The following is a 267,315-nucleotide window of genomic DNA, read 5'->3' as shown; positions in this document are numbered from 1 at the left end:
TGCAGGCGCGTGCACATCTCTAACTCCTCCTGTTTATTCCCCATGCTATGTGCGTTTGTGTAGAGGCATTTAAGTTGGGCCCCTGATGGAGCTGACTTACTGGCTGGAGGGGCTGGAGTTCCTTTGTGCTGCTCTTCAGGTGCTCTCCTGCTAACCTGTGATCCTTCTCAAGGCTCTGGGCATCTATTGCTAGCACTGGCACAAAACTGGTAGGAGTGGTATGGATTGAGGTTCCCCTCCCCTGGCAGCTTTAGTTTAAAGCTCTCTTCACCAGCTTGGCAAGGCTATGACCAAAGATGCTCTTCACCTTCTCTGTCATATGGACCCCATTAGCCCCCAGTAGACCAGATTTCTCAAAGAGATTCCCATGATTTAAGTAGCCGAACCCCTGGCTGTGGCACTGGTGCTGTAACCATTTGTTGATTTGCCACATTCGACTGGCCGATTAAAGCTTCCTTATTCTTTTTGGCCTCTTAAGTCTTCCATTCCTCAGGACTGAATGGCAAAAACCCAAGATGGAGGTAAGAGATGCTTCACATGCAACCACCGGCTGAGAGGGGCACTCTCCTAGAAGACAGGAGAGGCTGGTTTGGTGTCCTTCAAGCAATGGAAGGCCTAGAATCTATTTCCTCTTCAGCTGCCAATGAATAATGCAGTGTCCTAACCACTCTGCTGCTACGAAAGGGTATGCGACAAAGGTGTGTGTCCCAGAGCAGGGGGAGATATCCTCGACCTCTGCCAAGACTTAGTTCTAGAAAAGCTCTTAGGTAGCATATGTGCCTGATGACTGACCTAAATTTCACCAAGAAGAGACAGACTGAACAGCAGTAAATGGCCTTCTGTAACCTGCTGTCTGAGCTATCGTAAGTAAGTCTCTGGTTAAAACTATTTAAGAATGCAGGAGTTCTTGTGCATTTCTACTGCTAGGTACTGCTGTTGGAGGACTAAACTCTAGCTCCATATATTGACCCATTTTCATCAGTCTGGTGGAGTGCTACTTGGTGAGAACAGCAGAGTTCTGTACGCCATTCGTGTGGGCAGAAATGGCTACACGTAGGACAAAGTTCTAAAGAATTAGGTCAGTAGGCTTTATATCTAATTAGGCCTCTAGTCCTACAGACCACTTAGGGTTTTGCAGTATTATATGTCAGTTGTGTCTTTAATGGAACTACTCATTTGACTGAAGCTATGGGTGTAATTGCATGCAGGGTCAGATCTGGGCAATCACATTTTAGCTTATTATTCATACTGTAGCACTGTGACAAATCAGGTATCTCTGATGTTACCCCTACCCAGTCAGGGTGAAGGGGTATCTGAAACTGAATATGTTTCTGTGTAATGGCTTGAGCTCCATTTCAGTGCCTATCCAAACCAAGCACTTATGCAAAGGCACATCATAGAGAGTGTTACAACTGTTGAGTTAAGAGAGTCATAAAGCAGAGATTTTCGATGTAGAAGGTCATGAGGCTGCAATTTCACTGGGTTATGTGCTGTATTTGAGTAGACAGATATTCAGACAGCTAATAGTAGTGCAGAATGCTTTAATGATTTTCATTTGCATCAAGCTGTTCTCACCTCTTAGGAACATAATGGATAAATAAAAGAGGCCTTTTGTTTGCTCTTCATGAAAGTTACCAGTGATTAAGTGGTGCTGAGGGAACAGACTCATGCTCTTGTTTAAAAAAAACACCCCAAAACCAACAACAAAACTGTCCATCAAAACTGACTTCAAAGGGACCTACTTGATTTTGATTTAAAATGGCACTTGAATAATTTTATTTTAATGCTATGCACATTTCCTAACTCAAAACACAGAACTGGTCACTCCTAACTGAAAATACAGAAATAGTTATTACATCAGACACAAAATACTCATCATTTGTTAGGGTACTCTTTGTAGTGTTGAATTACAAAGCTATATGCACTTAGATAGTATTTCTTCCAAATGGATTCAGCAGTCACTTTTATTATTAAAAATTATGTCCAGAGTGTAGTTGTGGGCAGATTGATACTTTTTGCACTACACTGTGGTGTTTCATAAGAAAGTCTGTGCCAGGGGCTGGCTAGAGAAAATCTTGTCACGATTTCTTAATATGTTTCCTCTAAGTTTTATTCTGAGATATGGAGTCACCCTGTGGAAGATTTCTCCAAACCTTCCTGGAATGTGGCATATTCTCCTAAAGGTACAGAGACTTGCAGACTATGTCTTGACCCTTTGCAGCTCAGTGTCAGCTTCTTGGGCTCCTCTGCCGTGCATCAGCTCAAAAGCCCCTTCCTGAAAAGGGCTCAAAGGAAGTTAGCGTAGTCTCTGGCTATGTTATATTTCTAAGTGTTTTCTGAAGGCTTTCATGTGCAGTTCAGTATCTTTCAGTGTCTGAGTGGCCTTCATGGCTCTTTGAGAATAAAGCTCTGTTCTTAAATACTTGTGTGTCAGAATGGTCGTGCTTAAGTTTTTGTTCCTAATTTATAAGCACATGCCTCACGATTCCATTGCCCTGATTTAAGAATTGGTACCTCGGTGCCAGTATTTTTTAATTGTCTTTTTCTAAATGTGTTAAGAGTTTCAACTTGATGTGTTGCATTGAGAAGCATAGCCAAGACACTCCGTTTCCCAAATACCCAAATTTCAGTAGTTTCTATTTAGGGTACAAGGGTACAATGTTCCTGATAGCAGCTGGGGTGAACAGGCTTTGAAGTACTTGGGTCTTTTCAGTTAATAGTTTCCAGTCCTTTCAGTTTCTAACCTCCTGCCTTTGAGATAGTGATCTTAAGTACTTCTTGTGGCATGCAAATTCTCTCTCTCAAGCCTGTGTCATTTAAATCAAGATACAGAACTTGACTTAAGGTATTTGGAATACCCTCCATTTTCACAGAATTAATAGGTTATTTGGGGAACACGGAATATGCAAATTCAGACATGCTGAATACATAATTTTTATGACCCTTCTGTTTTGTATTGGCTTTGTAATCAGTCCAATGTTTGACTGAGGGCTAATTAAATTACTGAATTTACAATGGGAATATATTAGTCCATCCTTCCCTTCACTGATTTTAATTCTTTACTCCTCCAGTTAATTTTCTTATAAATCTGCCTTTGTGTTCTCAGTGTGACATAAAAGGACTAGTCAGCGGCCTGAATACAGAGGCAGTTGAGGGAAATTTCCATCTGCAATCAATCTCCCCACTGCAGGAGGAGTGCTGGATATCCTTACATGTACAATAAAGATGGCTGAATTCAGCAATCACTGCCTGACCAGCATAACAATTCCTTAGCGATTTATGGCAGGTTGGGAGAGAAAGGGTTTAGAATTACATCTAAGAAGAGATTTGTGCATGTGAGGATAAGACTCTCGATCTTGGGTTAGGAATAAAAGACCTATTTGGAGGTATGTGTAATTTCAGTGTATACTAAGATGCAAAGTGTCTTCACACATGGAAATAAGATCCATTACTGACAATGTATTTCTGTACATGTAGATAAAAATATGTTTTACATGTATTGTCAGTGTAGGTTTATTACATTTTGTGTGTTTACAGCCTCACAATGGCCTTGATCCTCTTAATCGTTTTTTTTAATCAGGCACTTATGTGCAATACATGGAAATATAACTTACTAAGTATATACAACTAAGGAGATACTCCAGAAACAAATCCTAGAAGTGAAGGTGAAGCATTGTAGCTGATTCTGACAGAATTATAGCAACTGCTTGCTGTAGTGGGAAAACTTTGTTCAAACCCAAAAATGTTCTTATGGTTTTAATTGAGTGGCAGAAAATTATTTCTGTGCAGTCATCCCTGCTAACAGATTCTTTAAAACCAACATTTTCCATTTTTCCGTGTTTATTTCTTTTTTGGCTAGTAGTTGCTTCCATGAATTGGAATTATAAACTATGAATCTAAGGAGGATAAAATGTTTTCTGGAGAATTTGATCCAGATGTATACTACTGTTTCAGTAAATATCTTTTAAGTATTTAGGGTGAAGAAGTTTTCTGGGTTTTTTTTTTTGGATGGGGGTGGGGGTTCTGAATATATCCTGGTTAACTTATAAGCAGCCAAATTCTTGCTGTGTAAAACTCCAGGAAAGTCAACAGTATTTCACCGGGGATTCACGTGGCCCTTGGGTTTTGGACTGTATCGTATTGCAAGCTCCTAAAATAAGACTGTTTGGAAAGCTACAGGCTTCCCATCTTTTTGTCTGGAAAAGTTATAAAATGGAACAGGCAGGCTTTTCACTGAGCTGCTGAGAATGCAGTTCTGGCTATGCAATCAGGACTAAATAAGGAGCAAGATCGGCACTAAAAATAGAAATGGAGGCTGATCCAACTGCAGCGTGAGTTATAATCCTCACACAGCAAAGGGCTGGTAGGTTCAACTGAGGACACTCAGTTACAGAGAATCAAATAAACTTTATCCTGCTAGTAAAAAGCCACCATACCCTAGCTGCTCTAACCAGATTTTTACCAGTCAGCAGAACTATTAATCATTCCTGCAAATTATTTAGCATGTTATTTGAGATTCCTTTTTTTTTTTTTTTTGTTATTAGAGGATTATATTTGCCACATAGTAAGAGGGAAATGTGGGTTGGGTTTATGCGACTGTGTTTGAAGAACATGGGGGAAAATGACACAGAGAGATTTACTGTACTTTCCTCATGGCTGGATAAATACATTCTTATCACTCCTTTGAGCGTTAAGCTAACGTGCCCGCTGACATTACGGGACTCCGAGTGGACACGCTGAGCCGATTTGGGTATCCGGCCAGGCCTGGTACCTTGTCACAGACTGTGCAGTTCCCAGTGTATGCCTTGAGGGAAGTTACTCTGCTTGTTTCAAGAGCAAAGTACAGAACAGTGTCAGTCGTTCCTGTCCCATCCCCTTTATTGGTAAAATAATTCAGAAAATGTTTATCTTTTACTTGTGTGTTTCCTTTCAACTACCACATGGCTCATAAGCTTAAGCCAAAACTTTCCCAGGGAGTTCAAATATATCCTTTGATACATGATAGATTATTACTGCTTATTTATTGTTAGGAACATTTGGCTATTAAATATCTGGATTACTTGAGCACAGCCAGCTACAGCTATGTTCTGCTTGCTTTCTTTGCCTGTTCCTGTATCTCTTCCAGCAAGCATGAACAAGTTTTCTGTTACTCCATTCTTAAAAATGAGAGATTCTGTAACAGACTTCAGTAATTCATCATGTAATTTCAATTTCTTTAAATATGATTACATATGAAAACTAACAAAATTAGTAGGCACCAAATCTCTTCTACTACCTAAATCTTAAAAATATTTTTATTAATTTTTAGTTTTCAATGAGCTGCAGAATTTGTTACTGAAAATGCACACTGTTCCTGTACCTCTTGCCTGTTAATCACAGGAGTAGCTCGGTCAAATTGGAAGACAGTCAATGGAGGAGAACATTTGGGTCATTTGACACATGGGAAAGCTTAAACAGCAGTGGGAGTGTGTGGAAGAAGACCAAAAGACAGAGATCATCAAACTTGCACAGGCTAAGAACGAGGCAAATAAAATTTACAGTGTCAGTGAGTCACAAATCAATTGCTTGGCTGCATTTTCCTTCCTTACCTCCCTCCCCACCATAGCATGAACGACAGAATTGCCTGTTTCCAGGCTGCTATCGCAGCACCTGTATCTCCTCTCTTCCATATCCCATACTGAGTGTGCAGCTTAGCAGAAGCTGCAAGCAGCTGCCTCGTAGAAAGGCAAGCTGATCAACACCATCTTGATGGGGAAGCAACAGCCTCCATCTCCAGCTGAGTTCAGAGGCCTTTTTCTTGTTTTGTTGTTGTTGCATTCTCATCGCTTGTGCTTGTATTTGCAGATCTGTATTTTCTGGGGAAAAAAGGAGTGCGTGCAGTCCAGGGGGCATAGAGGAGGAATGGTGATTGATAATTGCTGTGAGTGCAGAACAGTGAAATATATGTATCGTTATGTTTTGGTCATATTCAAAACTTATACTGGTTAATTATTTCATCTACTGACTTAAGCTAAATCTTTAGAAGACTATATAGGGCTTTGCATTAGTTTAACTATGGACTATGCACATCCAGTTTTTGTATACCTTTAGCTATTTGGAGCACATCATTTGGTGTAATAAAAGCAACATAAGCCTGCAGTGCAGATACAGTAATTTTAGTGAATTTATTAAAATAAGATAAACACTTATATCAGCTTAATGATTATGCTTAAAAAATCACACCCAATCCAACAGAGTTGTTAAAATTACATATGGAAAGAGAAAAATAATTTTAATAACATATTTTAGGTAACTGAAGGTTGTACAAAGACAAAATGGCATTACTTGAACTCACAGTTTCAGCCCATGTAGAGGCTTAAATGAATGTCACATCAGTTTATAATGATTCTGGTTCTAGATTAGAAAGCAGTGGTGGTGAACTATACAGTATAACTGAAATGTTAAGAGATAGATCCAAAACTGAATATGAACAACAGGTGTGCAATTCTACTTTAGCTGCCTTTTCACTATTAGTTTTGAATGTAGTGAAAACGTGGATTAGTTCTGTGGGTCCTTACACATGTAGAACGAATGAATTCAAATTAAGATTTTTTTTCTGAAAGAGAATTTGTTTTTTTGTCAGAGCCCTTTCAAAGTACAAGAGGAGGTCACAGCTGTTCTTTTCATTCACATGTAGTCTAATAAAACAAACAACATATGTATGGGGCATAAGAGTTTAGCACTCAGAACACGTCTATTTGTATATGACTTTGAAAACTGTAAATAACAAATTGCATTTAACCTTTATCCTACCACCCATCAACCTGATTTATTAGTAAAGATTTGTGTTGAAATTGAGGTTTTCATGTGTTACATTGTTCAGAAAAATAAAACTTCTCTCACCAAATGCAAAATAGCAAGGTCCATATTTACATTCTCAGCCTTAATTCTCATTGTCGTAAGTCTTCTAGATTTACGTAATCACTAAATTTATGTAATCCCTTAAGACTTTCATCTGTACTCTGATGAAAGCAGACCTGAAACCTTGCTGAAAATCACACTTACCCACATTTGATACTGCAAGCCTACAGGACTGACCTCAGATATGGGCACATCACCTTTTCTGCAGAGCATGTTGGCGTCTGGGTACCTGTGTGAGCTCGGTGGGTAGAACTAGCATGCTGACCCTCACCAGCAGTCTGCTAGTGGTCCTTGTTGCCATAATGTATCTGGAGTGGATAGAGCTTGGGGAGACGGGGTACAGATGATGCCATCCTTACTTCTGGCCCAAAGGACTTTGTGCTCCATTACAGAGTAGGCATAGCTGTGGTGGTCTCATATACCCTGGGAGAGAGAGCTTCCAAATATTGAGGATTAAAAAACAAACCAGAAATACATTGCTCAGTTTCTTATGAGTCAAGCAGGAAGACTAGCTGAATATTTCACATATACAAATCAATTAATACCTCAATTTTTTTTTTCACGTTGGAGACAGTGAGCTGCAGAAACCCATCAATTTGCATGTTGTCACAAAGAAATTTGCTTTTGAATCAGACATTGAACTTCTCTTTGACTTCCTCAAACCACAGAACTGTTACCTCTCATTTTACTCTAAAAATACCATAAATTCAGGGAAATTATGCTTGCTAGGCTGAAACACTAGAAAGCAGACAAGTATTTCAGTGCAGCCTAAGTGGTTGCTATTCTGTTATATTGTTGAGGGAGAAGCTGCTGCCCGAGCACTCACACTCCATTTCAGGAGCTGCACACACACCAAATAAGACTTTCGCTGCTGGGGCCGTGGTCACTTCGACCCCAGCAAGCCCACGGGTGCCCCTTTTCGACTGCCCACCCATGCATGCTCGCTCCTGGGTGCTTCCTCATCCCTCAGGCCCGACCCGAGGTTTCTGAAAGCAGTCTCCCACGTGACATAGGCCGGATGACTTCACTGAGTGTACAGTGGTGTGAAACAGCTCGATCTGGCTGCCTCCGGCGAGGGACCCTGGGCAAAGAAATCCCTGGGCAATTACACCCTGCCAATCGAAGTACCTGCCGCCCGAGTTCTCCACGTGGACTCCAAGTGGCAGCTGATGCAGTGATGTTATTTAGGTCTGGGGGCTTTTGTCCCTCATTGGGGCCCTTCATTGTCTCTGGGCAGGCTGAAGATTCTTTCCTTATCTTCAGAGAGGCCCTGCTGCTGTCAGTGGATGACTTAACTTCCTTATCTTCTAGCTGCAATCGAGTCTTTGGGGCCCTCCTTCACTGAGCTTGGCAAGGGTTCAAGGAAAGTTCACGGTGTTCAGGTGGCAGATTCACAACATGCGGCCTAAGACTTCAGTTCTTTTTTATATAGTCGGTTAGCTAAGTTAGCCACTAATGCCAAGCAGGTTAGTTATACAAGCATGTGTATATATGAATAGTATACCAGAACACAAAACAGCTACTCTTCTTACATTTTGACTATTTTTTTCTATAACAATATGACAGTAGCAAAGATGAATTTCCTGTAGGAAATGGGTAACTCACAGGGTATAGGTTAGATCTTGACGCCACAGAAGTCATGACAGAAAGTTACTGTCATCTGATAGTTTTTGGATGGCCTCTTTACAGTGAAGTCAGACCCTTAAACCAGTTTCCAGTGGACAAATATCTAAACCAGAGCAGCCATTGTGATTGTTAGCGATCTTATATGGGTTCATGTCAATAGTGTGAGAATGTGGCATTACTCTCTGTGCCAGGAAGAAATTAAATTATGGCACTTGCACAAAATCTTCTTTTTTTATGTTGTGCTTAGTCTGCAGAATAGCTGGGTAAAAGATTTCAGCAGACACTCCTCTTTGAAACGCAGACAGGAAATCAAAAACATTTGAAGGCGTCTTCTCAAAATAGAGTTATCCTGAATGGACATCTTCACAGCACAGGTCAGCAAGACAGTGATTTCTGTGTTCCAGGGACAGCTGTTTCCTTTTATACTTACCTGTGAACCTTTCTAATTCCCAGCTTACTTGGAAAAATCAAGGAAGACTCAGCAAAATTAACCCTTTTAATCTCCATTTGTCTGGTTTCCAGATATCCTGAATAGAATATCTGCAGAACTTACAGACTTCCTTCATCTGGAGCCGCCAAACAAAGGAATGGTTTGATATCTGGAGTTAAAGTTGTTCACCCTCTTAGCCTGCATACTGGATGGCTGATCTCCCACCTCAAACTGGAACCTGTGTCTGGACCCATCAGCTCCCAGGAGTCCCTATCCTAATATAAATTTTATGCCCTTGATGACTTTTGTCAGCTAGGATGACCTCCTGGAGGCCATCAGTTCAGTGACAAGCATGGGGGAGAAGTACAGCTGATCCCTCTCCTCTAAATGGATACTGAGCACTTAATGCCATCCTCCAGTTTCTGCCAATGATGGTTACAGAGCTCCATCTGAACTAGAAAATTCATCTTTCTGTGTTTTTCCCTCAGACCACATGTTCCTGGAGACAGAGTCATCTCTCAACACTTGGGATGAAACAGGTACCCTATTAACTACAAAAAGTGAAGTATTTTAAGATGCTCACTTGACTTTTCCTACCTAGTTATATTCAAGACTGCAAATATGTTTGAAGTATGTTAAGGCAATTCCAGGTAAACCATTAGATCATATGCTATCAGAGCGGCATCTGTGGTGGTAATTTCACCAAGAAAATTATTTTTCTTAGACTTCTGTAGAGCATCAACCTGAAGCTCTGTCTCCCCAGTTCAACAGATGTTACGTAGAATATATTAGCAACTCTTGATGGGATACAACATAAAATATTGTCCCAACTACAGCCTCCCAAGAATCTGAGTCTGCCATGGAAGAAAGTAATGATTGCTATTGAGTAAGTACACTGTGGTGGAAATATGGATATATATTGCATAGAGAGACCTGCCAAGAGGAGAACAGAAAATGAGTTACCTATCACTAATTAATCAGTGCTAGATGTGTGCATATCCCACAGAGCCCCCATTCTCTTCTTGTTATACTCCTACACACTTGGGATTCTCGTACACGTAAGGTGCACTGAGTGTGCTATTGCCCAAATTAAACTCTCAAGGAGCCTCAAGGCTTACGTGTGCTATATAGGTACATGAGGGCCCCACAGTCCCATAAGCAGATGTGCAACGCCAGCAGATATGCATATATACCTCTCATCAAACTCCTGTTGCTATATCATAAGTAACTTTTCATTAGAGGCCTGAAAAGCTTTCCTGCAGGTTCTTTGTGCAGTGAAAGTAGTGATATCTGATAGCGTATGGAAGTTCAGTCATACAAAGGATAAGGTGATTTTAAAACCCCCACACAAAGTAACAGTAAGAGTGCCCGAACAAAACACATCTGGAGCAGTTTAAGTTACTACTTTCAAGGTATTAGCCTTAAACTCCAGATTTTGAAACTTTCTAATGTATTTCTGATAAATAGCTTGTTTTAAGGCTATATCTGCACAGGAAGTGTGCAGTTCTACCATCATGTACATTTAAGAACCTAAGCAAAACTGTCAACGCACATCACCAGGCAAGCAGTTGTAAGATGACGGTAAGCCTTTGTCCTTAAGAGAAAAAATGTGGACCGATCCACAACAGAATAAAAATTGGCAAGAACACATCACATTTGCTCTTGAAGAATTCTGTATGTTTCCAAATTAAAGCCAAGCAAAACACAGGTAGACATCTGTCTACAGTCTGCATAGTTGCAGGATGTCTCTTCTGCCAATTCATCCCTTAAATAATAATTTCTGTGCAATCATATTGTTGCCATACCTTATACACAGTGGCTTGAACTTACTCAGTGTCTCATAAATAACAACAGTAAACAAAGATGGGAACTAGATAGTGCAAATCCTGATAAGGATTCAGGAGACTATACAAAGAAGTAGAAAAGACAAGTTTGCTGATAACACCAAACTAGGAGGTGTGGTAGATACACCAGAAGGCTGTGCTGCCATTCAGCGTGACCTGGACAGGCTGGAAAGTTGGGCAGAGAGGAACCTGATGAGGTTCAACATGGGCAAATGCAGGGTCCTGCACCTGGGGAGGAACAACCTCATGCATCAGTACAGGCTTGGGGCGGACCTGCTGGAGAGCAGCTCTGTGGAGAGGGACCTGGATGTCCTGGTGGACGACAGGTTAACCATGAGCCAGCAGTGTGCCCTGGCTGCCAAGAAGGCCAATGGCATCCTGGGGTGCATTAGGAGGAGTGTGGCCAGCAGGACGAGGGAGGTTCTCCTTCCCCTCTACACTGCCCTAGTGAGGCCTCATCTGGAGTACTCTGTCCAGTTCTGGGCTCCCCAGTTCAAGAAAGATGAGGATCTACTGGAGAGAGTCCAGTGGAGGGCTGCGAGCATGGTGAGGGGACTAGAGCATCTCTCCTACGAGGAGAGGCTGAGGGAGCTGGGCTTGTTCAGCCTGAAGAAGAGAAGGCTGCGAGGGGACCTTATAAATATCTGAAGGGTGGGTGTCAGGAGGATGGGGCTAAACTATTTTCAGTGGTGCCCAGCGACAGGACAAGGGGCAATGGGCACAAACTGAAGCATAGAAGTTCCGTCTGAACATGAGGAAGAGCTTCTTCCCTCTGAGGGTGACGGAGCACTGGAACAGGCTGCCCAGGGAGGTTGTGGAGACTCCTTCTCTGGAGATATTCAAGACCCGCCTGGACAAGGTCCTGTGCAGCCTGCTGTAGGTGACCCTGCTTCGGCAGGTGCATTGGTCTAGACGACCCACAGAGGTCCCTTCCAACTCCTACCATTCTGTGATTCTGTGAAGACTGGGAAAATGAGAATAGAGCAGAAGGGGACCAAAAGAATAAGCTCTGAGGAAAGAGTCAGTGCCAATAAATGTAATATTCTACTCCCAGGAAAAAAACGAGTAGAGCACAAACGGAAACAGGAGGGCGGTTCATCCAAACCCATTATAGGAAAGCAAGACAATTATTCCTCTTCTGTTCTGCACCATGTTTTAATACTGCTTCTGTATAGAGTTGTGCATTGGGACTGTTGAGGGAAAGGTGTACCTAGAATTTAGATGGGGTCTTAAAAGCAGGCATATAGGCATATCTGTAGAAAGAGTCATGAAATGCAGAGATAGGAAATAAATGATGGTGGTCATTTCTAGAAAGTTCATGGGCCTTCGGAAAGCTGGGATCAAATTCAGACTTGATCCCCATTTTAGTTAAATAAGCTACAACTGTTACCAGCAGGTTTGTTTTCTTGTGAGTCAAACTCCAGTCTTACCTTTGCCCTTTTGTTTCAGTGGAAGGCTAGCATGTACATATGAACACAGAATTATTTTATTTTCCTTAGTGATCAAACCCAAATGTTATTTTACCTTTGCCAGCTCTGTGTGGGGTGATGTGCCATCTTGCACGTTTATTTTTTTGGAGTGATTCCCAGAAGTATGATACGCTTTTTCTTGCTCATGTCTCACTAGCTTTATTTATGAGTTGTGTATATCAGGTTTTCAGTCCTTGGGGACAGGGCTACACAGGAAATCTGTGGACAATATTTAACTCATACAAGCACGAGAGTAGTAAAAAAGCAGCTACCAAATGGCACTACAAAATGATCTAATTAAAAATTTCAGACTAGATTGTGGATAGGTTAGCGTCCGTGGTTTAAACCACAAACACCTTTATCTGTTTTGTCCTATAGAAGGAAGAGACATGGTAAAGATTAGTAAGTTGGAAAGAAATGTTACTTAACGCTCAGTGATGCTCATCGGCTGCTGAGTATTGAAATATTGAAGTCTCACAGTAGACCTTTGTAATAGGATTATGTGGTGCTACGTGAGTGAAAAATGAAGTACCGTAGCCTGATTTTCTATTTGGAATACCTAGCCTCAGCACACCTCCCTTTTTCAAAAGTCTCCTTTATTTCTTGGGGAATTTGAGGGGTTCAGTTTCTTAAAACTGAGCACACAGAGCTTGGGACACACAGATTTAACATGAAAACAACAGTAGCTTTTTTCCTTTTTAATTGCTATAGAGAATTAAATGAATTTTACCTGAATTTCTTCAAGTGTGAAGTGGGGGAGAAAAATCCTTTCATGTCCAACATCCATACCTAATCTGAAATACCAAATTTGCAAGTAGAATTGAAGAGAATGGTTTGGGGGAGTAAATTCAGTTCAGAACACTGAAATGTGATTAAGGACAAGAAGCAAACATTTCCAGGAGTCTTCCTTGTGAAGTGGAAACAAAATAATTTAAAGAGCAAATTTTCACGTGATTTACAGAATTAAAATTCCGTTGTTCTGTGATGACTGAGTTTCATAACAGTATTGTAATTTTGCAGTTATGGATTCTTACTGATTGCGTAGAAAGTATGTTTTAAAAATACCTTTATTCTCACTGTTAGGTGCATGAATTCCCCTTGGATGTAAAATAAATCAAGGTAAGGCCCTCTTTCTCACATGCCATCACAGCTGATGAGAGCTCATTGGTAGCGTATTACCCCTTCGATTACACCTGTGCAATCTCGTTCATTGAAAAAGAATATGGCATGGGGAAACTTCATGGCTAGTAATGGTGCAAAGGAAAGCTGATATGCAAAGCTTGATGTACATTTTAAATTGCAGTTGTATTTACAGGATGACTGCTTGAAAAACACACAAACAGTTTCTACCATCCCCTAAGACTTCCGTGAGATGCCATAACCACTGGACCGTTCCTCAAAACAGAACTGCTGATAAATATTCTAATGGGTTAAGCCAGAGAGCAAGGTGTCCCCCCACCTCTGTGATGCTCTGATTCATTTGATATTCATACATGTGTTCTTCCTCTGGCAAATATTTCATCCCTGGGTCTCTTTATAACAGCTGCGCTGGGTGTGATGAGTCCATCATCCCACATAGCATGTTATTATGTCAGTGCTGTACTTCAAGGATGCTCCTAGGCTTGCCTCTGGGCCAGCTCCAGTGTCCGTGCAAACTGCAAGCGCGGGGTCTCACTTGCAGGGTTGTCTGCATATCTGTGCAGTGGTTTAATGTGTTGGTGGTCGGTGAGGTGGTATGTCGTGCTGCTCCGTACAACGGACAGGCGGTGTGGGGCTGCCCCTGTGCATGAGGAGCAAATGTGTTCCGGAGCACCACGAGATGCCAGCTATAACCAAGATTGTTCTCCAAAGTGCTGTGTGAAAGCAGCCTTGTGGCCATGCAGGCTTTCTAGTGATGAAGTACAGGCGACTGCACTTCTGTGCCAGTCTGGGCACCCTCGCCCTGTGCAAGATGGCTGCAGAGCAGGAGGGAAGTGCAAGTGCTGTAAGTGTGGTGGAGGAATTAGCACTGCCACTTTGGTCCCACCGCGTGTCATTGACGGATGTCAGACCTACTGCTGATGTGCAGGACAGAGCTGCTGAGGTGCCACGCTGTTACCCGCTCGTTACCCTCTTGTTCCTCCTGACACTTGAACTCCCAAAGCAATTCCCTTTAAGGTGATTCACCCGGTGACCCTGCAGAGCTGATTACTCAGTGGGATGATAAGGAGTGAGGTAGCCTGGGGACAGACATTACTGGGGGCTGGCTTTGCTGCTTCTGCCATCTCAGCTACCACTTTGTAAGGGCTAGAATCTGGGCTGGGGAAACCTGCTGTCAGTAAGTAGCTAAAAGGAAGGGCATTATCCATGCCCCCCCTGCCCCTTTGCTGAATTAAGAGTCCCAGGTAAAACCAGTTACCTCACATAGAGCCCAGCACTTGGGTGTCTCTCCGCATGCTCACTGACAGCAGTACCATACCCAGCTGAAACAGTTGCCCCCTCTACCCTGACAACTGAAAGTGCCTAGCCCTTTTCTGTGTAGCAGAGCCTTTACAGATATTTTATTCAGGTATTGGACCAGCCCAACATGCGTGTCCTGGTGCAAACAGCTGTTGCCCATGGTAGCAGGAGCACATGGGTATTGCCAGTCAGGGAGCAGAGACTACTGGGGTCTTTCCCTCATCGCAGTCTCAGGACCTGAAGAAGACTTTCTTAAGGGCACCCCATCCATCACATGTGCTGCAGCTGATACCCAGGTCAGGGGTACCACACTGGCCTTGAAGAAGCAGCACAGTAGTTTGCGCTGACTGATGGGGCAGGTCCAAGTACTCCCCATGCTTCGTTCCTGAGCCAGGATGCCTTTTGGAGAGGCGCTGTGGCGTGTTATGTGAGGATGACTTGGGAGAGTGGGACGAAGAAGAGACGCTGTGCTGCTGAGAAGGAGAAACAACGAGCTGCTAACTAGGGGTGAGGAGAGAGCACAGCAGATGCTGGTATCTTACCCTGGTCATCAGTCCTACAGGTATTGGCCAAAACTGCAAGAGATGCTCTTGAACGTGGCCTGCTCTTTGACCTCTCCCGCTGTTGCCAGTGAAATGAGGTTTACCCTGTGGTTATTCAAGTTGACTTAGATTTTTATTTCTTAAACAGATCAAACTAGCATTTGCTACTCTTGAATTTTTGCTTGGTTTTTTTTTGGTTGTTGGTTTTTTTCTTGTTTTATTTTGTTTTCTTTCATAGGAAAGAAATCACTTACAAGCATGACCAGACTTGCTCTCAAGTGGTTACATTTAGCAGTAATCTGCCTGGTGAGTTGTAGGAAGAAAATTGCACCAGTTTGAACTGGATTTAGTAGCAAGGATATTTTAATTTGGGGCAGCAAGGAGAAAATTGTATAACACTGTTGTGCTGTCCGGAGTAGGAGAAGCAGCCAGTGAATTGCATGATTTTTCCGTCTTTGTAATCAGTTTGTTATGCAGAGAGCAATGCCGTGGGATTCAGCATTTTATCTGCTGGGTTTCCCCTGGCAGCATCTGAAGAAGTTCGTTATAAGTGTTTATCACATGATCCACTTAATCAAACCACTGAAACTCGGAGAATAAGTCATTCTAACAAGACCCTTCAGAGCTGCCTTATAAGCTACTTACAGATATACTCTTCCTTGGTGAGTGTACAATGAGTTTCCTTGTATCCCAGTCCATGATACAGGAAGTTCATTATCCCCAGTCCAAATTCAGACGTAAAGAAAGGAAGCAAGGCTGACAAAGAAGCGACAGATAATTTGCAAAGGATTTTAGTTAGCCACTCAAATCCCAGATAGAGTCAGACTGTAAGCTCTTCCTAAGAACAGCCTTCTGGTTTTCAGCGTTAGGCACAGAGCCGCTATCTACAGAGCTGACTCTAATGTTGTAAAATACAGATGGGACATGAGAAGTTGTTTGCTTCTTTTGATTAGAGGCTGGCTAATGGAAGGATGTGAGAAAAAAGAAAAATCAGAACTGAAACCATGCTTTCAGCTGGGTGATAGCACATATACTGCATAATAGCAGCAGAGCCGATATTGGGACTGATGTAAAATGCCTTGAAAGCCTGCTAAATCCCAGTGTGTGCTAGGGTTTGAGACACTGAGACTTGTCTGACAAGCTAGGAGCTCGCAGACATGCTGTTTGCAACCTATGTTTGTACGCTGTATGTCTGGTAGGATAAAATGTGTTTCCCTGTGATGTACCTAGGAACTGTTCTGGTCGTAGGGAGCAGGCAGGTCGAGGGCTGCTCTGCCTCTTTGAAGGCATTCATTTTACTGAGCTCTGTCACAAGCAATGTGACACCAGATTTTCTGGCACTCGCTGGATTTTCTCACTGATGCTATTTCACAGGCAGTATCTCGTACAGGCTTGCCTTCTTGCTATCTGCTAAAGACCAGTTTGGGTACCACCACAGAGTTAGGCTTGGACCATCCTGAGTGTACAAATGCCCTGGATAATTTTCCCAAGCATCACCCTCTCTCCATACGATAGTGCTGCTTGGCTGTACCTCTGCTTTTACCTCCCAAGCTCATGTGAAGGCAGTACAGGGTCACACCAGACCGAATGTTGATTTTGTGTAGGGACGCACAGGCTGCGCCTGAGGTGGGTCTCCAGATGAGCCTTTTGTTCTACTGGAAACTGCCATTGGGATAAGGAGCATTGGGGAGTTCAAGACAGGCTACTCTGTAAGACATCAAAAACAGGGAAGTGTGCAGGACTGAGTAATATGGGCAGCAGAAACAAAACCCCCCCGGCTGGTTTGATGGGGATGATCGTTTGTCCCTAAGCATAGCTCTAGTGAAGCCGGTCACAAAATTCATGCCATTGTCTGGGCACTGCCTTGAGGAAATGGTGAAACCTGTCTCTCCAATGCCACAGTCCAGCCAGCACAGAGCTTTAAAATTCAACCTGTTAATTAGTCCTGGGAGTAATTAACTCCAGCCTGGAGGGAGCAAGGAGTCTGGACTGTATCAATCAACAGATGCAAGGGCTTGCGTTGTGCAGTTTTCATTCGTTGCGTTACAGGAAGAGTTTCATGATGGTGCTTTGTCTTTGTTTTCCATGCACTTTGTAGCTGGCTGTCTCGCCTTGATGCAGCCGTCGGTTTCCTGACTGCTGATGTACTGATACACCAAACTGGCGTCGGTACGGCTGTGTCCCCAGGAGGGACTGTGCTGCTTTAGTAGGTTGGTTTCCAGCTAGTATGTTAAAACAGGATACAAAAGCCTGGAGGAAAACACTGTTTCACTGTCTTTATCCTCTTCATTTTAAAAATAGTAAATACTAAATTATTTTACCTCTTTTGAAATAAAGCATGTGGCCAAAAAGGATCAATCTATGCTAGCTGGTTAGTTTTGCTGCTTCCTTCAATTTGATTACAGTATAGTTCCCTTCCTGTATCTCATTACTTTATCATACTCCCTGTCTGTCTTCATGATTTCTGTTGTGCCTGTTTAAAAAGCCCCCTTTCATCTCTCTTTTGGGACAGTCTTACTGCTGGCTTTCTGCTGTTTCAGCTTCTAGACAGCCGGTACTTCAAGAAAAAAGTGTCTGTCTTGTAAGGCTGGAAGGAGAATGAACCCATAAAAATACATATTATTTGTAAGCATATAGTACTTTAATGAGTAGGTCTCCAGTAACTTTACCTACGTGGCTAGTTTACTATTATCTCAGCTTCTTAGGTAAGGAGGCTGGAGCAGGGCGGGTTGATAACTTTCTGCTGTCTGCAGCAACGCAGCAGTAGAGTAAAACTTCAGTTTTCCAAACGTTTTTTCAGTGCCCTGTACATGGGGAAAGCCGGTACCAAGCATCTGGAATCGTTGTTGGTAGGGATATCTTTAGTCTGCTGTAAAGAGAAACGGTCAGTTGTCCGCTGTGTGCTGTTGATTCGGCATTCAGGAACCACTCGTGCCCGTGTGGGTGCTGAGGCTGGATCCCAGTGTCTCTGCATGCCCTGCGTGGAGGGAAGATCTGGGAGGCAGACTGTAACTATGTTGCGTGCATCTGGCTGCGTGCAATGCGCACATGCGAGCGAGATGCACACAAAGCCCACTGAGAACTGAAGTGATGCTACCAGATACTGACCTGGCTGGGTTTGGTCAGTGCCAAGCCGGGCTCAATTCTCTCCCCCAGACGAGGGATGAAAGACTCTTTAATGCACTCACTGCTTCTGGGCCGCTCAGCTCAATCCCCAGTAGTGTTGCCTGTTTCGAGGTCTTTCTCACTAAATTGCTTCCTTTGAAGACTGCAGGCTTTTTAACAGCGGACTGCAGCACCTGCTGCTTGCTGGAAATCCCGAGGCCAGCACACGAGAGCGTTGCAGTGCTGAACGTGCCAGTCACAAAGCATCGTATCTGGCGGATTTTGACTGGAGGTAGCTGATGAAAAACAGAACGGACGTGTTGTAAGGACTGTCAGCCCAAGTAAAGGAAGGTAGCTTTGAAGAAAGCCTCCGAGATAGTATTTCCAGAATACACTGCTTCGGAAAAGAAGTGGAAAGTCCGAAGAGTGAAATACAGCCAGAATGAGCTCACTGCAGATGATGCTGGTCATGATTTTTTAAAATCAATTTTAATTATTAAGTATTTTAATCATTATTTTTTGTCCTGTTCTGTCATTACAGTACCTTTTCCTGCAGCCTCAGGAAAAAACCCACACTTTTGTAGTTTTCTGGGGCCTTCCCACAGCATGCATTTTCCTCCCTGTTAGAAGGCTGGTATGATACAACAGAGAGGACTTCATGTGCCCAACCTGAAAACTAGGTGCTAGAAGTTGCCTGCTCCCCGGCAGGATTTAATGGCCTCAGGTTGCGTCAGGGGAGGTCTAGATTGGATATTAGGAAAAATTTGTTTATTGAAAGAGTGGTCAGGCACTGGAACAGGCTGCCCAGGGAGGTGGTGGAGTCCCCGTCCCTGGAGATGTTCAGAAAATGTGTAGATGTGGCACTTCAGGGCATGGTTTAGTAGGCATGGTGGTGTTGGGTTGACGGTTGGACTTCATGATCTTAGAGGTCTTTTCCAAGCTTAATGATTTTATGATTCTGTGGTTTGGACCACCCCTCTCCCTCTTCCGCAACAGCCAGTCCTGCAGGGATTTACACCCACTGGGTGCATCCGTGTTTCGCCTGAGATTCCCTGGATCCGTCCATTAGCCATTGGCAGCTGCAGAAGTTGCTGCGAAGCTCCCCTGACCCAACGGTTAGGTGGGCAAGCAGGTGCTTGCCCTCTCCCCCTCTGGAGTCTGGAGAAGTCCCTGGTAGCTTTCAGTGAAGAGCAAGGTTTTTAAAAAAAAAACATTTCCTTTGTTTTTGGTGGCATTTCTTCCAGTTTGCATGGATCTGCACGGCGATGTGGGATGGCCGGAGCCACGATGGAGGATACGTGCATTCGTATTTGTCTGGTCCCGTCTACATCAGCAAGCCCTTGAAATGTAGCCTAGCTGGAAGATCTGGTCAGGCTGGGAAACTTTGTTTTAGATGTTTTTTTCTTTGTTTACAAGTGATCTTGGCCAGAGACAGGGTCGCACAGCTGGTGGTCTGTGCACGGCTCTGTGATCAGGCGGAGGGAGGGCTCCGAGCCTGCGAAGGCTGGAGCAGGGCTGAGCTCTCCCAGCTTGCTCCTGGCTTAATGTGGAGCTGGCGCTGGAGAGGCTGCTACTCCGCTGCCTCTTCCTGCGGGCCGGCACCTCGGGGCCTGGTTTGGCTTCGCCTGCACAGGCAGCATCATCCAGAGAACACCTCTCACTGTTAGCAGTGACTGTTTTAATAGAAATATCGCACAAATACAGATGTCATTCTTCCTCCACTAATTATAGTACCATTAGACAGGGTGGGAGAGGTGCACGTCTGGAGGCCAGTGTCTCAGAGAGGGCTTTGCAAGTGGCTTTGGTGAGGTGTTCATGTGCCAGCGCGGTCTGTGCTTGCTGCGGGGACCCGCGTGAGCAGCTGCTGGCACAGCCCAAGCAGGAATGACACAGCAGAGATTTCTAACGATACTGATGTGCTGCGTGCCAGCCTCCAACTTCAGAAGACCCGTGTTGGGGACCAGGGAGAAGGAGCAGCGCCAGCCCATCGGTGCGGTGAACCCGGTGTTACGGGGTTGCTTTCCTGCAGCAGCATCGTGGTAAAGGACGGTGGAGGGGAGGCTGCCGAAAGCCGTGACCTTCCCGGCAGGTTGTGTTTCCCGAACACATGTTAAACAGTGGCAGACTCCTGCAGGTGTGGGGAAGGGGGAACCTGTTAAATTAAAGCCAAAGCATAACAAGAGAGATGTTTGCTTTGGAAGATAATGTGCACCTGTTCTGCATGCTGAGGGCGAGGAAACTCTCCGAGACGTGTTTTCCTCTGTTAGTGTGGTAGGCCTTTTGCACTGCGTGGCCACGCAGCTCCCCCTCCTCCCCCTCCATTACCTTTTAAGGCCAGGTACCTCCCTCAGCTTTACCAGCACCACCAATCTGACAACCCAGAAGCATGATAAATGGTGGCAGTTGCTCCTTTTCCTCCATCAGCACATCTCATAGCGGATCTTCCCTGACCACACTGCCAAAGTTTGCTGCCCGGACTGATGCTGTTATGGAGATGCCCGGGTTTCCAGTACCTGCAGCCCGGTCACCAGCTGGAGATGAGGGGAGAGCAAGGTGCCCTTCGGTGGGGTTGCTCCAATGAGCCAGCGTCCTTATCTGCCTTGCTGCTGGTCCCAGTGAGGCTGCAGGGACCTCTGCTGCTGTATTTTCTTAAATGGCACCAAGTGATGGCAGTTAAGAGCCTACTGGGAGAAAATGAGCTCTTAGGGCAGCATTTCATGTCTCGCATGCAAGGCTTTATTGGATTAACTTTGTACTAGAACCGCCGTACACTTCCGTCGCTGGAGAGGCCGATCTAGCTTGACTGTAGGATAAAAACTTTAAACCATGTTTCTGTCACACAGGTGACTTGCATAAAAAAAACTTTACATGCATTAATGTCATCTGAGCTTTGGCAAGCCCGCAAAGCAGGCTCTTCCTCAATGATCTCTGTCTCTATCTTAATGCTTCACTCATCCCAGCATTAAGCATGTCACTCTCTTGCTTTGCTTCTTATTTTCCATGGCAGGGACAGCGTATTTCCTCTCCCACACACCCCTTGCAAACGTACAGGTGCTGTGAGAGAAAGCCCCAACGCTACCAGCACCGTTCGAACGATGCCTTTTCCCTCCGTGGGTACCTGCAGCTCGCCAGCTCCAGCTGGGCAGCACTGTCAGCCTGTGGGAGGGAGGCTTGCACGCTTCCACCTGCTTCCCCATTATTTACACATAAAGTTAATAACTGACTCAAGAGGTCATCTACAAATATATTTTTAGGGTTTCTTTTGCTAAATTTTTCCCCTCTCAGCCACAAAGCTCTTGTTTTCTGTAATTTCCTTCCTATAATTTCCCTTAACCCTAATCCATTTTAAGATTAACGTGTTAGTTTTGAAACAGCCGGTGTATTCTCAGCCTCTTCTTCTCCCTTACCTGCTGATGATTTCTCTTTTTCACTGTCCCCTATCCCTACTTATGTTGTTTGCAAAAAACGGCTCTTCTCTTCTCTCTCCCTCTTCACAGCTCCCACCATCTGTCTCTCTGCAAATACAAAGCTTTAGGGGAAATGATTCACTAGGCTGCTAGCTCATTACTCACGCTCTCCCCATCATGGTTTCTGCCCTTGTAGGATGCTCTAACTAATGTAAAGATCAATGAATCCTGGGAATTGTTATGCAATTAAAAAAAAAAAAAAAGCCCCAGCAGTTAAATAGATTGGGCTTTTTGTACTTCCTAAGCACCAATACTTAGTTTTTTTCCCTGGCTCTGCTATCATTGTTTTTCAGAAAAGGATCATTGAAACAGAAGAATAGAAATGATCACTGGACCATTTAATGCAACCTTGTGTATCACATGATGCAGGAGTTAGTTAATGAAATTCCCTGGCCCAAACCAAGCAAATCTGTGGTAAATCTAGAGCGCATATTTTAGGATGACAGCCAAAATGATGAAAGGAATTTACTACCCAGGCTCGCTAATCATTTTGAATGCTTAACTGCGCTCCCTAATATGCTGCTTTGCAAGCAGCAAAGCTGACACAACCTCGTGCCCTGCATATTTCCCTCCTCCAGCCTGACCCAGGCTGCGCACCCCGAAAGCCCTCCCAGTCCCTGCCAGCCCTCTCCAGGGGCCGGGTGGCCAGCTGTGGCTCCTGTGAGCGCTGGCTGGCCAGCTGCCCACCTCTGGGAAGAGACCTGCTCAGGCCCGAACCCCCACGGCCTCTCCCTCCGCGGTGTGTAGGTTTGGGGCTGGCTCTTCGCTTGGGTAGTTATTTCTGTGAAACTCGTAGGCACTAAAGATCTTTGAGCTTCTACCTATTAAATGTGGTAGAAATTGGCTAAGGGGCTCAGAAGCTGTTTGAGACAGACCAGTCCACAGTGTTAAAGCACTTCCGATATTTTAAAATACCAGAGACCACCATGCTGAGCTGGCAGACGTGCTGTAGCGTTGCAGGAGACTTGCTCAACCTCGAGGCTGAGCTCAATGCTGTCAGGCACTCCAAGCGACCCTAAATGTCGATGTGTAGGTACCCACATCCCACTCCTTTTGTCCTCACTTCGTTGACCTTTTAAGAAGGATTTGTGTCATGATTTTAGGCTTGTCACCATATACTAGAAAGTCATTTTCTTAATTGGAAGCTTAGTTTTTCATTTTATCACGTGGAAAATGGACCCCCCCCCCAAGTAGGTAATGAGCAGTACCACCACCTAACACAATTTTGTTGCGCCTTGTCAGGAACCTGCCGGCATGGCAAGTATTAGCCTGTTTATTTCAGTTGTTGAGCTTCTCTTTAGAAATTGGAGTTATAAGAAGCACAGCAAATACCACAGTCAAAACCCTAAGAGTTCACTACACTGGATAGACCCTTGTCCCAGTTCTCTTAAACAGGTACAGCTCTTCATGGAAAAGCCTGTTAAAGGAAAATCTGTTCTGAGTATATCTGCGACGTAGTTTTTCAGTTGTTTCTCATGAGTGCCATGAAGCACCTCCTGTATCAACACACCACACTGGCACCACCTTCATGGAAAGCTAATTAAATAATTTGGGTAATGTAACAGGAGTATCAGCTTCTGGGCTAATTTACTTTCTGGGCTCGCAAACACAAGTACATTTTTGTTAGGCTGTGTTTGGGTCATTCTATAACAAATACTAAAGTTGTGGGGGATCTTGGCAGGAGCCTGCATTGAGCAGGCATCAAGTGGTCTGTATCAGAGCAGGACATTCTTGTACAACTACTCTAAAGAATAAGGGCTGCAGAATTTTAGGCCAACAGGGTCCACTGTTACCTCAGTAAGGTTAAGGCAGTTTTAAAAAAAGAACCTTCACCAAAGTCGTGGTTACATGCTCTGTAAAAGAAAAAGTTCAGATTTTAGCAGATGTGATGCTGTTGAGCCTTCCTGGTTGCCAACACCCTGTGGCTCTCCAACATCTCTGATGATTATTTTATTGTTCCGTACTGCATACAAGTTGTAGGAGTCAATGTTATTTCTCTTAACAGTCGCTGGCTTTCCACATGCCAGCTGTCCTTTGACATGCTCTGTTTTAAATAAGGGCTGAAGAGCAGTAATGAAGCTAAAGGCCCACCATAAAAAATACTGCAGCGTTCCATGGAACTGACAGCACGCACGTAGTCAGGCATTTAGCTCTCCTTTTGTGGACTGTTGCTGCAACACGCTGAAGGTGTTAGGGGCCGAGCTGTAAGAAATGGAACTCCAGAGATTTCAGATCTGAGAGTCCTCTAATTGAAGACAGTGTCTTTATGCAAGACAGGCTAAGGAAAACTGGCGTTACCCAACAGTTACCATTCCTCCGTTGTTCCCAGCAATAATAAAAACTGACGCAATGTATAAGGTAGCCTTACAAAAGGCAGATATATTTAATCGTGTGTGTACAAATTAATTGTTCGATAATGCTATACAAGTCAGGAATATCTTTAGGAAACCCTGAGCAAAAAGGAGGATGTCATTTTTGGTTTACACTTATTGCGACATGATTTCTGGTATTTGTTTGCTATATCGGCTAATAAAGGAATATGTTAAAAACAGATGTTAAAATAAAACCGGGCATTCTTTCCAATTGCAGCTTATTTAAAAATCTAGAGGAAAAATTTCTGCCCCATCGGCTTCAGCAATAGATGTTTAACATGGTAGAGAACAAGCCGAGCCTGAGTTACCCAAGACAACAAATTCCTTTAGCAGAAAGTGTGTCTTCTGTCATCAGAAGGAGCCATCTGGAAGAGCGTTGGCTCCCTGCCAGGAACAACCCTTTAACAACTGCTTGTCATACACTTTAGGTAATAATGTTCATAACGGCACAACCTGGAGTGTTGGTAAAGGTCCTACTGGAGGAGCAACGTACTCCTCCTCCCTCAGTAACCGCAAAAGGATGTTCTTCTTATTCTTCGGCCAGTTATAAATGTGAGTGTTCTGCAGCCAGGTAGGCACGTGTTCCTGAAAAACAAGGGGAAAAAAGCAAAATCCCATAAATCCTCCTGAATCTGTACCAGAACCTTGCAGATTCCGTCAGACCCTGCCAAGCAAGATTTCATTTTGTCTGTTCTAGGCACTTCCCATAACAACAAGAAATTTTAATTTGGCTTCAGAACTGTATTTGGGTTCCTGAATAAATGAACTTGGTGTGATCTCACAGCTTGCCTGTCTCTCTTTCTTTTTTGCTGTCATGTTGGCTAATTTTACCATGTTTCAAAGGGAGCCTGATCTCAGTGACAGGCATCTAAAGGCTTGTGAGAATAAACATTGAGAAGGGACACATTTCAGTGCCCCTACCAGGGAAAGGCTGCCACCTTAGTAGCTGCTGGAGGATCCACACAGCATGTTCAACCTAGAGATGAGAATTGACAGGGAAAGAGCAGGACCCCAGGGGAGCATTTCTCATTCTGGTAGCGTTCTCTCCACTCCCCTTGGTCCTTCCTTCACCAAGCGTGGTGTCTTCTGGCCACCTCCTAAGCAGGAGGCTGAGGCCGATGCATCTCCAGATTAGCAGGGTCAAATATCCACCACTCCCCACAATCTGGGAAAGATGCAGCCTTTCAGAGGGGTTGGCTAATGCCCGTTAACGTAATGACAATGGGGCCACCATGGCCCTGGATAGTGACAGCGGGCCAATTCAGAGGAGCCTGCTCGGACCTCATGTTCCTGTATCTCCACAGCTTTGGGAAGTTTCCATATGGACAGCCTGGGTGTGTAGGGGTGAAGGGCTGTATTCGTACCACTAATTAAAAGAGGGTCACAGACTGATCCTTGACCAAAACCAGCTCATGTCCACTGTGGAGAGGGAGATTTCTTTTTGGAGAGGTGTTTTTGGAGACACCAGAGCACAGCCAGAGTGAGCCAGCCGATAAGCAACATGAGCAGTCAAGACATCCAGCACTTGCTCCCTGGACCTCTTCTTTGGCAGGGCAGTATTTTCCTGAGGCGGCCCCTGTTCGGAGCAGCACAGTCCCTGCGAAGCCCGTGGAGCTACCTCCCAGAGGACAGAGCAAAAAGCTGCTGGCGTGCACCCCGTCTCTGGCGCCTGGCCAGGGGATGCCCTGGCACGGGCAGCACGTGTCCTGCCTGCCAGCAAACAGCCGAGCTGCAGTCCACGTCTCTCATTCCCGAGCCTTGTGCTGCTCAAATTGGCTGTCTTTTCCTTGGCCTGGACAGCTGTAGGGACAAGGCTGCATCGTTTCCACTGCTCAGGGAGCAGTTTGTGCTGATTGGTGTAATCACTGTGCCAGATCTATAGGACTTACATCTAACAAGAAGGAGTAAGTCCCACAGATGCCTACAGACTCATTAGTCTGGCCTCATCTAGGCTTCTGAACAAGCAGCTTGGTGAGTGGGAGAGGTATCTGTGAAGCCTGGCCTTCCTCTTACTCCAGTGGCCAAGAAAGTACAGGCTTTGCTCAACGGTCCCACCAAAGTGGAGGTTTTAAAATGTTGCTCTTCCAGGGGGACGCCTCACTGCCCAACAAGGGTAAGATCCCACAGCATTCCCTTCGGTAGGAGCACGAATAAGATTTCTCGCCTCCACCTGCAAGTCTGTTTTTGCACAGGAATGGATTTTAACCTTTGTGAACTTTATTCCTTTGACAAAACTGTTTGAAATTGCCAAGAGGTTCAAATGGTACTGGGAGAAAGGAAGATAACTATGTTTGCATGCACATGCACACCCGTATTGCGTAAAATTTTTTTCTTTACTAAACCTTATGAAGAGCTATAGAAGGAAATGCAATGAAATACAGTGAGGTGTTACCAAATGAGCCCTCTCTCTGTCTTTGATAAGAAACTACATTTTTTGGAGGGAAGAAATGCAGTAAACCTAGTCAGTCTGGACTTCAGCAAAGCATTTAATACAGGTCCACATGGGAAATCATTAGTTGAGCTTGAAAAGATGGAAATTAGTATGAGAAATGTATAGCAGGTAAGAAACCAGCAAGTGGGGATATAATGAGAGAGGCACCATACATCCAGAGACAGGCTCTGTGCCTTTCTTCCAGAACTGCTCCTGCGGCCAATTTCATTTAATATCCTACATAATGAACTCGGTGCAAAAAGCACCTGCACGCTAATCAACTCTGGTAATAATATTAACTTGAGGGAGGTGTGTGGGGGTAAAGGGGTAACGATAGCTGCTGTTTTGATCCAGAAGGAGAGCAGAGAAAGCGAGAAGGGGGCTTTTCCTTGCCACGCAACACCGGCTGTCATTGCGGGTGGGAGTAATGGGAAAATGGTTACCGCCCTTTCAATATTTTTTATTCAGCTGTGCATCTGTAAGCCGAGAGGAAATTCTCTCTGCGCCATAGAGAGTATTTCATAACTCTTAGGATCAGACTAGTAGGAAGCGGGCAGAGCGTAGTAGTGCCAAGGACAGGGACGTGTGTCCAGGGCCATGTTGGCAGAACATGGTTTGAGCTCTGCTGGCTTCCCTGGCACTGACCCTGCTCACCTCACCCCTCCAGCTGCCTCCGCTCTGCCAGAGGGAGCCTCCAGCATGGGGCAGTCACAGCTTAGTGCTTTGGTCATCGGGTGTCCAGATCAGGAGGACACATTTCTGTGGATTGGCTCAGTGCATGCCTTGAACCAGCAAGACCCAGGTTTCCGTTAGCAGTGTACGGTCTGAAGCTGGAAATGCCAGTTCCACCTTAACTGTGTGTTGTGCTTTTCCCCCTCATTATTCAGTTTCCTGATAAACACTTTTTGTATCACGTAGATCCCTTCCTGCTGGAGGTCAACTAACTTTCACATACCAGCAGTGCTTTATGATGTGCTTCATATGAGATTAACTCATCTAAGAGCCGTGTCCCCAGATGAAACCTTCCAAACCTTGCTTTCCTGCTCTTTTCCACTGCCAGCTACAGCAGGACTTGAACACGTAAAGGGCAGTATAAAAAAGACAAAATGAAAATAATTTGCCAGCCAACATCAATCCAATCCTACATATACATGGCATTTTTCAGGTACCTCACTTCCTCTGACTGCCCACAGACTTCACTACTGCAACTTGTTCAGGCTCTGGTGCTCTCCTTCCATCCATGACGTCCTCAGTTATATTATCATTAACTAGTTAGATGAAGGTAGATGATGTACCAAAGAAAAGTGTGGAGAAAGAGAGCAAAGCTGAACAGCGATAGTAAATGCTGATCTGCATAATTTAGATGAGAAAGTCACCTCTCAAAAAACCGAAGGGTAATGCAGACTACAGAGGATGGGCAGGAAGGCTGCCTGGAGCCTCGTGCTTTGATAGGAGCAGCTGAACAAACCAACCCTGGAAATTCCTTATAGATCACTGTCGGGGAGAACTGCTGCTATATGCTAAATAGTCTTCCGATACAGAAAGTTCAGCCAAAATGAATGTAAGTTTATTGTTCTTGTGTCTGCCTCAAGGCCCAAAGGCAGCTACAGTGCCTGCTGGGGCACTTCTCTCTGCAGCCCTTACGGTGCCGAGTGGCTGTGGGCTGCCTGCTCTGTTTGCGTGGCAGGCACTCAAGGAGCTCCCGCAGCGGGGAGCGGTCCTGCCCTCTCCCTCCAGATCAGCCTGCAAAGACCAACTGAGCATGCTGACTGGTTCCCTGCCTTTGGTCTGCCCAATTCCCGCCAGTGCCGTTTCCCGGCTTTTCACACTTAAGGCGAGTACCAGGCCGAGATCATTCAGGAAGGGAGCTGAATGACATGAGGCACCAGACATACCATTCATTCCAAAGGACTTCGCATATTTTACAAACCCATGGACATATTTTCAAATTTCTGAGCTTATATTAAATTGGTGCCTAAATAAAGAACTTCATTATACTAAAATCCACAAGGGCAGTGGGACTTCACAGCCCTACAATCATTGATAACATTGTTTAAATTTTGACTCACGTTCTAAACTTTGGGCACCCAAAGAAATGTAAAGAATCTTTCCATATTTTTCCAAAATGCAGCTGTACCTAGGGATAACATGACAGCTATCCAACCGTGCACACAGCATTTAGCAACGAGAAGTGCACACAAATACAATACATCTATTCTACATTTGGGGAAGAATGCAATTTGTCAGCTATAGCTGAAACCCTTTAACTTTTCTGGCCTTGTGAAAAATCCAAGAGATTCCCTCAGAGTGAGGAAGAAGAGACAGGAATATGTTGCATTACTTATTCTGAAATGAATCTTCAAAACCAATAAGGAGGGCAGATGAAATTGCAAGTCCTAAAAAACCCTATAGTTTTCCTTTGATGGGCCCATCAAAGTTCAAGCAATAGCCTAGTACTTGAATATTTATTATCCTCTTTATTTTTATATTCTCAACCCACCCTCTTCCAGATCCTCACTTTACATCAGTCATAAATCTCTCCCATCTCACGCATTGGTATTACATCTGGACAAAATTATAAAAGGGTTAATACAAAAAGCATGCTTGCTGGATAGATTGTCTCTCTCCATTTAAATTTTTTCAATGCTCAAGAGAATTTGAGTTTTAGTTGTACACTCATCATCAGACATACATTTATGTGCTGATTTATATTGTGGATGAAATGTTTTCTATCTGTATGTACATAAAACTACAAACTTTTCATGTAAAATGTAGCTTTGGAATATGATTAGTGGGATATTAAGAACCAAGAAACTGAGGGTTTGGGGTTTAAGATTTCATGTGGTGCATTGTGATCAAAATAATATGTGCTTAATCATGGAACAAGTATATATGCATGTAGGGATGTTACCTTTTTGGCATTTGGAAAAAGCACAGGGATGAATCTGAAGTTCATACTTCCTTGTTGTATAAACTCGATCTGCATCTAGAATAGAACAAGTTGCCAGATTTACTGTAATGACACGTTAATTTTTTCTCTCCATGCTTCTGAATCCTATGTGTAAAAACATTTGTTGCTTACTCAAACTGCTCTTCTGTTAAGTGATTTTATCTATTGCTGGTGGACTCGGTATCATTTTGTTTGGCCACTTGATCTGATTCTGCATTACTAAAGAAAGGATACAGGAAAGATCTGTCACCATTTCTTGAGCATTGAGTTCTGTGATGTGAAATAATTGCGGGTTTAGCTGCAGTTGCAGTCCCATGAAATCCATCTAGAACTGATGAAGCTTGGCTTGACTAAAGCCTCTGTTCAGTCTCCAACAGGGTGAAAGATTTCAGCTGGAGGCCGGCTCTGTGTCCAAGCTAGGGCCCAGCCGGCTCCCCATGTGCCAGCTCTGCGTCTGAGCTGGGACGCGGCCCTGGACACAGGCATCCTGGGGGTGGCAAGGGCAGCAAAGTACCGCTGAGAGCTCGTCTGTTGGTGACAGCTTCTGAGAAGTCTGGCTGCAGGACCAGACTGGGGAATCAGATGGGTTGTAGGGCGAGAAAGGCAGCAAGCTGCGAACTGAGGGAAAAACGATGAGTTTCACGGCTCTGCGGGCTCTTCTGCTCCGTCCTGCGACAGACTGCAGAGATGGGCGTCTGTGACACCTGCTGCTCCCCTGTCACCCTGCACCCCTAGGAGCCCCCTTTGCAGCTCTGGCCTTCGCTTCGCAATTCCACCTTTCAGTCAGCTTTACTGCTGCCCGAATACAGACCTCAGTTACAGGATGGCCGAAACGATAGGTTTATAGGGGGGAAGGTCGGGCGGTGTTAGGTAAGATTGTGCTCAGAGCAGTACGACAGGGCAACAGGGGCTCAGGAAGGTGAAGGAGGGAAAAAACTTTGAACAATAAAGAATATGGAGAAATAAGATGAGCATGTTTAATAGGATTTTTCTTCCTTGAACCTCTTAGCAGATGTTAATGAGCATACGGAGCTGATGAGAGGGAGGATTAATGAATTCCAAAGGGGGGTGTTTAACTATGGGGATTAAGGAAAACAAAGCAAAGAACCTGCCATTTGGAGACAGATTTGTCTTTTGAGAAGAAGAGAGAGGGTCTTTGTGAAACAGCAAATGCATGTCCTTGCTTACCATCCTGTGGATGTATTTAGTATGTAAGCCATGTTCATCTCTGTCCAGCTGGGACTCGGCCCCTTCCACATCCTGTTTGTATTTTGGACTGATTGCTATGATTATCATCACCGTCTTCTGTTAGGGAGAAAAGCACTTCTATGAAATTGGGAAACGCTGCGTGCTTGGTAGAGGCAGATCGGAAATCTGCCAGTTTGTGTTTTAAGTGATCTTTCTGTTCTTGGCAAACATGAGAGGATCTCATTCATTCTGGCAGGAAATACAGGAGAATTTGCACACTCCTTCTCCTCATTATTTCTCGAGATCTCATAATATAGAAAATCTAAATGTCAAGAGATATGTTAGCAGCTACCAGTTTACAGTTGGAATCCCTGTAATAAAAAGCTACTTTTTATCAGCTTGGAGTGTCTATGTACATGTGCAGAAAATTTTTATCTTCAAATTCAGACCTAAATGTTTTCCAACAGCTTATGTAAAAGTGCATCTATTTAACCATCTATGGCTTTTTATACATAAAGCCACTAACGGCAGTTGTCTATGGAAGTTATGTCTAGGGCTCTTGGCAACAGAAATGACAACTTTTCTTGCTGATTTCCTTAGTGGTGAGGTGTGCAGAGAGGTGGCTGTGCAGAGAGGTGGGCTGTTGCAGACACCCTGGGCAGGTTTAGGGGTTCCCAGCAGCTCTGTCCCACCTTGCTGTGGTGGCCCGAAGGCAATGGTCCTTGCATTGCCAGGACAGCCCGGATCCTGCCTGCCACTTTTTTAATCCCAGGCCCCCACTGAGCTCAGGTTTCCACAGAGGGGCCATCCTTCATATCTGGGAAATGTCTTTCGTCCTTAATGGTGGGCCAGTGAGGAGACTCAGCAGATGAAAGCCTCCTACTTGTGTTTACCTAGGGCCTGTCTTTCATCCCCACCACACCAAGCTGTGTAAAGCTTCCAAGTCTATGGCTCAGAGTCAGCCCGGCACCTAATTAACTCTTTCCTTCTGTGCAGTGTCAAGGGAATTTGCCCCACCACAAGGTCAAATACAGTAAGGAGCCGTTATCCCTTACACCAACTTAACATACTCCAGAATTACTTTTGCTTGTGCCTGACATGCATGTAAGTACTTACAGATGTTGGGGGTTTGCAGAGACATGCCTGGTTGCACACATCCCACTGCTTGTGTCCAAGCAGTCCCTTCTTCCTCACACGTGTGAGGTTTTGAAGTTAGAAACTGCCTTTACAGTCAGTGGAGCAAACCAAACATTTCTGGGGCGGGCAGGCAGAGAAAGATCCCTGTGTGGAGGTGGGGAATTGCTCTCTGCACGTGCTAGCCTCTCCTACTGACTGTGCAGGAGTACCAAAGGAGAACTGCCAGTTTGCGTTTTAGGTGTTCTTGGCAAAAGCAAATTCACCCTGGCTTCTAGTTTCAGTACCTCCATTACACATGTTGTGTCCAGGCCTAATTTGTCCTGACGAAAGCCCCGAAAGGCATGACTTCATTGCCACAGCAGAAGCCCCAAGCTGGCTCGGCGTGCAGTAGTACCATGCCTGCGTGGTAGTGCACTTGAGCTACGGTGTCCTGCTGGACACCTTTAGGAAACATGTGTAGTGCTGCCTCAGATGGTTGAGCTTCCTTGCTTGGGCGAGGGAGAGCCCACCACGTTGTCATCCTGTTCCCAAACCATGGGGTCTGCCCGGAGTGAGTCAGAGGCCAAGTGGCTACCCAGCAAGGCACAAATCGAAGGAAGCCACCCCATGGTAGCATGCGCCGAGCAACAGAATTGCCAGTTTGAGTCCAGCTGTGCTGGTGTAATGGGACCACTTGGCTCGATCCTAAAGGAGATGTGCACTCACCGCTCAGCTCAACTTCAGAGGAAGTTGTTGCTGTGGGGGACTGCGCTGGCACCAACATAAAGCTCTATTTTATGGCTTAGATAGATAGAAAGTGATGAGAGCAAATCTATCATTTGACTAACAGAATACCAATTTCCAGTTTATATACAGGTTGGTTTATCCAAAAGAACCCTTCAGTGTTTTAGTTAGCGATGTAAAAGCTATAGGTGAGAGGCAGGGTGGACATTAGCCATGACTACACAGCCTGGGATGAAATGCAGGTATCATTTTAACCAAGCATATCTAAAACCCACTATTTAAAAATGAGATGGAGGAACAACTTGTCCAATGGCAGCTTCAGGCTGAGTGTAACAGCCGTCATTGGAATTTGGCAGGAATGCCAGGATTAGCACTTCATTTCTTAAAGAAAGAGCTTTGGGACCGTAAGATACAGAAGAGAGTGAAATTTGTCTATGCTCTCTCTGCAAGGTCTCTGCCGTTTCTGTAAGGACAGGGAAGACAACAGTAGCATCTTGATTCTGCTCCTGCTGCTATTGGAATAATTCAACCATTTTCCTCAGGTCACCTCTGTCATGAACGAGGTTAAATTGCCTTTACATACATCACCTAGGTAGCGCTCCATCCACTTAATGATGTCAATACCTCGTACTGTGTCCTCAAATATATCAATCTGCAAGAGAATGAGAGTGTGCAGTGAGCATCCCTTCACCTTTCCTCCCCATTTGGTGGCACTGAAAAGGCACCTGCTCTTTTCCCTAGTTTCTGACATGCATGCCTAATTCCCTTACGAAAGAAACCGGTGTGTGCACAACTTCTCCCCTCTCCCTGCAGTCCAGAGTCGACCTGGACATGCACCCCAGTCAGGCAGAGGGGGGCTGCTGCAGGCACACGGCCGGGGTCCCGCTCAGCCGGGCATTCGACCGGCCGCCCTGCCCTGCCAGCTCCCAACTCCCGGGCATTTTTGTTCATCAGAACAACAAGCAACCTCTGATGGTGGACGTTAGACATTGAATGTTTGCAAACTGGCTTTTTTGCTTCTAAACATCTCAAGAAGGTGGATGGCTGCCCACCTTCTCTATCTGTATAGCTGCAAATGTCCACTATTTTCTGGCTGCGAAGTTATATACTGAGCGTCAAGTTTTAGCTTCATATTGAACTAAATTTTCAGGGTGTGTGGTGGGAAGTCAGCCAGGTCACTGGTGCTGGATGCAGTAACCCAGACTTCAGTGAGAGCAGAGAGGTGGAGGACTTCACAGGACTGAATACAACCAACACCGCTCACTTCCCTGTGCGCTCAGTAAGCTCAGAAACTGAAACTCAATGACTGTGACCAATGGAGTAAGAATTAATTTCTCCAAACTTTTGGTAGAAGAGTCGTGTTCGTCTCTCAAGTCTTTCTTTCTCACTTTCTGAAAGCAGAGACCCTCTTTGTTTCCCTGCTTTGAGGCCATTTTGCTGTATTTATTATTCTGCAGCAGGCTCCAAGAATTGCCTGTCCGGCAAAGGTGCTGTTAATGAGCCTCCTACTCTGTACCTCTGTGGTGCCCAAAGCTTTCTTATGACTTGGTCATAGCACAGAACTGCTGGAGAGAAGTATAATTGCAGTCTCTGGAAAAAATCTTTGATTCGTGAAAATAAATAAGTGTGTGCAAAGCCTCCCACTGAGTCTCATTCAGTTTAATGATAGCCACTTGCTTAAATGCTTTCCTGAATTGAAGCCAAAGAGTGAAGGTTGAGGGGTCAGATAGCATATGCACTTGAAATAAGAAAATATGAATCAAGATTTTGATGCACACTGAATCCTAGAGCCTCTGTGGATGGTTCCCTTAGAGAGGACCATTATGATGAAGCAAACTCACGAGAAGTTAAATGAAAATCTGGATGGTTTATGGGATTAGACAGTAGGACACAGATCTTTTCAGGCCAGTGATTTTAGAATCCCTTTTAAAAGTATAACAAAGCAAATGAAACCATGAGCTGGGCTGTTTCATTAAGCTGTGTCAAACACACTGATTTTAGATCATTTTTTTAGCAGAAATATATTCACATCTGAAGAACCAACGATGTAATAGTATCGCAGAAAAAAAGCTAGGATGGGATGAACATGAAAATTGACCTTTTTTAATATTGATATTACAGATCAAATATGAGACAATGTTAATGGAATAGCTCACAAAACCTCATACCATTGCGCGTCTGGTATCTGGTGTCACTAAATGGAATTTTCCAAGGTCGTTATTAAAACACATTTTAAAGCATAAAATTCAGTTAAAATATGAGCAAACAAAAAGGCAAATTATTAAAGTTATAACTTTTAAAGCCAAGGTTAGTTCATTCTAGTTGGATCTTCTTTGACCTACAAAATGCGATGATAAACAGAAAAAACTTTTAAATGGACTTTGTATTGCCTCTGCTGTTTTAAAAAATGTATCTTTTCTCCCCTGGTTGAAAGTCATTCTTTCCGGAAGGAATACTTACAGCAGTTTGAAATCCATTTACAAGTAGGAAGTTCACAAATTTCATAACCTCCACTGCTGTGTCCACTGAGTAGGTTATAAAGACCTTGCCTGGGAGAGAAGAAGAGTCCGTATGAATATGTGATGCGTTAAAATAGACCCTTTGGAGGGTGGGACTTTCACAGCCCCCCTTTTCCACCGCGCTGTGGGTTCTGCCTGCCTATGTCTCTTTGGATTATTTACGAAAGGGATGTGGGATATCACAGTGGCTTGGTGTTGAACTCAACGCCCCGTACAGAAACTTTGATCTAGATTTAAGGTCCTGCTGCCTTGCGGCTGGCAAGCACCCGTGTGGAAGCTGGAGAGGGTAAGGTCACTCTGCTGCTCGCCCTGCCCTGCTGCCAGAGCTGCTGCTTTGGCGTACGTGAGGTTGGGCCCTCACCCAGGGCTTGTGCCACCAGCACCGGCTGCAAGCGGCACAGCTTCTCCCCAGAGCTCGCTGCCGTGGCTGAGAGCCGGAGGAGCCCTGACGCATGCCGTGCTGCCTCACCTGACAGCAGCACTCGCCCCCTGTGAGCGCGGGCGACAGCAATGTCTTCAGCTGCCCTCGCCATCATGGAAGGAGTTTTCTTGCTAGGTAAAGACTCACAGATTTGCAGGTGGGGGTAAACCGGCTGGCTAACCTAATCCAGCTGTGCGTGTATCACAAATAACACGATTTTATCCGGTTATTCCTGTATCTGGGACACACTAAGTGAGAAAGTAGGGATTATCGAAGAGTGGCATCCGGTGTCCTAACGCACTCCTACAGGCCAGAGGGATGCAGCTTCCTGGGTTTGAAAGGCCACGTGCAAAACGAAGACTACAGGAAAAATCGAAACCCCAGGAGAGATGTGGAGGGTTCTTAGCATCGGTATATCTCACCTGCTAGCCAGCACAACACTAAGAAGGAAGGCAGTTTTCTGAAACGTGACTTTCCTGTAGGAGTTGAGGCGCGAAAGCATTTCAGGGGCTGGCAGCAGGGGAAGTGCCTCAGCCAGCGCCTGTGCCGCCCGCAGCCCTCGCCGCGGGCTCCTGCCCCAAAGTCCTCCCCGCTCCCCGGGTCAGAGAGAAACTGAGGTCGAGACTCGACATTTTTGTCTAGTTTGGGACAGGCAGAAACTCTTTATCCCTAGGGCTGTGTTTGTTACTAGTCTTTTACTGTAAGCTTTGGTGCCTCAAAGGGACATCCTGTTTAGCAAGAAGTTGTGAAAACAATCAAAGTGTTTTTTGTAAACAAAATAACAAGCAATTAATGACAATTATGTTTTCGGGATCCAAGGGGATAATTCCATCCCAGCACACACAAACGCTCGCACCCTACAGACGTGATGACACTCAGTATTTTCTTTTCTTCTTGTCTTTGCGTCTTAATGTCTTTCCCCCTGCCTTCTCTCCCCCCAGATCTTTCCCGCCTAAAGCTGTCAGGCTGCGCTGTAAAATCTTGCACAGAGCAAATTTGCTAACCACTTACGCAACTCCTCCGGCAAATTGCTGGTTCTCAGAGTTCCCTTGGCCACGGGGTTACTGAGAGGTCTCGGGACAGCAGCTGGAGATGGAAAATTGTCCGAAGGACAACAGCATGCTTCGTCTGGGCCGCAGGCCTTGGGGGGCAGCTGACCGTTAGGGAGCTGGTTGTAGAACTGGTTCCTACAAAGAAAAGCATGCGAGGATTTCAAAATATTTCTTTTCAGGCAAAATTCAGACTTTTTCTTTTAATAGCACACCAAGAACTTTACCTGCATATTAACGAGGAAAAGTTCTTGTAGAAATGCTTGGCTCAGCGTTTCTACTTTGTTCTTACAGCACCTGTTGAACGGATACCTTGGTGACGGTCTACCACAAGAAGCAGCTTATTGCAGAAGCGACATTAGCCACAGGAAGTAAATGCGCCTCAGCACTGGAAGCTGCTCAGTTTGCAATTAGCAGAAGCAAAGGCCATTTCTGTGTAATCGTGCCGTGCTGTGGATGTTGTTTCACACGTATGGGAGCAGGGTGGCACTCGGGCAGCCTCTTCCCATTATCTCAAGGGTGCTTCGTGGCATCTCAGGCTGTCGTGTTCAGCACAGGAGGCACAGAGCAAGGTGGGGACTGGGAAAAATGAGAGCACGGGGCACTCCACCTCCAGATCTGGCACAGCTTGGAGGGTCTCCAGCTCTGGAGAAAACTCAAAATTTTGCTGAAGGTAACAAGATTCATTTCTTGACCAGCAGTAGTGGACTCAGCAATGGTTTCTCATCTCAGGGATCTGCACTCTGGACCCGCAACAACCTTGCCTAATGTCTTCTCCATTGTAACCAACAGAGAGAAAGGGATGTATTTAGGAAGCTTAGCAGTTCTTGCCCTACACTTTGGCTTCACAGATTAAGTCAATAGGAAGGGGAATCTGTAGAGATTTTTAGGTGAGGTGTGCTTTCAATCTGCTGGGCTGAATGTGTTGGACAAGCGTTAGGATTCTCTGGAGCTTTTCCCCATAGAGTGATGTTTAGTCAATCAAGCCCACTCTCCTTTTTTCCTTTGCCTTCCTTAAATGAATGATGACAGGCTGGTCACAGCATGTTTTCTGTTGTCATATTAAGATTTGGTTTATTCATTTCAGTACAGATGTTTTCTGTTACAAAATACTCTATAGGCAAATATTACCAACATATAACTGCCGTTCCTGGAACCAGCATGCAAACACCAGCCAACAAACCCCGTGTATTCTGGATTTCTTTTAGCAGAAGAAAGTACCAAGAAAAGCAACACATACCTCATCAACGGCCACAAAAAACCTGCCCTGTGGCTAATTTACAGATCTTCCCAAAACTTCACTTTGTCTGACAAATTCGCTAAAAATTAGGAGTCTTGGTTTTTAAATTCTACTACTGCAAAGGGTACCCACTATTCCTCAGGATTTTTGCATTTTCATAGAAAATCTTCCGTGCAATTTTCTCTGCTGCAGGTACTGCCCTATCTTACTGTCCCTTTTCTGTTGCAGCCCCTAACAGGCCGGAGAGGTGCGGTATTTCAGTTGTCTGCCCTCTTTTTTCCTGCCTGACCTCCCAGATTTCTGCCAAGACGTTTTAAAACACAGATGCCTGTAAGTTTAGTACCTCTAACAGTATTGTAGCACTTCAATAAAAACGATCTGATTTCAGATGTCCTCAGTACCTGAAGCTTCAGTCTGTCTTCAGGTAGCTGACTCTGGAGAAAATCCTGCATGGATAGTATTTCCCATCTGTTAATGACATACTTATAAGGAGGGAGATATAAGGCCTGGCAAATTAATACTTGAAAAACAGTCAAAAAGCCCTGGATGAAAAGTGCTAGACGTGTGGTGTTTTATTACTACATGAAAAATCACAGAAAAGGCTGCAAACTGCAATGTGGAGATATATCAGCGGCGGACGAGGTTTTCTCCCTTTTTCTCTGCGCTACGGAAGAGATAAGAAGGAAATGTCTGGAAGGCAATGACTGAGGCATCCCAGGCTGGTACAGTGTAACGCTGAAGACCGCAGTGAGCCACCGAATTGACCTTTGCTCTCGAGCAGGAGAGCTCTAAGGTTTCAACTGAGATATTTTTTTGACCCCTCATCCCTCCGAACTTCAAGCATTTATCTTCCTTAATGCATGCATTGCAGGGTGCGCTGTAACAACGTATCGGGTATCTGGCTTTGAAGTTCTCTAGGGTAAGGTCAAGCCCCTGCTCGGTGTAAAACAGCAAATAAAGAAAACTACCCAGCATCTCACACATACCCCTGCAGCCCAGGCATGCTGACATTACAAGGCTTCAGAATTAGTGGTTGAAAGCCCACAAAATCAGATCAGAGGAACAACCCACCCGCCCTGAGACATACTTACGGGAATCGAGGAGGACCAGGGGAGGAGCATGTCCTCTGGGGTGGTCGGTCTCCGGTGCCCTTGGGAGCACGAGGGTTTGAGTAATTGGGGATGACTTGCTGGGCTGGGCGGATAACTCTCATGCAAGGTCCAGGAACAGGAAGAAGCGGTTGTGATGGATGTGTGAAATGTTGGTAGGGAGCTCTGCCATCTGGGAGGGTGAGAAAATAAAGGCAGCAACTATCATTTCAGCCAATACATTTTTGCCTCAGTTTGTGTTTATTCCTTTCCAGGCACATCCTCCTTCATGTTTCAGGAAACTGAGCAGTTTGGAGGCATTTGCAGGTGTCTTGGTCCGAAAGAAGCCAGATTAAGGAACGTTTCACGGTCTGAAGTTTCCTGTTTCCCATCCGCATACGGCATGGTTCAGATCCCTGCCCTGGGTTGGGCTGGTGGGACAACTGACAGTTAAACATTCAGGGCTGCTTTGTCCCTGCACTTACCATGCCTCAGTGTTTTTTGGTTGTTTTTTTTTTTTTAATTTCTTTTTGGCAATAACTTCTGAAAATGAATCATCCCAACGTTCTCATGAAAGCAGATGCAGAATCCTGGAACAAATCAGTTTGCAACACTAAGGCTAAACAGACTGTGATTATTGTAAATGAAAAGAGAAAAAATAATCTCTTGGTTTGTTACTTCACCCCGTATGAATTTTCCGCCTAAGTGACCATTTAAGGCCTTGCTGCTGCTCCTGTTGCCATCCAGGAGGCTGCAGGGCAAGCCCAAAGTGACAATTTTGCTCAAGTCATTCTGAAAAACCTTACTGTTGTTGGCCGCGCACACGTGATACTGTTTAATAACTAACGTACAGAGGAAATGTTGGCATAGACTGAAAGAGAAAGCAGTGTAAGCTGTTTGTTTCCCAAATGGGGAAAACTATTTTTTTTTCTTTCAGTCTTTCTGCTTGCAGTTTTCACTAGGCAGCAGCTCTGCGCACTTTCAAGTTGCTGTGTGCAGATCAAAGTCCAGCCTGGCAGGGCTTATTAGCGCTGCATGATTATGGTGTTATGAGCTGGCTCTGAAAGCTGCAGTACTCGAGCACTCTTCCCCCCCTTGACTGTTTTTTTAAATCCTGTTAGCTATTCTGGGGTCATGCTTGCCTTTTCCTAGCAGCCATGAGGACTACAATTTTTTTAACTTGGGGAGGAAAAAAAAAGAAAGAAAACAAAGCTTTGATGAAACAGTCCAGTTCCAGGAGCCAACGCTTTAAAAAAAACCCCCAGCCAACCCCACAATTGCAAAGAGGTTCCTGATGAAATTGTGAGTCGGCACCATCGTATTTGTTGAGGTTATTTTAGGAGATTTCCCTGCTCCGTCTCTTAGCTATTTGCAACAGGACAGGGTGAAAGAGGCTGGGAGAACAAAACTGAAAGTAAATATGGTCTTCTCACGGGTTCCTCGTGACCAGCTCTAGGGAAGGTGGCAGGGGTCTTGGAGATTCCGTTTGGTTTACAGATTTGTAGGCCAGTGTTTCACCAGCTTCCTTTGGATCCATCTGATGCTACAGTATTTTAATGGATGCAACCACTGCCATTCAGAAGCACAGCATGGCCAAGCACGCGTGTCTGCACACACCAACAGCTCTCATATATCAATATCTGAAATAATGGTCCCTGGGCACATCGCATTGCTGCGAGGATTTCTTTGACTTCAGAAGCAGCTTTGCTGTTGTATCTCAAATAGCAGGTGTCCGGAGCCAGCTTAGAGCCTACGGGCACAGTTGCTGTTCCCTGGGAGAGGCGTGTTGCAACACACAAACTGCAGAGCTTTGTTGTGGGTTGCCACTGCCCAACGATTATCTGAAATGCAAGGAGCTGTCAGGATGTGATTTACGCTGTGCCGGGCATGTGAGAAACAGGAGTACAGTTGCCAGCATCTTGGTGCTGACCAAATCTGCTCCAGCCATCTGAGTTTGTTTTATTCTTTTTGCCCTCTGGATATGGTTGAAATGGTAGTAATTTTTCTGAAGAAAGCTTTTCAGAGTTCCTGCTTTAAAACAAAATGGCCTCATTCAGTAAATGTCCTACTTCTCACGATGCCTGCGTGTGGAGGAGGTAAATGGAGGTAAATAGTGAGGAGTGTTGTGCAACCAGCTCTTTGTCTGCTTAAAGCTGAACTGAAAGGAGAAGATACAAAAAGAAAACCAGAGGACGTTTTGCAAATGTTCAGCTGTAGGCATTGATGGAAGTCCATCTGTAGCCCCTTCTCCTTTACAAAGTCCCGAGATCAGATTTGAAAACTAAGGCTTTGATACCTAATTCATATACCTAATTATAGCACATTGCTGGAATGACAAAACTCCTTAAACAGATGTAATATAAATGCTGTTTATCTGCTATCGGAACAGGCCTACAGCTTTTTATTACAAAGCCAGCCCAAAAGGGGTTGGGGTCTTATGAGTCTAGTGTAATATAAATTATATTAAAACAACGATATTCCTGTTGTTTTCCATTGCTATTTTTATTATAAAGCCAGCTCAAAATGGGTCAGGGTCTTATGAGTCTAATGTAATATAAATTACATTAAAACAATGATATTGCTGTTGAATGTTCAAAGCTCACTTCATAACAGATAAAAATCTCAGAGACTGAAAAGGGATACTAATTAATAGCAGGCTGTAAACGGTGTCGTAGTCTCCAAGAGCCAAAACACCCATATTGATGGAGTCACATCAGTGTTCAGTGATACAGTCGCCAGCAGCTGAGAGGGCTCCATTTTAAGTAATGAGCTTTCATTTCTGCTGACAACAACAACAAAAAAATGAGGATGATGGATGCCATGCTCTTTTCATGTAGAAATAAAACACAGGGGTGAGTTTGGTCTTAATGCTGGGAGATACTATTTACAGAGATCAAGGGTAACCTCCCATACTGATTCTGTCAGGAAATCCTCAACTTTGGCGATCCAAGTGGGAGAAAGGAAATCTATGAAAACAACGGGAATTAAGTCGGGGTATAGGAGGCTGCTGAATGCGAGGAGGAAGGAAATGACTAGAATATGAAATAACAGCAGGGAGAAGGCTGTGCGTGCTCAGCGTGACCGACAGGCTAGTTTCTAGGCAAAATCATTAGCCTTCATTTAATGAGTAACTGTGAGCTCTTTAACTTTTTATCTGGCTCAGAGGTTCTGCATGAGAGAATCCGGCTGCATAACCTGAAAATCTGGAGATATAAAATGGACTGTAAACAGATGTTTAAAAAGGTTAATAATTGCATGCTATGCATTGCCATTATGTGCAGTAGGAAGACACCAGCTTAGTGAATGACAGCTGTGATACACCCGGAAAACCCCCCATGGGACGAGCAGTGCTACTTACATGGGCCCTGGGGGTGCTGCTCCGCCGGGTAGCGGTGCCCAAAGCAGCCATGGGCTTGCGAGCAGGCGTTGGGATGGGGCAAGCGCTGGCACATGGGGCACTGCTGATGATCAGGTCCAAAAAACTCTCTGGAGATCAGCGGTCCTGGGAGGTCCTGGGGGTTCAGCACAGACACCAGCGGTAACGGGGGCTCCAGGTGCTTGATGCCCATGATGTCTCGTGACTGGGAGTTGTACCCGGTGTCCACGGTCCCCAGCTCTGCTGGGGGTCTGTTTGCTGAGGGGTGTCGTGACTGTGAACTCCCTTGGCTGCTCTCTTCCAGTGAGTCCTCAGGGGTGGCAGACAAGCTCTCCTCTGATTTACTGGAGTTGTGCCCGGTGTCAGCTGAAAGCTGTGGCCTTGGATGCGTGCCTGGTTTGTCCATAGCTACAAGATGCATCTTGGAGGGAGCTACTCCAGCTATTGCTTCACCAGAGGAACTGAAGCATCCATCTCCATCAGGATCAGTGTATTTTGACCACAAGCTGCTGTCTGGCTCCACGGATGGTGCTGGCTGATGATGTGGTGGTGCTCTGCAGAGGCAAGATGGATCAGCCACAGGCTGAGGCGTTCGAGCAACACGTGGTCTTAGGGACTCCTTATCCTCCATATCCTCTCCAGAAGGCTGTAAAGCCTTTTCCAAGACATGTTCGGGAAATGGGGACCACGGCATGGATTCATCCACTTCAACTGGTATGCTTCGACCCACAAAAGTGCCTGAAAAAGCAGAAGAAGAAACACTGGTGATGGACAGCCATACAGACAAATGCCTGTCATCAGTCATTACTCAATGACTGTAAGCTGCAATACTGAAGAGCAACACATATGCTTTGTATTCTTTATATTTATTTAAAAAGACAGGCAGAAAACAGCAAGAAAGATCTGGCTGAATTTTGGCAAATCAAGAAAGTAGAGGGTTAGCTGGAGTGCAGCTAGCACAGAGTTATAATTTGGACTAACCTGACACAGAGGCCATTTTGAAGTTTTGTAGTCGCACTGGAAATGAAAGTCAGCTGCCTTATTGCAAGGCCAGGATCTTCCAGCAAACTGGAAAACAAGAGAAAGGACTCTTGTGAACATGGTATAGTTTCACACAGGCAATAATCCTAAAATAACTCTATCTCAGAGACTGGAAAAGAAATACTGGTTAGAGTTCTGGAAATCACATTGCGCAAAACAGATGCTTTTATGGGATTTCTGGAACTTACTGTTCCTGCTGAGACTGGAGGGGGGAAAAGCACATGAACTGTCGCTCAGAGGTAATTTCTGTACCTGACAAAAGAGCAGGCTGCTTAGGTCTGGAGGTTTGGCTCAGGCCAATTCCAGGGAATGCGATCACTTGCAATTATTTGGCTCCGGACCTTCTAATAATAGCTTCACGCTAATGCCTCAGATCTAAACTTCACCACACACCTAGCTGAGTAATTTCAACTCCAGAGCTGGTCTCCAAGTGTTGCTGCTTATTTTGTCAAACCAATTCATCCAGCCTATTATCACATGGCTGTTGTTATTTCAAATTATTGAAAATTAAAAGACAGTTTAGAGACATTAGTTACTGTCTGCTTTTTTTTTTCCCTTCCTTTGGAATTGGCTTGGGCCCAAACATCAAAATTATCACTTCCTTCTGGGGGGGCGATCCATGATGATGGACGCCTCTACTCCACGTTCACCCAGAGTGACAGCAGCAGTGGTGGGTGAATGCTGAGTGGGCTTCGGGAGGTGCAGCCATCTTCATCCTCTGCTACAGGGGTGCAGATTAGCTTGCTCCCAGCAAGTTTTATCTGTTGCCATGGGGTACAGAGAAAGAAGCCTTGTGCTCCTCATTTCCCCAGCCATTTTCCATCTATCACATTGGAGAAGCTAAAATCCCAAGTAGGAGAGTTATCAGAGAAGAATGGACTAAGGACTTGAGCAATGGGAATGACAATGTTTGGCAACAGAATCTAGCTTGAAAGCCTGGTAAAGAAAGTAAAAACCACCCCACAGTTGAGGACTGATCCAAGGATTCCTCCCAACTTCAGTCACAGTAGCTTGAACAGAAAGGTTAAATGAAGAACATATTCAAATGCCCACAGTATTAAAAACAGTTGAACAGGCTCACAGAGAGGTATAGGGCAGTGTCCCGACCTTTACCCTGGCTCTCACAGTGATTCTGTAAAAGCAAAGGATGTTCTCCATGCTACAGGGCAAGAGTCAGACTTTACATTCATATTAATCAGATCAAATGACACGTATTTCCCCCTGAAAGTACCTCTGGTATAGAAAATTCTGGGTGTAACATTTGCTGGAAAGTAGGAAAACCACTGTGCTTTGCTGCTGAGCTGCAATGTAAATATTCTTCCTCTGCGTAACTTAAAACCCACCTATGCAGAATATTTACCATATCTTCAAAATACACATCCTATGTTATAATAAGCCCCGCCACAGGGAGAGTTATCTGGGATAATTACAGTGGGATAATTATGCTGCTGTATTTTCCCACATAGGCAAGTTCTCAGAGCAGCTATTAGTTGCACCAACACAGCGAACACGCTGCTTCTCTGACAGCTGCAGACCCCTGCGCGAGCGTGCTGGGTCTGGTGCCAAACCAGCTCCTTCCCGTACAAGCACCCAGGCTTGAAATCCTGAAGGTCAGCTCGCCACGATCGCCTGCCTCTCCCTGTGGTCTGCATCCCTCTTCCTCCACGCCACGTCACTGACACCATCCCTGCTTGCTGAGTCAGGTTTCTCTGACAGCCATAACCGACACGATGGGAAAGGGAAAACCTTGAGCTCTCGTAATCAGCACAAGACCGTGACAAGGACTTGTGCTGTGCTGTCCTGCGGCAAAACGTCATTCAGCTCAGACCTTTGGTCCGGTGGCAGTAGAAATGATGGCTGCCCTATGGCTGTGACTCACTGGGACAGTACAGCACAGCACAAGGTCGATCAATGCAGGCTGCAAGCTGCTGAGTGGTCCCCTGCCAGACTTCGAGAAGTGCCCGTGAAGCTTAGGTGTCAAGCTCTCTGCAAGGCATCTGCCTTTTGCTCATCTCAACAGCTTTGTAAACCTGACCCTTGGATCACCTGGCCTTGAAGTGCCTGATCAGACATGCTCTGACTTGTGGATATCTGTCTGTTTGCTCGTAGCCTGAATGACGCGCACTCGAGCAGCACAAATTGTATTGCAAACCCTCATTCCCCTCAGTGAGCATCTCCAGTGAAGCGGTTCTCTGTGCAAAATTCTGCCTGGTGTTCATGAAGCACAAGCTCATCGGTGGGGTACCAGGGTACAGCTGCAACCCTTTAGCCACACGCCTTGTCTGAGCATCCCTCCCATTAGATATAATCCTTAGCAAACACTCAAACATGGCTTTTCAGAAATGAATTTGCAATGCCTGATGCACGAAGATGCTTCTTTGAAGGTCCCTGAAGTAGTCAGATCAAAATGCTAGAAAACACTTTGAATTCAGACCCTCTGTATTCAACAGCCTTTAGTTTAGCACCATGAGAAGAGGAACAGATTTCTGTGGAGAAACCGAGAACTCAATCCAGACCTCAGTGAAGTAAAGGGGAATCTCCCTGTTGACTTCAGTAGGTTTTGGATCGTGTGTCAGATGGGATTTCAAAGTTACCAAATTCCTTTGGAAGCTATAACCTCCAAATTTGTTGGTCTTCTTTTTTTCAGTTCCATTGCTAACGTGTGGCTATCTGTGAAACAGGTCATGCAGCGACTGTGTGAACCTAATGAAAGGCGCAACATGGACAGAAAAAAATTCAGACTTGTTTTCTTCAGGTTTGTTGTTTAGTGTATTTACTCTGCCTTTTGGAGAAGGGAGATTAAGACTTTATTGAACTGTATTGCAAATGATCAGCTACCAAACTCTTCAAATGGCTTACTTCAGAAGAGTTTAAAAATGTCTTCCCTATTATTTTAGCCCTCTGAAAGGTTAAAGCCTCTATATCTCTCAAATCAATTTAATATTTAAATGATAGCCTTATTTCCTTCGTGTGTAACAGGAGCTAAACATTATGAAAATTACTTCAAATATCTGAGTAAAAATAATGTGGTCAGACAGAACAGAGACCCGATTCCATCACCTGTGTTTTTACCTGTGAAAGCTTTTAGTTTTTTTAAATATGATTTTGCTTAGATCCTGCTGCAGGATAGCTGAGTGGCAAAAGCTGAGCTTTAATACCAGCACAGCGCCTGCTCCTGCAGGCCAAGGTAGGTAGCACCGAGGGGCTGAAGGCTTGGGTGTTAAAAGAGACACATCATTAAAAAGGAGGAAAAGTGACTTCATCCTCCTCCTCCTCCCTCAGTGGCTCTCACTGGAGAGAGAAGCTGTTACAACAGCAGAGCTCTGTCTGTAGAGATGGCCCCAAGGATAAATTAACCCCAGGACGTGCTGAACACTTTTTGAGCAATGCTGACAATGGTATGTGGACGGGAATTCCCAAGAGAAATCCCCACGCTGCTGGAGATGTTACAGATGATTCAGAAACATCCTCCTCCGACAGCAGTGCTTCAGGACGTTGTTTCTGCTCTGCTGAAGATCCCTGGCTTTTGGGAAAAGACCCAAGGCTGAGCCCATTATCCTGGTATTTTATGCTGTCTCATGCTGCAGAGTTTCATTAGGTTTCCTTTGACTTTTCTAGTTAGCTTATGCTGCACATACTTACACATAGGACAGCAAAATAACTTGCTTAGGTCTCCCGTGTTGCAGAACTGGGGTAAAGGAATGCTTCAGGATATTGAAATACCCTCACAAACCTGTAGCCTGATCCCTTTTCTGGCACAGAGACCGCTGGAAAGCGTAGATCGTGCCCAATCTCATTTCCAAAGACACTGCAGCTTCAAGTCAGATCATGATATTGCCAGAAAGCTTCGAGAATTTAATATCCCCCCTGCACCTATGACTATGCAGGAGATTACTGATAACCAGCTGGAGCCGCTGCATATATTCCTGCTTGTAATAAAGTGAAGAGGCCCTTCCTAAAGGGACAGAGTAGCCAGGCCTGGATTGCTCTCAAAAATGTTGAGGGAACTCCTTAAACCACCCTTTCTTCTTCTCTTCCTTCCTCTGCTCATACACCCAGTTCTGTAATGTGCATTAATTCAGCAAATAACCTTCCCGGGTGGGTGCTCAGTGACCCAAGCTCCTGGGAACAAACTCCATCCCAGTTCCCTTGTGAGGTTTCCCAGACCTGGAGGTTCTTCCACTGCTCCTGCCATGGAGCTCAGAGGGAGACTGCCCAGCTCTCCTGCTCATGGCCGGCCGCTGCTCGTGATGGCTGCTCCCGGGAAGCTGCAGGGAGAGCACAAGTGAAGGGGAACATGGGCCTGGGCACCCACATTTGAAGCAAGGGCCAAACTCTCCTAAAAAAAATCTGATGGAGGCAAGGGGCTGGCCAGGGAGATGAAGGGTGCTGGGCTCTGGCTCATCTGTGCAGTTTTCTTGCGGCTGATTGTGAAATCCATCAGGTATTTCATCTGTTTCCCAGCACAAAGAGTTGTCAGGATGCATACTAACCATCTATCTGCTTTTGATTAGAAAACTTATGTCATGAAGAAACAGAAGAGAGACGCTGCAACGTGAGCATAGCTGCACTCCCCGCCACTTCCAGAGAAGGGGAAAATATCTTTGCTCTTTTGGTTAAAGTTATATTTGTCTACACAGTTAAAAAAGAAAATATAAGAAAGAAGCCTCACCTTCCCTGGTGCACAACACACAGGGGAGGGTTTTTTATTCACCAGTCCTGGCATTTCTGAAATGGTACAGATGTAGATTAAGGCAAAGCTGAGATCACAAGGGGTGGGGTTGGACAGGAATTTCTTGATTTCCAAATAATTCCTGTGTACTTTGGCTGAATCCTTTAAGCTCCCCAGTGCTGCTTGTATCCATCTGCAGGACGGGAGTAAGCGGATGCAGAATTTGCAAGCTGCCACGAGGATGCACGTGTTGAGATTGCAACAAATGCTGGCGCCATGGGGTCAGAGAAGCATAAGTGTGTAAGTACACTTGCCTTAAGTGCAGCTTTCTCTACAGAAACGCTAGACACAACTTTCCTCAAAAAAACCCAGAGACAAATCCTGTCAGGAAGAGCAAGTGCAAATGTGGGAACTGTTTTGGGCATATAATCTAAATAAACACAGCCAAGGAATCCAAGCTCCAGAGTTTCACACTTCACCATGAAGAATTTTGGCTGCTGTCATCATGGATGCTTACCTTCTCCCTCGGGTACCCTCCACAGTGAAGACTAAGGCAATATGTCACATTCCTAGCCCAGATTTTAAGCCCTCTAGGGCAGGTAATGTTTAATTTTATGACTTATGGAAAAAGTAGAAAAAGAATGTGAAAACAACATTCCTCTTCCACATTGACTATATGATTGCTCTTACATATTTTCTGCAGCCGTGGCATGAATGTCTACGTAGGCCAAAGAGAACAGGAGAACATACTTCCAGCTCTCCCTGCATGGCAAACATCACATTCCCTTTTGCAGCACTAATGTTACTTCACTGGGCACTCCATGGTGAAAAGGCTAGCACAGACCTGATATTTTTTGCCTCAGGTGTAGACTTCCATATGCGTGTACTAGGAATGATAGGCAATTAGTAGTAAGAAACTAGATGTGGAACACCGTCAAGCAGAATCCAAACAGGCATCTCGCACACAGGCAGCACTCCCTGCCAGTTTTCTAATATTTGTGAAATATGAAAATGTCTGCAATGATCTTAGGTATTCTTCAAAGTGTGATTTTTTTTTCCAGAGATAACTTCCCACTCATTTCTGATGCTGATAGAACTCCCACAGGCACTGAATAACACCCAAACTGCGACATCACATGGCCCCAAGTCATCTAAAAATCCTGGCCCAAAACTGGGGCTAGCTGAGTGGGGTTGGAATCGCCCCAGCCTGCTTTCCTATAGCTTCATGCCTTACGTTGGAGCCTCCGGTTCCTAATAAGGGAGAACCTCTGGCATTTCACGAGGCTGACATATCCCTCATCCCTAGCTGCTCTCCCCGCTCCGCAGTGCGGGGCTGCGGGGTGCCGGACGGCAGGAGGACGCGGGGAAGCCTTCGGGACCTGGTGCGTCTCTCTCGGCTGGTGTGAGAACAGCCTCGCTCCCTTGCTTTCCTGCAAAGGGCGGAGATGTACACATCTTTCAGACGTGTACACTCCGCCAAACTTCAAAATCTGCTGCTGGGGTGGAGGGCACTGACAGGCACGAACGCCGTAACTGCACATGACTTGTTTCCTGCCTTAGAGAGACAACACAAAAACACAACCCCATTAAAAAAAAAACATACAGCATGCTTCAAGATATTGCTGGTGCTCAGCAAGAGCAAGCCCGACCTCAGAGGCTGACGGCGACGCAGGCGGCGGCACAATCGGCAGATGCTTGACAGCAGCCGGCGGCACTGGCGAGCGCTTGCCGGGGCACTGGCCCTGCAGCCTGTGCCCCTCATACTCCCATCTTCGGTGTCACCCGCTGCGGGGCTCACAGCCCCAACCCGTGGTGGCAGGCCAGGCCTTCATCCTGCACGGGGCTTTCGGGAAAGGGGAATTTCTGGTCTGGTGACCCTCAGAGGCGGTTGAGGACCAGTAAGCTCAGATCTGCCATTCTCATCGCCCAGCCAACGCTACCCTACAGAACCCGTGTCCTGAAACAATCAGTTACCGTGTGAAATGGGAGGGGGGCTTATATGACTGATTTTATTCTAACTAAAAAGAAATACTACCAGGTCGCTCCCACTGTTTCCATACCAACGCCACAGAGAATGGTGCAAATGGGGGCCTATGATCCTGTTTTCTTCACGCTTTCCGGCCACCTCTCCCTCACCAGGTCCGTGGACCTGTCCTATGAAGCCTTGAGCAGCGCTGGAGGTGGGGGGGGAGTAGGACGGGAGGAGGGAAGGGAAAGGAGAGGAGAGGAGAGGAGAGGAGAGGAGAGGAGAGGAGAGGAGAGGAGAGGAGAGGAGAGGAGAGGAGAGGAGAGGAGAGGAGAGGAGAGGAGAGGAGAGGAGAGGAGAGGAGAGGAGAGGAGAGGAGAGGAGAGGAGTGCCGGCAGACAAGCAGCCACCTTGAGCTTGCACAGCGGTGCAGGGCGGGAGCGGGATCAGGCCTGGCTGCCAGGCATTGCCAGGCAGCTACGTAAATAGGCAGGACAACATTTCGACACCAGGCGTGTCCGTTCCCAGTGTTTACCCCAAAACCCTCCTGATTTAAAAAACAAAAACAACAACCAAACTGCAGTGAAATGGCTGAAACATGTTGTAACCATCTGTGAAACTCAGGCTATCATTACACGACAGGAGGAGGGGGAAAAAGGGAGCGAGACAGCAATTTGAGGGAAAACCCCCCCAGCGAGAGCCAGAAGTGGGTCAACAGCTAACTACAAACAGGGATCGAGAACGGCGGCATCTCCGGCACTTCTTACCTTGCGGGCGAGGGAGGCTGGCGTTGAGCTGGCCGAGGAAAGCGAGAGGGCTGGCGTGCCTCCTGCACACCCCGTCGCTCTCTTGGCGTGCCCGGCTCTCCTTCCTCACCCGGCCGGGCGTGGGGTGGTGGTGTTTTGTTTTTTTTTTTCCCTCTTTTTACGACACCCTCCCTGCCTCTCCTAGGTAAGCGGCAGAACTGGCTCTGCAGCAGGAAGTGGAAGAGGCACACACGGCACGGCACGCAACGGCACGGCGGCAGCGGCGGTGGGAGAGCCTTCGCAGGGGAGTGACACTGTGAAGCTTGAAACCCTCTCGCAGTGCCTGCGTGCGGCTCGCTCCCTCTCTCGTAGGAAGCCAGGCTGCCTCTGCGTGAGCCCCGCAGATAAAGAACTGTAGGGGAAACCTGGTGTGATTCCTAAACCGTGTGCTCCGCCGGGAAAGCCAAACGTTAAACCAACTGTGATTCAGACCACTGAAGACAAGCACATGATGGGTGTGAGATCTATATAAAGAACAAAAGAAGGATTGCTCTCTGTGTTGTTTTTTTTTTTAGGTTGGACTTCTAGACACTTCCAAGTTTCTCTCTGCACCTCCAAGGAGCAGAAATTCGCTTTTCCTACAAGCTGAAGCCCTTACATATCCACACAGCTCCTGAAAGCCGAGCAACACCGCTGCTGACGGTGTGGTGGGGTTCGAAGAGCCCCGGTGAGCCACTCCGGCTGCTTCGCCGGCGCAGTGCCGGGCTCCACAGCAGCCGTCCCCGGTGCTCCTGCTGGACGCAGCTGTCTGTCCCAGCCTACAACATTTTCCTGGCCCCCCGCTCGGCGCAGCTCCCTGCCAAGAAGCTCTTCCTGATCTTTAGCCTACATTTTCTCACTTTAACCCTGGGAGGAGTCTGGCTTGGCCACAACTTGTGCACGGCTCTTCATCCTCCGCTTGTCCATGGCTGCTGCCTTAACACTTGATCAGCCAGCCTGTGCACTCGGGGACGCCTAAACCACCCCCGAGGCCCTTGCTCGGGCAGCGCCACTACTTCTCCTTCCTGCGTCCTTCCCATGGAAGGGCAGTCATTCCCCTTCCGTGGCAGTTCCTCCCCCCGGACGGGCAGGCTGCCCTGCCATCCCCTGTTTGCCGTTGCAAGGTGAAGCTGTCACCCAAGCACTTGTTTCCTCTTGTCGGGGACTCACTGCCCACACTACCGAGCACTAAATGCCATTGTACCGGCAGAGACTCCCCACGTCAGCCCATCCCTCCGGCTGGCAGTGCTGGCCCCCTCCTTCCCTCCCTCCCTCCTCTGCCGAGGCGCAGGCCAGCAGGACACCAAGCCTTCCTTTTGGGGCATCCCACAGCTGTCCTTCACTGTCCCCAGACTGCCCAGTCAACGCCTGCTCTGCCAGCGGGTCCCAGTCAGATCCAGACATGACGGGAGGCCGAAGCTTGTGGCTGGAGATGCTGCATTGCAAGCGTGGCCATTTGAGTCAGCTCAGGGTTTAATCCCTCTGGTTTGGACTCCAGCGTGGTGGCCCTGCTGCACAGCCGTTTCCCAAACACCCCCCAGAAGCTGGCGTTTCCAGCAGGGCTGCCTCAGCCCTGAGTTGTGCCAAACCCGGCTCTGGCAGCTGCCCCGCTCGTGGGCCATGGTGGGGAAGGGCAGCGAGGAGCCAAAATCAGGGTGAATGTAGGCAGGATGGGAGCAGGGAAGGAGAGCTGCTCTGAGGAGTGCCTGACCTTCCTGCAGCTTACACGAAGGTCTTGTGCAGTGTTTGTAGCACGCTGAGCAGCTCCCCAGGGGCTGCAGGCAGCAATGGCTGGGCACAGGGCCCTGACAGGCAGTCTCCCACGGGGACATTGCACCAGTATGTAACGACACCCCAGTCTTTGTAGGGTTTGTTTCTAAAGGCCTCTGCTGTGCAGCCATCAAACACCTCTCCCTTCGCTCAGTGGAGTGGCCTCCTTTGCCAACAACGGTTATGGACAGTCTTCTTCCATCCTCCGCTGGTCACACCCCGGACACCGGGCTGCAACACGCAGCAAGTGACAGTGGAACCTGCCTCCCCTGTAGGCAGCTGCCACTGCCCAGAGGAGGGTGGCGGTGGCTGTGGCCCACACCAGCTTGGCCAGGGTCCCTGTCTGGTGGGGTGCCAGGAGGCCGGCATGCCTCTGAAGCATGTGGGATGTGGCTGGACAGAGAAGCCGCAAAGCCTCAGGCTGGTCGTTTTCACACAGGATCACACAGACAACCACAGAATGGCTGAGGTTGGAAGGGACCTCCCGAGGTCATCTGGTCCAACCCCTCTGCTCAGGCAGAGACACCTAGAGATGATTACCCAGGACCATGAGCAGATGGCTTTTGAATATCTCCAAGGATGGAGATTCCACAGCCTCCCCGGGCAACCTGTGCCAGTTCTTGGTCACCCTCACAATAAAAAAGTGTTTCCTGATGTTCAGAGGGAACCTCCTGTGTTTCAGTTTGTGCCCACTGCCTCCGGTCCTGTCACTGGGCACCACTGCAAAAAGCCTGGCTCTGCCCTCCTTGCACCCTCCCTCCAGGTATTTATATATATTGATGTGATCCCTCCTGAGTCTTTTCTTCTCCAGGCTGAGCAGTCCCAGCTTGCTTAGCCTTTCCTCGAACATCACACGTTCCAGCCCACGCTCCATCGTCTCTGTGTCCCTTCGCCAGGCTCTCTCCGGTAGCTCCATATATATTTTACTTGGCCACCTAGAAATGCCCCTGGGAATTAATGCTATCTAGTCAGCATTCAGTCTCCGGGGGTCATTTTCATCCTGACCACTTGTACATAATTTCATTTGAAGTGGTATTTGTGGCCCAAAGAACGGCATGCAGAGCAGCCTGGCTCCTAAGGATGTGATGCCTGGGGAACATGCTGTGAAATCTGGCCCTCGTGAGCACTTCCAGGTCCAGAAATCACACCTATGGACCTAATGGTGTCTGCGGCCGCTGCCAAAGGACCAGTCTCTGTCCCCTCTTTAACTTGCCAAACCCCAGAAACCAGCAGGTACTCAGAGCAGTTCCTCTCCCTTGAGCTTCACGTACTTTCTTAGCAGCCTGACAAAGAGAAAAAAACCCAAATCCCACATGAAAGGCGTTCTCTGCCAGCTGTGTTAACAGCACTGTCTGCTGAGTGGGTTTCAAAGCAAAGATGAGGTCCAGCACAAACCTAAGTACCCTCCCACAAAGTTGTAGAAACTGCTATCAATGAACTCGTTTTTGGATTAGGAAACGTAGCACATAGATCTCCAAGTTTATTTCGGCATTTCAAAAGCCTCCCCGGTCCCCGAAACCGAGGCTGTCCTAAGTGCTTTCTGAAGGCCTGTTTTATGTTTCTGAAGCCTTCCTACTGACTTCGCTGAAAAGCCGGATGAAACTCTGAACTCTTTAAAGTTACTATCTCATTCACACGTTATTTACAAGCAGAATGTGATGCGTCACATTGGGCCCGTCATAGAAAGTGCAGATTAATATTCAAGTGCAGGACTAGTGTTTTCATTGGCAAGGCAGCTAACATGGAGCTTTTTTATAAAAAAGTGGTTTCTAGTCCTTGTGTTATTTCTTTTTTGATTAGGAAGATAATGTCAATATTGAGTGCCACTTCTTGTATTTTCTACTGCATCTATACATTCGGAGTACTAAATCATTAAAGTTTTTGCTTCCAAATGATGAACTGCTGAAATAAAGTGCTGTCACGTTGCTCCACTTTGAACATTGGTGCTGTGGATTCATCTGGAGACCTTGCAATGAGCATTTAATCCCATCTGCCTCAGCGTAACGCACACGACACTCCCACTCCAGTGCTCTGTGTTTGGCTTGCCCCTTGCTGCTTTTGCGCGACGAGGGAAACTGGGGCTTTCTTTCACGTCTTGCTGTTTAGATTGCTAGGCACTTGCCTAAAAAATATTTTCCACTTGTTTATTTTAAGGCTTTTGCTTTGACATTTTTCAGTCATGCCCTGGAGAGGCACCTGAAAGGAAAGAAAATAGTACCCGGATGGTAGCTTGTGCAATGCTTCTAATTAAACGTTGCACAATGACAAAAACCCTCCTGCCATTTGTTAAGGTTTTCCCCACAGCATTATACATCCTCTTAATTAAGAGCAGAAGCTAAGTAATACCTATTTTATTCCCCCTTGCTTCCAATTAGTCATCCATTGATCATTACCCACTCCACATTTGACAATTAACAGAGCCCCCTCTCTCCGTAGGACCGGGATGTGTGTTCCTTCAGAAACGGCACGTCTAGAATAACGCGAGGGGAGCTGCGTGGGCGAGCCGCGGGGCGAGAGGCAGGGGGAAGGGGAGGAGAGGGCCACCCAAGTGGAACAAAGGCCGTGTAACATATGCAAATGTTCAGTGTGCGGTATGTGCTGTATACGCGGGATGTATACGAGGTCATACACGAAGCTCAGCTGGCGGCGGCGCTGCTCCGGGGAGGCATGGGAATTCAAGTGACCGCTGGAGCTCTCGTATGATCAAATGTGCCTAGTCCTCTGAGATGCAAGGCGGTTCCCGATTTGGCTCTTTGCTGCAGCTTTTTTAGGAAAGCAGGAGTCAGCATCTGCTTCTCCATCGTCACCGGGGCCAGGGACTGTGGGCTGTGCCAAGACAGCCCCCGCCAAGTCACCCCAAGACCCATCTGAAGCTACGCACAGCCATGCCCGAGCCGCGGCCGATGGCCAGGAGCGCGGCAGCTCCGGGAGGCAAAGGGGCATCCAGGGAAGCCGCAGGCCCCTTCTGCATCGCCGTTCCCTCCCGGGACCCTGGCCCCACGACAGGGACGGCCCCAGTGACCAGAGGGATGCGCTGGGACCACCGCACCCCTTCCCCAGCAGCAGGGACCCTTCCTGTCCTGGTGGGAGCTGCTAGCTGGGGAAATCCAGCAGCGCAGGGGGGCTGGAAGTCAGCCCAGAGCCTGGACGGCGGCAGTGAATACAGCGTTGGGGACGGCAGGGCTTTCGGGCAGGCCGCCGGCATCACGGTGAGCCCCAGGGTCAGCGAGTGAGTCTACGCCATGGTCAGAAAGCTTCCCTGCAGCCTTCTTTCTTTTTTTTCTTTTTTTCCAGATGAAAATCCATCCATCACAGGGCTCAGGGGTTTTGTGTGAAGCTGACAATAAGTGGCTGAGCAAACTCCACAAGACCCTGGTTGCTGGGGCTCAGCAACAAAAGCTGATGTACAAAAAAGCAAACCAGAGCCCTCGGCAAGCTCTAGCCCGGCCGTAGAGGAAGGAGATAATCTCATTTCTTTGCTCTTTGCCCTTTTAGCTATTCACAGGGTTTAATGCTGAGTTATTCCCAACAATGAGCCGAACGATCAAACTCCCATCTGGCCTGGCCGGGCAGACGCAACACTTGCTCTCCAGTCACAGGCACACCAGTCCTGAGATTTTTTTCCCCCATCTCGAATGCACTCGCCCCATGACAGAGAAGATATTTACACTTGGTAACAGAAACCGCAGTTGAGGCTCACCAGCCTGCTCTAATCTGATCACCCAAATCCCCGCATGCAGCGAAACACAGGCGCTGCGAGCACAGCTGTTGCTGCAGCCTTTGGATCTCCCCGTACCCGACGCGATGCACAGCTCACCAGCTCATGACCTGATTTTCCTGGCAGGGCACTCTTCTCCCCTTGCAGCCCTCCTGCGCGCTCACACCACAGGCCCCAAGCTGCAGCCAAGCCCTCGGGAGCAATGGTTTCCCCCCCCCCGACTTTGAAATCCACTGCAGGTTGCTCTTTGCTGTAGCCAGAGAGCCCCAGCATCACCGGGCTGCGGCAGCAGAACTTGCCGCTACCTACCGCTCTCCCGGCCCAGGAACTGGGGTTATAACTGAGCATGTAGTGGGAGCCAGGGGAAAAAAAAAAGGGAAGGAAAAAAAAAAAAGAGACGCTCTTTTGTTGTTAACACCGTTTTGTCCTCTAATCTGCTCACGTCCTGGTCTTACATTTTCGTTCAGCGTTCAGCTGCAGGGGAGGAATACAAGGAGATGGATTGATGTTGGTGCAGGTATAGATGTTTTTGTGTGTGAATTGCATTTTGAGATATAGATACATACACACACACACACACACACACACACAAACACAAGAACACTGTATTAAAAGTCAACAGAAAATATGTCACAGACTTAGGTGAAACGAGCATTTCCCCTCTAATACTCAAACGAATCTCAGTGAGCTGGCTTTAGCTGTCAGAGGCTCTCCCGACAAATTCAGAAGCACTGGGAAAGACAGACTGATGCCCTGCGCCAGCGGCATCCTGGCAAGGTGCCTCTTTCCCTTTTCTGCTGAAAGAACGTGGGCTCTGGTTTGGTCTGTGCAGGAAAACCCAGAACTGAAGTGCCCCCTTCTTCAGTTAAGATGGCAGGGAGTGCTGCCCCGACCGACAGGAGCCCCGTCAGTGATAAAATTTCCCCGTGTATGAGTCACAGGAAATTATAATCACTGCTTACCAAGACTGCAGAACACAATGAGATTTCTGAGCTACAAACAGACTTCAATTATTCTTGCAAGACAGACAGACCCTCAAACTGACACGATTAGAGAAAATAAATATCCTTTTGTCTGCACTGCTGGTGGTAATTTCCCATTAGACAGGAAAAGCCTTCTTTGATGAATGAATATTGTCTACGCATTAGAAGAGCTACTGTGTATCTCCTAATAGCTCTTGCATGCTTGGGCTCAGCCTCATGCGAGGCCCGTAAACCCCTCGGGTGCAATGTGGTAGCATTCATTAGTCTACTGCATTTTTTTATTGCAGTATTTGAGAAAAGGATGGTGCCTATTCAAATAGATCTCAGCAACTTCCCACTCACCTTGAAGTTACGTGGCAAGGTCAAATTCATTTAGCAATCCGCCTTCTTGGTCTGCAGGTAGCTCTTCAGAGGCTAGAGGCTTCAGGAGAAACACTCGCACTGGAGACTGATTTTCCATTTATGATTATTGTTGCAATTTTAGCAGTTAATCACTTTTCTCTTTTGCATTTACTTTGCTTTTCTACAGCCGTAATTAAATCACAACCAGAGTGTCACAAAGAACTAAGTCGAGCACTGTTTGCAGAACGTCATGCTAGGGCCTTTGACCAACTCTGGACCATTTCGAGGACCCACCAAGGCTCAGGTCGTTTCCTTCCCACAGAAACCTGTTAACAGACGTTAATCCTACTAACCGTCCCTTTCGCAGCAGTGTAGCATTTCCACCTGCCATTCTTCCTGGGACTGGTGTCGGATTAAGCTTGGCCTAGAGATGCCTGGGTCAGGTCGCGGAGTCCTTTCGGATGCCAGCAGATCGCCTTCTCTGGAACTTCGCCACGGCACCATGGATCGGTTGGGAGTCAGGGCGGCAGGTGAGGGGAGTGTTTGGCCAATTGTTTTTATCTGAATAGGATTTATTTAGCCTTACATTAAAAAAAATAAAATTGGAGGGAACAGGAGATTTTGAATCTGATAATTCAACTTTTACAGTCACCACACAGCTATTTGTGGTGTATACACGGTGCTTAAGAAAAGGTTTTCATTAATTTATAGCAAAAATGCTAACAACCTTGTTTATATTTTTGCTAATGTTTTTATTTGAGAGATTAAAAAACCCAAACAACAAAACTCCCAACATTAAGAAAAAGAAGCAGAAGAGCTACCGATGAGAAATGGTCTGGACTTGCCACTCAACAGCGGCACCAGTCTGCACACAAGCCAGCTGCAGGCAGAGATGCGGCAGGGACCAACATGGTACTCATAGACCGAATGCCGTACAAGAAACAACAAACCCCAGAGTCAGAAATAAAGGCCATCAAACCCCAACAACGCCCCATCCGAGTCTTACTTCCAACAAGAAATATAGGTGAGACTGATGTTTTAGGCTCATCCTGCATTACAGATGGAAACTGTACGTAAGTTTGTGGCACAGCAAATGCTGCTAAGCAACTTGGCAGAATGGCCGTGCTTTGCCAGTGAGCGCTGGGCTGAGGAGGTGACATTTTGGCTTGGCCAGCCCGCGGAGTTACTACGGAGTCCTCAGTTCAGTGGATGATGTTTTAAGGCAGGGGGGTAGCTGTGTGAAAAAGAGGACCACAACTCGCTTTGTAAGTACTAAGAGGAAGCTAAAAGTCCAGCCAGAATTACGGCCTCTTCAGTACTCCACAGCTACAGGTACAGCAACATTGAATATAGCATGTACATAACATTACTTATAGACTCTACATGTAAAACGTTAACCAATTTATCATGGAAATCTGGTAACAAGCAACATTGCCATATAAATTCACGCTTCGAGAAAGGCTAAGTGTGGAACCTTCCTTTGCAAGAGGATTTTCAGTCAATGTTTCCTATAGAAAATATTAAAACGACGACGATGATTTGTTCTCTGAATCTCAATTCATTATTGGGTTAGTTCTCAGGAATGGAAAAAGGTTCTTTTTAGAAAATGTGTGAATATTCAGAATATGAATTCACCATCTAAGTATCAAATAATTTAAAAAAAGTTTCAACTATCAGGAAGTCTTACTTGGCTGCAACATTTTAAAGCAATAACAGCGATACAAGGCATAGAAAATCTTTTCCTGCAACACTTGTAAATGTAAAAGTATTCACGTTAAACGCAACAGAACTACTACAGAATAAACTGCTTGTAGAACAGGGAAATGAGAGACTAGCTCTGCATTCAACCACCTTCCTTACAGTTGAACTCCAGCGGTTTAAGAACATATTACCTTCATAATTTGGAAAATGATGTCCCACAGGTAACTGGTCTGCATACTCCTATGAAATATGATGTCCCAAATGGCAAGACACCCCTTTGAGTTTATATCTCATCTCCACCATTACCTCCACAGTTGAAACAAAAGAACAACTATCCAAATGTAAAATGCTCTGGTTTTTAATTACTAAATTAAGAAAGTTAAACAGTTTTAAAATGTAAACTTGCAAATAAACCATAACAAAATGTAATTAAGACTTTAAAATTTGCAACTCAGTATTAAAAACTCAATAGAAATAGAAAGGAATTTTTTTTTTTTTTTTTTTTTTTGGTTAAACGTAAGTAACTCAAGGCTGGTACAGACAACTGAAAAGGTAATACTTTGTTCTGTGCATCCTCCATGAAATGTAAAGAAGTGCATAGTAATTCCACTGGAGAACTTGCAGACATAAAGAAAGTAATTTCATTAGCAGTACAGGACATTTAACACACTTATTTTACAATGGAAAAATGTTACACATAAAACAGAAAAATCCTAGTTGCATGACCAACAGTTTAGCAGGTGGACATGGCTAAAATGCTACGATTTTTCAGACCATGTGAATGTGGTTACACTGTTTAATAAATCTTTTCGAAACGTTTCAGTATACATGTTTTCATACAAGAATTCCTTGCAGTTTCCATTTTCCAGTTCAAACGGCGATGGTGTAGTTTTCTTGCTTTAAATATGTTCGTTTTAATTTCAAGAACAAATCATCACACACTTGTCAAACATTGGAAACATTACTGTAAATACAGCACATGATTCCTGAAAGAGCAAAGTTACAACCATCTACAGGTACATAATCATAAACAAAAAGTGCAATCCAATTTAAAAAAATCATGCTTGGCAAAAGCCAAAAATTAGATCACTGGCTTTCAGAATCCCACCAGTGTTTTCATGTCTGCAGTAAAATTATCGCTTTCTGGGTACTGCTGCAGCAGGGTTCATTCAGTTCCAAATGAGTCTCCTCTGCAATAGCACCCATATACTGTATGTACACGTATGTATATATATTATATATATTTTATATATAAAAAAGCAAAAAACCAAACACCTGTCCTGATTTTTTTTTTTTATTTGTTAAAACATGAAAAAAAATGTTTTAGACAAAGAGGCCACTTCTGGAAAATAATACTTTTAGTTGAATCAGGAGAAGACTAGTTAAAATCACACAGGTTTTGCGTTTTAAAAAAAGGAAAGCGCTAGGATCAGTTATTGGCACTGAGTTACTATTTACAATGAACAGAGGTTTCGCAGTTTACGTAACATCAATACAATGAAGTTTTGGAGTCTTTCTCCCTTTCATCCAGGACATTCAGATTATTAGGACAAGTGGTTGTAGGCAAGGGCTGCGGAAGTTCCCAGCTTCAGCCCCTCCTGCGCACGGTGGTGCTGGAAGATGCTGCACTCTGGAGAAGCCGATCACGGAGTTGGAAGCTGAAGGACAGGTGGGGCAGGGCCGAGAAACACCCGGTAATTCATGACTGTGTCTGGAGACCAGGGATTTACAGGTTGTCACCGGGCTGGTACTGGGGTTCTGTTGCGGTGAAGTAGTCTTCAAGGAAACCCTGCAAATATTCGAAAGTTGGACGCTCCTCTGGGTCTTTTTTCCAGCAGTGGATCATAAGCTCGTGCAAGGAGATGGGACAGTCCTGGGGACACGGCATCCGATAACCACGTTCTACTTGCTCCAAGACTTCACGGTTATTCATGCCTGTAAAGAGCAGCCAAATCCACACTGTTACATTACAGGAAAATGAACTCGAGTGTAACTATATCTACGATACACATGGTTTTGTCGATCATACTGATTTCTTCTAGTTCGGTCAAGAGAAACAAGACCACCCCGATGTCCTGTCTCAGCTCTTCATCTTCTGCAAGGTAACCTGGGTTATTTTCTTTCTCAGAGGAGCGCTTTAGGATCCAGTGATGAGTGAAGAGCTGCTCTCATGGTTACCCTCTTAGCTTACGCACAATGGGCAGGATTTGGCACATTCCCGCCCCAGCAACAGGAGCCGCGAAGTGTACGATGTGAAGTGGTTGAAGGAAATAACACACACTGTTCAAAATTCTAGAAATGAAGATGAATTTCTGAAACCCTCACACTGAGCGTGGGCCTTTCTTGATGTGCTCTGTGAGGTCACGCTGCAGAGACTTCAAGACAAACTCTGCTACCTCGGGCTACCAGGGATGTCCAGCAGCATTACCTTCAACACTGGTTCAGCAGCTTTCTGCTGCTGATGATCTGCACTCCCTCAATCTGTGCTGGTTAGTGTTGTTTCTACTGTATTCCATTGTTCCACCCCAACCCAGCAGAGGACAAAGTTGCTCAGAAGATGAGTCAACCGCCAAGCAAAACAGCTCCACTGCAGAACCATAGCTCTCTCTCACAGAAGGTAAAAAGTTACATTACCACCATGCTTGTCTCTAAGAGGCAAGCCAGGCCCTTTGCTACCTTGTCTTCTCTAGGCAACCCCTTCAACCCTTGATTCCTCTGCTGAAGTATTTTTCACTATACATTAATTGAAGTCAACCTCAACTTTAGTTTGAATAGCTCTTCCAGTAATTCTTTTGGCTTTTAACAGTACCAGGAGTAAGACTAGCACTGCTGCCACGCAGAAGTATTTCAGAGAAAGCACACACATTGACTGCAAGCTTTGTGGCTTGCCAGTTGGCAAGCCCTGCTCCAGTGCTCTGCTGAAAAATATCCGCAGGTTTCAGTCCCCTGAGTTAGTGGGTCCTGCCAAACAGCTCTGCAGGAGAACTAGGAGGGACAGTTCAATTCCTCCATGACTGAATCTAGAAACCAGCACCTTGATGTTGCTCTTTCTGTTAGCTTATCCTCCCCCTGGCTTCTATGACACCATCCTTCCCTGGGTCTCCTCCACTCTGTTCTTGCAGGGTGTCCTCTTGAAGAACTTTCTTTTCCCACCTTCAGGACCCAGGGGATCTTCTCTTTTCCCTCTACCCCATATTTTTGGTAAACTTTTTTGTGAGAAATAATTCAACTACCTTCTTTAGTACAGATTTATTTGTTTGCTCTACACTTTGACTAGTGGGAATACTTGGACTGCAGCTGTTACATGATAATCTGATGCTATGGATTTCACACATTCAGGGTGATTGTGCAGAACAAAATAAAGAAAGGCTGCAGGATGTGGAAGACGAAAATTGGTGAGACACAAAGGCCAACAAAAGAACCCCATCTCTGACCACCATTGCCCACAAAAACCCTCAAGTGTCACTCTGAGAACCACTGAATCTGACTTTCACATCGGGTCTCAGAATTTAGGTTCCTACCCTGTTCGGTTTCTTTATTTTTTTTACAGAGTTTAGAACTTCTTGCAACATGATACTGGAGTATCCTTAATCTGCACAGCATTTAAACTGGTAACTTAGCTGTATCCTGGGATTTGGTTTTTACTCTGTGTCCTCATGTCCTGGCTTTGTTTAATTCTTAAAGATGTTTTGAAAGAAACATCTTCAAAATACAGTCTTTCCCTGGCCATCCACATCTAGATTCATGTTAGGATTACGAAACACCTTTTCATCTTATCTTGACAGGGTAATTTTCTCCTGCTGATATCCATTTGCAATGTCTCTGCAAAGATCATTTTCCTAGCCTGTTGTTGTAACCACCCCTTGCATGGTCTTGCCACTCGCTCCTTGTTGCCTACTACGTGAAAAACGAGCTGCATGTCTTCGTTTTCAAGATCTGTCACAGGCTGCCCCGCTAGCATTTAGGCTGTTGTTTGGCCATGTCCTGGTTGATTCACAGTTCTGGTTAGCCTACTGCAGCACCTCTGATTTTCAAAAAAGCACTGATGTGCTGTTCCTTATGCTGCCTGTCGCTCATGGAGGAACCTCCTCCGAAAACTGCCTCATCCTCCTACAAACCTCTCCTTACTGTTCCCTTTAGCAGTGATAATTGCAAAAAGAAAAGTTAGATTACTGATTTACAGTATTCCTTATCCTGCAGACCAACACTTTAGCACTCGTTTCTTGTGTTTGATTTATCACCCGCATCTACCCACTGTATTTTTGGTGCTAAATGTTCATTGGGTAGGAACAAACACTTTATATGGCAGCTGAAGTGGTCCGTGGGTAGGACTTCACAGAACGATGCAAAGAGAGCAACAGCCCTCTGCAGACATCAGATTCTGCATAGAGTTAAGGTTCTCCTGTATTATCAACTGAGTTAAGGTTCTCCTGTATTATCAACTGCAAACTGATGTTGTCAGGTCACACAGGTTCACAACCAACCATAAAAGCTTGCCACATGCTGAACAAACTTTTGGGTGTTCCTCATTATCCAACAGGAACATTTTCAAACATATTCTACTTTTTTATTAGATTACAGAACAATGCTAGTGGTCTGTTAGTCATCACCAACCCAAAGGCAGCACCAACCCAAACCTTCTGGCCTTGCTGTTTTCAAGATGCTACAGGAAAAAAAAATGGGCATTTTGCTCACATTGTGTTCTCAGTATTAGGTTTTTTTAAATTTGTGTTTTGAACAAAAAACTGCACTCCTTTTCATATCCTTTTCTGTGAATTGGCTGAGTTACCTTATGTTTTGGGATAAGAACTTCTTCTGTACTTTTCTTCCTTTACATATTAAAGGCTATGAAAGTAAGTGTTAGCAGTAACTCCTCTATTGTATATACCTAAACCACAAACAAATTACAGTCTTTGTTTTTATTTTGGCAGTGGCCCTTTAAGTATAACATGGATGGAAGCAACAGCAGCAGAAAAGCTCCTTCCCAACTGATTTGTTATTCTAAGATATCAAATGTTTGGTATTTTTATCCAGTGCATTAGTCAGTGTTGCAAAGCACACTCTGAAACTTCATAATGAACTGGATGCTGGAAGAAAAACCCTGAGGAGAGAGAGGGGGGAGGAAAAACATAAACAGCTCTTCACTTCCCTTTTTTTTCAAAAAAATAGAAAAAAACATAAAAGAGACATTGCTGTCTGAAATCATAGTAGTTTTTTGTCCCTGGAAAGTCAGTAAAGCCAGATTTTCTCATCACACTCAAATCCAGGAAAATGCCCTTCTTTCCTTTTTCCTTTCCCCTCCCTCCCAGTAAAACCCAGATATGAAACTAAACCAAGTAATCCTCATGTTTCTTACTGGAATTCGTACGTCCAGCAAGGGCTGCAGCACCTAGGACTTGCCAAAGAAATTCTGTTGGTTTTGACACGTGCTAGTAATTTAAAAAAGGAATTTCAAATACATTTTTTTCAAAATTGATTTGATTATTAGTCAGACTTACAAAAATAGCAGTGTTTCAGGTATGTTTTATGTCTTAAAAGGCCTATTTATGTTTACAAACCTATTATCTAGATTTGTTTATCTTATCCTACAAGTTTTAGTGTTCTCTTTTGATAGCAGGAGCCTGTTGTATCTGCACTTCTAACACCACAGAGAGAATATTTGAACAGCCTGTACAATTCCTCTCTCCTAATGAATACCCGAGAGTTTCAACTCTTTTGGTAAATAATAAATGAAATTCTGCTTGCAGTAGGCTTCCAGACCCCTTAAAAGTTTATCCTAAAATCCTTAAATCTGTGGAATAAACTACTCAGCAATATTCTTCTGTAGACTACAGCTATTTCACCTGCTTGAAAATCAGTTTGTGCTCATGATGTTTCTTGAACTACCATTTGGCCCAAGCAGGAAGCCAAAAGATGGCTTTTCCATTAGCTTTTTATTCCCTGAGAAGAGCAAAAATGAAATAACCTCCCACCATCCTGCTTTACTAGTGAAACCTCCAATAATCTTAGGGTGCCACAGGATATGGCTACTTTAATGCTCAATAAAATAAAAATTTACTGCCCATATGGACTGGGGGCAGAAACGTAATGCTGCTTGACTTTTCCTAGAAAAGCTATAGTAGAAAGAGTTACTGTGACATAAAATAGGATGTAAAGTTTCCAGTTGTGGGTGAAGCAAACACTAGAAAGTGCTTTGGAGGGCTCTGAGGAGCTTGATTAGATGGAGCACAGCAGATGTGCAAATAGCACGGATCTGGGCAACGCTGCTCTTCCAGAAGACAGGAAACATTACTGTAACTCGGCAGCATCCCCACATCCAAAGCTAATAAACTATATAGATTACTTCAGGCGACATGCAGTCCAGTGAGGACAGTGATGATTTTAAGCCACTTTACTCTTGCCTTCTTCTGTTGGACTGAGAATTATGCTCCTTCAAGACCCACTACATGTTTTCAGACCAAAAAGCAAACTAATACAGACAAAAATGCTTAAACTAGGACTCTTAAAACAATAGCTCAGCTTCTGTCCATCCCAAGAAATGCTGTATTTCACAGTCTCCAAGAATCCAGAGCCGTGCCTCTGCTTCTGTTCAAAGGTTTCTCAGGCATGGACATGTTGGCCCTTTTCTAGTACAGCTGAGAAGCTAGCACAGTGTAGTCCTCCAGAGGGGCAGGACCCTGTTGGCACTCAGAGCATGCTCTCGAAAGAGAGAGGTACAATGGAGGCAGGTTGATTTTTGCGTTTTGTTCAGTTTGATCTCGAAGCAGTATTCCTAACTTCCATGGACAGCCCCAAAGAAAAGCCGGAGGCGAGGGCACAGGGATGGGATATGGGGCTTAGGCAGGGAGATTATTCCATATGCAGGCACAATAGTGCACTCAAGGCAACAGGAAAGCTGATCCTGAAGGAAGACAACCGTTGAAGCATAATGCTGTTCTTACTGAGCACAATATGAACCTAGTTATTTCTGTGCAAAAGTAGTAATAACTTTTAAAAATCTGGAAGTCACGCCACTTCATTTAGAAATTAAGACCTGAAAACTGCCAACAATTCCTCATCCTTAAAACACCCACAAAGCTAGGCTATCAATATCTGTTTGTTTGTGGTTTTTTTTTTAAATAAGTTATTATTTGCTTGGTGTAAGCGATGCAACTTTGAGCTACCATGTTTGTGAGTGGTGCTTTAGTACCTGCAAAGAAACCCACCTGAGCTTATCTGTGTTATGTGCTGAGCATGCATCTCTCGACTTCTTACCTGCCACCCATGATGAGGGTGCACACCTGTATGTCGGCTCACCAGTGTGGACTTGGCCCCAGGCTTGGGCAGCGTATCATGCGCTCCCTGGCACTTGTGTCCCAGCATCCCCCAGGGATGAGGAGGCTGAACGCAGCTCCCCAGGGACTGCAGAGCTTCTTGGAGCCCAAACTCAAAGACCTGCCTGGCTGGAGGCAGCAATGTGGATAGCGTTGTGGTGGCTGTCACACTGGCCATAAAACGTGAATGATGCTCTTGATTTGAAAAGTGCAGCAGAAAGCAGAAGGGGCAACTTCAGAGGTGCTTCTTTAGCCTAACCAAAAGGCAACATGTTAAAAAACCCAAACTCGCTGACTACTGCTAGAGAAATGCAGCCTCCTACTCTTAAACTCCATTAAAAAAAACCCAAAACTAAGATCCAAGGGGAATTTGTGAAAGGGGAAAGAAATCGACTGAGAAAGGTCAGCTAAGCAGACTTTTTTTAAAACTTGGCTCCTCTTCTGCCCTTATCTAGTTTTTACTTTCCCACTGTGGTAGTGGAAATAGAACCTCAATGCCCAGAAAGACTGTGGAAGTTGCTTATTTCAGTCTGCTGCTTTGTGAAAAGAATAGGAAAGCATTAGGGAAGGCTAGAAAAAACACTAAGTTTGTTATTATAGCGGTCCATTACGTCCATTGACAAGAAACAGGCTTGGCTGAAGGATGAAGATGAGGACACCTATTAAGAGCCAGTCTTGCTTCTGGGAGCTGTAGGGTCTCAGGCAAGGCTTGATTATGAACTCCAGCCTGATCTTCATCTCTGTCAGCAAAACCTTTACTGCTCACATGTCCTGCCACTGCTCCAGCCTCTCTTCCAAAATGGGGCATCAGGACAGCAACTGGTTGAAATCTGAGGGACAATGAATGCCAAGACCTGTTCCACACACAGTATGTTCCCCTCCTATATACTGCCCGCCTTCTGTCTTCCTCCTTGTGCTTCTCCCTCCTTCCACACAAACTTAAAACAATGCCTGGTTCTCCAAGGCATGAGGTACACTGCCCTGTGGGCATAGTTACCACCATAGGGCTGGCGTGCGTGCTATAAATAACCTCTCCAGACATTAAGATCTTGTCAAGCAAGAGAGCAACCTTCTGTCTGAGGGCCTCTCCCCGCTCCCCCTGGCCTGCTACAAGCTGTAAGCAGGAGATCAGAACAACATGCCCACGACCATTTCAGAAACTGGGCATTACAGCAGAGTGACAGCTCCACGACCCTCTTTGTTTCAAGGCTGACCCTTTCCAGAGCTTGCAAATCCACATGCCTTGGATGCCAAAGTGGTTGGCAGTGCCTCCAGACTGGGTTCTCTCACCTATAGGTTGTCTGCTATGGCTTGGGTGAGGCAGGCTGAGTTCTGCTTCTCAGGGTGGTTGGACTCCCATCTTTTCCTCCTCGCACAAGCCATACCCCGATAGCAGGCAAAGCCCTGTGGGTGCATCTGAACCTTACTCCCTGCCCCAGAAAGGGACCTGAATTCATGAAGCTTTATCCTTCCAGGAGGTCCTTCCTCTCCCCGACATGAAGCAGGAGGTGGATGATCCTTTCTATGTCAGCGGAAAACAGGATCCTCTCTGAGTGGCTCAGGAGGTCTTTTTCACCTTAGGAAGTCTGAGACCTCTTTGCATCCCATATGCAAAGATGGGATTCTGAGAGGGCCCCAGTTCCACTCCACCATTGCCCCAGCCTAGAAAAGCCTTCCCAGTTAGGATCTGGGGAATGAGACTGAACTGAAATCTCTAAGGACTTTGGAAATACAAATTTAAAACAGAGATTACCCTTAGGTAAAACTGACAGAGAGGGGAGAGACGGTGACCATGGGAATGGTTAAGGCCTCCTGGCTGAGCAGGGTGGGAGCCCTGGTGAGGAGCAAGGACCCTGGCATAGAGCTCGGACAGTGCATAACCGAGGAAGTATGCGCCCATCCAGGAAACTGCTGACTCTGTGACATGTAAGATGCAAAAAGTTGCTTCCAGCTACTTGCAGTCTTCCTAGCACGGGCGGGGGAGAGTGAGCTGGAAGGACTTTCATTGTATGAGGGCTTTATGCAGTGAGGGGTGAAGGGAGAGGACGGCGCTGAGAGAGGACAGATGCTGCTAGTTGTCTTCTGATGTGCTCAAACTGCCACATAATAAAATTGTCCACATTTTCAGGACACAGAGCATGCCTGAGATTTCTGTCATGGATCCTACAAGAAGTTATATATTGCAAGTACTTAAATGCACATCCGGTGGCCTCTTTCTCCTTCAGGGAGGGAAAGGAACACTTGGGAACTGCAGACATCCTCTACTGCCATGGCCAACACTGTGTTCAGTTACGAACCTGTGAGTTAACACTGGGCTTAGACAGTCGCTTTTGACCAAATAGCATTTTTCCCGTGTGTGCGTGTGTCTGTGCTCCTGCGTGTTATAAGAGAGAAGGCTAGTCACTAAGTATCTCTGCCCCACCAACACGCAGCTCAGGGAAAAAAATCCACCCTATCTCTGCCCTGGCTGGCGAGAGCCCCTGTGCACCCACCGTGCTGGTGGGGACCAGGAGATTCCCCTTCCTGCAGCCCAGCCAGGAGCGCTGCCCACTTTCTGTGACTAACACCATATCAGCCAAGTCTTACACATCTTCTTTCTGTCTTCAACCTTTGCACACCGTGCCATGTCTGCATTTAACCCTCAATAAACCTGCGGAAATCACAGCTCTCCCACGCCACTGCCAGTAATCCTTACGGCAAGAAGGCCTTTGTGCCGGCGACTGGCAGAGCTGCTCTGTGCAGTGGCAACTTCTATTTAACGGCACAGGCAAGTGCTGGGCAGAGGGACTCATCCATCCCACGGAAACACCATCTCGCCTTCTGCTACCTCGTTCTGTTGTCACAGCCACAGCTTTGCTAAGCTGCTCCCTGTTAATCACGCCAAAAGTCACTGCTGATCATGATAAGCCTTCCGGTCCTTCTGTTCTCTTCCAAACGTCAGCTACTGGCTGCTAGGCGCCAGCAAAGTTGGAATTCCTGGTGAAACACTGGGAGCTAGTTTCGCTGAGCTCAGCCTTCTGAAGTGACGTGATATACCACAAGATAAACTGAACTCCACCTTGATGCTTCTCCTGCACCATTTGATGTATGGATCCGACTGCTTGATCACGGCACAGACTGGAAAACTGAAACTGCTTTAGGACACTTTCCATTAAATCAGCTGCAGTGCACGCAGCCATACTGGTGAGTATTTAGAGATTTATTTTTTTTTTAAGAAGAAGAATAAAGATGCAGCTAGATGCCCTGTTGTTAGCACCCGTGCTGATATGAAAATAAAGGGATTAAATTCTTTTCCATGTAATGCACTGCTTTCCCCTCACCTCTTTCCTCTTCACCTGAATGCCTGTGGTCTTCAGAGGGGCAACAGAATGAAAAGCTCTTTCTGCATAGGCAGGTCCAATCACCCCTCCTACAAATCTTAATCCATCGAATACTTGGCAGGGTTTCAACAAAGAGCCATGGGGCCTCCGGTTCCCCCACGCAGAGAATCTGGACCCGCTGTGACCCTGTCACGAGCTCCGGCCTGCACATTACAGAATTATTTTTTTCCCTTTCCATCCATCCTGAAAGCAAGGATGGAAATTTAAGAGTTTATAAAAAAGAGATTTGGTAATACCAGACATGCAGAGAGCCATCAAACCTTGCAGAGAACCAGACTGACAGAATAAACGGAGTAATGCTACTCTGGGAGTTTAACTGTTGGTATCTTACAGTGAATGCAACACTATGGAGAGCTATTTACTCCACAGTATAGTAATCTTACATTGCTTTCATTATTTGGCTAGAAAGTATATTAATTGAATTGAGAACAATTTTAAAAAATAGAAATGTTTATGTTGGATTTTCTGTCCTCTTGTCATTTTCCTCATGACCATCACATGGCTGCTTTCAGAGTCAGGGCCATTTTCAAGCATAGAACTTACTCATGATAACCATCCTTGTTTGAGCCCAGTGAAAATAAATACAGGTTCCAATTTCAGCTCCCAGTGAAAATAAATACGTGTTCCAACTTAAGCATATGGCTCTCTCCCGCTCCTTTCCTCAGGTGAAGCAAGGCTCAGGCTGTTTTCTTACCTGGGTATGGCACTCTCCCTTTTGTTACCAGCTCTGTCAGTAGGATCCCAAAAGACCACACATCCGACTTTATTGTGAACCTTCCATACAATGCCGCTTCTGGCGCAGTCCATTTAATGGGAAACTTTGCACCTAATGAAAGAATAAAGGAGGCTTAATCAGAATAGAGAATCAAAGTACCAGTTGGCAGGTGATTGCTTTGTTCTGTGCAGGCAGACAGAGCTGCAGGCAAGTGTTAACAGACGGCTCCATGGAGTACGCTCAAGGAGGACGGGTGGGTGGAACGTGTAGGGCAGAAGGAAAGACTTAGCAGGGAAGGGGTGAGTTTGTCCCACATCCCAAGAGAAGGCTAAGACATTTTAGTTCTGGTTTGAAGCTTCATGAAAGAAAAAAAGTTTTAAAACCCAATAAGCCAAATATAATAGAAATTCTTTCTCGCAAAATGTTTTAAATTAACATTTCCCTGTGATATTTGCAAGTCAAACACAGCTAGCACGTATGAACTGAAGTGAGATTTATTAGAAATTTATTAGAAATTATATAGAGACCTCCCAGTTTCCCTGCTCAAGCTGAGCAAAATGCAAAACAAACAAACATGGTAAAAACGTAAATTAAAAACAAACCTAATATTTCATTAGAAACATGCAAGGACTTAAAAATAATACTGCCATTCGAGTTGCTTGGAGTGCAATGATGTCAAGGCACAACTTTGGCCTGTGATTTATAGCTTGACAGTGTACTTTAAGCTCCTGGCACTGAAAAGCCCGTAGTGCCTCGAATACGTGCAGTTCTAATGTGCTCATCCATCATCAGAGCTTGCAGGAGCCAGTTGTGGTAAGGATGGTAAGATAACAAGCCTTTAAACACTGATTTATTTGCTTTTCCAATCATTTACTGTTTTCTTAGGGAAAATATTTTCAGTATGACTTTAAAGAAAAGTCTTGTGGCAATAATTAACTCCTAGTATGTATGAAAAAATATGCAGACATTTCCCTGGTGCCTTGTATTAACATACAGGCAAAAGAGTTGCATTGCAGCTTCTTGCTGATCCCTAATGACAAACACTCTTGAATTTGGAAACAGACAGATTTTGACTTCTCACCACCCTCTCATAAAAGTTCCCTTAGCTTTCAGGAGGAGTGTGGAAAGTGTAACAACGTGGACAAATCAGTCTCAAGGAGTGAAGTTTTGGCACTGTTTACAATTCCTTGCCGGCGCTGCTCTGCTGTCACAGCCAGCGCTCGGTGCCCCGTATCTTCTGCTGCTTATGCTGCAGTCTGACCTGTCTCAGGGTACGAAGCAAATGTGGTCATTCTCATCTCCTTACTTGGTAAAACATCAGGTGTGCTAGAAGTTTTCCTGCTCTACGTGTAAGTGATCCTAAGAGAGAATATTACTCAGAAACAAATATGTTTTTCTAGGGAAAACTGCAGTTGCTCAAGTAAGACTTGCGAAATTAAAAGACGCAAGACAAAGTTTCAAATCCCTAACGTCTGAAGTCAGGAATTTAAGTCTAGTTAAGTATCAACACATCAGTGGTTTGATTTGCAAAGGTGCTGGAGGGTTTGTGGATGTCTGTTCACTTCCAAAAAAGTCAGCCTCTTCTGTGTTTCCATTAACTGATATGTAGGCAGGAGCTAAAATTCAGGTGCTTGGCTTTGGCCTCAGTCTCCCTAACTTACACTTCTTCACGGGACCTATCTTAGTTTACAAGACTCGAAATCTACTTCATCTTCTCTTGAAACTCGCCTTGGCCATGATGTCTGAGATCTGCCATCGCTTGTGCCTCTGTCCTGGAAGCTGTCCCCGCTCCAGCAGCACCAGAAGCCACGTGGGGTGGGCAACCGGCTCCCCCAGCCACCGGCTGGTCCTGGGGCTGGACAGCCCTCCCTAGTCCCTGGACGAACTGCAAGCTGCATGCATCGGGGGGTCGCGTTCCCTAGGCCTGCAGGGCATGGCTTTAGGTGGGCCTATGGAGGCATGCCTTGAATCTGAGGGCTGATGTCCCCCTGCCCTCTCATGCGTGCAGCGGAGACAGTACACAAACACCAGGCCAGCTGAACAAATAGCTCCACGCTGGCCGGCAGCCTGACGGCCGGGATGTTGGCTGGTCGTGTGTGAGACAGCCAGGCATGAGGGTTTGCTTGTTTGCTTGTTGCACACATTTTATTCAACAATATATTTTTTTTTTATCAGCTGTGTTTTTCGGAGAGGCTGAGCCAAACCTGGTCTAATTCGCTTGTGCTTCGTACTCAGATCCAAAGGTAGCAACCACCCACAACTCATCTTTGAAGAAAGAAATCTCTTCAGACTCCTTTGTGGCCACCCCCCCAGTATTTTTGCCTTCCTCATCTACTGCCAGTGTGGCATCGGGAGCTGAGCGTGTGGAGTGTCCAGGGACCATGTGAAGAGGAGAAGCAAGATAAGTAGGTGAGAAGGGAGATGATTCCAACACATCCCTTTTCCTGAGAGCTAGAGCAGTACAAACCCCACTGCACCGTGATGAACGCTGCTGGACAAGACGAATGGTCTGTGCTGTGGATTTTCCGATGAGAAGATAGCTACTCATTACATTTCTATGTTGTCCCTGCTGCTGGTGATTCTCTGGCCGAAACAACTAATACAAAGATCACACGTTCTGCATTTTGTGCAGTATTTCCTGAACTTTGGTTTGCAGTGATAGATGGGGAGGAGGGAAAGGCCAGCTTGGCAGACAGGTTGCTAGCAGAGCCCTGCTGCATGGTTTTCTGGCCCTGCAATGCATGCTGCAGGCTAGATGGTCCAAACGAGCCCGCAACCCAGTATGACAGAGCCATCAGTAAGGGGAGAGCAGAGGCCAGCGAGGACGTGCCGGGCTGGCCACCCGCACAGCCGCAGGTACGACGCACGCAGTGCCGTAACACAAAGCGATCGCACACACAGAGCTTGTGTGAGCAAGGATCAGCAACAGCGAGGGCGAGCCGCACATTTCTGGGCACCACCACAAGCTATGTGTGCTTCCAGAAGAGCCCAAACAGGTGGCAGCATCACCGCTGCAGCGTGAGCCATGGGTGTGTGGTGTGGGTACAGTGACATTTTGCAGTGAGTAACAGGGATCCCCTCAAGGTGCTGCCTCCCATCTCATGTCTGGCACTGGAGACACAGCCAGTGCACTTCTGTGGAAACACAAAAATCCCCAAACGTGTTGAGCGCCGCTCCAAAGCCTCCCGATTGCTACAGCTACGGGAGGTGCTGTGCATGGCTCCTGTCCGACACACAGCCTCTGTACTCGCTCTCTTCCCGACACACCAATTAAAAAATCCCCCCCCTCTCTCTGCCAAGGTCTCAGCAGCTTATTAAACGAGCTGACTTTGTGCTGCAAACAAATTGCAGCATCAGATCGTCAGATAAAATGAGTATTATTGACAAGCATGCTAATAAACCTGATAAGCCAAATTACCCCAGCTGACAAGGCAGCCTGTCTCCTACTTTGAAGGCAGATTTTACATCAGTGGGGGGGGGGATTTGTCTCTTTTTTTTGCTGGAATCCGTTTCATTACAAACTAGCAGGTCAGTAACGCCACACATACAAACTAAACATGCACTGTGTTCCTTAGGTCAGGATAGCCTGTCTTTGCCCGAAAGCAAGGTACTAATCTGCAGCTTTTATTTCTGTCCCTTTTTTTAAAGATCTCAGCCTGGGGAAAGCCTTTTTTGGATTCCTGCACTGCTTGCAATCACAACAAGCCGAAGCTGTTCATACAATTTACTGCTAGGGCAGCTGGCCCTGCCTCCTACCTCTGAGGATTTTTGTGAGGCTCATCCCTGTTCTTGGGACTTCTGCCCATCTCTGCCCAGGCGTTCACACAGGTTATCTCCCAGGAGGATTTCCATGGGAAAGATCAATCCGTGGCCCTGCTTTAATTCTGCATTGGCTACAAGCAGGTCGCGTGACGAGAAGTAGCGGAGGGGGTTGGGATAATTGAGTGACCTTGACGTACAACTCTCAGCATGATTTCTTTTGAGGCAAGTGAAAATCCCTCAGAGCTTTGTTTTTTCAGATATAAATTTCCACGAATCAGAAACCTCTGAAATTCATGCCCCAGAGCCACCGACAGCTTGATAATGATCCTCTTTCCAGAAACGCTACAAATCTGCTACCTCTCGTACCTTAAAACCAAACCCAATGCAGCACCCCGAGCTCTGAGACCCAAAACCCACGGGAACTCTCGGGTTAGCGACCAGAGAACGGAGTGCAGCAGTGAATTGCTCCCAGGGCTGGAAAGGAAAGCCACAAAAGGTAAAAACAAAGTGCTGAAGCAAGCATGTAACAGGAAACGAGTCAGCCCTGGTAGGCGATGATGAGTGCCGTGTGGGAGGGACTGCGCAATTACATTTTTTGTGCTGTGAGAACGAATGCGAAATTACAAGCCTGGCAAAACACCAGCGACCAGAAGCAGGCTCCGCAGGCTGACCCCTCCCCGGGAAGCGGGGGGCAAGCGGCAGAACTGCGGGCCAAAACACCCCTCTCGCCCTCCGCCTGCACGCCCCCCTTCCCCTCGCCCTTCCTCTTGACCTGGCCGCCCTCCTCCTCGCAGAGCAGATGGCATCTCTGCAGAAGCTATCAGTGATCCCCCCCACCCCCGGGACCCCGGGGGCTGGCTGTGGAGAAGCAAGGGGTCTTCCTCCTGTCTGCTCCATGGCTCGCCCGGGGCACGGCAGGCACAGAGCAAGAACAAAGCCCGGGACGCTACAGCCCGCAGCACGGCCAGTTGTGAACAGCAGAGATCTGATGAGTTGGTGAGCTGGGAGCCAAGTCTCCTCAACAGGACTGGGGAGAGCCTGGAAGGGGGAAAAAATCCCCACTGTTTTCTAGGAGATCAAAATAGGAAGCAACATTTGTTTTTAAGCAGAGCAGGAAGGAGGTATTTCTAAGTGTTAAAGAGGTAAAAATGATCTGAGAGTTTACAAACACGTACTAGAGCTCCCAGAATAGCTCTGACTTGTCTGGAAGGCATCAGAAAGATCCTTATTGCTTCGTGTGTGCTTGGAGCAGCGTTGCTGCAAGTGCTGCCAGTGTATGCAGTAGAAACAAGGCCTGGAAAATAACTCTGTACTTTTTTTTATTAAGGCAATTTTAAATTTGTATCAGCTGCTAGTGCTTAGAATAGTAACAACTCTTCCTCAGCAACTCTGCGGAGCACTCGGTACTCTCCACAAAAATGCCATGTGCTTGGCCACAACTCCACATCGCTGCGAACCAGCACAGTGCAAGGGTAGCAGAACTGTGTTGGAGGTGATGGGAGGTTTCTTTCTGTCCTATAGGATACCAGAGGCTTTAAGGCTTGCCTTACAGGACTGACACAAGCATCATCACCGATGGAAGGAAACAAGACTGAGTGCCCGATGCTGTGTGCAGGGGAAGCTGTTGCAGCTGCAACAGCCAAAAGAGGCAAGGCCTGATGGTGCAGGCTGCACTACACTTCACCGGTGTAGCCTTTAAAATCAGCGTCACTTTAATAGGCATGTTTTTCCTCTTTGATTACTCACTTCCTCTCAAAAGCAAGAGGAGCCAAATGCTCATTACAAGCCAAGAACTCTTTTTGCATTATTTAATGGCAGCGTATAGCTGCTAGTCACACACTTTAAATCATTAATGGCGTGACCATCTCTTTCCTTCCTGATGATTGCTGAGAAACGGCAGTGCAGACAACAAACCGCTTTTTATTTACCTCCCATAAATCAGAAGCAGTCAGGCCTCCTTTGTTCAAATTAAAAAGAAAATAAACCGGTCAGTAAAACGTTACCACCAGGCTGAGTAATACCCATACAGGTTCAGGAATCCTGCACTCTAGCCCGCCGGGACTCAAAGCATCCCCATCTGTTTCCTTTCAAAATATTTAATCGGAGACAACAGTGACAGTGGGGGAAGGGAGCAGGAGATCAACAAAGGCTGGAGAAAACCATCTCTGCCCCACACCGACAACGAGCTCTATGCTAACACACTTAGGCCAAGAGAAGGACGACTGCTGAGGAGAGAGTGACCAAAGGCTTTAATCTTCAGATTTCACAAGGCAAAACATTTCCTTTCTCCCATAGGAGCTGCCAGTCTGGAGTGCTCCCCGTCCCCCTCCCCTCTGCTGGCCAGGCTCTCCTCCTGTGTCAAAATTCCCACTGAAGCAGTAGTCAGCTAGATAAACAGAGCAGTCCCCAGATGCATCCCCTTGGAGGCTGAAGTAATAGGTCATGGGAAACAAGCAGAGGCAACCATTTCCTTCTGATACTGTGGGCTCCACCAAGCGATGCTGAAACTGAAGTTTAACTAAACAAACCAGAACCGAATCCCACTTGAAGAAAAATTCCAGTGGCACATTAGAAACCTTGTTTCTTCCTCAATAAATTAAAGGTCCTAGGCTCACCCTGGCTGCCCAGCTAGCTTGGAAGCCAGGTTAATTGCAACTGGATGTAAATTGAGAGTGTGCTGCTTGGTCAAAAATGCACCCCTCCCTAGAACAAGCTACCACTTCAGAAAGGATCAAAAAAAACATTAGCAAAAGGAGGAAAACCTTTCTACAGAATGCCTGTGATTACAGCCCTTTGGGTCTCACTTTTAAGGAATTCTGTAGCTCTGAAAGACTTAAGCCTGACCCTGAGGTCAGGGGAAGGAAGTATTGTCCATTGCCCTGAGGTATGGGAAGGACAGGTGACCTCTCCAGACTCGCACCGTGAGAGGAAGCCAGGCAAACACGATTCAGATCTCCCGATCATCAGCGATGCAGGTTAAAAGCCAAACTACTTCTTCCTTCCCAGCCACTTTTTCCACTATACAAGTGGTTTCTACCATGGAAGTTCTACCATGACTATGCTCCCTCTCCCTGCCAGTCCTGGTGTTATGCTTTTCTCAGATCAAAGTTTTCCCATCCAAATCCAATTATTTTTAGTGTCTTCAAAAATCTAAGCTTCTCCTCAACATGAGTCAGGCAGGTTTTCACAGTGAAGAGGGCAAAACTATTCTGAGAGATTTAAATCAGGAAGCAAACAGGACATCAGAGGATTTCCTAGGGATCAGGAGCCTGAAGAGGTCTGGCCAGAAGTAGGTCACATACTTCTCTATTAAACCAAATAATTAGTCATGTCAAAATATACGTTGGGTGGTTTCCAAAGGGAATAAAAGACATGGCAGTAAACCAGACAGAAACGGAGATAATACAGGTTTCAAAGCCATTTTGCAGACTGGATCTGGCTGCCTTGTTCAAGGAAAATGCTTCTCGTTTTACACAGGGGAAGGGCAAGCAGGCAGCTTTCTGTCTACCAGAGCCTGCAGACACCCTTGTTACTCTGGGGAGAACGACGCGAGGCCATTTTTTCTAGCAAGGAGCAATTTCCACCCTCAGGCTGAAATCAATAGTGGTTAACTCTCTGCATTAGTACCTCCCACGGGTTCTTCAAGGTCCCCCCCCCCCAAAATAATCACGTGAAGCAGGCAACTTTCAGGGTGAACACAGCCTGTGGTCCACATCCCTGCGACTGCGACGAGGTACTGCTGACAGCAGCGCAGAGGGGTGTGAACGGCGTGAGAGCGGCGGCTCCCAGGCCAAGGCAAGGCGTGCTGGAAACTCTCTGTCCCCTCCTGTCAACACTTGAAAGTTACAGAAAGAGGTTAGCTCTTCCCTAAGAGTTAGTGGCAAAATCCATGCTGAGACAGGGACTTCTGCTCAAGAGAAAAGACTCGCAACAGGAAGGGGTAAATGCAGGTTATGAAGAAGTACTTCACTGACCCGTGCTTTCTGACGACATGCAACAGGGTCTAACGGGACACTCCTTGGCTTTGGCCCCGAAATGGATGGAGTGGTATTTACTGACACTTATTGAGCAAGCACCACCAATGTACTGCCAACAGCAAGAGAACAAAACTGCAGCTCTGCAAACTTGGACCAACATCTGACAACTAAGCATGACTTGTAAAGAATGACTAACTACAAAGAGCCAGTGTCATGGCTCAGTCTGAGCACACATATGCTTTTTTAAAAAAGCTACAGTACGCTTTGATGCATTTTTGCAGTGTATCAGCAGTCAGCTGTGCCCAGCACTCTGTGTGGCATTGGAAAACGGCTTTCCTATTAAAGTAACTTTTTAAGTTCCCAAATAAAACATAGTGCTCAGAGAGACAGCTCCACTGCATAGAGACACAATTCTTTCACTCGTTTGAAATAAAGAAAAAAAGAATAGCACAGCAATGCTGATAGCAGTTAGTAACTACTAGAAGGCACACTACAAAAAAAATAGCTTATATAGGCTTTTCTGGATTGCCCCTTTCAGGCTTTCAAGGCTGGTAAATAAAGTGTCCTCTTTTTTATGGTACCGTGAGGATCTTGTCTTTACTATCACTTCACCCACCTGTGCTCTCAGTCATTACCTTTGTTTCATTGTGGTTGGTTTTTAAAGGGAAGACAACTAAATAAGATGTTCTCTTTAGGACATGCATTCAGCAGTGAAGGTCTGGCCTAGGAGTTAATACAAGTTCATGATTTACTGAAAGCAACCCCAAAGCCTATGAAAGAGAGCTTTTTAAAGCCGTGTTCCACTCTTCCCCTGTCACAAGAATGACACTGAGTGCTACACCTGCCACTGTATCTACCTTGTCTGGCCGTATATTCATTGTCTTCAATCAGTCTTGCCAATCCAAAGTCGGCAATCTTGCATATGAGGCCATTCCCCACCAGAATGTTTGCAGACCGCAGATCTCTGTGTATGTAATTCATTCGCTCGATGTACGCCATTCCTGCAGCCACCTGTGAGTACCACGAAACACAATCAGTGCATCTTAAAATGAACTCAGACATACACGGGCTGTATAACATGTACACCTAAGCACTCAATACTCTGAAGACAGACCTGGGCTGCCATGTCCACCAAATTCGGTAACTTCAGAGCTCTTCCTTCTCCGTCTTTTAAGAAATCTAGCAAACTCCCTGCAAATGCAAAGTTGACACAACAAAGAGATATTAGGGGAACAATGGCTATTCATCAGGACAGCCGAGCAGCAATATGTGTAATATTAAAGACAGCAATGTTTCGAGTTCAAGTGGACAGTTTCAAAAAACCCTGCAATATCTTAGAATTCTCCTATTACACTTGTTTCACTCCGCTTTACGGTTGGCTTGCAGAAGAATATTTCATTAGTCCAAAGAGAGTTGCAGGGAAAAGAAACAACATTGTTTTAAATTTTCCTGACCATTACTGAGAAAGCTGATCTTTCTTCACTTTTCCAGTGCTCTTTGAAACGAACTACCTGCTGCTCTCTAAAGGCCTCAGCTAGCTGCAAAGCATCAGCTCAGCTCCAAGCCACACAAGTTATGGAAAAAGTCGGATCCCAGCTCAACCTGCTCCAAAAGAAAGGTCAGCCTGGAGCCTGGTAAGCCCAAAGGGGCTAGCATTAACAAAGGCTAATTTTCCTTAGAAATTAGCAGTGCTCCTTCTCTAGGTAACCCGTAACTAAATGTACCATGAACCATTGATTTTAGAAGACCACTATGCAAAACAACAGAAGACAAAGCAGAGATCAAATGAAAGCAATTTTAGCAAAAGCAGTAAGGACATAACTCCCCCTGTACAAGGGAAAGCCAGGAGGTTCTCTGCAGCTTTCAAAAAAAGCCTAGGATGCTATAGCTCCCTTCCCAATCTTGCACTCAAGCAGAGAAGTGCAGCAGTCTCCTTTAAACAAGGTCAGCGAATTGGTCTAATAAATAAGGGGAAAAGACAGATGATTAGGCGTTTCTCCCTTGATAAATTGCCAGCCCCATGCTCAGATCCAAAGATGTAAAATGCTACAGTAAAAACTAGCAAAGTAAGCCAAAATAAACCACGTACTTCAGAAGGATTTTGAGAAGTCATTTTTTTAAAGGGGAAAAAGGCACATGCTTGTCACTGAGACATTTGATTAAAGCATGAGTTAGTCAGGGCTTGGATGGCTCTGAGGAGGGAGGTGGGCAGGCACCTGCCAGGAAAATAAAAATCAACTCCAGATAGACTGAAAAAATGCACTTAAAATTTCAGAGTGTATCCTCCAATGTACAATGAAACTTCCCTGTGAGAACTTATGTTTCCTATTTGGTTCATGTGCTTTTCCAAAACAAGCAGATTTTTCACTCTGCTCTCAGCACCCCTGCTGGAGGTCTGACGGAGCGAAAAGTTTTCCTTCTCTCATTTTACTATATCGTTACCAGTTAAGTAGTGGTAGAGAAGCAGAGAAGAAAGAAGGGGAAAGGGAAGGGGAAAGAGGTGGAAAGAATCATATGTGTCAATCATGCATCAAAATGACAAGCGGGGTACACTGAAAATTAAGCTGTGATCTGGGAGCGAGGCGCATGCAACAGAACTCAGGATTGCTAAAAGAAGAAAGAAATCTTAGGCTGACAAGTAAACACTGAAAGAAGATGCCATATGAGCTCTCTGAAGCCAGAAACAGCTAGGATCTCGGGAAGCAGCATGTAATATCATTCGAACCTGGAAAATGCAAGTCTCCACTTGCCAGAGAAGTTTGGAAGCACTTAGGCTGTACTGACTTCTCCCTTCCCCACCTAGAGCAATTTTTCTTTGTTCGTCTAGTGGATTGCAGGTTTTGGACCCATTTCAGAGTTGAATTCATAATTCTTCTGAAGCCAGAGGTGAATTTAGCTTCCTGTTCCCCCTCCCCTTCCTCACACGCTGTTCATGCATCACACTGCACGTCTCTCTGCACCCCCAAGGATCATCAACAAAGTAAAAACACTGTTATCAAGGGCAGCAGCTCTGACTTCACCTTTGCTCATGTACTCCGTGACAATATAGATAGGTTCTTCAGATACCACAGCATAAAGTTGGACCAGTTTGTCATGTTTTAGCTTCTTCATGATTTGGGCTTCCTCTAAGAAGGATTCTGGAGACATAGTGCCAGGCTTCAAGGTCTTGATAGCCACTTTAGTATTTCCATTCCACGTACCTACAAGCACAGATACTTAGATTAAACATCTTCTGCTCCTTCCTCTGCCTGATACCTAATGTAACCAGGGAACAAACTAGCAAGGACACTTAATATTACTATTTTTTTAAAGTTTCCCTGTTCCTCCCATGCCTCCCACATATTTAGTCTTTTTCTATCATACTAAAAAATAATACTCCCACTGGCACTGGGGCACAATCGCCGTTGTCCTACTCAGACAATGCTTCCACTGATGTCCACAGAAACCTTCTCTGAGTAAGAAACGTGGGACTGTTGAAACCCATCTTCATGTATTCCCTTGCTAACAAGTAATTGCTACAGACAACAACACAGCTCCTGTCACAGATTTGGATAACAAAACTGGTTAAACCCAGAACTTTCCATTTGCAAGACACTTTAACATTTTGTTTTTGTTCTGAGTCAGAGAAAAAAAAATATTGTAAGAAAAATTCCCAAGAAACAAATTCTGAATTGATTTCATTTTAGAAACATGGGTGTGTTTCCAAACCAAAATGTTTCTTTTTCCTTCCCCTCCTCATCCCCAGAAGCCCAGCAGCTGCTGATTGGAAATGAGGTGGTTCCTGTCCACATCACTTTGTTCTTTACTTGTGGTCAGCACGGAAATGGCCAAGTTGCGCCATTTTTCAGTGATCATCTACCAAGCCTTCTGTAACACCTGAAAGCCTGCACAAGGCCCTGGAGAGAGCTGGGGAAGGCTGACTCAGGGCATCCCACAAGAGGTGGGGCTTCACTCCGGTGTCTGCAAGGGGGAGAAGGAGGACTGGAAAAGAAAAAAAAAAACCCACCTACCGATGTTCACAGGTTTCTTTGGGGGTGGGGGGCTGGGAAGGGAAAGGAAGGGAAATGAAAATGGGCAGAAATATCACTTCTGGTTGTGCCTTGCCCAGACTTGCCAGAACCCTGCTCCAGAGCCAGGGCTGAAATGGCTTTGAATGGGACCCGTGATCTGTTGACAGGGAGCTGCTGTGCGATAAGGCAGAACAATACTAAATGTTTTCCGGAATTAATCATGTTGGGTAAAAATTGCTCCTCTGCACTTAAGCATGAGGATAGCAGAAGGCCTACAAAGAACATGAAGACTCAGAGTCAGATCTAGTTTCTATAAATTGTCATCAAAAACGGCAACGTGCAAAATAAGCCTGGCCTGTCTTTGTAAAAAGTACATTAACAGTCACCAGGGCTCAGCTGCTGCACGGGAACTGGTTAAGCCAAAATAACTTCATCACAAGCTTTTGCAAACTGCCAGAGCATAAAATGAGCTGGAATTTGTGCAAGTGGTCAGATCCCAGCTGCCACCTCCCCTAGCCGAGGACAGGGGAGGAGCGGCGGGCGAGCCGCTGCCTCTGCCGCCCCTCGCTCGCAGGGCAATCCTCGCAGCAGCACACGGCGCTGTCGGAGCGCACCTCGAGGCATCTATCAGCCAAAAGGGTGCAAAAACTCGGTTTTCACTATGCCTTGATTTTCTTCTGCCAGCTCAGTGCCCCGTGCTGTTATCTCTACCGGTGGTGGAGTAATGTCTGGAGGTACCACTGCTGCTACCCCGGAGGGCTCCTGAGGTCTCGGTTTCACTCAGCCCTTCAAATCAGAGCTGAGGCAGGGCTTTGCTTTAGCGGCGCTCCCGTGCGAGCTGGGAAGGATGAGTTTTCACCGCCTGATTTCAAGCAGGGTGACCAAAACCTTTCCTGATGTGTGAAAGGGAGCGTGTTTCATCTGGAGCCACTGAGGCTCTGGACTGCAGAGCACCGTCAGCCACAGCCACTTTGCAGAGGTCCCGTGGGTTATACGAACCAGGAATGAAACCCCGGTCTCATGGCACCAGGGTTTCTGTCACTGGCATTAATAAACTAGGGTTCTGCCTCGTGTGTTAACAGGATTAAGTGTGTATTGTCTGTTTGCATTGCCTTAATAAAAAACCTAGGACTTGTTCCATTACCATGAAGCATTTTCAGCAGTTCTATTTTTAAATACTTTTATGAATTTCTCCAGTTAAAAAAAGAAAAACAAACAAAAATGTTAACTTATCCTCTTAGCCCAGATTTCAGTTTAAATCGTTAGATTTCCTTGTTGTGCTTTGGTATTTTTCCTCTAATAGAATATCAGCAGAGATCTCCCTCTGAATTCCTCACATATGTAGTTAATGACTACTTAATGCATTTTTTATTAATTTTTACTGTGCTAATCTACTCTGATTTGGTAATGGTTGAGGGGTGTTAACATGTTTTTACTATACATTACTTTAAGAAACACAAGCATTTCTGACAGATACTTAGTACTGATACTTGGCACTGTATTTCTCATAGCTGTTTTGTGGTTTGTTTTTTTTTTAAACTGCATTTGCTACTTTAGCTTATTGTAACAGTTTAAGATCTACGACACACAGAGCTGACCACTAAGTATTAACATCAACTTGAAATTCTCTCTTGCATTCAAGACCGAGGACAAGAAGATGAAACTGCAGTTCTCTGGGGATGCTAATATAAAACACAGGTAGTTTTCTTTGCAACAGGTCAACTGCAATTCTGTGAAATTCCATAATTTCAATGTTTCTAGTCTATAAATTCTATAAATTTCACAGACTTGCTGCTGTGCTCCTTGCTGTAGTCTTGCAATGGAAAACAGCTGCAAGAACCCAGGAGAGCCTGCTGGTTATTTTGATTGTCCATATTTTTGTGTCACTGCAACAAAAAGAGCAGCCAAACTGCTCCACTGAATGATTCTGACGTAAAGAAACTACATACAGTGATTCTTTATTTGAACTGGTCATTTTTTAAAGAGGCTACAATTTGTGCAATTTGGCACAAAAATTGAGCCCACCTCTCATTAAAAGGCCACTATATTGTGTTTCAATGCTATGGCTATACTAAGATTTATGTATATTTTAAATTGCTATTGTTTTATAGTCATTAAAAGAATGGGGCCCACAGAGAAGGGAGCGGTAAGTAAAGCTGGCAAGTGTGCAGAAAACAATGTCAGTGGATTTGGAAAATGTCAGTATTTCTGGGCTTCAAAGTGGGGGTTCAGCTGGGCTGGGCAAGCCTTGCCTCTGTTGTCCCTGGTCTCTATATCGAGTTACAGGATTCTGCTGCAGATACAAGTTTCAAAACAGATTTAAAGTGGATGCATGGGAAAGCTAGCTTGACAATATCAGCTTGCTGATACTTGCCATTATTTTTAAACTGGGAGGGCAGATGGAAGCGTTTCAGGGCCTGACCCCATGAATACTAAAATACATGAGGAAAAAAAATGTCTACTTACCAGACGAATTTCTAGTTAGCCATTCTGCCTTGCCAGTTTAGCATCGTTCCTATTTCAATACCTAGCAATTATGTAGTCACCCAAATAAACCCAATGCAAGTAGTGAAGCTGAATGCCCAAACCTTTCGTACCAGTGGGTGCAAATGAAAGGCAGTTTCCCCGTGGATTACTGTATTTAGGTCTGACTGGTTTAGGCGATACAGACTAACATTTCATACTGTTCCGATCTTTTAGCTTTAAGATCTCTACTTGAAATGCTTATTTCTGCCAAGAGGGCCTTAAAAGATCCATCCAAAGCAAAATATATTCTCTGCCTTACCACGCCACACTTCAGCGAAACACCCCTGACCAAGCTTCTGTTCCAGAAATAATGAATCACGTGCAACTTCCCATGCATCTTTAGCCAATCCAACAGTTTGTGGGGTATTATTCGTAGCAATCACAGTTAAGTTAAAACACAAACCATCAGCTTTCTCTATAGGAGAGGAAATTAATAAAAAAAACACACTTATAATCCAAAATTATGCATGCATTGAGAAAGATGGAAGGTGACTTGTCTCTCAGCGCTGCATTAAAGTTCAGTTGCAAACACTGACTTTTGGATACCAAAAGTAAGGACTTTTTTGTTAGCTCGCAGAAAAAAGCTCCTTGGTATAATTAATGGATTACTATGTGAGCCTTGATTTATTGCTGAGACAGTGGTAATTTGTCAAAATCGAAACCTTACAAGGAAACACGGAATTTCAGTTTTCTTTTGCCATCAATTACAGTGAAAGTTGAAGATTAAAGAATTTCAAAGTCAAAGACACGTTTCCAAAGGTATTTTTCCGAACAGTTTGAGCTTTGCTCATTTTTTTTCTTGTGGGTCACCTTGTCCTTAACATTTTCACCTTCCATCTTGTCATCCCCACACACAGAGAGCTATTTTAGAAGAATTATTTTGCTCCATACCCATCCATACTTCCCCAAACTGCCCATTTCCCAGTCTCTTGATCAACTGTAGGGATTCTCGTGGAATTTCCCAGACATCTTTGGTTTTGACAGACAGATCAGTAAGCCTTGGCATTCCTTTATGACAGGGGACTACTAAGCGGCAGCAAAGACCTGCAGCTCTCTCTGATGGAGCCAGAAGTGAAACCAACAGCAAAGGAGAGGAAAGAAAAAAAAGTGTGACGTGAAACAAAAACAGTAAGCATAAAAACAATGCTACTCACAACAGCTGTTAGTTGCATACCACAAAGCATCCTGGAAGATTAGAAACTGAACACTGAAACATATTTATTTGAGACAGAATAGGAAATATTTTAGTCTTTGCTTCCACAGCCTGAAATGGAAGGTGACCGCTAACGGTTTCTCTTGCGGACTCAGGATTTCCCTTCTCCCACAATGCTGCACTCAGGTACCTTCATGCGTAACTGGTATACTATAGTACAGTAGAACTTTTTAAAACTCATCTGTAGGTCACAAACTGGATTGTTTCTGAACTGAGTAAAAGAAGCACAGAGAAGATTCAGTTTTTCTGAAAATCACAGCAATGAAAATTTGGTGGACTTGTTTGCAAATTTTTTTCTAGGTATCTTGGAAAAAGGTATTTTCTGTATTCTACGCTGTGAAAAGGTGTTTTTCCAGCTGTCCTGTAAAAGGCTTTTTCTGCCATTCTTTATAGAGCAAAACTTTATTAGCGTATGCAGCCAGTCCTACGTTGTTTGGGGCAGGTTCATTACATTTGTCTCTTGCAAAGCTTCACAGAAGACTGAACTGTGACAAAAGTCACAAGATATTTTAGTAGGAGTAAAAATAATGACATATATATAAATACACACATATTGTTGTGTAGTATACTATGCTGCACAAAGCAGACTGCAATTTAAAGCTTGCACAGCGACTTGTATCTTAAAAGAGCTGCAGCAGAGCAGAACAAGGTAGGGAACTGCAATTGTATCTCAGACTCAAACACAATCTTTGTTCTCCTGTGCAAGATTTGTTTCCAGGCAGGTGAACAGCTTGTTTCAGCATCAGATGGTGGGCAAGCACCAAAGCTCCTTACAACACCAAGCTCTACCTCCTCAGCACAAATGTTGTGGGATGGTGGGGAGTTCCCTGCAGACACCCTGACATGGACCTTGTTGTGTTTTCTGTAGCAAGACAACAAAGACCACAAAGCAGGAAAGACGAGCTGACCAGTTGGCACGTCTTATTCCAAGAAAATTCCAATGGGAACTCTAGGAGAGGGACTACTCAAAATATGGATAATATATGGAAAGCTTCCTTATGAGTTTGGACAGCTGCAGAAATAAACTGGAGGTTTTTAAGACCTCCTTGTTTTCTTGAAATGAAAAAAAAATCCTTGGCATGCTGGTGCTCCAGTTAAGCCTACACTGCATGCACAGGAGCTTATGCTTGACAGGGCGGCTGTTAGGGCTTGGGTGAACGGTGCTTCAACTTCAGACGTGCTGTTACTGGACTTTAGTCTAATGATAGGACACCCTGGGGATCTCAATATTTTTCATTTGTAAATCTCGTCTCTGAAAGTCCAGACGCTGCAGTTAATTTTATTATCCAGGTAAGAAGAGGCTGGGATAAGAGGGAAGCCGGGGTAATAAGCACACTTGGCAGCGCAATGGGAGCGCAGTGCAGGGATGCCTGTGCTGTGTCTGCACAAAGGCATGCTTTGTACATTCAAGTCCTGACCCAGGACTGCTTACGTGAGACCAGACTGCATGCTGCCTACCCAGGTAGCCTGGTTTCCAGCTGCCTGGACAGAAGGGTTCTCCAGCCTGGACAGCTGTGGGATGAAGGCTGAAGAGTGGGCTGCAGAGCATGTCTGTCCTGCTGTGAAGGCACTGACCTATGGTCTCAGCAGTGGTTCTTCAGGAACCATGCTAGTCTTTATGGAGTCATCTGGGCATCTTTGAGCTCTCTCTAGAAGTAAATCTAGGTGCTCACAAGGCGTTGTGCTAATCTACCTCTCACAATCCAGAGTGCAGAGCAGGCGGTTAGAAGCAGCCTTCATGTTTCAAGTCAGCTGGAGCTGGCACAGAATGAAGGCTCCTGTATTTACCTGGCTCTGAAGACCTCAGGTGAAACCTCTGGAGTGTGGGTCTGTACCATGTCCCTCCTGAGCTACCCTGCCTGGATCCTACTGATCATCCCTCTGTGTTGCACAGAAATGTCTACTTTCAGATCTATTTTTCTGCATCTGTGCATGGCAAGTACACAACCCAAATAATGCGACCACAGAAAACTAAAAGTTGGCACATACCAGTTGGTATAGTAGGGTTGAAAATTATCTTCCTCAGATGTGAGGTTTTATACATTATTTAGCTTAGTTTAATACAGAGTCACCAGAAAAAACTAGAAATTTTCCCAGGCAGCATACACCCATCAGAAACTGGGCGGAGAAGACAGCCAGATGTCTAGTATGAATAGCATAAGAATACAGCAGACAGAATACAAAGAATACAGAAAAAACACCCCATGGAGAAGCTGGTTTCCCAAGTAAAAATTAAGAAAAGTTTTTGAGCAATGAGCATTTGGGGTCGTCTGTTAATATTATGAAAAGCTAAAGTAAGGAAAAAATAAAAAGAAAAATAATTTAGAATACAAACTTTTGCTTTAAAAATGACCATGTTGAGAAGCATGGCAATGTTCTACACAAGAACCAGTGACCTAAGCAGAGGTTTGGAGGGCTTTAAAGTTGTATCTATTGTATACTGATCCCCAGTGACAGCAGGACGCACTTTTGCTGCCATGTTTTAATCATAGGAATTAAAAACAAAAAAAAAGCTTGGTGGGTGGACACAAATGGTATGCATAAAGAAACACCCACCTTGCCACATTTATTTTTAAAATTAGACCGATTATAATTTACATGTTAATACTTTGTGCATTGAACACAAATCCAGTGGGAAAATTTGAGTCAGGTGATCTACACAAACCTTTTGGTGATCACTTTAGGTGACTGAATTCCAAAATACAATTCCCTATTTGCTTTATTAGCAATATTGTGCTGCAAAATGGTACATATTAGCACTCGATTATGCACAGGGAATTCATGCTTTGAGATGTGCAAGTCAAATTCAGTAATTCTGTTTGCTTAGAAGAGGGAGCGCAGCCAAATCCTTAACCTCAGCAGAGTGCTAGCTTCTAAAAGCTCTGCTGCTGTACACTGTGAACAGCACTCAAGGCCATTTATAACTGTAATGGGAAAGGGATAATGGAAGATGCATTACAACAAGCAAGAGGCATAGCTCAAATGGCTCTTTAGGGTGTCTTACACACACGTCAGCTCAGCAGCAAACACTTTTGTTTTAAAATACTTAAGAGTGTCGTGTATTATCTGAAAAATTACCTGAATAATGCTGAACCAGCTGCTGAAGAGTTTCAAATTGTGCCCGAGTTGTGATATAATATCCACCATTGTCAAGTTTGCGAATCTTATAATGTTTGACATGATCTCCCTTCATATCATCCCAGTCACGAATAGACAGGGAATAGGCACCTGTTCCAAGGAAAGGAGAAACAAAAAATTGTAAGTAGCTTTTAGACACAAAGATTTTGGTTTGCTGGTCAGTCGTTACAAAGCGAAAGAGAAACTGTTTCCAAAAAATGCTTACTGTACCTTGAAAAAGAATAAATGAATTTAACACAATGAAGTAAGTACAACAGAAATGTTACTATGTTCACACCATGTCCCTTTCACACTTTTCTGGAAAGAAATCAGGACTTCTGTGCAAATGAAAAATCACATTTTAACATTTACTGCTTCATGTTCTTAAATTGACTTTTTCTATTCTAAGTGTCAGGTTACACTGCAAATACTAGACTTCAGGTAAATGCCAGTGGACAGTAAATATCAAGATTTTCATAGGAAGCACTGGAAATAATGACTTCATATACATGTAGTGTTGTTATCCAGATGGATCCCAAAATTCTTTATAAACATTAAACAACCAAACTGGCATACTTTGCATGTCACAGTCTTTGGAAGGTGGTACTACACCACGACTGTGCACGTGGAGATCTGCAAGAACTGCACGTTTCGCTTTCCAAATCCGTGCTGGAGCTTTAGAGGTTACTGGTGGGCTTCAGATGCCCAAACACAGTGGTTAGGTGCCACGTGAGATGCCCCAGGACATCCCGCTTGGCAGCTCTTCCACAGGCTGTCACATTTGTCGCATCCACGTGGATGCCCTGCAGGCATTTCAAATGGCTCTGAACCCTCCTGGCCAGGTAAAGGAACCTCAGCTGAGGGGCTGTATTTAGTTTTAGGTGAAGCGGTGGCTGTCTGCAGGTGGGCTGTGGGCTTGATTTAGATGCCCACACATAAGTTTCTGGTGCTATTAGGGCAGCTGAATCTCAGCCTAATTTCCATGAGTGTCACGGCACAGTAGAAGTCGATGGCGTAATGCAGGTTTGAGCACCAGCTGTCTGCAGTCGTGGGCAGCTGCACTGAACCCCAGCTTCCTGCTGACTGTAAAGGGACCTTTGCCACCTACAAGGGGACCTGTGCATTCAGCCATCTCAATCTGAAGCACAGTCCTATTCCACATACAGTGACACCCACGTGTTGGTTCTCTACAGTCTCAAGAGCAAAGCCACATTTTACAGCATGATGCAGTTTCTGAGCAAGAGCATGGCCGTTTCAAAGGCAGTGGAGAAGACAAGTCTTCACTCATGGCTCAGACAAATATTGTGTTTACTCAAAGGTAATTCAGACATTAAAAGGAAAAAAAATGGAGGTAACTGGCAGCTGCAGAGATCTCAGGAAGGTCCTCCTTCTGGGGCCTGGGCTGAGTTCACTGGTAACCATGTCACCTAAGGACAGGAAAGGAAAACCACCAGCCGACAATTTTGGACAGCGTGAAAGGTGGAGTGATTTCCTAGAGGTCTGACAGCAAACAGCACTGACCGCTGCTTATCCCAAGTCAGGGTACTTTCCAACACAGCAGGCAGGTTCACATCCTACAGAACCACCTCCAGCCAAATGAAACGGTTTAAAGAACCCCCACAGTTACGTGGTCGAGATTCCTGGTGTAAGATGTCTTTGCTGGATGTCTCCCCAGGAAGAAGTTTCCCTGACCACATTAACCTGCAACAGGTCACACTGGTGGGCACCTCAAAACCAAGGGAGCTGCAGTGAACAAAACGTCTCCACCCCGACTCCAAGGACATCTCAAATTCCCTGTTGCGTGTCCTCTATATAATAGGAGGAAAAGAACTAGCACTTACACAGATGATTCTGGTTTATGCGAATGGGAGACATCCTGAGAGGAGTGACAGGGATTTTATTTCTAAGCATAGAAAAATACTGTTTGTTTAGGATATTCTTTCTGAGGAGGCTCTCCCACTGAGTAAGTACATCTCTGTCAGCTTGGAGTTGAAAGCTTTTTGGGGATTTGCAAGCACATCTTGTGCATGCTTTGTACCACCACTCTGGGTTGTACACTGTCAGCCTGCTTTCAAACTTTTCCAGGCAGTGTTCTCCACCTCTGCGTTTATGAGTTTTGATGCATTGGCAGCAGCTGTATTTTCTTTAGTCACGCTCCATGCCTATCTGGTCACTATTTTAGATTCTTTCGGAAAATGTAAACAATCTGTGGCTCCAGGTCTGCAATCAGAGCTGCGTGGGTGGCCCTCTGTGGACCCCCACTGACCTCAGATCAAGTTGCAGGACTGGAGCTTTAGTTCAAATCTGGACAAAAACAGGAACCAAGATGGATTTCATTATTCATTTATTTAGGCTGTTGGTTATTTATACTATTCAACATTATCTGATAATAAATTCAAACATAAGAGAGATACATAATAAAAATTTGGATAGAAACACGACATTACAATATATCATACTAATGAATTTTTTACAAAAACAAACCTAAAACCAGACAGCCTTGGAGGGTGGAGATTGAAACCAGGTGAAGGATTATACAGACAAGAGCTGATGAAGTATCTGGGTAGTCAGGCACTGAAAAAATGAAAAGCCAGCTCTGTATGATTTATTTTGGAAGTAAGAAGAGAAGACAACCATGATCAAGGGAGGTTAAATTCATGCTGAAGTCATCCATGATGATACTTTTAACATGATCCTGATTAATTTTATTATTGTTATTATTTAAAGCAGAAGTGATGATTCTAGGTCACAAAACAATTCCTGCCTCAAGCCCAAGATGACTCGCTGGAGTGAGGCATTCTGAGAAGACTTCTGGGAGGATGCACCATTCGAGCCCTCCCAGCTGAGTTTTTTCTCTCTCACGAACAACAGGCTCCCTCTGTTTTCTTCTAACAACATACTGAAACACCACAACGATGAGCAGGGAAATAGGCATTTTTTACAAAAACCATGAATGTTTGTTTTTTTCCAATGGCTTTGATGAAAGCTTAGCCTGAAGATGTAGAAAGCCTTAAGTTCAAATGGAGAGAAATTAAGCTTGCTGCTATAAATCCATCCATGATGGATTACTCCATTTCCCCAGTGCTTTTGTGTCTCACAAGAAGCTCTAGAAAAAAGCCAGTAAAGAGCCCTGCAAAACATATCCCCATCACTGTATAAAAAATGGTCAAAACGGACTAAACTGACAATGTGGTTTAGAGGAACAGTGTTGTGTTTACTTTTAGGATCCATGGATGCCTATATGAGTGAGTTTTTAAACTCAGGACAGAGTGGAATGAAGTCCTGCTCCTCGCGCACGTCACAACTGTTGGTGAAAACTAACAGGTGGAGGCTATTTGCAGAAAAAGAGCAAGTTAGAGCCTGTCCTGTTCCTGGTGAGAATGCCTCACTGCTGCATAAGGTATGGTGAAGCTGGGGGGGTGACAGGATGGGACATTAGCTGTCTGAAACAACAGCACATCTACTCAGATATTGCATCAGAAACAGTGAAGGAAGAATCCAGTGACTGCAGCAGTCAAAAATGTAAAACTTACTTACAACTTCAGCTGACAGAATGCAGCATCTGAATATAGGTCAGGCAGAGAGGAGTGGGAAGTAGTGCTCCTCTGCTTTAAACCCCTTTACCAGCCATGACTCCAACCACTTTGCATGCTAACTCTAGCTGACAGAACGTGCTCTGATCAAAGCACTGACAAGTCAGTGCTTTAATTACATGAACCATCATTAGACGTCAGAACTTACATGGAATTAATTCCACTGACTTCTCCTTCCCACAGCTATTGTTTTGGATTGCTGGCTAATTCAGAAATGCCCAGGTGTGTTTTCACTTAGTTGCAGGTTTTCTCCTCAATAGTTGTATGAGTTAGACAGATCTTTTCATATACGTGAAGCTTTGAAGAAGATGTTGACAGGCCTCATGAACAAAATATAAAAGCAAAGATAGCACCCACCAAGAAAACTGGAACTCCTCCAGTATTTTTAGAGGGAAGGAGGAGAACATATCCTTCCACTTGACTTCAACAGAATGAATACAGTTGAATACTTCATGAATATATTAATTAGAAATATTTCCAAGTCTTTTCACTGTTAATCTATGAATTTAAAACTGCCACATCTTCCCCCCGCAGGGATCCAGCATTTAAAAGGACAAAGACCGAAAAATCCCCTGATCTTCTAAAAACAATAACGATCACCTCCCCCTCCGCCCGTTTTTATCTTACACCTTCCAGACAAGCAGGTTCAAATATTTCCCTTGTTCAGAAGTAAGCAGTAGTTTTCACCAAACTAGACTGGGGGTTCCCTGCATCTGTTCACAGTAGAGCCAGCTGGCAGTGCCTGGACCTGAATACGGACTTCAGGAGGTCTTCCTCCTGTAGCCCCACAGCTGCTGTTGTGAGGGGCCATTCTCCACCCAACTGCATCGCAACAGTCATATCCTCAACACATGCGTTAACAGAGACAGTGCGATGTTCAGCGTGTGACAGCAGAGCAGAGCACCCTGCCTGTGCGTGACTTGCACTGCAGATACCACGGGTTGAGCACAGCGTGGGTTGCACTTGGGTTGTTCTCTGCGTTGAATGCTTACTCTAAGACCCAGAGTGTTCAGGCTCCAATTCCCTAGCACACCTATATGCCATATGACGCTTAACCTCTACCTTCATACCACTGAAAACAGTATTTCACAAACTCAGCACAATTTTTCTCATATATCTTCTCATTCATAGCCAGAATAGCTTTGGCCATCCTACCTTTGGTAGTTTCGCTTTCCCGGATCAGGAAGGTACCTCTGGGGTTTCCAAATGACAACAGCTGCCTCTCAGCATCTTTTCGGCCAAGTTTGCCAAAGTACCACCTTAGGGAAACATCAGAAATAATAAGACGAGTGCTACATAGGATTATTGGATAGGGTCACAGAGCTCAGACAGGGAGGATTATTTGTGGAAACTATGGTTACTCAAGTATATTCAACCATTTTTATCATATTGTGTCTCTGTTATCGTGGTGGGAAGCTAACGTGACAAACTGTGTCATAGATGTTGTACACATTGTGCAGTAGCACTTTGTGTGAAGCCTAAAATCAGTAGATGGTGAGAATGCTTGTTTGGTGTCTTACAACAAAGACTTTGACAGACAGAGAGCAAGACCTGGCGGGGGGAAGGAACAGACAAGGAAATGGGCAGACAAATGTGTTGCTGCTGAAGAGCAGTATTTTTACAGATGTTGCTATAAACTACATATTTGACTTACATAGTGATGTATTAGTATTCCATACTTTTGTTGCACCACAGCTATAAAACCTCAGTAGAAGGACCAGATGTAACCACTTTACTGTGGCTGTATCAGGCTTTCAGAGTTTTGGTACCTTTTTCCCTCCTGCAGCAATCTTTTTTTCTTCAGTTTTTGGTTTCACAATCAACCAAGTACAGCCTGAAGTACAGACTAAAGCAGTACCTGCTCAGCCTATATTAGCTCCTCCAACGTACCTTTTATACTGGAAATAATATGGACACACACAGCACTCCATTTCTTGCACAGGCATGTCCTCATTATGCTGCCTGCTGTATACGTTGTAGGCATCCTACCTATTGGTAGGTATCTGTTCATACAATGTGCTTTCTTTAATAGGCAGTTTGCACACTAATTGACTCCTAATGTTTTTACAATTTGGTTCAGGAAAAGCAAGGGCACCTTTCGCTTAAAGCCTGAAATTAGTCAACACTAGAAGAAAGGAAGCAGACCTTTGTTCCTTTAGGTTTTCTTCCTTTGTTTTGACATTGAAAAAGCACTGAGCTTGTGCTTCTTTTGTTACTAATTACCTGATTACTTATCAGTGCAGTTAAGAATTGAAATAAAAATAATGTAAGTCATTTGAAAAATCGCCACAATCAGTCAAAACCAACTCCTCAAACTTCCTTCAAATACAGCACTAACGGGTCTTTACAACAGAAAGAAAACATACTCCTCTGCTTGGATGGAATCGACTGGAGCCACATAATTACTGGGAATGTAACCAGTTTCGCCTGTTGTCAAGGAGCGGGCCTCCCACCAGTCTCCTTCCCTGCAGAAAGAGAGGTGAGGAGAAGTGAGAGTGAGACACAGCTGTAAAGGCACCGACCTGACTTTGCTAAGGGCACCCGCAGCTGCGCCGTGTACGAAGCCACAGCAACTCATCTCTTATCACCAGCATGCTTCCGAGAGAGCTGCTCATCTAAACCCAAATCATACACGTATTTCTTTACACCTGTTATTATGTCAGCGCTGATTAGTAACGTAGCCTTCCAAATGTAGCGTAATGGCAGAAACAGGCATAACAACCCAGCGTAATCAGGTTTGGTGAGGGCCGGATTTGGACTGGAATATTGAAAACTGTCTCCATAGCAATTATTCTAATACAGACCCTTGAGAGAGCTTATAGAGAAACTGCCAAACTGAACACTGTCACATCCACTGCTAATTTTAAACTTCTGTCTGAAACCAAAGGCATCAAAAAGCCATCTATCAACACAGGGGTTTAGATAGCCCTTAAGGATCACACTTCATTGTCTAGATTCCCTCTCCTGGGCACCCAGAGGAGGCGTCTGAAGTAGCAAAGCACTTAGCTGCATTTTCAAACGCTTGCAAAACCCCATTCTTCTACAACATTTAAATACAAAGATGTCCATGCAGGACCATCTTATGGCAGTGTTCCACTGGTTTAGCACCAATTTTTGTCGTACACCTGTGTGCACATGGTACTGCCCTTCAGACCATGTGTGTTGCTGTAGAATGTGCAGCTTTAAGAGAATTTTATTTCTCAGCTTTTTTACAGGATGCAACGATTTGGCATTTCACAATTTGTGTTTCACTCTCAGCACCAGATTCACCAATGTTTAACTCCTACCGCTACTAAGAAGCATTCTCTTTTCTATTTCTGGACTGCTTAGAAACTCTTTCTCAGTTCCCCTCTCTGTAAAACAGAGATTTGTTCACTAAATAAACCACTATTATCAAACGTGGCGAGAGAATTCAGCCTCTTCTGTAAGCAAGCAGTTACAGAAAAACACTGTCTGAGCTATTACTGGCAGGAAAGGTCACGTCAAGGTGAGCTCTTACTTCAAATTTTCAACTCCACTTTCTTTAACAGTTTGAAGGAATAAGAACTCTAAGGAAAACAGCTGTGATTCGTCAAAAAGGAGACATTTACAATTCTACAGTTCAAAAAGTGAAGAACAAGTAGCTTTTCTAGAGGCTGGCAGCTGACACTATTTTAATACACCTTGTGTGATTAGTATGTCAGGCAGATGGTCCTAACCATTTGCATCCATAATTTTATCAGATGAAGTGCTAACCCTTCTCCCATACGTTGCTGTAGAATATTTCTAAGAGATTATGCCATACTGTGGTTGATAAATTGCACCATTACTTTCCTCCTCCTTACTCTACAGAGAGTCCACTAGATGGAGGTATTTTATCATTGCTAGGGAGGAAAAAAGCAGCCCTGCAGATGATCACAATATTAGGAACAAGCCCTTCTGCTCTGACACAGAAGCTGAAATCTCTCAAAGCACTGCCAGAAAGGAGGAGGAATGTAGACTTTTTTCACACCTCTTCATTTTAGACACCCAGCTGAGGTAGGAGGGGGCTAGTCAAGGGGGCCAGTCAGGGTATGCAGGAGTCACGGTGCAGATGCAGGGGACGGCCGAGGGTTTCTGAGCCCTGAAGTCAGGCTCTGCTCTGAACCACCCCTGCAGGAACCTCCTGCCCCCAGACTGCCCTTGGTATAATTTCTGACTTCAAATCACAGAGATACCCTCTGTATGCCATTTCAGGTGTTGCTGTCCTGAACTTTAAATCCAAAGCAAAAAATCAAATTTCATTTATTGAGAGTTAAAAAAAAATCCAAACCTCTCCAAAAAGTCCAGGCAAATTAGTTTTGTGCACATATATGCTTTCTAGTTTTAAGCAGCACTGGCAGACTCTTAAAAAAATGGGCTTCTTTCTTATAATTTCTGATACAAGTGAAGAGAGGAAGCATTCTCACAAAAAAAGCTGCTTTCTGGAGATTCCCAGCCTGGCTGTCAGTACTGCAGGAGTGTGGTTCGGTCTGCCTTTACAAGCAGACAGAGCTGACCACGATGGGAACCGAGCTTCTATCATCCTATAAGAAAATCAGTAGGTGCTTGTTTTTTTTTCTTTTAGAAAACCTTCCTCCAGGCAGCAACTACCTGCATGAAAATGCATGTACTGCAACTGCCCACACACGGGGAATCTACTGCAACCGCCCACACGTGGGGGAATCTCTCTGTCCCACTGACTCTGAGAATGATTGCTCTGCAAGTTCCGCTGAGCACCCCCTGATTTCACCAGCTGGCATGTGCAAGGAACTCCTAACACCTGGAATTTCTTGTTTCAAGTTATGGCATAGTTTGTGCAAGGTTAGGAAAGCAGCAGGCAACATGAACAAAAATGGCTGATGGGTTAAAAAAGGTTTTTTTTCCAAGCGCTAATTTAGAAGTAGAGAGGTTTTTAAACTGCTGCTCCCTCTACAAGTCGTAACTGAAGCTTCTCTGCTTTCATCTACATCAAAGCTCTTCAGCTTCACGGCTTCATGAAATATTCCACAGAATTACCTGATCTATATATTTTTTTTAACTTCAACGCACATTGAGCCAACTCCAACCCTGGAGTTGTTCTATTAACAGCAGTTGCACCAGGGATGAATTTGCCTCAATGTCACATAGTGTAAGAAAAAAAGATGAGAGCAATATCACAAAGCCTCTAGAAAGCGACATACTTGGCTGTTAACCCATTTTTACCTCTACATGATAGCACTACTGAACATAATGCAGAGCCTTCAACTTTATGTTCTTAGCCAAGAATTACAAGATGTTCAGATATAGGTCAGTAGCACAGTAAGTTTTAGATGCTATTTTTAAATTGCTAAGGGATTTTTTCTATGAGCAGTTAATAAAATTAATTTTAAGTTGATGATTTTCAGGATGGAAGTGTGGTTTTCATGCCAAATGCAACTGTCCAATGGTGTGTTCTCACTTAACAGAACTTCCTAGCATGTTCTGACTGTATCACCTGCCTTTAAATGGAAAAAAAAGCTTTTAAACTTGGCACGCAAATATGGGTAACGTCTCAATTGTGAATCAGTTTTTAGTTCGTTTCTGTGCAGAGATACTTGCAAAAAGTAGATTGCAAGAAAAAGTGTTAGTACATGCCTTGCAGAACTTCTGTGACTACTGGTGAAGTACAGAGCTGGTACTCTCAGTTCTGAATGTGAGTTTACTGTGAAATGTAAGCAGTGAATCACACAATCTAACGCTTATTTTTGAAGTAAAGCTGCATGTGGTTTGAAGGCTTTTTTTTTCCCTAATAATAAAGCACTTTGCAAAAGTGCACTAAAGGCAAAGACAAGTAAGTAAGCAGACTAAAACCCATACAAATCTTGAATACCCAACATTAGATTTTACTAATAACTCAAGCAGACAAATGTAACTGCCAACATTATAAGTTTAAAAATATTACAAAGCCTATTCCCAAGCCTAAAACTTACGAGCTGTTAAGTATTTGAAATTTTTCTCCTTTGTGAAAACTCAAGTCATCTTCTGTTCTTGCTTCATAGTCATAAAGCGCCACAAAAAGAGTTACACCTAAAGAAGAAAACAGGTGAGTTACATTCCATCGGAAAAAAAGAGGAGGGAAAGGAGCCTCAAGCTATGAGGTGGCCAAGCCAAATGTAAGCTAGTCCAGTTGCTGAGGAGCACAATAAACTGAAGCCTCCTACTTCTTGGACAACCATTCTAATCCCTTTGCTTTTGTGCAGCCAGCGGGCACGCCACCTCCGTCACTCTGTAGAGTCATCAGTACGCTTGGTTTGGTACCCACACACAGCGTAGGATCCCAAGCGGGCCAAGGGGGTTTGAAGACTGAGTTTAGGCACAGCCATGCCAAGTATTTCCTGTGAACTACTGCAGGTGGCTCAGGCCACACTTTCCATTCCCTGGTAGAGAGATGAGGCAGTCAGTCAGCCAAATTGGGCGTGTATGCGTGATTTTTCACCCCCCAAGAGAAATAGCACCCGCAAGGTAGCAAAGGTAGGGCTGGGGACCCAGCTCTGCCCCTGCTTCGGTTCTTTGCAGTATTTAATGAAATAACTCTTCCCGAAAGCAGCACGCTGAGACAGTTGTGCCTCTGCTGTAATTAACACGATTGATGCTCTCTAAGAGCACTGGAAGAAGACTTTGAAACTCACCTGTTCCTCCTCTTGTACGCAGCGTCCCTGTATGAGAGGAGGAATTGACTCCACCAAACACAGTCAGTCCTTGGCCTCCCGTGGCGTGGAAGTTGTTGTAGTTTGGGATTGAAGTCACACCAAAGCTAGGATAGTGCTGCGGAGTGGGGTCTGTCCCATAGCGGTAGCCTGAGCTTTGAGTTAAACTGCCATCCCTCTCGTCTGTCAGTTTTGTTGCTTCTTTATCCTTACATTGCACACAGCCCATTATCTAAAATCCTAGGAGAGGGAGGAAAGGACAGGTGTTCATACACTGATGCTCACTAGATCTTCCCCAAACCCACATACGACGAGGATCAAATTAAGTTCACTGCTCAAAAGTTACGCACTTTGAAAAAAAATCCCACGGCAGTTTGAATATAAACAGCAACACGCTGGGAAAAGCTCACACAAAACCTTCTTAGCAGTGGTTTCCCATCAGGGCCTGGGGAAGCAGGTCCTGCCTGCTCTGAGGGTGGTGGCAGCTCTCTGGTGAGGATGAGACCCCTCTCGCTCACCCTTCGGCAGGAGAGCACGACTGGCAGGTGAGGGACTCGGCAGAAAAGTGCAGCTAGAGGTGTTCAAGCCTGCCCCCAAACACGCAGAGCCGGGCACTTGGCTCACGGTTCGTGTCTGACCTCACCAACTACACCAGCGCTGGCTTCACCTAAGAGCAATATAACCTTTTCCCATTGCTGGAGCTTGGCGTGACAGGCAGAAAAACAGCACAAGAAAGTAGGAGGGAGCTCATCAGACGGCACAACGAAAGCAAAAGGAAGCGCCCTTGAGCACAGTACCCAACAGCAGTCTAAAACCTGCCGGTAGCGTGTGGTGGGGCAGCCTGAGGTATACGTGAGTTAAGGAACTAGAGGAAGCCACGGAGGAATCAACACGCCAAATGCAGAGCATCTCCAAATCTGGATCCCGGACAGGAGGAAACTGAGAGGGTACGGGTTGGAAAAGGTTGCACTAAGTTTTTTAATTCTTGTAACCTCTTATTTAGCACGCACATGGGGCATTACCAGGGCCTGGGTTAATCTCTTAATTTCAGATGCCTGCTTCTCTGTAGGTGGAGGGAGACCAAGGGTGATCGGCCACATCTTAGAAGCAGCCCTCCAAGGTTAGTCACAGAATCACACAGAATGGTAGGGGTTGGAAGGGACCTCTGTGGGTCATCTAGTCCAACCCCCCTGCCAAAGCAGGGTCACCTACAGTAGGCTGCACAGGACCTTGTCCAGGCGGGTCTTGAATATCTCCAGAGAAGGAGACTCCACAACCTCCCTGGGCAGCCTGTTCCAGTGCTCTGTCACCCTCAGAGGGAAGAAGTTCTTCCTCATGTTCAGACGGAACTTCCTGTGCTTCAGATTGTGCCCATTGCTCCTTGTCCTGTCGCTGGGCACTACTGAAAAGAGCTTGGCCCCATCCTCCTGACACCCACCCTTCAGATATTTATAAGCATTTATTAGGTCCCCTCGCAGCCTTCTCTTCTTCAGGCTGAACAAGCCCAACTCCCTCAGCCTCTCCTCGTAGGAGAGATGTTCCAGTCCCCCCATCATCCTCGTAGCCCTCCGCTGGACTCTCTCCAGTAGCTCCTCATCCTTCTTGAAGTGGGGAGCCCAGAACTGGACACAGTACTCCAGATGAGGCCTCACTAGGGCAGTGTAGAGGGGAAGGAGAACCTCCCTCGACCTGCTGGCCACACTCCTCCTAATGCATCCCAGGATCCCATTGGCCTTCTTGGCAGCCAGGGCACACTGCTGGCTCATGGTTAACCTGTTGTCCACCAGGACACCCAGGTCCCTCTCCATAGAGCTGCTCTCCAGCAGGTCCACCCCAAGCCTGTACTGATGCATGGGGTTGTTCCTCCCCAGGTGCAGGACCCTGCATTTGCCTTTGTTGAACCTCATCAGGTTCCTCTCTGCCCAACTTTCCAGCCTGTCCAGGTCATGCTGAATGGCAGCACAGCCTTCTGGTGTATCTACCATACCTCCCAGTTTGGTGTCATCAGCAAACTTGCTGAAGGTACATTCTAACTCTTCATCCAGGTCGTTGATGAAGAAGTTGAACAAGGCTGGGCCCAGTACTGACCCCTGAGGGACACCACTAGTTACAGGCCTCCAAGAAGACTCAGCACCGCTGATGACAACCCTCTGAGTTCTGCCATTCAGCCAGTTCTCAATCCACTTCACTGACCACTCATCCAGCCCATACTTCCTGAGCTTCCCTAGGAGGATGTTATGGGAGACTGTGTCGAAAGCCTTGCTGAAGTCTAGGTAGACAACATCTACAGCTCTCCCTTCATCTACCCAGCCAGTCATGTCATCGTAGAAAGCTATCAGATTGGTCAGGCATGATTTCCACTTGGTGAATCCATGCTGACTACTCCTGATAACCTTCTTTTCCTCCACTTGCTTGTTGATGACCTCCAGGATAAACTGCTCCATCGCCTTTCCCGGGATGGAGGTGAGGCTGACCGGCCTGTAGTTCCCTGGGTCCTCCTTCTTGCCCTTTTTGAAGATTGGAGTGACATTGGCCTTTCTCCAGTCCTCGGGCACCTCTCCCGTCCTCCAGGACCTCTCAAAGATGATGGAGAGTGGCTCAGCAATGACATCCGCCAGCTCCCTCAGCACTCGTGGGTCCTGTTACCTGGTATTTACTGCTTTTCATCTGTCGGCTTTAACATCTTCTAATCCATGCTCTGGTGTTACCAAACTCTTTCCTATCGACTTGAGCTGAATCTACACATAAACCTGAGTTTCTGAAGCTGGGTGTGGTGAATCTAGGGAATCAGACACTCGTCAGGATGCACCCTTGATCTGAACCGGTACAGTCACTCTTAGACGTAACCTGGCACACAAAGAACATCATCTACACACCGGGGCTGCAAGATGAGCAGTGACAACAGAAAAATCTTTGAAACAATTAGAATTACTGGGCAAACTCTGTCCAGAATATACAAATAGACAAGGAGAAAATGCACAGAATATAAAAAAAAACAGTATAGCAAAGAATTTGGGGTTTTTTCATAATTCTTTTAACATTTCAGCAAATATCCATCACTTAGGGTAAATAAAAAGCCTATTCTTTTTCAAATATCCTCATTTTTCTGCAGCTGCCAGGCTGGCTATTTCGTATGCCTTACTCCAACATCAACACAGGAAATTGGTTTTGACAAACTCACGGGATTCAGAAAAAGCATATTCCTCCACTGCTAATGCTTGAAAAATTACGCAGTAGCTCCCTGCTTGTCTGTGACAGTCCACAGTCTGGATACCTGCTTCCTAAATCCAACCTGCCTAATGGATACCTGCTTCCTAAATCCAACCTGCCTAATTGAAAAAAATCTTCTGTTGAAGGGTATTTTCTGCAATTTGAAGATATTTCCAGTTATTCCACAAGCCTATTCATAAACACAAGCACCATTTTAATGTATTTCCCTGAGTGTATTGCCTGCAGTTAGCGCAGGTCTACTGCCTCTTGCTCTTAGCTTAGCTTAAAGGCGCCCTTTTTGCATTTCTCTCTTTCCTTCAGGATGCCATATTCACTCAGCAGAGTTCCTTCACTGAAACGTCCAAGTCTCTTCACACAAACAGAAACAAGGACTCTCAACTCCGCACTTTCTGCAACGGGTGGCACAAGCTGGGATCCCTCAAGAAACTAAAGTGACAACAGGGAAAGGGAAAGGAGTTTGCAGCCTGGAAGCTGCACAACACACTGCTGCTGCTACTGCTGTGGCAGCCGTGGTGGCCTCCGGCCTCTGCTTGCCCTGGTAGCTGCGTCGGTGCTGGAGGTGTTGGGATACCACGCTGGGGCTCGAGGTTGTCCACTCCCGGGACCAGCAGTGACTCCAGGTGAGCCCTCAGGGACCACAACAGGGGCAGAGATGCCCCAGCCACCTTCATATCAGCAGTGAAAAAGTGCTTGTGCAGCTATCTCTGCTGCTTTTGCCCGTTTCGACAGCAGGATGGTCTGGCTCTGGACACCCTGTGTTTGGAGACATCACTCAGAGGTGAGGTTCTCCTGGCTCCTCTCAGAGACAGGGAACCCCACGGGGAATGCCAGGGAGCGAAGCAGGACCACAGGGAGGGCAAGGGCTCATCTCACTGCTATCAGCACGGGCAGAGCCCAGGGGGCTTCGGATGGGAGCATGGGCCTGGGACTCATGCTGGAACATACGCTTATTCACTTCAAAACAGTTAAGTCATATGTACGCTTTACTATTTAACAAAGAATCTCAGCAGCTTTTAGTTGGCTTGTAACCTTACCTCCCCGTGAAACTCTATCACCTCCTCCCTTTCCCCTCCCAGACCTTTTTCTCCTCTTATTTTCAGATAAGAAAGTGAAAGAATGAAAGAAAAAAAGCAATGAGAAACATGAAATGTGGGAGAGTGGTGGGAGGAAAGGGGTTTTCTTGCTGCTCACTCACAAATGTTCAGCTGAGCAGGGAAAAAAATCTTCACTGAAATTCGGGAAGATTTCACATACTGATTTACAAGTGCTGACAAGACAGCCCTGCACACTTCATTTACACATTGATGAGGAAGAAGTTAAAACTACAAATCAGCTGCAAAAATAAAATTGTTCAGAATATTAATTCCAAAAATCTGAATAAGCCTGGAGATGGTATACATATGTCCTGCTAGTTTCAGAAAAATAGTGGTTTGGTGTTTTATTTGTACTGGGAATGATATAAATAGAAAATCAGCGAATTATCAGTTTCTTGATTTTTGTTTGGGTTTTGCTCCCTTTATCTTTTTGCTGGCAGTGGCAGAGCACAGGGAAGGAAAATTTGATGCAAAGTGAAAGACCTGACAAAAAGGGCTTTTTCATTCACTTGCCCTTTCCCACTTTGCCACAATGTCTAGATAATCCGAGTACAAAGACTGCTTGATTGTAGCCTCTTGTAAAATGTGACATGTGTTACATGCACGCATCTTTTCAAGCCAAGTCCCTGAAAGTTGTCTGTTCCTGGCTCAAAGAAACCAGCACCATGAGGAGGTGGCTAAATGTGAGAGAATACATGTATGTATGTACGTGCTTAAAGTGATTTCAGCTAACTCAGGGGTTTCATAGACAATAAATATAACCTCCATTCAGCATCAGCCTTTGTGTCAAAGAATGGATTCTAGAACCTAACCTCCTTCAGCATCACAGAGTAGGCTTTTAATATCCAAAAGTCTCATCTCCCTGCATGTCAGCATCTGGAGCTGTGGAAGGCTGGAGTTATTCAGCCAGCTCTGAGATCACCAAACAAAATCTGGAGCTGTTTTACACTAAATTCTCTAGAGACGAGCACACCACGTTTTTCATCCAACATGCCGTGCAACTTACGGTAAAGGAACAAGATTTTATTCAACTTCCATTAGGAAAGGCAGCATTTCTCAGATCTGGGAGTTACGGGTCATGTGGCATTATCATAATTTGACACTGGTACTGTTGAAAGGTATGCAACTAGCCTAATTAAAATAAACGTTTCTAATGCAAGCAAGTTGAATTTGTTTATTTTAAAGTTGTGTTTTTATGGGCAATATAAAACATGTGTTTTTGTGAAAACATCAAACATTTACATGGTTTCTGAGACTTCCTTAGAGACAAATGAAAGTAACCATTATGCTATTTGCCTCCTTTCTTGTCCACGTTATATTTCTTGGACTCCAACTTTTACATTGCAAGCAACCCAACATCAGCCTTACCAGGATAGTAGTTTCCTCCCACATAGTGGAAACATTATTCGACAAAGATATCAAATTAATTATATCCTTATTAATTACTTATATAATCATAGCACCTTAATTACTTTCAGTTAGGAAACAGATGAAGGCTAAGGAGATGTTATTAACACTGTTGTTATTATTGTAAATCACCCTCCTTCAGTTTTTCTAGCAGGTTGTTGGTTCTCGATACAAAAGGGAAGCCAAGACTGAAATACCCACCAAAGCCAGACATCTGCTCCACTAACAGAAACAAAAGCAGTCCTCTGGTAGTTAATTGAAGCCTAGGAAAAGTCTAGGAGTACTAGAAAAAGTCCATTTTTCATACTTCTATTTTAAAAGGAAAAGCTCCAACATGTGACATTTGAAAAGCAAAAAGTATTGACAAGCCTTTGCTTAGCCTAGCTTCTGCAGCTGTAAACCATCAGGAAAAGATGGATGGGAGGAAGTCTGGTGTAAATTCACTCCTTCAGAGCATCAGAAATTTTTCTGTAAGATTTTGGCACTCGCGGCTGAACTCTGAATTACAGTATCTCTTCAGAATCTGCTTTCTTGAGTCTTGTACAAGAAAGCGGATCCTTAAAAAGTTTGAGGGAGGGGTACAGGGAAATGCAGAGAGACACCAGTCTATTCTGCAGCCTCTGTGACTTCTCCATGGCCATGCCATCGCTTCTGTCCTCCAAGCCCTCACCTGGGAAAGAAGACCACCACGGGAGAGGGCTCCAACCTGCCGAAGAGACAGGGAGTGGGTTCAAACCCAGTAGGCTGCATCTCCTTCCTCTCCATCGTTTTCTTTGGAATGAAATTTGATGGTATATTTTTAGAAGAACTTCCTTCAGTGAAAGACATGAAAGGGAAAGGCTGGATGACTGGTAACTGTCAACTGTCTTTTTCTGACCAAATCTACAAATCTTGTCTGGAAAGCACCAGCAGGAAAGCTGAGTTAAGAAATAGTTATGTTAAAAGGGAATCAGAGAACAAAATCATTGGCTCTTATTCAGTCTCTGTGGTGAACATGCTTGTTAATCAAATCAAGGGTTGCATCCAGCACGGCTGTGAAAAATGTATTCTCTAAGGGCAGTCTTCCTGGTGTTTTATGTTTTGTTGAAAGCACCACAGAAGTATCAGTCTGTGACAACAAATAACCCAAATTTCATGAGCTACAGTAGGATTTAATATTCAAAATGCCACATTCTCAGTTACCGTGAAGATGCAAGAAGGACAGAAACGCCTTTCCAAGAATAGGAACTACAAAAATTTTAAAAGGAGACTTTAGTTATCTGCGGAATGCCTCCTGAAGGCTGGATAGGGGGAATAATCAACACAGAAATTTACCCTGAATTTGAAATGTCTTACTTTCCATGCCACCATTACTAGCTCCCTAGAGAGAAACTGATGGAGTACACACTTTGAAACACAAGACCGAGACATGTTAAAAATCTCACTTTTCAGAAAAGTCTTGCTCACCCACTTTGACTATTACAAGTTGTTAGGAAGGCATTCCAAATTGGGTAACAAACAGGCACTTAAAACTAGTCCTGTGTAGGTCAGTAATTCCTGTGCTGTCTGCTTGCTGACCTCTCTTTGATTTACATCTGTGCTGATGGCAGCATTTTGGATTTCCAGAACTCATTCTGTGTCACCTTCAAGCCAACCCAAATCAAACAGATGGAATAAAATAGCAACGCTTGTGGCATTGTTTTTGTTTCTATCTATCTACTAACTCCGGGCCCTTTTAGAGGACTGCCTTCATTCCAGCTTGACCAGTGATTCCACAATTTTTAGGAATCATAAAGCAGGTCAGAAAGATATAAAAAATGTTTTACAATAATTAGAACCTTTGGGTGTTATTCATTATTTCTCAGGATTGAGGGTTGCAGGTTACTACATACGTACATATAATTTTTATACTAGCTGCCTGATCCAGAAAGAACATAATTTTACTGCAATGTGATAGAAATGGTTCACGCTTAAAAGAGACGAGACTGGGTATTTGTGCAGAATGCCTGCAAACCTACACATGCACCACACTTGTCATATTGCATTAAAAAATGTAAATCAGAGAAGATATAGTACTACTGCTGGATGTCCTGTGACTATTAAAGACGTGCAAAAAATCTCACATACACAATGTGGTATTCCTGCACAAAAGGCCAGAAACACCAGGGCAAAACTTCAAGTCAAGGATCAGGATATATCGGGATCAATGACTGCATTGAAACAGTGTTTCCAGGAGAAAAACAGCACTGAAAAATGCCTGGGCTGTATTCATTTGATTTTTGAAGAGTCCTTCAACGCTTCGCCCTTGGACTCTGCTTTCGTGGGCTGAGTACAAAAATCTCATCAGTTTAATTGCTTGTTTGTCTGCAGCAGTCAAATGTCAGGCCAGTGCCCCATGCCAGCGGACATCCACAGCCGGAGGAGTAGGAAGAGCAGTCTGACGTGAACTCCTGCTGCCATGCTGCTTCAGCTCAAAGCGAATGCCTTTGACAGCGCTCGAGCACTCTTACTATTGTTTCTCGTCAGCATAAAGTTGCTTTGGAAGTCGTCTACAATGGTGTCAGAAGGGATTCGAGCAGCTCCTGCTGCCATGAGAAGAGCAGAGCCTGCAAGCAGCTTTGAACCGCCATGTTCTGCCCCACTGCTCCTTCCCATTTACTGAGCGAATGGGGCCGCGGCCCTGGAAACGACAGCTTCCTGACACTCCAGACAATGATTAAGTCATGCCACATGTCTGCAAAGTATAGCACTGTGCCTGCCTTCCCTCTTTTTCCCCTTTGGGACTCAAACTAACAGTCAGTTACGAAAGATGAAGATTTGGGCTTCTTGTCTGTTTAATTTCAGCCAGCCTTGAAGGCCAGGCCTGGTGAAGGGAAGGTGTGTGTTGAAGGATTTCATTGAACTACAACCAGACCCATGGCTTCTGCCGGAGGCTGTGAGCACAGCTGTCCATGGGGCAGGGAGGGTGGCCACTGAATGCCGGGAAGAAAGAGTGATGAATGTCTTGACAAACAGATCCATCGTCCCGCTGCTGGGGTACAGTCCCTCTCTGGCAAGAGACTTAAAATTTAGACAATCTATTTATTAACTATATATCTATACAGTCTATTTAATACAACCTAGAGAAGAAAACGGAAGTCAGTGGTCCAGCCAGGCAGGAGGGATAATAACTGTGTTCATGTGTGGTGCTTGTTTGAGGGACAGTTGTGGTGGTGGCACTGGCCAGTAGCTGGGTGGTGAGGGGGTCACCTGGCAAGGCCACACGAAGTTGCATTAGCACAAAGCGGCTGTTCGAGCGGCCGTAATTAAAAGTTCCCCAGCGCAACTGGTGAAAGTAGAGGAGACAAACCCTCCGAACTGCCCACAAAGGGACACGTCGCCACCCGCTCTGTTTTCCGTAGCTTCTCTGCCAGCCCAGGCTGTGAATGTTATGGCCTTGTCTTTTTCGAAAAAACAGCAAATTCTTTTCCACTCTCTGTGATACACCCCTTTCAGAAAAAACAAACCAGAACAAAATATAAGAGGTGATTAAAGCAGAGGCTCACCCTGCAGTCTCTTAAAGTAACAGTAGCTGAGTTACGCCTTGTACTGTTTCAGGCTTTCGTTACTTTAGAAAAAAGGCACCCTAGAAAAACACAGCATAGGAAGATCAGCTCTGAGGAAAAGGTTTCTTTTTCCACCAACATCCAAACTTCACTTGTAATCTAAAAGAAAGACGTTTACTCATAGCTAACTGGAGAAGGAAAGTCTGCAGGTTTTCATTCATACACCAAAGAGCAAGTCAGATTCAAATCTTCACTTAGGATCTCTTTCTTTTGTTTCTTTTTTATTTCTTAAAATGAGTTAAAGGAAACTTTGACATTAACAGCTAAAGGCAGCAGCTACACACTGTAAGGACACTGCTTACTCTACAGTTAAACCCGGCACAGGGTGGGTCTATCCTTGGTTCTGAGTAACACACGAGAACACCATGTAAATTCAGTAGCGTGATTTCAAGCTACGTCCCTCCTTCATCAGGTCGCTTGTGGAAGCTCTATTCACCAGTAGAGAGAAGTGGGTGGACGGTCTGCATCAGCATTTTGAGCTAATGCACCTAAATTTTAAAGTGCCTTTTAAGTATATAAATTAGAAAACCTGTATCAAGAGAACAACTGCTGCAAATGCCAGAATCATTTTGCCTGGGAAAGAGAAGTGAAACAGTGTCTCCACTGATTTCCTCTTTCTTTTCTCCTGCTAAGAGAACAGAAAGATGATTGCAGGTTGATTCACACTATTCTGATTTTTTTTTCTTTCAATTCCTATTTTTAGAATCTCCCCAGGATTAACGGGTGTTCATCTGATCCGCGGTATGGGAGCAGCGTGGAGCAGAATGCAAAATGTGAATCGGGATGGGCAGGGAAGGAAGAGGGGACAGAGCGAGGGAGCGGTACAGAAGTTCTGCCTGTTTGCTTCTGTGGAATATGTAACCGGCATAGAGAAAGATTTTTCTCTCAAAAAACCCCATTGCTGTCTCGCCACCCCCTTTTGCCTACGCACAAACGAAACTAACCTCTTCTCTGCCTTGTCTGGTTTCTGTTTTGTGACTGAAGAACTTGGAGGATGTGACAGCAAGGAAAGGGAGCAAACTGAGTCTCAGATCAGGAGATGATTTACTTTGAGAACATTCCAGATGCCGTTCCCTCCTGAACGGCCTCTCGTTTCACCTAGGCTGCTATTGCCAATATTTCAGAAGTGTATTTAAATTCTTTATTTGTCCACTTACATTTGGGAAAAAAATACTCTGCTTCCTAAACAGCAGGAAAAATTTGCCTGTAGTCATCTCAAAAAGAAATCCCCAGCCTTCTCACCATCACTGCAGCTGGCTTCAGCTACAACAGCAAAGATGCTTACAGGCAGAGACCCCAGACAAGGTGGCAACCACATGGTGACAAAGGCCAGTGAGGAACCAGAGTGCGAAGGTACTGACTACATCAGTAACGGGAAGACACGAAAACTCTGCCTACAGTTCACACACACAAAAAAGTGCTACTAGTGAGACCTGTTTTCTCAAACCCAGCTGCTGCTGCTGCGGTTTCAGTGTGTGACAGCTTGCTTCTGTAAGGCAGCTTAGGTAGGTGTACTGGGTCTGGATGGGGCTAAGTTTCTTCACAGCAGCCTGAACCCTGCTGTGCTTTAGATTTGTGACCAAAACTGTGTTGATAACACACCCATGTTTTAGCTATTGCTGAGCAGTGCTTGCACAGCATCAAGACCTTCTTTGTTTCTCACTCTGCCCCCGCAGCGAGTAAGCTGGGGGTAGGCAAGAGGTTGGGAGGGGACAGAGCCGGGACGGCTCACCCCAACTGACCCAAAGGATATTCCACACCATATGAGGTCGTGCTCAGCGATAAAAGCTTGGGAGTAGGTTTTTGAAAGTAGCCATTGCTCAGAGACTGGCTGAGCATTGGTCTGCTCGTGGGAGGTGGTGAGTGAGTGCCTTTGCATCACTTGTTTTCTTTTTTATTTCCTTCTCTTATTAAACTGTTTCTATCTCAACCCACGAGTTCTCTTGCTTTTGCCCTTCCAATTCTCTCTCCCATCCTGCTGGGAGGCAGTGAGCAAGCGACTGGGTGCGGGCTTAGCTGCTGGCCAGGGTCAGCCCACCACAGTGAGTAATATGTAAGTGATGTTCTTGGCCCGGAAAATAACTTCAGAGGCACACAGGTTAAGCCATGTTAACCAGACAGGCAAGAACCGAGATACTGTGTGGAGATGAATTTGTCAAGATTACAAAGATGACGCATTACCACCTAGTCCATTTTTAACAGAGATCTTGAAATCTGGAAAAGAAGAGAGCGGAAGGCTGAGACGGTAGTGAAAAACACCCTGGACAATGGGATGTGGAAGTAGAGAGGTCCTAACTTGCATTCCTTCTTACAGAAGAGTGACAGCATTGATGCATTCAGTCCAACCACAAGGCCACTAAGACCAGCGATTCTCAACTCTGTTTTGTCAACTACCCTACAAACTGCAGCTCCCCCTATTCTACAATCCTGTGCTGCCGCAGGCTGCATCTGGGCCACCAGGGATGTCTTTTAGGAAGTCTATGGTCAGTCTCTCTTTCCTTTTAACCCTAAACAGTCCCTAGTGCCAAAAAGCTAGGAAATGCCCCTAGCAACAGAGATAACCTGCACAAACCTGGATAAGGCAATCGGCAGAGCAGGAGATGGGTAAGAGGAGGGGAAGTGAGGCAGAATCCACAAGAATGGGAGGAAAAAGAGAAGCTACTGTTCCCTTCCTTGGCTTCTGCTGAGGACCAGTGATCTCTGCCTCCAAAGGTGGATCAATACCGCTTAGCTCAGAGCTGACCATGCAGTATCACAAAGCCCAACCAGTTTCCCTACATCCCATTGCCACCTCAGGGAACTCTAGGAGGTAGTACTGAAACTGATACACATGGACCTATGCCCCAAAAGGCCTGTGCCTCTCTTTCTGTCTCTGTCCTTCTTTTTGTCTCCCTCTCCCTCTGTCTCTTGAAAAGACACCAGCATTCACGATACCAGCAGCAGCAACAGAGGAACACAAAACAACAGTGCTGGACAGATGCCTTCTCTCCTGGGCGTATTGTCCTCTTCGCCTTTGCATACATGTATATGGCTGTAGGACTAAGAAGTTTTCATTTTTGGTGATTAATCCCACAGCCTGCCCTGATTTTTAAGTGGCTGCACTGCTTGAATTGGAATGTCACAGCCTGGAAGAGAATGAGCTGATAAGAAACTTGGGAGAACATCACAGCTGCTTCAAGAGACAGGATGTGGAGTTTAAAAAAGGGGTGATGGAGGGGAAAATCACGAGAGAAGGTCCCTTCTGTTAGCCAGAGAAGATGGGGCTTAAAAAGGGATCAGATGCCATCCAAGGGCCATGAAAAAGAGATTCTGCTGGGTTAGTGAGCATTTTCCAAAGGAAGCCAGCAAACAGCTAGAGGGCCCTTCCACTTTGGTCGAAATACCTAAGTATCACTAAGCATATGGTAGATCTATTTTTAAGCTTTATGTCCATGCCTGAGGGCAAGTAGAAGAGATAACTTGATTTCATCATGAACCTGAGGTCATTACACATACTGCTCAGGGAATGATGTGCAAGGGATGCTCACGTGTAGTGACTCTAAGCTACAGGTCCATAACCTGGTCCTTTTGCTTAAAGCTACGGCAATTGCCTCAGTGCAGCTACAGGAGGTTCTGCTCTAATCCTCAATGGCCTCAGCAGAAAGTCACATTGAAATAATGGATGGAGTGAAAGCTGTGGATATTTAAGTCAGGTGTCAGGGAAGAAAATCTTTTTATTGGCAAGGACAGCAAAACAACTTGCAGCAGATTGCCTAAGGTGATGTGAAGGCTGGACCTCCTCACGAGGAGAATGAAAAGAGCAGTGCGTGAGGAAGTGGCAGACAACAGAGGTTTCTCTGTTTCTTTGTATTTAAGACACAAAAGGGAAGTGCAGGACTGGATGGTAATCTGGAGCAGACAGGCAGGGTTTCACTGGAGGTGACCGTTTTGTGATACACCTCGTGGGCTACACAACTGTTGACAATTCAGAAGATCTGGAGATCCTGTGTGGACCTCCTTCCCGTTTCCTAGCACTAAAAGACAAAAAGCTGAAGGCTGCAGAAGTTAACAACTAGGTGAACAGCACAGGGGACAGAGGTCAGATTTGTGGATCGTGTCGTAAAGAGAAAGTGACCTCTCGATAGCGAACGAATGCACACTCTGTAAGCCAGGCTGGCTAGGCGAATCAGATCAAATACGCAAGCAAAAGCACATTCTGCACAAAGCCATGACATCAAGCAAATATTAACCAAAGCAGAGGCTGTAAGAAGATGACCCTTTTCAGTTGCCTATATACTAATTACAAGCATCTGAAAAAACGGATAAGTCCTCTGCCTGCAGAGTAGCAATGCAAAATAATACTCTGGAAAACTAATGGATAGATTTAGACTACTGGAATATTAAAAGAAATAGTTGTAACCAATTTAAGAAGTCCATATAGAAGAGGGGAGTTGACAGGCCATATATGTCACAAATGATGTCTGAGTGACTGGCAACTTGGAAGTAACCTTAGATATTTATGAATCAAGATACGCTCAAGATGGGGTATTAGTTAGTACCTGTTACAGACCATTGGAATCACTCCAGAGCACAGGATGATGGGCTTCTTCAACACCTATACACAATAAGCATAAAAAACCTTCCTGTGTTATCTCAGGGCCATTCAATCTGAGCAACTTATGCTGGAGACCTTATATCACTGCACTAAAACTCACCTGAACTTTCCTAAAGGTTATGAATGACAGGTTCCTAACTACTAATTTAAAGGAAAGATGAGCCTTCCTAACACTATGAACTAAAGCTCTTGCCAATTAGCTAAATGAGTCATACACAATATAGGCCTTGCAGCACAATATAGGCAACGGAGAATTCAGGAGCAGTTCACAGCACAACGACCACAACGTGAAGAGCTTGTGGCACGCAACTCAGCTCCACTGCATACAGACAAACCCCACAGTCACGCACAGCAGGACCTGCTGACTTGCTCCCTGCCCAGCCAGGGACACCAGCGGGCCGGAGCGGCAGTGCCGGCGCAGGCACAGCTTACTGCCGGTTGTATGGTGTAGCTACACCTGCGCTGCCCGTGAGTCACACACGGCTCAGCACAGGAGCCAGAGAATCTCTGCTCTGGTCCTTGTCTCCGTGGGGACGCAATGATCACAGACCAGAAGGTTACTGGTTATTTGGACTGCAAGAGTCCGACACTTTCTGTGCAAATAAGTAACGTTGTCTGCACTCAGATCCAGACTAGTAAAAATTTATGCTATATATGAACATGCGCTCTTCATAGACACGTAAATTAAAACCACAGTGCATGCTTTCTGAGGCAATTTCACAAAACTATAGTGAAAGGGAGTCAAATCAGGCTGAAGACAGAACGTAGCGAAAGTTGCTGACATCCGCACATGGTTTCAGACATTCCCTAAATGCCTACAACGTTACAACCATGAAAACAAGACTGGGCTAGATAAAAATAACACACAATGAAAAAAGCCCAACAGCTGGTTTTACCAGGGAAGTGAAAAAACATATAAAGTGTTATATACAAACCCAACACATTAAGGGAGAAAAGGGAAAAGTTAATAAGATAATAACGAGTAAAAAAGCTAAAATAAAGATTATATAGAGAAACGAAGAAGATACTAGGAAAAATTAAGGCAGATAGAATTAGATACGTAATCTTTTATTTTTTTAAGCAGATTATGAAAGACGAATCCTGAACAATAAAAGTGGTAGAATTGTTCACAACAATATGACAGTGGCAGAAGTTATTCAATAAATGTTTCTGATTAGCACACAGGTAAAAGGCTGTACGATCTGTTTATGATGATGATGATGAAATAACTTCCCATCACAGCAGCTCCTGGAGAGGGGACGTTAAGGAGCAGATATACGATTCTAAGTCTTTCAGATTAGTTGCTAGAAATGAACTTGTCTCAGAAGGTGTTAAAGAGCTAGCCTTGGAGCTGTTACTGCTGCGTACAGTGCTGCTCTGGGGCCCTGGGGAAGCACCAGGGCAGGAGGAAGTCTGATGCTGGACCACTGTTTAAGAAGGGTAAAAAGTAATTACAGGACAGTAGGTTGAGTTTCCAGCATTTTGCATAGGATAGAACAACCAACATGTGACTCAATTAATAAAATCTTAAAAACCAAAAAAGCTCTACAATTAAAGTGAACTAACTTGGCTTTAAGGAAAACAGATCCTGTCAAACTAATCTGATGTCATTTCATGCAAAAATTACAAGTTCACTTGACAAAGGCAGCGTTGTTGACTGTATTACAAGTCTAAGTCACTTGACTTGTTCTGTAGAACATCTTTATGAAGAAACTGAATCCTTTGAAGTCTGTATGGAGCGTGCTCCATCTGTACATGGACAGCAAGACTCCATGGATGGGGCGCACTGTATGAGGTCATGCAGAAATCTCAAACGCATGTTATACTGAAGTCAATTCTGAAGCCATAATCATATTAAATGTATTAAAAGGTTGATAAATGAAGGAAGTAATGGTGTAACTGTAAATGGGAAACTATTTATTAGCAAACAGATGGGTTCTTGTTGGGTTCCCACAGGTACTGGTGATCATCCCTTTACTATTTAATAGTCTTATCAGGGACCTGGAAAGTTCAGTCATTACAGTTAGAGATGAGACTGGGGACAGCAAAAAACAAACAATGGAAGGACAAGCCTGACAGAGCAACTGGGGTCCGTAGCAAGATGAGAGAAACCGGTTTAGGTGTTAATATGGCCAAGTGCGGAATCACCTTATTGGAATCAAGAATACAGGCCGTACTTACAGGATGAGAGGGAGAGAGAGGACTCTATCCTCCGAAGCAGAGACTGAATATGAGACCGGGTGTCCTGGGAGGCAATCAGCTCAACATGAATTCCCCACGCAAGGCTGTGGCCAAAAGGGCTAATGCGAGCCCCAGCTGTACAAACAAATGAAAATCAAAAGATAAGTAGGTAGGTTACAGTGACGCTGTATTTGGCTCTCGTTCCTCTGCTGTGAATAAGGTACCAGGTTCTGCTGCTCCATATTTCAAATAAAGTGTTGGAAAACTGAAATGGTGTTCAGGAGAGAAAGATTAAAGAACTGAAAACACTGGGTAGCAGAAGGCTTTGTATAAACAAAAAGCTTAAAAGTAATTTTTTTGTTTTGTTCCCCATATAGCAGTATTCATACAGGGAATAAATTTGCTAACAGCACGTACTAATCTAACAAAGGTGGAAAACGCACTGGAGCTGGAAACTAACCCAATCCAGACTGTGAACAGGCAATTTGCTTTTCCTTATTCAGCAATGATCTGTTACGGGCAATTAACCAGTAACTAACCCTTTACACCAGAGGCTGTGATGTACTGCCCATCCCTGCAAAGTCGTGCAAATAACTGTGCTTGATTTAAGAAGGATGCATATGCATGCAGCTTGGGTTACTAGGCGTGAAGCAGGAGGTCCTGCAGGTGAGATCTGACGCCTGCATAAAGCTGGCGGTCAGGTGAGTGGTCACAGCATCAGACGGTGCTTTGTGTTTTCATTAAGAAACACTCACTCCCTTCTCAGGGTGGTGATCCTGACAGCCTTCCTGCTCATGGCCTACGAAACACCTCCAGGGGAAATCTCAACCTAAGTACGGATGATACTCAACTATCCATCTTCTGCAGGATCTGCAGGCAGCTGCCTCTGAAATCCCAGCCCCTGGCTCCACACAAAACCTCACTGTGCAAAGCTCCTCACACTGAAATGCCAAGAAAATAACTTTTAGGAAACCGATGGGCGTTATTACAGCTCTGCCACTGAGAGGGTACCTGCAGTTCCTTGGTTCGGCAATTCGCGTCACCTGCTGCCTGCTACTGGGATCTTGTCCTAGGGATCTGCCTGGGATCCCATCTCAGGATCCCCCAGCCACAGAAGATGACCGCAAAAATCAGGCTGAGGGAAGGCATCCTCGGTACCTTCACAGACATTTCCTCTTCCAGCTGCACCCTTTCAGGATGGACTAGCTACCTCCTTCAGGATAACAAGTTAGTGCCTTTACACGGGGTGAGCGGACATGAGCATTGCTGCCGTAGGCACCTCCCAGCCCGCTCAGGATCTCCACGTGTCTTTTCCTTCTGCTTCACCCTGCCAAGGGATCTGGGTGCTGCCAAGGAAGCTTTTGACTCCTTGTCCCACGCCTGGGGTCTGGCAGGTGGGCTCCCAAGGGCCACATGCTCAGCAGGGGACCCTCGCTACTGAACTTGCTTCATCCCACAGCCTGCCAACATTTCAGTTTGGTGGTTTTTAAGGATGCAGTGTAAGCTTTTGTCCATGCTGTCTGTCTTAACCTGGGCCTTTGGCCAGAAAGTATTAATCTCGTCAATGTGCAGGAGTGGGGAAGGCTGGGGAGTGTTTGATTTGTGCCAGTCGCTGGCATCAGCTGATTTTAGGCTTCTGGAATGAACCAACTTAAGACTGAGCGCTGCAGCGTAAATTCTGCAAGTAAAACAGGTAAAATAATCTCAATTACTTGAGCTCAACTTTGGTTCACGTAGCCACTCCAGAGATTTAGAAGGCATTATTTCATATGGACATTTAATCACATTTAATTACGCTTCCTCAGATACTTTTCTGCTCAGCAGTTGGGGGGAAAAAGTGTTTTTCAGACTTTCAGTCACTTTCTGTAAGTGATGCCCAGTAAAACACAGCATACGTAGTATAGCCAGATCTCAGTGCAATGTTACAAACGTAAAAGAAACATCCCATCTTAAGAAAACAAACGTGTTACAAAACTTCCACAGAATAAACTAAAGCAAGAAAGCTTGTGAAAATTTTAGGGAGGAAAAAGGCCTGTCCAAGTGTGGTGTGTGTGTATACATCTGCGCATACGCATTCACATACACACCACTACCTGCTCTCTGCTATACTTCGTATTCCTATCTACAGATCTCCAGACTCAAAACTGTGATTGGCAACTCTTCAGCCACTAAAAGAGCAAAAGTTTTGGGAATGCTTATCAAGAATAAGGTTTTAGAGTTACTAAGAAAGGACAGATCACAGCCTGCTAAAGTACAGTCTGAATTGTGCACTTGTATATCTTAATACTTTCTGTCCTCCTGGATGCGTTTTTCTCCCTTTCTCTGGCACAACCCCTGCTACATCCTACAGCATTGGGATGGTCTGTTAAGCACATGTGTAACTGTGTTTTTAAGTCTTGTAAAGGCTTGCTTATGTCAAAAGATGTACTGTTACAAAGATCACATAGGCTAGACTTCACACATTTATTTTTACAGATGAAGTAACTGTGGTAATCTTCCTAAATGTAAATGCACAGAAACAAAACAGAAGCAAACAGCTTTAATACATGGATTAAAAAAATCTTTTTGAAATGTTAAGAAAGAAGTCGGATGCGAGGCTTGCCCTTTTACTCCAGACACACAGCGAAAGAACGTGAGACTAACCATCCCATCCGCCTCTGTAAGTCACCCAGATCAGACGCAGAAATGCTATGGAGGTTGATGCAATGAACCCCAGAAGTGTCACTTTCACACATCTCAAGAGGCATCATTGACCCGAGGCTGTCTGCAGTTTCTGCCCCAATTCCAGTTTAATGTATTCCAGTCTGACCCTCCAGTGACAGTGCTGCTGGAGCACACGCTAAGAAACAAACGCAGGCAATTGCTTTGACATAATTCTTTTGGACGCAGGCAGATCAAATGTGCTGATGTCAACAGAGACCAGAAAAGAGTTTTACCTGATCTGCTTTCCTCACTGAAGAAAACAGTAAGAGAAAAGCAAGCACAACCCAAAACCTAGCCAAACAAATGCTCACCTCTCAGCAGCAAAACTAATACATGCTGTCTAAGAAAGGGATAACCAAGACAAGTGCTTCTAAAGCATAATTTGGATGTATACACAGCATTTCATTTATAGCTTAAATTTACATGACTTGCATATACAATTGGCTCTTTGCACATAACACACACAACACATCCGTTCCATAGAGGATATTAATCTAAAGCCACAGAAACAGCGTAATTCAGTCCTTTATGGGCACAGTACACTCAAAAAGAGTTACTAACAGTTTCCTCACCTCAAAGCAAACTGCTCTTCTTCCCTTTCTCCCATCCTTCTAAAATTTAGCGGACTGCATGGACCTGCTTTCAATATTATTGCCAGGATGAAACCTTCCTGTCTTGCCACTCACTTCAATGCCCAAGCTTTAGCAACTTTGAGGCTGCATCGAGAACATTGAGGCAACACTGATTTTTCTGCACAGGGCTGGCAAGAACAGCAGCTGGGGATACTTTTTCCAAGGGAAAGATGACTTCTGGTAGGAAACCAGATCAAGGAAGCCAGGACAACTATCTTGAGAATAAAAGATTAAGCTAAAGATTTTCTTCTCTACCTAATTGCCCTTGCTCCTGAAATAACTTCTGTATAAAAGGAAAAGAGAAAAAAACCACACATCAATGGCATAGTTTTTCAGAATTCGTAAGGGAAAATACCAGGGTAGAACGTGGCTGTTTCTCAACTTCATACAATGAAAACAGAACAAAAAAACAGACCCCAAGCCCATTCTCTCCTCCTTCTTCTCTCTACTTTCCTAAGAAGATTTCTACCTCTTCTACTCGCAATTTTCCTTTTCTTCCATTCCTCCAGCTCCTCACCAGTCCATGCAGATAGATTGTTTGTAATGGTATCGCGCAAAGACTAGATGACATCCTCACAGCCTCCCCTTCTGTGTGCCTAGAGTGTTTCCTAGAAGAGAAAGTCTTGTGAAGAGATGGATTCTTCCCTTTTCTGCAGCTACTTGTGCGGGTCACTCTACCACAGTGAAAGTCTGTATGTGCTGTCTGACCATGATGAAGAGACAGACAGAAATTACCATTCTGAATGTCCATAAGAAGCATAGTTTCTGAGAGGAGTTGTCATGTGTTACAGTCACTAAAACTACTTGATCTAGAACATCACCACCAAAGAAAAACTAGACTTTTGTCTTTCTTAATCTACCACACTTTATATGAACTGCTCCAAGAATGTGGCCACAAAGTGTGGTCCACAGTTTGGCTGATCATCAGAGGCTGCAGGACCTTTTCAGCGATGTTGGGACCTGCGTAAATGTTGTGATGTTCAGGGAATAAGGGTTTTAAGACCACCAATCATCAGCAATTATCAAACACTTCAGTCCCTGGAGCATCTGGTGTCCTGCTCCTTGCGGAACCATTCAGAAAAAACCTTTGGAGTCACTGCTCTAGTGCATCAGAGGGCAAAGGCTGATCAAAACCACAACTGAATATCCTAAGCAAGTCCTTGAATTTCTCATGTTGTCGTGTTATATTTTTTAAAGCATTTGTCAAGATGCAAAACTATGGTTGAAACATTTTTCTAATATTAGGAATGAGAAGAAGGCTTTAACCAAAATAAAAGTTTACTGTCTACCTTGACTCCTGTAAGGTCTTTGACACAGTCTCATATAACATCCTCGTCTCTAAATTGGAAAGACATGGATTTAATGGATGGACTGTTTAATGGACAAGGAATTGGCTGGATGGCCACATCCAAAGAGGTGCAGTCAACGGCTCAATGTCCAAATGAAGATCTGCAATAAGTGGTGTCCCTCAAGGGTCCGTACCGGGACTGGTACTGTTCAATAACTTTATTAGTGACATGGACAGTGGGACTGAGTGCACCCTCATCAAGTTTGTGGATGACACCAAGCTGTGTGGTGCAGCTGTTACACCTGAAGGAAGGGATGCCATTCAGAGGGACTTTGTAAGTCTTGAGAACTGGGCTCCTGTGAACATCATGAAGTTCAACAAGTCCAAGCACAAGGTCCTGCTCCTAGGTCAGGGCAACCACCAGTATCTGCAGACTGGCTGATGAAGGGATTGAGAGCAGCCCTGCAGAGATGGACTTGCGGGCAATGGTGGATGCAAAACTGGACATGAGCCAGCAATGTACGCTTGCAGTCCTGAAAGCCAGTCTAATCCTGGGCTGCATGCAAAGAAGTGTGGCCAGCAGGTCGAGGGAGGTGATTCTCCTCCTTTACTCCATTTTCATGAGACCCCACCTGGCATATTGCATCTTGTTTTGGGGTCCCCAGTACAAGATCTTGGACCTGCTAAAACAGGTCCAAAGGAGGGCCATGAAATTATCATAGAGCTGAAACACCTTTCCTATGGGGACAGACTGAAACAGTTGAGGTTGTTCAGACTGGAGAAGGCTCCAGAGAGACCTTATTGCAGCCTTTCAATACTTGAAGCGGGCTTATAAGAAAGACAGGAGAGAGGAGCCGGGGCCTGTAGTGAAACGACAAGGGGAAACAGTTATAAACTGAATGAGGCTGGATTTGGATTGGACACAGGAAGAATTTTTTTATTATGAGAACAGGTTGCCCAGAGAAGTTATGGATGTCCCATCATTGTAAATGTTTAATGTCAGGGGCTTTTAGTAACCTTGCCTAGTGGAAGATGTCCCTTTCCAGGGCAGGGGTGTTGGACTAGATGATCTTTACAGGCCCTTCCAAGCCAAACTGTTCTGGGATTGATGATTCTGTTATTAAATTGGATTCCACCTCCGTGGCTGCTATCACAGTACAGTGACAGTGCGGTTAACGCAGCTGGGACTTAATGGTGCTGCAAGAGAACTTGCGGAATAGGGCTACAAAGCAGCATTACTGTAGACAGAGGTAAACAAAGCACTCGCACTCTAGGCTTAAGGCACATGAAAAAGAGGGGATAAGATACCTACATGATTTTGTGTAAATGCATAGATGATACAAAACAAAAAGCAAGAACCAAATGCACCCGTATCTTTACACTGCCATTTGTATGAAGAGTCAAAATTTATTATTTCTTCCATACTGCAAAGCTACAGTTGTTATGACAATCACGGCAGTTATTATGTCGTTCACGCTCACTACCTTTTCAGAGCATGAGAGATCCGATCATTTGCAGGCTTTCAACACTGCCCTCTAAACATGCTCATCTAATACGACTCCAGTATTCAGCGACAGCAGGTTATCAGTTGTTTGGCTACTGCAGGTGGTTACAATATTTTTACAACAGGAAACGTGTATTCCCTATGTAAGAAGACTACACTTACAAGAAATAACGCAGGAAAGTGATCTAATTTCTATTCTTCTTCCTTCCTCCTACAGCGTGCTGCATTGAAATGTTTGTTCCAAAACACAGATATTAGTTCAAGGCCAAGATTTTATTTACCCTGATCTTAAAAAACAAGCCTGCGGCTACACTGTAATTCAAACACTACAAGCTGTTGTACTGCATTCACATTCATTTAAGTGATTTAGGTAAGTGGGCTTAAAACTTCTCTGTTCAACGTTATTGAGCCTGTCTTGTCCATGGGTGGATGTTTGTGTGTCAATGCCATAGTTTTAAAATTCCTGTGAAATAAGAACAATTCCCAAAGATGCAAACAGTACATCAAGCACAAAGCATCAGTTCTGAAGGGCCTTTGTTGTGGTCCTGAGCCTCAGTATTGCAGACAGTAAGAAAATGGCCACTGTGCTGCATTTAGGGAAACGGCACAGCATCTTCACGAAGCGCTGCGCCCATACGTGGATGTTACCCAGCTACCACTGCCGAACAAAGAAACCTGACTGACTGCTACGCTTCACTTCTCTGCCTTTGCAAAACCAGTTTTTAATTTAGAAAGTCTTAGGTACCCTTTGAAGAGGAAGCTTTCAAACATTCTCTTACACTCATACTATTTATTACTGTCTGAAAATACATGTATATAATAAATTATAAATCATCACATGCAACTGCCTCCTGTCTGCAGGCTAAAAGCTGGCAAGAGACTCTGTACCACTACAGGGCCGAATCTGCAGGATCAGTGCCGACTGCTCACTGACGAAGCTCCTGGGAAAGGATAACAGACAGAAAGGACAGCACTCTGAACTGCGTTGCACGGCTGTAGAAATCACATCCAGAGTTCATCTGTTCTCTTTCTTCCATGCTGTTCTAGCACGGAGGATAGAGAACTATTAAAAAACATTAAAAACCTCCCCACTATATCCTGCATTGTTCGTGCGATGACAGGATGAACTCTTTCATATTTACGTGTCAGAGGGGTAGAGGAGTTCAAAATGTAAATAAAATCAAGGGATACTTCAAAAAGCTAAGTTTGTTTATGATATCAGTAGTGTACTCTTCTGGCAAGGCAACACTCACTCGAAATGCAGAAGATTTCCCTAAGGTTAGGCTGGAGCTTCTGCTTTTTGTTTGCATTTGGGCACTTCACCACCTCCAGCGAAGATTTTCTTGAGTGTGAAAAATGTTTTCTTTTGTATATATTTTTCCGGAGCAGTTTTTCAGATGCCAGGAGCATGAATGTAAGCAAAAGAAAACAGTCCCAACTTTGTCAACTTCCCAGCACTATATTTTGTATTGCTGGTGCTTTTGTTTTCTTTCAAGTTCAGTGTTGCCTTAACGGCAGCACCCTGGATTCCCCCTGCCCCTAACAAGTGATACATATTAGTACATCTGTTTTCTCTGTAAAGTCTTTTTGCATTCTTTGCATGGCACAGGAAGGATGTGGGCTCCTTTTCACATTCAAATGAGGCAAATTAGCCTTTGCCTGGCTCCTACAGTATAATGCTTATTTTACATTTAAGCGTGAGAAAAGTGGAGGAAATCAAACCAAATACGTTAGGTGGGTTACATGTTTCATTTTGGTACAAGCCTCACTTGGCCTTCTTTTGCGAAATGCTTTCCACAGGACATAATTTCAGGATGGGGTTGAAAAGTTTAATTGTGTAAACTGACCAAATCATCTGCACAAAGAAATAGCAGCCCCAGATACATTAAACATGAGAAAAGGCTGAAAATGCCAACCTGAATCAGCAAGGCTCAAGCAATCCAGGAGACTCTTGAAGTGCCTCGATGGTAACTTCCTAATGCAGGTGACCGAGGAGCTGACAACGGGAAATGCTGTGCTGGCCCTTACACAGACAAACAAGCATCAGGGGATGTGCAGGTCAGGGGCAGCATGGGCTGCACTGACCAGGAGATGGTAGACAATCCTTTTTCTAAAAAGCTGGATCACAATCCCCACGAAAAGCAGACTTTGGCCTCTTCAGGGATCAACTTAGAAGAATCCTGTAGGATACAGCTCTGGATAAAAAAAGAGTCCAGGAAACCCGGTTGATTTTCAAGGATCACCTCCTGCGGGCTCCAGAACTGTCCATCTCAATATGCAGGGAGTCAAGCATAGGCAGCAGGAGGCCCACATGGATGAACAAGATGCTCCTCACTTAACTCAGACACGAAATGGAAGCATACAAGAGACGGAAGCGGGGTCAGATAGGGTTAGGGAAGCCAAAGCCCACCTGGATTTAAATCCAGTGAGGGCTGTCAAAAGTAGCAAGAAGGGTTTCCACAGGTATATCAGCAGTAAAAAGTGCCTGCTGCTGAATGGGGTATTAGTGGTGTACCCCAGAAGCTGATACTGAGGCAAATACTGTTTAACCTCTTCATTAGTGATCAACGTGATGGCATAGAGTTCATCCTCAGAAAGTCTGGGAAGAGTGGTTGATGTCGCAGATGATTGTGCTGCCATTCACAGGTACCTTGACAGGCTGGAGAAATGAGCCAAGAGGAACATCATGAAGTTCACCAAAGGGAAAAGTGAAGTCCTGCGCTTGGGGAGGAATAACCCCATGCTGGGACACATGCTGAGGGTTGGTCAGTTGGAAAGCGGTTTTGCAGGAGAAAATCTGGGTGTTCCAGTGGACACTAAGTTGAACTTGAGGCAGCAATGCTTTATGGCTTTGCTTTATGGCAAAGGTGGCCTCTCATCCAAGTGGTAAAGCTAAGAGACGGGATGCAAGAAAAAAACCAAACTACTGCTTGGTAAACTGTGGTTTACCACAGGCAGTTAGCAATAGGTAAAAAATTCAGTGCACGCTCTTTATGCTACAGCAACTTCTTGCACGCTTAATGCATGCTATGCACAACGCAACATACTCCATATATGGGGAACTGCTATGAAGTAGTCGGGTGCTGTAAATTTACATTTGGCTTTACTGATGGCAACCTCCTAGGGCAAACAAGTCCTTAGTTCTGGTGACAGTCCTGTGCCAGGTTTGGCAGGTTTTACCAAGAGAGCTGGAAGAAGTTTTGACAGAGCTACTAAGGCATGGAAGTGCTTTCTCCAGCTCTGCTGCCACCCTCATCCATGGTTCTGGGATGGACCAGTCTTCCAGCAACCGATGGGCTGTGTCCTTGGTCTGGGGATCTGCAAGATCTGCAAGATCCATGTCCCAAGTCCCTGTTCTGCTCACAAACTACCCCTTGAAATGAGTTGCTTGTTTCTTCTTGGTTTTCCCCCTGTTCTGACCTCAGTCACCATACATTGACCTCTTTTCTCAGCCTGCGTGAGCACAGCCCTGCCATGGCCTCCCACTCACCTCCGTGGGAGCCCTGAAGCTTGCATTGGCTGCAACAGTGAGGCCATGGAGGAGCAGCAAGAGTTCCTGCTCCCTCAGAGCTGACACTGGTTTTCCAGACACTTGGCTGCCCAAAGCACGCAAGCGCCCACTCTTCACACCCACCTCTCTCCTCTCCAGAGTCAAAGGCATCCGGATTGATTAGCCATGTGGCATACAACGGAAAGGCAACACCATTATGTGTGTTGGCCTGAACTCCCCTTCTCCTTCTAGCTCTCTCCTTAAAACAGCAGCGCAAAGCTCCAGCCAGAGGCCTAGAGTAAAGATAACCCGGTCTGGATTTAGATGCAGATTTCCCCCAAAGCCTGAGCTTGCTCAGTGTCAGGATCTGGCTGTCCTCAAGCGGCAGGAGCAACCAGGCTGCTTGATCTGATGCCTTTAACACTGGTTTACTTCAAAACGTTGTGCCAAAGGGGTATGTGGAGGGGCCTGAATAATTCTGGAAGTTCTCGAAAATAATGCGAGTGAAAATCCATTTTAGGCATCCTAGGAACAGTCAGTTTCTCTCTACTGAGGCATCTGTAGCACTTTTAATCCATTATTTCCATTGTAGCCTGTTAAAGTAATGAGATTCATTATTCCTGTCACACGTCCTTTCTGAAGACGTGAGGAGGGTGTGGGAGAGGGAAGAGAGCAAATTAGTTATCAGTCACCACTTGCCAAGAGTAGATTCAGCACTCAGGAGTTACACATTCATGTATAAATGACTCAAGGGAGTTTCATTTATTCGTTTTCTCCTAGCTTACACTTTTTTCCACCTGTCCTGCAGCCCTTGCAGTCCGCCTGTGGTGGACAAGCTGGAGGCTGGTAAACTGCTCTGGGTTTTTCCCCTTTCATCATGAGATTTCATCTGGACTCCCTTTCCTGGACCTCAGAGCATGCCCTATTTCTGGGAGCAGAGCAGAGAACAAGAATAGAGTTAATCTTTAGCAATGTGATAAAAATCACTTTCTCACACAGACAACTGGAGACAGATTTGAAAAGAGCCGTTGTGCCAAGCACCTCACAGCAAAACCTGAAATTGAAGCCAACCCACACCTTCCTGCTCATAGACACAGCTCACTCTCTTTCTCCCCGGCACTCCTTCTTCTCTACTAATTCTACCTGGAAATAAAACGTAAGTCACCACTGAGCACATCCTCACACCAACACATGCTGTGCCATGAGGCCACTCTTTCCATAACAAAAACACAGGCGGTGCTGCACGACAAGTGGGGGTACCTCATCTCTCTTCTCTTTTTTCCTCCTTTTTTTAAATATAGTAAAAGCACACTAAGCAGACAGATTGGAGAGATGGGATAGGAGAACGGGGCACCTGGAGCTTTGGCGGCTCTGGTGCAATCTGAGACAGCGAGGAGAGGGGAGGTGAGCCGAGCATGGGGAGGGAGGGAGGGAGGGAGGGAGAAAGGGGCAGCAGGAGATGCGGACTGAGCTGGCAGCTCGCACGCCTAATGCCAGAGTGCCAGCTGGCAGCTACGTGTTGCTGGTTGCGTGTGGGCTGTGAATGTAACAGAAGAGATGAGCCTTTAGGGGAGGAGCTGTCTGATAAATCATTAATGAATGAAAATATGAAGTAATCTGTCTGCCTAAGAGGCAGAATCGTCTCATAATGAGGACGGCGGACTAGGGAGCCAGAGATGAGGTTTCTATCTCACCTACAAGACCGCTGGCAAACCAGTGCGTTTTGCTGTGCTTAAGAAGATACACCCGCCTCCTTGCTTTGAAGGACTGCTCTCTTAAAATCAACAAGGAAAGCCCATGATCTAGATGAAAACAGGATAATAAAATTTACAGCACCCTGTATGTAAGTCGAAACTGCACTCAGAGAACCAATATCCCTTCTCAGAGACAGCTTTCACTAAAACAGGGGGTATCCTCAAAACCTAGTACGACTTTTCACCAGCGCCAGTGGCATTTAATTTTAAATCGATTAACTACATACACAATACTAATTACCCATGGGTATTTTTTCGCAATCAGACTATTTGTTGGAAATGTAAGGGTATGCCTGTGTGTGGATAGGGACACTCTGCTTTCTCTGTGCTCTCCGAAATGAAGAGGAAAACGCTTGAGAAATGATGTTGAAAGGTGCATTTTTGTTTACGGGGATAGCTGCAGGGGCACCAGACACAGGCGGTCGGAAAGCGATGAGGTTGCCAGGGGAAGGGGCAGGAGGTTAGCAGCGCTTGTTCTGCACAAAGACCTAGCAGGATGTGTGGTGCAGCACAAAATCAATACGGACCTGCATGAAAAAGTAATCGCTGGTTTTGTACAATTTTCAGGCTTATTTGGAAAGATCCTCACAAAGGTGATTCCCAATTTATGTGAAATCTTTAACTGTACTCTCTTTCCTCTGTCTTAAAAACACCTGAATGCTCAGGGATTAAAACAGCTTTACAATAAACACCTAAGAAAGACATGGCACAAATCAACGTGAATCCACTCAATGTTTGCACATTTGTGGAACAAGAGATACAAGTGCTTTATCTATCAGTGTACTTAAAATCACAATTTTCCAGAGTGAACGACACATAGATTGCAGCAGAAACCATAAATAGAAGACACACATGGCCATGACAAAGCCTATGTACACAGAAACTTAACCAGGCACCTGAGCAGACCTGTGGAGTTTAACTGCATACCCATCTGCAGCATTGAAGTCCATTTTAATTATCCTGCCAAACACCCCTGAGCCACAACAAGATTATTACCGTTTACTAAAGGACCTGCTCAGGCAATTTTACATGGGAATTATCTGTGCCTAATCTAATTTCTGAGAAGTAGCTAAAATTACTTTAGACCTGGAAAGACCAACAAAGAAGCAGGAAGCTCCAAAAGGTTCAAGAACCTTCGTAAGGCTCTTCCTGTAAATCACAGCTATGGAGATTTGAGGATGAGCTCCCTGAAAGGCTCCCAGTCACAGTCAGATACTGTTTTCCACCCAGAGCAAACATAATGCAGGTGAGATGACTTACAGCACACAAAAGTGTGATTTCTCAAATACATAACCCTTCTACTGGTTACTGTATACATTTACATAATAAGTGGGGTTTGTAAATTATCCATTGATGGTGTCATACAGATTGAAATAATCTGCAGTGTCAGCCTCTGCTATTTGCAAGCCATATCTGACAGTTTAACTGCCTCTGCAAAAGATTTAATGGGGCTCCATTGAAGAATACTATTTTTCAAGCTTTTGTTTAAACATAAGATGAGCAACATCTATAAAATTTAATCAATAGATTGGGATGGCTTAGATGTTTCCAGACCCTTGCAGGAAAAGAATACACAACATCAGAAGGAATTACTTCTGTAAATTACAGCAAATTTAACTGCAGACTGCTGGACATGTCAAGCTACAGCCAAGCTTGTTAACACAGTAAATGTACAGTGTTACCTATTGAATAACCACAGAAGTACCTTTGGTGAGTCGCTTACCACTTCACGTCTTGCCAAACTGACCAAGAACAGATTTCTGCCAGCGCTGTTACCAACAGCTACTTCGACGCATGTGGACTGCCATGATTTCAACCCGCGTACCGCCTGCTAGTTTGCTCCTGTGTTCTGGGTTTAAAAAAAGAAGAGAGGAAAGGAGAAAAAAACAAACCCTCCCTTCACACTCCCCCACTCCACTGACACAGATGAGCCTAGGATGGATGACCTGGATTCAAACTGGTTAAATACAAGAAAGGGCAAATCACGAGCAAAGGAAGCTCCAAGGGGATTTCTCTCAGACTTTCATAGTTTTCTGGTGCTTCAACCAACCCTGACTTGCAGGGCATATTAAATTTGCTGCTCTCCCTGTCCAATATCATTAGAGAACTGTCTAAGAACACATTTGTACCAGAGCTGGTTATCAACCTCAGGAAACTATATAACTAATTGCCAGCTGTGCCTAAGGTGTTTTCCTCCTCCACCACGGAAATGAAAAGATTTTTTTATACACATGTATACACATACACATACATATATGCAACTCTTCCTCCCCCTATTTTCTTGTTTTGAATAAGGAAAGTTCTTGTCTGAGTGACAAGTAGAAGCATCCTCAACCCAGAAGAGTCCAGAGCTACATCTTAAAGCTCCTAGAATTTATCCCAGACGCAAGAGATTCAAAAAGAAAAAGAAGATAGCAAGACATCAACTATATTCATGGGTAGCTTCAAAAAGGGGAGAAATGTTCTGGGGAAAAAACACCATGAGAATTGCTGGTTACAGTGGAAGCAAAGCAGTAGCAATAATTTGACACAAAAATTCTCTACACAGCAGCACTCTTACAGCTCTTGCTGAAGCAGGATGGTGGCCTGGAATGATACCGGTCTCTCATAGTATCGCGCAAGAACTTTCTTGGAGAAGAGGTGGTTAACAGTCATAGCTTAGGAATTTTTTATTTCTTTACTCAGAAGTAAAACTAGGGAAATATTTAATACAGCAATAGAATCTTTTGATGTTAAGCAACACGAATATTTAATACAGCAATAAGGAGTCCTCTGCAATACATGTGACTTTCAATGATGTCTCAAATATATGCCTCAAAGGAAAAACATAGTTTTATTTTGATTTCTGGAAACCTAGAGGTGCTATAAAAGGGGTCTTGCAACACCAGAGTAACAGGTTTGTATTTCCCACAAAACTTAAAACTCAGGTCTCACCTGCATTCACCCAAATCACACATGCATAAAAGCATGGGTAAAAGCAGATGCAAGTTTGGGGACCTTAATCGCAGATGGAAAAAGAAAAGTAATGAAATCGATCTGAGCGTGAGCGCTTCCCAAAGACCCCTGGCTGTGCACAGCGAGCAGCATCGAGCGCTTTGGTCTCTGCCTGGAAACAGAGCTCCTTTCTCGGAGCTCTGCCCAACATCCACCTTCTGAAACGTCTTCAAGGTGGGCTGCTTTCTGCATGCTATGCAACACACAGGCCTCTCGCACACTGCTGCAAGAGACGTTAGACGAAGGGTGCTACATCTTTTACTGAGCGTAAGCCATGTGAAACTGCTCAGAGGAAGACAGAGGCCATAACTACGTGCAAGATTCACTGTTATTGATAATAGTTAATGGCGTATTCCACATGCATGACCAGACAAGTTTCCGCAAATAACTGTTTCTGGCTAACATAGAATCATTGAATGCTTTGGGTTGGAAGGGACCTTTAGAGGTCATCTAGCCCAAAAGCCCTGCAGTGAGCAGGGACATCTTCAACTAGACCAGGTTGCTCAGAGCCCCATCCAACCTGGCCTTGGATGTTTCCAGGGATGGGGCATCCACTACTTCTCTGGGCAATCTGTTCCAGTGTTTCACCACCCTCGTGGTGCAGAATTTCTTCCTAATATCCACTCTAAATCTACCCTCTTCTAGTTTAAAGCCATTACTCCTTGTCCTATCGCAACAGGCCCTGCTGAAAATATTTTCCCCATCTTTCCTATAGGTCCCTTCAGGTACTGGAAGGCTGCTATAAGATCTGCCCAGAGCCTTCTGTTCTCCAGACTGAACAGCCCCAACTCTCTCAGCCTTTCCTCATAGCAGAGGTGCTCCAGCCCTCCGATCATCTTTGTGGCCCTCCTCTGGACCCGCTCCAATCAGTCCATCTCTTTCCTTTGCTGAGGGCTCCAGAGCTGGACACAGGACTCCAGGTGGGGTCTCACCAGAGCGGAGCAGAGGGGCAGAATCACCTCCCTTGACCTGCTGGCCATGCTTCTCTTGATGCATCTACGCCACATGTAGAGAATGACACACACATGGAAGACACATGCTGCACTAATGCAGACATGATGAATAGCTTAGTATCAACATGCAAGAATTCTGTTTTACATTAGCAATGCAGCTTGCATCTTCAGCATGCTCTTACTTCCTCGGGGTGAGCAAAAGGCTGCTGCAAGCAGCCCCTTAATTCAACACAAGATTTCCTTCTGCTTTGTCAGCTTTGAATAGTGCTTTCTCTCTCTCATCTGAAACTCTTGGCTTATGAACAGTCTAATCCAAAAAAGCAAATGGAGATAGATATATACTGTCATTTACAACTGTGCCTGCTAATCCCCCAACAACATCTAATGACCTATAGAAAAGCTGGTGGTTAGACTCAAACTAAGCCTCCCTGTGTAATTACAGTCAGTTAGAGGGCAAAACTCAAGAGAAAAACACTTTAAAAAGCAAATGGAACAACCCTGGGCTCCTGCAAAGACATTTAGCAGATAACAAAATGGTATAAAAGATATCTTAAAAATAGGACTGTGGATGTTGCATAGTCTTCCCAGCCAAAAAAACAGGTGACTTCACTCACACACAAACTTGTTTCTCTGTGTTTTGACACATTTGGCATAATCACCATGGTAGAAAACAATGAGAAGCCTACAGCATCTCTCCGCTGTCAGTCTCTATGTTTTCTATATGTCTACAGATGTATCTGGAGATATCCTGCTCTATAGATAGAGCAGAATTTCACATAATGGATCTTCCATCAGCCTCTGTCTCACAAGAATAAAGCATGTAGTGGCCTAAATATTTCTCATCAAAGGATGTAAATTGAAAGAAATGGGAGGAAAATGGGATTGTGCTTGATAGTAAACGGCACACAAAGAGAGACTAATGCCCTAATATTGCAGAAGTAGCAGAGGGGGTAAAAATGGACAAAAACTCCTAAGCGTCATGCAAAACCAACAAACACCATGGCAAAATGAGGACTTTCCTAAACCGATGATACAGCCCAGTTACAGCTAACCAGATTCAGCACCCATCACAGCAATGGGTGCTGGTGCACTGATACAGCCACAAGCTTTAAGTATACCGTACTATAATTGGGTGTAAGTTCCCACTGAAAAAAAGATAGACTTTCAACTTTTGATAAGCAGCAAAAGAGGACAAGAAATGACGTGAAATCCTGCTTCCAAAGTGTGCGGTTGAGGTTTCTTTCCACACTCCTTTTTCTAACTAGCATCTTAACCGTCTGAATGGAAGGTTTGTTAACCAGAGATCAAAGTAGTTAACATTTCAGATCACATCTGAGATCCACTCGTATTTTTAACCGATAATTTTACAAAGAATCTAAAAAATCTCATGCTATATCTGTTTTTATCCTTCTGCCTGTAAAGCCACTTGCTTCAGTTATCATGATTTTTGCACAAAATAAAATACAAGGTAAGAAATGCAGTTTGATTAAAAAAAACCCCAAAACTTATGTCAGTAAATCAATATGGTCTGAAAGGTTGCTGCAGAATTAGATACCACCTTGTAAGACTAGAAAGGCAGGCTTCTCAGCACACAGCACAGCATTCAAAACCCTAGCAGACTAAGCCAGTAGATTTTATATTTCTCACTACTGCTGTTGCATGACATGATCAAGGAGGCACACAGTTTTCAAGGCCTTTCAACATTTTGCCGGAGGGAAAATTTCAAAGCAGACTTCTCCCTGTCTCGTAACACTAAATGGGCTGGGCAGGAATGACATTTACACAGTTGAATCGTCTATTACTTTCTCTTTCCTAAAAACAATAGGAACAATATGACTTGCTATGTTAGATATACTCCTACAGGTGGGCGAAGAACAGGTATAAAGGTCACCAGGACAAAACACTATTTATTAGAAGATTGTATAAACCTCTGTCAGCTCTGAGGTTTTCAGGGTGATACGTTCAGCGTGAACACAAACTCCTCAGGAATTTAAGCTCACTGGACATTTTCTAAAAATCACCATCAGTGATTTCCCTGGTAACGTGTCTTGGGAAGAGCTGACTCTCTCAGAGCAGTGGAGGCTGTGTGGGACCCCTCAGAGCCCATGAATGCTGCTCGCCATTGCTAGCAGGGCTGCTGCAGGGTGATGTGGAGTGCTCCCTGACAGAGCTTTCCGCCTCAGCTGATGCAGAGTGACACGTCAAGCAGGAATTTCCTCGACCACTGGCCGTTAAAAATCCACCCATCTTCATTTTCATTCTGAAATGGGTATTGTGACACAGCACTAATGCATGATCTTCATGCTATTTTCTTTAGTTTCTCTTCGTTTTTCTGGATTGCTTCCTAGGCTTTCTTTTGTCTTTGAGCTCAGCAAACTGATTAATATAAATAACTCCATGTCCAAAAATATTCAGCTTTGGTAATCTGCAATGAGATCTCTCCTCTTCTTCACGCTCTTTTATATGCAGTTCCATTATGTTCGTGCCAGATGAGCATTTAAGCGAGAGGGAGACGTAATGAGAGATGAAGAACTAGAGCAGTGTGCTTATGCTATGAGGTGGAAACAGACACTTGTGCCTAGATTTCAGGCATACCAAGCTCTTACTGAAGAGATAGCTTGTTTATATGCAAAGTACTTAGTGCCCAACATAAAGTTTCACAATAGGGACAGAGAAATCTCCTAAACAAACCCCATAATAATTAAATCTTCTTGATACTGTAGCATCCTATATAACACACACAGATGCATCCTGTCCTCCACTTAGTTTCAGCAGCCTCCACTGTGCTTGGCTGATAAAATAATCTCCCAAATGATCGTAGCTCTAAAATCTATTAAATCCACGAAGTATTGATGAGGCAGAATCAATGTTGAGAGAATTACATTAACCTCCCCCTGCATTTCATAAAACAAACTCTCTAGAAGTAAAGCAGCACCGTGGCTGTACTACAATATGCAGCACACTCAGATCCGGAAAATCCACATCTGTCCACACACCTTAAACTCTCCCTATAGATGTAATTATCACTACAACACGTATTCGTTTAGTAAGGGTCTTATCGACAGAAACAGCATTATCGGACACCCAGAAACCATGCTCTCTATTCCTTTCAGTCTCAGGTACGATTCATGCCTTACATGCTGTGCATCATGCGAACCAGGCACTGGGTGAGAGCCCTGCCTCTCTCTGCGGCCGTCCGCACTCCCCGCACTGCGGGACTCACGAGCTGCAGGCTGCGAGCATTACCTACAAAGACCCTGTTGCTGACTGATTATAAACTTGGCAGAAACAGTCTCAAGTTTGGCAATATTCTCCATGCTGGATGTTTGCTGGGAGATTTTTTTTTTCCTTGCTTTGTTGCTGTTTTGGATTTTTGGAACGACTTCAGCCAAAATTTTTCAAGCTAATTCTGAAACAAGGCATGGGAAACTGGAGTGATTAGTTCATGTTAAAAGCTTCTAGTCACCCCTTGAATAGCTCAAGAGGTTTTGTGATTTGGACCATAAACCTGCAAGGTGTCAAGGCAAAACCTTTGTATTTTGATCTCTGCAGAAAACTCCCAAACACGCATAAATTACTAACCCCTGAGAAAAATAAATCTCCATTTGCATGAGCTCACTAAGGAGGTGATGCTTCCTAGCAACTAAATTCCCTGGAGATCCCACCTACAATGCCCCAGGATCCCGCTACCAGCTGGGTGGAACCTGCCTGCTCCAAGCTGCACTTAGACTTTAATATTAAATGAACAGAGCTGGACGGGAAACCAGGTGCAAGGCTGTTCCCTGTCTAAATATGAACTCATAACGGTTTGGATGGTAGTGGCCCCTGCAGTGTACCACATACAGGTTTTTATTCAATCGTCTAGAGAGGAGGAAGTGGAACAGAAGGTATGAGAACATGCCAGTGGGATGGAACAGGAGTTTTGTATCAACTGCACAGTGACAAAAATACCCTGATGTACATACAGAAAAGAGCAAAGTTGATGTAACATGCCCTAAAGCAGCATCTGAGTTTTCAAATTTAATGTTCTTCTTTACATGGAGCACTTGGAGGGCTTGTTATCTAGATTTAAAAAACCCACCAATTTAGCACTTGCAAAATCCTATCATGGATCTTCAAGCTGCTGTAACATCATGATCCACTGCAAACATCTCTGTCATTGAGCCAGCTAAGAAAGCTGGGAGGTGCAGCTGCTTGTAGTGCTCTGCTCCATCTGCTGTTTTAACTGTCCTTCCCTATTTCTTCTCCAGTGGCTGCAGCAAGAGGGACATCCTGACAGACCAGCTCTCTTTTGCTGAGCAATTCCAGCAACTGGATCACCTCAACCTCAGGAAAAAAAAAAGAAAGAACAATAAAGCTAATCTAAATGGATTACCAGTGAGATGCAGGAAAACACTTGGAAAAACGACAGAGACTGAGACACAAAGATGTCTTCTGCAGGAGACTGGAATGTCTGTGTAGGGTTATCTGATCTAATAAGCCGAACACAAGTATAACAGTGCTTCACATCTCTTAAAAGAGCAGACAAAATCCAACCTGGTTGGGACTAGAGACATGCAGTTCTGGGCACAGTACAAAAATCACAGAAGCACAGAATAGTTTGAGTTGGAACGGACCCTTAAAGGCCATCTGGTCCAACCACCCTGCAATGAGCAGGGACATCTTCAGCTGGACCAGGCTGATGAGAGCCCTGTCCAACCTGACCTTTAATGTTTCCAGTGATGGGGCATCTTCCACCTCTCCAGGAAACCTGTTCCAGTGTTTCACCACCCTCATGGTGAAAAATTTCTTCCTTACATCCAGTCTAATCTACATTCTTTTAGTTTAAAACCATTACCCCTTGGGTTACAGGCTCTGCTAACAAGTCTGTCCCTGTCTTTCCTATAAGCCCCTTCAGGTACTGGAAGGCTGCAATAAGGTGTCCCCGGAGCCTTCTCTTTTCCAGACTAAACAGCCCCAACTCTTGTCAGCCTTTCCTCACAGGAGAGGTGCTCCAAAGAGAGGTGTTCACAAGCTGTGTTCCTTAGAAACTTTATGGACCATGTTTAACATTTACCACACCCAGTGGCACCAACATGCACACCTTTCACACAGACTAGACCAGAAGAAAAGAAACAGACTAAAACTGAAGGAATTATCTTGGTAAAACCCAAGATATTTTAAAATGCTGAAGCATTTCCACACACTTTCCTTCCTAAGGATGCATGATAATCTTCAGCCCATAGGAAGAGATAATGAAGATACACAACAGAAGCACATTATGAGGAGCATCAGTGCCCAAATTAATGACTCTGGAAAATTAAAAGCTACCGGAAATAGGACCAAAATGCACCAGGTCAGCCCTAATTACAGAGAACAGTTAATGATTCTGGCAAAGCCTCTTGTGGGCATGGCAGAATACAGGTAATAAAGCAAAAGTTACAGTGAGTTATTTTTGCAGTGAGAGTGCATATTCCAAGCTCTTTGCAGATAATGTGTGGTTGCTCTGTAATCCTTCATGTCAGAAAACTGACATAGGAGGAAGAATCACCAAGAGAAATTCAATAGCATTTTCAGTAGACACCAAGGATGTAAATAATTGTATCATACAAGTCAGACACCCAGAAATGCACGGGGTATCACAATCTTTCTTAAGGCAAACAAATCTAATATGCATAAAGATACTGCAAATCTAGTTTCATATAATTTCTAAAACTAAAAGCAGGCATTACCTGCTAAATTTTTATTTGTTTAAAATAAAGACAGAAGAAAAATGTGACTGTCCTTAATGTGAAAAAACCCAGAACACCAGATGAGTGTCTTAGCAACTGAAATCCAAATTTTCCACGGTATAGCTGAGAAACTAGAAATAACTGAAACCATTGTTTAAGATGTGCAGTTGCTTCTAATCTATAGAGAAGTGTGCAGATAGGAGCACAGCATCCCAGATTTCAGCTGAAAAGAGCCCCAAACTTGGGGAGGTACCCCTGTCTAAACTCAGAGTGAAAAGAGCAGTGGACTTCCAGGCCCCAAGTGATACATTCAGCTTCAAGGTCTGTGTTTGAAGCATTCACGCCTTTCCTGGGAAGAAGAAATCTATAGGAAAAGGATGAGCACACAGCGGCACACTGGGCGCAGGAAGATGCAGGTCAGGTTTACAACACAGCAGCCCCTCTATTCACTTCACAGCTTGATCCTCCTCTGATCTTGATGGCTGTAACCAGCTACAGGGTCTAGATGGACAGGGACAGAACATCACACTGTACAGCATAAGTCATGCTTAGAAATATAAAAAGCTCTTATGAAAGGCAAGAGTTTCAAGGGGACTCTGGACTGGCAAAGAGCAGTCTGACTAGGGAAAAAAATACAACACAGATCACCCCAAGGTTTTCCGTCCTACATCAGCCATGCTCTCTGGGACTCCTTGCAGTTGTGTGTTTGATGTGGAGGGATGGCTGTTCCATGACTGCCCGCCGAATGCTGTGCTCAGTGCAAGACAGGTCAAACCTGTAGTGCCACGCAAATATCTGCTCTGACATCCACAAGGCTGCTTTACAGACATCTCATCAAAAGAGGTCTCTTCTTTCACTGCTCAGAAATATATCACCAGCTTAGCTGAGGGAGTTTTAAATTCAGCCAAGATTTCCCTCCCAGCATTCAAGTATACTTCTCTAATCAGCTCCTAAAACCACTTTGAATTTTTGATCTGGAGGCTGCATGACCTTTTCTAGGACTTTGATACAAGATGAATAAATAACTGCTGAGCCTCTGAGCTCAGCTGCTACGTCAAGATAAATTCAAAACGTTCTCTTGATGTCCACTCCTTCTTGGATTCAGTGGGTTAGGGACAGACACTGGGCAAAACTGTTTCCTTGTCTTGTATTTTTTGTAATTATTTTTAAACTGTCCGGGAATTTTGAATGCCATAGGCAAACCTACAGTGGGATTAGAGATATTTCAGAGATCCTTACAGATGAGAAACTCCAGATTCTTGATTATTCTACCTGAAAATAAAATTTTGAAAACAGTTTGAAGCGGGAAGGGGGAAGGAACAGCTGTGAAAACAAGAAAAATTTGCAGTCTGTTTACATATTATAACAGCTCCAGGAAAACAATATTAAATTCTAGGGCAAAATCCCGGAGCATGGAGCGGTACAAACCCAGTTCCAGACCGGCTTGAGGAAATTCCAGGATGTTTACAATCCAGCAGTGAGAACTGCCTCTTTCCATTGGCTTCTATCTCTAAGCAAGTCAGGAACACAGGTATTTTTCAGGGGCATCAGTTTGTCAGCTAACTTTTTCCCAAGTTTTGAGACTCATCCAAGTCAAGCAGCCACACTCTTCAAGTCTGAACATGAGCTATAGGTTGAAAAACATCACCCAAGCAGAACCTCTGTGAACCAGATTGTGGGTATTTTTCCCACTCTAACAAATTTGGTGCATCTGTGCGACACCACATTTCCTTGGAGTCACAAGAAGCAGCTTCCCTGATTTTGGGGTCTTCTCCAAGACTCCTCTCTCACAGGCAGAGAAGATGTAAAGTCTGCAGTGATCGACAGCGAGCAACAACATGAATCAACAAGGAAGGACTTTTTCATTCTGAGGATGGTCAGACATGGGAACAGGTGCCCAGAGGGGCTGTAGAGTTTCCAGCCCTGGTACGCAGTTAAATTCTGAAAATTAAGGCCCTGAGCAACCTGACCTAGCAGGACCTGTTTCAAGTCGGAGTTTGGGCAAGATGACATCTGGCAGTGGCTTCTAATGAAAATTATTCTATGATTCTAAGAAACACGCTGCTTCTGTCTCTCCTTTTGCTGCTATTGAACTATGCTCTTTTATTAAGGCCAGCCGTGCAGCCTAGGTGGGTCTCAGCTGACGCATCTTCAAAGGGAAATTAAAACACAACAATCTGACTACCAGGTCTGCTGACAAACTTTTTTTCCTTGGTGTTACATGGCATCACTATTTCTGAATCACCACTCTACTCCTTGACCTGTGAGCTCCACAGGTTCGTCACACCCCACACAAAGATCAGCCCATCTGTAAGGTCACCGGACGACTTGTAGGATCAAAGTATCTTAACTACCACCAGAAAGAAAACTAGATACAGGTCTTATCCTCTTCTTCAGTAACAGAAGTCAACACAAAATCTTATAGACTAATGCGGTCATGCTGCTGATCTGTGGCTCATCTTTGACCCTAAGCTAAATTCTAGTTAAATAATTGTTATTCCTATTTCCCAGTATATGGATATAGGTGCAAGCTTACAACATGCCCAATTGTCAGAAAAGCCAAACTGTAGACAGAAAATTGCTTAAAAGAATGAGCTGCAGTAGGGTTTACTCAGGTACCATTCTACAGGACTTATTGTGCATTTGGCCAACTTCTTTGTGAAATTCTGATCTTGGCTATCTTATCTTTTTTTACCTTTAAAACTACACATTCTGCAGAGGTCTAAACGATCTACATTACAACATCTGCTAGCTAATCCAGATCTTTCTGTAGGACGTAACAACATCTGTTCCTTTTAAATGGCAGAAAAGAACAAGTATTCTCACAGAGCCAGTCTTTCATTTCCAGTTTTCTACCCCGCAGGCTATCTGACTCTGAAGTTTTCTGCCAGTGGAGAATAAGCCAGTTTTCATCTGCAATCTGCACATGCTGGCTGAAGAAAAAATACAAGTCCAATACCTTGCTTGGCCGAGGGAAAGAAAGGACACAATATTCTGCTGGCTTTTTTTTCCCCCAGGGTGATGGTGATCGATTTGCACTGGTCAGAACAGTATATATTGACAGTCTCCTACAGGGAGAAGCAAGATAAACCTACAAACTGCTCCAGATCTGCTGCTTTTTCGCAGGTTGGACGAGTTTTCTCAGGATTACTTCCCTCCAGTCGGGGCATGTCACTAATTACCTCCTGTTCTTCTCTGCCTCCTTCTCATCACAGCAGCGCAGCCCCATCACGCACGACACGCCATATTCCCAGGCTGCCTGTAGGACCACAAGTCTGCAGGAAGCCGGTGCCTCTGGAAGTGTTGCATACACGAAGCACCAGAGAAGCAGCAAAGCTTGTCACATGAGATGGAAAGGAGGAATAGGAAAACTGGTATAGCACACAGGAACATTAACTGCCTCCTTATCTCTCAGGCATAAGCAAATCATTCGGCTCCATGTGGTAAGTGTGCCAGTGAGATGTTCTGGGAATGGGCAGAAAGATTTCAGTGACTGGACACCCCCACCACTTTGGGAGGTATGTGTGCTCCCTCTGCATCATTTCTCCTCCTGATTTTTTTCTACCACTAGCACGTTTTTTTGTTCCCCTTGTTTTTGAATTAGGTCTTTGTGCTTCTTCTACTTCAGGTTCTAGCTCAGCCACTCTTCAGTGGAATATAACAGCTACAAACACAACAGACAGACACCACTGGAGCAAATGAAACTCCATTCCTTGCCCTGAGGCTTAGCATGCTGGTTTCTGTCAACGCTTCTCATACTGCGAGTCTCCATATCAGATGAAGAAAAACACATATAATCAACTATGTCTCTGTATTTCCCGTCAGCAAAAAAAAAAATTAAAACTGAAAAAAGCTAAAACAATATTTCTGAAATTCTCATGCAAAACCAAAAATGATCAAAACAGCATCACTTACCAGAATTTCCCCCCCAAACAGAGCAAGTTTACATTCACCACATCTCCTCAAAAACGGCTCGAAAACATGCCCTGTAAAATAAGAGAGAAAGGGAAAGATAAAATCAGTGACTGGAACACCACAAATTACGTCACACTTCTTTCTCACTCTGCTAGCATTTATCACCAAACTTCCACCATTTTTCCTGTTTTAAGGAAGGAGGTAATCGGATTTGAACCTTCACAACTTATTATTAAATTCCATCAGTATTATGGAAAATATTAAAATAATTGCAGGACTCCCTCAGACTGCTCAGACACATCACTGTCACTGACATGACAGCTCCTTAGACTTCAGGGAGACGAGGTCAACAACAGGAAACCCATAGCAGAATACAGCAAGTCGGCCAATTATTTTAGATTCAGCCCTAAAAAAATTGGTCAACCCAGTATCTCTCGGTGATTTTGCTGTAACAAACTGGTTTTGAAATATGATGCATGTAAGGCTCTTGACAGCCTCCTTGTCTGAAAACTACACAAAGGAAAAAAAAAAAAGTGGTTGTACCACACTAAGTTTTTAGACTATATTAATTACTCGGCATTCTGTAGAAGAACAAAGAGGGAGAAAAAGTAAGTCAACGCAACATCCCCCACACTAGGCCCAGTTTGAAGAAGATGCAGAGCAGAAGTGACAAATGCCATCATTTCGCCAACCCTGAGTAAATTTCAAATGACAGCTACTCCTTATTTTTCCTTGAGGCGAAATCTTTGAACTAACAACTCACAGAGCACAGACTAACAATGATGTTAAACCGTTTAGTTTGTAAATTCCTAGAAGATGGAGGAGCTATGATTCTGTTGGTGTTCAGGTTTGGGAGTGGCAACTGTACAGCAAACGGAGAAGGACACACATTTCAGTGCCCAGGTGTCCGCACCAGCAAAGCCAGACTGAGTTTTAACTGCTTTAAACTCGTGTTCCCCGCCAAGTACATGGCTGAATTTTCCACGAGAGAGGCATCTGTGGAAATTACTGCTGGATGAGTAACTTTACAGCTATACACAGATGAATTGAAGCCCTGCTCTATTGATTGTGGAAACCTGCCTGAGCTGCAGAAGCAGCAGATCTTTGCACCAGCACCTCTCCTGAAGGATGCTGGTAGGCATCCACAGGGAAGGAAGGGGGAATGGCTTCCTTGGTCCAATTACTTTTACCTGTCATCGTTACAGGAAAAGTAGCTAGGAAAATAAAATTTCTATCAAAGAATCACCAAATAAATCTTCCTTAAGACACGGCAACCGGATGACACTGCTTTAAATCCCGATTAGTAAGAAGACCTCTGATCTCATAAGGCTGAGACTTCATTTTGGGTGGAGAGTTCAGGGTGGAGTGCGAAGGAAAAAAAAATCACTACAAATCAGAAGGGGCCATTGTGAAAGATTTTAGGAACAGACATTTTTAATCACAAAACTACAATCCAAAGCGACTTCTCCCCTCCTTACTTGCTTTGTTTGTGTTTGAGAAAAAAACCTGGGCATATCAAGGAATAAAGAAAACAACCCAGCACCTCCTCCTGCCCCAATACCTTTTGTACAGCTTAGCAGAATTCATGAAAACACTGGAAAAAAAGATGGGACTTAACTGCTTCGCTCAGGCCTGGGGAAGATGGTTATTATTCCAGTGCCATTCATTTCCCTCCCTAGCTTCCAGGCATTTGGCCTGGAAAGAAAAAATCAAGTCTAGAAACTCTACTTCTGTCTCTGAACTAATTGGATAACATCTGCATGCAGACAAGTTAGGAGCTTAAGAGACAAGCCAAGTCCGAAACAATCCAATAGCACCTCGACTCCGGATTAGCTCATTATTTTCTTCTACACCAAGAGACTGATTTAATAATTTCCCCAGAGAAGTGACAAATACGGGAAACTCTGTATGCCACGCTGCCGGTCCCATGAATACTTGAAAGACAGGGGCTGGCACTGCTGCTAAAAGGGGCTGAGCCCCCCTCAGCACTGGTGCGGAGCTTCTGGATGTGGCCCCAGCAGTGCTCCCTCCCTCTCCCCAGCATAGACGCCTGTGCAGCAAATGGGGCTGGGGGACAAACTGGGATTAAAATGAACTGGATGGATTCTTTAGCCCAGTTCGTAAAGTAACTGAATTGAAGGGGGAAAAAAAAAAGCCTGCACTGGCATTAGGGAAAAAGGGAGGAAAGGATGCAGGATCTGGGGAATGTTCGCTTATTTGGCTGCAGTGCTAGTTTCAGCGAACAGTAAAACTCCGCTGTTGGGGTACTGGATGGCAGGCAGTTGTTTTAATACACGCTAAAGGAGTCTAGTCCGAGCCCTCCATCGAGACCATGTATGACATCAACTAGCAAGAGGGCTAGGTAAAGGGGTGTCTAGTTCAGTCTGAGTCAAAGACACAATTCAGCGTGTCTCTAGCCTTGCAAGATCTCTGGAACTACAGGGGTGGCAGGCAGAAAGCTTGACATTTTTCCAGGGGATGCTTTTTGCTTGATTTCAGAAGTTGATGCAAAATGTGCCCTGTCTCTCTGGCTACAAAGGAGATGAGGTATTTGGGGGTAGAGCGGGGCAGGGAGGGAGAAGGGAAGTGAACATTTTTTGCTGCATAACTGGGGGCGAAGGCGGGACATGGCTTGAAGAGAAAACCAAAGATTATTCACTCTTCCTTTGCATTCGGTCTGGGGTCTGTAGAGAACTTGGTTTTAGCCCTAGTGATTTCCATTCCACCTAAGCCTTTAGGAGGACTATTCCTTTTTCTTGAAGACTTTGGATAGTGTTACTTATGTCTAAATTTTGACCAGCACTTTTCAAAAAAGCTTTGCTGACTTTGGAGAGCACAGCATAGGAAATGCAAAATGAATTAATGTAGGCTTCGAGACACACCAATTTTGGCTTCTTCTGCAATTAGTATAATAAATAGAAGAGGTGACAAAAGGTTTGTCTGACCAGAATCACTAATGGAAGAGAGCTTGCCTTCCCGAGTTCCTGTGCTTGGGAAAAATGAAAACCTGACTATTCAGTGACAGCTGCACTTCTTTCGGATATGTCTACTTTCACAAAAAGTTCTTTTAACAGAAGGTATTTACCATAAAAGGTTTTGATTTGATTCCTTTATGAAGAGTTGGCTATAAGAGTACAAAGGTATACCCTAATATCCAACAGGCTGTTGGCACCAACCGAACGGCATACAGTAAAAGTTTATTTGTTACCCCAGCCAGAGGAAAAGGGGGAAGGAAGAGGAGAAGCTGCAGGCAAAGGAAAAGTGTTGAGAATGAACACCTTTCCTGAAAAAAATCACATTGAACTCCCTTTCTGCTTGCCATCTAAAATCAACTACAGAATGAGGCTGCTTTAGAGCATGATCAGTTGAATAGTATTAGATTTAAGCAACATCAGCTTCCCCTAAATAGCTGCAACTTGCTACCCATCCCAGGCCAAAACATTTACAACAGGGTCACCCCAAACTGAGACACCCACATCACTGCTGATAAGGAAGCGGTGTGCAAACGAAAGCTGTCCAAGCACCTCCTCCTAAATGGTTAAGACACAGCAAAATACTTAGCACACCAACAAACATGAAAAGTTGCTCTGAAGCTCAAAAAGACTTGATTTGAAACTTCAGCAAAAAACAAAATGCTCTTGGGAGATAATCAAGGTTATTATCTGCCAGGAGCAGCCTTTTCCTGTAAGAAGCACCAGCTTCAACAAACCGGAATTTTTCACCAAAAAACCATACTGCCCCAGTGTTGCACATATACGAGCAGCGCTTTTATGTAGCTGTGCGTAAAAATTACTTTCTTTTTGCAAAGAAAAATGTATTTTGTGAAACAGAACGTGTTGAGTTGCATAACCACACGTCATTCACGTGTTTGGTTTCATGACATTGCCTGCTTCATGAGAAAACTCCTGCTTAGTCTCATCAGCTTCGAGGTATGTTTTTGTCAGTTCATACTGGGATCTTAATTAAATTTATTACCACCAGCAAAAGAGAAATCACTGTCAGGAGGTACATGGTAACTGCTACTTTTTCAAGTCTGTACTCGCAAATCCATTAACATCCACGAACTTCAAAGGTCTTTGAATCAAGTTCACTGTGAACAGTCCTAGACAAGAACCACAAAACCCTCTTATTTTTCATTAAAGCAAAAATTGTTGGTGACATTTTACCCACCATTTGAAACAGATAAAAACATGATTTAAGGCATAAAAACAGTTACACGGAGGATTCCAGTCTGGTGCATCTTGCAGTTCATACGAGCTTCCCCCGGCTGGAAGAAATGGCTGGCTGAAGTCGTAAGTGGTCTTTAACACTTCTCAAATGCCAGTAGATGCAATTTGGCTTATGATACTCAAACACAGAAGAAAATCTACATAATGATAAGCCTCTATCAGTTTTCCATTAGTTACATGCTTCTGCTGCTGTTTTTTCAAACCTCACATAGAAGCAGGTATCCCTGGTTTTTTTAGCTGCTATTTTACTTGGCATAAATTGGGAAGAAGGTTTTCAGGCTGCAGGGAAGTTTACAAATGAACATATCTGGGTCAGGATGCATAACTTGTAGAAGAGCTGTATCCATGTTGTACAGAAAGTGTTGGTTAGTCTGCAGAGCAATAGCCTTCCTTTTTCATACATTCTAATGTCACTCGTCCTTATTCTACAACACATTATATTACATAGATTTTGGACCGTGAATTAGTCTGGAACATATTTTTTAGTAGTAGGTTACTATGGCCCTACAGTAACAGAGTCTTTAGTCACCCTTTTTAGACAGGTTGAGGACTCTGTTACCCAGGAGGCTGCTGACGCTGCTGTTTTAACACATGTACAGAGGCGTGCATGTTCAGTTTTGCCTAGGGTACAGCATTTTCCACCTATTCCCACCACCTTAAGATGTCTAATCCTACTAAAAACAAAAAAAAAAGAAAAAAGAAACTTCTAAAAGCAATGTTGAACACGAAAAGAAAAACAATCTCCTGCATGCTGACTTTCTATGGCCAGCTTATAAAGGAACTGCACATCTTAACTTACATAAAGCAATCTTTTACTGTGCAATGCCAGACTACATATAAAGACCCCTTATCCTGTGAACATCTGAAAGCTTCCCAACAATGAAACGTTTAAGTTTAAGGGAAGCTTATAGGCTTGCTCTTAGACAGAGACAGAAGCCTCCCTGTTATCCTGAAACTACCCCTTCCTAAGTGAGGGCCCTGGACAGCAGGCGCTTGGTATGAAAAAGCCCGCTCACCAGCAGTGAGGGGAGAGCTGAGCAGCGGACAGAGGGAGCTCCCGCAGGAGGCAACTCTTGCGAGGAGGACAGACACAACCCTGGACACCAGCAGAGGAAAAAAAAAACAGCTCCATTAGAAGACTCTACTAAGCCTAAACACTATCGTTCTGTTGTTCCCTTCCCATGCAACAGTGCCAAAACTTGGAAAGAGGACAGTGGCTACGTGACAGGCACCCTGCATTGTTTCATGTGAAAGTCACTGGAATTCTAGAACAGTCACTTGAAAGCTTCATGCAGTTGCAGGTTGTAAATAAGGATAACCAAGTCCCTCTCTTAAAGGAGTCCCAAAGGAGATAAGTAGTTTTAAAACAAAAATGTTTGTGTGCACCAAACTTGCGAGTGTCTAAAAACACGTCTTTCAAACTGCTGCCCTTCCGTTCGGAGCAGGAGGAGCTCAGATGCAAAGCCACCACTGCAGTGGCAACCAGTCCTAAGGAACAGGAAACCGGGGCGAAAAACATCAGGAAAATACAGAGGCTTTGCCGGAACTTTTTCGACTTTCATAAAAAGGAGCTATGAAGAGAAAAAACCCACAAACCGTGTTAAAGATCATAAGCTGAACCGCTTCTTTTCCATGCCGCTTTCATCTGCTCGCGCGTTGGATCTGCTGACTGCTGGTCAGTAGCCGCGCTGCCATCAGATGGTCCCCGTGCCCTGCCGAAGCCTGCTGCTTGCTCTCCTTCTCCTGGGGACCCTCTGCTCCCACAGGCAGCTTAAGCCCCGCGATATTGCCAGCTCAGTAGCGGTGACGTTAGTACCTTCTTCCTCCCTCGACTTTCCAGCAGGATAAACTAAACTAAACTAAACCTTCCTTAGGTTCACAACTGCTTTTCCAGGCGCAAGCTTGCACTTGTAACACAGCGGAGAGCTGAAGGCACAGAAGGAGCCGGGCTCTGAAGACATCGAGGCACCATCTAACCCAGAGTGTGCGGACGCGGGCAGGGAGGTAGCGGAGGCGGGCGCAATGGATCAGAAGATGCCAAAAGCGTTAAGAAACACTTGGTGGGAGAGCCAGTGGTCACGGTGAGCAAGGGGAGCACGACACTGCGAGGGTACCAGCGACAGAAAGGCAAATGCGACGACGCTCGCGGCTCGTTCCCGAATCCTGCCTTTTGGAATCGCCTTGGGAAGATGCCACAGTCTGTGGCATCCCTCATCGTCCGCACCGGCCGGGAGAGAAGCAAGCGTGTATCTCTTTGCCAACCGAAAGCCAGCGTGTCACTGCACACCTCGGCCGCCCCGCTGGCACCGCCTGGCCTGGGCTGAGCAATCAGTGGGGGAAGCTATTGGCAAGCTCAACACCGAGCGTGCGCTCAGACTCAGAACGTTACTCACATACGAGGAGCATGTGATCGTAGCAACACACTTTAGTTCTCAAAACAGTAGAAAAATGACTTCATTAATTGCAGGAAGAGCGCTCGCATTTCTCCTCGCAGAAAAATGGGAAGTACCGTGCCCCAAACAGTATTTTAAAAATAGATCAATGAGAGCCCACAGTCCTAAAAATAGATGGCCTTCTCCATCGCTCTGAGCTGGCTCTTAGGAACGCTGCTGGAGGGCATGGGCAGCCAGCGGGGCAGGGACCCACGGAAGGGCTGGGGCTTCGCTGCGTCCTCCTCCCGCACCCTCACCCCCCGAATACCCCAGTGGCATCGGTGAACCGCTTCTGCGGCCAGAAATACGCACCCACATCATTATGAAAGTTAAAAAAGATAGCAAGGAAAAAAAAGGAAGCATAATGTAAGTTTTTAGAAGCTCTTGTTTTAATAATTGATTTTGCAGTTTGTCTCTAAGAAGAAAATGTTTTTCTTTTGAAGATACAGGACCGACCCTGAAGTACCTTTAGCAGAAACTGGCTACACAGTATATTTATAAACCCTCTGCAGAAGTAGTAAAGGCCATTTAGAAGTGCAATTACATTGCACTGTAAATATAGGTTTCCATATACAAAAAATTGTTTTTATAAATAATTTTCCCCCATCCCCTTAAGGGAGAATCTTACACAATAAGCATTTTTGTGCTTTAATCAGTGTCCAGGGCTTTAACTAAGGACGTCACATCCATGATGTACAATGAAAATGAACACACAGAGTATATATAGAATGTACATGCTAATGTTGCAATACCATACGACCCATAATGTTAGCCATGCCCATTGTGCAAGAAATCATAAAAAATACACACCTGAGTAGAAAAGGTTTCAAGTCACGGCCAGTTTACTTCCAGGCTTTGAACCTTTAAAGAATGCAGCACATACCCTATAATCTTAGGACAAATTGGGTATGAAAAGGGAACAGTGTATTACTAAGAACTTCTTGTACTTAATTCATAGATTTAGCTAATTTTGAGTATGTCAAATAATATTTATGTCTCGTATATGTAATATTTAATGGATTAATCACTCCACATTTTGTACATTTGTTTTTCCTAACTACTGCAATTCCAAAATTGCCGGAGAGTGAAAGGAAAGCGTGGCACTGCCTGCCATCGCTCCCCACGAGCCAGGGGGGCTGGGTGAGCAAGGCAAAGCGCGTCTTTGCAGAAGCTACGCCACCTACACGTGGTCACATTTCCTGATGTGAAACACAAAAATGTTGAAAAGAGGCTGAAATTTTGCAAGAGTGAGCTATTTGTAAGCCTATTTCTGTATCAAAGAAGGGCCATGAAGCCAAAAGCAAACAGTCTAAGAAAAGAATATAGCAACGCGAATAAAACACAAACAATGAAAATGCTGCACTGTAAACGAATTATTAAGTACAAGGAGCTGAAAATAAACTGTTTCCTTTTTGCCATCTTCACTTTAATCTTCTGAGAGGCAGGAAGGGGGAAGATGGGAGGAGGCAGCAGTTTCAGACTTGTGGAGCTTATCAAATCCCAGATCGGATGATTAGAGCAAACCTAAGAAGAAAACATCCTCTCTCCCCACCTCCCTCCCTCCCTCCCTCCCCAGAAAGGAAGCACAGCCTTTAGGACCAATCTGCAATGTTTGTTTGTTGCTCTTTAAAGGATTGCTCTAGAGAGCAGTTTTCCTAAGCTGTTTTTATCTCTTTCTGGAAGTTTCAAAACAAACACAAGTACTGGAAATGGAAGAACAGAAAACTCAACATTCTGGTTTATTTTTTTGATAGTGAGACAAGTAATGCAAATAAATAAGGTCCTTGGTTGTCATACAACACAAAGCAGAAGGGAGCAAGAGTTTTTAATCTGAGTAGCATCATTGGAAAACCTAGGAAAAATCACCAATGGCCTGAGGGTAAGGAAAAGTGGTAAAAAAGAGGGCTGTCTCTCATGCTACCTCATTATTTGTTTACTTATTTTAATGATGAGATTTCATGTTGGTGGGTTTTACATCCAGGGAAGGGAAAAAAAAAAAAAGAACAACCCAAAAAAGTCACTGCATTTTGACACTTTACTTTCCAAAAAACCCCTAGCTCTCTGGTGGCTTCCACAAAAAGACTCTGCCATAAGGAAAAACAGGAAATTAAATTCTCAGGACAACACGCTAGAAGTACAAATGGAAAGATTTTGCAGTGACATAATGCTGCAGCCTCGAATGCAGGATCAAGTCTTTATTCTTCCACGCTGCCCTTAAATACATTAGGTCTCCCCTTAGAAAGCGAGTGTCCCAGTGTGAACCTGAATAAACACAAGGTTCATGTAATTCCAGGATTGCGCTACATTAATATAAACCTCTTTGCAATAAAAAAGCCACACAAATGCATTTATTTTGCTGAAATATTCTATGGATTTAAAATATCATTACTATTCAGTATAAGCCCCTCTCCTACTTTTTGTCTTTTGTTTTTCAAGATTAAGCAAATTCCTGAGCAGTGGAACTAATGAAACTGGATTTCCAGCTCGTTTGAGCTCGTGATGCTAAATTGACAATGCGAGTTCCTCCTGGGCTGCGTCCCAGCGCTCCAGGTTCCCCCACGCCCCTGGGTGCCCAGTGCCAGGCCACATTTGCTGGGCAAGCCTTGGTGCAGCCACCGGCCAGCCGCAGCACCCAGCCCCTGCCACCCAGTACCCAGCCTGGCTCCTCGCAGCAGCGAATGCACTGGAGGAAGGACCGGGAAGCCTGATGTTGCCCCTGAGGCCCCCTCCCTGGATGGAGACAGTCTGCGAAGTTATGAAGAGGAGGACTGGCGCGCAGACACACCGAGTTAACAGCCTAACCCTCACTTCCTCAGGAAACCAGGCTAAAAAATCTGGGTTTTCTCTTGCTACGCCCCCCCCACCCCCAACTATGCAGACACAGTATTAAAAAGGAAAAAAAAGAAGCAGCATAGACATGAGGCTTAAGGGCTATACTATATCCCCAAACAGCATCTGGATTACTGTCTCGGGCATGTTTCAGAAGTGTCACTGGCTTCCTGTTTAATATTTGTGTTTTATTGCTGCACAAAGTCAGCCTCCGCTCAAAGAGCAATACATTACTCTCACATCCTCCGAGCAGATCCTTAATGAGGATATTCTGGTTTCTTGATATCCACAGACCTTCTGTTGGTATCAGCAGAAGATCAGCATATGCTTGAACGCACAGCATGCAGAGAAGGAGACATCAGCTCTCCCTATCAAAACTGAGCCACGGGATTAAAAGGGACCTTGAATGACCATCTAGGCTGCTTCCCCGCTCAAGGCAGAATCAACTGCACTGATGTTTTTATTAGGCCACCTGATGCAGCTGGGGGAAAACAGATATGTTTTGGGGTCCAAGTCCCTTCCTTAGCCTGAAATCTCACCCCTGCGTCGCCCTGGTCCAGCCCTCTGCCACGCCAGCTGGTCTAACAAGAGACCCCCGCCTGCAAACTCTGCCTTTCATGCATCGCCATGGTTACAATTCTGCTATTACCATGCATGTTGAGCCTATTTTTAAAAGCCTGCAATAACAGGAGATGCTGTTTAAGGCCTTAATTTCAATAAGGTCTAAAATTCCTCCAACGAGGGCTTACTATTCACACAACAGAAGTGCTGCACTCCGAAAGCAAAAGATGGGTGGTGAACTGCCTAAGGAAGGGACTCTGCGTCACCCACTTTCCGGGTGGGGGGCGAAAGAAGAGTATTTTAAAGGAGAGTCCTAAAGGACACCTGAAGAAAGTAGTCCTGCCAACATCAACAAGGTGGGTTAGGTCAGCAGAAAACCCGTAACTGCTTGTTAGAAAGCAACTCAGGCTCACTAGAGAGACTGGCATCAGGGGCGGCTGGAGGAGCCCTCTTGGAACTGGCTGACAGACGGAAAGCAGAGAGGGAGCGAGAGGCTTCGGTGATGAAGACAAGCACCTTGTGCTGAATAAAGAGGGAGGCGGGTAAAGGAACCCATAGATCAGGTTACGCTGTTAAAAAATGAGAAAGCTGAAAAAACTCCTTTTGTGAAGACATTCCGGACAGACAGAATTATAATTCTAAGAGGCCAGACATCAAACGAGCACTTAGATGTGAATTTCAGCTGCATGGTCTGGACAGCACAGGGCATTACTTAAGAGACAGCATGCAGGAAGAATCTGCCGATCTCGGAGGACAGACAGAGGGAACTGGGAGACGGACAGATTTTGGCCTGGCTGAGGGACACTGGTGGCGTCCGTGGCAACAGAGGCAGAAGATAATGGGGAGGGCTGCAGGTGGAGGGAGGAAGGGATGTGTCAATGGATATCTGTTTAGCTATGCTGAATGAGACTTGGTGGCTTGGTATCCACAAAGAGGTGAAGAAAGACTAATTGAGGTTATAGCTTCGACAAGGAGAGACAGGACTAGTTTCATGTTCCAGTCCTGAGAATTGTATATATGTGTATCTACACATCTATGTTAATTTTCATAGATATATTTGTATATAAATAGATATTTACATAATAGTTCAGTAATAGTTCTGTCTGTGGGCAAAGGAATCTGAAATAAAGTTGTAGTCAGAAGAATAGGAGAAGAGAAAGAACACAGCCCTGCGCTCCCTGCCAAAAACAGAAGTGGAAAAAGGTCTTTCCCCTTATTTCTTTTACATAGCATGACAGGTAACAAAGCACATAGTAGCAAAACGCTTGACTTAACCCCCTGGAAAGTTTAAGCAGTCAAAAAAAACCCCATTTAAAAATTACTGTTGTATCCAGCTTCCGCATCCTGCGGCTTGGCAAATCCTTCCACGTTGGGAGGGCAGGCGTCCCACGCTGCCACACACCTCACGGGACGCACGAGCAGCCACCGGCCCTGTCAGCAGCCCCTTAGCTGATACAACACCCCTCGCCGCACCAGGGATGTGTATTTTGGTCCAGTGACGGATGCGTGTGCAGCCATGTGTCAAATCTGCCGGCACGCTGAGTGCTGGAAGCGAATGGCACTTTCAGAGCAGCGCATCTGGGTCACTGCCTGCTCTCGCTGTGCCTGAGAGGACCTTGGGGAAGAAGAGCAGGGCAGGGAGGAGTGGGCTGCTGGTTTCAGGAGCTGTGCTGGCAGGTCTTATCTAGGCCACCAGCCATAAACTGCATGCCTTCACCCGGGAACACAAAAAGGGGATTTTTGGCACTGCAAGGGTAAATCTTTTGTACCCCCAAGCGACGAGGTGGTTGTGGTTTATCTTCTCCCTCCTCACAGTTTTGCAGGTGTAATCAGGATTATTAAAGCACATTCAACCTCCTCCAGTAAAACAGACCCTAAATGGCTGAGAAACAACACACAGAAAGCACTCACAGGCTCCGCTTTTTCGTGCTGTGACTAGCTTGGACTCGCGCGTTTAGGAAATGTCACATTTGATTCTGACCTAGAATGGAGTTCCCTGCGCCCCGCTGAAACACAAGCCGCGCCATTCATGCGGTGCGCGGAGCGCAGCCTCCAGCTGCAGAATGTGGGTTACCAGAAGCAGGAGACATCTGAGAAGGAGCATTCAGAGCAGCACGTGTGCCACTTGCAGCCGCGAACGCATTCGATTATGAACTCTGCAAAATGCATGAATGGTACAGGCTGACGGTACAATCCCTGGAAGTACATATCCATAACAATCCTATGGAAAAAAGGAGGGATCTGTGCCTGAGAGCCACAAAGAAGCAAGACATTTTTTTCTTTTTCTTTTGAGTATGCAAATAAGCTAATTAATTTGCCCTCCAAAAACCATTTGCACAATCTCGGAGCTGCTGCAAGGGCCAATTGTGAAGATTTCAACAGTGAACATCATCAACAACAGCTAATCAATAGTCGTACTTTAAAACCAAACTGTACATGCCCAAAATGTCAAGTGAATTTTTGTCGCATACGCTCTTACATCTAAAGGCAAAGTGTCAACAGAATTTGGGACTATGACAGTCCTGCAAAGCCACTGGCACTGGACAGCCAAAGCAGAAACGCTACCTTGCCGCCAACACACCCTTCTCACCACGCACTGCAGTATCCACCTTGGATGACAACCAGTTTATATGGTCCCCTTCCTCTCCCCACGTTACACACGTGCTCATCCACTGCTTCCTCTGCTTTTAACCCACCTACATGGACATACAGCTATAGCAAGTACTTTGAAGGACCTCATGCACAAAAGGGTATCAAGAAAGAGAATTGTATTTGAACTTGTCATACATGAGTATGGGTAGTGAAACAGTACAGTCTCCACAAGCGGACAGATGCATCTAAAAAAAGGGCAGAAAGTAGGAGAGAGCATGCTTCCTCATAAATACATATGTTTTATAAACTGCCTGAGTTTCACATCACTTCCCTTTTCCAGACAGACACCTCTGGGTCACATCTTTCAGCTCTGCTAAAATTTCAACAGGGATGTGGACTGAGCATCAGCTAGTTAAATGCAGAAACATGTTCAAACGGAAGCAGAAAATTTTCTCCCAGAGAGAGGACTTCCAGTACCAGGACCATGTAAGAGGAAGAAAATAAAAAGCTGCAGTTCTGCAGAGCGACAGATGAGTATCATACAGCTGGGACCATTTATGCTCACAGAGTTCCCACTGCTCTACTGGTGCCCAGCGACAGGACAAGGGGCAGTGGGCACAAACTGAAGCACAGGAAGTTCTGTCTGAACAGAAGGAAGAACTTCTTCACTTTGAGGGTGACGGAGCACTGGAACAGGCTGCCCAGGGAGGTTGTGGAGTCTCCCTCTCTGGACAAGGTCCTGTGCAGCCTGCTGTAGGTGACCCTGCTTCGGCAGGGGGGTGGGACTAGATAACCCACAGAGGTCCCTTCCAACCCCAAACATTCTGTGATTCTGTGATTCTGTGTAACAGAAGACCTTTTCCTCCTGGGCAAGCTCTTTCTCACTCTAGGATTCACAGTGGAGAAGTCACCAGCTTCCTAAAAGCCCCGCGAAGCTCTCAAGGCGTGCAGCAGCTACAGCTCCTGGCCCAGGCCCACTGCAAGCGTTAACAGAGAGCAGGGCAGTAGAAAACGCTGCAGCCTGGTTGCACGTTTAAACACCGCGAGCATGGACTTCAGCAAGTTCTGCCCCACTTGCCTTAAAAACGCCCAGCAGTCCTTTTGCAATCAGTGATGTAAAACATGAAAGCCATAACGGGTCTGTTCATGCAGGCCAACTCCCTCGCTCCACCAACGGAGCAGTGTCACCCCGCAAGAGTCAGGCTTACCTCTCATTTTGAGGGGGGGGGGAAGTGCCGGTGTCTGAACAAGCACATACAGAGTGACAAGGGCGTACAAAGCGTTTTGTAGGCTTGGAACAAATCCCCGTCTGTAGGATTCACTTAGTGAAAGAATTTATGTTAACAGAGCAAGCTATTTATAGCATTTCTCCATAGAAATGAACTGTCTCTTGGTTCCTGTCCTCATGAAACGCAGCTTTCTAACCAGAGAAACCCCCTCTTTACCCTAAAAGCATGGGCGAAGGGGGGCACGGGGAAAGGGGAGCTGCTCCCCGACATACACCCCGCCACCTCCAGTTACACTGGAGATAAGGTCTCCCTGTGCCGTCGGCACAAAAGGTCACTCATGGCTGGAGCCCCTGCGTGGTCCCACCGCTCTTCCCCAGCCCCTTGGCTGGGCAGCCACAGTGAAAGAGCTGCCCATGCCACGGCCCACTGCTCGCAGCTCCAAGCTGTGCCCGTCCTGCTGACGGACGGGCATAGCTGGGATGGACCGTGCTTCCCAGGCTCCTCAAGCCCCACGCGCTCAACTACAGGCTCTTGGCCAACATTAAACTGAGTACACCTAAGGCAGACTAGAGTTCCTTGAAACAGCACAGGGACAAACCAGGTGGGAGAGAATCTGGTCTTTTCCCAGCCAGCCCTTTAGAAGATCCCAAACTAGAGCATGTTCACAGATCTTCACGTTTCGTACGGTCTCTGCAATGAAAGCAGATGTACTTTAATCCTGACTGCACATAGCGCACACCTCATCAGGGTTTTGAGCAGTCCGCAAAACTGTCACACAAAATCTCACCTACTTGTTACAAATGACCCAGATCCACAGTCTGCCTACCATCCAAGCTTCATAAATCATTTCTACAAGCTCACTCAGACAAGAAGCTGAGCAAATTGCAGGCACGTGACTTCTCTTAATAAAACAAAGAGCTGGTTTTGGGAAAAAAGCAAAACGGAGCAGATTCGCTGTTTCAAAGTAAAAAAAAGTAGATAAACAAATAAATCAGAAACTAAAACATGCACGTGCAAACAGACAAACCACATGACAAAGATTTCCACTTAGCTCTCCCTCTTTTCTTCTGCTTAAGTATTACCACAAATAAGATGTAATTAATTCTCTACACCCATATCCAGGGGAGTTCTGCTGCTGGGCCTTTAAATCGCGAGACCAGAGTTACTTGGCAAAAAATCTGTACCACTCTGCTCAGAGATTACAGTTTAGACCTGACTGGTGGAGAGAGAGAAGAAGAAAAAAAAAAAAAAAAAAAAAAGATTTCTGGTCTACAGAAGTTTTTACATTTTGGCAAAAGCTTTATCTCAGACTAAAATAACCTCACTTTTTCCACTTGAGCCCCTCAATATTCTCACTGTCCCCTGCCCCTTCCAAACTCTAGACAAAACACAGGCTGTCACTGCATACCCTTGCCCCTAAATCTCATCCATCAACAGCTTTGCAATAAAATCCCTCATAATTGGTTACCTCATACTGCTGCTTTCCAGTATCTCACACTGACACTCTTTGTTGGTTAGAAAAAAGGGGTATCTTAAATCTAATGATTGTACCAATAAACCTAAATTAGACTAATACGAACTCTGAACTGAAAATAAAGCTCTAAAAGCTATAGGGTATACATATATCATGAGACTTCATTAAAATATAAACAGAACTATCTTAAGCCAATTTGTTGCCCAACATAATAGCATTTGGTGTCTATAATGAAAACTAGATTATATCAGGGTAAGTTTGTTTACAATTTTAGATTAACAGAATTAGACACAGTAAAGTGTTCACATGGATGAAATAATGCAATGAAATACATTTTTGTTTTCTTGTCATGACACATCTGGTACTCTCCAAGTCATAAGCAAGCATCTTACTTCATGGTTCTTGAAGTATTATTTGAAAAGAGTAATTTCTCCTTCCATATTCCATGAAGTGTTAGATTAAGCTGATACATGACACCACTTACTGTAAAGGTACAGACCCAATACAAACTGGCACTGCTGGTGAAGAAAAGCCCTGAGCTGTTCCCATCCCTTAGGTACACAAAGCTGTTCTGCTGCAATTCTTCCCTACCTCAGCTCAACTGATTTGCCTGTTGGTTACCTTGCTCTGACCGCTGGGTCCTGGAGACACCAGAATTTAAAACCCATCACTCCAAAATGTTTTGTGTTAAGTTCTGAAACAGCAGCGGGTGAGTCGTGCAGGAGAGCGAGTGCGAGCTGCGTCTTCGGAGGTTGGCTATGTCACCCCAGAAGACCTGTCTTGACCCACACCCCAGAGGGAAAAGCAGAACACACCCAAAGTTTTTACATTCTTGCACATAACATAAGCAGAAAGGTACATTCGCTAAAATGTAAGCTAAACTGTAAGTGATATTTTCTTGGGCCCTCTGACAACTCAAACTTGGGAGTCCTTCGACTCACAGGTCACTGACTCGGAGACTTTGCACCAACTTATTCATTGAAGACCGATAAAGGCACATATCTCTATGAAAAACATCATGTAAGTTTCTGCAAGGCCTCTTCATCACCACCATCTCCTTTCCCAGCAATGGCTGCGTGATACGGTTGTGTCTGTATCTTCTCTAGCTCTCAGTCATGGCTGCATCCAGATTCCTTCAGGAGGACGTGGATGACATTCGCTCTGCCTCAAGCCATGGTTTCTACATACAGGAGTTATGTATGGGATCTATGAGGTATCTATGCTTGGGAGGGTTGGGAGGAGATCAAGTGATGGTGGTGTGCAGCCAAAGCTGCTTCTAAGCTCTTGCCCTGCCCTGCTCAGCCCTTCCACTCTGAATCTGTTTCTTTACAGTGGCTGGAAATCAACTGCAAAATAAGAAACGTTTTCCTTCTGGCAACTGGTATTTTTAATTCTCTCTCTGTCCAGTGTCACAAGCAAGGAAGGAAAGGAAAGGGGGATCCCACTAGCTTCAGTTATTTGTTTGGATTTGCTGCGAATATTCAGAGGTCTCGGTAGCCCTGTTACCCGAAAGGTAAACAGCAGCAGTGATGCACTCCAAGAAAGCATCCCCTAAGCCTACTCCGAACAACAAAAATAACTATTGCCAGCACCAACTGTTAGGTGTCAAAACTCCATGCTATTCTTGGAGCAAATGCAGGCTCAGGAATTTTTTTTTCTTTTTTTCTTTTTTTTTTTAAAGCAAAGTAATTTCAAACCAGTCCAACCAACACATGTGATGTGCGTGCTGGTCTTGGCAGCTGATAATTTTCTAAGTGATAATTACCGGCAGTTTATCAGTCTTAACAGTTTGAGACAGACAGTTTGACAATGTTAACGGACGCTGCTGAACCAAAACACAGTTCCCACAGGCTCTCTCATGCACATTTTCTCCTTCTTGCCAGTTGGAGAATTTCAAGTGCTCTACCATGATCTGGCAAATCGTCATCCTGACCCTGCACTGCTCCTCAGATCACTGCCAGTGGGGCTCCGTTACATCTCCATAGCATACAACATTAAAAAAAAATAAAATCATTTTTACAATGTATTAATTGTGCCCCCTCTGCCACATGACTGCAAATAGCTCTGGCAAACAACTGCACCTCAATGAATAAAAAGTTTGTTTGACCAAAGAGTAATTGGAGTTGCTTGGCACTGAAGATGAATACAGCAATGCTCCAGCTGACACATCTTGCACAGACAGTCCTATTAGGTCTCCTGTACTTACTTGTATATACAAAACACAGCAAATAACCTTTCTTCAAGCTTCAGACTTAAAAGAACATGATTTCTGGGCAAATGGAAATATTAGCCTCTTTAGACTCCGAAAGACTGAATTTAGTTACTAGCCCTTTACATTCAGTAAGCCACAATAAAGTGCCTTCGCAGATGAACTTTGAAAAATTCTATATTTTTCCTCTGTCAGATGCACAATTTTTACTAAACACATCCACAGGCACAAAATAAACTGACAATAAATGAATACTAGCAAGAAAAAAAGATAGTTTATATATATATTTTTTTTTTAAACCTGAAAACTGATCTTCCACATTGCATTAAAAAGCTGTAACTCTATCCTTTAGACTTGGGTCAGCTGAGCAGGTTAAATCACAGGTACTAAATCTCTGGAATGTCAGAGTGCTATACCCACTTTCAGCCAAACCTTCAGTGCTCCTGATGTTTTTTGCTTCTGCTAAGTCCACTTCATGCCATTGAGTGTTCAGATGATGCAAATAGTCATCAGCTATGTGTGGTTTTCCCCTCGTGCAGGTTTTTATACCCTCTATTATTTCTAACGATAATGTCTGCGTACCAGCAGTTTCAAAGTCTCTGCCACAGAAGAGAAATGAGCTTTTTATCATTGTTCTGCATCCAGAAGTCACCATTCTCATTGCCAAGGTTTTTATGGAGTAGGATCTTCACAGGGGCAAAGGCAGATGCTTTACACCACTAAGGACTTCTAGCACAGAAGCTTTGTGTTTGTCCGGTCATGTCTCCTGCCACCATCAATGGGAAAATTCCCACTCATTTCTACAGAAGCAGGATACCACAGACAGGGAAAAAACACAAAGCACGTACAGCTGCTTCCTACTGTCAGTAAAAATGGAAGAGGTTCCTTTTCAGGGGGTAGCAGAATCCACCACAAAAGCTGCATTCAGAAAATCACAAGTATTCTCTTCTAACATGAATTACGACACCTGAGTGAAAATCTATTGCAGGCCTTTGAAAAGATAAAAGGGACAAACCAATCAGTTAGACTTATTGTTTGAAAACCTCAGACATGAACTGCAACCTTTCATTTCACCTTAAGGCTACCACAGTGGTCTGAATCCCAAGGCAAAGCAAACTCTTGAAAGAGAAAGAAAATGAGCCTAAAACTCTGAACAAAAGCAAACCCCAGCACATACTGGAAAAGCAAACCCGGGTGCTTCTCCAGATGCCCCCCTTGATCGCCTCTCTGCCAGGGATGCTGCTCTCCAGCTCCAAAGCCAGAGCGCACCCGTAGCAGGTCCATGCCCAGCTGGGGAACACCCCTCACCCATCAGCACCATCGCTCAGAGCACGGCTGACTGAGGAGGTGACAGCAGGACCTGGTCCCACGCACGCCCCCAGGGCAGGCCCAGGGGCTCTCAGCAGGGACTGCAAACAGGCAGCCCAGCCTCAGCCTCTTCTGCCTGCCTGACAGCTGGTCTTCAGAGGGGAGAGACTCGGTTTGCTGGAGGGTGCTCTAGAAAAGCATGCACAAAGCATCACCTTTGCCCAGACTTTTCTTGACTGATTGATTTTTTTCACACATGCCAGTATTAGGATGAAATTAAATGGTCCTCTTTTGAGTCAGAATATTTTAGATATTGAAAGGAACGCAATTAAAAAAAAATGAATAAAGAAGATTTTTTTGGTCATCCCTTTCCTCTTCTAACACTTCAATAGAAACATTATATACAAAAACCCGAGCAGTGGGAGAGGAACTAAAGAGGACACACACACCAGGAGGCAGGTTGAGAGTGGATCAAACATTCATGCCTGTGTAGGAACCTCAGAAGAAACATTAAACTGTGGAGGGAGAAGTATGGGGTAAAAACCTACTACCAGCAGACGGAAGTCCTTAACAGAACATGAAGGAAATGTAATTTCAGTGTAAGTCAATGCCAGGTGATGCTGCCCAGTTACTGGAGGGAACCTCCAGTACAGTGAAGAAGGTAGAGAGCGGGGGGGAAGTATCTCCAAAAATCACCACCAACGCTCCTCCCTCACACAGTGGCACAAGCAGCTTGCCACCGGTAGCATCTGCTTTACAAGTGGTACAGCAGAGCAGTGCCCAGTGCTCCCCTGGTGGGAACCAGGGCAGGGAGGCACCGCTGGTAGCAGGTATGAAAACCAGCAGGTCAAAAATGTACATGGGTTCTGGAAGCACCAAAGCCAGTCTCTTCTCTGGGAGATGTGGTGGGACTTTTTAGAGTCCCTCCAGGTCTGCACACCTCATAACTAAGACACAAGTGCTGGAGTCTTAGTTATCTCCTTTCATATGCCCAGAATGGTCACAAGGCAGAACCTCACCCAGCAAGAAATGTCCAGACTGTGGTCAAGCCACGGGGGAAGGCAGAGCCCCCCTAGGTGGGTACGAGTGCTTTCACAAGCAATTGCTTGAAGATGAAATTACAGCATCATCTACTTTATGTCACCATTTTCTTCCACATAAGTACTCATTCCTGCTCCAAAACCGCTACGCGCTTCTTCAGGGGAGTAGGTGGCTTCTGAGGAGGGAGCAGCTGGCACATCCCTCTGGACTACATCCCTGTGGAGGGGTGACTGCTGCTGCAGGCTGTGTCAGCTGCAAGTCCCCTCTGCAAACACCAGTGACCGGCGCTAGCAGTGGCTCTCGCCGCACTGCTCTACAGAGGCAGGCGACCGCACGGAGCTTTGAGCGGAAGCCTGTGTTGCTGAGGACGTGGACTCTGGCCTCACCTCCTCTTTTGTCCCCCAGGCTTCTGGGCAACAAGTAGGGAGAGCTTCACCTCAGGGTAGTAAAACGCAGTCTAACAATTCATGGCTTCCTTTTAATTTTTGCACTCTTCTGCTCTCATCTTTGTGCTTTCACACAGAAAGACAGTTAGTAGCTTTCTCAGCTGTTTTCAAATTGCGAAGATGGCAACTGTTGTTAAAAGACTTGGGGACAAATCCAAAAAAGGTATTTAGGAATGTGGCTTTTAAATCATATTCAATGTCAGTTTAATTCCTTAAGCACCTCCTTGGCTTTAGCCCTACAACTTTAATAGGGAAGCCAACAACATTTTGAGTAATCACCTGTTCCTTCAACTTTGTGTTCTTACTTCCACGAAAGCGAAGGCAGCAAAATAACCTGATCATGATTCTTATTTAAATAGAAAATAAGGAAGTCTGTGGTATGCACAGGCGACTGAAAAAGAAGGATTTTAAATATTCAGCATTTGTATTTCTGAATGTAATCTGCATTAGAAACACCTATGCAGACAGCTAAACACAATTGCAAGCAACTATTAGATTTAGGCAAACACAGCAGCTTTCATTGTTTGCAACCTGATTGACACGGATGACCATTCAGCTCTCAGCTTGCGAAACGTCTGTGTCGGTCCACTTTCTCTTTCCCTTTGAGCTCACCTCCTTGCAGCATTCTGTAGCTGTGATTAGTCATGCGTGCTTGGGAGAGGAAGATCACTCCGTAACAGCAAGGTCAGTGGGCGCACGTGCTGTTTGTTTCTGTGGTCACTCTAAAGGTTCCTCAATGCACCCAAAAATAACCTCCTTTAGGCCTTGCCATCTTTAGCGGAACATACAAAACTAAGTGAGGTAGTACTTGAGCAGGCTTCTGCAACCAATGGGGATGGCAACTCACTAAACAACCCCACTTGTTTTGCGGTGGGGAATTTAGGTGCTAATGATTACCTGAGCATGGTGCTGGAGACAGAGGAACAGCAGCTATCAGTTACCTTTCACTGGGAAAAGAAAAAATGAAGTTTCCTTCCTTGCAAGTGTAGACACCTGGACAAACTGTTAGGGACCAGCATTTCTTTAGGAGAAAAAGGGAGAAAAACTGTTCAATCCATTCCCTTCCCAGATACTATGCGGTACCTCAGATGCCCACTGCCACTTCCCCCAGCTGTGTGTTTATAGGACAACAGAGGAAAAGGAAGAATAAGCCAGGACTCACCAAGGGCACTAACAACTTTAGCAACACAATGCTCTCTTACCTGTAATTTAGTAAGTTGGGCCAGGTATCTCATGAAAGAAAAGAGCTTCCAGTTTCAAAAGCTTTACTGGATTGCTGTTTCACGGGAGATTTCTGTTGACACCAAGATGCCACTGAAAGCATCTGACCATCTCATTTCTAATAGAAAAGAGTACCCAAAAAGGAAAACACTACATTAAGTATCCAAAGACTCCCCAGTCCACGTGTTTGCCCAGCTCTCAAGGCCAATATTGAAAAAGAGCAAATAATTTGGGATTTCACACATGTGCATTTCCTCATCCACATGAGATAATAAAAATTCAAGGCTTCAGTTTGCCTATAAGGCTACATGGCAGAATTTAAAAAACAACAAAAAAACCTAAACCCAAACCTATTCACTGTATATATCCTGGGGAAACAGCACTTTGCACAGTTAAAAATTGCTGGTCTAGTGCCTCCTCAGAGCCTCAAATGGAAAATTTATGAGTATCTCCTACTCTTAATAAAATCCTACTTAAAAAGTTGATGTGAAATGACTTTATTCTGAGCTAGCAAAGCATACCCAGTCTATGAAGCACTTTGAGGTCTGTACAAATAAGAAATTAAACATTCTACAAAATAGCTCGAAACCACTAAAGAAGTAGACTTCTAATGAAAATTATTATTTTTGATTTTAAAAAAGTGATTAGTTACCTCAGGTATACAACTTGGCATTCGGACGAGGCTGGATTTTTGCAGGCAGTTTTCTCCAATAGCCCTAAGAAGCACAGGTGACTTTATGATGGCACCACCTTTGGATGCCCCATAAATAGAGATTAATATCATAAGCATCCTTATTTCTTAGGAAGCCTGGTATGGGGCGAGGTAGTTGGAGAAGAATGGATTCTTAAAAGCTCATATGAAAGTCCCACAAGACACACATTTGCACAGTCAGAGTAAGAACCTAATTTGCTCTCAGATTAGTCACGCACTAAATGTGTCCCTGCCAATGCCCAAGCTGGCTTGCCTTGCAACGCGTATCTCAAGTATGGGACAGTGGTCTGTGCGGCCAAGGCACTGGACACCAAACGGCCCTCTTTCTTCACATCCCAGCAGCAGATTCTTGAGCAGCACCGCAAAAGGCACCACTGCACAGAGGGAAAGCCAAAGCCATGAAGCAATTACCTCTTTTTCCTCAAGGCCACATGATTCCCAAGATAGCTACGGTTATTGCACCATCAGTTATAAGCTCCTACGCAGGAGGTTAATGGCAGCTAACTCCCTTCACGCTTAGCAGCGAGAACTGTTTCACAGAAACAGATAATCTTTATCATTTATCCACCGGTTTCCTTTTACAGTTTAAAAATTGGTAGTCAGTATTAATTCCTATGTGCAGATATGTCTTCACACAGCTCTGCCTACAAACAGTCACTTAATACTCTTCAGCAATCTAGGTTTTTTTCTAGTTAGGAGTTGCTGCTTTCAGCTCCATCATCTCTTGCTCTGCAGTCACTCCAGAAGACAGAGATATATGATCAGTTCAGATATCGACCATGTGCCATGAGATCGGAGCTTTTATTCCAGCGCTTCCTCTACACCTCTACCCCCTCCAAGTCCACCTCTACGTGTAGCTACTGTGGACTTGCTCAACAGTCAGTAGCAGAGCTGTGTGTACGATAGCAGCTCTACAGAAATGATCTCTGACATGCTTCTCTTTTTCTCCAGTAAACTGAATACAAGTAGTTTCTTCGGAACTTTTGTTGATGGTTTGCACAGTGGACATTGCAACACAAGTGAGCTACAGGATTTTCTACAGCAAATAAGTCATCTGCAACTGGAAAGTCACATGCTTGCATCTGAACTAGTGCTACAGTTATGCCAACAGACAGAGGAGAAGCAACTCTATACAAGTGATACTGCGTGGGAAGGAGACAGTTCAGTGTTCGGTAGGGGTGACAGAGTGACACCTTGTAGACCAAAGTCTCCCACTTCAGCACAGGAGAGTTACAGTGAATGCTACCACACAGGAAGGAGCATCTTTAAGCATGAGTAGGTATTACCCAGCATATTACTATTTCAACACATCAGCTGGACTTCACAGGACTGAACATGCTGATGGCAGCTTCAACTTAACAGTTAATATAGGCACGTGCAAAACCATGTTCACTATAATTTCTACTAAACCATGCAACAACACAGTATTATTTTCAGGTAGGGGCAAGACCTTGGTTACTGTAACAGCTCTGTGTCCAGCTTTTTCTAAGGTAGTCGATCAGTATCCTGTGGTACTTCATCAAAAGTTGGCTAAATTATTAATAGACTCATGTAATACAAGCTGCAGAGTCATTTATTTTCAAGATGGAAAATACCCAAGGAATCACCTCATAAATGAAGTTTTCAGTGCCTTTTTTTTTTTAACTTATTCTGATTATGGGATACTGGTCTCTAAGTCTTTATGCAGTTTGCATTATACTTAATAGTATTCAAGTAAATAGAAAATGGTATTAGTGATTGGTTGTTTTAAGGAAAGAACATAACAGGATGTGTAGGACTGCCAACGTCAGAGCAAGCAACGGTGGCAAAGCCAGGCTAGCTTTAGATTCGATTCCTTTTTCCAAGCACCAAATGAGGCTAGGAAATGGGAGAGTTGTAGAACCTTCTTTAGCTGCTAGTTCATGCAGAAATAAAAATGGAACACTATCTGGGAAAAAAACCCCAACGAGCTGTATGTCTTTCGGATCCTGGAAAGCACAAAACGTGAAAAAAATGCTAATTCTTGATAAACACAAACAACATGACACTCTGCATTACAGCATACTTTAGGGAAAGGACAGACAGAATTCAATTTTAAAAGACCAAACTCCTAACTCATCAATAACATTAGATCCATCAGATAGGAGTAGATAGCTGTGATTTTGCACAGTTTAACTGTTTAAGAGAATTAACTGTCTGAAATACTGATTTCATTGAAACCATTTTCATTGCAAAGACTTTCCTGACTTGGCAATCTGAGGTATTCGGAGACCGTGTCAGTAATTCAAATACACAAATCAGGCCATTTCCTTCCTTACGCCAGCTGTCCAAGAGGTTTTGGGAAAGTGATACTTGCTATTTCCTCAAACATCCAATAATACAGAGCAGACATGCAGAAATATAATTTTGTACAGGCTACAAGCATGAAAGTGAAACAGGATTAGAACAGAAAAGCAGACAAATCTGATATTCGAGAGAGCTCTCCGAACAAAGGTAGTTTTCATGGCATATAGGCTTAAGAAGTTATCTCCTTTGGTTTGCATTGCGGCAGCACAGTAAGGCCTGACCTGAGATGATGTCCTAGTTAGTCTTCCTAGGGACCATGCAGATATTAAAAAAAATAATAATAAAAAAATAATCAGAGAATTTCAGCAGATGCAAGGAAGTAGTGCTCCTCAGGCTTCAGACATGCCGAATTCACAATCTCAGTTCAGTCGGGACGAAGGCAGCACACTCCTTTGCTCTTTGGCTACCATGAGAAAGGAGAGATGCAGAAGCAACGGTCACGTTTCTGAGCTGAAATGAGGGGATGTGGCTGCCTCGAGAGTGATGTTGTTGGGCTCCAGAGAAGTTACATCAGCCGCCTCTGAGGCTGCCACTTACTTATGGACTCTTAAATGAGATTAGAAGTCACAGCGGAAAAGGAAATAGACACCTAAAATTGACAGGATTTGGAAGTTTCTTAGTGAAAATAGCCTCACCACCACTTTGCCAAATTAGCTAGAAGAGGAATTAAAAATATTAGTGTCAACAGCAAGGCATCTGGAATTAGAAACCAAGGCCCTCCCAGTTCTCAGGCCTTGAAGTCTTAATGGAAACAATTTCAGGCAGAATTTTTTGTGCATTTCTCCTAGGAGCCATTATAACATAGTCAGTAACCACAAGAAAGCAGATGATGAAATCATTAATATATTATGTACACACACAAGTGAATTCCTTGGAAATAAATCTCAACTTTTGAACCAAATAAGGATGAGAAATCATGCTAAAAGGTACAGAAAATGTTAATCTGGACTGAGGTAATTTCTATTCGTCTTGATCCATAAGCATTGAAGAGGTGCATTCCACTGAGCTTGACAGAATTTTATTGCCTGTATACCTCATTGGGAGGTCTAATGGGAAGCACAAGCCCTTCAGCTACTTAGTGGTGTTTCTTCTGGACCAGGACCAGGCACGCCAGGTTCAGCAGGCAGGCCAGGTTCAGCCATGGGCTCCCAGACCCGGAGGTACTCACTGCTGAGGTGCTGAGGTTCCTGGAGCTCATGACATGGAGCGGGATGGGATTCCCACTGTGGTAGGAACCTCATGCATGAAACTTCATGAGTTGGAGACCTAATCAGTTAAGACTGATATTCTTGAATGTGCAAAGAACTAGCTGTAAATTAGGAAAATACTCTGATCACCTTATGGACAGGACTACCAACTCAGCATGAAATTCGCTGCGTTTCAGGTTTCAAACACTAGAGGTGTTTGATCTATGGTCAACTTATTCCACGCCTGATACTAATATTTTCCAAAGTGATAACAAAAGCAAAAAATATTTCCAGGGCACTAGGTAATTTTTGTGTTTGTGTAAAGTTCTTCCTTTGGGCATAAAACAATCCGTATCAGGTTATGCTGTTTACTTTTTAGGCTACATACGATACCTTAACATTCAAACTAATACACCTTCTCTGTATAACTTCAGTTTGGTGCATTGACAGTCAGAAGGTTCCTATCTTACACGCACTGCATAGCCACACTGTCACGCAAAGCAAGCATTGTAGCAGGAATGACTAGTGCATAAATCTCCAAAAAAAGGGATGTAAAAAGGATGTTTACAGATATCCACATGGATGTGGTCTATTATGAAGCTATAACTTCCTATCTATTGAGTGTTTACTAGAAAGGCTGAGAATTTATCTTAAGTCTTTTGTGAACAGGAAATGATCCAAGGAAAATTAAACAGAAACAGCAATTCACTGTCAAAATGGGAGGAAACACTTTAACCACTAAATAACCAAAAGCTTACACAGTACCAGAATACTATTTAGAACTAGGAATAAAGTTTTCTCTTAGACGTGCACTTCCTCAACACCTCAGGTGAGATTTTATCCAGCCCTCCCTTACTTGATCAGACAGCCATAAATTCCAACGGGAATTTGACAGCTTAACAACTGTAGGATTAGATACATGTTTAATTAACACAAAAACACATGATGTGATATGTATACTTTAAAAGCTTATTGATTTTAAGCATGATTGATGAGATATCCAGACACACATCCGTACTCCAAAAAAAAAGGCATGACACACCCATACATGAACTGAGAACTTAGAGGAAATAATACGCAGTAATATTTCAACCCTGGGCTCACACCTAATGGTCAAAGCACCACTTGTGTTTTTTCCCGTAAAAGTTTCATTAACTTGTTTTAATATAAACAGACAATACCAAGCTTGGGAAAGAAAGATATCATCCAGCAAGATTACATATTTAAAATTTCAATATCTGTTTTATGAATGACAACCTAATCTAGATCGTCGGACTGCAGAATGATATGTTATGTACGCCAGTTTTAATCTAAATTCCACAGGAAAGGCACTTCCCATCTGCAGCCAAGCTCGCGGTACACACCCAAGGGCTTCATTTGAAATCTGCTCTTCAGCAGCCAGCGATGGCACTGCACGTGTAGCCATGCACGCAGCAGACACAAAGAACTGTTAACTATTCGTGACAAAGAGAAATGCGCACGTGGAAAGGGACTGGAAATGCTGACAGGCAGCCATAGGTGCACTGCTTTTACAGAAGCACCCTGAAAGAATACCACAGAAGGGCCTTTTCGCCAAGGAAACTGCACCGTCAATGCCTGGTTTGAGTCCCACTGATGTGAAATTAAGGTCTTTCCATCAGCTTCAGCAAGTTCCCCATCAAGCTCCAGATTTTCGTTATTAAAAGAGGATAACAAAGAATCCAGGCTCAGCTTATAGCTGAGGCTGGCAGTTTATCACCCTGCAACCTGTAACCGCCTGCACCAAATCTTGCTTCGTCACAGGATGGTTTGTAGCCCTCAGTGCTACGAAGGAAGCTCCACGTGGGAGTGGAGTATCACTGGTTCTGAACTGGATACAAGGCAGTTGTTAACGGTGCTGCTTTGATTTCCGGTTCCTGCGTTACGTTCATAGAAGCATAAGTTCATCATATGCGCAAGCATCACGTAGATCCTGTTACACAACAAGCATATATTTTGGCCAAATTACTAAACTGCAAAATAATTTTAAAAAATGCTAGCAAAATTATTTTTCATTAACACTCACTTGACAGGGCATCAGAATATTCTGGGAGAAGAAAAACAGAAAAAGGTTTCATTCTCATCCTCATTTCCATCCTTCCTCTTGTCACTCCAGAGCTAAGTAGTGTTAAGCTTTTGGCTTCCTTACCACAACAAAGCTGAGACTCCTCTATGTTTTCACCAAGATAAATGTCAGCTTGACACTTTACCAAGGAATGAAACTTGTGCGATCTATTTATATTCAGAAAGGCAATAAAAAAATAAAATTGGGTTTTGATTTTAGATTACTCCCACTCTGAAAAAGTGAAATCTAAACAAAACTAAGTATCTAGTTACTGTTGGGTTATTTTAAAGTGATCTTAGTCTTAAACTTACACATTCAGCATGGTCAGAGCCAACAAACAATGGCATCTCAAGATAAGGGTGTGATTAGATCCTGAATCCACATATTGTAAATGATGATAGATGGAAGTTTACCTCGGTGTTTCAAATGTCATGGCCATTTGGAACTGAACTTAACACACATACAAAGACAACTACAGTCCCCACCCAGATTAATTAGGAAACATTGTTTACTATGAGGGAAGAATACGGCCTCCTTCAAACCAAGCCTCCATTCTAAAATGCAGATTGCACTAAAACAACTACAAGGAAAATGTTTAACAGACTTCTTTGTAGCAGGAAACCCGATCTGTACAGCCCAAATTTCATGAACCTTGGGCCAAAAGTACCACTTCACGGTCCCAAATGCTACGTAATAACATGTGGTAGCTAGTGAACTTCTGCTAGTAGGTGCATATTGTATGTTAGCTATCCACAAGCATACTTTTATCCTGTGCTATAGTTGCAGGAGAGTTTGGAGTTAGTCAAGGCAATCACAGAATCACAGAATGGTAGGGGTTGAAGGGACCTCTGTGGGTCATCTAGTCCAACCCCCCTGCCGAAGCAGGGTCACCTATGGCAGGCTGCAGTTGCTGTTCAGAAACCCATGAGCTGCTTGAGGGTAGGCAGGCTCTGCAGAGAGATCTGGACAGACTGGATTGATGGGCCAAGGCCAACTGCATGAGGTTCAACAAGGCCAAGTGCCTGGTCCTGCACTTCAGACACAACAACCCCATGCAATGCTGCAGGCTTGGGGAGGAGTGGCTGGAGAGCTGCCCAGCAGAAAAGTACCTGGGGATGCTGGCTGACAGCCAGCTGAACATGAGCCAGCAGTGTGCCCAGGTGACCAAGAAGGCCAACAGCAATAGTGTGGTCAGAAGGAGTGGGGAGGGGATCATGCCCCTGTACTCGGCACCGAGGTGAGGCCGCACCTGGAGTACTGTGTTCAGTTTTGGGCCCCTCACTACAAAAAGGACATTGAGGGGCTGGAGCGTGTCCAGAGAAGGGCAATGAGGCTGGTGAGGGGTCTAGAGAACAAGTCTTATGAGGAACAGCTGAGGGAACTGGGGCTGTCTAGTCTGGAGAAGAGGAGGCTGAGGGGGGACCTTACCACTCTCTACAACTACCTGAAAGGAGGCTGTAGTGAAGCAGGTGTTGGTCTCTTCTCCCAGGTAACTAGCAGTAGAATGAGAGGAAATGGCCTCAAGTTGTGTCAGGGGAGGTTTAGATTAGATATTAGGAAAAATTTCTTTACTGAAAGAGTGGTCAGCCATTGGAATAGGCTGCCCAGGGAGGTGGTGGAGTCCCCATCCCTGGAGGTGTTCAAAAAACGTGTAGATGTGGCACTTCAGGACATGGTTTAGCAGGCATGGTGATGCTGTGTTGACGGTTGGACTTGATGATTTTAGAGGTCTTTTCCAACCTTAATGATTCTATGATTCTATGCATGCCCAGCTTACCGCATAAAGACTTGTTTCCTCTTAATGCCTTGTTTCTCTCAAGTGGATAGCACTCTCAATGCTTATCTAACGGGGGCAATACTAAGCAAAGATTGTGCTGAAATCACCTTTAAAAAACTCTTGCAAGCAATTGTTTTCTTGCACTCATGCACTGACGGAAAATATCTTAGAAGTTAATTTCCCAGTTGGAAGCAACCAAAAGGACAAAAACTGTACTCATTAGAATACCCAGGAAGAAAGCAATAATCAAAAGCTTCATGCATACTTAACAGAGAATTTTGAATTGCTCTTCATCTCGCTGCTCAAATTTAAAAATAAAATTACATTGACACATTAGAAGGTAAATTCACAAACCAACCATTTAAAAGTACTCTAAAGGTTAAAAATAAGATTTTAGACTCATACAAGAGATTTTTAAACCAAAAAAGAGGAACCAAAAAGAAAAAAAAAAAAAAGTCCCAGAGGCTTTAATTAAACACCTGGAGTGCTAATTTCTAGAACAAAATAGAAAACCAGCTGGAAGCATTAATAAACATATTGCTAAATTAAAACTTACACGACAACAACATAGAGGTAATCTCCAGTGCGGTTGTCCCCAAAAAAGAAACAAATCAAACCCATCCACTAAGAAACTGTTATATGCAACTGGTTTTGTACTTGAAAAACTTACAAATGCTTATGCCACACAAAAATGGGGCAATCTAGCAGTCACTTTGGCAAAGGAAATGCCTCTGAAGTTGTGGCATTTCACGTCCGTGCGCGCAGCCTGCGAGGCTCAGCTTAGGTTGCAGAAGATCACAGCTGCATCCCCAGGCACAGAGAGCAGACTAGAAAAGCAACCCAAACCAGCAAACTACTGGAGGTCAGATTCGATTAAGAGAAATCCTCCTGGCTTGTGCAATGAAATCTCACCGAGCCCCTAGAAGACAATCCCATGCTTCCATTGACTGGTGAAGAAGTGAACAGAATTTAAAATTTAATTTGGCCAAATCTAGCTCTGATTAGTGCTACTGAAACAGACACAATGAATCTACCGAATTGCTTCAGTAGCCCAGATGAATTCAGCCTTCTTGTGGCTGCCAGTGACACATGTAGTGGAAGCTGAGACCTTTAGCAAATGCTTGAGTTTGGTAGAAAACACTGTTTCCCTTCTACCAAAGCCACACAAATTTGGCCTGAATAAATCCACGGGAGGAGGGGCGGAAGAAGCCAGTGTCGACACAGAGATGCCGACTGGGAGGAAGACTGGAAGCCGAGCTCCCCATCTCACTGCCCAATGTCCTAACGTGAACCACTAGATTAAAGGAGCCAATTCCATCGAAGAGGCAAACTCTCGCTGGAATCAAGCCCTTCATTTCATTTCCCAGGACTTGAGAGTCCTGAGGAATCTCAAAAAATACAGACTGATGAGACCAGGATGATGAATAAAGCCCTATAAGAAAAACTGGGGGTCGGGGAGGGGCACCACATTAGACACCCAAATCTCTTGTTTCGTTTTACAGCCTAGTCATCAGCGCTGAACTAGCGTTTCCCTTCACAACTGTGGAGTTTAAACTCTGAATCCGTCCTACCGCTGCCGCAAGCTCCGCCAGCAGCTTGTACCTCACCAGGGCAGAGTGAGCTTTCCCTCGGCGCCGAAATACCAACCCAAACTCACTACACAATTTAATCCCAAATTTTGTCTCCTCTGCTCAGCTGGCTTCCCAAGAGTTATGAGATTTCAGACTACCGACAGCAGACAGGCAGCGGGGTTTATTCACCCATCTGTTCCAGCGTGGCTGCCTCCACTTCACCCAGGGCTGTCACGCCAGCAGACCGCACACTGTCCCCTCCTTCCAGCTCATCACACCCTCTGCAGAGGAAGAGGAGGAGGAAGGGGCCTCTTCTGTGGCTCTGGCTGCGTGCCTCAGCACCAGCTGAGCCAAGCCATAACCACTCCCCTCAGTTCAACAGGGTAAGAAAACCAAAGAGCTAGCCCAAGGCAAGAGCCCGACAGCACCAAGGAGTCCACCAGCAAGCGCATCGCTAGAATCTCCCTAACAGCTAGAAGCTGAAGCGTCAGAACACAGACTTCATTCAGGCACCACAAACGCTACAAAACTGAGTGAAGAAAAATTCTGAAATAAGCTGTCTGAGGCAGCATAGTTACCGTAATACTGTTTTCTGTATTATAAACCATAATAATACTTGTTTATGAAGTCTTCTATTTCAAAAGTTTGAAGCTGTAGGTTTACACAAAATTTTCTTTCAGAAAGTGGAAGTCTGGCAATTTTGACCTGATTTTGCCATTTACGTGACGGCTGCAACGTTGAATATGCTGATGAAAGGAGTCTCAACTGAAGCCTATACTCTCTCTTTTCTACTTCTTAGAGCTTATTCTGCAGCACTTCAGAGAGCTCCACGACATCGCTGCGTCTCTGCCCCATGAGATACACTACAGATACGCTGCTTCTTGGGATTTCAAAAATAATTAAAGGCAAGATACAACAAAGGAAGTGTGGAAGAAAGAAAAATGTGACAGAATCTACACGAGTTTCTTGCAAACCAATACACACGCATTCAGGTCTGTTAAAAGGTGTATCTTTTTCTGTGTTATATATTTGTCTTACCTACAAAGCCAATTTGATGGAATAACCCCGGGGCTCTTTTATTCCAAGAAAGCAAGGTGGCCAAAGCTTATCCAATTTGCTGTGTTTCAAGGCCCTCCCAGAATTTAGTCTTCCTATTCTTTTAAAAAATTGTCGCAGGCATAATGTCTGATTAAAATTAAAACAAATTGTGTGGTTTTGCTGAAAGTAGACTTCTATTTGACAGGATTAAGTTTACAACCACTGTTTTCCATGTTTGTTATTGGTGGCAGTTTAGAAGCTTCTCTGGTTACACTAAGCAAAATGCCGCCAAACAAAAAACCAGCAGCAGCAAAGGCCAATGCAATAAAAAAGGAAGGGAAGGCTGATTACTTCGCTGTAGAAGAAGCTGCCCTGACTTCCTGGGAGTGTAAAACCTCCCGCAGCCTGTGCGCAGGAGCCAAGGAGGGCTCTGACGGAGAGGTCTCGCTCTCCCTGCACCTGGCTGCTTGAACCCACCCCACCATTGCAGCCGGGATTAGGACGCGCCCTCAGCCCGAGACGCCCAGAAGGGTGGGGGGACACGCTCACGGGAACATTTAGGCGTGGAAATCATCACACAGCCTGTTGTGGCCCTCTTGCAGCGTCTTTCTGAGCTCTGTTAGTAACATCTGCACCTGACAAGGCTGAGGATGCTTCTCCACCACTACTCCAGCAGCCTCTGGAGAGCTGAGCTCTGGGACCTCTGCACGCTCCTTGCTGCCCGGGTCCTGACGAGCTGCAGCCGGGCGATGCCGCTTCCGACAACGTAACACTGAGAGGGAAACCCACAAACAGTCCCCTTCCCCCCATGGCACGCTCACAAGACAAAAGCCTCTTCTTACACTTTTCACATTACCACACATTACAGGAATTGCCTGTACGTCCCGTAAAGGAGCTGACAGGGGTACGACGGATGACGGTAATCACCCACCCCAGTCTTCTCCCCCAAAGCAGAAAGTTACTTCTTAAGCACTTAAGTCATCACAAACAGAAAGCAACAAGGGTGATGTTAGGTTAGAGATGGAATAATTCCTGTACATACACCGTACTAACAATGAAATATTTTAACATAAACATGTATTATTTAGGGATGAAATGCATAACTTATTACCACTACCGTCTAGAGCACTTACAGTTTCCAGAGTGAGGGAAATGCTCATGAAGCACAAGCAGTTTGTCATTTTATCAACAGCTCTCAAACCTCCAAAATACTTTTTAACTATATCCATAAAAATTACAGACCACAGCCATGTTTGCCTTGTGATTACTTGAAAGCTAAATAAATCTTCTCTTTGAAGCAGAAACAAGGGTTTTGAAGCTTTTTACCAAGTTTTTGGCCACAGATTGTATATATAGCAGCACAGATTTAAAACTTATTATACTCCAACCAGGATCATTTTTGGAAACACCCTGCTTGCCTCTTGGATGGGTTTCCATTTGATTCAATCACAGTAATTGTACAGCTGTCATAGTACTCAGAACTAGTCAGGAAAACAAAGAATATTGCAGAAGTTTCCATTTATAGATGACTGGGCTGCAGTTTAGTGATCTTGCAACCAGGAGTGGGAGAAGTCATTCTCTTCTTTTGATTATCACATGGCAGAAGCAACTAGAAACACACTGAAATTACATGAGTTCTCTTTTCCTGATTTCACAGAATCACAGAATGGTAGGGGTTGGAAGGAACCTCTGTGGGTCATCTAGTCCAACCCCCCTGCCGAAGCAGGGTCACCTACAGCAGGCTGCACAGGACCGCATCCAGGCGGGTCCTGAATATCTCCAGAGAAGGAGACTCCACAACCTCCCTGGGCAGCCTGTTCCAGGGCTCCGTCACCCTCAGAGGGAAGAAGTTCTTCCTCATGTTCAGACGGAACTTCCTATGCTTCAGTTTGTGCCCTTTTCCCCTTGTCCTGTCGCTGGGCACTACTGAAAAGAGGCTGGCCCCATCCTCCTGACACCCACTCTTCAGATATTTATAAGCATTTATTAGGTCCCCTCGCAGCCTTCTCTTCTTCAGGCTGAACAAGCCCAGCTCCCTCAGCCTTTCCTCATACGAGAGATGCTCCAGTCCCCTCAGTCCCCTCATCATCCTCGTAGCCTCATCATCCTCCGCTGGACTCCCTCCAGTAGCTCCTCATCTTTCTTGAAGTGGGGAGCCCAGAACTGGACAGAGTACTCCAGATGGGGCCTCACTAGGGCAGAGTAGAGGGGGAGGAGAACCTCCCTTGACCTGCTGGCCACACTCTTCTTAATGCATCCCAGGATACCATTGGCCTTCTTGGCAACAAGGGCACACTGCTGGCTCATGGTCAACTTGTCATCCACCAGGACACCCAGGTCCCTCTCCGCAGAGCTGCATATGCATTTCATACGTATGTGTGTGTGTGCATCTATCTATCTTCTCTTATTTTAAGCCTTTAGATCTCCCTCAAGTCCCCACTCTGTAAAACTAACATTACATTTACATCTTCAGTCTTTGCAATCAGAGAATTCATTAGATGCATATATTCTCTGTGGTTTGTTTGGCAAAATTACTGCAGGACCATGGCAATCCTGAACAACACTGAAGCCCAGATTAGCATCCACTTTGGAAAAGCCCACATGAAGAGATGGCGCTTGACAACATCTGGCAGCTGCAGAACCATCCCGGCAGGTTAGTTGCTGGCGAAGCGAAGGTGGGATGTGACTCGTCTCATCTCTGTATTTCAGCCTCTTGAAGGGCTCAAGCTCAGGACGAAGCAGCATTACGGAAATTAAGCCACAGTAAAAGAAACAAGTTTTCCTGTAAGCTAGTAGCCTGCTGAAGTCACCATCATGAGAAGTCAGTGGGCCGGGAACATAGGTCCATTTCTCTGTAATCTGTTATACACAGAGCCACACCTAGCCTTGCTGTGTTGTGGGTAATGATGTTAGAAGGGCTATTAAACACCACACGTGAGGTTTTATTACAGTCTAATTACAAAGGAGGTAAGAGAAGATACATTGTCTCCTCCCTGTCTCCTGTGGTATTAAAAACCTTTCCCAAAGCACCACGATCTGGTTAAGCTGGAGACTAGCTACTGGATTTGTTGTGCCATGCAAATAACCCGGGTGTAGCAACTCTGGCTTTTGTTTAATATGGAGGAGAAAAAAAATAAAGGCTGTGATGGCACCAGCAGACAATGAAGAAATGGCCCAAACTGAATTCTGCCACGCAAATTTAAAATACCAAATCTTAAAGAAAACAAAGGAGCAATTCACTTTTGGGGGTACCTGTAGCTTCCCAACATGTTGCTCTTCATTGCCCAGGAAACCTTTGCGACTCTGTAAACCTTTTGTGCTGAAGTTGTATGCACTGAGTTCAGGCCGAGTTTTCTGAGGAGCTGCAGCCAAAACAACCCGATCACTTCCAAGAATGTAGCTGGGCAAAAAAAAGAACCTTTTATTTGGAGAACACAGGGCATTGAAACTTGTCCCAGCATAAATGCTTTTCACTCCCCAACTTGTGAGTACTTGAACTTAGAATCCCGCGGCAGCTCTTCCAGAGTGTTTTATCCGTGGGTTTGTATAAGTCAGGTGAAATAAAAACATCATCCTGACCACTGTTTTTGCAAAACCTTCCCATTTAAAATTAGGTATGAGGGAATGGGTGGCCAGTCCGCTAAACCAAGGGACAGAATTAAGACTTCTCAGTCATTTGATACGCACAAGTTTCAACAGCACTTACTGGTACGAAAAGATGGTGTTGGGATGTGCAATACTTTCATTGCTCAGATGTAACCAAGTTCAACTAAAGCCCATTGAGGACTCTTATCAGATGAAATCTGAAGAGATATTTACTTGAAGGGAGCGAGAGAAATATTTAAACTTCTGTCACAGTCCCTGTAATTTTCTTGAGAAACTTTTGTTTCAACCCATCCAGGATATGAAGTCTATGTATAAAATACACTATGTTCTACAGCATCTTCCTTTCTATTCAGAAAGGCTGATTCCCATTTTGACACAAAGCAGAATTAAACTGCAATCTCAGCTTAGCATTAATGGGGACAGCAAATATAGCACCCTAAATTAGAATGTCTGTAACATACATAACTTATCTGTACAGAACAAGCTGGCAGAGCAGTTATGTCTTTAGGAAACCAGACTCAATATAAAAAGGATTTACTTGCATGCAAGAACATTTGCAATCTCTATGCAGTTTTACTTTGAATAGATTTAACATTTAACTAGTTCAACCATATTAATCCTTGAGCTCCACACTCCTAAAAAAAGTATTTATCATTTTTCATTTAGAACTAAAAATGACATTTGCAGCAACAAAAGGTGGAATTTCAAAGAACTGTATGCAAATTTTAAAACATCACTATCTAAATAAATATGAAAACCTCCCAACTTTCTCAAAAAAATAAGATTCATAGCAAAGCTACGCTTTTCTCATTTGTATCAGAATGAGTTTTCAGCTTTAAAAGCCAGAACTTGGTGCAGCTTTTTCATAGATAGGAAAGCCCATCATTTTTGAAGTGTTCCAATTGCAAAGGCTGAATTGCAGCAGTAATGATGAAATACTCCAGTCAGAAGGAGCTCTAGTTTGAAATTTAAATGAGAAACCAACTCAGTACAGTTACTGATAATGCAAGTTAATTAAGAGCATTTTTGAACATTTGTCCTATTTCTCCACTGTGATTTCGAGGTTCGGTAAAGAATTTCCTATTGTGCTGCACACCACGCTCCAGGGTACAGCAATAGCTGCCCATTACACAACTCCTTTATTTGGTACTGTGAATTTTAAAGTTTATCTTCAGATAAAGGTGTAGAGAAACGGATTAAAGGAAAGCATGTTTTACTGCCATTTTACAGCTTACTTTCCTAACAGAGATGGGCAGATAGGTGTTTGTACAGCTAAATCCATCTCCAGTTGTCTCCCATTCCCCGACACTATTGTCTGCCCCTTCCTCTCTGCTGCAGACCACAGCCTTCCAAAAACAAAACCCCAAAATGCAAAAACTGTTAATCAAAGACAGGGAAAAACCATGAAGCAATTGACAACAAACACGAGAGCCCTAAGCCCGTCCATCTCCCACTCCAAGCTAGTTAAAAATACGCAGAAGTGTTCTGACATTTTACCATGTGTGCATTTCACCCAGACAGGACATACGGACCAGCAGGCAGAGAGGTTGCCACCTTTTCTCATACTGAGTAACTCCTGTGTAAATCACCATGGCACCCGGCCCGCAGTTCTGGTTCAGCAAAGTATAACTTGCTCTTCACCTTGATGTAACTCCATCCCTCTCGCAGAGGGAGACTCGCAGAACAGCTCCACCATCACTGTGGCTGGCAAAATTTCCTTAGAAGCCAAAGCCTCCTCTCCGCTTCAGACAGACGCGAGAGATGACTCTGCCTTCTGCAGCGGGGTCTGATTCTTCAAAAATAGCTCATGCCTTGGTTTGTGAAACTGAGTCTCCCACCAGCTTAATCAGATCCCCCCCACAATACGCAGCAGCCCCAATAAGTCCAGGTCCTCTCCCATTCCCTGGAGAGTTGCAGAAGAATCCCCATCGCTCCCCAGCAGGCAGCGTTCCACCTGCCTGTCACTACCTCTCTCCAACAACTTGTCTTGAAAAACCTCCACAACAATTTGAGTAAGTCTCATCTGACTACTGGGCCTGAGCTCAGATATTCACTGCCCAAATCTCTTCCCTCACACTTTACCAAAGCATCTTTCTATTTTTTTTCTTTTTTTTTTTTTTAATTTTTGTCTCCCAGGCAGACCTCAGAAAAATCTCTTGTACGGTAACTTTTTCTCTCTGTACCACATTCAATTTGCATCTCCCAGATAAAAATTCTCATCTTTTCTCCCACCAGCTGAAACTTCTGCTTCCAATTCTCCTAGCCCTCTCAATCAAGCATATTTATCAATGCACTTGCAAGTATTCACAGTGCAAATGTATGTGCTTGGTAAAGCAAAGGTACGTGTAGGAAAAAGTTGCTGAACAGATTTACAACTTGAACGCGACATTAACCTCTCTCCTCCTTCCCTCTCCCCAGTTCAATCCTTCCCCAAGGGCTTGTGCCCTCCTTCTGCCTGCAGCCACCTCCGTGCCTCTTTTTCTGAGCCGTTGTGTCCTCAGCTTGGTTCAGCCTTTCCAGACCTCAGCATCTTCACCTCTCTCTCATCAGCCTCATGCCCAGACTGGGACAATGCAAAAACCATTATCCCACTCTCAAAAGACAACCCAGGTAACACAAAGTTCTCCACTGCCGCATACCAAGCGGGCACATTCTGAAATATCAAAATGTGTATTACTGCAGTTAATTACAACACAACCAAACAGCTTTCTGGTCAATGAACTTACGGCGTCTCTGGTGGTTTTGGTAAAACTTCTTGACTTCTCGTCATCCGTATCACACAGTACTGTGGGTTTTACGCTTGTGTTAAGGCTACGTTTTTTCGCTTCAGCTTCAACATTTCTGCCTTCTGCATACTCTTTCCTGTCCTGGCTGTATTTGCTGTCTCCACCACCTCCTCCCTAGAACATTTTCTCAACCTTTATTAACAAAACCCACCGACATTCTCTTCCACACCTCACCCACACTCCCACAGACGCCCACTCAAACGCCCAGGCTCGCTTGTGATCTGCCCCCCGCACGCTCTGCTCAAGAGCGCTGCCAGGCAGCTCTGCTCCCCCCAGCTCCCTGGAACACACGCTGGGGGGGGTGGGGGGGGAAAGCAAGCCCGCCCGGACACTGCTGCTCTTTCTCCTTTGCCTTAGAAAAGCAGCACTCCACCAGAATCACACTTTCCTTTGAAAAAAGGCCTGGCTGCAGCTATGCTCTCCCAGACAGCTTCAGCCCACCTGCAGCAGAGAAACAGGTTTTATTCCCAAACCAATACCTCCACTGAGGATGGGAGGAAAGAATCACAGAAAAGGAAATACTGCAAGCATATAATTTCTAGTAAGTCTGTGTCAGTGAATCTTCATTTCTTCGCTCCTTGCAAAGCCTGCAATACCAATCCGCTCAAATGTTATTTTGTTTGCAGGAAACAGAACCTTCCTCCTCATCGCTGGTTTCCTGACTTCAGCAGGTTCACAGGACGGTTCATAATCCCTTTGCTGTCCACTTCATTAGCAAGTATGAAGCCTTCCATTTACTACTTCAGCTTTCCATGAGCTCTAAAGATCAGAAGATACACAACTAAAATGCAATTTGCTTGCAAGTAAGCACAGAAAAGATAAAGTGGAACAAGAACTTGCAAGTACTGGTTATTTCACGGCTTGTGGATGGTGCTAAGATCGCTCACTTTATGGCTAAATAGCAGACTTTTTCTTCAAAGATAGAACAGCACAAGCAACATCTCCCCAGACTGTTCCGCTGACACCACTTTTTCCCCTAACATGAAGTAAATCAGCGTGGTTTTCACACTGGTTCACTCCCCGACCTCTCCAACAGAGCAGCGGTCAGACACTCCAATTAGCCTGGGTGGGAGCAGTTTTGGGGGGTGGAAACAGTACATTGATATCATAGACCAGCGGATTGGTTGGAGTGATGGCAAGGAGAAACATAAAGAGATAAACTAAAATCTCTTTTATTGATCCTTCAGATTCTTACAGGTATTTAGAAATCCTACAGATGTGGTATTTCCTTCTTGTAGGCTTCAGTGGAGTCTTGCAAGCAGGATTTTCATTGTACTGAGACACAACAAGACTGAATCTGGGCTTCATTGAGCTCCACAGGTAGAATGGAAGTGGTCTTAGTAAAACAACAGATGAAGAAAATTTCAGTAGTTATAGAAGTGAAACACTCAATACCTTGGGCATCCATCCTCTTTGCACAGAGGTTTTGTGGCATGGATGCTTTGGTCACACAACAGTACAGTACGTACTACTGTAATCTTGCTTGAAAGCTTCTTTCCTGGACTCTAAGGCAAGTGGACTAGAGATATATTTCATAATTCTTTTTATTAAATAATTTTTCCTTCACATGCTGTTTTAATGGATGAGTGTCTCTAAAACGAACCACACAATAAGGACATCTCCACAAACGCACACTTCTGCAGTGAACCAGCGCAAAACCAGCACGACAATAATCTTAAATAAAAACAAGCCAAAAGACCGAATAAGACCAAAGGACCGTACAGTCCATCTGGGAAATGCTTCCTGCAGCTGAAGTGAGAGAAGCTCCTCGCAGCGCTAACATCTGCACAAGCCAGAGGGAGAATTTATTTCCCCCAGTCCCCAGAAAGAAACAGAGAGGGAGGGAGAAAAGGAAACGGCAGACATCAGATAATCGCTATTTTACACCGACAGACAAAATGACAATGGAAAAGACCACTGTCCTCTGGAAACCACAGGAAACCAGTCACAGGATGTGCCCCTTCCCATTCAGTAAGTTAAGCGTACGCTCTGGCCGCTTGTGTCCTGAAATGCAAATGGATTTTTCTTAAAGTTACAACCACAAGCAGTATCACATTTTGCAGACCCTCTCACTATTTGCATGTTAAAGAATACGACTATATTCTTAAATAAGTATACATATCTTTAAGTCTAGAAGCAATGATACAAAACCTGTTTGATATACATATAGCACTTATGACCTGGTTTACTTTGTTCCATTGAGCCCAAAGAAGAAAACTTCTCACAGACGCATCTGACCTGGTTCTCTGTGGGTTTAAAGAAGCAAAACCAAAATTGCAAATCCAAGTTCCATCAAAAGGCTTTCATGTAACCTTTTCTCAGAGCACAGTATAAATGTTTACCCACCTCTCTCAAAATGTCATCAACATCGTGTTGGGGACATACAGTATGGGCACTGAATCACCTTTTACTCATAATGTTAATGGGCACAGGAAACGGTTGGGTTTTTTTTCTTTTCTTTAGACTCCTTAAACTGTTTCTTTAGGTGTCCAAATACTTCTGATCAAGGGCTTTCTGGGATTTTATTTTTTTTTCTCTTTTAATTATAATTCATAAGCAGCTTATACAAGCACACCAGGGATTATATAAATCAAATGCTATTTTGCGGATTTAAAAATATATTTACTTCAAATAAAAGTCAATTGCCAAACAAGATCTCCACTCCCCTAACCTTCTCTAACAATCCTCTCCCCTTTCCTTCTAAAAAATGAGCTGGTAGTAACAAAAACAAAAGAGGAAAAAAATTACTCTTGCTCCCAGTAAATAAAGGAACGTTTCAGAATTCTGTCTGATAATTTATCAGGTCTGTCGTGTCTCATTTAAAAAAAATCGTTATAACATTGAAAAACAGAATTTAAAAAGAGGCAAAGAATGTAACTTCTCCTTTTTACGAAACTTTTGTGATTGCCACATTACCAGCTGCTCAATGGCTGCCCTCATGACTTCTATTTCTTTGTACAAATGAGAAAAACAATTCAGTTCACATTTAATAAAGGATTCATCTAGAAATACCTCATTTCACAAGTCGTATGTAGTTTCTTCCTTGCGCGTCATCTGTGCATCCCATGACCTCGCTTACCAGCACAGGCGCGTTTCACAACACCCGCTCACCCCCACGGCAGGCACCTCAGAGATGTACACATTTCCCTGAGGTCTCTTGCTGGGAGTCAGAAAAGGACAACGATGACTTGGTGAGTTTGAGCTCTGCCACACAGGGGAGGCCTCCTTACCGGTGTTGAGAACTGTTTTACCATTTATTTTTAAACAGAAGATAGACTAGCTTACAAAGTGAAGAGAAAATAACCTGAGACTATTGACCGTCAAATGAGATGAGGGAAGTGAGATCATAGGACTGGAGCTCTTCACAGAAATGCACGAAAAAGGGTGGTGATGGTTAATTAAGATTGTGCCGATCAGTGCCAAAAGTCAAGCTACACCTTTCAAGTATAATTAGGTTTAAAATAAAACAGAGGAACAGTGCTGACAGACACGGGACTGCTTGTTTATGTTCTGACTCTGCGTTGTGTTACCTGTAAAGGACAGGGAGGTTTAATACACATCCCTTAAAGGGCTGTTTCACATTCTTTAACTGAAGAGCTCCTAGCACCGTACAGACCAGACTCCTAACTGTTAGTGTTTAGAAAAAACAGAAAAAAAGCCACTTTGGACACCCAAAAGCACATGGTACAGGCCAGACAGTTGGAAAAGGAGAAGTCCGAGTTGTGAGATCCTCCAGGCTTCCTCGCGGTTCCAAACGTGGGGTCCCTCACCAGCTCGGGTGCCTCGGGCAACCGGCCTGGGGCTCAGGGCATCCCCCCCCCACGTACAGCACCCAGCACCGTCCCATCGGCGGGAGCGGAGCGGCGAGGAGCCCGCAAACGCCCACAGCCCCAACAGCACCCCATTTCCACCCCGCACCCTGCCTCTCTGGCTCCTCGCTCGCGCGAAGGCTGGTCTGTCATCTTCGCCACGGGCACCGCCGGCAGCCGCGCGGGAACGGCGCGGTTCGCTTGTGCGGACTTGCAACACCCGTTAGCTGCGAGACCCCTCCGGCTAGTGAGCGGGCCCCCTCGGACCTGAGCAACGCAAAGCTCCGCTCCTCGGCTTTCGCTCCCCCCCACCTCACGGTAGATCTGTATTCAAAGAGCAATTACACGCATTTGCGTGACAGAAATATAAAGGATATGAAGTTACGCACACAAACACCAGACTTCCCAGAGCTGCTACTGGTTGTGCCACTGGCGTCTGCCTGCCCTCCCCCAGCCAGCCCGTGACTCCACTGCGATGCAGTTCTTGATTATACGATCACACTGAAAGTTTTCCATAAGAGCACAGTCTCCTTCACTGCCTAAAATGGCTGGGGCTTATTCACTGTGGTCATTTAATACTTTTTTTTCTTTTCTTTCCTTTTGACATTCAATGTCACTTCACAGAACGCTCCTCCCAGCCTGCTCTGAAAACACAACCAGTTCGCTCATGGGTCCCTGCACCGCTCAGTGCCCGAGTTTTCCCTCACAAAGCATGCATTTTTTACAGCATCCTAAGACACCAGGAGTATTATTGGCACTTTATGACAAAGAGAAGATAAATTCAAAAGTGTTCTTTATTTAGGTGCCCAGTTTGAGACAACCGAGGCCTGACTATTCAGTACACTCCTAGCAATGAGTCCATTGACTTCATTTGCAGTTGCACGTACTCGACACTGCTCCAGTCACCCCACAATCCATTAGCATGGCTATGCAGCAAAATAAGTCACTTTTCATAATGGTGTGTGCTTAAGTGGATTTTCTTTCCCAAGCGCCTAGCAGATCCTTGCCTTTTCCTTCCTGCAAACTTCCCCACCTCCTTCACGTGGCACCTTCCAGCTCCTGCCACAGACGAAGCTGTGATTTGGCAGGAGCCAGTCTCTCCCAGTGCTGTCTTGGTCTGCTCCTGGATGCGCTGGAGGAAGCGGGGATCTCCTCAGCTGAAAAGCCCAGGATCACGTCATGCAACGAAAAGCCAAACCGTAACATGCACACACTAACATTGCAAGCATTTATGCATCCTTGACTCAAGAAAAAAAAAAAATCATGGAAACGTTCATGAGGTTATTTTAAGACTGTTAAAAGCAAACTAACCTTTCCCATCCCCTGAGAAATTTTCATCACATGAGTGCCTGTGATTAATCAGCAGGCTGATGCACAGTCTCTCCTTTTTAAGCTCAGGGAGAAACTGGACACACTTCACGCTGCTTCTGCCTCTGTGCTAACCAGAATCAAGGGGGGAGGGCAGGGGGGTACACAACACTTCATTTATCAACAGATATCAGGGGTTGTTGCTACTAGCAGAAGGGAAGAACCCAAGCCCTCAGTTCCTCAGTTCAGTTACCTCCAGAGCAGACAAACCAGACTCTGGAATCCTGGTCTTCTTCCTCAACCTGCTTGAAAGTCTTGTCCCTGCCATGGCCTACACAGAGAGGCTAGAGAAATCGGTCAAGCTGATTAAAAAGGAGACAGAAAGGGACGGGAGTACACCTTCAGCCTTGAAAGATGGAGAAGGCTTTTACAAAGAGGCAAAATTTGCACATAGTGATAGTGTATTTTACTAGCATAAGTAATGCAGGCAGGAATAACAGACAGACAGACTTTCAGGACCTGTGCCCTTTCAGTCTCCTGTTTCTCCATGTACACCGAAGATAACAGAGACGGTCTGTACAAATACCAATGTCAGCCAGATATTAGAAGCTCTCCAGTGACTCAAATGTAGAAGAGAGCAGTTGGGTGTGTTGGAGATTGAACCCTCTGGGACTCAGTAATGACCTGTGCTCACCGTGTCCTAACTTGCACCATTAGGGCAGGAATGATTTAAGATCCCTCCCTGTCCTAAGTTTCTACAATGCACAACTTTGTGCCACTCTCCGAAGCTGTTTTCAGAAAAGCACGACTCATAAAACCTCACCTTGCACCCACCCACCCTTATTTCAACACGTCTGTGTACTTTGTGGTTGAAGACCTAGCCTGAATCAATGCTGATCTGAATACATACATGTTATGGCAGTACTGGATACAGACATTGCAAGAAGCCAAGTGAGATACTTGGTAGAGATTATGGGCAGGCACTCCTCCCACTACTGAACATTGCTGATGTACACGCTCTAACAGCAGCCAGAAAGCTCTGGGCACATGTTTGTAACTGAGGTGCCAATAAAAGATTATTCTTTGCCATACCACTACTTAGGAAACCAATTTCCCTTACAGAAGCAGTAGGTTATTAGTACAGAAATATTGGCGATACTTTAGGAGTGACACATCTCCAAACACTTCACTCTCCTTTATGAGGAGTGCAGCAAGTTTCTCCCAAAAAGCAGCAGAGCTATTGCAGCTGCAAGCTCGTAATTCTCTGAAGTAGCTGTGAAATGATCTGTTCTGGACATGTATTAGCAGCCCACACAAATGCGTACCACAGGGAAGATAATAAAAACAAATTACTATGTACACGATATTTTCCTCCCGGACCCTTCTGCACAACATGCTGGATAGGAGTAGCCACAACTAAACCTACTGCAGTTCAGGGTGCCATCATCGCTGTCATGAATGTAGATGTCCACACCATAGGTGCCTTCAGCTCAGCCAGCCTACAGCTCTCAGGATGCTTTTGCACTAAAATGTCAGCCCAGGTACTCTAGTAACAGCAGTGTGGACAGACGGACAGACATCCACCCCCCCTTTATCCTTTTCACCAAGAGCAGGGCCAACACCCCAGCCTGAGCAAGCTGCCCCGGTGAGCAGCCTACGATGGGCAGACACATCCCTGCTGCTCTCGCACGGACTCCTGCACTTAACAAGGAGGGTAAAACCAACACCAACCATGCCTCAGTGTAACTGTAAGGCTCTGACTCAGAGCTCTGTACAGAAGAGCGCTACTTCATCACGCCTATGAAGGTGGCAGCCTCCAGCAGAATGGCAAGTCTCATACCAGTAACACATTAAAAAAAAAAAAGGCGCTGTCAAATCTTGACTACATCCATCAGACTCTTCACACGGGCAGATAAATCCCTTTCACTGTATCAGTTTAATAAAAGAAAATACCAAATTAAGCCAAGGTGGCACAATTTGTCCAGCCCTACTCAATGAGAACTAATGCAGGATGCTTACAAACAACAAATGAAAAGAGCAAGAGATGGTTAACAAAACTGACAAATCATCCGATGTTTAACGGGAACTCCCAAGAAACACCAAGTTTCTCACCCCCTCCCCCAAAATTGCAGCAATAGGTTTCTTCCTCTCTTCCCACTCCTCCTTCCTTCTCTTTCTCTAGAGGATGCATTTATCTTGAAGAAGACCAGTAAAAGCAGAAGCATAGAAAAAAGCACCTTATTGACTGGTACCTTTGCTGCTGTTGAAAAGAGAACAAATATGAAGGGACAGAGCCTATCCTCTCGGAGGAAAGGGCTGGCCCTAGTCAAAACCACTAGATTAAAACGCAGAGATAGAAATATCAGCCTAGAAACAGAATGAAAAGTTTTGTCTGCTTCCCTTTCTTCTCTTTTCAGACCCAAATTTCTCTTCTACCAAGTAGTCCCCATAATTGCCACTGAAATCAGAACTGGCAAGACCTTAAAGGGACCAGGCAGACAGTTCCTGGAATGGAGAATGAAACAGATATAAATGAAACTTCACTTTTAGGATGTTAAAAATCCCTTTTCCTAGGAAGAAGAGGTTGAAAATTAGTTTTACATATTCTGCGTATTACCCACGTGAATTTAAATACAGTAAGGCATGATTTCTGGTTACACACAAGTCGACCATTTTTCCAACAGACTTCAGGAGAACATTACTCAGATGCAGATGCAGTCTAGTTGTGTCACTAAAATGCCACGACTGGCTGGCAGAGCAAGTCTGGGAGATTACTGGGTATGCCTAGAAGGCGAACTGGCTATCAGGCTTTAAAATCCTCTGTTGAGCATTGCCAGTTCAAGCAGCTTGGGTTATTCTTTTTCCCTCTATAAAAGCCTGATAAATAAGTCTACTGACAAAGATTCTGCATTTAAAAAAAAAAAAAAAAAGTTGGTTTCTTAGGCATCGCGCAACTGCAGTCTTCAACTTCCTAGAAATACAGGCATTGAATTTTAAAACCAAGCTGTAATCACTGCTCCTCTCCCCCCCGCCCCTTACTTTCTAGTCGCTTGGATCCTTGAGCCTTCCCTTCCACCTACCCTTCTCTTCCATGTCTCCTGATGCCCTAAAGAAATGAGAGAAGAGCTTCAGCTAGTCAAGCAAAACACACGAGCTGACTCAGTTTGGTAGCGCTCAGCTGTCTGATATCTGTAAGTTTGATTGTCCCCCGGCAGGGTTAAAAGCATAGTGTTTCCTCTGCGTACCCGCCTCTCCTGAAAAAAAATCAGGCACGAAGATCATTCACAGCAATCTTCAAATTTACTCTGAGATCAAAAAGCTCCAGGTTTGAGGGACAAGTGAACTACTGTCTAATGCTTATGCCTCCAGGAAATTCAGAACATACAAAAATCCATGCTTTTAACATTTATTTATTTTCTATATTAAAGCCCACACTGTACTTTTTAATACCTTTTAAATTTTGCAATATACAGTCAACTGTATTGTGTGGTCTCTCACACTACAACAAGTGGGACAGGAGACAGCCGGCACAGTTTCAGGAAGCCGTAAAAGTGGCACAAATCTTCAAGTATTCATTATGTAGACCTGTAGAATTTACTCTGCTCCATATTATTAGACTGAGTTTGTTTGATAAATATTCTTCCTAAAGAAAGAAAATTTGTACATAGGGAAAAATTGAAATGGTATTAATAAACTGAAGCAAAGAAACCCAGCCCACAGGTGCCAAGAAGGAACTTAAAATTTATTTTGGGAATTCTGGCAACTCATCATAAATGAGCTGTCACAGGAAATCAAAATTAGTTTAGCAGTTCCTTGTGAAAATCAGGTAAAGAAAAAAAAGAAAAAAAATACCAAGAACTACTGCCAAGAAGGTTCATGCTGTTTTCTCAGGGCTCAGCTGCTGTTGGCTGGTAAAAATCATCATCCAGGTCTCCCTCCTCTTGAGTCAAAAAGAGGTCAGATTCCTTCTTTAACGTGTTCTCCCAATCCCCCAAAAAACAACCCCGAAATCCAAATTAAAAAAATGTTTAAAAACAGTTATCTACATCTACAGGCAATGGCATGTACAATGCCTCTAGTCCAATCATGTGGCACATACTCAGATTTAAGTGCACCAAAGGTGATTTGCAGAATGAAGGTTTAGAGATCAGGTTATTTGAGACTTTCCCTACCTCCATTTTTTTTTATAATACATTGTATCCCTTCCTTTGCCTCTTTAGCAAATGTGATAATTGGTTGCTAAAAAGTAATTCTTGACAAGGTTGACACTTGGGAATGCCTACAACAAAGAACCAGAGGGAATAAGGAGCCACCTTAAAACATGATGTCAATGTGTGATGTGCTTAGGGTCCAAAATCAAGCAGCCGCTTTTCAAGTGGTAAGCACAAGCTTGTCAGAGAATAAAGTTGCGAGATGATGGGAAAAAGAAAATCTGACTCATATCTATAACATAAAAGGACCATTTCTGACATTTTTGGTTCGTACCCATATTGCGCACAGGCAGCGGGTGTGCTTGAACAGTCCAAGGTCAGCTATCCCTCAAGGCACCCGCATCTCCAGGAGGCTAAGATATTTGGCAGGGCGGAGGGGGAAAGCTGGTGGGCTTGTCTGTCTGGTTAGCACTGCTAATGCTTTAACTATTGCAAAACAGAGAAAGTGGGGTTAAATTACTTATTCCTCCTAAATAGCACGCTGGGATGGCTTCAAGTGCCTCATACTGAGCAATGCTCCAGCTCTTACCACTCCTTTTATAGAGGCCTTTGCTTCTTCAGGGTGTTTTTTTTTTGCCAGAGAGATTAAAAACTATATACAAAGAAGTCAGTGTATTGCTTGGAAACATCTGCCAACATTAACGGAAGCAGAAAACTGAGAACATTTTTAGGATCAGCCTCTTACACCCGTCTATGTACCAGCAATTTCAAAACAGCATATATTAGCCACAAATCAATGCCACCAACTAGTCTTCCAGACAGAGCAATCCAAGTATATGTATTAAAAATACCTGAGTCACACTGATGGAACTGATCTCCAACATGATTTGAATATCTTAGATTTAATTAGAAGGTGTTAACAAGCACACACACATTCATTCCATAAGAAAAAGACAGCAACCTTTGAGATCATCAGCGGCAGCTCCCACCAGACTAGGTTGGACCTCGGTGGCCCAATGAGTGCATGTAAGATGTTACAGCAGCTCCAAACTCCAGCCCCTTCTTCCTCTTCTCCAAAACCACTGCAACATTTGAACACTTAGGGTTGGTAACACTTGCTTCCAGCCCTGCCACCACCCAAGTTTGACTCAAATGAGCAGTCACGGACAGGATGCAGCAGACTGAAGGTGCTGGCATTGTCTGGAATAGGTACCGATCTCCTGCCCTCAGTGCTGTTGCCTCATCTCCCAGTGCTTCTACCAAAACAATCTACTTCACACTCTTTGGAGAAGGACACCTTCTGTGACTTCTCTAGTTTGCTAACAATAAGTTATCTTGCATAACCTGTTTAAACAAATATTAAGTACAAGCTGATATACATCCCCCTCATCTTCCCACTGAAACTATTTTACTCAAGCTGCCAACCAAACACCAGAAAGCTGGTGAGCTTTTCACACCACTTAAACCAAAACTGGAACAAAAATTCAAAACGCTTTAAACTCTCACTGTCTCCCCCATGACAGCTTATATACGGCACCAAGGGACACCAGTTTCTGATGTAAATAAGAGCACGCAACCTCCTGAGATGGTCAACCTCACCTGAGTGGCCATGGCGAGAGCTGTTCCCCAGCACTGCCAACAGTACCCAGGCAAGGTCTGTGTCCCCAAGGGGCCTGGGGGTGCGTTTATTGCTGTCAACAGGCAAAACTCCACATTTCTTCACATAATACAGGGATCTGTTTGGTAGTAGGCCGCCACTTCGGCATAGCTCTTGCACACCGTCCTTCTACTACGCAACCATGCCTGGGTAACCTGAAAGAGCTGCGTAACCAAAGGTTTGTTTCCATACCAGGAGCAGCTTCTTACTCACTTATGAGCCATACTCAACTCGGCCTACCGAGATTCACTCCCACAACTGTACAGAGTGAAAATACACAACTAATTCTTTGGGGCACAGCAAAAAATAATCCACCTTTTTATTTTTTAATCACTGTGAATATAAGCAATTCAGCGGCATTACAATTGGAGCATTGTGAACACCCATTAGCGCAAGGATAAAGAGCTCGTTTGTGTCAGGAGACGAAAGGATTTGCGGGCAAGACAAGGAAGGTGAGCAACGGAGAACACTGAGGTAAGCAAGCACGAAGGCAGGATTGCTCTAAGCAGGGTTATGGGAATAAAACAGGTGAAAAAGGGACCTCTAAAAGAGCATCTGACAGCCACAGCCAGTGCCACAGAGCTAGTAAGAATAACCCAAGAAAAATCATGAGAGGAAAACTGTGGTGGCAACAGCCAGAGTAGAAAGGAAGACTTTGAAGAAGTTCCTTGCGGGGGACACACACTAAAGAAGAAAAAAAAAAAAAAAAAAAAAAAAAAAAAAAAAAAAAAAAAAAGCCTAACAATTCCCCTCCCTTATCCACCTTCCCAAATCAAACCTCCCTACAAATTCTTTCTTTTACACCCAATGGGCTTTTAAGGTTTCTTTCTCCTTTGATTGTGCCAAGATACTTGGGAGGTCCTCGAGGCACAGCAACCGCTCAGCCCAGCCACCTCCCTTGGCACCAGACAAGCAGCGGTCAGTATTCACTCAACACCCCAGACACTTACCCTGCCACAGCTTTTCGGGAGCCGGAATTTCCTAAATACTAATATCCTAAACATTAAAACAGGCATATGCGTGTGGAAGATTTACACCTTCAGCTGCTCTCCCACACTGGGGCGTGAGGACGTCTGAGCTGGGATGTGAGCCAGAAACTCCTCGAAGCAGCAGGAACTGCAGGACAAGTCCCACTTGCATGAGCTTGGTGATCGTTGTGGATTTCTCTCAATTTCCAACTGTTCTGGGGTTTTCCCAGCAAAGATTGATTTAAGTACTTAAACCGTTAATCATAAAATTTTCATTTTGCATGTACTTGAGAAAATATAAAAAAATAAAAATCAAACAGCGCAGGAAGATTAAACCTTTAAAAAGCACAGATTATAGCTAGTCACATGTAGTTCAGCCACCTATAATAGCACAACTGACAATGACAGTCTCAGAAATCTAGTGGAGAAGAAACACCTTCTGGGTATAAAACCTTAAGCACATCTTATTGTCCCCCAGCTCCCATGAGGCTCTTCTGGGTGGCACGCCTGTTACTTCAATTCTCATATTTGTTACCAAACATTAACTTTAAAGTGGGTAACTTGGCTAATAGCTAAAGTACTGCCAGGAAAACAAACAGCATACACACAATGCATCTCTTTGCACATGCTGTTTACTACGCACTTTCTTCACTGTTTTACCAAAATAATCACTGTGATACCATCTTACTGCTTCAGGTTATATTGCTGCATGCAGTGTGAAAGTCTGGTGCAAAAATTCACTACAGGCAAATGGAAACTTTTGCAGGTTTGTGTGTCTAAACACTGATTTGGTTATCTGCTTCATGTAGTTGAAGCAAAGGACCATCTCTGTTCCAGCTCTTTTCAGGGTGACAGAGAAGCTGACAAGTACTCCCCTGCAAGGGGAGTTTCCACCACTCCAGCTTGAGGGAACTGAAGACAACTGACAGCAACTGAAGATCTGGCACCAAATAAGCAATTTAATTAGCTGGCAGGTGGAGGGAAATAATTATTCCTCTCTATGCAGTGTTTGTGAGACCACATCTGGAGTACTCAGTCTGGTTTTGGGAGTCCTGGGAAAAGAAAGATTGACGTACTGGAGTGAGTCCAGTGGATGGCCACCAAGACGCTGCAGCATTTGATGTGTGAAGGAGAGCTATAGAGAGCTGGGTTTGTTCAGTCTGTCCTGGGAGATACTAAAAAACTGACTGGACGAGGCCCCAGCTTTGAAGTTCAACCCAGCTTTGAGGTTAGCCCTGTTCTGTGCAGGGAGATGATTTCCGGAGGTCCCTTCAAACCTAGACTCTTCTGTTTAAATTTTTAAAGGAAGAAGAGCTTATCTGAGAGAAGTCAGAAGGACTATTAAAAAGTAGTTTAATAATAGAACTATTAAAAAGTACTTTTATAAGAAAAGTCTGTTAGCTCTAGAGAGAGCTCAGTTACAGAAAATAAATTGTTACAATATGATTGGGGAAAAAAATCAATTTGGCAATCATTCCTTCAAATAAAACTAGGGGTTTTTTTCTCTCCTAGGTTTAAAGAACAATGTGAAAGAGTCCAAAGCTACATACTTGCCGCAATATACACGGGTTTAGCACGTTCCCATACCAACAATCAAGGAAATCTACATGATGCGGTTTGACTGCCATTGTCAAGATATTTTCTCAGAAATTATACCTCATGGTGGCAACATATTGCTGATTAGGGAAGAAATTCTTACTATTGCAGTTTGGGGTGACTACATTATTGGCAAACACAGATCTTACTTCCCTTACAGAGCTGTTCATAACTGCATTTTTTCAAGATCTGTGATATTTCACTTTTGGAAGAGTGTTAACAATGGTCCAGTGGCACTAAGAAATCCACAGAAATGTACTAACACTTCAAAATTAAATTGGAGACAGCAAGCCCTCTAATTCAGTTTACTCTGAAAAGATCTCACTCATCAAGAAGTACTCTCCCACTCTCATCGTGACATAATTTGAATGGCGATTGCCCCCTTCCTTAGAAAAAGGAGATAGAAAATAAACGCTGCATACAATCTCAGCACACTGTCATTTTAAAGCTTGTGGGTAGCTGTTACAGATGGAGCACCCGAGGAACATAATCTCTCTTCTTCAGTGGGGCAGACAATGTAGGAAAAAAAAAAAAACAACAGAGGATTTCTTCTTAGTAGCAACTTTTTAAAAAGCTAGTTTGAGTAGTCTCTGGTGCTGTGAAAATGAACATTCATCTCGTTAATCCACTCTTTCAGGTCACCGCTCTCATGTCACTCCTTTTTTGCGTCAACAAGTAAAGCACAGCCTCCAGAGCACCACACGCCGCTGCGCAGATGCACTCACGACCATCCTGGTGGTCCCGGCTGCGGTGCGGGCACGTGAGCACAACTCCTCCTGGGCTGCTGGGGTTACCCCAACTCTCAGGCGCGAGATCTTCCACCCACCTCGGCCCAGTGCCAGCCAGACGCAGCCCGAGACCAAGGCCTGCTCTGCCCAACGAAGGGAAACCAAAGCAATGCGGTTTTGACCCACCGTCTACATTCAGGTCCAGATCATTCAAAGCACAGTCCTGTGCCACACTGGCTCTAAAAGGATGACGACTACCTTTTGTAAGACACAAACTTCTGTGGCAGATCGTGGAGGAGCTGACCGCAACAGCTAAATCTGGCTGGCTTCTTTAACACCTACAGCTACACAGGCAGCTCCATAAAGCAGAACTAATGCTTTTGCATGTGGAGGAAACAAAAAAAACCCTAAACAACGTAACCTTACAACAGTTCACATTAGGACTTGCTGAAAATGTAGCAAGACCAGAGACAAGGTCACCCCACCCTTGAAGAAGTCACTGAATCACACTGATGCCAGACGAAGCCCACAATTTTTAAAAAAAGCCTGTAATTGAAAGAAGGTTTGTAACCTTTTACAGGACCGGCAGCAAACAGCTCTGAAGGTCAAGTCACCCAGCAGTGCACACTGATGCGCTCCCCGTCCTGCCTGCGATGACAGAGGAGGAAGAGGGACACGGTCTTCCCTGCTCACTTTGTCTGCAGCCCTGTTTGTCCCTTTTTGGCAGCCCCACTTGAACATTAGGAAAAGGAGTTCCGCAGTTTTTAAGCATGTCAGTAATGCTGCCTTAAGCAAGAAAGACAGTCAACACTCATCTTCTACCTCCCCGAATGCACACAGGGTCATTTTTGACCTTCAGATGCAAAGGATGTTTCTTCTACAAGGTCGTATTGCCTAGCAGCTCTCTTCTCAGCCAAACTTTTGGTTTTGTTACATTTCCTACAAAAGAGAAACTCCTAGAGAGGTGGTCAAAAGAAATCAAAGCCAACACTATGTGTGGTTTTTCGAGAACATACAGCCTGTTATACTGAGAGTTAAAGCCAGCTCTTCAGCTTGCCAGCTTCTGCACACTGACCTTATACCAATCGTAGGCTGGTGGGCTTACACAGCTTTTCAACAGTGATTACAACTAATAAAATGGGTTGCATTAAACATGGTTTTGATTTTTTTTTTCTTTTAAAGGTGGTTTGCCTCAGTCTTTCAGAATAAAATAGAAAAAAAGATTAAACAATAAAAATAAAAACCCAGTTGCTATTCCTCCTCACCAGTCCAAAGTATGAGGTCTTATAAGATCGCTGACCATTCAAAGACACCAGGAGAACTTACTATCTGGAACAAAAGGCCCGCATATTCGGCTAATGGCTTTAAATAAAAATTATGAATGACCTCAGATACTGTGCTATTCAAAGGACTAGCTCCAAATAGTTGTATTTCTTCTTGAAGGGTGAAACCAGCAAAACATTTGCCAATTAATTTGGAAATGGGACCTAGAACGTCTCTTGCTGAAATCACCAATTCAAATGCGGCCCAGAGTGATAACAACCAGAAATTTCATAATCTATTGGCTAACTCACAGCCAAATCCCACAAGAAAATTTAGGAGGTTTCAGTTACTTTCCAGGAAGGCAGACAGGCAACAGAACCAGCATTTTTGCTGGTCTTCAGAGAAAATTCTTACTGGATATGGGTTCCCCCTCTGAAATCCTGTTCTTCAGACCTGCCCGTTTTCAAGCGTTATTAGCACACAGTGACAGCATGCAAGAGGACCTGTCCACAGAGAGTCTAAAAACATGCAAGAGGTCATTAACCTTGCCATAAAAAAACCCTCTACCATTAACCTCACCACTAAAATCAAACACTGAGCATTTATGTACAGTTTAAGACAAGAAACAGTGTAATTGCCTAGCCAGACAATAGAGGTTTTCATTCCAAGTCTTAGTGATGCTTTTTTTTTCTCCTGGAAAAAATATATCATTACTTCCTAGTGAGAGGCTGCCTACAAAGAAAAACCCAGTTCCAGGAACAAACAAATATTCTTTCTTTTAACGGTCTGAGAGCTGCTTTCTCTTACACCTGCTCTCCTTCCCCTGGGGTAAAAGCAGCTGGCCGTAGGACGCAACCATCGCCACCCTCCAAAGAGGGGTATCAGCTGGTCTTATGAGAAGTCCTAAGAAACGGGCAGGTATGGGATTAAGTTGTCCCAGAAGAAGGAAAAGTACTTCTGTGAAGAAGCAATACAAGTCCAGAAGTTAGAAAGTAACAGACAAGCTTCTGCTGTACTTTTTTTTTTTTTTTGGACAGCTAACGCAGCCCTTAAGAGTCACACGTCACTGGTTGATACAGAGATAGCTGCAGCCCTCATTAACATAGCGGTGAAGTTTGCACGGGCTAAAATGAGAGCGAAAAAGTCCACGAGCACTCTTTCCGTGCGCCTCACTGACGACAGCCCTGAGCCGACACGGGGTCGCTCACCAGCGCTGCTGCCAGTCTCAGCTCCAGCTAGGTGCCCAGCGCTTCCATCTGCCAGCACGACGCTGCGACACAGCACGCCGTCGCGGCTTCTGGCTTGGACAACTTCCCAACTAACCAGCAACTAGTCTTCCCAATTACTTTGGGGAAGAGCACCAACTTCAATTATAATCCCCAGGGCTGTTCTGCAGTTTAAAGGTCAGGCACGAAAGGGAAAAAAATAACATATTTTTAAAAAAATCAACAATTATCTGTACACCAATATCAGGAGCCAAGATAGGAACTGCATGATATTCCAAAGTCATGCCAGGAAAACGTTCAGAGCTGTCTCTTTTGTAAGTGATACAGCTGCAAGTCAAAGATCAATGTTACGCAAAGTGCTCTTTCACACACAGGTTGTTCTAAAACAAGGGAGGTTGGAAGGTCTTCATTAACACAATAAAAAGCCTTCAAATGAATGTTAAAGTTCATTTGTTTTTAAAAAAAACACAAGTAAAATAATAGAAATGGTAAAGAAAAAGGATGCTAGGAACCACCAGATATGGTCAGTAAAAAACTCTCATGGAACAGGGAAGTTTTTCTTAAACTCTGAATGGGTATTTAATATCAATCTTCATCCTCATATCCTGTTTAACTTCTCTGTATAGTTTCATCTAGCAAACTGAGACCTGACAAGATAAAAATTATCTGGCAATAACATTTTCATCTTGGACTATACCAAAAAGGCTTGAGAACTATTTTGGTCAAATCTGTAAACATGGCAAAGCTGGAGCCAAGAGGAAAAGGACAATTTCAAACAGAGAAGATATTTCATCCAAGTCAAGGCAATCATTTGAGGTTTCCTCCTTCCTCCTCCAAAAATCACCAAAACAAGAGTTATTTGCAAGTTTAAGTGGTGCCAAACCCTTCTTTTCTATCAAAGCAAATGTCCTCACTTGCGCAGACACACACACGAGCAGCTTCCTCTCGCCTGCTTCAGCCAGCTCTTCCCTTGGTCTGCTCAATGTCCCTCCACCCCAGGTACTTCTCTGCTTCTTCCTACGTTGTGCTGGTGCCATTACCATCATTTTCAGCTTCAAAACACTTTCCAAATTCACCACTGCAAGTGACATAGCTTTGGTGAATAAAACAACATTTTTCAAGCATTTCTGGAAGCTTCAATACTGATGCTACATTTTGCCTGAAACGTAAGGTCCCAATTTCAGGCTCAAATAAATTGTTACAGCCCTTACACAGCCAAGGCTTTAGATTTTTATCTGCCTTTTAGAGGTCCCAGAGCTGTTTCAAGGCAGCATCGAGGACATGAGGAAGCTCCTCCCCAGGCCACCGCAAGAGCTATGAAGCAAGGTGTACCACGAAGGTGGAGCCTTCGTTCAGGGCTGGCTGCTGATAGTGCCACTGACCATGGGGCCAGGCATTTTGCGGACAGCCCAGTAACTGCTCTCACAGCACAGTATCTGATACTGTTAGAAGTAGCTCTGGCTCCTTTGAGGAGCTCTGGCTGGGCTGCTTCATACTTCAAAGCACTGAGCACATCACTTGACAGACACTTCTCAACATCCCTCCTTTCTGGTTGTAGCCACTGGGTACCTAAAGCAGGATGGGGCAAAGAATTTCCCTAGGCTGGAAAAGGCATCCAGTCATTGCTGCCTCCTGAAAAACCCACCAAAATAAAATAAGATCAGAGTTGAGGAGTAACATTCTCTGTTCCCATCAAAATGTTCTCACATGGCAGCTGCCTTGTGTAGTTCATCATATTAAACCATGTCTCAGTGTGAAGAACATCAACTAACTTGCTCTAAGAACTTAGGTTACTGGCTTAATCAAGTAGGACTTGTTACTCACAGATACTCTAGAAAATTATAGCGTGGAACAAGCAACCTTCAGAGGTGCAATAGTTCCCTGAATCAGAAGAAGCTGAGTTGGAAAACGTGGGGTAACCTCTCTCCATATCACCTTGTCACAAACAACATAAGTAGGTCTATTCAAGTTGGGATGCCTTCGACACAAAAAGAGAGCTGCATTTTGGGAAGGACAGCAAGTTTAACATTCATTTGCTGTTCTCTCCCCTGCTGAAAACACTATTTCGCTCCAGCTGTCTAATTCAAATCAGTTGATATTACCAGGCTAGTTTTTTGATGGCTTTTTCAGATGAAAAACGTTTGTTCAGGTTCATGGTATACGAGGAGCAGAGCCGGTCAGGACAGTTCCAACAGCCATTCTTAGTTCTCTTAGAACAGTTTAGTTCTATCCATATCTAAAAGCTCCGCAAAACTGTTGCATATTTTATACTTCAGTGAAAAGTCAGGATGTCAAAGGTTCTATTTTGTTCCAAAGAGGTGCCAATATTTTGAGTTGAAACCCTTGCTTTCATAGCGAATTATCATTCAAAACAGTCAGAAGCAAGAAGAGGCGAGACATTTTGATTGACTTCAGGTAATTTTATTTTTCACTTCCCCCAGTAAAAGTGCTGATATTGTTCCGTTTTCTTCCCGTTCCAAGAGAAGGAAAGTTCCGACAATCCTTCACAAAATGTCACTGCTCTCCTGCAGCCAGTGGTAAGGAGAGCACCGGGGCGCTTCTCCTTGGCTGCGAACTCCTGTAAGGTCAGGCCTGTTTCTAGTTTCAAGGCCCAAGGACATCTCCCGCAGAGGGGTTTAGCCCGACCACTCTCAAAGCATGAGGCAGTTCGCCCTCCTGAAACCGAGCCGGCGTGGGAGCACGTTGAGAAGCGCGACTGCCGACAGCACAGCGCTCCTCAAGGAGCGCCGCACACTTCTCGCATATATTGAAACAACTTACACCTTTCACCTTTTGCCTGGACCTGTCATTTCTCAGTCTGGAAGTCAGGCACTAAGGGCAAAACCCATACAGGGATGCTAATGCCAGAAACCCAAACTCTTCCACACCTGCACATTTGCCAGCTATTGAGTTACAAAATACAAAGCTTTTCCTTTTCTTTATTTTTTTCTTTAAAGTTATTATTATCTTATCAAAAGCAGGTTAGGATTTTTGCTCTCTAAGAGCAAGCTGCTGCACACCAGCTGCTGGGAGCGCAGCCCTGAGGTGCGTGACGACCTCAGCACGGCACCGCAAGCAGCAGCACCCCTTGCTCGGAGGTGTGAGACACGCAGGGGTCGCAGCTGCTCCGGTAGTGAGGCCGCAGGATGCTCTGTGCGGAAGCACGCAAACCCTTCTGTGGGTTTCGCCCCGCGCAAATCGCCGACTTGCACGACACAGATCCGCAGGCCTTTTGTCACCAAAGGGAGTCCTTAATTGCTGGGTTTCAACGAGACTGCTGGGGTGAATTAGGTTTGTCGGTTCAAGTCCTGTTTTTAGAGTAATGGGTCAAAATTACTTGTGAGGACACTTCCGTGGGAGCTGCAGGGGTGGGAAAGGGACAGGCGTTGTCGGTTTTCTCCCTGTCGAAGGAAGGTCACTTTGACAACACACACTGCCAGCAGCAGACCTGCCCATAAAGCAAATTACAAAGCGCTGTCCGTGACACAAACGAATGCCATTATTACACATTCAAAGCAGTGTCCAAACTGAATTAAGCAGAGCTTTACAGAACGAGTTTGAATCAAATATTAATGTGCGCCCCAGAGACAAGGCGGAAGGGAAAACACATGCGTGCAACTCTCTCTCTCCCTGAAGTAAAAGCACTATAAAGCAGCAAAGTGAAGATGCTGGTTAAATAAATCGGGCATAACACGACCAACAGCTCCAAGCCCTCCTTAACACAACTGAATGTAAGATACTGTAGAAGTACCATATCACAGTGTTAAAGCATCACAAAGGCATCGGACAGTTTTCACTTGTCTAGCCACAATTCTGTTGCACTGTAAATCCAGTGCAGACCACACTATGTGCAGATTAGTATATTCAGCTTAATTCAGCTAAGCCGTAGGGCCAGTGGCCGCAGAGGCCCGCTCTGTATCACACTCCACCCACGCATTTCGGATGACACCATTCAGGCGTCTCACATAAAGGTATTGTGAAATCTAGTATAGCGTCTCAAAAATAACTAGCTGCTCAGCTTTATCTCGCGCAAACGAAACAGAAATTTGTCAGTGGGTCCTAACTTATAAAGACACTCGAAACGAAAATGATTAATAAGCAGCTCCTCTGCACCACCTTCTCCTATTCTGCTTTACATCAACCGCCACGCACATACACCGAAGCTGTTTATCCCTCACTGAAGACATGTGTTTATTCAACATCAAAACAATTTCCAGAGAAGCCTGTTCAGAGTTTTATATTTAACTGGTATTTCACGCCACTACATCTTCCACCAGCAGGCAACGCAGAATTTCTGAAACAACATGCCTGAAGCACGAACCACAAAACACCACAGCCAGTGGCCTACCATTAGACAACCTCACATTGGAAATTTTTATTTTTGCCAAAGATGAGCCAAGCAGATGAGGCAGTAATTTGTTAGAAGTGAAGAAGCAGGCTTACAGGCACCCTCTAAGAAGCATCTGAACGTTTCAACAAACTAAGAGAAATCTGCAACCTAAGACCAATGAAATATAAATTTTGAAGGAATTAATCAGGCAATCTTCCTTTCTCTTTTTCAGCAAAATCACGGCTTTGTGGGGTAAAAAACGGTCAGGAAAGAACCCATTGTTTTTTCTAACTGATTCCCTACTTTAAAAAGTTCTCAAAGAAATTGTGAAAAGGCAGTGATCTATTGACATTCATCAAGTGTTACCAGTTTCCTGAGCATACACATCGAGGTGCTGAAAACTCCAGTATTACTGGGAGGAAGGTAACAACCTTTCCACTTTACTAAGTAAATGTTCAACTGTGAAAACGAACTTCTCTCCCCGCCAGTTTCCCACTGGGCCAAGCAGTGGCCGCAACGGATGTAACGGAGAAGTTGGAGCTGCTGCCTTCCCTCCCTTCCCACTCTGGTATTTCAATTCTGGCCTCCTTTGTCCACTTAACAGAACTTTGTTTGAAGCGTGTTTTTACTCCTTCCCTGCATGACAAACCCACACAGTCAGAAGACAGACCGATAAAAACCACACATCTCCAGCAGCGAGCCCGACGGTGGGTGTAACATTGGACACAGCTCTCCATTCATCACGCGCATTCTCCGGATTTTGAGTTGACAGCGTCCCTTCAGCTTACTCTTCCTCCTCACGGGAGACCAGACCGGTCAACCCTAACGAAAACACTTCCTCCACCAGCACATAAACAAACAGACCTTCACCTGCAATTGTTCTAAGCTTCGGCCACAGAATGCTAGTTAAAAAGACATCAAGACGATGGAAAAAAAAAAAAAAAAGAGATGATGGTGTGTGGGGAGGAGATACTGGAAAGCGTTAGAGCTGCAGGGATAGTGGAGGGAAGGACGTGGGAGTTCAGGTGGCTGCATACAAGGAGGAAAATGAGGAGGTCTCAGAGGCGTTCCCAGCCTTCCGCACGCGTTTCACAAGCCCGGTCCGTTCCCACTTGCTGTTTCGCCTTTCTAGAATCGGGGCGCACCGGAACGACTGAGGGTCAGCTGCAGAGGGTCGCTCTCCACTCCACCCGGACCTCCTCCTGCGGGTCCGACTCAGCCCTGCCCTCCCCGTCACCGCACCAAAGCGTCGCGCTCTTGTTTTCACCGAGTGACCCCCTTCCTTCCCTCCCTCCCCGAGCGCTCCCGCACACGCAGAGCCCGCGCAGCGCCCGGGCAAGCGGCGGCCAGGCCGCGGGAGGACGCGCACGCCGCGGCTCCGCGAAGGGCCGGCACCCGCAGCGCGGCCTGCGGGGTCTGCCGCGACCCGAGGAGGCGGGCGGGGAGGGACTGGCGGCGGCCCAGCGGCCTCATCGGGGGAGGGGGGGGGGGGGGGCAGAGAGGCTGCAGGGGAAGGACAAGAAACAAGGCTCTCCTCGCATCCTGCCGCCCTCGGGCGTTTTGTCCGTCCCTTCTTTCTTCCCTGAAAGGCGCCTTTGTCGCAGCGGCGCGGATCCTACACCGTTTATTTCAGAGGCAGAGAAGCTCTTTTTATTTATTCCTTCTCCCCCCCCCCCCGCCTTTTTCGCAGTTCGGCGACGACAACAAACGCAGCCCTGTGCTGCGCTCCCTCCCCTCTCCCCGGCCGGCGGCCGCGGGGCACACGGACGCGGAGACGGGCGACCCCCGGGCACGCCGCCCCCGGCCCTCCCCGCGCTGCAGGCCGCGCCCGGCGGCTCCCGGCGGGGTGGGTGTGTGCGTGCGTGTGCGGGGGGAACACGGGCAGCAGCGCGGCCGCCCCCCCTCCCCAGCAGCCCCCGCACCCCGTCACCGCTCGGGCGCACAAAGGAAACCAACGCGCCGCAGCATCCATCGCCCCCCCCCCGCCCCTTCCCGGCCCCCCCGGGCGGCGGCGCGGCGGGCTCCGGCCCCTCCGTTACCTGAGGCGGCTCTGCTCGGCGCAGCGCGGGGCCCGGGCGGCGCCGCCGCACTCACATCCTCCTCGCTCCGCTCCTCCGCCGGCTGCCCCCGCCCGCAGCGAGGGGCAGACGCGCTGCGCCCAGCCCCGGCCGGGCGCGGAGGCGGCGGTTTCGTGCGGCGGCGAAGCCGCAGCCTGGGACAGCGATGAGCTCGCACGGGCTTTCCCCACTGCTGCTGCTGCTGCTGCCTCCGCTCCGCCCGGGCGAGCGCGGCTCGGTCGCTCCCCTCCCACCGGGGCTCCTGGCAGATGGCGCAACCGCAGCGCTGCTGCCGCCGCCGCCCGGCCCCGCTCGCCCGCCCGGAGCCGGCGGCCACCTCCCCCCCCCGCCCGCCGCGCCGCGCCCCGCCGCGGGGGCGGACCCAGACTGGCGGCTCCTCGGTCCTATGGCGAGGCGCGGCCGGCAGCCGCCGCCGCTGGGATTGGCGGGCTGCCTGGGAAGGCGGGGCGGGCGAGGCGGCCCCTCCGCGCCCGCTCGCCGCGGCCGTGGGGGCGGCAGCGCCCGGTCGCCGCACCCGGGGAGCCGCCGCCGCTTCGGGCGGCCCGCGGGGGTCCGGTGGGGCCGGGCCGGAGGCTGCCCCGGAGGAGGGGCCGGGGGCGGAGAGGCGAGAAAGGGCAGAAGAGGAGGGGTCGCCGGCCCGTGGCGGGGGTCGGTTCGCGTTGCTCCGCGCCCCGGGCCCCGCTGCGTGTGCTCCGCCGGGTGCCTCGGGGAAGCGGGGGGCGTGGGCCGGACCTCTCGGCATCCCCCGCGGACGGGAGAACAACCTGAAGCAGATCGCGCCTCTTTGCAAAAGCCGGCGTCTTGTCCTGTGGCTGTTTTTTATCCCTCATTCTGGAATTTGGCGACAGCGGGCTCTGAGGCAGCAGCGGCCGCGAAATACACGCGGGTTTTCCAGGGCCGGGGTTTTATTCCATTTTTCACGTTTAACGGCAGAGTATTTCAGACGGCCGTGTCGGGAGGAGCCGCAGCCCGGCGGCCTCCGTGGCCGCGGCGCATCCGCCATCGCCGCCGCGCAGCCGGGCGCCTTCGCCGGGCCTTCGGTCTGGCGCCGTGCCCGACGACGCGCTGGCTTTGCCGTCCTCCGGCCACGGCGCACCTTGCTCCACGGGCAGGCGACGGGAGAAGGTGTCCCCCACGCTCCGTTCCCTTGGCGTCCTCGTCGACGCCGTAACTCCTCTCGGCCTTGCTCAAGGTGTTTGCGTCCACCTGCGACGCCCACTGAAGGCACCGCACGCTCCGGCTGCGGGGCCCCGCTCCAACACCCGCAACCTCCGATGCTCCCGTCTTGACATATTGGCACATCGCGCTGTGACTCGTCTCCTGGGCTTGGAAAGCTCTGTTGCCCAAGCACAGAAGAAATCGCAGTTTAGGCTCCAACAAGAAGGGGAGAAATGCATAAAATACATCCACAGAGGGAGAAAAACTTAACATAGCGTATTGAAATAGCAGAGACATCTGTAATACAAGTTTTCAATGAGCAAGGTTTACATTTCTCTCTCCCTCCTCTTCCCCAGACTTCAGTTTTGGCTGCTGATATTAAACCAGAGAATCATTTCATCCCGATGATCTGATTTCCTGGTGAAATTACAGTTTTGCAGGTTCAGATGTAACTTTGTTTCCTATCGGGATGTCTACAGCTGTGTGTTTACAACAAAAAAGTGTTTCACTTCTCTGTCTAGGTGTCTGTGTAGGTTGTGTGTAGGCGACTCTTGATCATTACATTTCAGGACCCTACAGAATTTGTTCCACTAATTCATGCAAAGAATTTGGAGAGGATGGGAATTCCAAAAGAAAGCGTCGCTCATATCACCTCTGATTTAAAAAATTATTATAGATGTATAAACAAACAAAATTTTCAGGCTCCTAGGTATTTCGCTTTTAGTTTCCCTCCTAGTCTTTCCATGCAAATTGATTTAAAAAAAAATATTTTACCATATAGAAAGTATAAACAGGACAGGAGTATAAATTTACAGATCAGTTGAAAAAATAAATTTTGCTTTTCATCCTGGTGTGTGAGAACAGCAGCTCAGTGGAGAGGTCTGGTTCTGCCTTTCCAGAAACACTGGGTGGGATCCTGATTTTACAGGCTTTGAGGAGCTCAGGCTGCACCCACTGGGCCAGCGGCAGGCACCGGCCCAGGCAGCACAGGGCTGCTGGCCAGAGACCAGCCTTGGCTGGCCCAGCACAGCCTGGAGAGAGAGCAGAGTTACAGACTCCCAGCTCGGAGACTATCATCAGGACTGCCTGTGGTGCCTTAATATCCCAGGCTCCTCAGCAAAAAAACAGCTCCTGGCTCTAGGAAAAGGTGCATTTTTGCATGCCCTAAGTTTGCCTGTTGTACAGGGCTACGCATAGTCTTACCTCCCCACAAGTCAATAGAGGTTTATATTCTTCGGGATCTTAGGCATCCTGGAAATTAATCAAAGTACCAGATGTTCTTCCTGCAGGAGCTGTAGCAAAGAAACATACTTAATTCTAGAATCAGGAAACTGGGAATAAAGAATCCTTGTCCAAAACTTGGAATGCCCTTGCTGTGAATTAAAACCAGAATGTGACAAAGAAAGAAAACCCAACCAAACAACAACATGCTGCTCTTTTTTGAGCCCAACCAGAAAATAACCAACTAATCAATGAAAGCAGAGCAAAACAACATCACACATCAGCCACAGAGCCGCTCTAAGCCCGGGCAGATGAACTGGCTTGGCAGCACCCCGTAGACAGTCTGACGCTCTGGGCTAGCACAGCTGAAGAGAAGCAAGGTGTGAAGTCAGAAACCCAGTGCTGGTGGCTGCATGGGAAGCACGGGAAGGGAGCCTTGGGTCTTACCTGTAGGGGAGCAGTAATTTCTTTAGGACCGTGAAGACCAGCAGAGCTGCTGTGAGTTCCTGCGGCCTCGCGGCAGAGGTGAGATGAGCTGGAGCGTTGCCTCTTCGCGAGTCGAGCCCGTGCATGCCCACAGCGGCTCTTCCTCACACGAGTCTTGTTCTTTGGCCCTCCATGGCCATCGTGGTCTGACCATATTGATACCTGCCTTCAGGAATCACCCAGCAAACCTGACAGGCATCCTCCCAGCTAAACAGAAGAAATAATTAGATTCACCTACATAGTACAGGAGCAGCTCTTCACATTCTCCTCTTACTTGCTCGACTTTTCTAAGCATTAACCTTAAGTCCGTAACGCTGTTTTCTCCCACCTTCATCTATGTGGCCTTCCCCCTCATGCCAAGCTACTTTGTGCTTCTTTCTCCAACCTCACCTTAAAAAACTTATTCAGTAAAATCTTGAAAGAAGTCCAGTGTAACACTGCTTCCCCATCAGCTGTTTTCATGAAAATCATGAAAAATACTGTCAAAACCTTAATTCTGCAAACAATCACGTGTGCTAAACGATGTGGTATCAAGATTTCCCCCTTTCCTTCCTATTCCTTGCTCCTATCTTCCTGTAGAGTTGCAAAAAGCTGTACCATTTTTGCCATTGAACACTGCAAAAATTAAGGAGCCTGGTTAGGATTTATTTGTATGAATAGTTTAGCATCTGGGAATGCAGTGCAACAGTCACAAAATGGCACACAAGTGCCTGTCAGATTTCTCAGCGAGCAAGAAATCAGTGACAGATAGCATGAATGTATACTGAATAAACAATAGCCGCAGATTGTACTGAAAGGTAATATTTTTAGCAGCAAAACATGCTGAAGTTTGTAACAGTGAGGAGATGTAAAGGCAGCTCTTTCAAAGAACGGGGCAGGACATCAGTTCAGTTTTCTTGGTTGTTTCAAACCACTGTTGGTAAAACTAGGTTGCCTCTCAGAAAAACCCATCAGTACTACCTGCTGGATTCTTCTGAGCTATAGTTTGTAAAAGTGAGAACCTAAGAAACACGTGTTTTAAAAGATTCCCAAAGTGGTAAGTTTTACAGTGTCTTTTCTTATCATAAACTTTTTGACCGAGACTGCCTTTCAGAAGGATGACCAAACGCCATGTTCGAATTCTTTACTCAAACCAGCACACTCATCACAAACAGACTAATAGTTCATTAAGCAGCTTCGCCATTTTACGTCTTCTCTTACGCTTCCTCCCTTTCTACATTGCTAACTTGGTGACGCTTCCATTCGTTTTGGTTTCGGCTGTGTGTATTTTACCAGCTATAGCCTGTCATGTATTACATATTATAATAATAATTACAGAGTAGTGGAAAGAAAAAAAAAAAGGATCTGAACTTGCCTACAGTATTTTAAGAGGCTGACAGTATTTGCCTGAAACATCCCACTGTGTTTTCAGGAGGTGCCTTGCCTGGGGAGTGCTAAGTGGATCCTGCTGACTCATGGGCAATTGCTGCCCGGGGATGCTGAGGTGGCAGGTCTGCCTCCGCGGGGAGACCGTCTGCGAGGTGGGAACAGCAGCCTGGAAGCGGAAGGGAAGGGTTTGAGCTGAGCTCTTCAACCTGCTCGTCAGCGCTAATCACGCTAATACGCAGAAGCTGAAGGGAGGGTGTTGGCCAGGATACGAAGAAGAGCGCTTTGTGTTTTGGGTACCATATAGATATCTGTGGGAGCAGGTAGACAGAGGAAACTCAATCACAATTATGTCTTTAAAGAATAAACAGAAGAGGCCTTCCTTATTACTGTAGAGAGCCTAATCTCAAATGTTTACGTTCATACCAGCTTGTTTTTCTTCTTGCCTTAGAATGTCCCTAAAACACAAATTGGAAGAGGTGTTTCCTCAGATGCTGCAGAGAGGTTTTCCCAAACCAGCAAAACAGGTGCTAAGCTGCAGGAATAACATCTTCAATGGGATCGTGCATTTTGTAAAAGCTAAATGTCTGTGTTTGTAAGCTCCGGATGTATTTGCACTCTCTGTGGCTACACATGGACATGGGGAAAAAAACTACACATGGGGCTACCTGAGGAAATCCAGAAGTAACATAAAAATAGTCAATCTGTCTTTTCATAAATTCCAGACTAATTAAAATTTGCATCCTGCTAAAGTCAGAAAAAAAATTCTTACTCTTACTTTACTTACTCATATAAACATTTTAAACTCTTCTATGACAGTTGGTAAAATGTATGGACTTTCAGTAGAAATATTTGTTAAATGACAGTGAGGAGCCTGCAGAAGAAGGACACTGGGAACAACAGTGCGTCTGTCATCCAGCCAAGGAATATATTCATTCTTTTTTGGGGACAGTATCTTTTCAAAGATACAGGAAGCAGTCTGTGTATTACATTACATAATTTTGTAGAAATGAAGAACAGCTAATACACTTACAGATGCATCATTGTCCTACTTCTGCCGTCAGCGTTAGCCCTCTGCTGAGCATCAGAGGAACGCTGGGAAGGCTGGCCTCCTGTGGTGGAATAAACCTGGACCAAAACGCCCGAGTTGATTCTTAAATATCACTTTCTTCATTTGCTTATAGAGGTCAACCCTGCAGCGGATGCATTGATAAATTGCAGACATACACTCCATCTTCCCAAAAATAAGCCCACATGGGGCTTTGTGATTCCCAGAACTGTACGCTTTCTCAAGAATGATCCCCAAATGCCAAATAATAGAAGTAAACTGTTTCTTGTCTGTCACTGTTTGTCTCCAAGCCACACTGTCACAGAACTAACATAGCAATCTTCAGATCTCAAATGTAAGTGGGTGCTAAGAAATAACTTACCTCATAACGATACCTCAGATTATCTGAGGGAAAACTTTGATTTTAGTGCTTCTGTCCCCAGTACATCAGACGGGGATAACAATGCCTGCTTACTTGTGCAGTGTGAAGATTAATTACTATTTGTAAAGAATTAAAGATATTCTGGGCAGGCTGTACTGCAGAAGCTCATGAAGAAAATTAGTAATTCTGTTTCCGTTGTGGGGCTGGATTTCCGTACAGTGCCACCTCCTGAATGTGAGGAGAGCAGTATTTCTATTTTTCTCTTTAATCCTTCTGGCCATTACGTCACCAAATGAGTCAGGATTCTCTGGAAAAAAAGACCCACGATCCTTTGGCTAACGACTGCATCCACTCAGGGAGGCTACAGCAAGGTTATGTAAACCATCCCAGTTCTGGCACTACCCAACTGTTGAACGCTTGACCTTCCACTTCTCATATTCTTTTAATCTATTTTTGGATGTGATTTCCCAGGTTTTTTTCTAGTGGTAAAATAACTCAGAGATCTGTCATATGGGAGTAGTCTGGTTCCATATGTATCGTTAGCAAAGACGTATGCTAATGAGCTTATTAGAGGGTTGGGAGAGTCGTTTGGCTGCCTGCACTCCTCCTCCTGGAGGCTGTGGAGTTACCACCCAGAAGCAGCGGGCTGTCATCGTCTGTCTGGGACAACGATCAGGAAGGCACAAAGTGCACACCTTACCAGCCAGTTTCCAGCTATCTGCTGGCAGTGGAGTGCTGATGGGTGGTCCCGCGGTTTGAGGCCGGCGTCCAGCTCCTCATAGATTGTCTTACTCACCTTCTTTCCCAAATCCGCCCCTTTCTACTCATGCTCGTGGAGGCTGTCTTCCTTCTAGTGCTCCATCCATTTGTCCCTGTCACATACCCAGGGCCTTGAAGTACTGCTTTACGGCTAGTAACCCTATTTCTAACAAGATACAGACTCGTGGACTGGATTCCAAGTAGGGATTTATAAGATTCACATTTGCTTTCAGCTTATTAATTGGAGCCTCTTCTGCTGCTGTTATCCCCAAGGAAAACACATCCAAGCCAGCAGTGTGCTCATCGTGCTCTTTGCCCAGACTGTTTGCTGGCACCTGCACTCAGTGCAAGTCTCCCACAAAGCAGCCATCACCTTGGCTGTCGTCACGTTGGCAGCACCACGGGCTCCTGTTGTGGAGCTGCAGGTTTGAGTGACACCACCCTCATTTTGCCCATTCTCACTTCTTGTAGTATTTTGAATTGGTCATTTTGTTGACAATGTCAAAGCGAACATATGATCTCATCAGCCTAATTTCTAACTGGGAGCCTTTTTTGCTTAGGGGTTGTAATTGCATCCGTCATGAAGGATGAATTTTGGATCCTTCAACTAAAGAAAAAACAACAATCTTGGCACCATGCCATAGCTGCCTGTATGCAGATAGACTATGCTCATCGTTTGGAGATTCCTTAGCTCGCAATGGAAAACAGGTAAAGGATGTAGTGAAGCCAGGCAGAAGGAGAAACAACATGGATGCAGCCTCACTGCTCTGTGAGACAGACACACAGCCGCGTGCTGAACAGATGCATCAGCACTAAGCTGGTGAGTACCCAAGTGAAGATCTAAAATCTCTCTATGACTGTTTCCGCCCAGAAAGAGTATCTGCTCAGTGCATGCAGCCGGAAGACTGGAACAGATGATCGTCTTGCTGAATAGTTCAAGACTCATGTGATTATCAAATCTTAAAGGACTTAAATGTAAGAATTTTAAAGACTTAAAAATCCTCAACAAGCCTCCAAAAGCTGGAGCTGTACGTAAGGGTAAGGCTCAGTTTCCCGCGTAAATGCAAGATTTAAGATGGACCACACCTAGAATTGTTAATCCACTAAGTAGAAGAAAGGAAACATGAAAATGTACCAAAATGTATTCAGAAAGCAAATGCATAGAGGTGAAAAAGCAGACAAACAAAATTAAAAGGGAAACATGAATAATCTGAGGGATAATAAAGGGTGCCCTGCATAAAGACTTTGAATACAGTAATCATGGAAAGAGAAGTCATTGAGACCAAATGTACTGATAAAACTGAAAATATAAAATAACATTGTCATGGAGGCAGGAAGTGAGACCGAGAGTGAGATTTTGCAGGCACACAATATTAATGCAGCGCAAAGGTGTGGAAAAAGAAATGCTGCTGTAAACCTCAGGCAACCTCATGATACAAATACAAGATAACATCAAAAAACCTCTGCCCCAAATCGAACCCATGATACAAGCAAAAAACTCCCCAGGAAATCAAATGCAAAACAAGCAGTAGGGCAGTAGTAAATGTGTGAAGCAATACAGACTTCCTCCGTGTTGTCTGAGAGGCAAATGCAGTCACCCAGAGCCAGCTAGAGTACTGTAATGGTGATAGGACAGTGTAAAATTCAGGCTGCCATCATTATTCTGAGTCCCTTGAGGGTGAGGTCGACAGGGCTGTCGCGGGTGTCACCATGTGAATGACTGTACCACCTCGGGCAGGATAAGCATCTTTTGTTACGCAGATCATGATGACTCTCAGTGCCTGATTGTGCACTTCTCCCACCCAACAGGATGCTCGTTCTTTTCAGATGCCTATGCTTTGCTTCCTTTTTTTGAGAGCTTAGAAGAGTTGGCCGGTAATCAAACTACCTTTGCCCAGAAGTGTCTTTCGGGTGTCCCTGACACTCTCCGTGAGTGTGCTTCTACTTTCTCCACACTGGGAATGGATGAGGAAAAGCTAGGCAAGCACTGCAGTCAGACCAGCTATACGTTTGCACACAGCTGGAGTTCATGACTAAATACCTTCCTGGATGAGGATTATCTACTTTGGAGCAGCAGAACGATTCCCAGTGCTTCGTGGCAAACAGTGGTAATGGCAAAAGCACTCAGGTAAGTCAAACGGCTCCTCTGCAAGATTATGGGCCTCACCTAGATACAGCAAGTAGGGAATGGCATTTAGGATCGCACCTGCAGAAGAAGTGAGTAATGCCTGTCAACAACATTAGTGGGATTAGATGGTTCTGCTGGGAGCAGCATGTGTCTCACAACCTTCTGCTGCACCAACAAGGAAACTGCACGGCAGCAGCCGGAGCTGATCACGGCCACCACCTGTTTTGAAAGAGTTCAGGAAGTGGATTAAAATTTGGCTGAAAACATAGTAAAATGCACTTTTCTGCCATGTCATTCATAGGCATTTGCTGACCTCCGAAGTACTATATGCCAGAGAGGTAAAAGCAGCACAGCTGCATCTAAAGGTAATTTCTAAAGGCCTTTAATATTAGGTTTTTAAACTAGCTGACATTATTTCTACTGTTTTCCTGTATCAGACAGTTGCTGACTTCTGGAAAAAAGGAAAAAGAGCATGGACGTGGTTACCACATATAACCATTACATACCACCATGGAACAGGTAAGCATTTATCCTGTCCCAAAATATGGCAGTATGACTGAAAAGGCAACCACAAGATGTGATGCTAGTGAGTTGTAGTCTGGAGCACCAATTCCTGCAGCAGAGACAGCTGGTAGCTTTTGGACTGAATTCATTACCACCACAGAACCAAGAGACACCTAAACCAAGAAGAAATGTCTATCAGTCATGTTTGCCGTGAGTCGCTTCATCATAAAGTTTGAGGGTGTAAAGCAACTGAAGTAGATAATGACATAAAGTCACTAGAGAGCATTTTAAAGGAGTTATCGCTAGTGACTCTCCATGATGCTGAAACTGCAATGCTACAATTTTGAGGTACACAACAAAAAGAGGGAATTAGATACACATAGCTGACTTTGTCTGCTGGTCATGAAAGTACAGCAAATGAACCAAAATACGAGATCCTCAAATTGCTAGAAAAACAGATAACAGAAAGGCACAGAAGGCAATCAAGCCAATTATTTACAATTGTCAAGGAAGCATCTGAAAGTAATCTGAGAACAAACCATATGAAACAAGTGCTCATATCTATCATTTTGTAGAGCTGGGCACATGCCAGAGAGCCACATACCCATGTGCACAGAGTACCTGAATTATCGAGGCAGTCTGAGCAGAGGAGATATCACCATAGTTAAATGTAGTTGGCTCACAGCACTCAGATCACAGAAGCTTCCTCAGAGCACCTTCTGAAACTGGAGCATGTCTCCAAAAGCCTGGAGATGTCACTGTTTGGCAGACATAACCAGGGATATCAAAGACCTGGTAAACCATCGGGGTTCGTATGGGAATGTGCAAAACCAACTCAAAGCTGATGAAATACGTACATAGCATTTGGTTTGTCTGTGCTCTAAAGGAAGGACAGCAAGGGAATGAACTTAAGCATTGGTAGCGTGTTGTCCACACTGTTTGTCACTCCTGGCTTCTCTTGGATGACTCAAACTTAGCTTTCTTCAGGACAGTCTTCTGTGTAGGTGACTACCCTGCAGATGGGTAGACAGGATCTAGTCTGTTCCACTTGAAAACTGGGACCAGGGGTCAGTCCATGACCTTCCCTTGTTCAATGGTGAAGACATAGATAGTTACAGGTGCCTCAGACAAAAGCTAAAGTTTTCTTATCCCCTCCCATCCACACCACAGATGCTTTCCACTACTGCTTAACAGAGCTGACCCGAGGCCCTGACATTGCCTTGGCTGCTCACCCCTCCCAGACCATGCACACTTTGCCGTCTTGTCTTTCAGGCTGCTGGGAAGCAGACGACTGTCAAACGCTGCACTGACCAGAGCAGGAATAATTTCAGCAGGTCTGGTACCCTCAGCGTCGTGCTTTCAGATAACATCCCTGACTTGGGCCACTCTGTTCAGTTGATTTACCTTGGAAGAGGCATTCTACGTCACCATCATGTTACAATGACAAAGCTTAGTCACTGCTTAAAATTGCTGCAGTCCTATTAAAGCAAGCTGCTAAAATGAAAACATATGTCAAACCACTCCTGAATGGAGAAACATTCCCTGCAGAAAGCATTAACAGCAGTCTGGTAAAAATGCTTGCTGTCAGTATGAATATATACCTTTGGTACTTAGCTCCTGCAAACAGCAGTGGTAGTAAGAGCAAGAAACAGGACAAAAGGGAAACACCTATGGGCCAAAGCTTGACACTGTGCTACAGACCTCTGAGAACTGAAGTTAAATTGGTAAAGCCAGACTAAAAAGTATCAGCCCATAATGACTAAATACTACAGCACTAGAAGTGCAAGGCTGTTGATTGTCAGCGGGAGAAAAACCTGACGCGTATTTCAGGATCAAGCAACTGGAAAGTGTACCCCTGACTTTTTGTAATACCTCACAAACCCAGTGAGTTTGCAGCCAAGCAAGCAGGTCACCCAAAGAGACATTATCTCTGTAGATAGTCAGTTAAGTACTGTATTGTAAACAAAGAGCAGTATTCCCGCTCTCTCTTTTTTGGGGACAAAACGAAATGTTACAAGGAAAATCACCCAAGCAGGGCGCATTACACCAGGACTGGGTGTGGGATCGCATCTAGGGACCTCGAAAACTCAACGTGTAGTGCTTGGTAAACACAGAGTAGCTGCAGAGTAGCGCTTGGCTATGCTGCTACTGGCAACTGCAGCAGAGTGGGAGTAAGTTGGGGAAGGCTGGGGTGCCTGCCGAGGGCTGCCTGGAAAAAGGGGCTCGGCTTGTTCCCTGCACAGCTGCCACATGAATCTCTTCGTGCCCCTTGGCCAGCACACACGGCGAAGGGGCCGGAGCCGAACAGCTCATTATCTTCTCTCTCTCTCTGCCTGTGCTTGTATACAGAACAAGAGGCATGATGTTTTGGAAGGACTTGAAGGCCAGCCAGAATGAAAGGAGAGAAATCACTGGAGCAGCCAACGGGCTGCAGCAAGAGGAAAGAGGGGACACTGAAGTAAATAGCAGTCTTTCCATTAATTTCAGGGCAGGCTGGATCAAACTCATTTAAGCCCAAGGCTAGAAACAGGAAATGTCAAGCTGAATATTAGGAAACAAACTGTGGTGGTGAGTGCAATCAAGCAATTTGTGCACAGGGAGGGAGCAGAGCCTTGCCCTACCATGGATGGCGACGTACTTATTACAGCACTCTAGAATCCTTTACAATGAGTTTCCTCACTGTTATCTCATTATTAAGGATTTGTTTTGTTTTGTTTTCTTTTAATCCATTTTGCTCTGAAAGAAAAACACAAGGAGAACCTTCTTCCCTCCATCCTTAGGAATAACAGGGTGTTTCAGGCAAAGAAACCAGTGACACTTCAAACAGCAGCAGTAGAGCCAACATTCTTTAATGAATTATTTGGCAACATAACATGACAGTGCCCAAGAGAGTCATACTTTGAAAAATATTTTTGTTATTTAAATTTAAAGAAAGGAAAATTTAAACCTCAAGCCAGGAGTCTCCCTTTTCTCTTTGGGGCCTGTTACTTTGTTCTGCTTTGAGGTGTGCAAAATTTACTTTGACATCCCTTGGTTTTGGAATATTTTAAGTGAAAGCCGATTCTTTGTCAAAGCAATCTCATTTTCAGATGTTTGTGTTTCAACACCTCACAAATACTTGGAGTCAAATGGGCCAGATTGTCAGCCCTACAGAAAAGCAGAAAGAGCAAAAAACCATGTTAGTTGCCGACTGAGGTGGTTCCTGTAGGACAAAGGGAAACCCTAGGTTCAGCACAGTGCAACAGACAAGGGACTTTACTATCAACATGTCTCATGGATGTAAAGAAATAGGGTCAGTTAGGTAAAACTAGTATTTTACATCACACCACGTGTGGTGTGCACTTCATTCAAAGTCTTCTACTGAATCTCTGCGGATGTTTTCAATGCAGAGCTCCCCTAGTTAGCATCACATGAGCTTTTTGGAACGGGAGAGCCATAGCATCGTGCTGCTTTTTTTAAAACAAATTTGCTACTTTGGTGAAGCTGTGCTGCTTTGAGAACCCAGACAAAGACTTCTGCTAGGTGCTTCTTATGCCTCTTGCCGTGCACCAGCAATTCGGAGCAAGACTTTCAGCACCTGGTGGGTTCGGGTGTGTTGATGCTATGCTGTCCAGAGCAGATCTACCTGTAAAAGCAACTAAAGCTGCTAAATGCAAGATTCTCTTGGAAAAGAAAGGCAGATACTAAGATTGGATGGCCAGCCTAGGTAAAGACTACAACTTGCCTATAGCTGTTATTTTGTCCATACCCTTAGTAGAATTTAGCTTCTGTTCTCCTTAGTATCAGTTTGGAAGTCAGCAGCTGTGGCAACGTGTATGTGCTGGGATAGCTTTGCTAGATAGAAGGAGGTCTTCATGGACATCTGCTATGCTTCTCATTGTAAAGATCTGAGAGTAAGCAGCATAGAATCATAGAATCATAGAAAGCTTTGGGTTGGAAGGGACCCCTAGAGGTCATCTAGTCCAACCCCCCCGCAGCGAGCAGGGACACCACTACTAGATCAGGTTGCTCAGAGCCCTGTCCAACCTGGTCTTGAATGTTTCCAGGGATGGGGCCTCCACTACCTCTCTGGGCAACCCGTTCCAGTGTTTCACCACCCTCATTGTAAAGAATTTCTTCCTTATATCCAGCCTAAACCTACCCTGTTTTAGTTTAAAACCATTACCCCTTGTCCTGTCACTGCTGTCTCTACTAAAAAGATTGTCCCCATCTTTCCTATAGGCTCCTTTTAAGTACTGAAAGGCTGCAATCAGGTCTCCCCGCAGCCTTCTCTTCTCCAGGCTGAACAAGCCCAACTCTCTCAGCCTGTCCTCATAGGAGAGGTGCTCCAGCCCTCGGATCATTTTTGTAGCCCTCCTTTGGACCCGCTCCAACAGTTCCATGTCCTTCTTGTGCTGAGGGCTCCAGAGCTGAACGTAGTACTCCAGGTGAGGTCTCACCAGAGCAGAGTAGAGGGGCAGAATCACCTCTCTCAACCTGCTGGCCACGCTTCTCTTGATTCAGCCCAGAACACGGTTGGCCCTCTGGGCTGCCAGCGCACATTGCCGGCTCATGTCCAGCCTTTCATCTATCAGTACCCCCAAGTCCCTCTCAGCAGAGCTGCTCTCGATCCTTTCATCCCTCAGCCTGTATTGATAGCGGGGATTACCCCCTGCATGTCTGACCCGGCTGTGCCTCACACTCTGGGCAGTAAGGAGAGGCAGAGCTGCTCCTTCTCCTGCCTCCTTAGAGAAAGAATGAAAGGTCCTTCTCTCCTTTTACTGACTGGAAAGGATTATGAGCTTGTGGCCTGAGATGACAGGATGTCTGTAAAAGATGCCATGCCTGGACAGACCTAGAAAAACAGCATTTGAATATTGCTTATTCATGCTATATATCCCAATTTGAAAAAACAGCCTTCTGAAAAGCTCTTGCTCTTTGCTACCGTTTCACAGTGGGCTATAACCCGAAGCTTTTCCTCCCGTGCAGGGAAGGAGCGCAGGAGGTACCTACCGTTCCTCCTGTCATGCCTCCAGAGCCAGTCACTACTCCTGTGGTAGGCCTGCCTCCAGCATGCTTGCTAGGCTTACTCTGGAGATACTCACACTGCAAGTGTAGAGGAGCCTTTGCGGAATTATAAACCCAGCCAGCTTTTCTAGCAGTTACACCAACTTGTGCACCAAAGAGCAAACTTGTCTTGAAACCGCAGTTGCCTGAAGCAGTAGCTAGTACTATGCTGCATATCTGTCATTTCCCAGCTTTTGAGTTATAATAGGTCTCCAACCTAAGGATCAGTTATTGACAGTGATATAATCTTTGCTAGGACAATTATGGAGCAGTTTCAAATTTGCAAGGAAGGAAGTGAACATTTTGTAGCAAGAGTATTTTTTTTTTAAAATAGTAGCTTCATGAAGCTACAATTGAAATGCTAGAAACAGTTCTTAAGAGCGTTTGGTCAGTCACAAGCCAGGTGAGATGTTAAAAAATGTCCAATAATTACCATCCGAGGATGTATCACATATCTAGTAATTGCAATATTTACATTTTGTATTTTAAAATCCACATAAGAATAAAGTGAGTGGTGGAAGTAGCTGTGAGGAGCTTTACCAACTCATGTCCAAAAATAGTAATATTTGGCTCAGGCACAAATTCAGCAGGCTCCAGGATACCTGACAGACAACTAATATAAGAAGTAGGGGACCAAGAAGTCCCTTGCATTATGGATACCTCTTCTCATTCACCTAAACAGCCTCTGTTCAGTGGTAAAAACATGCAATTGAGCTAGCCTGGCCACCTGAACTGTGCAGCAGGCTGTTGGAATTGCTTCACTGGGCCAAATGAAGTGGGGAAAAAAGGGAAATTACTGTGCTTGACTTCAATAGTTAGCATATACGGAATTAGCCATCTGCACTTCTACATAAGTGGAGCTGCTGCTAGAGAATAGGATGTCGGTGTTATCGCTCTCAGTAGTGGCCAAGAAGGAGAAATATGCTCTGTGGTGAGCCCTCACTCCAATACCGTCCTTGCTGGCAGCCTCAGGGTCTTCTGTAGTAATGGCATTCAGGCTTTCTCCTGTGAAAGAGATTCCCTATTTGCGCTGTAATTTTGCTCAGCATGTCACACCTTATTCTGAAAAACAGTTTTCTCCTTTAACATATTTCCTTTTAATATGTGTATACAAACTGAATGTATACTTACATTTATAAAACTATGACTAATTGTGCTCATTTATAAGAATCTGTGATTTTTATTGTTATGCAGGATGGGTTTTTCATATGCAGTTTTGGAGTACTGAAATCTAGTCATTTCTTTATTGTTCATCAAGGGTGTTTTCCTTGATCAAAAAACCATTCATGTATCAATGGTAAGAGCGTTCAAAGGCATTCAAGCCCCATAAATATTCCAGACAATACAAACACATAGCATTCACTTTTCTCCATTTATCTTCACCTAGTGCTGTCATTTAGCCATGAAGCTATTCTCTGACTTTTTTTTTTAATTCCCCTTTTTCCCTCCCTTTTTGTTACGCAGACTTGGCAGATTTAGGCTGTGAATTAGATATGTTGTACGGTTACGCTTTTGCTTTGTACTGAATGGTCTCAAAACCCAGTTTTCTGTTTCAAACTTAAAACTACACCTGTTGGAAACTCAGGTCTGTCTAGCTTTGCAGCTGAAAAAAAAAATATTACTAAGTTGTACGTGGTTTATGAGAGACTTAAATGGTCCATAAAGCCTAATGAAAAGATAAATTTCCTAATCTAAAGTTATTTGAAGAAGCACAAACCATTCCAAATGGTCAGATCTGAGTTTCCGGCTTACACTAGTACCAAAATACAGGTGAATTTCTCCAAGTTTTTTGTATGCTTTTGAATGGACTTTGCTATTTGTGGCAGATTTGAGTGTGTTGGAAAGGGAAGTATTAATTGTTATTACAAGTGCACTTCCCATGTCTTGAAAATCTCGACTGTTGAAACAGCTTGCACGTCATTTTAAGCAAGACTTTGCTTCTTTGTCTCCAGTATACCTGTAACCTCTCAAATGCCATTTTTTAAATCTACTCAGCCACTTTTCACATAATATCCCTAAACTAGCAAAATTTGTCTTGGAAATGATGTATTGTTTTAGGTATTTTGACTTTGCTGTATGCATTTGGAAAGCAGAATCAACTTAATAAACGAAAATATATAGGTATTCTCTTTTTATAAAGTGTCATGCTGCAGTGAGTAGAACTGTGAAATGCATTTATTTAAGTTGTTTTCTTCTCAATTATTGCTAGAGGCTTTGAAAAAAGGTAGCATCTAAATGACAACTGATGAGAGTGCTTTCGGGACTGATCATGCTGTCACGGTAGAACTACACTGATGCGCATTTGCTATATTTAGTGGAGTTGCTCCCAGTTTATACTAGCGCAGATGAGAATATTCACAGAAATAAAGGCTGTGAAACCCTTAGAAATATGTCACCTTGTGCCTTTGCTGTTTTAGACCTCAATTTTCCCATCATCTGAATTCTGCTTTGAATCTTAACAGTTCATTAAGTCTTGTGTGCCAATGAAGTCAGAATTTGGAAAATCTGTTAATGAGTTGCTACGGGGGAAAGCACCTTAAGATGACGGATGTGGTATTGGATTTTACTGAAGTAACAGCAAAGAAGATTTAGAAGGCTTATATAAAACTACTGGATGCTTTAAAAAATAAAGGAAGTGAACTGAAGGATTCTGAAGGATGGACCTGTTGGCCTTGTAAGACAGACGCTCTTGTTTCTTCTGTGGGAAGGGGAATATCCCAGCAACCTCCTCCTCCACCCCAATACTCTGAAACCCTTGTGTGTAGCATGAGACATGATAAATTAAGATTCCATGACCTGAACTGTGATCACATCTCTAACATTTTTAGAATAAACATTTACAGCCAGCTTAATTCTCTCTTCCTTTCTGCATGTGGTACTTCAACTTTATTTCAGCTTCCTGGAGCCTGGATTTTTCTGTGTCTGTTTTTTTGGTTTTGTTTTTGTATTTTTAACTTTTACTTTAAGCTTTGAATCTCTTCAAAAAAGATTCTGCACATTTTACAGCACAACCATTTGCTCAGCCAGGCAATATATGCACTTCCTGTCATGAGGCCTACCACTGGGACAGAGATGAGAAACTTGATGAGGTATCTGAAATGACGCCAGCACCTACCTAATTTTCCCCCTTAGGTGACCTCTTGGAAGTCAACAGGCTTCTTCACGCCTCCTACAAAGTGGTGATTTATATTAACTTTATGCAAAACGAAAGCAGAACAGACAACTCTTTGAAGACTATAGCCCACCTCTAGCTCTCCAAAACATGGCAATTTCCAAGGCCTTTTTTTCCACCCTTCTTTTCTGAGATAGTTCTGTCTGTAGTATTCAATACTTACTCCCCTCTATCTATGAGGCATGTTATCACCAAGTATTAAATAAATAGCTCTGGAAGGTGCCTTGAGGAATAAACTTGTCCACAGTCCTTGTCCAAAGGCAGGTCCAGCTGTACAAGAACGATTCCCAACTCACATCTGTCTCATCTGCTTTTAGAAATCAAGAGTGACGGATATTCACTTGGGAATAACAGGGCGTTTCAGGCAAAGAAACCAGTGACAGTTCAAACAGCAGCAGTAGAGGCAACCTTTTCCACTGTTAACTATCCTTATCACCAGAGGAAGCTGTCTCTAGCACTAACCCTCAGTCTCTCTTGGTGCAATCAAAATGCATTACTCTTGTACTATCCAGACAATATATGAATAATTTCTTTTCTCCCTTTTTGCATCTCTCTTGTTCTTAAAGGCTCTTAATGTCTCTCCTTAGGGTTTTTTTTTTGCCAGACTGATAAACTTCAACCTTTCTTAGCAGCTCATGTTTTCTACACCCTCATAATTTTGCTTCTGTCTGATTACATCTTTTTTGAAGCTTGGTGCCCAAAGCTGGTTAATATAGAATCATAGAATCATAGAATAGTTTGGATTGGAAGGGACCATTAAAGGTCACCTAGTCCACACCCCTCCCCCCGCCCTGCAGTGAGCAGGGACACCTTCCACGAGATCAGGTTGCTCAGAGCCCTGTCCAACCTGGCCTTGAACGTTTCCAGGGATGGGGCTTCTACCACCTCTCTGGGAAACCTGTTCCAGTGCCTCACCACCCTCACTGCAAAAATTTCTTCCGTATATTTACTGTGAATCTACCCTCTTTTGGTTTCAAATCATTAACCCTTGTCCTATCGCAAAAGGTCCTGTTGAAAAGCCTATCCCCATCTTTCTTGTAAGCTCCCTTTAACTACTAAAAGGCTGCAATAGGGTCTCCCCAGAGTCTTCTCTGCTCCGTCCTGAACAACCCCATGGCAGGGGTTTTGGAATCAGATGATTTTTTAGGTGCCTTCCAACTCAAGCCATTTGATGATTCTATGATTCTATGAATCACCTCCCTGTACTCCAAGTGCCTTAGCACAGCTTCTAGGAGGATCTGTTCCATGATCTTCCTAGGTACAGGTCAAGGCTGAGAGGTTGGTAGTTCCCAAGGTCCTCCTTTCTACTCTTTTTAAAAATCGGTGCAATGTTTCCCTTTTCCAGTCACGGGGGACTTCACCTGACTGTCATGACTTTTCAAATATCATGGAGAGTGACTTGGCAACTACATCAGCCAATTCCCTCAGGACTATGGGATGCATCTCACAGAATCACAGAATCACAAGATGGCAGGCGTTGGAAGGGACCTCTGGGGATCATCTAGTCCAACCCCCCTGCCGAAGCAGGGTCACCTACAGCAGGCTGCACAGGACCGCATCCAGGTGGGTCTTGAATATCTCCAGAGAAGGAGACTCCACAACCTCCCTGGGCAGCCTGTTCCAGTGCTCCGTCACCCTCAGAGGGAAGAAGTTCTTCCTCATGTTCAGACGGAACTTCCTAAGCTTCAGTTTGTGCCCATTGCCCCTTGTGCTGTTGCTGGGCACCACTGAAAAGAGTCTGGCCCCATCCTCCTGACACCAACCCTTAAGATATTTATAGGCATTTATAAGGTCCCTTCTCACCCTTCTCTTCTTCAGTCTGAACAAGCCCAGCTCCCTCAGCCTTTTCTCATACGAGAGATGCTCCAGACCCCTCATCATCCTCGTAGCCCTCTGCTGGACTCTCTCCAGTAGCTCCTCATCCTTCTTGAAGTGGGGAGCCCAGACCTGGACACAGTACTCCAGATGGGGCCTCACTAGGGCAGAGTAGAGGGGGAGGAGAACCTCCTTTGACCTGCTGGCCGCACTCCTCCTAATGCATCCCAGGATCCCATTAGCTTTCATGGCAGCCAGGGCACACTGCTGGCTCATGGGTAACCTGTCGTCCACCAGCACATGCAGGTCCCTCTCCACAGAGCTGCTCTCCAGTAGGTCCGCCCCAAGCCTGTGCTGGTGCATGGGGTTGTTCCTCCCCAGGTGCAGGACCCTGCACTTGCCCTTGTTGAACCTCATCAGGTTCCTCTCCACCCAACTCTCCAGCCTGTCCAGGTCTTGCTGGGTGGAAGCACAGCCTTCTGGTGTGTCAGCCACTCCTCCCGGTTTGGTGTCATCTCGTCAGGTCCCATAGACTTATGTATGTTCATGTTCCTCAGGTGGTCACGAACCTGATCTTCTCAGGTTGTGGGATCTGAGTGGGAGGGACTTTGCTCCCGCAGTCCCCATCTTGCACTCCATCCACTCAAGAGGTGTGAGAAGAGAGGCTGCCAGTGAAGGCTGAGGCAAAAAAAGTTCTCCAGCAGAAGCATTATCAGCACCAAATTGAACAGCAAGATTATTTTATATGTTTTAATAGCAATTCTTCTGCATGGCTTACTGGAATCTGTTAGCTCAAGTCTCCATCAAGCTGAGCTGCCAGTCTTCCATTGATGGAATGCTCAAGCCCACAATGACTGTGAACCGAGGTGTTATTTGAAGAAGTAATACGGAAAGCTTGGGAACCAAACCAAAGGATTGGGAACCTACTGCAGGAAGCATGATGCAGACAGTCTCTGTGTGTTTTCAGTCTGTTTGGTTTCATGGAATATAAACAAGTGAAGAGATCTTAACTTGTCCTAGAAAAAAAAACAACCCAGACCCATAGCCTATTTAAGATGTAGATTTCACAAGCACTGGAGGGATTCAAGGAGTTATCCAAAATGAAAGCAACTGGAGTCATCCAAGTCTGAAACTGCCAAAGTGTGGGGGGAGTGCCAGAGAGTGTGACACAAGTGCTCTGGTTTTAGCAAGCCAGAAGCTGCAGTGGAACAAAAACCTATGATGTGGGATGCTGAACTAATTTTGGGGTGATTAATAAAAACAACATCATTCTTCACTTACATGCGTTAGAGGAGTGAGCCAAACATTTAGCTACTTACTGTGGATGAGAGAGTCTGTCCAGAGAACATCCAGACACTACCATCTGACCTGGAAAAATGCCCAAATGAGAATGTTAATTTTTCAGATGTTTTAAATTAAGAACTGTATCTGGAAGTTAACTTTTCACTTAACAATGAAACCTCATTTTAATCCAATGCCTGTCTATTGCAAGCAGAGCTACCACCAGTCATGCCTTTCTCAGTGCAGTGCTGACTTTACGAGTTGCACATGGTTTGTAAATGAGGGGATAAATAGGATACCAAATGCTCTCTGCAAATTTACCACAAAGACATCTGGATCTGAGAACCTCCCAGCAGGCAAGCTGCTAATGATTTCAAATGTTTCCTTCAAAGAGAATGACTTCGTTGGGTCTCTGTATTCTTTAAAGATCTACAGGAAGTTCAAATAGGGAAATGGCATGGGTTTATTTTTAGTCATGGACAGAGCTTCCTTCAAAATAATACGCATCTCCGTCTTGTGAAGTAACCTGCTGCTTGGTGTTTTGCACTCTCAAAATGCTCACGCCTTCCTGCCTTTCAGAATTAATATTATTTCTATTGAAATGGCAACATTTCCACATGGCAGTGATGAATGTCCCTGTTTTGTGGATTTTCTTTTGGGGCAGGGATATGTGTCCCTACGGGAAGCACAGTTTGGGTAACTTTGCTTCAAGGACTACCTTTTGTCAGCCTTGGGACTGAGGAGGGACAGGGCATGGCAGAGAGACAATGATGCTGTGGTGATTCCTAACCACTGGTTTGCCTAAGTGGTGTAGTTCAGCAGATTCTGCTTGGTCGCTCTTCAGGACCAGCCACTACCAGTTTGACTTTCAGCCTTAAGGCTTTGGTTCAGTTTCTTATCTCTGCCCTAGCTGGACTGGTTACATGGAGAAGTCACGGCAGCTGATCAAGCCAGCTTTCTGCTGCTCCAGTAGAAACTAAGGGTGAGAACATAAAAGCCTTAGGGATCTGTGTGACCATGGATGTCCTAGCTCTGGTCCTGGAAGTCTGAATAGCCTGTGTGTCCCTAAACCACTTACCACAGCTGTCTCTGAGGACTGAAACAGCAGTCCACTGCATTGATGGAGATGTGGTCTGGTGCAGGGTCCTGTGGCCCCAGGGCTTCCCTGCGCATTGAAATGCCCAAGGCTTTGTTCAGTCTAAATAAACACGTTGCTAAATGTTGCTAAATACATCACTAGAGTACTCAGGGAGACCTACCTGTTTAGTCTGTAGAGTACCTTTTAACTTTTTTTTTTAACTCACATGAGGGGTCTTTGCCTTTAAGCCCAGTGCACGCAAACATGTGTACACAAAGTCCATCTTTTCCCGGAAAGCAAGGCCCCAGGATGGAGGATGTTGACATTGGAAAGATTTCCTAGTCAAACTGCTTTCCTGCCCTGATTCCCCTCTGGGGTCCTGGGCATGATGTGCAGGCAGTGATAGGGGCAGAGAGACGAGGGAAAAAAAAAGCCTTCAAAAGGCTTTGTGCTGCAAGTTGCCAAGTTTTGTGTAGTAACTGGCTGCAGAAATGGAGCTTCTTTTAGAAACCCCTCCTCAGGGAGAGCCCTCCTTCCTCAGGGAAATCAACCCAGGCCCACGCTGTAGCTGGGTCACACCCAAGAAAAGCAGAACTACTCAATGCTACCGGTCCCTGTCCTGCTGTTTTCCACCAGCTCGTGTTTCACGTTGCTCGTGTCTTTCTTGGGGTGACCTTAGGTGGGCTTTGGTTGCTTTTCGCCACTAACTGTTTCCTTTTTTCTGCTGGCAGTGGCTGTGTACAGCAGATGTCCCCAAGCAGGTAACTCTCTTCTTTCCTCTGACTGAAACGGTTCTGAGGCAAACAACATCAGTTTGGCTACAGGGAGTGAAGTTAAAAGAAGTGTGGTGTGACAAGGGATATTTCTCCAGCACCAGGAAGTTTGGCAGTGACACATCTGGGCACGTTCCCTCTGTGTTCGGACTCTGTCTGTCCATCTGCCAGCTGATAGCCAGAGGTTAGGGCAGATTTACTCACCGTCCAGAGTATCACATCTCTTGCCTGGACTAACTAGGGCAAAGAAAGCAAAATATGGCCAGAAATGAGTGTGTGCGACCTCATGGAAATCCTGGTTTGGATTTGGTGGTGACTTAACTTGGGACTGGAAAGTGACTGCAGTTGCCTCTTAGGCAGAAAAGTGCAGGAATAGCAACACCGCAGAATCTACAGTGAGACAGCATCAACGTGAGCTCTGTGCTAAGCCCCATGATGATCCCTTGGCAGCACTTGGACACTACCGAAAACGACGGAGGGGATTCCCTTGCCAGGGAGGCAGCAATGAGTTGGCATGACAGCTCTGTGCTAACCCTACCCAGCCCCTGGGATACGGTTTAAAGCAGCCCGGCAGCAAATGTACAACAGGAAAGCAGCTGACAAGATAAGGTTGCTTCCACACCCTATTTTTACGTATGCCCAGATCCTTTGCTCTGCTCCCAGGTCCGAAGCTGGAGCTGATGCGAGCAGCCAGGAGCCCCGGTGACCTCAGTGCAGTCATGTCTCTCTCCGGCGTTGTTCATCTTGCTGTTCCACTCCATCACACATGGTATAGGCATGACTTCCCCAGCCTTTTACTCCCTCTCTAGGTGTGCATATGACCGACGCAGACTTGGTGGTGATTAAAAATGGGCAGTGTATCCCACATGCAGCCACCCCTGGGATTTATGCTTGGACCACTGGTCGCACATGGGCAGAAGGGCAGGAGGTGAGCTGGAAGGAGGCCTCTTGTGATGGTGCTTACAGGAGCTGCTAAGTTTCTTCCAGGATGATCTACAAGTATCTTTTCGTATCCGTACGCTCTTTTGAAAGATTGGACTCAACCTTTTAGCCTTCTACCTCTCCTGCTTGAGCCGTGTTTTCTTCCTCTTTCTTCTGCGTGGGACTGCTATCCAGAACAGCGTCATTCTAGACAGGTTCCCCCCTGAACAACCGCTTTCATTTGTTGCGAGCCTGGGGAAAGGAGAACAGGAATTTTAGACTACATGTTAGGAACTATCACTGGGAGAGGTCCAATATTCCATGTTCAGGGATGTAAATGTCTCTCTACTACTCAATCAAAGGGCTGCCATTCTCATTTGAGAATGACAAGAGACTCTTAAAATTATTATGAAATAATATACAACTAAAATTATTTATTGCTGTAACTCCATACCTATTTGTGCAAGTTTTAAAGAAGTGATTAGAAGGCAAAAATTGACCTCAAAATGCTGTTTGGGTGTACTTACAAACCAGGAAAACAAGGCAGCATTCATGATGCTGGGGCCAGGTGATGGGGGGGCAGTTCACCCTTACGTGGGTAAATTCCCATCCCGTCTGAAACAGGGTGGCCCCATCCAAACTACATCGGGGACATGCTCCCTGGCACTCCCCTGGGAACATGCCGGGTGGCACCAACCCTGGGCTGTGCGTGTGGGTGCAGGAGCGGGCCCACATCTGTGCCGTGGCGGTGATTTGTTTCACAGCATGGGTGGATGTGACAGCCCACAGCACCTCTGCCTCTAGGGGCAAGCCGTCTATGGCGGATGAGGAGCCCACAGGCAGTACAGCCCCATGGAGCACGCACAGCAGCTCTGCCCCGCAGCTGGCGGTCCTCGGAGGTGGCTGCAGATCTGAAAATCCCCTCACAGTTGCTGATGAGCCTGGACTGGTTCAAAGACATGGCGGGAGGCACATCAACACTGAGCTCTGCACTGCGAGGCACGTGCAAGGGCTGTGGGGGCTTCTTTTCCCTCTGGGTGGTTTAGGAGGCTGTTTTCTTGGGATCTTACTAACACCGCTAAACTGCTTTCTACAGCTTCAGAATCAGCAGCACTGCTCGGAAACTGTTCTTCTGGTCAGTTTTCCTTTGAAGCTGATTGTTTCCACTGCCAAAATATCACGTCAGGGTGGGTTTTGATCACTGCGAATGGATGAGGATGTTTGTTGCTCCCAGCAGGACCCCTGCAGCACGCAGACTAAAAGGAAAGAAAACAAATCCCTGCACCACCATCAAAATCAGCTGGGATAATAAACATCACTTTCCTGAGGGGCGAGAGGGGAGAGCAGCAGGTTAGGAAGCACGGGAAGCCGACAGCTCAGTTCAGGTTTTCAGATCACCCTGGCCAAGGCTGACTCTGCGTGAACTGCAGTGAGGAGCCTGCTCTGGATAAGAAGGGAAAACACTCGGTCACCCTGAAGTTCTTCCACAAAACTCTGGTAGATCGAGCTTTGAAAGACAGCATGTGGAGAAGGAATGTGCGTGATCACCAAAATTTGAAGGGCACAGCTGGTTTCCGCTGCGAGCTGCAGCAAAACTCCTCTTCTCCCAGCCAGCTGTACGGTACGCCCGGCTCACACAGATGGGTTGTCCTGGGTGAGCTGGGCTGGAATTTATCAAGCCTTCCTCTAGCCCAGCAGCATCTTCTAAGTTGTATCATCTCATACCCCCAGTTGACAAGCTGTTTAGCTCTTCCCTCTTTGCCGTCCCTTTTATAGCATGTTTTCTCTTATGAATGAGATCCCAGTGTGACTTGTTGTAAAAGTCCCGTGTTTAGGAAAAACCTCGCATGTTTATCTGAAAGCACCAGCAGAGGAGTGAAGGGCTTTGATATGGGATGTAGGAAGTTGGACGAGGAGGCTGATAAACTCTGGGTTTGCTCTAGATTACGTAGCTGGAGAAGAGAATTTTGCTCTGTACTAAGCTGCAAACTGAGCAGATGAAATAGCCTGTTCAGGTGAGCCAAATTCCAGACACGTATAATAAAACTACACATTTTACAAATTATGTCATTGATGGGCTTGGAGGAAGGCAGATGGATACTAGATGTAGACAGATGCACAACAAGGACAGTTTCTTTGCTTGTTCAAACAACTCCAGCACTGGAAGTCTCAAAATCACCCCTCTGAGGGGACTCCCAAATCCTGCAGTGCTAGAATCATGCAGTCAGAGCAAGATGAAACCATTATCTTAATCTGTTGTGAACTTCTGTAATTGCAGTGGAAGACGATAGAGGTCTGGCGAAAGCTTCATTTTCCACTGTACAATGATGCGGCTGCTAAGCCATGACTGCAAGCTGAAGGCTGGCTTTCTGCTGTGATCTTGTCAACTAAGAATGAAGTGAATTTGGATGGAAACCAACAAAATGATTCAATTTAAAGATCACTATTTCTTACAGAAGAATTGTTTTCCTGCTCTGTACGCGTACTTCAGACTAGGCCTGTGTAAACCCCAAGAGTCTGATGTTTATCAGATTTCTTCTGCTATCTTTCGATTTTGGAAAGGAAGAGATTCATTTTGGGAAACTTTTATACCCTGCTGTATACGTTAGTGCTTTCAGCACTTAAAATTTGTATTTTAAACACATACTCCTTTACTAGTGCTGCAGAAATAATTGAAATTATTAAATTTGAGACAAGTTTAAAAATAACTCTCTTTACGTTCTGCATTTGTTTCTCAGCTTGGGGACTGAAATGCAGTTTTTAATTTGAGTAGTTTTTCTGTTAGGTTGCTGGTGCTGCATAGTTTGTGCTGTGGCTATTACATAGTAACATAATATTTACTTGCCTAAACCCGGCTGGTTTTATGGGAACAGAACCCCTTCTCCAACAAACCTTTCAAAATATTTCTATTTATTTACTTCAAGTTCAGGGAGGGCGGGGGTGGGGGAAGGGGGAAGAGAAAAAAGAAGGCGGCCATCTGTAAGCTGACAGTAGCCTTTTAAATGTCATGGTAAGAGTCCAGCTAATTGCTAACAGTACTTTACTGGTGAGAGGAAAAGTGGTGCTGCAGGCGGACGCTTGGGGACTGCCCCGCACGAGGGCTGAGGGTCCGAGGCTGCCCCTTCACCCTTCCGCCGTGGTCCGGTGGAGCAGAGGGGGTCCATGATTCCCCATCAGGGCAGCACATCGGCCCCATCCTGCCATCCTCGGGCTGGTGGCAGAGCCCTGGGCTACTGGTGCATTAGGTTCTCCCCCCCCGTCATATGTCCCATCTGTTACTTTCTTTGCCATCCTTCATCGCGGAGCTTTCCTTCTTCCCCCTGCACCCCAGAGCAACACCCCAGAGCCTTTTGGAGAATATTGCAACAACAAGTTGGGTAATTCACTGTTCAAGTGGAAAAAGTTTGTCCAGCCGTGTACTGTGTGTTTCTGAACACCAGAAGGGAAGAAGTCCACTGTAGTACTTCCCTGAGTATTTTTTCATATTTATTTTATGTTTACTATATATTTTAATGTCAATGCTGCCGGCAGCTTCCTCATGGGGACACTCCATCCCCTGGTTTGAAATCAGGGCTTTCCAGTCAAGGTCTTTGGGAAAGCTTTACTGAATGTGCAGCCGTCCTGCATGGACCTGAGATGCCGATGCTGCTGGAAAGGCACGTGGGATCAGGGTGCCAGGAACCCCGGTGTCCAAGGAGTGCAGCAGGACGCTGCTCTCAGCCCCCATCCTCCTGAGAGCACACAGCTGCCCAAAAACACCTTGGCAAAGCCCGTGGGCTTCGAGTAGTTCCTCACACCCATCCTCTGCCCCATGGCACACGGCAGCCCACCTGCTGCTCCTGACAGACCGGGATGAAGCCAGCCCAGGCCCCAGGAGGCAGCTGCTGTGGCCGAGCCTATCCCCTCTGCGGCCGAGGCTTCACCTGCCCATGTCCCCGGATGCTTTACAGCCATTTGTGGTTCTTGTGAAATCTCTCTTAGCTGAAATAGCTCTCCCTTCCCCCTGATGCTTACCCCAACCCGGTGTATTTATAGAGAGCAGTCACAGTCCCGCTCAGCTAGACAGAGGCTGTTCAAACCTTGCTACGCTACCGTCGTCTACGCTTTGACAGCCTGCATCTAATAAAAATTCTCTCCCGAGGCTCCAAGTCTAGAGCTCACATCAGTATGCAAAACCAAATGCAAATACGGGAGAGGTCTTGCTGGTTGACACAGGTGATCAGGGGACGGTGCTGCCCTTCTGTTCATCTTTTTCCTGTCTTGGCTTTCATTTTTGACCTTATTTCAAGTCTTGGCTCTGGACTTTCCACCGCCTTTTCCTGTGACGTCCATTGTATAGGGACAGAACATGTTAGCAACCAGATTCAGCATCATTTTTTCCACTCTGTCTGGGACTCTGCAGCTCTGAGGTATCACCTCTGCCATTGATTGCTCTGAAGCGACTTTTTACCATCTCAACTGTGACACTAAATTTTGAGATATCTCCTTGTTAGGAAAGAGAGTGGGATGTTGCCGTTCAATTTTCTCTCCATTTCTCCACTCAATTATTGCTCAGCACAACTCATTATAACATGCAATCACTCTTTTTCTGACCAGCACAAATTCCATCCAGTTGCTTTACCATCAAGTGCAATTTTTGCTGTTGCTTCACTTCTCTCTTTTTTTTAAGGTGTATGTAGCACATACAATTCCTACACATCCATCAGTACAATTTTCCAGCCTATTTCTGTAGCTTCTTTATTGGTGTCTAGCAATATTTACGTAATGTTCATTCTGAATGTATGTGTTTTAGAGCTTGAGTTTTTAGCAGTTACGTTCCACATCTGGGTCATCAGCTTGTCATTAATTTTTTGACAGCTGCCTCTCTCACATTTTAAACACTGCTTTTGGTTAGGGCTGGGCCAGCCAATTTATTTCAAGTGAGAACAGATTGGAGCCATCATTCCTCAGGCAGGCTCAGAGGGGAACAGTGAAAACCATGGGAATAGGATGGATTTTTTGCCCCGTGGCTGCAGAGAAAGTTTCATTTAGGAGATTCACTCTGTTCCTCTTCAGATGTCAGTCAGGTAAATTGTTCCTTCAATCCGGCTGGCATCTTTTTCTTGGCTGAAAGCAGACAGACAGCTCAATCTAATTGCGCAGAGAGGTTAGCCTGCTTTCCCTTTTCAAGTAAAACAGGTTTGTATGTTTCTGTGGGGCTGGCTGAACAAACAACAGGTGGATCTAAAAAAGCACTCTGGAAAATCCCTACAGTTGACACACTTGGAAATGAAAGGGGAGCACATTGGAGCCAGCCCCCTCGCCAGGACAGCCTGTGTCCTGCTAACACCCTGGGAGAGCAGGGAAGGGGAGGACGGGGGCAGTGCTGGGGGGGAGCCTGGGGACGGAGAGCGGGTCCTGAAAGTTTAGGCAAACTGTGCAAAAGTCAGGACTTTATGTGTTTGTCCATATTCAGCCTCAAATCTCTGTCTGGCAGAAATTCCTAGGGTCTCCGAAGAGCCCACTTTAAATATAGATGGACATCTGCATGCTTGTTATAAAGATCAGTGTGAACAGGGAGGTGGCCATCTAAAAATGGGACGTGATGACGTTTCACATAGTTGCTAAACGAAAATGTGACAGCACAGTGCAAGGTGTTAAATTACTCGGTTGTCTTTGAGGATAGTCCCACTTACTGTCTTAAAAAATGCAGTCTGTACCTCTTTACCTTACCGCCCATACTAGGTCTGCTACTAGTGTAATAGGACCAACCTGAAACCAGGAGTGAATACTTTTTAAAAAAAAAAGAGCTTTCAAGAGGAGCTTGCAATTGGACAAGCTTTCATTCTCAGTCATCGGTCTCTAACTCTGCTACAGCCTTTTTGCACTTGGGCTACGGAAGGGGAGGAAGGGCAGCCAGAGCGGTCCCCAGTCGGGGCTGTGGGGTGAGCAGCAAGGGGCGAGGAGGGAGCCTGCACCCCCCATCCGTTCCTCAAGCATCGGGGTGAAGAAACAGGATTGTTGGTACCTTAGGGCAGCCAACTGGCCTGGTTTGTAGGTGAACTGAAACACCACAGGCCTTCCGTATCAAAGAAAAAGCCCCAAACAAGTCAGACAGCCCCTCTAGTCTGAGAAGTGTAGCCCTCTCCAACAGGAAACTCATTTGGCAGCATTTGCCCTGGCAGTGACTTGTGCTGGCATGCGCGGGGGGAGACGCTTTAACACGGTGGTGCTGGGCCAGGCATGGGATGGGTTTCTGGACACAGGCTTGGCAATGACGGGAAAAGCCCCCCAGATCCTGTCAAACACACACTTCTGGTGTTTTGCTTGCCAGGCACCGCGGTGCTGCCTGCCTCCCCAGGCACCCCCTTGCCTCTTTTTGTGAGGGAGCTGGTATCTGGTAGGTTTACTTAACGAGAGCGGAAAGCAGCATTTGATGAGCAATGGGCCCAAGAGGCATCCCCGCGGGGACAGGCGGTGAGTTCCAGCCAGGGCAGGGAGCTGTGCGGGCTGACGCCAGCGAAGGGGCCGGTTCTGCTGCTCCCCGGTCGGTCTCGCCGCTCTGCTGGGTGCTGCCCACTTGACAGCAGGGCTGCCTTTGTCGTGGCTGTTTCTGGGGGGACCCGACCCCGCTGAGAGGTTTTTCTCCTCACAGTGACTGACACAACAAAGCACCACCCAGCCAAGTGCATCTTCACGAAGGATTTTATACAATAGAAGAATTTCTATCTTACAAGAAAGGCGCTCTGTGAAACAGCTAATTCACGGTCTGTTTTGGTGTGCTGTGTGTGGTACTGTTTCGCTGTAATTAGTTTTAACTTTTGCTAACAGTTCTCTGCCAGGCATCATCAAAGCCCACCACGAAAGCTGCAGTAACGTTGCGCGATTCTCTCGGTGTGGAGCTGCTCCTGGGAGGGATCCACAGTCCTGCGGCTCAGCGCAGCCTGTCCCTGGTTTCTCTCCCTCTGAGTCACAGGGCTGTGTCGCTGGGGAGGTCATGGGACTGCAGAACATGCCAGTGGCTGGTTTTAGGGTTTCTTTTATCATAACCTCAGCTCCTACCTCTTCTCCCTCAGTGGCCTCCTGTGGGTTTTTACAAAACCCAAGCCATATGCAGTGTGGATGTATAACCATCCAGTCGGTATTTAGGTTCCCAGGAAGCATCCCTTCTGTGTGGATGTCACCAAGTTTGGTACTCACAGATCAGTTTCCATAGTAACTAATATGCTTCAACGAGAGGGGGAAAATCAGAGGAATTTGAAAGGCAAAGACTAACACTGGCAGGGAGTGAGTGGAACAAACAGCGTGCGCAGCAGCTTGGAGCACACCACAGGTTTTATGATGTGTGTTCGCAGGTTTTATGATGTGTGTTTTAGGAAGACTTGCATGGCTTGTGAACCGTTTCTTCCCTCGTGAGACACGCAGTTGTGCCAAAAGCTTGGCGGTGCAAAGTAAAATGGTACCTCACACTATGGCACAAATACAAATCCCAAGTCAGCTTCTATTTATTCACACACTCATCAGCACACGGAGGCAAGTGGAAAATGAGTTTTTATTGGCCATTTAAAAGAGAATTGTCATACCAATATTTTGTGGCCTGTGCAGAAGCCAACACGCATTCTTCCGACCCTCCTTCCTCACCCCTGCTGCAACAATGGAAGACGTCAAACAGCGGAAAGGAACAGGGCTCAGGCAGAGCCACTTTCCAGCTTCTCATTTATTCCATGCAGTCACAAATGCCGCCATCAGCAGGTATAAAATGACGCTGCTGCTAACATATTCTTATATATGCTGGACAGAGTCAGTGCTACTGATCCGTATCTGCTTGAGATGTGGGATCTGACGAACTGGACAGCAGTGCATATTCTCCTTCAGCCATGTGGTAAATCAGGGAGCAAACATGTTGGTTAAAAATACTTCTGAAATTCATTTATGATGTGAATCTAGAATGTAGCACATCGCAGATTGTATGGCATGACATGTATTCCTCTAGAAATCGCATGTTTGGAACAGTAATTCTGCACAAATAATCATTCAGGAGTCGGGAACCATCAGCTCAAGAGATGCACAGGAAACTCTGCATTAGTACATTTGCACCAGTACTGTACTAGTGTGACTGACAGCATGCATATCGCACTGCCTTGTCCTATGACTCAGTAAGCTAGTTAGAGGCAAAACCACATAAAGCAAGATTCACATCACCCAGGTTTAGCTGGGTGAAGATAGTTGCCTGAGCTAGTCCTCTTGGCTCTGTCTTTAATTAGTGGATAGTAACAGATGTCTCCTGTTGGTGACTCACCCCATCTATTTTAGGTTGCCTATTAGAGGTTCCTGTTTCTGTCTCTTTACTGAGGAGGGAGGCTAATGATTGCAGTTCGGATTTAAACAGCCAAAGGCTGGTGAGTGTACATCCAGGAAAGGACTGAAGGCTGTAACTCTACAGAGAAAGGAGAAGTTTGGCTCTCTAGTCCTTAGCCCCATCCATAAAAGGAGCTAGGGTCTGTCTGTTGCCCCTGAGGCACAGCATGGGCTATGTTCTTACAGTTACACATTTCACCCTCCAGATCAGGGTAACTGCACCCACTCTGTCTATCATCAGAGACGGCCCCTGCCCAGTGCTAACCCTAGACTGGTCCTGGGCACCATCCGGGAGACCGTTGTGGGATGCGGGTCTGAATTGCGCTACTTAACCCCACTGACAGTTCGACAGCGTGGAAACCCCCAAGAGAGGAGCCATGACACAGCATTGCTTAGTTTACTGGAGGAGGTGCAGCCACAGCATCGCAAACAGGACCCTGTCACGCGGAGAGGCACAGCGACCGATGTGACATTATGTCTGGTAGATAAGGAAATGACTAAGAAATTTGCTGTAACTTGGGCAGCACAAACGAGGGCTGTGACAGAATGAAAAAGGAAAATCCTTGCGGGCAGTCAAGATCTGGGGCAGACCTGTTCTGGGCCTGGTGAGGCTAACAGCCAGACCCAGCATATTCTGGCAACGTGCTGAGGAGCGGCAGCTTGATGTTCGGTTTAGATGCACAGCCACTTCTGCCTCCATAGCCAACGCAGGTAGGAGCAGCTGAGCAGGGAACGTCACACAAAGCAGCTCCCCATCTGTATGGTCTTTCCCGTTCTGGAGCAATGCTCAGGAGGAAGAACCAAAATCCCCCAAAGGAAAGGCAAGGCGAGGAGAAGCCAAACACCCTGTGGGGCTGCAGATGCGAGAAGCGCTTTCCGAACGCTCCCTATGCTCTTTCCCAGGTGGGTCCGTGTTCCCGGGGCACAAGGGTGAGCAACCGAGCAGGAGTTTTCATCCCTCGGTGCCCTCGAGCCCTGCTGCAGGAAGGCAAAGGCACCAAAGGGAGAGAAGAAAGGCGGCTGCCAAGACTGAGCGCCCCGAGGGCTGCGTGAGCTGCCCAAGGAGGGGCAGCGACGGCGGAGCAAAACCAGAACGCAGCCCGCAGAGCACTGCTACCTCGTGGCAGCTTTAACGTGTTTCGCCCTGTGATAAAGAATCACGCAGATCACAGCTGGACATGGGAAATGTGATTTATCCAGCGCCCAGAGCACCGGTTCCTCCATTCATCGAGCCCGAAACCTGCAGCTTGCTGCCCTCAGCCGCCCGGCTCCTGCAGCGGCTGCGGCAAGGTGAAGGCTACAGGCCCTGCGGTGTTGCTGGGGAGATGTCTGCCAGGCTCCATCTCCTCCCGGCCTGTCTGCCAGGCTCCATCTTCTCCCTTCTTGTCTGTCAGGCTCCATCTCCTCCCCGTCTGTCTGTCAGGCTCCATCTCTGTCCGCCCTGTCCCCCGCCTGTCTGCCAGGCTCCATCTCCTCCCTTCTTGTCTGCCAGGCTCCATCTCCTCCCCGACTGTCTGTCAGGCTCCATCTTCTCCCCGCCTGTCTGCCAGGCTCCATCTCTGTCCGCCCTGTCCCCCGCCTGTCTGTCAGGCTCCATCTCCTCCCTTCTTGTCTGCCAGGCTCCATCTCCTCCCCGAGTGTCTGTCAGGCTCCATCTCCTCCCCGCCTGTCCCCCCACCCCTGCCTGTCCCCGGCCCGGCCCCGCCTGCCCGCGCAGGGCTGGCCGGACCCCGTACGCGCTGAGGTGACACAGGTTGGGGGGTGGGGGGGTGGGGGTGGGTGTGGCCGTTCCGAGTCCCGCCGCGCTGTGCGAGCTCCCCCTGGCGCCGCGGCCGCCCCGGGACCCCGGCCTGCGTTCCCCGCCTCCCCTCGCCATTTTCCCCCAGCGCTGCGGGGCGGGGCGGGGCGCGCGCCCTCGATGACGCCAAAACGCGCTTTGACGTGAGCAGGGCCTCGCGCCGCGCGTGCCGGGGCGCTGCCGGGAGCAGGCGGCGCGTGGCGGGCGCGCGAGGGGAGCTGCGACTGGCTTTGTCCGCGCGGAGAGAAGGCACCGCCCCGCTTGCACGAGGGCGAGGGGGTCCTGCAGCCACATGGCTGCGGTGAGGCCTGCGAGGGGAGAGCGCGGAGGCTGCTCCGCCTGCTGCCCGAGTGTGAGCCATGGGGAGGGTTAACGACTTCCGTGAAGAGGCGGGAGCCGCGCCCGACCTGGGCAGGCTGGAGAGCTGGGTGGAGAGGAACCCGATGAGGTTCAACAAGGGCAAATGCAGGGTCCTGCACCTGGGGAGGAACAACCCCATGCATCAGTACAGGCTTGGGGTGGACCTGCTGGAGAGCAGCTCTGTGGAGAGGGACCTGGGTGTCCTGGTCGATGACAGGTTGACCATGAGCCAGCAGTGTGCCCTGGCTGCCAAGAAAGCTAATGGGATCCTGGGGTGCATCAAGAAGAGTGTGGCCAGCAGGTCGAGGGAGGTTCTCCTCCCCCTCTACTCTGCCCTAGTGAGGCCCCATCTGGAGTACTGTGTCCAGGTCTGGGCTCCCCACTTCAAGAAGGATGAGGAGCTACTGGAGAGAGTCCAGCAGAGGGCTACGAGGATGATGAGGGGTCTGGAGCATCTCTCGTATGAGAAAAGGCTGAGGGAGCTGGGCTTGTTCAGACTGAAGAAGAGAAGGGTGAGAAGGGACCTTATAAATGCCTATAAATATCTGAAGAGTGGGTGTCAGGAGGATGGGGCCAGACTCTTTTCAGTGGTGCCCAGCAACAGCACAAGGGGAAAAGGGCACAAACTGAAGCACAGGAAGTTCCGTCTGAACATGAGGAAGAACTTCTTCCCTCTGAGGGTGATGGAGCACTGGAACAGGCTGCCCAGGGAGGTTGTGGAGTCTCCTTCTCTGGAGATATTCAAGACCCGCCTGGATGCGGTCCTGTGCAGCCTGCTGTAGGTAACCCTGCTTCGGCAGGGGGGTTGGACTAGATGATCCCCAGAGGTCCCTTCCAACGCCTGCCATCTTGTGATTCTGTGATAACTCCGTTTGTCACTCAGGTATAGCCATACACGCCAGCTGGTTTAGCGCTGGGCAAATGAACATCCACCAGAACTTTTGATTTACATGAGCCACATGAATTTGGAGACCGCCGCAAAAATGCTACAGGGCTTTGCATTCCTTGCTGGAATTAGAGGGGGTTCTGACTGGGGTGAAAGAGCCAGGTAAGAGCGGAGAAATTGTAGTAGAAGCTTTAATATTTGATATTTTTTCACTCATGTCTGATTCATTACCTGATTTTGTTGTCATAGAAGCCTCAGGATCCATCAAGGACTCAGAGCTTCCAGGTTTCCATTAAAACACAATCATTTCACGTGACACTATAAGAAACAGGTAGCTCATTGTTTGGGTGTGAAGGAACAGACAGCACATAATAATGTTAGGGCAAATTAATTTCATACCTGCCCGTCAGCCGAGCTGTTGATGTGCCCCTTCATAGCCTTCCCCGCACAAGGTAACATTGCTGTGCTAAGCTTCAGCAAGAGTGGATTAACCTAGGGCAGGGTTACTCTGCCTTTGGGCAAGTCTGAGGGCTTAACCTGCCCCCTCACCCCAAATATTTGCACAGCAAAACCACATAGAAATATAAGATTTCCCCGACATTTCCTTCCTACGTTCTTCTCACCCAAGCCATGTGCTGTCATCCCTTTGCTGGGAGCAGTTGGCCCCACAGCTGGGTCAAGGCAAGGACCTTTGGGGCAATCCTGACCTGTCTGGATGCAAAGTCCAGGGATGAAGCCTGAAATGTCTCAGGGGACGGTGTGGGATAAGCCGGGGGGGACGGGCACTGGAAGATGTGCGCCTGCGTGGGTCCTGAGGGGTGGTGATAAACGGTGCGGAAACAGATGATAAACAGTCTGAGAAGGGAATGTGCCCTGTGAACGTTGCACTCAGCAAGTACAGTATCCCAGCAGATCGGCAGCAACTCCTAAAGCCACTGCTTCTGGGTTCAGACTCAACTATGTGCCCATGCCCTGAGTCCCAGAAAAGTGAGTGACGCTGAAGAACTGACATCTGGTTGTTTATATGTCTGTCTTTCGAAGACCGAACTCCCGTTTCTAGATCTACCTCAGCCTCTCGTATGCTCTATGTAAATTGCTTAAAGGCACACTTTTCAGAATGATGCATTGGAAACTTCCTTTGATACAGCTTCCATGAGTATCTGTGGATTCACTCCGAGAGGCTGGTCCATGAGAAGGTGTTTTAAATTGTATTTGATGGTGGGACATGGGAGAGCTTCACATTCTGTGATTCTGTGATTCCCAACCCAGTCAGGACAGGGCATGGACACTGGTAATTCCCGCTTTGCTCTCTGTGAACTGGTGTCCATCAGAAGGCAGCCTTCGTGTTGGGAGGGAGGCACGGTTTGCTCCACTCTGCTCTCCATAATCTGGACCAACCTTCAGGTTAGCCTTCCCGTGCTGAGGCTAAATACCTACTGATGCTGATGGAACAGCTCGACCGCGAAGTGAGCTGCTGCTAGGGCAGTCAGGATCAGGTTAAGGAAAACTGCTCCTAAGAACGTGGGGGGACTGCCCTAGAGGCATTAAATATTTTACTTACACAGTCTGGTTTGGGTGTTTAAATGCATGCGAGGATTAACACTTTAACACTGTTCACGCAAACTCAAAATGTCAGCCTAATAAAGTTTGCAAAAGTTTATGCAAATATTGAAAGTGGAAGATTAAAGAAAGATTATTGGAAATATAGACCTTGAATAAGTAAAACAGTTTTATAACTTGTTACTGTTATTTTGACCTTTCAATATGTTTTCTCAAGTTTTATTATGAGGCAACACTATGTTTGGAAAGGAGGTGTATGACTTGTGAGGTAGTGTTCAGTGGAGAAGATTGCATAAGCGGTGAGGAACCGGCTAGGTTCCTCTTCCACACTGGGTAAGGTAAATGAAATAAAATTTTATTCATGTGGTTTCCTAGCTCACTTTGCTCTCCACAGCCCAGCACACACACACGTGCAGAGCAGCCATGAGGTTGTAAGTTTGTGCGCTTCTTCTGAAAGGAGAACAAAGGAACACATCCTTTATTTTTTAAAGCATGTGACTTCTTCCTTCCTTTACGTAGCAGAATGTTGGAAATGCAATTGCTGACATTCTTGTCGAGAAAAAGCATGAGGTCAGATAACCCTTTTAGCCTCTGAGCCTGAATTTTTTTCTATGTTTGGTGAAAATACTACTGTTGTCCTTGCAAGTAGTGTTTCCTGCTAACTGTGCTTCTTGGCTTTAGCTCTGTGTCTGCTTTTCTCCATGGATGTGAGGCCCATTAGAAGAATGTTTCGTGGTCTCCTCCCCCAATAGCAGCATCTCAGGCAGTGCCTTCAAGTGTCACCCTGTTCTAGTAAGGGCAATCCTCAGGCCCTACGGTTTTGCTTGTAGATGGGTATTCTCCGTGGGCACCCAACACACACAGCTCTGGGGGTATCGCTTAAGCCTTTCTGTTACCATTCCTTCTGAACCAAAACTAAGCCAAAAATTAAAATGCAAGACTCTAACCTTCAAAATTCCCCAGACTCACATTGCCCAACAGAAGTTCATCTAAGTATAATGCTCAGTAGAATAAAGCATGATCTTGAGATGGTAAGTCCTCTACTGCTCATTTACATAGACTGAGTGTTGTGGTTTTGCCTCAATTTGCACCAAAGAACCACGCAGTTACTCCCTCACTCCCTCCCTCTGCCCAGTGGGATGGGGAGGAGAATCAGAAGGAAAAAGGCAAAACTTGTGGGTTGGGATGAGAACAGTTTAACAGAATGGCAAATGGAGAAGAAAACAACAATGAATAATACTGATAAAAAGTATATACAAAATGCAGTGTTGTCACCACTGATGCTCAGCTTGCTCCTGAGTAGCAAAAGTCTCTCCTTCAGCCAGCTCCACACTTAAATACTGAGCATGGCATCATGTGGTATAGAATATCCCATCTGGCTGGCTGTTTGGGTCAGCCCAGCCAGCTTATTGAGAAAATTAACTCTGTCCCAGCTGAACCCAGGACTCTGAGTAGATGCTCTGTGTCAGAAAGTAAGTGATTCTAGCTGTGTTCAAGCAGATCCCAAGTCTATTCCTGTCAAGCCCTTTATGGGACATCACGAATTGTCTTCGATTCATAGCAGTTCTCTCTGCGCACAACTACTACTGCTGTTTCCTCTGTTTGTGCGTGACTGTGAGACCTGGGAAGTTCTGGCACGGAAGTACACTGGTCTGCGTTTTATGAGTCGTTACTGGAAATCTCTGGGCTCATTTTCTTTGGAGCACTCATGTCTCATAATATTATTACTACCCTTTGGAGTCTAATTATTTTTAGTTAAAGATTCTGATCGCAAAGGCATGGTATCCTGTCTTCACTGCAACTTTAAAAAGATTAATTTGTTTCTCCTTTTGCTATATTTGATTTCCCAAAGGCCATGTTCCTTGACTGGTAGTAAATGATACACTACTTGCAGTTTCAGAATAGACACTCCTGGTTAGAGAAGAGCTACTTCTTGTGGGCTAAAACTCAGTGGGAGAAAGAAGAAAGAAATGCAAGCATTTTCTGAGCAAATACGGTAGCCACTGGTGGACGCATTAGTATCAACCGCGTCAAGTTCTGCAGGTTATATTCCTGTTTTGCACTTTGTCCACCTTAAAATAGTACTTGCTGTAGAAATTTATTGTCTGGGCATAGGCTTCATTTTCAAAATGATCTTTTAGATCCTGCACTTGCACCTTTAAAATCTTCTCTTTTTGTCTTGATTGCACACCGTTTAGAGATATGCAACATTCTTGCTAGGTGTGCAGTGTGTTTTGGTCAAACACATAGATAACCTGCAGCAGTGGCAAATCTTTCTTTTTCCTGTTTGAGCATGGTTTTGTCTCTTTTGATCCTTGTCCAACTCAAATGCTCTCTAGGAATATCGGTGCTTCAATTCCACTTGAGTAACATCTTATGGGAATATGGTTGCATGGCAGTATTTGAGTTTTTCTTTGAAAGTGATGGTGTCCTTCATGCAAGCTCTTGCCCCGGTGTCCACCTGAAAGCCAGTCCTTTTTCTCTTCTCTTCTCTCCTGAGCTGCTGTTATTTCTGATTAACTTGTTATAATCTTTATAGATGACCAACCTTATTATGTTTTTCCAGTACTTTGTGGAGAGGGAAGTGATGCTTTTAAGTACTCTGTTTTATCTGGTTTGTGCCTGATGACTCCTTCTCCCATAGATGACCCTGTGCTGCATCTGTACTTGTGCAGTTTGTTGTGCTCCAGTTTTATGTTACACTCCCTATTGCTTGTGAGTAGTATTAATAGTTTTCCTTGTGCTGCTTTCTAATTTTACCACGTGCTAGATGACCAGTACTGATGATCTGACTCCCCCTTGTTCCTCTATTTTAGCATATACATTTTTGTGGAGTTTTTCTTGCACAGCTGTTAGGACAAAGGATATTCTTTTGAGATGACATCTTTCAAACTGAATCAGCAAATGGGCATCTGGCAAATACTTGTCAGTGGGTACAGTAATACTAAGTCTGCAGCTGCTGGGGACAAGTTTTTATGCAGAGGTGTTTTTCTTAGAAACATCTGAAGCAAAGTAGCTCAAGCTCTGTGCTTCTCTGGACTTGCCATGAGAAACCTGTGCTTTGTGGTGTATTTCTTTGCCTTTTTACCCAAAACATTTTAGCAAATGAGTTTGGTTTTAGATTGCAGACTGTTTATCTCCTTCAGATGCTGTAAAGATCAGCCCCGTTAGCTCGTTCCATTGAGCGCATTTCTCTACGGTGCTTCCCATTTAAAGTCTGTAGATAACATTTCTTGTGCTGTTTTGCGTGAAAGCCGTAGTAAGTAGATTTCTTTCTTCTGATATGAAAAATTGTCTTGATTCAGACTTCACAGAAATGCAAATTCACACAGGGGTCAATAGTGATGGGTAATAGTATTCATTAACAAACTTCTCAAGACTTTGCCCTCAACAGCTCATCTAAAATAGAAGTACTTGGGATTAGTGACCAAGATTTCGTACCTTCTGCGCTGCGCGTCTCTTAAACGACTAGATCACCCATTGTCCGATTGTACATAAATCACATCCAGAGAGAATGTTGATACTGTTAGATTAGACTGGGTTTGGAGATCCTGCGTTATCTGCTACTATCCTGCTGGGAAATTTGGATGACCCGTTAAATTCTGCTTTCATTTTTCCTCTGCACTTATTAGGGCACTTGGTACTTCCTTGTTGCCCCTAATACTTGTAATACACATTTGTGGGCAGGGAGACATCCGCTGCCAGTGTATGCAATGTGTTGCAGGCAGGAAGTCCTGGGACCATGCCATCAGGCTCTCCTTCCCTGTCCATACCGCCTGGCAGGGCAGAGGGCTCACTCCAGCCATGTAATGTCATTTCCCTTGCTAGTGTCATGCTTATTCCCAGCCTTGAGATGGGGGGTGTGCTCACCCTGCCCTTGCCTCTGCAAACTTCGTGGTGATACTCTGATAATTAATTGTCAGAGCTCTTCTTTTCTTACAAGATGTGACTTTTTTATCTGATGCGTGACACCAAGCTTTAGTGCCAGCTGGACTTCTTCAAAATACCTTTACAATCTTAAGCGTTTTATAAAGAATAAAGATTTGTTTACTAAGTCTTCCCCTCCCCACCTTTTTTAAAGATTAACTCCAGTTATTGGTGCTGGCAGTGTCACAGTGCCATGACAGAGCCCATGAAAGCAGGCAGTGTAGGAGGGGGGAGGCACATGTGTGGCAGGGGCCTAAGGGTCTGCCAAAGCGAGATGGGGCACAGTGGAGCTCCTTGTCTGTCGGTGGCTGGGGGGTCAGGCAACGTCCTGCCAGTGTGGCATGGTGGTAGGTCAAGAGTCGTCATCCACAGAGAAGGAGTAGATGGTTCTGTTCCACACACGCTGTGTTACGCAGGCATAGGGGATAAGATGGCACTGGTCGCCTTGTGCTGTCTCCATAAATCCTGGGTCCCCGTGGCCATGGAGTTGCCGTTTGTGAAATGCCCCGTGTCTGTGCAAAGTGGTTTGGGCACTGAAAGCCTTAGAAAAAAATCACCTCCGCATCACATCACCTGGGAGCAGAAGAGCCCCTCACATGTCTTATTTCAAATTGCATACCTTTGCATATTTATGGTTTCCTTTTGTTTTCTACTAAGAGCACATAAAGGCATTGACAATGCAGAAATAGAAGCTAATTACAGGATCCTTACTCCAGTCATAACATCTTACAAATAAATTAACAAATGTCTCCACGATCCTCTGAGGAAGAGAGGCTTTGTTAATATTACCCTTCGCAGAGAGCCTGATATTGTTTTGGCATGTTTTCCACACGCGAAGGACAGCAATATGCTTACAATCAATACACTTTTCTTTTAGTCAGGGAAAAATGTGATGGGAAAGGAGGAATAGCAGGTGAGAGCCAAACTAAAGTCTTTATGAGGATGCATGCTGTTTCCTTTATAACGTGTGGCATCTGCACGGCTTGGCTGAACGGCAGCCTGCATACCTCCAATCCTTCGGAAGCGGTGGGGGAACCTTCCCTTTGCAGTCTCAGAGGCTCAGGAGCCTCCCCAGCCTAAGCCTGTGCTGACTACCAGTTAGTGAACATAAAGAGATTTGAAAGTGGTTTGTAAAAGTCCCTCTGAGAAAACTTACTGCTCAAAGGACCTCTCTAGCCATCTCAGATCTTTCCAAGGGCTCCACGTTAGCTGTGCGTGCTGGTTCCAGTGAAGATGTCTTGTTAGGATGGTGGCCAGCACATGCTGTTCAAAGGGACAGCACTCTAGGGCCACATGAACCCCTTGGCTGTTTTAATACCATGGAGACAGATTGGTCCCCTAAACAGCCCTAGATTATGGGGGAATCAAAAGTGGTTTAGAGCTTCCTGTCCCAAAAGCCTGAGAACGTCCCAAATGACTGAGAATGAGCTCTGTGGTTTCTGGGTCTGTCTGTGCAGTCTGGTATTAGTCTCCAGGAACTTTCCAAAATCATCCTTGGAAAACAACAAGGAGAGGGTTATAAGGAGGCTGGTGCCAGGCCTTTAACATTCTCAAATTCTACCGGGGAAAAAAAGGAAGTGAAAACCATTTAAACAATGCAGTCTTGCACACAATCTCCACAACTCAGCAGTATATAAAGCTAAATGTTAATAGTGATTTGTTTAGCATACAAAAATTCATCATACGCCTCCATCCTGAACCCAAGGAACGTTCAGCCAAGTGACATGATGAAATTTTGCGTGTACAGTTGCAGTCCTACTCCTTGACATCACTTGAAAACAATGAAAACCTTCATCCATACAAATACTGTGTGAGAGCATGACCTTGCTCGGGGAGAAGTGCAGCAGGATCAGACTTACCCGCTGGTGAACTTGGATAAAGCACATGTGGAAATCCTGGCCTGGAAAGGAGCTCTGGGGCCCCTAAGGTCAGGACCCTTGGTTTGCAGGAAGCCGTGCCATGAATCTCGTCCCAGCTCCATCTTAAAGCTAACTAGGGGGTTTTGTCCTTCCTCCACTCTTGTTTTGGAAACTTTTAAATCTGACAATAAAATTATTATTATTATTATTATTATTGCTCATATTTTCACCCATGTATCTTCATGCAATCCGCGTAAATTCATGATGAAGCAACACATTATGACTCATTTATTCTTCTCTTTATAGACAATCTTAAAATTTCTGTAAATGCAAATGGGAGATAGGTGCCCAACGCAAGTATTATATAAAACGTGGGGTCGAAATATAATGTATCTGGCTTCTAGGCTTACCAGAGTCTTCCAAACCATTCCTTTGCAGGATGAATTTGTATGAATTAGGAATATGATTGGAGGTACCACACTGCTTAGCCTACTTTTGTTTTATGGTTAAACTTGAGAAACATTTCTGTTGTGGTTTTCTGACAAATGCTCTGCCCATGTGTCACATGCGCGTTACCAGAAAGCTTTCCAGACAACAGTATGATGATTCTCCTCTGCAAAATCTGCTTCAGATCTCAGGGTCCCAAGTAACTTTGAATAAAGAAAAGGAGCAGAGGCGTAAGCTGAACAAAAGGTGTGTGCACACAAGTTGAGATCTCAGGAGGAAGAGTGATGAGTGTGCGTAGATTCAGAGCACGTACAGCAGCCCAACTTAGAGATGGAGTCAGCTTCTGGATTTATTGCATGTAACAACATCAAAACACACCCAACCTTAATGCTCTCTCCACTATTTCTTATGACATATTAGAAAGGTCAGTGTAAGCAATAATTTACAAAAGCATTTGAAAGGAAGTCCATTTTGAGAAAAATTTACAGTTTAAAGGACTGATGTTCAAACTTTTCTCTTCAAGACCTTGTTCTTCCATGGCCTCAAGTGGCAATGTCTCAGGCAGGAGTGCTTCCAAGCTCACAGGCTCAAGAGAGGCAACCGCTGACCTGGAAACACTGTCTGGCCGCAGCTATGAGGCAACTCCCTTTCGTATGATTTAGCTGTATTTCAGGGAGGCCTAGAGAGATGCTGTAGGGTTAGGTCCCAGCAGGGCAGTCAGCAGTCAATGACAAGGAGGGAAGAATGTGGCATGCTGCTCCCAGGAGAGCAGCTGGCTCAACATCGCGAGGCTTGGGGTAGGCAGTGCAGCACAGGGGTGTTTGAAGGAACATCAGAGAGGGCAACACTGGGCTGCTGATGGGGTTGTTGTGAGGACTTCCTTCCACAGAAGATATATGGCAGGGCTGGAAGCATTTATGTATTTGCTAGCAAATCTTTGCAATTGTTGCACAATAGTGGGGGAACTATGCTATGACAGGAATTCCTCCAAATGACCAACATATTGCAGTCTGCTTACTCTGTGCAAGGTCTGGAAAATAATTGGTCTTCTGATTTTCTTTCTAGCCTCTCTGCATTTCAACAGTATCACAGCAAGGTTATTTTAAATTTGCAGATGACACCAAGCTGGGTGGTTTGGTTGGCACGCCTGATGGACACAGTGCCATCCAGAGGGACCTGGACAAGCTTGAGAAGTAGGCTTGTGTGAACCTCATGAAGTTCACCAAGGCCAAGTGCAAGGTCTTGCACCTGGGTCGGGGCAATCCCAAGCACAAGTAGAGGCTGGGTGCAGAATGGATTGAGAGAAGCCCAGAGGAGAAGGACTTGGGGGTGCTGGTTGATGAGATGCTCAGCATGACTGTCATTGTGCGCTTGCAGCCCAGAAGGCCAACTGTATCCTGGGCTGCATCAAAAAAAACATGGCCAGCAGGTCAAGGGAGGTGATTCTGCCCCGCTACTCCACTCTGGTGAGACCCCACCTGGAGTACTGCATACAGCTCTGGATCCTTCGGCACAGGAAAGAGACGGACCGGTTGGAGTGGGTCCGGAAGAGGGCCACAAAGATGATCAGAGGGCTGGAGCACCTCTCTTATGAGGACAGGCTGAGAGAGTTGGGGTTGTTCAACCTGGAGAAAAGAAGGCTCCAGGAAGACCTTGTTGTGGCCTGTCAGTACTTAAAGGGGGCTTATAAGAAATATGGGGACAGGGTTTTTAGCAGGGCCTGTTGTGATAGGACAAGGGGTAATGACTTTAAACTAAAAGAGGGTAGATTTAGACTAGAGGCAAGGAAGAAATTTTTTACAATGAGGGTGGTGAAACACTGGAACAGGTTTCCCAGAGAGGTGGTAGATGCCCCATCCCTGGCAACATTTCAGATCAGGTTGGACAGGGCTCTCAGCAACCTGGTCTAGTGGAAGATGTCCCTGCTCATTGCAGGGGGGGGTTGGAACAGATGACCTTTAAAGGTCCCTCTAACTCAAACTGTTCTATGATTCTGTGATTCTATGATTCTATGACTCTATGATTCTATGACCAGAGAGATTTTGGTAGAAAGCAATCTCATACAGAGAACACTCCCTTTACTCATAGTTCCAGATTGCTTCTTCCCAAAATCTGGTCTAGCACACTGCATGCTTTATATAACAAATGCTACTTTAAATGAAAATTATTAGACCAAAATAAAACTTGATAATTTTTTTCAAATTAATTTCTCTTGGGCAGGGAGAGACTCATAGCAAGGAGATTAATGCTGGAAACAGTCCAGCCTTATAGTTTCTAGTTTATACAAATTGGAAATGGATACTTAAGTAGAGGTAGGAAACCTGGGAGATGATCATGCTGAAAAAGGTGTAGGAGAAATAACAGACTCAGGCAAGGATGAACTGGACCTGAAGCTGTAATATGAAGGAGCTTTAAAAAGCTGACCATAAGTTTCAGTTGCAGATGTAAAGCCTAAAAGGCCTAAAAGCATAGAAAATACCAGAAGGAAAAAAATAATTTGTGGGTATTTGAACAGTGTTGCCACTGCAGATGAAGAGAAATTGTTTGGCTACCCCTAGCTGGGGAAAAGAGGCAAAAAAGGAAGACTGCACTTAGGGGTAAGAAAGATCATAGCTACAAAAGAAATATGTAAAGCTGGGTGTCATGGAGAATGTTTTGGCAGAAAGCTGTACAGGGATAGGGTAATCTGTGCAGAAACTGATTAGACCTTAGGTGGCTTCTGGTAGTGATGGGATTGTCCCTTGGTGTGTGACATCTGACAAAGACGAAACATGAGAGAACATGCAAGAAGTTAGCATGGAGATGGGCCAAGACTGTGAGATGAGCTGGTTAGGTATCATGGCTGCCCACCATGAAAATACCTTCCCCTGTCATGTTCCTGCTTGATGTGTCATTTGACACAAGAAAAGAACACGAAGTGAATGGGATAAAATATTGCCAGAAGGATGTGAAAAACTGGAACTAAGACTGAATAAGGAGAAACAGCTGACAAAATATATTGTTGACCACTATGATAAGAAATTCCCTGGACAGGATGTGCCACATGAAGATGTGCAAAATCATCAGGAACCATGGTTCCTATAAAGGAAACAAAACAGGAAACATGTCATGAATCATCAGCAAGCAGGCCCTGGACAGGCTCAATCCTGAATGGAATTAATGATTTACTGGGGATGGGGAGAAGATATTTAAATAACGTTGTAACATCATGACACAAGCTTAGAAAAGACAGACTGAAAATTCAGGCTGATCATGTCTGCTCGGCAGCAACATGTGAGAGAGAGGAGTTAGCTCTGCCAGGGTGTGGGACGCCCCGTTAAATAAACAGTCCCAGACACTAATGAAGAGTATACAGAAACAGATACAAAAAGGCAAGCATGCTTGGAGACTTAAGAAGCCTCGGGATAAGTTGACTGGCACATGGTTAGCAGTGACAATCTCTCTACAGGAAGCTGTTTCATCAGTATCCTACCTAATCCTCAGCTAATTACCCGCTGGTTTGCATCTCTGATTTGTATTAAGGTGTGCTATGTCCATTTATCACTGGCACTGTTTAGCAGAACATGGATATGGGAGATGAAGGCAGCATTGGGTTTTTGCTCAAGATGAGCCAACCCAGTAGTACCCCCTGAGGAGAAAAAAAAAGGCAAAAAAAAAAAAAAAAGGGCAAGAGGACCTGTGTGGCAGAAATCCCACAGGCTGGCACAATTTTCCAGTTCCAATTAAATCAATTGAAAGTGATGAAAGTGAACTGGTGTTTCAAAATAAAGGGTCACACAGCTCTGTTTCTATCCCTTTCTCCAAACTTCTGAAGATCTCTCAATTTTCATCTCTAGCTGAATAGTCCTTATACAGTGATTCTTTACATCTGATGAAATACAGGATAATTCAGTTAGCTGTTGCTTTTCGTTATGAGTCACCTTATAATAAGGTGGAGAACAAACCCTGCCTTACCTGCTAGCTAGCTCCTTCCTTTATTATAGCAGTGACCTCTAGTGTACAGCTCTCAGTATCCAGACCTTGCACTTCCATCTTACAGAGCAAGGCTATTTTCCATCTCATGGGAAGGAAGTAGCCTTAGAAAGTGACCTTTCTGTTTATTTTGGATTCCTTTCCAAGAAAATAAAAGATGTTCCCTTGACAGTTGATAGGAGAGCAACTGCAGGGTGTTGGATCTGTGGCTGCCCAGCCCTTGTGCTCTAAAGCATTTTCATTTTGGTGTGGCTCAGGGAGAAATTTTGCAGCCTGTAGCACTGCCTGCACTGTTATTTTATATTTTGACAAGGTAGTTTACCTGCACATGAATAAATCTTTGTTAGAAAGCTAAATCTCAGGTGCATTTTAGTTCAGGACACACTAATCTAGTGCCTAGTAGGTAAAGTCAGCTGGGATTTCTTGAAATGAAATGTGCTAATTACTTGTAAGATGAGTTATGTTTAATTTGTTTCTGCTGTAGAAATTCCAGGGGAATCACTAGGAGACACAGTAATAATCCTTCTCTAGCTCTGAGCTCTGTCTTTGATGGAGGCCAGCACAGGATGTTTCACCACTTGTATTCCTGTAGGAATATCGTGCATTTCATGCTGTGATGCTTTTTCTTGACACCACCTTTCTGGTCAGTGAGGGTAGAGGTTGTCCTGTCTGGCTGTAGCTGCCTGAAGGGAGGCCTCTCAGTGCAGAGGGGTAGGGTGGTCACTTGGGGAGATCAAAGAGATGACCCTGAGGACTCCCTCCATGGGCCGCTGAGGGCTCCCAGAGAAATGGATCTTCACCGGGATCATTCAGAAGACCTACAGCCACCTCATCCTTATCCCCCCTGCAAACAGCACTCGATGGTGCTTGGAGAGGAGAGCGCCAGTGGCACGTGAGGGGCACCAGGGATCTCTCCAGTTCTCTCTCTTAGCCTCAGAGGGGCTGGGATACAGGTCCAGGGCCACAGGAATGGGCATGTAGCCACGGGGTTTTCATGCCCACAAAGCCAGCCCAGGATTTGCCCATAACAGAGTGAGTGCCATCATCCAGGGTGTGATGGTGTATCACATCTTGTGCTGATACGTCAGCACAGGACACCTCTGACCTCCCACAACCCAATTTCTCTGACTGCATTTTCATATTCAAGGGCTATTGATAACTGCCAATACTAATTGAGCTTAAGGACGTAAATGACCACGTCAGGAAAACAATTCTTCTTGGAAACATGATTGTGTTTCAGTCTGTCCATCTTGACAGCTATTTCCATTCAGTAGTCACAGATGTTTCAATATAATTGATAAAAAGAAACCATAATCCAAGTGATGAGGAGGTGAGTGGTGGCTGGTAGGGTCTGTTCACTGTTACAAATAAGCTAGCCTCGTCTGTAAACTGCTTTCTAGTTTGTGAAGTTACAGAAATTCATGGAGGAAGGGGTCAGGAGCTTGCAGGAAAGTGAAGAAAACACATTTCAATACAGTTGGCTTCCTGCTGCAAAACACCCAGCCTTACTGCTGAAGTGTTCCAAAAATAGACAAGCTTTCTCATTAGCCTTATGAGCATTTAAATAGGAGAGGGATCGTTACCCAAATTGTATCCCTTAAAAGGGGCTTTCACACTGGGGTAAACTTAAAAAAGAACATTTATGCAAAAAGCAATTTTCTTTGCCTGCAATCTTCTGTATTCCCCTAACTCTCATTGGAATAAAAAACTTCCTCCCTCTCCAGCCTGATTCTCCTTTTTTCTTAATCCAGCTGTGAAATCATAAAGCTCAGTGTTTATGACAATAGTTTGCTACCATGGAAACAGTTATGTCGTCATAAATTTAGCCTTATGATATGACCTCCTTGGCTGCAGGAACAAGTCAGAAAGGAAGATATGTTAGAAACGAGACCTTATTTGACAAGAAATGTCTATTTTAAATCCTTTTGCATAGTACACTCTGCAGCTTTTTAATAAGAGAACCTTTGATACGAACTGTGTGCCTAATTACATACTGCTTTATTATGCCACTTGAATTGCTTTGCATGTCACCTTTGAATGCGAGCTCTCTTTTTATTGTTGAACATTTTGAATTCCCAGCATCCTAACACAGCGCTGCGATGATTTCTACAACTTCAGAACATTGCCCTTCTGCGCAGTTTACTGTGCCCTGTGGTTTTGCTTGTTTTCTTCTTTTCAAACTGAACAAGATTTTTCAAAAAGGAAAAGAAAAATCTATTATTGTGTAGATGTTGGAGTGAATCTTTTGGGATTCTGGGACACCTCCTGCCGCACACTGTATGTGCGGCCCTCTCATTATCACTGTATAGAGGAAGGGTCTTTTGTGCATTATTATAGCCAGACATTTAAAATCTGATGGGCATCTGTCATGCCTCACCGCAGTATCCTCAGCCTCCAAGTGAGATAACCTACACACGCACACAGGCGTGTGTGGTTTCTAATGTGAAAGGTGCTGTCTAAATATAAAAACTAAACAGCAAAGGGCCTGATGAAAGACAAGAGCAGCATGACCCTCACTACACAGAAGCAGACATAAAATTTGGCAGCCGAAGCCATATACAATCTAGTCCTCCTGTGTCCTTGCTCACTGAGCCCGTAAGATGCTTCCCTGCAGACTTCTTGCTTTCCAATGAATGAAGCCATCTGCTTTTGTCATGCAAGCCCGGTGGCTGCGGGTAGCTGTGGGGCATTGAGGGGCTCCAAGGGGCTTCCCCCTCCCCAGCCTCTGCAGAAGGGAGCTGTGGGAGGAGGCTACTGCATGGCATAACCTTCCCTCTGAATAAACGAAAAAAAAAACCTTTCATAAAACCCAAATTACAAAAAAGTTAAGGCCTGAAGTTAGGAAAAGGGTTACAAATTTCTCCTCAGCATTTCGAAACAGCAACCCGCCATTTCTGCACGAGATAGCGTTCAGCTCCGACGTGGGGGCAGAGGGGCCCACTGAAGGTGTCACGTTGTGGGAAGGTCCCTCTGCTCCTCTCTGTGCCAGCTGATGTTTCGCTTTGGATCTTCACTCAAAAGAAGTTCACATTATTTTCAGCATAATACCTGTGATACAAACCAAGGAAAAATTAAAGCCTCTGTAAGCAAGATGAGTAACATTTTAAAGTGCCTATAGTTATCAGCAAGTAAATCCCGCTGAGGATAGCTGAGTTGGAAATCCTCGTTAATGTAATTACACCGAATGCTATGTGGGAAGCATTATCAGAGGGGTGACAGACACGGCTTGGGTGGGTAGAAGGGGAAGGGGGCTTTGCGTGCCGGGTTAGGGGCACTGGCACCCTGCAGCTGGAGGAGCCGGTAGGGCTGCACTGCTTCCGCAGGGAGCACAGACCTGCCAGGACCACACAGCATGTCCCATCTATTTCCACCAATTACGGCATTTCTCCACATTTTCTTAAAAGCACGTATAATTTTATCCTTGCTTTCTCTTCTTGTCCCCTGCTTGTTATTTTGTCTTCAATAAATGGAGCGGGCGGTGGTCTGTGCCATTGTAGAAATACTCTTCTACACCTCACTGACCTCTTTGGACACCTGACCTCTTTGGACATCTTCCTACCCATCTTGAACACGCTCAGTTTCACCTTCTTCAGTTGTCAGACCTTTTTAAACTTTTTGTCTTTTTTTCATTTCTCTCTTTGGATTTTCTCGAACATTTTTCTTGTCAGTTCTGACAGGAGGTTGCCCCCAGATAAATGCTGTGTTCACACCAAGACCTACCTGTGGCAGTCTAGCTCAGGAAAATGCCCCACTTGTTTTACATGTGAGTAATATTTCTGCTTGGGATGCACTTGCCTTTGTGTCAGTGCTGCCTGATCCTGCAGGTCACAGCCCAGGATCTGCTTTCCTAGGCTGGGCTATGATCTGCAGAAGCAACACCTCTACCTTCTGTGTTAATGCATTTGATGTTTCCCTTAGGAAAAATCTGAGTTTCGTTGCACTCTATTTTTGCAATTTGTCTAGCTCAGTCTATTTTAAGTCTCTCCTCCAAATCACTCCTGAATTTTCTATCAATCATCCACAAACTCTACTGTATACATTTTCACACGGTACTTTCATACCGTGTGAAAGTATCAAGTAAAGATGAACTTGAGGTGAACTTGAGATGAACTTGAGAAGATGAACTTTTATAAGATCCATCGAGGCCCATCTCATCATCTTCACCCCTTGCAGCACTGACTGGACAATGAAAGTTGTCCTCTCTGGTGATTGCAAAGGAATGTTTACCTCAAGAAGGTCTCTTAGCCCTAAACAGCCTTCACGTGTCAGACTGCCCCAGTGTCCTCTGTGCTTAAGTTCTACAGAGCCACTGGAGTATTCCCACACCCCTCCCTCAGCCTTGCACCCATTTCAGGGTGTCTTGTCAGCTGCTGCGTCCTCCTTTTAGTGTGCTGCTTTTTTCTCCTCCGGTGCTAAGCAAAACACGCAGGGCTCAGTCCTTCTAGTTGCTGGCTGTGGCTTGCAAAATGCAGATGTACAGTAAATGACGAGCCTTGCGAGGGGCATTGAAAGGAAGCAGTGGTGGGAAGCATTTCAGTTTAAGGAGAAATAACGTGGGTGTGGTGCAGTACTGAAAGAAAACTGGATAGAAAATGAAACTGGGGAGTGAAAACCTACTTTTAACAGGGCTTTGAAAATCTGGCTGTGGCCAGGCCCTGTCTGAAATGATTTAGGACCATAACTATTTCTTGGGGCTTGCGTTTTCCATAAGGGAGAACATCTGATAGCAGAGCAAGAGGTTTGTTCTTTCTGAGTACATCCAGAGAAAGCCTTACTGTTCTTACGGGAGAAAACAGAGGACACTTGCTGCCCTGCACATAGCACAGATGTCTGGCTATTCTCCATGCCATGCGAGATCTTCTGGGCATGCAGGGAAAATGAGAACTCCGATGGTGAGAGATGCATTCCTTTGCAGTAGAGAAGAGACAGCATCTCACCCAGGCAGACATTGTATTTGATGAAGAACTGCCAGGAGAGAGATTATGTATAAAGAGGTGGTGCGTGCAATTACCACATCCACTGAGTTTATCACAGAAATATACATTTTTGTTTCTATAGTCAGGATTCTTTGTTCTTGTTTTTTAGATTGATCTGTTCACTCTGAAAAACAGAATAAAATAGAAAGCCTGCTTACTGTGGAGCATTATGAGCCTGGGAGAGGAGCTGGGCAGGAGCTGAGTGAAACTTGTACCATGGCAGCCAGAAAACATAAACACAGAGAGCAATGGATATCACTATGCCCACTGGCCCTCTGCTTCACCACAAGCAAGCTAAACTTTCTCTTGAAATGCCTCACTTGTTCAACCTCCCTGATGTGGAAAGAGCCTGTCCTACAACCAGCTGAAGGTGAAGGACTGTCAGGCTCATCTTTATGCCAAGTCTTGATCACGTTTAGCTATGTATTTCCCTGCTCCTACTACCAACTTTTGCATAAGTAATCTAAACAAATGCATTTTACCACCTTCTGTTTAATGAAATGCAAGTTGCACAAGTAGCAGTATCTGTGCAGAACCTCTGCTTTCCATTTTGTAGTCCTTCTTGGAGAGTATAGGTTAAGAAGCCTGTAGAGTTGACCAAAATGAAATAATTTTGTGTATGGGATGGAAAAAAAAAGTCTTTATGCTAATACATCAGCCATCTATCAGTAAGAGTTAAAATAGGTGGTTGTCTGAAAATAAAAGGGGGTGTAGCTGTGTTTGGTGGACAGTTTGACAGACATTTTCACTTACTAGAAATCAATGAGAAGCTGGTAGACAAGATTTGCTGGTCGCTAATGCACCAATTAAACTTTCTTCTGCCTTTTTCTTATGGTATAAAACAGATGAAGCCTTGGGTGTCACCCTCCCGGAATATGATATCAGTGTTGTAGAAAAATCTACAATTCTCTGTAACAAAGGGTTATCAGCAAGTTTTATGAAGTGGCAAGTAGCCAGTTGAGTAATTTACTTATTAACATAGTTTGGTCCATTGCAATCTAAGATCTTGGCAATCTAAGATCTTGGCAGTCACTGTTTGACTAAGATACTGCAACAGGATGAGAAACAGCAGCAAAAAGCAAATTTAAGACTAAGGAGAGAAAAACCCAAGGAAATAAATTATCCTATTGTTAGGTTTTATCTTTGGGTGAGGTGTTCCTGCTTTGGTGTGTTTAACTTCTAGCGCTCCACTAGGACCATGGCCCCAGTGTCCCAGCATTTGGGAAAAAGCCAGAGGACAGCACGGGATTTACACACTCAAACCATGACATTTCAAATGGCTATTCTGACCTGGCCTTCGTGAGAGTGCTCACAGGAGGGAAAGCTGCACCGTGCTAATGCAGATCTCTGTGCAGTTCCAGGGTGGGGGTCCCTGGGAGCTGCGAGGGTTGTTGGGGACTGCCTGTGCTGCTTGCATGTGACCTCACACCGCTGGTGCCTACTGCTGCCCTGGGCATCCCATGCTTCCCTTCCAGCTGAAAGACAGGAGCAGACTTCTTGCTTGTGAGGCATCTGACCTGCCTAGACCCCTGCTTTCTGAAGATACCAACTGCACCCAAAAAGAGTTATTTTCCACTGAGGACAAAGGGACGGTGGATATCCTAGGCGTGCATTTGGAGCGGACATCTGCCTCGTTTTCAAATGAAGACCTGCGAAAAAAAAAAAACAAACCCTACGGACAGCTGCATCTGGTCTGAAAAATTACAGCCCCGAGCCTTCCCAGTGGAGGACCCAAGCCCCAGCAAGCAGGAGTTGCTGGTCGCTGTGATACACGCAGATAAAACCGCATGGCAGGGCCAGGGGAAATGATTCAGCAGCAGCTCCTGTGGGTCACCCCTGCCCTGCAGACACCAGCCGAGCATTTAGCTTCAAACCATCCCTCCCCAATTACCAGACACTTAGCAGCTGTGCAGCATTGCTGGGGCCATCACGAAGCCTTGGAGGAATTTTGTCCTCAGACTGCGGGGCAGCAGCCAGCCACACTCAGCTGCGTGCTGGCGAGCTGGCTGTGGCAAGCTGGCTGGCAAAGGCTGTGCCTGCAATGGCCCATGCTGCTCCCAGATGGTAGATGACCCTCCAAAACACAGCAGACCTCGCCCTGCAGTGCTTCAGGGGGCCATTTCCACTGAGGCACAGCCTTCGAGCCTGCTTTCTGTCCTCTCAAGTGACTCCGCTGCTGGCACCGCAGGTATCTGCGCCCAGGTGACAGGCACCCAGCACCGCTGCTGACTCTCTGGGAGGAGCCTAGCCTCTTGAAGGAACATTTTCAAGAGCTTCTCTAAGCAGTTTCTTCATAGGGATGTCAAGGGCAGATGGTGACGTCCCTGGGGCCAGGCTCTTGCTTCCCTCTACAGAGCCTCAGCTCGCAGAGGGACCGGCTGCAGGTGGAGGCGGCTGCTGGTCCCAGCCTCCAGGGACCTGGACTGCTCTCACTGGCCTCATCAGGGTTTGGACAGCCCTGAGGTCACTTGCTTTTACGCTAAGGGTGATGGGAGGGTCTGGTTTGCCCTGCAGCAAGGGAAAGGTAAGCGTAGGCTGAAAGCCGAGTGCTGAGGATGGCCAGATAAGAGCAGCAGCGTCCAGTTTTCACACAGGCTACTGAGTACGAGATTTTCAATCTGGACAGAGAAACTTCACATAGTAGAAGTGCAACCTTCCTGACAGCCCTTGGCACTTTCTGCCTCTGGAGAGAGACGGTGAATTTGGCCTTGAAGCTGTAGAGGGGGACCCAGCTACCAGCCAGTGTAATTACTGTTTACATTTGTGATAGCATCCTTATTTCTGCTTTTCTTTTTTTTTTTTTTTTCCTTTTTTTTTTCTTTCTCCTCTTTGTTCACCTGAATAATAGCTACTAACAGGGTAGATATACTGTGCAACACATCCATAGTAGTGCTGTCTATATGTATACACAGAGCAATCTTCTATTTCTGGTAAGGTTAGCCTCCCTTTGAAATGCACCTTTTACTGCTAACAGCTAGTTTTGAGCTGTGCCTGAAACCCGTGACACTGAAATGCCCTTCCCTCCCTCTGCACGCGCAGAATCTGACAAGCGGACGAACAGCAGAAGCAGCCGCATTGCTGATAATCCGATGTAAATCCAGGCGGGAGAAGGAGCCTCTCGAGTTGAAGTGTATTCCTTATCTCCACATCCCTGTGACTCAGGTTTCCACGATCCCTGAACGTCTGAAATCGCTCACATTCAGTAGGGAAGCATTGCCCTTATGGCTGCCGCTGTATAAAACGTCCTGAGTTTGGGAAGGAGCGTGCTCCTGCCAGGGTCGTACTAAAGCCACTGTGCACGTACTGCCGTGGCCCCGAGTGGCAGATGCCTCTCAGGTGAGTGCTGTTACAGCACTCTTTGTTTATTTCACCTTCATCTTCTTTACCAGGGGAGAATCGTGTCCCTGTTTGTCAGCTGCTGGCTGGTAAAATGGAGCTGTTCTGGTCTTTAACCTTTTAGCAGGGTTCATTTCTGGGACCATTTCGGTATGTGTGCATGCAGTCCATGCACAGTGCTCCTGACAACTCTCCCAGCAAAGCCTTGCAGACAGTGCTGCAATACTGCTCATTTTCTACAAAGACAAAAGCTCTGACTGGAGCAACTGCCACTGCACCATCAGGAGAGCTTCAACTGAGAAGTACCAGGGCGTCTCGACGCTGTTAAGGTGGATAGCTACCAAGCATCAGGCTGGAGAAATGCAATCTCCTCCAGTCCCCAAGGGAATGTTTACCCTCAAAGACATTTTTCCTAAGCAAATATTCAAGTAAACCATCAGGGAATTCTTCTAAATTCACATTTGGGCACCAGCGGGGACAGGCACTGCAGCTACGCTAAGGGAGTTACTGCCTGGATGTCGACAAAATGCAAACTAGCGGAGGCAGCTGCTGCGGTCGCCCAGAGTCACCACTGCCCAGACTTCAGGTCCCCGGGGTCAGCCTGGCTTGTAGGCTGGTCGTACGCAGCTTTCCAGTCAGCCAGTAGTGGTAGTGGTGTACTGGAGGTAGGAAACATTGGGAGGATTCAGCTCATCAGAAATAATATCTTGAGGGGAAGGGAGGAGATGGAGACGTGCTGTAGAACTTCATTGTCTAAAATTGGGTTTTCCCTTAGGTCTAAGTAAAAATAAATTAGCTAATAGTATATTCAATTAATTTTGTCAAATTTGAGCAATTCTTTTAATTAGGAGGGAAGAACTTAATCTCACAGAAAACAGACAAGTTCCAAAGGCTGGCACAAGAGTATGCCACCAGAGTATGTCCCTATGAGTTGCGGTGAGATGAGGAACACACAGACTTGCACAGAAAATATAATTACATGGAAGTATCAGAGACGGCAGTGCAACGTGAGCTATTTAACCTTGAGGAAGTGGCATGTGCTGTTGGGAGGACAGGTATTGTGGAGCTTTTCAATTCTTTTAGTGAAAGTGATTGGCAAGCTAGGGTATATGATAAAATCAGAAATTCATTTTATTGCTAAGGCTAGGCACATTAATTGAGTGTCCTTACACACATCCTGGTGAGTGGAAAAGGAACAGCAGCTTTCACGGTCACGTTTCTGAAAAGCATATTTGTCTGTAGCTTAGCAAATGCTGCAAGATATTTATTTACCAAACTGGAGGCAGCAGGAGGGGAGAGACCTGGTGTGATCATGACTTTATTGAAGTTACAGGGCAATGGCACCAGTTGCAGATGGAGATGTCAGGGCACATAAAGGCATCGAGATGGTTGTGTCTTTTGCCTCCTTCCCAGTGCTCACCAGTGTGAAAGACCTTATGGTGACAGACACACAAACTTTACAGCTTTAAAAATGCCTATGTCGGGTCACTTTTAATGCCTAGAACCATATATTCATATATGCTCAGACTTTAGAGATGAGGGTGCTGATTTCTGATTTCTAGCTACTCCTCTCTGCTGTCTTACTGACAGTGCAAAACCAGACAAAATAAAGATGTAATAACATTTTTTGCTGCTTCCCATTACTTATTAAGGCAACTGTTAACCCACTGGCAGTAAACTACATAATTGTATTATTCCTTTAACCAGGTTAACAGAACTGTGTATGGAATTGCAAACGAGGAAGTCTGACAAAAGTCTTTTTTCCTATTTTGCAAAGTCATTTTTCCTGTACTATGTGTTTTATTTCCATTTTCTGTTTGTCCAGTTGCACAATAAAAGAAGCCAATTTAGCATTTACTCCACTCCAAGTTATTCAGGGATCTGAACTAGGCAATATACTGAAGACAGGAATCAGTTTCCCAGCTGAATCCAGCTGACAGAAAATTTAATCTTTCTGAAAGCTCCCTGACATAGTCAAATTCTGAAGTGCTAGGGATATAAATACTCTAAGTACCTCAGGTACTACACTAATAAGAAAAAAGAAAAAGAAAAACAGGAAGAAAATAAAGAAAAAGTTAAAAAGGAAATCCAGTACTCGGTTCTTCAGGAGTTTCCATAAAAGCAACCAGAGAGCATTTCTGCGGATTTTGAAACCACCTTTCTCTGCAGGCTTATATGACAAATCATGTGTGGTGCCAAGTCCAGAAAATTATCGGGAGTCTTGTGATCTTTGGTGTTTTTTCCTTAAAGTCTCAATCTGTGTGACTAAACAATTCCTTGACAAGCTTGGCTTTCATTTTTGGAAAATGTTTGTAGCCCTTTGGCTGCAGAGCCGACTTCAGGGACCAGAAGTCTAGAGACTGAGTAAACAGAAAAATAATTAAAAAGTGTTCATTTTTTTTTAATCATGTGCTTTTCAAAACAGCTTTGTGAGTTTTGAGGTTTGTGGCGTGATTGTTGGGCGTGTTAACTTGGCAGTATCGATTCATGTTTGGGAGGACGCCGCTCTTCCTCCCCTGTACACCAACGTGGGGCTGCTCCTCCTGCTGTGGATGAGTTATGGGCACTCAGGTGATGCTCCAAGGAGTCACGACTCTGTGGGCCAAACCTGTAGCTTTTCCAGGTAAATTGTGGAGTTTTGCTGTCCTTCCGTGGCAGAGAGCTGGTGTCCTGCTACCCTGCGTGAAAAGGTGGGTCGGGGCATCTAACCTGGCAGCATTTTGAGCACAGGTCACCCCTTGGCCCAGCATGGTCACACACTGAATTTTGGCCAATTTTCCAAATGAAAGAAATTTGGCTTTTTTTTTACTGTGTACTTTCCTGCAACATTTTCCTGTTTGGAGTGACTCCCGCCATGCAGACACCTTTGCCGCCCGGCCCTTGGAGTTAGGGATGATAGAGGGCCCTCCCCAAAACATCTGCAGGGATAAGCAGGAACAAATGCCAGAGCCACCTCAGGTCTGAGAGAAATCCGGGGGTCTGGGTTTTCCTGGGGCTGGTGGGTAGGCACGGAGGAGAGGGCGGAGGGAGAAAAGGCAGAAAACATGGATAGGTGTTATAAATATACCACAAAACGTCTCCTAAGGCTCAAAACTTTTTTGCTTTTGAAACCACAGCGATGGTCACTTTAGAGACACCTCTGTAGCTTCAGCGGCATGTTACAGCTGCATTTAAATTATATGTATTTCTATACTTAGCTAATTAATTCATCATTGTCTACATCTTTTCCCAGGTTGCCACTGGTCAGACGAACAGCCTGTTTTACTAAACTATTTCCACTCTGAAAAGCATCCATTCATTATTAATATTTCTGTCTCACAACAAATTTGGAGCTTACACCTTCTTCTTTGGTTACTCAGCTTCCGAACATGTCTCTGGGGCAAATATCATCAATAATTCCCTGCTTCCCTCTGACAGTACAAAGTAAGCTGCTGAACCAAGGGCAGCACGTACCCTGCTTCTGGGACTTGCCCACTGGCACTGCCCGAAGCCCTGCATCGCGCCGTGGGCACCCTCCGTGTCGCCAGCCCACCACCTCCTGCCTGTCCCAGACCCGCCTCGGCTCTCCCCAGGCTCTGTGCCTTTTCCTAGCCTGAGGCACATATAGCCCAGCTGTAGGCTGGCGGAGACAGGCAGAGAGAGGGCAACCCATCACCCGGCGTAACAGCCTCTGAGCAGGCGCTCTCCCATCCATTACCCTTGTAAAAAGCACGTTTTCGCCCTCCATGCTTGGCAGCGTGAACCGACAGTTGCGTGGGCAGTAGCTGAATAGCTTTTCCCTAGGAACAAAGTGTTCAAAAAAAGGTTTCCTCCGCCGCAGGGAGGGCAGGAGTGCACTGTCCGTGTCAGCCGTCCTGTCCTGCTTGGTTAGGCGAGGCAAGCAGCGGTCTGCCTGCAAATCCTACGGCAAACATCCCCGGCCAAGCCACGTTGATGCTGCCTGTGTGATGCGCAACCAGACCTCATGGTGCAACGGGAAAAGCGTCCCTCTGGGAGTTTTGACTACCGAGTCACGATGCTTCAGGGTGGGATGGGCAGTGTTCACCCAGGTGCCCCGGTGCTGCCTTTCCCTCTCTGGCTTGCCGATGCTCAATGTGCAGCACCGCGCACTGCAGAGTCACGTCTGGAAAAGTCTCTTTGCAGTAGACCTAATGGGGACCGAGAATTGGGGTCATGGCCCCCCCTTATCATGACCCCAATTCTCGGTCTCCATTAGGTGACACTGGAGCTGTGGTTGCTATAAAAAGAATTCTTTGGTGGTTGCCTCTCAGAGCTGCAGCTGTCCAAGAATATCACAACAAAGCCACTTTCACGTTTGCTGTGGTTTTTTCCTGATTATCAGCATTTAGTCTCCTCCACAGCGCTCTCTTTGGCATTAGAGAATGGCATTAATAAACCAAGCAGTGAGAAATGCTGGAGCTGCTGGACTTGCTGCCCCATTGTGGGGCAGTGACTCTCTCCTGTCCCCCATTAGACATCCCACCTTCTGCAGAAATAACAGTTCTGCAATGTGTAAGATCTTGGCAGGACACAAAGGAGACTGTGAAACATCCCCTCTTCCTCCTAATACTAAATTCAGCCCAAATTCCCCTCCTGCTCCCCTGCGAAGAAGAGCAATGATGTTTCACAGTGCTGCCACCCACACTTTAACCAGACAAAACAGCCAGCCTCAGGAGCATGGGCTTTTAGAGTCTCCCACCTGTCTCACCAAGGCAGCTGCCTAGAAGAGCCTGGACAAAACCAGGAGACAGTGGTAATGACAGTCCAGTCAAAGCCCTGACCTCCATGTGGTCATGGCCAGTGGAGAGCCAGCACTGCACAGCCTCCCTTGCTGCTGGGCCCGCAGGCACCCGCATGGGGCTGGTTCATTGCCTCTCCCTCTTTTCTTTTACTGACTCTGTGTTTCAGTCATTTTCCAGCCCACCAAAAAAAAAACCCCAATAACTAGAGACAAAAGAAAACCCCTGACTTTTTCTTTCCTCCCCCAGTTTCAAGGAATACTGGTTTACCTGAAAACCAGTAACAGAGTAATTCTGAAAAATCAAGCTGAGGCTCGCTGGGGTGACGATGGGGACAGAGGCAGTCAGGCCATCCCACAGGGCACTTCTGTTTGCATGGCAAGGCTTTGGTAGCGAGCGGGCTACATGAGTGGCTTCTGTGAGAAGCTGCTGGAAGCTTCCCCCATGTCTGACAGACCCAATGCCAGCTGGCTCCAAGACGGACCCGTTGCTGGCCAAGGCCGAGCCCATCAGCAGTGGTGGAAGCACCTCTGTGATAACATATTTAAGAAGGGAAAGAAAAAAACTGCTGTGCAACAGCAGCCCGAGAGAGGAGTAAGAATATGTGAGAGCAACAACTCTGCAGACACCAAGGTCAGTGAAGGAGGAGGTGGAAGAGGTGCTCCAGGCACCGGAGCAGAGGTTCCTCTGCAGCCCATGGAGAAGACCATGGTGAGGCAGGCTGTGCCCCTGCAGCCCATGGAGGTTGACGGTGAGGCAGATATCTACGATGGAGGACCCCGTGTTGGAGCAGGTGGATGTGCCTGAAGCAGGCTGTGACCCCATGGAGACCCCATACTGGAGCGGGCTCCTGCCAGGACCTGCGGACCTGTGGAGACAGGAGCCCGTGCCAGAGCAGGTTTGCTGGCAGGGCTTGTGATCCCGTGGGTGACCCATGCTGGAGCAGCCTGTTCCTGAAGGACTGCACCCCGTGGGAAGGACCCGCACTGGGGCAGTTCGTGAAGAGCTGCAGCCCGTGGGAAGGACTTACATTAGAGAAGTCTGTGGAGAACTGTCTCCCGTGAGAGGGACCTCACACTGGAGCAGGGGAAGAGTGTGAGAAGGAAGGATCGACAGAGACAACGTGTGATGAACTGACTGCAATCCCCATTCCCCGTTCCCCTGTGCTGCTCAGGGGGAGGATATCAGGAGTGAAGCTGAACCTAAGAATAAGGGAGGGGTGAGGGGAAATTGTTTTATTTGTTTTATTTCTCATTACCCTAATTAATTTCCCCAAGTCAAGTCTGTTTTGCCCGTGATGGTAATTGCTGAGTGATCTCCATGTCATTGTCTCGACCCGTGAACCTTTAATCATATTTTTCTCCCCATGTCCTGCTCAGGAGTGGGAGTGATAGAGCGGTTTGCTGGGTACCTGGTGTCCAGCCAGGGTCAACACACCACAGGCTGCTTGGAAGCAGCTAGCCTTGGCTGTAGAAAACCTGTAGGACCTTTTTGTTATGTTATTGTTTTTCCAAAAAATGCCGTGTTGCTTTGACCACCTAAGCGATGGTTGTCCAGATGACTGGCTATGAGTTTCCCTGATGCAAGCACACAGGCTGCGAACAGGACCACTTCACTGAGTAGTTTCAAATTACTGATGTGTCCCAATTAAAAGGAGGGGGAAAAGACCAAGAACAGGGAAAATATGACCCGGACACCTTTCTTTTCCTTCCCTCTCCCTTTTAAGGAAAGAGAGAATTTCTTAAAGGAAAACCCAAGGCACTTGGAAAAAAGTTGCAGCTTAGGTGGCCTCCCATTTACTGTGCAGCCGATGTGAATGGTCCTTGCTGGGAACAAGGAATGGCTCGTAGGAATCAGTGGTTGGGGGACCCTGGGCCAGAGGGAGGCCCTTGCCCAGCACAGGGTTGTTCCCTGGGACTCATCCTGGCAGGATCTTATTTCATCAGAGGTCAGATGTGAGCTGAAGCACAATGAGAAGATAAACAGGCTGATGGAGTAACACTCACCACAAGAAAACAAGGAAGAAAATATAGAAGAAGATGCAACAGGTCTTGTAGCCTGTGGAAGAGAAGGTGAATGGGAGAATTCCTAATGGCCTACAAATAAATGCATTCAGAGCGCAGTCAGTATGTCAATATTGAGAAGGAGGAAGACAGTCAAGTGGCTGAACTTCAGATTCAGGCAGGCTGAGGATATATGTTGCACTTGTTTACCCAGGGGAAGAGAATTCCTCAAATCTAGACTGAGTACTCTACAGACAGAAATGCTGTAGGTCAACGGGAGCCTTCTGCACTCAGCTCTGGAGCTGTCTGGCTCAAAATAAAGCTCTAGGTGAAGTTGGATATGAGGATGTAGAAGTCTCAGAGATTTTAAATTGTGGCTCAAGCTTTGGGGCTTAAATCAGGAGGGATTCCCTGGTTCCTTTCCTGGGTTCATCATTGCACATCTGGACATGTACTTCACAGAATCACAGAATCACAGAATGGTAGTGGTTGGAAGGGACCTCTGTGGGTCATCTAGTCCAACCACCCTGCCGAACCAGGGTCACCTACAGCAGGCTGCACAGGACCTTGTCCAGGCGGGTCTTGAATATCTCCAGAGAGGGAGACTCCACAACCTCCCTGGGCAGCCTGGTGCAGTGCTCCGTCACCCTCAGAGGGTAGAAGTTTTTCCTCATGTTCAGATGGAACTTCCTATGCTTCGATTTGTGCCTGTTGCCCCTTGTCCTGTTGCTGGGCACCGCTGAAAAGAGTTTGGCCCCATCCTCCTGACACCCACCCTTCAGATATTCATAAGCATTTATAAGGTCCCCTCTCAGCCTTCTCTTCTTCAGGCTAAACGACCCCAAGTCCCTTGACGGAGCTGGGGATGTTTGCATCCTTCTGAATCATCAGGTCTTGACGGGACTCAATTCACCTGGGCATTGAAGACGAGTTCCTGCGTTCTTCTCTCATAGGGACAGAAGTTACTGGTCATAAATGGCTTTTGATGTTGCTGAGTGCCTCAGCTTCAATTTTATCCACTCAGGATAGAACTCCTCTGCTACTCTTACTAGTTTTCTCCAATCTTCTGTGCTCATCAGGTCAGGCTCCATTAGCCACAAACCACCAAACAGCCCCTCTGCACAACTGCTCTAGGCAGATGAAAGCTCGCCCTGAAGTCTTTGAAGAACTGAGGCCAGAGGTCCTGGAGGGCACACACTTTCAGCTGTCTTTCTAATTCCAGTCAAACACTAGGCACTCCTGCAGCATGGTGAAAACACTAACAACCAGTGCTCAGTATTGTTTATTTTCCTGCCTTGCGTGTGTTTTTTCTAAATGTTTTATAGCAGCACTGATATTCAGGAGAACCGCAACAAAAGCTGTTTACTTTCCAAGTGCAGTAATTTCTCCTGTCAGAAGGAAAGTAATGAAGGAGAACAAAGCCAGGTAGCTTCAATAACAGTAATTACTAGCACAACAGCCATCTGCAGAAGGCAAGGGGAGAACCGCAGCACCGCTGTGCTGAGAGCTGCTCCAGCCACCGGCAGCAAAGTGGCTGAGCACCCATAGCTGGGGGCTCGCCCTGATTTGACATCAGGCTTAAACAGGTTTCTGATCCCAACAAGCCTCTCATGCCACAAACTTACCCCTTTTCTTAGGTGACTAGTAATTCTGGGTCTCAGGTTGATGCTTTAAGAGAGTGGGGCAAGTGAGGTTTTATTTAAGCCCAGTTTGTTCTAAAGAAGTAGCCAGTAGATGCTCAGAACGGTTTGTCACCTTTGGAAAGGCAAGCAAAGATGTCCTGCCGGGCTAGATTTCCACGCTGCCATGGCAACTCTGTTTGCAGGACCCCAGCTAGACATTTTAAAAGTGTACTTGGCATTTCCATGAGACCTACAAAGGGCTGACAGTCACGTAGACACACTTTCATTGTGCACTTGAAGACAAAAGTTGGCAACTGCTAGAGGACTATAAAACTGATTGAATAAAGTGGTTTTTAATGATAGTAGTTTCCCAATTTAATGGATAGAAGAAGACTCTACTCTAGATTCTGTTAGCAGAAGGTACATGGAAAAGTAATCGGGTATGTTTTAGACCCAGAGGCTGTCTCTCCACTACAGTAAAACAGACCAGAGCCCATTACCTGTCCCCAAGGGCAGCAGGCACAGCACAGCTCATGTCTGTGCTACTAAATTCGCTTACCCCCAATACTGGATGAGTGTCTCCATCCTAAGTACTGCGAAGGGTGCCAGACCTGTGCTGACCAAACTGTGTCTGGGAGAGTGCGAGTGGCTGGAGGCCCAGCATCACCTAGGAAAAGTCCAGGTTGGTCCAGTGCTTTGGAGGTGCCTGAAGAACGTGTGGGTTGTGCATGGAGCTGAGGTGTTACGATCTGTATGTGACCCACTTAATTTAGATCGCGTGGCCACCCTGCCAGAACTGATGTGTCTTTTTGTCCTCCAGCCTCCTCCATGGCTGGGCAAAGTTCAGGCTGCCATACATGTGTATGAGCAACGTGGATGCTAAGTGAGACCTTGCTGAGATTTTAATTGACAGTTGAGCTTTACCCCTCCATATCACTGTAGTTACACCCTCTGGGCTACGTCTGTGAGAGTGCACTTGCCCACGGCGAAGGTCTGGAGTGCGCGTTCTGTGGTTCACTTAGTGTCACCTTCTCGCCACTGCCATAACTCAGGCTGGGCGTCAGGCAAAGTCGCTCATCCATGCGTGTTCGCCCCAGGCTGTCTCCCAGCACACTGCAACCTTGCCTTGAATCAGATACATGACTCAGGGAAGCGTTTTTGTCTGGGTTCTCCATTAATTTTGTCAGGGTCCAGCTGCAGTCAGGGCAGGACCAAGTTCTCTGAGAGGTTTTGAGTGAATCTGTTGCAGGCAATAACTTCTGGGGGGTGGGAAAACCTCTCAAGTGCAGACTAGATATGAGCTTTTTGATGTTGTTTCTGTCATAGTATAGAAAATCTACGGCATTATCTGCAGTGGTTTCCTTTAGCTGCCTGCTGGCTTTCAGAGAGGAAATTTGCCTGTGTTTTGACACAGCAGCAAGATTTACAGTGTGAAATTGGACAAGACTATTGGAAGAACAGTGCAAGCTCCCCGCTGGGAATACACCAGCAGTTCTAAAAACCCTACTTCCAACAGCATACTTCAGGGAGTGTCTCCTGCCATTGTCTGCAGCTGCAACAGCATCTTGAATAAGCTAAACCCTGCCTTTCATATTTTCGTAAGAAAAAAGATCAAGTTGCCAGTTTAACTAACCTTACCTGGGTCCCTCAACAAAAACCACTTGGGGCTTCTTCTCTGTTGAATGTAGCTTAAGCGTATGAAAACAGAGGCCAGAGCGCTCGTTTCTTCTGTTCAGAGCGACTGAGTAATGTGAGCATATTCAAAATCATCAGAGGCTTGAATCAGAATGATGGCAATAAACATCCTCCATGCTCAGATGCCCTCTGGTAAGTCTATTTTTTTTTCATTTTTTTCACTGAAGCCCTCTTCATGTTGAAAGGAAGGAGCTGGTGGTGGGTGTTGTGCTGGGCACAGCTGCAGAACGAGTGCTTGCTGGGTGACTGCGGCTGATTTCTCCTGTGACTTGATAGTGAGCACTGCCAAAG

At 45.3% G+C, this 267,315-nt stretch overlaps 2 protein-coding genes and 1 long non-coding RNA gene across 7 annotated transcripts; 1 reads left to right on the top strand and 2 right to left on the bottom strand.

The window, feature by feature from the left end:
* Positions 1–24,200: 24,200 nt before the first annotated feature.
* On the bottom strand, positions 24,201–51,082 carry TRAF3IP2 (TRAF3 interacting protein 2). 2 transcript variants are annotated; one of them, XM_075414200.1, is made up of 10 exons: positions 50,763–51,082; positions 43,298–43,384; positions 42,299–43,054; positions 38,944–39,133; positions 36,575–36,750; positions 35,084–35,172; positions 33,207–33,275; positions 30,764–30,880; positions 29,537–29,611; positions 24,201–24,779 (listed from the first exon to the last, which is right to left on the bottom strand). In XM_075414200.1, the coding sequence occupies exons 2-10, from the start codon at positions 43,311–43,313 to the stop codon at positions 24,633–24,635; spliced, it is 1,635 nt and encodes a 544-aa protein (XP_075270315.1). In that variant the 5' UTR covers positions 43,314–43,384; positions 50,763–51,082; the 3' UTR covers positions 24,201–24,632. The 2 variants fall into 2 exon arrangements, with proteins under 2 accessions (XP_075270315.1, XP_075270316.1); XM_075414201.1 differs by lacking the exons at positions 42,299–43,054; positions 43,298–43,384; positions 50,763–51,082 and adding an exon at positions 39,426–39,711.
* On the top strand, positions 46,010–51,280 carry LOC142360580 (uncharacterized). The gene is made up of 3 exons (XR_012763188.1): positions 46,010–46,112; positions 48,229–48,329; positions 50,947–51,280. It is a non-coding gene; the product is annotated as an uncharacterized LOC142360580 (long non-coding RNA).
* Positions 51,281–58,330: 7,050 nt separating this feature from the next.
* FYN (FYN proto-oncogene, Src family tyrosine kinase) lies at positions 58,331–202,674 on the bottom strand. 4 transcript variants are annotated; one of them, XM_075414197.1, is made up of 15 exons: positions 202,332–202,674; positions 140,601–140,671; positions 115,657–115,791; positions 99,548–99,805; positions 98,849–98,945; positions 95,267–95,365; positions 94,056–94,159; positions 89,269–89,418; positions 85,869–86,033; positions 85,237–85,392; positions 81,462–81,641; positions 79,556–79,632; positions 79,299–79,452; positions 70,682–70,813; positions 58,331–61,229 (listed from the first exon to the last, which is right to left on the bottom strand). In XM_075414197.1, the coding sequence occupies exons 4-15, from the start codon at positions 99,792–99,794 to the stop codon at positions 61,021–61,023; spliced, it is 1,770 nt and encodes a 589-aa protein (XP_075270312.1). In that variant the 5' UTR covers positions 99,795–99,805; positions 115,657–115,791; positions 140,601–140,671; positions 202,332–202,674; the 3' UTR covers positions 58,331–61,020. The 4 variants fall into 4 exon arrangements, with proteins under 4 accessions (XP_075270312.1, XP_075270311.1, XP_075270310.1 ...); XM_075414196.1 differs by lacking the exon at positions 85,869–86,033; XM_075414194.1 differs by lacking the exon at positions 85,237–85,392 and having other exon boundaries at positions 58,332–61,229.
* Between the last annotated feature and the right edge of the window lie 64,641 nt (positions 202,675–267,315).

Source organism: Opisthocomus hoazin, chromosome 2, assembly GCF_030867145.1.
Source record: "Opisthocomus hoazin isolate bOpiHoa1 chromosome 2, bOpiHoa1.hap1, whole genome shotgun sequence".
NCBI lineage: Eukaryota > Metazoa > Chordata > Aves > Opisthocomiformes > Opisthocomidae > Opisthocomus > Opisthocomus hoazin.
Note: the sequence above shows the minus strand (reverse complement) of the source record. Positions and strands in the feature narration are given on the sequence as shown.

Bases quoted from the DNA above. Each gene is read 5' to 3' on its own strand.
- TRAF3IP2 (XM_075414200.1), bottom strand. The intron at 35,173-36,574 runs GTAAGTGGTTAG...CTTCTCTCCCAG, and splicing joins CAATTTGCCGGAGGAGTTGC to GCAAGGTCTTTATAACCTAC. The intron at 33,276-35,083 runs GTAAGTATTCCT...ATTCTCTTGCAG, and splicing joins TAAATGGATTTCAAACTGCT to ATTGATATATTTGAGGACAC.
- FYN (XM_075414197.1), bottom strand. From the start codon at position 99,794: ATGGGCTGTGTGCAATGTAAGGATAAAGAAGCAACAAAACTGACAGAC. The intron at 98,946-99,547 runs GTGAGTTTCAAA...TTTCTTCTTTAG, and splicing joins GCGTACAAGAGGAGGAACAG to GTGTAACTCTTTTTGTGGCG. The intron at 86,034-89,268 runs GTAATTTTTCAG...TGGCTCCATCAG, and splicing joins GCTGGTTCAGCATTATTCAG to AGAGAGCTGCAGGTCTTTGC.